The 258436-nt window shown below is 39.7% G+C and overlaps 2 protein-coding genes across 8 annotated transcripts; one reads left to right on the top strand and one right to left on the bottom strand.

The window, feature by feature from the left end:
• The first annotated feature begins 54767 nt into the window (after positions 1 to 54767).
• On the top strand, positions 54768 to 198008 carry how (protein held out wings). Of its 7 annotated transcripts, none has more exons than XR_015537906.1 (8): positions 54768 to 55032; positions 132429 to 132562; positions 165460 to 165576; positions 175767 to 175910; positions 176299 to 176401; positions 176926 to 177240; positions 180321 to 184508; positions 189160 to 198008. XR_015537906.1 is itself a non-coding variant. In XM_022086684.2 (8 exons), exons 1-7 carry the CDS (start codon positions 54909 to 54911, stop codon positions 184483 to 184485), a joined length of 1011 nt encoding a protein of 336 aa, XP_021942376.1. In that variant the 5' UTR covers positions 54768 to 54908; the 3' UTR covers positions 184486 to 184508; positions 189160 to 198008. The 7 variants fall into 7 exon arrangements, 6 of the variants coding, with proteins under 6 accessions (XP_021942376.1, XP_021942379.1, XP_021942378.1 ...); XM_022086684.2 differs by having other exon boundaries at positions 184412 to 184508; XM_022086687.2 differs by lacking the exon at positions 189160 to 198008 and having other exon boundaries at positions 178733 to 185851.
• Positions 198009 to 200964: 2956 nt separating this feature from the next.
• LOC110841271 (protein gooseberry) lies at positions 200965 to 220510 on the bottom strand. The gene is made up of 7 exons (XM_022086661.2): positions 220390 to 220510; positions 215617 to 215930; positions 211706 to 211814; positions 205394 to 205590; positions 203807 to 203939; positions 202552 to 202918; positions 200965 to 201971 (listed from the first exon to the last, which is right to left on the bottom strand). Exons 1-7 carry the CDS (start codon positions 220475 to 220477, stop codon positions 201794 to 201796), a joined length of 1386 nt encoding a protein of 461 aa, XP_021942353.1. The 5' UTR covers positions 220478 to 220510; the 3' UTR covers positions 200965 to 201793.
• Between the last annotated feature and the right edge of the window lie 37926 nt (positions 220511 to 258436).

Below are 258436 nucleotides of genomic sequence, written 5' to 3' on the forward strand. Positions count from 1 at the left end.
GAATCCGTACGCTATGTAAGAGCAAACATGGGCGTTGCACTGCGATGCCTACCCACACTACCCCCCCCCTCCCCCGGGTCACGTAACTACCCTCCAATTCTTTTCTGCCTCACTGTATTACCAAAAATGCTTTCACTGGTCTGTGCTCTCTGATTCCTCAGAGTCTGATTCCCATGGCTCATTTTTGTTGGATGTTGTCAGGAAATTCAATATGGTACACCCCTCACCCCTCCGCCACGCGCATCTCCACCGTGGAGGTTGCCAACATTTTATTACATCGGGTTGGGTGTGGCTGGGCAATCGGGATTATGTCGTGCGGCCATGTACGGCTGAGTGACGTCACAGAGCCAGGGAACTCCCTTGCCATGGAGATGAATTATTTTTCTATCCATACCCGTGTAAGGAGAATGGAATAGAAAGATGCAGAGATCCCGAAATGAAAAGCGGAGGAAATTATGTGAAATGAAGTAAATCAAGGAGTGTTGGCATGTTGTATAAAAAAAATATTAATTCCTACGTTGGATCGCCATTTTTGATCATGTTGCGGAGGTCGTATGAATTTTTGCATGCGTCTAATTTGTATTTTTTTGGGTTCAATGACTTCGTGGAAAGTTATTCGATTGAATTTGGCTGGTATTGTAAAGTATCTTACTTGCGTTTAAATTAAACAGTCTAAGATAGTCCTTCTCGTGATATACGCCATCTTAATACCAGTATATTCAAAACGTGTCATGAGTGCTTATAGAAATCGTATTATCTCACATAATACACGTCGACAAAAGAGCATTTGGAATTTTATACGTATTTTAACTAGCTGCCTGTACTACTGGGTTTGATGCCCGATAGGAACATAAATGTCCCTCTTCGTTAGCACATCCACACCAGACATAGAATGCTTATGTAATCAGCAAACTCAGGAAACACAATCAATGCCTATTGAAAGGAAACAGTGAACAAGACTATTAGATTGTGCGTTGAATGTTTACTGAAAAGATTAGATTGCGATGAAAGGAGATGATATTCTGCAAGAAGTGGCCTGTCCCTCTCATGAGACCGGTCATCTACCCCACTCACTGTCATCCACACCGATAAACACAATACAATGCAAATGACTATAAACGAAAGGAGAAACGATGTTATTTTTTCAAGTTCCATCGCCCTAAAGTTTTGGTGTGCTTTTAGATCGGCCAATTACGTCAGATGTGTGATAGAAACAAAATTGAATGTTAAAATTAGAAGACAGCATTAGACTAGTCGTTTAAAGAAAGTCTGGGTTGAAACTGAAATGTTAACGTCTGAATAAATATAATAAAATAACTTTCGACCTAAGTTCTTCGATTTATTCCCACTAAATATCATATCACATTTAGAAATGCTTTTAGTGTCTGATTTTTTTGGCTACTGAACTTTAAAGCAAAGCCATTTTAAATTATTACACGCTACATTGAAAACTGGCACAGTACCAATATTGAAATACGCATAAGAGCACAGTTCAGAATTTTTAAATATCTGTTCGAAAAACCTAGTACATTGTCGTTCTGTGGCAGATACACTTCAGGAACTGGTGACCCCTGGCGTTCACTCATTCGACTGCAATGAAAATATTTTAATTCTTTTTCACCTAATTTTTACTCTTACAGTTTTCCAGTGATGCCATCTTCATTGTGTCCGTCCTCGTAACAAAATTCAGCGTCGTTAAAAAGCAAGGAAAACCAGAAGCAAACAGAATTTCATTTATGGCTAGATCAAAACAGCGATAGTTTTCAATAGTGCTGATCCGACCCTGAAAAACCTGCGTTACATATTAAACAGCGATAAATCGATATGTAGCATTCGCTCTCGCAGGTGTGGCTGGCTGCATACACCCATGCGTCACCTTATTCCGGCATTTATCTTGCCTCGTCTGGACCCACTTCCCCTTTCTACAGCATCCCACACACGTACCAGCGGCCTACGTTCACCCAGCGTCCACCACTTTTCAAAGCTACAAATTGGTCACATATTCTAGGGGTGAGAAAAATTTTGCTGGCAACTTCATAAAATGTCTTTCCTACATCAGAGAAAGAAGGCGTTGTGTATTGATGATTTTTACGGTTGGTAACAGGTCAGTTAGCATAGTCATAGCATTTTACGACGCGGTATCAACTGTTGAGGTTATGTAGTGTCGACTGAGATGCGATGGGACAGGATTTGAAGTTCTCACTCTTCCAGATTGTAAGGTTGTAGCCTTTATCATCGCCCTGATGATGGAGGCAGCAAGGACCTCCGTAACGTTGGTAAACTTATACCAGACTGCACAGCACTACGACCCAGAAGACAGCCATCATCACGTGATAGGATGATTTTTATTTTAGATTATTAGATATTACTTTATTATATAACAAGATGAAAATACTTGGAAGGCCGTGGCGTATTTTAAGGGGACGAAGGCCGATAAAGGCGTCTGGCAATGTAGCATGCCTCCAGACAAGGAGGATCGTGAACTGATTCTCCAAAGTTCTGCACTTCTGTCTTCAGGATTTTGGTTGTTCTTTTCTGGCACTTTTGGTCAGCGAAGCGGGGCACGAATTCGATCCCAGCCGTTGCACCTGATATAAAAATGATTAAATCGGTTAGTTTATTAACCACCAAGAAGACGTCCTTGTTTCTCAAATATTCCTCAGGTGATAAACATTACCGAACAAAAGAGCCATAACCTTATTGCGAGTGAGAGTTAATTTGTTATGTATTTTTATGTATTTCGAATGTATTTTCAACAAATGGGCAGATAGTTGACAGGTGTCAATTTATATATACCAATATTAGACCTAAGTTTTTGTCTTAAACAGACAGTGGATCACCGGAAGATGGGAGTAGAATAGGCTCTCGAAGTGTTGTTTGTATCGCATGTATTTCTGGCAATGGTCGATGCCTTGCGCAGTATTTATTCTTAAAGAAGATTTTTCATGATAAAGTTACTTAATCTCGGCGTTCGAATGGAACGACAAAGGAAAAAGGTCGTACGTGGCCACCGATTCAGTCTGTTGTATACCCCTTTTGTATGTGACAGAAGAAAAAGTAAAACACTTTACTGTTAGTTTCATACATAGTTAGGGAACGTGGTTTTTCCTACAAGATTTCAGATAAATTAAGTAAGGAGCTGGTTTATTTATTTATTTTCGTTGCAATGTAATGCCGTAGGAGATAATAGTTCGGTGTCAGCCCCTGATAATCGAGGATGTCTCGGCGTCTCTACAAAATAGTTTTACTCTTAAGATCTGAAGTCCTCACGGCGGTGAGTACGAATACGGCCATCTTCTGGGTTGTAGCGCCGTGTTGTCTGATAGATGTTTCAGAGGTCCTTGCTGCCTCCATCATCAGGGCTATAAGTTGTACTGTTGCTGATGATTTTTTTCTTTACTTGTGTTTAAATATGAATCAGGAAGAGACTGTAAGAAAGATCACTGAACAGAAAACGTTTATGTCTATAGATTATTCAGCTCATATTAGCTTCATTCAAGTTTATCAGTATGGGGTTATGTCTGTTTTGAACCAAACTCTGCAATCATGGGTTGTTCTTTCTTCAACCACGAAATTATGGGCCTTTCATTAACGTAAAACTTCAGAAATGGCTTCACGATTTATGAATCTGGATGTTGAATCCTTGGTCCTGGTTTAGGCTCAGGTTGTAGCCGGAAATAAGAAGACCTATCATTGTGGTTTGTGATTCTTCACCTCACAATTACATGGTACTTAATGATATTTGTTGTAAGTGCAGTGTACACAGGCTTTAATGCACTCTTTAAAACACACATTGAAATTTGCATAAGTAATTCGTTTAAAGTTCATATTGATTCTATGAGATTAAGTTAGCCACCTAAGACATGCGGAAGGTAAGTTAAAATGGATGAAGTGAGATTTGAGGTTCTCACGGTGACGATAATGATGATGACTGTCTTCTCAATGTTTCGCCCTATTGTCTGGTAAAAGTTTACAGACGATTCAGAGGTTCCTGCTGCCTCCATCGTCAGGGCGATATTTTCCTGACCACCGAGGCAGGAAGCACCTCTGAAACGGCGGTAAACTTCTACCAAACGATACGGAGCAACATCGCAGAAGACAGAGAGTATTAGGCTTAATTCATTACGTTTTAAATTATGCATTCCCATTAGTGCCATAAACAAGTGTATATACACTTATAAATAAGCTACAAACACAAATTTAATATGTTTAACCAAGACAAATCTTTTGTGTGCCCGATACCATCTGAGCAGGCCTGCACGAGTTATAATAACAGCGTACCTGAATTATCGCGTAGTACCCGGGAGGCAGAAGGTATCATTCAACCAGGCTACTGCCTTCGGCGTGGTAGATGCGATGGATACTTAAGATTGCCGTGTTCGGGAGACTCGTTCCAAAGCCGTCTGTAAGTTTTTCAAGGCGAAAAATCGTGGGAGAGGTCAAAGTCGTTTCATGATATGTTAGTCGTACCCAGCGGTTGGCTTAGTATATTTAATTACACCATATTTTGTTTTCTTATAGTTATCAATTAACATTAAAGCACATAGTTCATTCAACTAGACAGTCGGGTCTGTGAATTAAGAATATCAGGTACTGAAAAGACAAGAGTATTTGCGTCTCTCCTCACACCCCTGCAAAATGAAGTACACTTTAAAGGTAGTGTATGCATCTAATTCAAAACGTATTATCAAAACTATTTTTTTTTCTTTTAAGAGAGTACGACGTGTTAACTACCCTGTATAATAAGACATTAACGAGGCGTTGCTAATCGCCGGGCGCCACCGCCTGCTTGTTATACCCACGCCACGTGGGTAATCTAGGAGGCTACTGTTATGTTAATTGCAAGACTAATAAGCGGACATGCAACACTTGTGTCTGCGCTGCCAGAATCTCCTGAGACTCTCCGTGGTTTAATGAAGGTCCTTATACCCCTAAAAGTTAAACTATGTCTCGAAAGTTCTGGAAACTTTTCGTGGAAATTCAAAAGTGAATGTACTTAGAGAATCTTACTATCAGAAATACTTGTAAAACAGAACATTCTGCCATCTGTTGTCATTACTGAGAACGCGAATTTCTCGTCTTGACCGATTCGTACTGCATGTTTTCTGTGTTCTGTCATCCTAGCAGGACAGAGCAAAAATACTAGTAATTTCTCTGCAGCCTTGTTACTGCGTGTCTGTTTTGTCCGGGTATTTTCCTCCCCGACCTCTCAATCCAGCTTCCTTCTTCAGTATCAGAGAACAACTTAGACACCCGTACAAAACATTAGCAGAGTTACAGGTAGGAGTTTTGGTCAGGACACGGAAATTCTGTTGTGGTCATCTAATTGTGACGCCATGTGATCTTGTAGGAGGTCACCAACGTTCTTCCAAAACGTACTTAAGCACCCAAAAGACCACAGTTCAAATCTTCAGCGCCGTGAGAACAGCAAATTTCAGAATGCAGGAAGATAAAATATTCTGAAACAATTAGTATCAAGTATTTCTTGGATTTAATCTGCTTATAATTCCACCGATTACTGATTAATTGGTTACTTAACGACGCTTTTACATCTATGTAGATTATAATAATAATAATAATATAGCGTCGAATGATGTGTAAATTATGAATTGGAAATAATCTGGAAAAAGTCTGTCATGGTGTGTTTTAAGATATTGTGCCAGAATTTGAGGAAAGCCACGAGAACATGTAGTCATGACGCCCGGGGTGTGCGGGCCAATACGAAGCAGGCCAACCTCAGATATCGTTTTCGACATGTACACATCATTTCACTCTGTTGCTATCTCTCTCAAAAACACTGACGTTACGACATCTCTGATTTAAAATCGCTCCAGAAAAAGTGTTGCGTGTTGGAACCCTGTGCCCGCCTTCGTGATCAGTCATCGAGGTGCACCAGCCACCAGATGGTTGAGGCCCACGCTTTCAAGTGGGCAGACTGATGGCGAATCGCTCCAGATGGATTTATGACGCGAGGTCACTGGTTCAGTGCCGAGGTGGGGCGAAGGACGCAGGAACAAGTGAATGCTTTAATGAAGCTTGAGTTCGATGACGCCCAGTCAGAGCCAGGGCGGAATGAGGAACACCCGGATATTTCGGCTTTAAATTATTCATAGTGTTAAACGAATTTGCTTTGTTTGCACCGACCGTGGAAAAAGTGCTTCAGATAATTCTTTGTGACGCAGTAATTGAACACATCATGACGGGTCGAAGTTTGTTAAGTTTATTATTGTAAACTTATAAATATTGTCCAGCGTATCTAAAGACACTACTTGTTATTGTTACTTCGTGGATAAAGTTACTTTGTCCTTCATTAGAGCACATCACTCATTTACTTTAGAGTGACTGGGAAGGGAGAACATCTGTGTGATTTGGGGATAATATTCAGCTGGTTTCTTTGCTTTGTGTCAAACATTCAAAAAAAGCAATCCATGTTTTAAAATTCTATAATTGTATTTACCAATGATCTCTAAAGCGTTAAATGAAACATAAGAAGGAAGGGCGCGTATATTTGTGATCGTTTTACGAAGCCGCGTAAGTAAGCTGTTGGCTCGTAATTTCCAGCAGCTTTCCTCTTTAATTCGTAACGTAAGACGTTTCACAAATGAAGATGCTTCTGGATACTCTTTGCGTCATGGATGAATCTGCGTTTTGATGTTCGCGTCTGTTTCACTCTCACGCATAATTTAATTGAATTCGAGTGTTTCAGTATTAACACGCTGGGGTTGTCGCACGCGCTGCGAGTACTTCTTTGTTTATATTCTACGTCTATACGCTGCAGCTTCGTCCCTCAAACGCTGTTAAAAGCCACTTCCGTATTAACAAAGTTTGCACTAATATTTACATAACTAGTGGAAATATGTGGTCCGTGGACCTCGCGTGGCTCCCGATCTTCCCGTCGTGTCCCGAGGGTTAAGTTCGCAAAACAAGATTTATAGATATTAATATTTACAAGTGATTCACACAACCAAGATTATAAACTTTCATATTTTCCTTGATTAATAGATTTTTTATTTAGGTCCATTTGTGGTGTATTTAACGACGCCATCAATATTGCAGATAATGTAGCGTTGAAGGTAAATAAAAGTGGCCTACTTTAAGATTCTATCCCAGCAATTTAATTGAAGGGCTGAAGGAAACCATGAAACCATCAGTCAGAATAGTCGTTGTTCGGACAGAGATTCGAGCCTTTGACCTCCAAAATATGACAGTGGCTGCTTAATCACTCGTCCACGACGTTTGGTTGTTTCTGTCAGCTGAAAATACAACTGAATCCATTGATCAGCTGATCAAGAAACGTCCTTTTTCTTATTATTATTCTTATTTTTTCCCCGAAGGTACATTACCGTGCTCCAAAAATCCCGCAACTCGACCCTGAATCAAATCCACTACTTCACATCCTGTTTTTTTTTTACAAATTCGTCGGAGCTAATCATTATGCAGTTTTCTCAAACCTTCTGATACTTCTCGAATGCTGTCCTTAGAATATTTTAAACCCTGGTCTCCCTTTTAGGCGAGAGACGGCGTGTACACTTATGTTATGAACACTGTTATTTCCTCCTCTATGTTTGTATCATCTCGGATCACTGCATCTCTACTTATAATAGTCATGTTAACCATTTAAAATTCAATGGTAACTTTATATACCACGTGCGTTAATGTTAAATAACTGTATAGTCTGCCTAAAGAGTGTAGCCTACTTATTTCTTGCTTTTGCGTGATTCTCAGAAGAAGCAGCGATGAAATGGTAAGATTCTTCTAAGTACGAAATAAATTTTTAGATATTATTTAAGCCTAGATGGATACTAATTTTCACTTAACTATGGAAGGAATGCATCTCTTTCTTGAGACCAGTAGTTGCTATGTGAAGCATGAAACGTGTTTGTTAACAACTTTACAGTAGGTTTCATAGTAAGAGCAAACATTGACAGTAAGGTTTGCGTGAATGCAGGCAAATCTTCAGATTTTGCATTGGTTCGTGTTTAAGTGTGAAAAGTGTCCATTCGGAGACTTATAGCTTTTAACACTTTGCCCTTGATCTTAACAAATATTTTTAAGGAATTACATGCAGACAATTACCTTGAAAGTCAGTAAAGTGGGAGTGCCAACACGACAAAGTTTCAAGGAAACTGGCCCTTATTGTATGTAGCAACACACTACATTACGGTTCCTACAAATCCGTAGCTTGGATTAGCAATTCATTAGCTACATGTGACGTAAACGCAGGGATCCACAACTAGTCTGACCACTTGCTTCGGACAGATTACTGTATGTGTAAATCAGAAGAGAGTGGCTATTATTTCAATGGCATTCCTTCAATTTAATGAAGACAGAAATAATCTATAATTTTTGCAATGTATTTCCTCTCATTTTGAAACCTGTTGCCTTAATTATTCTGCCGGAATGGTGTTTTTAAATAAGCTACGATCCCTCCTTCCAAATCCTTGCCTACTCCTCTTTGGTGACTTCTTCTTTCTCATTATGGCAAAAACATTCATAATCACGCTGTCATTTGTCGTTGTGTAACCAATTTCGTTATTAACATTTGTCGGTAAAATATGCCATGAAACTTAGAATATAATATAAAGCCGCATTTTAGAATAGTTACGATTTATTTCGAGTAATTTCTATGCAAATTTCTTTCCTTCTTCTCCTATCGTCTTTTCATACTCCTACTTTCTGCGATAATAATTATTTTGACCGGTTTCCACACACCGTTCCCTAAAATAGAAACATATCAGAATGAAGACACTAAATTCTTGGCAAATCGCTGTTAGCTCGTAAGCTTTTCAGTGCACGGCGCGTAAAATTATACAAGATTTCTTGTACCACTCACTTTACACATTTACGTCTGAATGTGAAACATGGATCTTCGTCTTCTATTAACACAGAAGACAAATGTAACTCTGCAATTTTATGGCCAGTTTCACGCGAGAAACTTTCCACAGACCAAACCTGTAAAGCGTGCGCCAAATTTATGCTTTTATGTATCAGACTCTGCAAACATTTTATTGGGAGTGCCTTCGTGAGGTCATCACATTATGGACAGGGATGGTTAACAGGCCACCCGCGGGCAACTTACGGCTCGAAACGTAATTTATATACCGCACCTTTTTCTAAGTGAAGCCGCATCTAAACAGACGGGTTCGGCTAGGAACTGACACGAAAGAAATAGTTTCCTTGTAAGATCTGAAGTTTTCACAGCGGTGAGGATGATGATGACATTGTCCTTCTGAGTCTACACGGCGATAAAACCCACAAGACATCCATCTTTCATAATGTATTTATCCACCAATTGCATTTCGTTTATATTAACGCTACAATTCAAATATTATTCATTCAAACACGACTTTCTTAATTATATCCAGTGTATTCTGTCCTTCACAACAAATCTCACTCATACGAGTACGTGTTACGTCACATATACCTTATCATTAGGTTCGTCATCAATAGAGCTTATGTAAGAGCAGTTGTATTACAAAAATAAATACAGACACTTTCAATGTGATATTAATATTCCATAAAGAACTTTACAGTTCCTACTGCTAATGCTGTGGTTCAACACCGCTAATACCCCGCCATTGGGCACGTTCTTGAGCCAGTTCCATCCATTTCCCATCCTCCGTATCGAAGTTCCACAGTTGTATCTTCCTCCCATACCCCATGTGCTGTGCATCTAGTTCTCCCAAATGGACTCTCTCCTTCAGGTTCAACGATCAACATTTTGTTGGCATTTCTTATGTTTCCCAAGCGTGCTACCTATATTATTTTACTTGAGTTATCATCAGTGGTGAAGGGTTAGGTTTAAACCTGCTCGGCTCCAAAATTTGTTCTGCACATCTCTTCTTTGGTCTATCAGTTGATTTTCTTCCTTTCTCTTACATCCTCCTTTCTCTTATTGTCCAAGACAGTAACCGCCACGGATCTTAGCAGTTTCACATCGACTTTCCGTTCGACTTTTGTCTCGTTTTGATTTGATCATAATAATATAATTTTCGAATTATAGATTTATACTATGATGACTTTCTAGCTCAGTAAATGTAAACAGTGGCTGAGTCTTGTAAAATATCCAATTGTGAATTCATGAACTGGAAATAGGCCTAGTGAATGGCTCTCAAGCAATTTGCAAAGAAGCACAAATTTTGATAAACAAAATGGTCGTCATAAAAATTTAAATGTTTAAAATATTATTAGCTAAAATGAAGACTGTCAAAAGAATTATGTGCAACACGGTGATAATAGCATGATCTGTTGTAAGATCTGACATGCAGTTTATGTACCACCGCGAGTAAGAAGTTCAGAAATATCGCTTTGGCCAGCCCTGGTAAACAATTTTGGAGAATCCGTCTTTGATTCCACTTCAAAAAATTTCGTTTTCGACGGCTTGATCGTGCCGAAAGGATCGCTGTCTTGACAGTAATGTGCCTCTTAACACGTGTTAGTTATGGTCTTACTGTCAGGCAGGACAACTGATGGGTGGTGTAGGAGGGCGTCGTGAGATGGCGTGACATGACATGACATAGCGCCTCGGATTAAGAAACACTAAACATAAGACGCAGATGCAGTCATGCTGATTTGCCCCTTTTCGGGCCCGTGTTCCGCTTCTTTTTTCGTTAGTTCAAGTGATACTTAAGTCGTCGTACAAACTGCAGAGATTTAAGAATTCAGTCCGTACCGCAAAGAAAACACAACACTTCACTATTATAGAGATTAACCCTCGCTCTAAAGCTCCATCTAATTGGCACTTATAACCCCCTCGTGTGCAGTATAGTTAAATTACCTAAGATTCACTCCAGCCGTCTATTCTTGGTCTCACAACTTATCCCTTTCTACGAGGTCTTCCAGTTGAAGCTTCGTACGCTTTCTCGCATGCGGTTCAGGGCCATTGTCCACCCTGTCTCATGCCTTTATTCACAAAGTACAGAGCGTGAAGCTCCTTACTGTGCAACTTCGTCCATTCCTTCATTATCACCTCTCTTTCAGGCCAAAGTATTTCCCCCGTCACTTTGTTTACCAACACCTACATTGCAAGTTTCGCTCCCATAGAACGGCGAAACACACACGCAAGTTTGACAGGAACATAAAAGTGTTTCTGTGTGAATATCCTGCCTCGCCACTTCCAGTTTGGCACGAGCCTTGAATCCACTTAGCACTTCATTCTCGTCTTGATGGCGAAGACTTGTCAGGATCGAATAAGGTTGTGAGGAACATCCTCCCATTTTGTAACTTCGACAAAGGCCATAGTTGCGATGCTGCCTTGTGTAAGAAGAACAAACGTGGGCTTCGGATTTGGCGAGGTGTTGGGAACGCTTTCTTCACACTGTCGTGTGTACAGTGGCGTTTCTCTGCTTGTTTGTTTAACATCGTCTCGTCAGTTGCATAAGTTAGCATATTGATCATGATCAACGAGATGATACAATTAACGAAATGGAATCGGTGTGCAGTGTGAAGTTTCTTCTACTGCAATTCCAACCTCACATTATTTTGTTCACAAATGAGGCTCTGACGACCGAGTCGTTTTCTTGTAAGCTTGCTTGTATGGTCATTTAATGTTTCAAACGATGACTCGACTGCACTGGTTATCCTACGTCAATGTTATTTATTTCATTTATAGTTTATTTACCGACGCCTTTTTAGTAGCTCAGACTGTATAGCGTCGATTGGGAGGATGATAGTGAATGATAAATTGAAAAGGTGAGGAAGGAAGAGATAGTGGCATGATTTAACGTGCTATCCCGGCATTTGCCTGTAGGGGCTGAGCAAAACAACGAAAAATCTTGAAAAATTTAAATTCATCTATACGACAAACCATCTGACTGATATTATCGTGACCCTAATATGACAGTGACCTGCACGAGACCTCAAAGTGACATGAGTATGGTCACTGAGATTCGTACGGTTCGACAGACATATGCGTTTAAAAAAATGAAATCGAAATGAAATTGAAAATAAGAAACGCCTATATTCAGCAAACGGAATGACTGATATTGCCGTGTTTGTTATATAACCTAAACATGCCTGCTACCTCAACGTTACGTGGATATGGTCCGTTACATACCCTCAGTCCCGCAGAAATAAGTGTGTGAATAGTTCGAAATAAAATGAATTTGAAAATTTTAAATGTCATCATACAAGAAAATCTAGGGTTGATATTGTCGTAAACTTAACTTGATATTGATATATCCGTAACCTCAAATTATTTTACCTATAATAACAAAACTAAAGCAACACAAATCTAACAACACACAACGCAACGTAAGAAAACCAAACCTAACCGAACCTAACCTAACCTAACCTAACCTAACGTAACCTAACCTAACCTAACCTAACCTAGCTCTTTAGACGATTTCCCATGTTATTCGATTTTTCGAAACTTTTCGAAAAAATTGAAGTTTTTCAAAAATTGCCGAAAATTTAAAAAAAATAAAAGTGGCTGCAAATGGCATGAAACGCGAAGAAAACTAAAGATTTTCGAAATTTTCGAAAAAAAATTTGAATTCAGAATTTTTCAAAAAATTTTGGTTTTGTGCGCTTTTTGGACGATTTCCCACGTTTTTCGATTTTTCGAAAATTTTCGAAAAAATTGAAATTTAAAAAAAATAACCTAACATAACCTAACCTAACAACCTAACCTAACCTAACCTAACCTAACTTAACCTAACCTAACCTAACAACCTAACCTAACCTAACCTAACCTAACCTAACCTAACTTAACCTAACCTAACCTAACCTAACCTAACCTAGCTTTTCGGACGATTTCCCACGTTTTTCGATTTTTCGAAAATTTTCGAAAAAATTAAAAATTTTCAAAAATTGTCGAAATTTTAAAAAAATTAAAAGGGGCTGCAAATAGCATGAAACGTGAAGAAAAATAAAGACTTTCGAAATTTTCGAAAAAAAATTTTAATTCAGAATTTTTCAAAAAATTTTGGTTTTCTGCCCTTTTTGAACGATTTCCCACGTTTTTCGATTTTTCGAAAATTTTCGAAAAAATTAAAATTTTCAAAATTTTTCGAAATTTTAAAAAATTAAAAGTGGCTGCAAATGGCATGAAACGCGAAGAAAAATAAAGATTTTCGAAATTTTCGAAAAAAAATTTGAATTCAGATTTTTTCAAAAAATTTTGGTTTTGTGCGCTTTTTGGATGATTTCCCACGTTTTTCGAAAATTTTCGAAAAAATTGAAATTTAAAAAAAATAACCTAACCTAACCTAACTTAACCTAACCTAACCTAACCTAACCTACCCTAACCTAACCTAACCTAACTTAACTTAACCTAACCTAACCTAACCTAACTTAACCTAACCTAACAACCTAACAACCTAACCTAACTTAACCTAACCTAACCTAACCTAACTTAACCTAACCTAACCTAACCTAGCTTTTCGGACGATTTCCCACGTTTTTCGATTTTTCGAAAATTTTGGAAAAAATTGAAATTTTTCAAAAATTGTCGAAATTTTAAAAAAATAAAAGGAGCTGCAAATGGCATGAAACGCGAAGAAAAATAAAGATTTTCGAAATTTTGGAAAAAAAATTTGAATTCAGATTTTTTCAAAAATTTTTGGTTTTGTGCGCTTTTTGGACGATTTCCCACGTTTTTAGATTTTTCGAAAATTTTCGAAAAAATTGAAAATTTAAAAAAAAACCTAACATAACCTAACCTAACAACCTAACCTAACCTAACCTAACTTAACCTAACCTAACCTAACTTAACCTAACCTAACCTAGCTTTTCGGACGATTTCCCACGTTTTTCGATTTTTCGAAAATTTTCGAAAAAATTATAAATTTTCAAAAATTGTCGAAATTTTAAAAAAATTAAAAGGGGCTGCAAATAGCATGAAACGCGAAGAAAAATAAAGACTTTCGAAATTTTCGAAAAAAAATTTAATTCAGAATTTTTCAAAAAAATTTGGTTTTCTGCCCTTTTTGAACGATTTCCCACGTTTTTCGATTTTTCGAAAATTTTCGAAAAAATTAAAATTTTCAAAATTTTTCGAAATTTTAAAAAATTAAAAGTGGCTGCAAATGGCATGAAACGCGAAGAAAAATAAAGATTTTCGAAATTTTCGAAAAAAATTTGAATTCAGATTTTTCAAAAAATTTTGGTTTTGGGCGCTTTATGGATGATTTCCCACGTTTTTCGAAAATTTTCGAAAAAATTGAAATTTAAAAAAAAATAACCTAACCTAACCTAACTTAACCTAATCTAACCTAACCTAACCTAACCTAACCTACCCTAACCTAACCTAACCTAACCTAACTTAACCTAACCTAACCTAACCTAACCTAACTTAACCTAACCTAACCTAACAACCTAACCTAACCTAACCTAACCTAACAACCTAACCTAACCTTACTTAACCTAACCTAACCTAACCTAACCTAACCTAACCTAGCTTTTCGGACGATTTCCCACGTTTTTCGATTTTTCGAAAATTTTGAAAAAATTGAAATTTTTCAAAAATTGTCGAAATTTTAAAAAAAATAAAATGAGCTGCAAATGGCATGAAACGCGAAGAAAAATAAAGATTTTCGAAATTTTGGAAAAAAAATTTGAATTCAGATTTTTTCAAAAAATTTTGGTTTTGTGCGCTTTTTGGACGATTTCCCACGTTTTTCGATTTTTCGAAAATTTTCGAAAAAATTGAAATTTAAAGAAATAACCTAACCTAACCTAACCTAACAACCTAACCTAACCTAACCTACCCTAACCTAACCTACCCTATCCTAACCTAACCTAACCTAACCTAACAACCTAACCTAACCTAACCTAACTTAACCTAACCTAACCTAACCTAACTTAACCTAACCTAACCTAGCTTTTCGGACGATTTCCCACGATTTTCGATTTTTCGAAAATTTTCGAAAAAATTGAAATTTTTCAAAAATTGTCGAAATTTTAAAAAATTAAAAGGGGCTGCAAATGGCATGAAACGCGAAGAAAAATAAAGATTTTCGAAATTTTGGAAAAAAAAATTGAATTCAGAATTTTTAAATTTTTTTTTGTTTTGTGCGCTTTTTGAACGATTTCCCACGTTTTTCGATTTTTCGAAAATTTTCGAAAAAATTAAAATTTTCAAAAATTTTCGAAATTTTAAAAAATTAAAAGTGGCTGCAAATGGCATGAAACGCGAAGAAAAATAAAGATTTTCGAAATTTTCGAAAAAAAATTTGAATTCAGATTTTTCAAAAAATTTTGGTTTTGTGCGCTTTTTGGACGATTTCCCACGTTTTTCGAGAATTTTCGAAAAAATTGAAATTTAAAAAAAATAACCTAACCTAACTTAACCTAACCTAACCTAACCTACCCTAACCTAACCTAACTTAACCTAACCTAACCTAACTTAACCTAATCTAACCTAACCTAACCTAACCTAACTTAACCTAACCTAACCTAACCTAACAACCTAACCTAACCTAACCTAACAACCTAACCTAACCTAACCTAACTTAACCTAACCTAACCTAACCTAACCTAACGTAACCTAACCTAACCTAACCTAGCTTTTCGGACGATTTCCCACGTTTTCCGATTTTTCGAAAATTATGGAAAAAATTGAAATTTTTCAAAAATTGTCTGAATTTTAAAAAATTAAAAGGGGCTGCAAATGGCATGAAACGCGAAGAAAAATAAAGATTTTTGAAATTTTCGAAAAAAAATTTGAATTCAGAATTTTTCAAAAAATTTTGGTTTTGTGCCCTTTTTGAACGATTTCCCACGTTTTTCGATTTTTCGAAAATTTTCGAAAAATTTGAAATTTAAAAAAAATAACCTAACCTAACCTAACCTAACCTAACCTTACTTAACCTAACCTAACCTACCCTAACCTAACCTAACTTAACCTAACCTAACCTAACAACCTAACCTAACCTAACCTAACCTAACTTAACCTAACCTAACCTAACCTAGCTTTTCGGACGATTTTCCACGTTTTTCGATTTTTCGAAAATTTTGGAAAAAATTGAAATTTTTCAAAAATTGTCGAAATTTTAAAAAAATTAAAAGTGGCTGCAAATGGCATGAAACGCGAAGAAAAATAAAGATTTTCGAAATTTTCGAAAAAAAATTTGAATTCAAATTTTTTCAAAAAAAATTGGTTTTGTGCGCTTTTTGGACGATTTCCCACGTTTATCGATTTTTCAAAAAAATTCGAAAAAATTAAAATTTTCAAAAATTTTCGAAATTTTAAAAAAATAAAAGTGGCTGCAAATGGCATGAAACGCGAAGAAAAATAAAGATTTTCGAAATTTTCGAAAAAAAATTTGAATTCAGATTTTTTCAAATTTTTTTGGTTTTGTGCGCTTTTTGGGCGATTTTCCACGTTTTTCGATTTTTCGAAAATTTTCGAAAAAATTGAAATTTAAAAAAAAATAACCTAACCTAACCTAACTTAACCTAACCTAACCTAACCTAACAACCTAACCTAACCTAACCTAACCTAACCTAACTACCTAACCTAACCTAACCTAACTTAACCTAACCTAACCTAACCTAACCTAACCTAACTTAACCTAACCTAACCTAACCTAGCTTTTCGGACGATTTCCCACGTTTTTCGATTTTTGAAAAATTATGGAAAAAATTGAAATTTTTAAAAAATGTCGAAATTTTAAAAAAAATAAAAGGGGTTGCAATTGGCATGAAACGCGAAGAAAAATAAAGATTTTCGAAATTTTCGAAAAAAAATTTGAATTCAGATTTTTTCAAAAAATTTTGGTTTTGTGCGCTTTTTGGACGATTTCCCACGTTTTTAGATTTTTCGAAAATATTGAAATTTAAAAAAAACTAACCTAACCTAACCTAACCTAACGTAACCTAACCTAACCTAAACCAACCTAATGTGTCCTAACGAAACCTAACCCAACCCAACCTAAGCTAAACTAACCAAAACGAAGCCAACCTAACCCAAAACGCAACCTAATCCAATATAATTATTACAATCAAACTTAAACGAATTCAAAATAACCGTCCAGCAAAGAATCAAACCCACCACCGCTTAAGGACTTCTACATAACTTTCCAGGATTTCTCTAGCACTTCTCCAGGAATTCTACAGCACTTCTGCATGACCAAAGAACTTCCGCATAACCTCTCCAGGACTTCTCCGGCACTACTCTAGGACTTCTCCAGGATTTTTCGAGGAATTCTCCAGGACGTCTCCAGCAATTCTCCAGGATTTCTGCAGCACGACTACATGACAAATGAAATTCCGCATAATCTCATCAAGACTTCCCCGGCACGACTCTCGGACTTATCCCGGATTTCTCCGGGACTTTTACAGAAATTGTCCAGGATTCTCCAGCAATTCTCCAGGATATTTCAAGCACGACTCCATGACAAACGAACTTCCGTGTATCCTCTCCAGGACTTCTCCGGCACTACCGTAGGACTTATCCAGGATTTCTCCAGGATTCCATTAATTCTCCAAGACTTCTCCAGAAATTCTCCGGGATATCCCGAAGACCACCCGATGAACACGCCCATCGTATAACAACCCGACCCAATTTAACTTAACTTTAGCTATCTAAACCATCCTAACCCAACCTAACAAACCTAACTTAACCTCAGTCGGGATAACCTGCCTCCTGAGTACGAATCATTATTGCTTACCACTCTATCATGACGTTCGGTAGATCAGCGTTCAGCAACCGATGTGCCACCACAACTGTAACTTCGCTAAAAGTGTTAATATTTGAGAATTCAGTCCTAACCAAAAAATAAAACACAACCCGTCACCATTACAAGGATCAAAATTTTGTTGTTAGAATCATAAGATACACAGGTACACTCTATGGACAAAATCCAGAGTCACTGGGCGTCAAATCAGGTGGTACATTTACTTACCACTTTTGTGTCTGCTGTGCCTAAAACACTGAGGCACACAAAGTCGCAAGGAGGACGTTTTGAAGCCTTTTATTAAATTTTACATTGGCTACTTTGTAGTGTTTACACTCCCCTTTGAAGTGTTTGTGACCCGTGTTAAATCACAGTCTATGTAAATGCCAGCATTGATAGAAAATTGCCTTTGCAAATCCAAGATAAACCTTCGCATGGCGGTGTCCTGCGAAATTAAGCTGTTTGCAGCTCGTATACGATAATTAAGTCTGATACGCCACTGGTACCCATAATGTTGTGGGCGTTGACGAAGCCGAGGGCGACTTACGGACAGACAAGAAGGGTGCGGCCCTCGTAAGAAGCAACTGGTTCCTTCGTCCTACCCACCAGGAGATGTGACAGGAGTCTGTTGTACCTGGCCCTATATTGCCAGATGATTCCAGTGGTGCTTGTAGGAGAAACACTGGATGTACTTTGCTAGCGTTGTTCCTTTACACCTCGCTCTTCAGTTCGAGGTAGGAATGCACGTTTTGGTATTCTGGAGAACCTAGGAAACAGTTAAACCGAGTAAGGCCCTTTCTTTATTTCTTTCTCTCATTCAGCTTAGCATCATCGTCTTGATGACGGAGGCAGCAAGTTCCTCTGCGACGTTGGTAGCTTTCTACCAGACAACACGGCGCTACGGTCCAGAATACAGCCATCTTCGTATTCACCGCCATGAGAACCTCAGATCCTACTCAGTATTTTTCTATCTTTTATTTTGTTTTTAATTTTCTGTTTTACTTTCTTTCTTGTCGGCCCCCTGGGGAATTTTGGGCTTTCAAGGCTGGTGCCGAGCACCGCTGTGTTGTCGCCACATGTGCTTTTTCGTGTTCGGGAGATCTGAAGCAAATCCCGGGACATTACCTCAAATTGACACAATGTGTCACGTGATCGTTACGTTAGAATTGTGGCTTAAAATATGTATAAAACTTTTACCATTACATTTCTGTCTTCTGAATTTTGAAGCAGGAGATAACAAGTTACTCCGAAACGTCGGTATGCGTATCATTTCGACCCAGAGCTGTGCCAAGAGGATTCGTAGTTCAACAGCGTTGAGGAGAGTCATCCTAATTTATGACATGTTGCAACAGACCCCGGAAGGTTTTATGGGTTCGTCATGCAAATTTGTTAGAAATGTCAGCCGTGGAATCTCCACTTGGCGAAGCTCAGGAGAGGGGAACCTCTGGTAGTGACACAAATCAGCCTACAATCACGTGACGTCACGGTGGGAGCCGACAGTACCAATGATGTCTCAAGCAGCGTCGCACCATTGCATTCATTATTGCATCACGGTTGCGTGTGCTACACCAGAAGGCTGTTTCGACCTCACACCATCTCATTCTTGGTTTTCAAAATCCTCCCTTTCCTTCGGTGTACTACCTTGCTTGGTAAAGGTGTCTAGTTACCTTTTCTGCTGATCCCCTATTCAAACCCCTTCGTCCGTCTGTCTGTCCGAAATCGTAAAACTACTCGAGGATGACTGAATGGATTTTAATGAACTCTTGTATTGGGGAGTTCTACTAAAATTTGTCGACATTGTTTTCAATTTTCGTCAAAATCAGACAATAAAAACAGGCACTTCACATGAAGACACATAAGCGCATCTGCGCGCCTAAGTAACAGGGTTACATTCTGGCTACCGCGACATTTTCTAACGTATTTCTAAACGTTAAGCTTCTTCTTTCTTTTCTTTCTTTCTTTCTTTCTTTCTTTCTTCTTCTTTTTTTCCCCCTTCTTCTTCTTCTTCTTCTTCTTCTTCTTCTTCTCCTCCCTATAGCCTGAAAGTCGTTTGTTACGACCAGGAATCAGAAGCGTCAACTCCCAGTTGCTAGCATGGATAACAAACGAACCGTGACTCGGGTCATCCTGACCCTAAACTCCATTAGGCGTTCTTTCAAGGCACTCTCAGAGTCGTCTTTAACCGTTCAGGAAAACCGGGAAAGGTTCTCCGTCGGGTTAATCGATTATCCTCTCTGTGTCTGAGCTGCCTGGGCTTACCTCGAAAAAAGACTGAGACGCGTTACGACTGTACCAGCACGAAAATAAGGCAAGAATAAAACAAATAACCAACGATAAATTTATCTATTTCGTTCTTCTATCCCTACCTTCTCATTTGTTAACTTGTGTGAACTGTCCCTCGTAAGCAATAACGTAGCAATGCACCGTTAGTTGTGTGCGTGGTAAAAGTGTCACACAGGGCAGGCATCCACTCGTTTCTCTTCATTATGATTACTTGTAGGACCTGGAGCCCTTTTATATTCTTCGTGGTATATTTACAATCCATATCTCACGTACGTTATGGGCCAAGTCGTACTTGCCCTACGCGGTGGAAATTTACACATAAATTCTTACTGTTACTCAGAGTTTGGCCTTTGAACTATGAAAGAGATGTTTCTCGTATTGAAGGCCTAATAAACTTTTATACAGCAGTAAGACTTAAATGTGTTTCTGTCAGGATAACCTTTCGAGATGAAGTTGGCCACACGCGCGCCCATACAGACACACGCTGCGAACCAAAAGTAAATTTGTCCGTGTTGGTCTCGTGGGTTGTAACTAGGTGGGTTCCTGTGTTTCGGCGGAACATACCGCCTCCATCTTTAGGGCTAAAAATGCTCTCCACAACCCCCTACATTATGTTGATTATAGAAGGTGCAGGCTTGTTGTCGTTCAAGGTTTACGGGGACGTTGTGGGTAATTAGTAAGTGAATGATTAATTGCAGTTAGGCGAGTGTTAGGAGCACTTGTTAGTCGTAAAAAATGCCTATCATTTCCTGAAAGGACTGACCGTGAGAAGTCAGCACAAGTAAGTCTGTTGTCTTAATTCAGGACACACGGTTTAGGCTATGTGGTCGTGGGGGCTGGTGGGATACAAAAACTTGTCAATGACACGTAATGAATATTGGAGACCTGGAAACTGCGTTACTTTATGAACTAACTCCACTGTGGGAGGTCTAACTTCAAAGGTTTGTATCTGCTGAACCTCTCCACGCATTCCCTGTGATTTGAGGTTCTCCCTGAGGTGAAAACGTCGTTGTTGGTCTCCTGGTCTGTGTCCCAGTGTGGACTTGTAGGTAGGTACTAAGATTTCGGAGGAACGTACTGTCTTTAACGCTGAAGATAAAGGCAGTATGTTTTTTCCGAATCTTTGTTATCATCCTACAAGTCCATACGGCATAACAACACAAAATACCACTATCGGTAAGTGGTCGTTACTGTGTTAACAGAGATTCATTTTAGTATTATCCTTCCATACAAGCCTAGCTTGACTCTTTAAACTTTAAGGCCAAAATTTTATAACCATTTCTGAATTAATTAATGAGAGTGAGTTATTTTTTGGCTCATTTAACTGCATTTTGTTAAACATAAAAATTTTACAGCGCCGAATGGCGGATTTATTTGTGAATGGTGAATCGGAAAGAATGTGAAAGGAAGATGTAGTGGCCTATTTTAAGGCAGGCCTACTATCCCAACATTCGCTTGGAGGAACTGTGGAAAAGAACAAGAACCATTTATCACCCCTTTCTCTTCTTACTTCATTTGTTCACCCTTTCTAAGCAAGAGCACAAACTTAGAAGCTCGCCATTATGTAATTTTCTCAATTCTCCTATTATTTCTTGTTCCTTAGGTCCGAATTTATTTTTAATGTCATGCGCTTGCAGGCCTTTAAAGCTGCTTAGTAAATCGTGTCCTGCCCGGAGTGAGTAACCTTGAAGAAAAGGCAATTACTCGTTATTGTCGACTGTGCGTCCACAGTTAATAAATAGGTCTGTATTGAACTTAATATTTTAATAATGTTTAATTCTATGTTATGAAGTAAGAACCTCGCTGTGCGGGTTGTCTTTCATTCTCCGTTTATCAAGCCGCGTTGTTTCTATGGAGTATTAAATTGACTTATATTCATTAGACCAGGTAAACGCGGTTGGAGAACCGGTTCGGACATGAAGTGAGACATGTGAGTGAAACTAGTGCATGTTACAGTAGAAAAAATACATATTCTGATGAATTATTATTATGTGGCTACCAAAAGTTCGATCATCTGGTCCGTGCAGTTCATAACGAATTATGAAAATCTGTTTCAGCAACCAAAATCCCACGCGTTTCACTTCGCTTCCTACATATGTTAATTCAACAAGGATGCACAAACATATGTTTTAGTTCTGATGGTGGATCTGTGTATGCACTAAAATGCTACTCAAAATCTTGCATTAAGAACAGCTGTTGTTTTGTAAAATATTTTATACTGTTACGCGGACGGACGGTTCATTTCATTTCTGAAGATGGAGGCAGTACATCCCCATGAAACGCTGTTATCTACTTACAAGTCCGCGCTGTGTTACAACATAGAACAAAAAACATCGACTTTATTACCGCTGTCGGAACCTTAAGCAGCATCTAGATACATTTGTTCAAAAACATATTTACGTCATAATGCAATACAATGCGGAATTTCGTATATAAATAAAAGTGATTTCACTTACATGGCACATTCTGTCTATTTCGGATTTTCATTAATATTGGATTAAAATTAGGATTTATTCGAATATTGTGCAGTTTACACATGCATGCGGACGGACAGATAACTGACCGAAATCATTATGGATCTCTAACTTTTTTTTTTAAATGATACCGCCGTCACACCCTTCTCATATGTTCCCAGGGCCCCCATGATAATATTAATTGGTGATACGAAGTTTTAAATTACGAAGGTCGGATGATTTTAATTGGAAATTCGTTCATTCAAAATTTTATAAAAATGGGGCAAAATATTTCTAATGATTTTCGGAGACACACACTGACATGATGATAAGGAAACCTAGTATGTTTCACGAATTGTTAGACATCTGACATCTGCTTGCATTCTTTGTTATGTTCGATTGACTTTTTGCCAGTTTCACAGTCGATTTAGCTTCCCTTGTTACTTGTCATTGCTTATAAACAGAAAAGTGTTAAATCGAAATTTTAATCTAAAACAATTAACCTTCTTTTTGGTAATGGTATTTTCTCCACACCAAAATCAATGGTTGTACAACCGTGATTCAGTATTGTGATATTTGAGGCTTTCACGACTGTACGAATGATGATTTCCTTCTCGGTTTTGACGTCCTGTAGACTGGTCAATATATGCCGACGTTTCGGTGAAATATGGCTGCCGTGTCCATCATCGGTGCCCAAAACCCAGAACAACAGCATCATCATCATGATTCAGTGTCATTAACTTAAGTAGCATAAATTCCTTTGCTGTAGGCGCAGATGCTAATGATTATAGTGACATGACTCGTTTACCAGACCTCTTTTGCGAAAACGAAGAGTACTACATAAAGTTTGCAGATGCGTTAAGTTAAAAGAGACATTCTGCCCCTTGTAACCCTGCTTGTTATGACGTCACACTGTTTCTCATTTGCACAAGGCAAAGCAAACCGAAGTAATACGATTATAGGGTCCAGGTGTTGAGACTTGCGCCGTTCTCACAGCGTTCCAGCGTTTCCTAACATCGCATGGCAGAAAGTACTGCATTTCCTTTTTTGGGAAAAGTTGTAGGAAGAGGTCTTGTTGTTAGGCCCACACTGAACGTCCTTGTAGAAGGTGAAACGACAATCATCAAGTGTTTGGGCCGTGGGTTTGATTCCCTTGCATGGCAATATTCAATTACCGGACCTACGTAGGCGCTGTAGAACCAGTAAGTACATCACACGTGAATTTGTAATCGTAATTATGAAACTTTTCTTGTTATTATCTTGTTTGCTTCGCTAAATAATGTTTCTTATCGCAGCTTCAGTATGAGGATACGTGTGTATTTGTTATTTTGCTTTGCTGAATTATTTCATTGTCCGTCGTAATTTACTTCAGACTTAATTTTTGTGTTGGACATTTATAAAAACAGCTGTCATTGTACACCGAATGATTTTGGTTGCAGTTATTTTGTACTGTCCTCTTCACGGTTTATACAGAATTTAGATCTGATTCTGCAGCAGTGGAATGAGTATTTGTGTATTAGTCATTCTTAAACGAGAAGAAATTAGTAAATAGCAAAATCATAATTAAATGTGTAATTTTAGAAACAGTAAAATATGATTTTATCTCGTGTTCTGTATGGGAGTGAAATGTTTTTTGTCATATCAAGGGAAGAAGGCGTCTGAGAATAGGGCGCTTAAGAGATGGAACGAACTAACAGAGGAATTAAAAATTTTACATAATGACAAATTCAAAATTTGTACTCACATAACATTGTTAGGTGTATTAAATCAACAAAAATTGGATCTGAAAGACAGCGAGCATGATAAACGAATAAATAACACAAATTTCGGAAATTTTCCATGTAAGGGGCACTTGAGATGATCCACCATTCTGCAATAAATATAAATTAAAAGGATGTAAGAAGAAACAAACAGTGAATGAAATTTATAGAGATCGACACTCGACATTTTTTTTGTCAAGACACCAGATATCTGATATCCTTGAATATCCACATGCAGGATTTACTTATTACCATGAGTAATATCATAAAAGTGCATTGTAATTCTACGACCTTAAGGGTCATCATTTGTCTCCTTGTCCATTTATTATGACTCTTTCCGTCTCAGTTGTCTCTCTCTCTCTTTCCCATTCATCAGTCTGTGCTCCAGTCTTGTACAAAGACCTTGCTAAGAATGGCGCTGACCAAAGTGTTTTCAAGAGAGAGAAATTCTGTGTTGTAAGCAGAAACACTTGACGCACACAAACACTTCATAGAATTTAAAACAGCTGGGTATTCCAGGTCCTTCCATACAAACGTCTGAAGTTCGCCTTATACGCCACCGCTGGGCTGACCCTCCAGGTCAGTCTTAGGCTAGACAAGCTTACATGTTGGAACACCTTAACAGAAGACGGCCGTCTTCAGGGTTGTTGCGTAGTGTGGTAGGAGTTTACCGACGTTTCAGAGGCGATTTCTACCTTCATCATCAGTGGGTAACATCCCTGAAGATAGGCATGTTTGTATTCGTCACCGTGAGAAATTGAAATATTAATAAGAGATTTAAATTTCTTCCTAGTCTAGGTGAGATTCGAACCAGATGTGTCTCCAACACAAGTCTACCCCATCATCGTCACGTCTACGCTTGATTTCAATCGTGCATTTAAGAAAGTTTGTCTGTGGGCGAAATCTTCAACAGCAGGAGAACACAGAATGAGGATGTATCCTTGTTCATTGCAAGCTACAGCCAACTGTTGAATGTTCTTATAGCCACCAAAAATGGTCATGGGGACGATTTATTTCCTGAACAAGTAGGCTACTTTGATTTATGGAATAGGTTGCTTTGAACATAAAAAAGGGAGTGAGAATTTGTGTTCACCCCGAAGTAAACAGACAGTCGTGTTGTAGGTTCCTGGAAAGATGTTAGTGTAGTAAACTTCCAGCATCCAAAGCTACCGTCTGTGGAGGCAAGTTGTCGTGTTCGGCGCTGCTGCTACTGAGCTGGAACAACAAGAGACGTGGTCCAAGATCCTCCTCTTCGCATCTGCAGACAGCGCGTGCTGATAGCCCAGTCGAATGCCATGAACAGCTACACTTGTCACAGCCACGAGTTGGGCGCGTTCCACCGGAGCGAGCTGGACTTTCATTCAAACGCTCCTTCTGATGCGGTGACGTCAGCTCACGTTGTAATTTGACAGACCATTTCCTCTACTGCAGATACCGATTACGTAAAACTTGTAAATTGCGGTCTTCTGGATTCTGAAACGTCGGAACCCAAGGCCTAGAAGATATATATAAAATGACCAAGAATGCACATGTAATCGGTAATAAAATTAGCAATTACGTTAATTAATTTGCCTCTGTCCTCAGATCAGTCTTCAATAACGCATTTATACACCCACCATTATTGCTGTCCCAAAGGTCAATACATTTCTTCAAACTTCCCTGAGGACTTCCTAGTCAAGAAATGCTCTCCTGTCCTCCTCTTCAACGCCTCCGCTAAATTTGCATTTCTTTAAATGGTATGTCCAGTTAACTTAACCCCTTGACACTGCATATTAACACATTTTATAATATTTTCGATTTCGTGGTTTAAAAATTTCGCACCTCTGCGTCAGCTACGTTGATGGGGGGCGGGAGAAATTTGTATAAACAAGCCATTTGATTCAAACTTGGTCTTATGAAAACATTCAAGTATATTTTAAAGGTTGATGAACCACGTTTCATTCCTTGCATAACATGATAACGAACTCCGCGGACCAAAGTCCTTCTCGGGATAGTCGCTTCATTGTGGTTTTCTCAAAGTCCCACCATTATGTCATGTCCCAAGCCAGTTCAAGAGCCCAATCCTCACAACCCATTTCTGTGAGATAAATTTTAATATTATTCACACGTCCCTTGTAAGATTCCCAAAATGGTTTCGTCCATTTAGGTGGTACTGCATGTTTAGTGCTGATGGTTTATAACATCTATAATATGTGTTTACTTGCTTTCCTATAATGAAAACAATATAATATGATAGCCTACACAAGTGGATCTTCCGAAATAAGGTTACAAGTAGTGAGTGACCTGGATTGAAGTGGCTCACGACAGGTTCCAGTGACGGCTGTTGAAACAGCAGTGCACCTTCGGGTTCCACAAACGTCGGGAAATGTCGTGGCAAGTTGAGCGACTATAAGTTTCCATTTTCCGTTGCTATTTAAGTAGATTCTGGGTCCGTTCCCGGGGAACTTGTTCATGGGCTGTAGATGATTGTGCGTGGGCGTACGAGTGAAGAAGCTGTTCGCTGCTACCTTGCGTAATGAATGTCACGTGTGAGCATTAGCACGTAGTTAGGTCACCGCCAAATCCACGGCGTTGGCATCTTCGCATTCAGCTTCGATTCCCCTCTGACCAGCATCCGCCATCTTCACTACTGCTTAAGGGAACAAACAGGGAGTAGATTCAATGAGCGTTAAAGAGTGAACCAACCACTAAAAAATGTTGCAAAAATATTCTTTCTTTTTTTCTACTCATGTTTTGTTTAATCCCACAGTTAATACATTTAATTCGTTATCTTAATTTTTCCATTTGACTTTCTTCTTCTTCTTCTTATTATTTATTGAATATCGTCCCTCGCCCTGCAGATCAGAATTACCAGACAATCGGGGTTCGATTTTCAGTAGGAACAGAGACCCTTCCTCTGCCCCACACGGACCGAGTCTGAGGAGTTTTTCCTTGATAGTTGTGTTGGGCAAGGCCGTGGTCTAGGCAACACGGAGTTTTCCTCCGTGGCATCCCAACAATTACTCCATTCACACACAGAAGAAGGCAATGGCAAACCACTTCTGGATCATCTGCCAAGAACGTATATGAACAGGTCCCAGTCCGAGAAAAGGATGGAAGGATCCTGTTCATATGGACCTGTCGTCAGACAGAACACTAATAATAATAAAAAAAATAATAAAGTTATAAATAACAAACCCCTCTACGTTTGTGGAGACCCTAGGTTCATTGCTGCGATAAAAGAAGCCAGCTTTTAACACTATTTTGATCCATTAAGATTCGAGGTTTTCACGGGGTGAGTACGAATATGGCTGTCTCCTGGGTTGTAGCACCGTGTGGTCGGGTGTAAGTATACCAGTGTTTCATTGGTCCTTGCCGCCTCCATCATCAGGGAGATAGTGGGCCCTTGAAATTCTGTTTCTCAGTTTGGCTGTCATTAGAAGGACTCTTACCACTACTGTTCAAAAGGAGAAACCGGCTTCCTGTCACGGTAACAGAGTCGATAATGTTATTAAGTTTGCAACCAGACCACTACCTTCACTGCGTTATCAAATTAAATTATTAACCAGGCGAGGCGAAGTGATATGAGGGCGTAACCAGCACATAATGTTCACTTACAAAGTACGTAACATTGAGCGCTGACTCTGAACATCTGTGAAACCTGTAGCGTGGGTTGAATTTATGCAATGTCTCGTATATACGCAGATGCGGAACTCTGTCTAAATATCAGGTTGCAGGCAAGATACTTATCGTGGTTTTATGTATCGACTTGTCACAATCTATTTATTCGATTAGAGAGAGAGATATAGGAATGTACACTCATGTATGTCTACATTTTGAGTCGGATTTTCACCGTTTTTGAAACTTAACGACTTTTAAGTCGATATCCACCCAGTAAATTTAATATAAATGGGCTGCAATTACTTAGGGTCATTTGGGCGTGGAGTTCTAGCCTCAGCGGTACTAAAGACACAATTATACTGAATAACAGATATGTGGGAACTCACCTCAGGATATCATCAATTTTCTGTTGATGACGAAATCTCGTAGGGTGCGTTCAAGGACCTGTGTAGACAGATGAACAACTGAAACAAAGCACAAAGCACAAAGCAGTGCTACTCTGTTTACAAATGAACTGAAAGCCTTGCCTAATAGCCTACTTTGCCTGTAAATGAACGTAAGAGATGCTCATTGCTTTCGCCCTTTGATTGTGACCGTCGGTCGAGATTCGTGGTGGGTGGTAATAGATTAATTACACTTTGATATTTTCTTATAATCATTCTCATAGTTATGGTGGATTACGTAAGCCTTTCCATATGAACCGATATGTTGCTTAAAGTAAACTGAAACACGTAACATCTGCAACAAATTAAGCGAGTGATAAGCCTTTGGGTTCCATAAAAGTGGTTCATTTGTTAATCACCTGAGGACTCATCGATTATTTTTGTTTTGACAACTGGGTCATTTTATAGCGGTTTTCATGTTGTGTAGTGTTAAATAGAAAGATGTTGGGGCAAAAAGGACACGTGGAGGAGGTGTAAGTAAGAGGTCGTGGTCTACTTTAATAAATAATCTGAGATTTCAGGTTTCCACGTCGGCGAGTCAGAAGATGGCTGTCCCCTGGAATGATGCACCGCGTAGTCTGATGCAAACAGACCCGACGTTTCAGAGGTGCTACTTGTCTCTATCATCACGGCGAGTCGCCCTAGAAATACGTATGAAACATCGATAAACATTACCAGATTTAACTGCGCAACATCCCAGAAGACAGCCATCTTCGTACTCGCGGCCGTGAGAACCTGAAATCTCATATTCGCAACGACATTGTATGCGATTAGTAACCAAATGTTATTGAGGTAGTTCTTTTCACGGATCGGATTATTCATGCAGCTGCGTCCGTTTACACAATACGATTGTAGAAATTATCCCAGGTGTTCTCGTCGACCAATTCTGTCAGGAACGTCGGCGCCGAAAAAGCAATCAGCGGTTTAACAAAGTGTAAACATGGCAGGTGATTTGTTTAGTAGCCAGTTCCGCTGGACAATGGAATAGTCGCCTATCGGACTTCATCTGCCAGCGAAGTTGAAACAACCGTTTTGTATTCACGAAATTGTCGGTGTTGTGTGTCTCTAAGGGGTGTCCGGGATTTCTGGATCTTGGTAAACGGTAAACTTTCTTTTTAACAGTTTGACCCACCCCTCCGCTCTTTCTCAGTTCCACTGTGTGGGAGTATTACAAGGCATCTATTGTTCTGTCACACGACATTGGCCTACATAGGAACCTATTTTAATTCTTATTATATTACTTGAGTCTTCAAATAATTTAATTCAGTTAAAGGACGGCACAATTATTATTCTTTTTTCCCAGTAATTGTACGGACTGTGAAAGCCCGGTTTTTTCTTAATGACACGTTGATCACAGGGATAGTCCATACTCGTGCTTGGGTGGGTCTCCCCGTTATTATGTTTAAACATTTCGTAAAGCAATATTTGGTATTGTTAGGTTTCAGGTTCTCACGGCTGCGCTTATGAAGATTTAAGCCTTCTGGGATACAGTACAGCTTAATCACATAGAAGTATAGCGATGTTTCGAAGATGCACACTGCCTCCATCTTCAGGAAGTCTTCGTGTTCGTTCCTGTACCTCCAACGACTGTTCGCTTGCTCCTCCGAGGCCAGACCGTTTAGATTGAACCTAGCTAAATTATGTTTATGAAGTATCCCTTGATGATGGGAACAGTAAGCATCTATGAAACGTCAGTCTTTTCGCGTCAGACGTAACATCCCAGGAGACAGTCATCTTCATATTCGCCGTCGTGACAACTAAATCTCGTTCAGTCAACGACTCTCTCTTCCCACGTGTTATTTACTTCATATTTCTCGCTTGTGCTAAACTAAGAATCTTCACTTCTCTTCTCATAACAGACACCTCGGTTTCGTACTCGTCAACCAGGTGGAGTATGTGGGTCAAGAAGGTGAGGATATAATTAGTATGTTTTATCCATTCCTAAATCTGTTAGGGAAATATATTTTATTATCTTATTAAAATTCCCAAGAAGTGACAGTTACCGTCTGCCACTGCACTCCGTTATTTCGACCTATCTGTAAGAGGCGTCCATCTGTTTTGCAGGTTTTGAAACTTGGCGTCCTGCCTACGGAATTTGGCAAAATAACGCCCAAACTAACATTAATATTTTTGACGGTCTGAGGTGGTGAGATCAGACGCGATTAGTTTCTTTCCAACACAGGCTGACCAACCATCCCATGTATCATAAGTGGCGAGAGAAATATGTGTCAGTATTACGCTCGAATTATTTGTATTTCGCTCTACATTCCTTCGTTACAGCGTTACAGGCTCACGGTATCACCATGCAAGTTTGTCTGTCCCCATTAATAATTTTTAGACTGAAATATCACATGGTTTTACTCAGTCCCTACAAGAAAATACGAGAATATTGCCTCAAAACACCAAGTAAGTACCCGTGATATTCATTTGAGAGCGTCTGTTTGGCTTAGTTTCTCCCATACGGCGGCCAAGTTTGCCACTTTGCAGCGTGTCTCTTTAAGGATTGTGGGTGTCGCTTAGAAGTCCTCTGGCTTAGCGAATTGTAACAAAAGATATCGTTCTGAGATTTCAGGTTATCACAGCGCCGAACACGAAAATAGTTGTCTTCTGGATTTTTTGCGCCGTATAGTCAGTTGGACGTTTACCAGCGTTTCGGAGGTCCTTTCTGCCTCCATCGTCAGGGCGACGAAGGTAGCAAACACGTCTGAAAAGTTGATGAACATCTATCAGACTACACGGCGCAAGAACTCAAGAAGACAGCCATCTTCTAAGGATGTCATTCTTTGGAATGATCTAATCGATGGAGAAATGCCGAAAAGTTTTGATATTATTAAAACGGCTGTATGACGAAATGGGGAATGGTGTGTACTACATTCGTGCAATTCAGGATAGGGCCCAAATGGCTGTGGTGTCTGAACCCGGATTTCTTGATCATCTAAGCAAATTTTTCATTGAGTTTGTGTATTCTTGCTAGGAAAATATAAATGTACGAAAATAGCGAGTGATGGATCAAAGTGGTATGACTGTTCCGAGTGCAGTTACGTCACGTGTTACGCGGACCTTGAAACCGAAGATGCACATCCTAGGTCAACTGTTTAAATTTAACGCTTAGCTCGAAGGAATGATGGTATCAGGCAAATATTTCACAGGGATTCGCGCACTCCAGTTAAGAAACCACGGCATACGCCATAACAAAAGGACTGAGATTTAGGCTGAAGATGGCTGTCTTCTGAGATGTTACGCCTTGTAGTATCGCAGAAATTGACCGACGTTTCAGAGGTGCTTACTGACTCCATTATCCATCTTAGAACTCTCACAAAATCCTACCAGTGAACTATGCCGTCACCTTGGTCACTTTAGTAACGTAGACGGTAAGCACCTCGGAAACGTCGGTCAATTTCTGCGATACTACCAGGCGTAACATTCCAGAAGACTGCCATCTTCACTGTAATAGACCTTCAGGTTCTAGAAAAGTGGGAAAGTTTCTTTGCCAGTTAAGCGATCGTCAATGTCTCAGCTTTTTGGAATTATTGACTTCGCAACACCGAATCTGATCATTGATCGCTGAGTCTGAGTCAAGAACACAGTAATGCCAACAGAAGGACAAGTTTTGTTTTGAAATGCGCCAAAATGTAATGTGTGGCGATTGAAGGAACTGTAAATAGCAACACGTATCACAAAGCTGTGACTTTATTAAATCATGAAAAAGCTACACCAATTGAACTTGCATTTTAATTCTTTGCACCCTCAGTTTACTCTTGCAAATTTCAAAAAAACAAACTTTACATAACTGTCTCTCATATAGGCCTACAGGCTTTAACATGTGCAGAAATAATTACATAACCTCAGGCCCACGAGACAACGCGGAGCACTTGAAATATCTCTTACGCAAAGACAACACTGACGTATTGTTTTCATGATGTCACTTGTTTGACTTGTAAGTACACAAACTTGGAATTAAAAAAGGAAAAACAGTTTGTTTGTGCAAATCACGTGGATTTGGCACGTAATCTTGTAAATACAGTAAAAACGACCTATAAATTATTTTATATACAATTAAAATAGTTGCTTTATACAGCATTTTATCATTTTATAGTAGGGAACTAAAATAATAAGGAAAAGTAATTTTTATGATTAAACAAGACACAAATACATTAAATATATTCTTCAGTTCAAAATCGTCTCTTTCTACGGATCAAAGTAGTGAAAATCAAAATATGTACACAGTTTTTGCCTGTTATCTTTGTTGTTATGAATTGTGATCTCTTGGGCGAGGAACGAAAATTTTGAAAAATCTTAAAGAGAGTTTTCTACCTTTGATTGCTAAACTAATGGGAGGGTTAGCATTTTACACGGCGGCAAACATTATTTTATGCAGATCAACTGGTGTTGTCGTTAGGATAGTTAAATTAAGGTGCAAAATAGTTTGGTTGAGCATGTGGCTCGGCCGATGACACCAGAAATGTAGAATTTTTATGATAAGTTGATGGAAAACAGTGACTTGGAACGCCGAAAAGTAAAGTAGTGGATAACATTAAGATGGATCTTAGGGAAATGGTTTTTGAGGATGGGAGGCGGATGGAACTGGCTCAGAATCGTGTGCAGTGGCTGACTTTGGTGTCAGTGGTGTTGAATCTTCGGGTTATACTACGTGAGAGTTGGTTAATAAGTTGGGTGGGAGTTAAGAAGTACCCGTTTCCTATCTTTCTAAACAAATCTCTGTGGGAAACGAGTCGTATAAGAAAACTATTATTTACCCCTGAGGACTATATTTCGCACTCCTGCAACACTGTTGTGTCAGAGAAGTTGCCGCACATCCCAGGCGACATGTAATTGTATGTATTGTTTGTTGAATCACATTTACCATTCATTGTTCCGATCGTGGACTGTCTATCACAATAATGAAGGTCCGGAGAAATTCTGGTATAAATATATGACTTTACGTTGTGAAGGTTATATGACACTTTATTAAACTTGAGTATAATTCTGTGGTTTTAATTAGAAGCATATCCACAATACTCGGCTCTTCAACCCTGAAGACAGCCATCCTTTTTAATATTGGACGACATGTTTCGATATTATTGGTCCATCTTCAGGCCCCTAACGTATTACTGGAATTAACAAAATTGAACAGAAAATTGTTACACATCAAGTTCGTAGTCCAGATTAGGCCGCTCTTCATTATACTATATTTTCCGTTCTGCTGTTTCTGCCTCTTTCTAAGGACTAGACGTTCTTCTCAGCTGCTCTACATAAAGTACACAATCGGAAAAGCGTCGTTAAAAATCACGATTTCAGTCACTACGAAGCAGGAACAGTTCTGTGTCCTGCGCACGTGTCAGACTTGGTGTATTTCGGGACCCCGCATGTCATCTGTTGCTTGTGAGACTATTTCATCGCTTCCTCTTCAGCTGCAAGCAAAATCACAGGAAGTCTAAGTAATTAGTTCTTCCTGTTCATCACAAACACTGTCTAGGTGGCGTACTTGCTTATGAGATCTTAGATACTCGCTTCTACGTGGCATCAGTCAAAGATCTTTCAAGCCCAAATGCATTACTTGGCGCTGACGTACGAGGGTACAAATACAAGTGGAGATATTTCTTAATTTTTTGGGATTTTTACAACTCTTATTCAAGTGTCTATTTGTGTTGCTTCGACTCGTAGGATCACTGGAAATGACAACGTGGGAATAAGCTGAAAGTAATTTTGTGGTATTCAATTTTAAGGCACTATCATAGCAGCATTTGCCTGGAATTAATATTTGGAGTTAAGTGAAAGAAAGCACCCGAAATTAGACTTAGGAAGAAGGATAAGATAATCACATCTTATAGCACGAAAGGGAATGTAATATTATGAAATGTTGAAAACCGAAAGGAGTCGATCATTTGAGAAAACTAAGCGTAGCTAGAAGGATAATATTAAAATGTATGATCTTAGAGGAATAATACATAAGGTCATGGGAGTGGATTTACGTAACTGACTAAGGAGAGATACAGGGATGGAATTTTATGAAAACAATCGTGACATTCGGGTTCCACCTTAACCTGACGGCTAAACTTTTCATGAAACGCCTTGTACACCATGAAACCACTTCAGTCTCTAGTTCTGTTTGTTTGTAGAAGCAACTAATAACGTCCCGTCAGTCGTTTCAAACGCTTGTCTCGACCAGTAACCCGCAGTGCATGGTGGCTGTGTGCCCACCATAACACTGGTACCAAGTGGACAGTCTTCTTATCTGGGACATCTACCGCTCTAAATCGCAATCCACGGACCAGATGTTTTAACAGGTGTTCGTAGGTCCCTTTCCTCTTCCTGAAAATTACGTCAAGCTTCCTTATAACATGCCTCAGCCACTTCCTCTGACTCCTTTCCAAATCACTTATCAACTTCCTGACCAAATCGTGTCACCGGGTTTCCTTACTTAGATCACCATTCATTATAATTTTTTCATCCCATTCTGTACTATATAACCTCTAAAATATATAATAAAATTCAGGTCAATACACAAAACTTTATTTGGATGTTAAAATTTAAAATTTAAATGTTAAAATTTAAAATTTGCGCCATTCATCACTATAAGGATGTTACATTAGAGCGCTTTCATTCATTTCACAACACATCTTCAGGTGTGTTTTTTTTATTGAAAGGCATGCATTATAATATAAAATAGTTTTAAAAAAAAACAACACCTGAAGATGATGTATTACATCGAAACATGTTGTGAAATGAATGAAAGCGCTCTAATGTAACATCCTTATAGTGATGAATGGCGCAAATTTAAAATTTTAAATTTTAACATTTAAATTTTAAATTTTAACATCCAAATAAAGTTTTGTGTATTGACCTGAATTTTATTATATATTTTAATCAAAAACACAAACATGACGCATGTAAACCTTAAACTAAATATATAACCTCTGTTTCTCACAGTATCTGGTCGTGCCTGACAGTGTCTTCACTTCGGCGTCCGGGTATTTGAAGCGACCCCGAAAGCTTCACTGACGGAGCAGTGGTCGTTGAAAGAAACCGCGTAAGTGGATAACAAAAAGAAGGTAAACCAGCTTCCACAAGTTCACATTAATAAATTTAATGTTATTATTATGTTTCTTCTACCATTTTAGTTCGAATAATGGCCGCGAGGATTGTAACTAGTTTATATTTTTTTAAAAGAACCTTGACGTCATGCCATCGTGCAAAGTGTAAATTTGCATTGTCATTTAATCAACCGCTCTTGATTCGTCCCACATTCCCTGAGAGAGTGGGCGATATTAGTATCAGACTCATTCTCTTCCTGTTTATCCAGCATTTATACCTCGGCTACAAGCACATTAGTCTTATGAACGTGTTCGTGGTTTATTTTTCAGTCCTTCACCAAGCGTCGCGATGAAGTTTCTACTTTGCATTTGGAAGGTACTCGGTTGTACTTGCGGTAGGGATATCAGTTATCCTGAAAGTTGTAAGGTTATCACTGCGATCACAATGAAGATGTTCTTCCGGGTTTTGGCGCCGTGTAGACCTGTCGGTAGATGCCAGCATTTCGGATAAATTTACTGCCTTCATCTTCAAAAAGCTAGAATGTTTCTCCGAGACGTTACCATCTACACGACGTTAAAACCCAGAAGAATAACATTATAATACTCATCGCCTTGAAAACATCAAATCTCACAGACATGGCGAAGTTAATAAATTGGTAGATTTTCGTAACTTTGTTGCCAACTCACTTGAAAAGGAGACAGTAAAGACATGAATAAACTAAGAGAAACAAAGAAGGGAAGAAAGCAGTGGATGTGTTGTCTGTTATGTGGAAACTGTTTTATGGTGGTGACAGTACGCAAGGAGCTAGTGTTGGCACCGTATCCGGGTTTTGTATTTACATCTTTGGCTGCCACACTCTTCTTTAATTAACTGATATTTGTGGAGAACTGGTTGCGAGGGAGCAGTGCCACAAGATTTATAGAACAGCGGTGGTAAGGGTTGCCACCATCGGAAAGCTACAGATCCACAACCCCAACATTGCTGTCTTGCTTCAATACTAGCTAAAGTACCCTGAGCCCGTTCTGTCCGCTCATCTCCGCCATACATCGTCACTAGGTGGTGCTTAACCAAACCCAACCTAACACAAAACGCAACCTAATCCAATGTAACTTATCCCAATCAAACTTACACGAATCCAAAATGACCGACCCGCATAGGATCAAACCCACCACCGCTTATGGACTTCCAAATAACCTTACAGGACTTCTCCAGAATTTCTCCAGCAATTCTCCATGACAAAAAAATTTCCGGATAACGTCTCCAGGACTTCTCCGACACTTCTCCAGGATTTTTCCAGGAATATTCCTGGAATTCTCCAGGATTCTCCAGGACATCCCCACGACCTCCCGATAAACACGATAGAAAGTCTCCAGGAGAATCCAACCCATCGTGAAACAACAACCTTATATAACCTATACTTAACTTACCTGACTTAAGAGAACAACTTTACCCCTTACAAGTAATTGTAAATCGTGATCATTCGTTTCATACCTGAGCCTTCACATTTGTTTGCAGACAAAGTATGATTACTTTTGCTGACCGCGGGCTTTGCAGACAGAAAGCACTTGAAAAACATCCGTGTCTTATGTGATCGGCGTTTGAGATGTTAAGACGATATAATGTGCGCGTATTACATAAACACACTTCAGTCGCAGTCATGGACGGCGCGTAACCTGCTCGATTTAAAGCCCCTCTATTCCTCCTCCTGGTCACATCAAATAGGCCCATTCAAAACGTTGTTTTAAATATTGAGGGTATACTTTGACTACGCGTCTGTGTCTGAAAGCATCAATGTATCCTTTCGCGCATGTTTTTACACTATTCTGGGATTTCATCTTCAGAAGGTTATGATCCCTGAAGGTGGAGGCGATATGTTCTTCCGAAACGGTCAGTAACACCTTCAGAATTACAGAGCGTCACTGACTAGAAGACAACAATCGATATCTTAATATCCGATTCCTCAAAAGTTTACAGGCATCTTTAAATTAATCACTAATCAGCCATTTGACTTTGGTGTTAATAAAATCATCATTACTTTGGAGATCAACACGTTAAATACCATTTTCTGAAGCCAAAGATCAAAGACGTAAGGGGATTCACATTTATTCGGAAGTAACTAGCGTCAACTTACACTGCCGTCCTCCATTACGACGTGTGTAAACGTAGCTTCACGGATTAGGGGACCTCACTACAGTGGGTGTGTGTTGAATGATAATTTTTTTCTATCTCTGCCTTTCTCTTTTCAATGAACTTCAATCTTTGTTACCATGACTGTACATTAATGAGGTTTAGTTCAGGGAAGTCATGGCAACTCAATACGTCTTAACAAGCGAACAAGTTCCGGTCAAATACTACATTTCGAGAGACGAACTGTGCTTTGTGTTTTAATTATTTGACAAGGACTTCACTAAAACACTTGTAAAGTCGTTGAGGTGTAACTGACGGGCGTTGTCAGAAAAATTTCTCCACAGTGAAGGACCATATCCGTATTTTTTTTAACTTTCTTACTTGTGTCTCTCCTCAGGGAAACAGAGAACAAGTAACTTTACTTACAGCGTTGCAGTAACACGCCATGGCAAGGCCGCAAAGCGCTTTAAGCATTGTCTTGTTTCTTACAGTAACCCCGAATGGACATGTAGTGACGTAATTCATATTTCATAACGAAGAAAGCAAAGAGATGTCGAGCTAGGACAATGCTCGATATATAAACCTAAACCTTCGTCTATTTTTATGGCATAACCGGAAACGTTCGCAATGCCTTCATATTTTAACTTTAATCTTACAAAAAGTGAGAAGCGAGAAATGTAAAATAAAATAACGTATGTTCTATAGATAGAAACATACAAACGAACAGATAAGTAAGAGAAGAGAGAATGAATGTAACAAGTCATTGTAGTATGTGTGTCTCTCTCGCTTCATTTTACCAGATCAACACATTTTGGGATTATTATTAATACTCAATTGAATAAAAATTTACTTGGATATTATCCATCGTCTAGTAATGAAACGTAAAAAACGTAAAACGACGTTTCGGAGATGAGGCTCTATCTCCGTCTTCAGGTTCCTACTCAGTTGGGCCCACTAGATAGAGCTCCGAAACGTCGTTTTACGTTTTTTACGTTTCATTACTAGACGATGGATAATATCCAAGTAAATTTTTATTCAATTGACTCTTCACCATCGTCAAGAAGTTTTAGATTTGATATTCTTAATACTGTAAATTAATTTAAATTACTACTAATATATTTGTTATTCTCAGGCACCAAGTTCCTTAAAAGAAAAATATTTCTATTAACCTCAGTCACTGCTATAAGGTTATACCAATCCATCCATCAAATCAGAAACGTGTGTTCCTTCCCAGGTGGTAAGACGGCTGGAGCGTGAAGGTAGCCACGTATCTCTATCTTATACCGAGGTTAATGCGTGAAATATTCGGGACAAGTTTTTCCTTTATGTCTTAGGCTGATATGTCTACATTCTTACCACAGGACTGGCTCCATCATCAGACCCTGATGATGGAGGCAGCAGTGATTTCTGAAAACAGACTCCACTGCTCTACAAGCTAGAAGACAGCCATCTTCATACTCATCTCGTGAGAATTTCAGATCTTACTAGCACAAGGAAAGTTTCGTTTTAAGGGGCTCTGCTTAAGAAACACACGATGAAAGGAAACAGGTACAGCCATAATTATCCGGTTCTGAATCACTTCGCTCTGACCCAGTATGGGAGGAGGCACGTGGATTCTTCTTTATAACAACGCTGGTCCAGTAACAAACTGCTTGGGTGGAGCACAGATTGACTCTGCCCACGAAGATCATGATCTTTTCTCTAGAGTCTTAGAATGTAGCATCTTAAAGGTTGCAGGTCTGAAATGAATTAAACAGTCTCATCACTGTGTTAGTCATAACCAACCGCAGTGCAGACAGAGCCTGGATGATGAACCAAGTGGGGCTAGTTGAACACCTGGGAGTAACAGTGGGCTAAGCCACAAAGTTGGGGGGGGGGGGGAAGTAATATCACTGTCATCCTCTAGATACAGCAGAGGTTTTCAACCCGCGGGTCGCTTGTGGCTTGTGTCTTGTTCGGCCCGCATAGATTTATATAACATTACTAATTTGTCACTCTGTGTGATGATTTTTTTCCCTCTTATCAGAAACTTGTTTTGTGGCTGTCAGCGACACTTCAACTTAATGAAGAACGTCAGATCGAGAAATTGTTTGGCTTACTAAATTATAAATTGAAGTTTCTGATGCGAATACGTAGATCGAGGCGAGAGGAGGCAATAAAGATACTGGAGAAAATTACATAATATAGAACTTCATATAGTATTATTAGAGCAATCAAATCAAGGACGATCAGATTGGTTGGACATACAGTACCTGTGCGTTTGTTTGTTTCTTGATTAATTTACTTACGACATTGTCATTAGTCCACAGTGCACATAATATTGGATGATTAGTGAATAATTAATTAAAGGAATCAGTCGTCCTCTAATTGAGCCACTATACCAGCATTTTCCTGGAGGGACTGAAGGAAACCACTTAATGCCTTCGTGAGCAAAACCGAGATCAGGGCAAGTTTTGAAGCCGATACCTGAATACGAAGCACTCGATCGCTTGGGCGAGATAAATATTTTATAATCCATGGGAGGATGATATTAAAATAAACAGGGTGTTAAAATATGAACTGGATTCATCTGGCTCAGGGGAAGGGCCCAATGGCCAGCTGTTGTGAACAGGGTTGAACGTTCCTGTTCCATAAAAGGCGTCGATTTCCTTTTCTAGCTTTTCGTCGACGAAGTCAGTTCCTTTTTGTGTCCGGGCCTAATTGCAACCTGTTGCAGGAGCTACCCACTGAGGCAGCCAATCAATCAGGCGAACAGACAGACTGCAGCTTAAAGCAAGGGCGTGGACAGAAACGGCTTATTTTGAAGTTCATGTGTGTGTCCGTAGGCGACAGGATGGGAGGAGCGGGCTAGAGTCTTGGGTTTTACGTGTTATTCCCAAAAAAGGAGATGTGCCGTCCTCACGCGGATTGATACCAGCTAATTCATATCGACCTGAACTTACAAAGACCATATTATTTTCTAATCATGACCGAACACCGAACGTTGCGACCGAGTGTTTAGCACTCCTGCCGCGTGTTCGTGAGGTCGCTAGTTTAAATGTTAAGCAGAATTACGATGTTAATACAAATAATATTTAAAATGTATCCCTACCTCACACAAAAAATAAAGTGTCTTGATTACGAAGATAAACTGAATATTGTTGTTTAGGGAAATGATCGATATTTATTCTGAGAATCATACAAAACCCATCAGTAGGTCTACGTTATGTGAGTGAAATTCAGAGGTATTAATTGTTAAAGATGGTGGTACATATAGTTACCACTGTCCTTTTAAGTATTGTCAGAAAGTTATAAATCGTGTGTCAGAGATCCATATGGCATTTCCCTCGAATGCACCCATGTCACAGTAATGCCATATTCGGAATCATAAATTTGCCCTAATCCATGGCATTTGAAATGTAATTCATGACCCAATCTGTACACACAATTACCACTGATTAGCCTTTTGAATAAGAAAATACTAAATATGAATTATTTATTTCTTAGATAATTCACTTGATGAATAAACTTTAAGTGAGATTACGTACGTCTTCCAGTGTATAAATGATCATTTAATATTATATACTCAATGAGGAAAGACGGGTGTCGTTTGCGTTTTGTTTTGGCCATCGTAGCATTATATACAGGGGTGTCAAACCTGTCCATTTCTCTTTGTATCCACTCCGTCATTGATCTAGTACAGTCATAATTTCACTTTGTTTAAAATTGCTCAGTTCCATTGCTAAGTACATAATAATACTTACAATCTCAATCTGTACTCTTGAACTCACATAGTTAGACATATTAAATTAAGGACATATGGGCGAGGCACGTAGCACGCATAATAATAATAATGATGTGTCTGTGATCGAGATAAAAACATAAAAACAACCACCTAGCCAAAGTTCACCAGGAAAAAAGTAGCCGGAACGTGAAGCTAAATATACACCTCCATCTGCCAGGTGCTGCCCCTCACAAGTTGCACTTATCGGGAGAGACCAAAGTTGACCAAGCCTTATCCGCCCAGCGAGGCGTTCCTTCCAAGAGCAAGCGAAATGTGGCTCTGGCCAAAATCCAGATAAGGACAGATGTGTCCAGTGGTGCGATGTTTTATTACCATGAGTCATAATAGAAAGGCTCACGCAATTTCAAACTCCCGAAGCTGAGGCAAGTCGAAATTTTTATGCGGTTACAATGAACAAGACACCTCACTGTATAAGGTATATATTAACAAAGTAATTTAAGTGATCCGTTTTGCAAAATCTGTCCTAAAAATCTTGGTCAACTGAACAAGAATTTCCCCGATTTTATAAAACTTGAAACTTCGTCGTCTTGGTTGCATAAACCCGCCAGAGGGCCGTTTCTGTTAGCAATGTTACAAAAATATAAGCTGGCTCGCGTTGAGGACCCGGTGTAAAGTTCGAACGTTGCGTCGGCTGTCACAGAGTGGCAGAGGGGCCTCAGATCGGTCTGTGCGTTATCGCATTCCACGGCAAGTGCTGACCGGGTGTGTCTCGTCTCTTGTCACCAGGGCACTGTGGCCAGTCCGTATTTCATTGCTGTTGTTTTGGGTGTTGCTACGATTTCCAAAGACGTTCAGTGGTACCTTGTGCATGACGTCATCTCAGTTTCTCTTCACCTTGTCTTCTGTCGTACGTACGCCCACTAGTCCACTTGGTATTTTATACTCATCAGCGTCCTAGGATCTTGTGACTTTTTTATTGTCTACGTTTACTTTTTTAGATGGACTTTTTTATTTCTGTCGTCTTATTCTGCTGGACGGAAGTTTAAAAAACGGCTGGTGGCCTGGGCACAAACGTTGACAACAATATTAGGCCTACATTTATTTTAATTAGTCCGCCACTCTTACGAAACCTGCGTTCGATTCCTGGCCGGTGGATAAACAGATATCTAAGATATTTGAACACATTACGATATCGCCGTTATTAAAATATATGAACTGTTATTATGTTGCGGGTGGTGTAATCTTCAGCATATCATGTTTCAGAGGTTATTCCTTACAAATAATTAAAACAGATTTTAAAAGTCGAAGTAAATTTATTACTGGAAATGAGAGAGGAAGCAATGAGTGATGTTGGTAATATTAACTGTGATATTTGGGTACCACATTTGTTAAGAATTCCAACATCCTCGGGTCTTACCATGGACCCAGACAGTGACTTCTCTTTGGTGGAAAGCCGACCTCCTAGAGGAACCGCTGGTTCTCCCATAGAGCCTTCGCTTAATGCGGCAAGGCCGCGAACTATTCATGAACAATTCATGACAGCCGGACTACCTGCTGTGAAATGAAGAGATTAAAAAGAAAACTTTCAAGTGGATTTAAGTGACGACTTCAAGACGATAATGGCGCCAAACAGGGGACAAACGAAACTGATGTCTTGTAGCCAGAAATCACGCAATAGTGTGGCAATCGATACTATATGGTGATCCATTTTAGATAACCCTAACAATGTTTGGTAGTGATTAAGAATTATGAAGCTCCTCATTATGTAGTTTTCTTAATTTCTTAGGTCTAAATATTCTCTTAAGCACACTGTTCTTAAAACATCATCAGTGTTCTTTCTTTAACGTAAGAGTCCAGGTTTCACACCTGTACAACACAAGTAGAATTATAAGGAAAGCTAACTGGCTGGGACATATTATGAGAAGGAATGGGTTACTGAGTGATATCATCGAAGGCCAGGTTGAAGGAAAGCGAGGACTGGGAAGAAGACTGATACAGCTAACCGACGACCTTAAACAAGGAAAGAAGATGACGTTCCAGGAATTAAAGCGAGAAGCCGAGAATAGGGACAACTGGAGAGCTCTGTTTGGGCAGAGCAATGGACCTGTCGTAAGACAGAACACTTAATAATAATATTTTACTCTTTGCGTTTTTTTAAATATCAGACTGGAAGACAAAAGATTCTGAACACCATGGTAGCAAGCATTTCCCGAATTTGTACTGGCCTGGTGATGAGACACGAACATGTTACATTTTTCTCCGCATTTACTTCTAGGCCATCCTCCTAAGTAGCTTCAGTGTTCTGTGTGTGGTATTTATGCCATAAAAACGCTTAAATAATCTCTAATTAATATTTTGGGTTACTATCGGACGATATTCAAATACCAAATGTTGAAATTTTAAAAAAGAATATTCCGTCTCAGTCCTTATTCTGTAGCTGAAGAACTTTATTTCCCTCAGGATCTTGTTCCCGGTTGTCAACTCGGCAGCCTTCATTGCTTTTCTTTTTGTGGAGTACAAGGATGTGACCTGCAAGTCTGAAAACATATTTATGTCGACTCAAAGATCTTTTGAAAACAGATTCACTGACTTACGTACTCCGTATTAATGACATGACAGAAAAGGAAAGCATGTTTGTAAACATTTTGAAAAGAATATAAGCGAAACTAGACAAACCGGAGAAAAAAGTGTAAATATTTAAATCCAGATGTAGGGCAGTGATGTTGCAGAGAGTCTGTAAAGGGTATGAGATCATAATGCCAACAGAACAAAATGATTATTCAATTCAACCATAAATACATCTTTCTGGTCTTTATGACTCATATTTTTGCCCGTTAGGCAAATGGAAACAGGATGTGAAAAGGTTCTGGGAGGTTATTTACGAAAGGATTAGCTGTCTGATGACCGAATAATTGCGTGGAGATGGGTAGTTCTTCAGAATTATTTATTTTAATCCGTCTGATCACAATATAATTTTTTATTTAAAATTTCTTATAATTAAGATAATAAAATATCATTCATGTTCCATATCGATTGATTGATTTACATTTCGGAACATTTACACAACATGTTTCGGTTTTTATAAAACCATCATCAGGTGTAAAATATATCTAAGAGCTTAAAACTCAATTATGATTTCTGTAGTTTTTTGGTGATGTTTCATTACGTTTGTTTTTCCATTTTTGGGCGAAGGTGTTGTTTTTCTTAAATGTTATTAGATGTACATATCGGCCAAAGATGTAGGAGTGAGTGTCCCGATATGTCCAGAAGTACTAGTGTCTTCGAATAGGTGTGGGTCAGAAGCTGATAGTCGCTCAGATGGTCCGCCATTTTCGCGTATTTTATGGAATTAGAACGTCATTGCCTTCAGAAGATGGCTGTGTTCTGGGTTGTAGCGCCCCCATCATCACGACGACGACCATCGCCCTGATGATGGAGGCTGCAAGGACCTCTGAAACATTGGTAAACTTCTACGACACTACACAGCGCTTTAACCCGGAAGACAGTTGAATTCAGTCCCTTTATGTTGCGGTGAGTAATGGCTCTGACATTTCAAGTGTCCGATAATATATTTACGGACATGCTAATTCTTTTGAAGGAATAAAATACGTTGCGTAGTGATTGACAGAAACAAAATTACTCAGAGTTGTAATAGACCAGCAATATTTCACATCCCCGACGGACAATAAATCACTTAACATCTGGGAAAGTTCCAATTCTTGGACAGCTCCAACTTATGTAACTATGGAGATAAATGATGAGTAATTTAATTAATCGATGACGTCGAACTAGAGGGAAATAACTCTAGGCCTATGTATTAATAAAAACTGTAATTAAGCGAACTGAGATGACGTTGGTCTAGGGGAGGGAAAGATAGCGGGGTGGCCAGGAGGATGCAACTGGTTCAGGATAAAATAATATTATGAAAGATGCTTAAAATGTACAGCAATACAGCTTTAAAAAAATTAGTTGAATCCACTTAACTCGCTGACAATTTAGGAAAAACTTGCGGACTTCCTATTGAGAAACACCGTTGTACAATATTCTGTTACGAAAATATATCTTAAAGATTAGAGGTTATAGATGAGGGCTGACTTTATCACATCCAGGGGCAGGCTCCTGTAAATGGAATTTATTGAACAGGTGATCTGCCACAAACTTCGCAAGAAGAACACTTCTCCATGATGTTAGCTACGGCAATTAGTTATTCCCAAACCACTTCACTGTTATAATGTCAAATTTTTTTTTAATGGTTAAATGAAGTTGAGTAAAGTTGGAATCTGTTTACGAACTCTGGATTTCGTTGACGAAGATAATTATAAATTAAATTGTTTGTAGTTATTTTATTCCGAACAAGAAACTGCATCCACAGACTGTGCAGTTGTTTGCCTCTTAAACATAACTGAGAATTTAAAATTCTTTATGAAGCAGCAGGGGCCATGTTGTGGAATACCACATATTTTAGTTCTGTGGACTGCGCCTTCAGAATCACTGATTATCCACCATTACGCCACTGGTTGTCATCAAAATTGGGCACCTACTGGCACCACAGCTCGGTTGCCAAGGAACAAAATCACGGAGAAACGGAGTAAACACTTCGAAGGCCACTCAGCTCTCAGCTGTCTTCCCAGCTACCATCTTTTCTTCTAAAAATAAAAGAAATTGATATAAAATTTTTGTATTTTGCCATCGTTACCCTTCTTTCAAAGCCCTCATAAGGGACATAGAACACTATGGAATGGAAACTAATTGCATCAGTGCTCTTTCTAATTTTATATCGCTATGAATACGCTGCAACAAGAGGTTCCTGCATCCCCCACGCCCCTCCTCCAAACACAGACAAGATTTATACATTCATGTCACGTACTTATTTATAGCGTACAAAATCTCGCACTGAACATGTGGTGTAACGCACTGAATTACAATCTGCAGGTCGTGCCCCCCGGAAGGGCCGCGGGCATTCTAATATTGTGTGAACGTATCCTACTTAAAAATGTAAATCGCTTGGGGAAACGGCCCCCCCCATCCCCCACCCCTGGAGGATACCCTTTTTATTGGTGCCTGCGGCGAGAAAAAGATCACTACTCTCTTTGGGAATCGAACCGCGGCCATCCAGCCAGTAGCCAGACGTGTTAGATTCGTCTGCAGTGGTTATTCTCAAATGTCGACCTGTCAAACGATGAACATCCAAACATTAAATCCTCCAATATGAAAAGAAATCCTCGAAATCAGATAGTGGTTTGGCTACTTAATAAATGTCCCACATTTCAAGTAAGCTGAAGGTTTATCATCATGTTACAAGAGCCCACTGCTGAACCCTTTTCGAAGCCACATGTGTCCAAGTCTTTATAAATCGAAAATAAGTTAACGTAGTTCATGTTAGTGGCATTCCTCTTCACAAAATATAATCGTTAAGTTATCTCTCTCTCTCTCTCTCTCTCTCGGTTGATATTCAGATAGGAAATCACTCATAAGACGGTTCTTAAGTCTCTACACCCTCGCTGCCTGTGTACTTCAATTCCATGTTGGAGAGCGTGATTTTGTTGTTTACTCATAAAAATTTCTTACTGTCCACACAGCGAAACTTCCGTCAAGGTTTCCGACTAAACTCTGAGTATGAGCACATATGACCTTGACAGCACGTAGATCGAACAGGAAGTTTTTTTGTTTTTTTTTTGGGTGGGGGGATTCCATTACTTAATTTTATTTTGCTGCTCTGTTAATGTGAATCTGAAATTAGGTGGATATTGAAGATGACTGTTTTCTGGGATGTTGCACCATACAGTCTGATAGTTACCGACCGACGTTTTAGAATTGCTTGCTGTCTATACCAGTGATATTCAATCTTTTTTGTTCGCGTACCCCCAGATATAATTTCTCTTCAACTTTGTACCCCCAAAGTTGTTGGTGTATAATTAAGTTATACATAGTATATAATCTACATCTAAAATAAATTAAACAAATTACATTACTGATTATTCAGTGTTTATCATAAAATAATTTTTTTTTTTTTTTTTTTTTAAATTTCACGTACCCCCTAAGATGCCTTCAAGTATCCCAGGTTGATTACCACTGGTCTATATCATCAGGGCTATGAGTTACTTGTCACCTTCATGATGAAAACGTCTCTGAAACGTCGGTATACTTCTACCAAATAGAATGGCGCACCTTCTCAGAAGACAATTGCCTTCATAATCGCCGCCATGAGATCCTGAAATCTCACCAACCAGAAATTACTTATGCGGTGTTTCACGAGAATGTGATTCATTGTCAGTTTTACAGCGATTCTTTATTACAGTTTCACAGAGATGTTCTGTTATCAGCTTTAGGATGATTCTTTATCAGCATTTATCATTAATTTCATGATTCGGATCTCGTTGGTTCGTTCCTCCTCCATCCCAACTTGAGACTTGTACAAATATTCAGTAGACGGCCAATCTTTGAGATCGAATACGATCCTGAGCCATTCTATTTCACTTTCCTTTCCATCCTAACAACGTATTTGCTCAATAAGCCTGTCCATCTGCACATAATTCTCCCACTTCGTCTCAGTCTTACTTATGGTCGTTTTCAAGGAAATTTCTCCACCAAAATTATGAATGCATTATTTGTTTCTTATATGTAGCTGATCGTAGCCGCCTAGATTTTACTAACCTAATAACACGAAGCGACGTCTTTCAATCATGAAATTTCTATTTATGTAATATCGGCTAATACATTTTCATTTTATAGTTTTGGGGGGAAATTATTTTCCTGTTGTATTTATTTTAAAACACTTCCAATTGACGGTCTTTCTTGACAGCAATACATAAAAACGTGTGGAAAGTATACATAGACCTACACTGTATTCTTGAATTATTTTAGGCACCGTGTCCTCATTGGTTGAGAACATAAGATGATATGTCTGATGCTGCACACACATTTCATGTTGTTCTGTACAGGAATGAACATCAGTCGGCCTACCAGTTTCCCATATACATCACTAATTACGAAATAAGTCAATAAATAAACTTTTTTCTGAACATTGGTTCGACAGGCGTTGATTACCACAGTGCTGTGTCATGGTGTGAGGCGTGCTGGGTAAATAATGTGGTGTGTCATGTTCATGAAGCATCTCGAATCTCGGATTCTGCTGTAGGAGCCCTTTCGTTTTTTTTTATCTTCTATTAATAAGAAGACGCAGGTAGTGTTAGCATAATAAACAAGATATGATGACGGAGATTAACCATACAGCCTCATCACTGGACCAACCGATGCTATAGGGCTGGCCAACCTTTACAGCGAAGTTTCCCCGACACTTAGCACTGCCGTGATAGTAAATGTAAAGAGAAATTCATTCTGAACATCGGCAACAGAACTCCGGCTGTTTTAACCCAGTGTATATAAATCCGGTTACAGTGGTCGCGCGGTTTGGGACTGGGCGTTCGAATCCCACTCAAGGCATGTATGTTTGTCCGCATCTTTCTATATTGTGCTGTACTGTGTAGGTAGAGGCCTTGCGACGGGCTGATCGCTCATCCAAGGAGTTCTACCAATGTTCAAATATATTAAGAAACCTCCCGCGTGCGAGGAGGTCAAGGTCCCTCAAGATCTGTAGAGCCACTGAAAAAAAAAAATGTTTTCAACAGTGACAATTTAGGTTACTATTGAAACATATCAACAAACGAGATATTATTTTCCCTTTAAAACTCAACATAGAAAGGGTTAAATAAACGAATAAAATCGAGCTTAGGTGGAAAGCGTTTTGAAATTCAATGGTCTTAACCGTCAGTGTTTTCCGTTCAACTTGGTACACGTATAGTAATCAATTATCTCGGGTTGAAAGGAAACAGTTATCACATTCTATTGATGCTACTGAAACACCAATCTTACTGTACGCTTCACAGTGAACAGGTGTTAGACTCTGAGTGACTCTTTCCTGAAACCATTAGACGTACTGCCTCTGTCTTTGTTCCATTTCCAGAGAAGAAATAATTGTGTATCTGTTTACTTGACTATTAGACCTGAAGAAGAGATGTGGCCCCAGCTGTAACTCAACGGAAAGCTTGTGTCTGCACATGTCACTTCTATATAATTGATTTGATTTATGGTCGCCTGAGTAAATCTTTGAGACTCTGAGGACCGCGTCTGCCGAACTGACTTTACCTGTTTCAATCCTGAGCATGTGGCCTACAGCCTGAAAATTACAACTTTGCCTCCAAGGGGATCTGTATAGTCAGCAAGCTTCACAACCATAGAAGCCAAGAGGGAAAATTGTTGTTACTGATCTTTGTGAAGCTGGTAGTCATTTAGATGTCAATAAATTCTCCAACTTTCATAATATCCGAAGTTTCATTACCGTGTCCACAATAGTCCGCCACTAGAAGCTGTCCTGCCATTTATGTCTTTGTCTCCCAAGTGGACTTTGCCCTTCAAGTTTAATTATTATAAACCAAATCCATAAAAATTGCATGGAGCCCATCTCGTTCTGACTGATTTGTTTAAGGTACCTTGGTAATATAGATTACGTGCCTACAAATTGTGGAACCCCTCAGGATGGATATTTCTACGATATCGTGTTATCTCCGCCTTCTTAGGTCCAGAATTCACCTCAGTACTCTGCACTCAAACACCCTCGTTCTATGCACGTCTGTAATTAGAATAAATGATCCTGTAAAGTGGAATATGTATATATAATTACCGGGGTAGAGCTGTGGTCCAGTCTATTTAATTAGGTAAGCTGCTGAAGACACAGTCCATTACGTGGTGGAGTCAGCAACAGAAAATGTTTATGCAAATTAACACTCATATCTGTTAGTTTTGAACACTTCAGATGAACAATTAAGGTGGAAACGTAGTGGATTCTTAACAAACATTGAAACTATGATAAAAAATTATTGTGTAAATGGACCGTCAACTTAACGATAGGTTTCCAGTATATTTCATTGACGAATTCCGAATATTTCTTTCTTTTCTTCTTTCATTCTGTATTTTAGAATAATATAAGAAATGAATAGGATGGAATGTTCTCACAGGATCTTGTAGTCTGCATACGAGATTACGTAAGCGGATGGTCCAGTGGGGTGTGACTTGAGAAACTTAAACACTCGCCCGTTTTGTGGGCAACACAGTAAATACTGTTATCTGCAGTGCCACGGTCAAACAGAGGGGGTCTTGTCAATAACAGCTCGAGCTAATGAGATGTGCAATCGGTAACGTCTTCCTGCAGGTTCTGAGGGCTGGTTCACAGCTGCAGTTACAAATGCGCCTTAGCCACGCGTTCTCGGAGGTCGGTCAGTGGGTTGGAGGACGCACTGGTACGTAACAAAATCCAACTTCAGCGGGAAACTGTAAAAAAATTGAACCTCTGAAGCCACGTGGTTCTTTTTGTCCTGGCTACTTCAGAAATAAATAACTCTGTGTATTGAATTTATGGGTTTCATTTTATTCGTAGCTTTAACAAGATAATCTTTGAAACGGTGAAGAGTTGTGTTTTCTTTGCGGTACGGACTAAATTCTTAATATTATTTAGACGAGTATGAGCTTTAAACGGTAATTAATACTCTACTTTGAGGTGCTGAGTAGAAAATAATACCCACCATCTTAGACCATTCGATGTGTGGTCACCAGTTTGATTCACGCTTCTGGTACCAATTTTCTTTTCTGTTTTGTCCTCCTGAGGTAGAGGTCTTGTGGTATGCAGATCCCCATTTGAGAAGCCGTACCGTTTTTGTTATGTATTAGTTTAAATTAATACCTTTGCGCCAGTAAAAAAGACTTACTACAAAAATTGTCAAATCAACTGCGCTACTGATGTGAATCATCTCGTAGTCGTCATAAAATTTTAATTTTGTTGCTACGTTTTATCGAAAAGACGCACTCCGGTTACTTTATTATTTACATTGTCTTTAGTAATATCCTGTAATTTGCGACTCAGAAATGTTTATTACCATTTGAAAGACAGCTACTAAGTAAATCAAGTCAAGTTAGTAGCTCATCTGTCGTCCGTGACATTTATTAGTCACGTGGTTATTGAGAGACTACAGATTTTACAGTATTCAGTCTTTTACTTACCAGAATTTTTAAGCCAAATAAACTGTAAAGCTTAATTTAGTCATTAGCTATAAAGTGTCAGACAAGTCTCTCAATTCATTGGAGTTATCGCTTGTACATTGAACTCTACCCCTTGTAGCAAGACACAGATTTTAGTGATTTTTTATTGCACTGGTAGGAACAGGGATTTTAGCGTTGTCAGATGTCGTCATGGGTCACTCGGGGTCAAACGACAAGACACACGAAGGCCGTACAGTTTTGTCATTAAGAATGAAGGAAATTATCACCAGCTTGCTGCCTTCCACAACAGCCACTGAGGGGATTTCGTAATTTAAAAATTCGATTATAGTTGTCTAGGAATCATCGCCTTATTCTCTGGACCAATAAAAGGATTTCTTATACTGCAGAACACCCTCTTGCATTGCTATTTAAGATTCATTGTCTCTGGGCTGGTTTAGAAAAGTAAAAAAATGAAGTTGTTCCAATTTTTTTCCCTCTTCGAGAAATAGTAAAGTAGCTGCGAGTTTCCAAAGGCTTTTTCACAAGTGTGTTTGAACGTCGCCAGTATCCTAGTAGATTTAATGTTTATAATTATATAATTATCGTTATCACGTCTTTTGCCATTTTCTGATCCGCTCCGATGCCATCAATGAATAGCAAGTCCGCTTATGTCACTTAGACCTACGTGTTAAACACCAAGTACGTAATTAATACCTGTGTTTCATTTAGGGCATAGCTATTATGATGATGATTATTATTACTATTAATATTGTTATTACTTTACTGTTAATATTGTAGTAGAAATCATTCCTGTTTTGTATTTAGAATTTGACCAAGTTTGAATCTCGATCGAAGTATCTTCACGGTTTGCTTTTCTTTTAGTAAGACCCCTGGGTGAATTATCTTTATAACGGGCAGTACCGGTAGAGTGCCAGCGTGATCTGGCCTTATAAGGTCATGTGGGATGCTTCCTGGTGCACTGTGGTCAAACACACGACCTCCTGGCGCCATGTTGCATCGCAAACGGGAAACACTGACAACCAGCAACACTCCTCGAAACTTGATAACACATCGCAAATAACCTACTATTCTGAACATGCTGTAGGCTACATCAGGGGTTTCCAAAGTTTCCCTGACCTAGGGCCGCATTCGCCCTCGCATATCGACTCGCGGACCACAAGTCTTAAGTTAAGTGAGAGTTCAGATTTTCACAGCAGAAATTATAAAATTTCTGTCTGCTGAGTTGTTGCGCTATGTCGTTTGGTAGAAGTTGACTGACGTTTTAATATGTGCTTGCTGCTTCCATCATCATGACGAATTTTCCTGCTTGTAGCTCGCCCTGATGATAGGGGCAGGAAGAACCTCTGAAACGTTGATAAAAGTCTGCCAGATCCCCACGGCGCAACAACCCAGAAGACAAACATCTACCACCATTACAAAAATTGTAAGCGGACCGCTGGTTGAGAACTTCTGCCGTATAGCTACAGTACGCTACTATTAGAGCGAGAGTTCCTGTCACATGAACCCTTGATGGCCTCAGGGTAAATTAAATGAGGACTTATATTGTAAGCCCTTGGTAGTTTGTTTCATTTGTTTAAATATTGTCAGTCTAAATAGTATTAAAAATATATTAAAATTGGCCGTCAATCACAATATGACGCACCTACAATATCTTAATATCTTGTCAGTCTAATCACAATAAAATTCCTATTAAATATTAAAATATTACTATAATTAAAAAACAACAACAAAACGTTCACCCACACAAAATCATATTAAGCACGACGTACATATACAGAACAACTTCGAATACGATATTAAAATACAATAAAATCTGGAAGAAAACATCATTTGAAACCTGATAAACATCTGACTAAAAGTTGCATTTAAGAGATGATATTTAAGTTTATATAATTTTATACACCTGAAGATGATTCTTTTAGAACTGAAACATGTCGTGTAAAAAGTGAAGTTCTAATGTAAATCGAACATTTCGATAGAGAACATCATTTAATATATTTTAAATATTTAAATGTTAATTATATTAATATTTTAATATTTAATAGGAATTTCATTGTGATTAGACTGACAAGATTTAAACAAATATATATTTATCACAATATGACGCAACTTTATCATCCCTTGGTAGTTTATTAAACATGCTGTTAAATTACACTTTTGTGTTGAAAACAGGTTCACATGTTACTCAATTTTCTTCGTAAAAATCAGTTGTTGGTGTGTCTGAGTAATATTTCGGTATAAATTTTAATTTCTGTTAATGCATTTCGTATGTATCCCTGTAATAGTTAATGAATTATACATGTTCTTATTGTCCCGAAGTTATTTTAAGCAGAATAATTAGTTTCTGACAGAGATAGTTAACTGGCAAATACTGACGACATTTTCTGATGTCAGGTAACTGTTTGTCATCAAACACTGTAATAATATTGTAAACGAAATGTACGCGGGCCTCGTTAAAAATCCCACTATTTAAATACGAAGTATATTGCGGAGTCACTACCAGACCTGTTTCAGTTATTGTTACAGAAGCTGTACGCGGTGATCATTCGAAACACAAAGTCAAACATAATAGTTCAGACTTACGTAATATTTAACAGAAATGGGACGTCTGTCTGAGTGCCAACTTTAGGCACAGTGTATGCCTTTTTCTTTAACCAAAAATCATTGTCCTCACGACCAACTTGCGTCGGTGTAGATAATATTACGTATATATTGAAATAGAACACGGCCGATCTCCTTCCAAATTCTCTTACATCTCCCATTCACGATCATTTTCATATCGCATTCGACGCTATATGGGCTTAGACCTAAAATTTGCATTTTAAATATAATCGGTAAAGAATCAGACATTCGTACCGACACCTTTAAATTCTTTAAGGAAATTTGTGTACTCGATACACCTTTAGTACTGAACCTATACTCATGGCCTCCCATGAATTTGGTAGAACACAGTCTCTGGGTTTTTCGTTAGTTGACGTGACGTCCACAAGGCGCGTGCCATCGCACCTCCCTGGACTTAACTAAACTGTAATATAGATTCGCGTTCTGAAAGAATTCGTGATGATCAAATTCTTCTGATACGAATTTTCATATCTCAGCAGAGAATTAATGATTGTGAAGCAGCAATTTTGTTCGAAATTTGTTGTATTTTAACGTGTGGGTTCGTTTATTGAAGAAAATGTAACGTGAGCCTCAGGCAATCAGTCGTAAAGGAGCAGTAACGGGCATAGAAAAAACTGTTTCAACAAACGGAGGACATATTTGATTAGATGTCAACGAACAACCTATTTTCTGCAAGGTGACGTCATAGGGAGTTGGTCTGAATGAGAAATCCAGACAGAAATTGTGGGCTCAAGGTGACGTACGTGCGTCTGGGCACAGCCTTCTAGATGCAGTTGTACACAACTAAAATCGAAAAAAATATACTCTAATCATGTGAAGGAATGTTATCGGTCCTCTCAGCACATATTAGTTCCAGCTGACACGTATATTTTGAAAGAGGATCTTCCTGACGCACGGAAAACGACCCCCAAAATGTTTCTCGCTCGCTTGAATCTGTTTACAGAGCTTGCCGCTGCACGCGCCCTATATGGCAGCAGTAGTGCTGTTTCTCAGCAACCCACACACCCCCTTTCCAGTAAGAACGGGCGATTCGACTCGTCCGCGGCGCATGCGAGCTCGCCCACGAAGTTGTTCGTTCTTCAGTGGTGTTCGAGAACTTGATGTGAAAGCATTAACATTAGATCACTAACAAATCTCAGGTATACACATCGAAATAGTGCCGAATTTTCAACACACATAATAATTAGAAAATGAGTGATACTAACCCCAGCACACAGAGTATAGCGGACTATTTAGCACAGCTACTAAAAGATAAGAAGCAACTGGCAGCGTTCCCAAATGTTTTCATACACGTAGAACGACTTCTTGATGAAGGTAAGGTGATTTTGCATGCAAATATAAGTTACTGCTTTTTCAGCAATGCATTGATTTCATAACTGTGATTTGTGTGCCGTTGTTGTGAGATTCATTTTTTGGCGATTGATGATGATGAGGCTTGTTCATGGTTATATTTAGAATGAATAATAAGAAATGTCACAACAAGATACATTTTGCGGTTATTTGAATCTGCTGTGATTTTCAGTAGTTACTACGATTGATGTATAAGTAATTAGTTGGTAATAACATGTTTGCAATTGTTGATTATTTACGTTTATGTGGTGAGAACGTGCACAGGACTATCTGTTTATATCTTTTAGGCAACGTTTATTGAAAGTCGGACTTTCTGGTTGTGACAACGATCTTTAGATGCTCTCCCATACTTAGTTATGCTATATGAACTAGTTCGTTTCATTATTTATTGGATTGTGATTTATAGTTCAGTTGGAGAAAGCGACTAAGACGCCATTGTTAGAAGTGATCGCTTTAAAAAGTATCGTATTCCAGTTTGAAGTGCTTTGTAATATTTTATGAAGAGTGATAATTGGCTGACCGGTTGGTATATCGTCAGGATATTTATTTGAAGGAGCAACGCTGGGTTTAGGAAGTGGTGTGATGAATGTGGTTATAATATCCTATTTCACAGTGATAGAAACTGTTAACTGGTACTTGCACAACACAGTTTTTAACATGCCCTTTCGATGTGTCTCGGTTTAAAATTGAGATTGCCATTTACAGGAGTTGGAATAGTGATTCAAACACACAGATTGCTAAACGTTTCTGCCGCTCCTCATGGCTCCCTCCCCTCCTCTCTCGCTCCTAGTAGGTTCGGTCAAGTTACCCTTCCCCCCGGTAGTCGGTCTCCTAACTCCTCCACGCCCCCCAGGTCTGCATTCCAACAGCGGTTGCAGGTTCTAGACGCCATCTTGAAGCAAAGTCGCGACAGGTTTGTGAGACCGCTTGAGACGAAGCAGACTGGCTTTTTAACTTGGCGTAGTCTGTGTGTGAGGCTCATGGAACATTGTGATACTACTAATTTCAAAAACATGCCCCCGTCCTGAGTGATTGTGATGTTAGTTATGTTACCAAATCGCCGTGCCCTGTTTTCATATGATGGAGTCATTGCGAAAAATACTTTGTTCTTTATAAAAAGTAAATGCAAAGTGTAGGCTGCATTAAAGAATGGCATAGCAAATTAACGTTGTATTCCTCAACCAAGTGCAAGTAGTTAATGTTTTTAGTAGCAACCAAGAACGGGATTATTGTTCTCACCACCTTCTCTGATCGGCTCGGGAAGCGAGAGTGGTGTCCAGTCGGCCTGCTATCATGTGAGGGTAAAGCGGGGATAAAGCGATTATAGTGTGAAACTTTTTTGCATCCTTTTAGTAATGAGAATAACTTTTTAAAACAGTGGGAACTATATGTGTCACTTGCTTTGACGTCCACAAATTGTTTTGACCACAGAATTCGTTATGGGCGTCGTGCATTCTCAGAAAAAGTTGTCAGTGGAACCACGGTTCCGGAGAATTCGACGTAAATACGTCTATATGGAAAGGAAGTTTATATATTGGCTTCAATCTAAATATTTCCTTTATACATGCTTTACAATTGAGTAAAGTTTGATTAAGACATTGCTTATTTAACTTGAATTAGTAAGGCTTCAGATGGGTCTGTGATAGATGAATGTAATGTAAAGTAATGTTAAGGTAAGGTAAGGTAAGGTAAGGTAATATAATATAATGTAATGTAAGGTAATGTAATGTAATGTAACTATGTAGGTAACCATTGTTGTTTATTTGTTGATAAACAGATGACGTTTCCAAGGTAACATAACAATGAAGTTACACTTTTTCGTTTCCCAGGTAACATAACAATGAAGTTACACTTTTTCGTTTCCCAGGTAACATAACAATGAAGTTACACTTCTTCGTTTCCCAGGTAACATAACAATGAAGTTTGACGTTTCCTAGGTAACATAACAATGAAGTTACAAATTTTCGTTTCCCTTTTTCGTTACACTTTTTCGTTACATTTTTGCCGAATGACACTGACCCTAAAATATAGACGTATTTACGTCAAAAAAACCAGTGATTATTTCCCGAAATGATTTTAACCAAATTATCATCGTGTTTTCTTTGAGGTAGAATTTTTTTTTTTTTTTGTATATTATTTAGATGAATGTCAAGAATGCGTGGGACTTTTGACTCCATCCTCCGTTGTCTTCATAGCTTGCCGTCAATTTTTTTATACTTTGGTTTAATCGCAATTCGACCAAGTTGTTTTGTTATTGTGTTAATTAACGACGGTGAATGGTGAATTTGGATTGATGTGTGAGGAAGAGGTGGAATTTGCCTGAATGAACTGTTGAAAGTGTTACTGACTTTCGTTACAACGTGCTCATTGTTTGTCGTTCTTTGCATTTATTTTTATCGAGGCCCGTGATTATAACGGTGCTCACTGTTTTACAGAATTTGAACTTGGTTGAGGTCGGGTTTCTTTTTAAATATTGGTAGAACTTTACTGACGTCTTAGAGTTACTCGTCTCCCTGAAGATGGAGGCAATAAACACCTGACATTTCATAAAAATTATAGAACTTCCATATAAGTTTGACAGGTCTGAACTAGTCAGGGTGGGGTGCCCGTAAAGCACGCATGATGTGATCAAACGAATTTGGATAAGATATGACATTGTAATTCACAGGGTTATCTATGGTCATGATGTGAGTGGAATCGAACACTTTGTAAGAACCCATCTGATATTATGGGCGTAATAAAAATGCAGCCCCTGGAAGAATGTAAATGAGCGGTGGAGCTTCGAATGAGAACATCACTTATCCAAATTGACTGACAGATGTCTGTCCTTCCGTCCGCCCTCCCGACAATTCCACCCTCACCTTGCGTTATTCATTTGTCAATGAAACAAGTGTAGTTAACAATAATTAAGATGTGTCTTGAGCCATTCTAATGCCGATTTGAAGACAATGTCTGAGTAAAAACTTTGCACGTTTGCCACACACAATTTCAGACACTTTTTTCTTCGTGTCTGATGTGCGATAATTCTCTTGCTAACCCTACGGTCGTTTTTAGTTTATTGTTTTCGGGGTTCCGAAGGGGGGGGGGGGGTTGTCCCTGTTTGAAACATTACAAGTTTCTTCAAAGAGTTAAGTTCCCTTTTAGCAGCTATTTTATCATGTGAATGTTATGCATATAGGTTTCCCCAGACGATAAAATAACAGGATACAGTCTTGTGTAAAATTCTGCTGTATAAGAATAATTGTTTTGTTAAGCTTGATGGTTTAAAGACCTATATTACACTCATTTTTTGAAACAACGTGTTAAATTTTGAGAACTGCTTTTCTTCCTTGAAGGACGCTTTACGAATGTGATTTTCCTTTGAAACAGAAAATGAAAGTGGCGCCCAACGTAAACCTTACGATGCCATTAATTTACCTGTTTTTCCATGGCAGAAGTTCTGGGTGGTTTACAATCAGTAATGTTATGGCATTTTTTCAGCGCTTGACTGTACTGGTGATAAGTCTGAAGTGCTGTGAAGCGTATTGATACAGTTTCGTTGAAAGTATAGTCGCATTTGGGACGAAGGATGTTATGGTTTCAGCCCCCGAAATATGTATTTTGTATCTGTTGTGCAAAACATATTTTATACTCGCAGACATTTGAAGATGACGGTATTCTGGGTTATTGCACTTCGTAGTCTCTTTTCTACTATAAAAATTTCTGATTTCGTCGTCGTCAACCAATTTGTCGTCAAAAAATGACGTCATCAACAATGTCAACAGATATTTGTTTACTCGGCATTGTTGTGGAACACAACAATGTCGTAAAACAAATATAACGCTTCACAACAAAGAATCCATTATAAAAATTTGTGAGTCCTCGTTGTCGTCAATAAATTACGTCATCAACAATGCCGAGTATAAACAAACTCGGCATTGTTGTGGAACGACAATGTCGAGTACAACACAACAATGCCTGAATTGTCAAGTGCACATACTCGTACATTTACCAGAAAATAAATGCAAATTATTAATAATAAAAATTAATATTATTGCTCATCTTTTCCTGAATAAAGAATGTAATACAATATTCCTCAGTGTAAAATGTGGTCTTATATATTGGCTCTAACAGCACAGAGTGGCCTTCCTCATCAGGCAACGGTTGTGTTATCCTATAAAGCCCAGAATCCCTTAACAACAAGAAACGATGACTAATCAGCGTTGTTTGGATTTGATAGGCGTGTTAAGTGCATTATTATTATTAATAATATTGGTCGAAGGTGGAAATTAAGGAGGGTCTTGTCGGTAATTAAAAAATATATACATATTTTACTTTTTGTGTGTGAGTGCGAAACTTGGTCTGAATTTATGAGACCTGTAGATTGAGGGCATCGACATGTATAGCTGTGGCGATAACGTGCCGATAAATAGTCCGGAATAGACAGAAGTGTGCTGTAGGAACTATGTCAGCAGAAAGGACATAGCCGTAGTTCTGGAGCGACGTCGAAGGCCACTCGCCAGTGTTATTAGCATTCAGCAGATGGACAGTCGTTTCTGCAGCAGGAGTACCGGCAGACGAACCTGACCAAACAGAATTCCTAGAAATCTCGGTCTGCGGACAGCAAAAGTAGGTTTATAGCAGCGCTGATCGCATTCTGTCTCCAGATATTTTTCTCATGGCTCAGAGTTCGAAACCCGAATGTCAGCATTCCAAACATTTTACTTTGAGACAGTGCAGTTCCGTCTCCTTTTGTGTCTGCCGTAGGAAGACGCCCTCCAACCTCGCTATCGCAGGTGAAAGTTAATATAGGTCAGTCTGCAGACGCACAGTAGTCGAGACGAAACCGCGTATTCCGCGTCTCTTATAAGTGGCAATGAGATCAGAGGGGCGGGAGGGGCAACAGGTAATGAACCACATATTATTCAAACGAAAATATTATTGAGTGAGATTTGAGGTTGGTGGCGCAAGCGAAACGCGCAGATTGTTCTCGACAGCTGCACCTACGAGTTGGTTCGATTTTAATCGTCTTGCGAACTTCAACAAGCTCCTTTCCCCTGGGCTCAGACTTTTTATTATTTATTTAGTGTTCTGTCTGACGACAGGTCCATATGAACAGGATCCTTCCATCCTTTTCTCGGACTGGGACCTCTTCATATACGTTCTTGGCAGATGATCCAGAAGTGGTTTGCCATTGCCTTCTTCTGTGTGTGAATGGGATGCCACGGAGAAACCGGGGAAGCCCTCGGAGGAAAACTCCGTGTTGCCTAGACCACGGCCTTGCCCAACACAAGTTATAAATTCGGGCACCGCCGGGAATCGAACCCGAGACCCCAGGATTACAAGGCCAGCGTTCTAATCGCTAGACCACCTCATCTTATTATTATTTAGTGTTCTGTCTGACGACAGGTCCATATGAACAGGATCCTTCCATCCTTTTCTCGGACTGGGACCTGTTCATATACGTTCTTGGCAGATGATCCAGAAGTGGTTTGCCATTGCCTTCTTCTGTGTGTGAATGGGATGCCACGGAGAAACCGGGGAAGAAGCCCCCGGAGGAAAACTCCGTGTTGCCTAGACCACGGCCTTGCCTAACCGCCGGGAATCGAACCCGAGACCCCAGGATTACAAGGCCAGCGTTCTAACCGCTAGACCAGATATAGAAGTTTAATATCAGTGTTTCCGAGTTTCTAAAATTTTTGTCCCGGTGTAATTAATTAACAAGCCGGGTCGGGGTGGAAGTGCGTCCCCATTGCAGGCGATGAAACTGGTGCTGGCCGAGTCCGGCCTCCAGACTTGCTGCTGCCCTTTGTACAAGGCTCAAAGGGAGGCTTGCCTGACAGCTGATAATGAGATACCAGAGATCAGCGCGTCAAGTTAAATGATTTGACAATTGAAGAAGTGAACAGTGGTGACGGAATTCAAGTATATTTGTCGTTGACAGGAATATGGACAGATACAGAATAAAATGGGTGGAACGTCTTGGGGCGTATGCAGTGACATTTGGTCAGAATAGACCAAAGAAATGGAGAAGTAACCAACGAACGAAAACGTAAAACGAGATTAATACGTTGGACTGGCATCGTAATAGTTGTTTCACCATTACCGCCGAATAAATGATGTATTTAGACCGAACCGTCAAATTGTAGGCTCGGATGCTTTGTTTATGAACGTAGTCTACATAAAGATACATCATGAACTTTATTAGACCTGGTTTAAAATAGAGTGTGTTGTATCATCATCGCAGGAGGGAGGGCCGCTGTACGTCGTGGAAGAGTGGCTACACTTCTGCTTTACATTCGACAAGTCACGGGTTCAAATCTTGGCTCGGATACCGGTTATCCTGACTAAACGTTTTCAGTGGCTTAACTCACGTCCTCCATTGACCATTGTGACCGACGTCTCTTGCATCATTAGTGTTTTTTTTTTTTGCGACGTGGCAACTCCGAGCACAGGTTCTCTCTTTTCTACGTACCTCACTGTCTTGAGCCAGATGAATCCACTCCATTGAATTTCATAAAGTGATCAACTTGTGCCTAGGTAGGCTTTTGCTGTTTCTCACCAGGGAGGTGAACTTCAGAGTCGAAAAAGGCTTTTGGGACAGATTCTGGCACGCCTGACGTGGACGGAAAAATCTTGTCGTGAAAGTGCAATAAACCGTTTTGGGATCTTTCCGTTGCCAGAACGTGATGATGGTCTTGGCAACCGACCCGGCGTAGGCGCATTCCAAGCGAAGTGTGTGTTTCATGAGTCAGTGTTCAAGGAACAGCGACACGTTGTTCGCAAGTACGATGAAAGAAGGGTTAATCTGTCTGATCTTTCATTTGTCGCCCGGGTACCATTTCTCACTGTGGGGCACAGGTGTAGCAACTTATTTAGCATCTGTTTACGAAATGATAATTACGCCTATGGGTCAGAAACCATATCTACTGCGGTTTTCCTCAGATTATCCAGAAAATTGCTGGGTTAGTACGTTAAATTGGGGCACACCTTATATTTCCTTTCTAATTCTTTATTAATTAAACAGCCATTCATCCGACGTTGCATATTCTGAGTTATACAAGGTACAAGTAAATAAAACACTGAATTCTGATTGGGAAAATGCTCGTTCTGTTGGGGGACTTTTGTAGCAGCAGCGTTGGAACCAGTGGGTTTTTCTTGCCGTAATAGTGTCACCCTCGGAGACCCTCATTGACGACGTTACAACTCGCCAAGCCTTTTGTAAATGATTCAAGTTGAAGTGTGTGTACACTTCACAAGTGGTTTGTTTGTTTGTTTTGTTGTGAAGGGTTCCACTCGGGTTATTCATATTGAACTGAAACTTTGGCAAATTTTCCACTTACTGCTGACAATAAATGCGTTTTCGCCTATTTTAACACCAGAGGAAGATTTTCTTCTTCGTATTAATTGAAAATTGGGTTTCACTTATATCGGAACTCTGCGTTTGCGTTGAGAATAGACTTGTGTATTCAGGATACCAAATGGGAGCCCACAGAAACAAATACTCCGTCTCAACCTTTGAAGCTGAAGATTGTCCTAATAAGATTTAAGGATTCACTCCGTACCGCAAAGAAAACACATGTCTCCGTCGCAATAGAAGCTGTTTAAGGAAATAAACGCTGTTTACACTGAGAAAGACACGAAATCCTTGAAAATACAAAATGCAGAGTTGTTGTTACAGCAGCCAATGAGGGTTAAAGATTTCACTTGTATCGAAGAGATTTGCTCTGATTGAGCGTTAACGGTCCTGTTTCTGTGTGGATTTTCCTGTCAACGGTGTTTGTTTATGCCAGTTCATTTTCTTTATCGCCAGATCGAAACCTTTGGAGCGGGTCGTATCGTTTCATTTGACGACTGATATCTCGTAAAGATCCAGGACCCACGATTTCGTGAGGCGTACAAAGATAGAAGAACCTTTATTACAAGCACTGTGGTCAGGGCGGTGTCCTATTGGAAGCATTTCATTTATCTCTCGCGTAGTAGGAAGGCCAGATTGTGTTGCTGCCAATGAGGTATTGCTGTTCACTGGGCCAGATATCTTATCTGATACCTACTTGCGGAAGGCCGCAGAATGTTCGCTGTGTACGTGTTCCTTGTTTCTTGTCTTCTGCAATGAGGTTTAGTGGCCCGTGGGAAGAAACCTACTGACATCAACCACATGTTTCAAGTAGCAGTGCACGCCCTGAAGAAGGAATGAGTCACGCAATGTTCTTTATGCTGTTCTCCATTTTGGAGTTTCTTTTGTTTTGGTATTAGCAACGTGTTGTGTGGTGAAAATGATACGACGATGTGAGGAGGATTGAATAACGCCTTATCATCACGTCTGCTTTCCAAGACGAGTGTAACGTGTAGTCTCTTTAACTGTTTAATCTCTTACGCTAGTTTTATACGAGTGTTAAACGCAGAACTTGCTGATTTACACAGTCGGAGGATGCTGTGGCTGGAGATGCAGTCAGGATGAGGATGAATATAAAACATGCCGAATTTCGTTGCCGAAATCCCTTAGGAAATTGCCACTTTGAAGACGGAAAATTAATTTGAAATTAATATGGATCGTAGGGAAATGTGCAGTGAGTGGTTTGAACTGTCTTATATTCTGTCGAATGTCTTGCTTTAGCATCAATGACGTCCCGAGATTCTTCTGACAGAGCAAGCTGTTTCTTTTCACTTTGATCTTCTATTATATCTCTCTTGTAAATTATTGCCTTTGAACGCGACGAATTCTCGATACTGAAGAATGTAACACAACATTACAATTTGTCTCAAAGATGTGGGCCCACGTGTTAAAAGTTGATTGGATTGAACTGGCTCGTGATAGGTTTTAATGTCCTTCTTTTCTGATAATTATTGTCAACGTTCGAGGTCTCTGAAAGTAGAGGAATATTTCCAAAGTTGGTACGTTTTTATGGCTGTCATAGTGGACATACGGTTTGAAATTACCTCTGAACCGCTGTGGGTGACCCCCGTATGCCTCCCCATTTTTAAATTTTTGTGACGAGGAGTCTTATTCGAATAAGGGAGGAGGAGGACAGAGATTCCCACTTGTAGAGGTTTGTGACTTCGACAGAACAAAGTGTTTGGTTTGAGTACGGTAGGAATATTTGAGGACATTGATTTGTATGCAGTTTGAACACTGACTCCGTACCACGGTCTGGGCGTATTATGTCTTCCCCACATTAGTACGTGTCTGGTCGGGCCATGAAGCTGTGACAGTTACCACAATATTTCCACTTGAGTAATTAAAATATTTGTATTATTTATTGCACTGTACATTTAGCAGCCACAAACATTTATGGGGGTCGCGACGTATAGACTCTCCTTGGGAGCAGAGCACAGCTGATTAAGCGGGTCTCAAGGTCACTGCAGTATTCCCCAGGAAAATGATGAAATGGCAGAATTTCGGAATCCACTGACTGGTCTTTTGTTTGCATTGTTCAGCGCCACTAAATCGTGCAGTTCTCAGTACAAAGGATTCTACATTTGTTGATTCACGATAAAATAATTACTCCACAGTAAGCCATGACTATTGGGTTTAATTTAAAGATTGTTATACTTCTGTATACCGACGTGTGTAGTAATAAATACGATCGTATCAGGAGAGGTAAAATGCCAAATTTCTTCTTCTTATAGCGTTATAACCCTGTGTGGGTCTTAGCTTGTTCGATGAATTTTTTCCATTCTGTCCTATCATTCACAATTCTTCTCCATCCCTTCACTCCCATCGTCCTCACATCCTCCTCCACGTCGTCTATCCATCGTTTCCGTGGTCTCCCTCTCATCCTTCTTCCCATCGGTCTCCATTCCATCACTCTTCTAGTTACCCTGTTTCCTTCCATTCTTGCAACATGGCCAAGCCAGGCTAACCTTTTGCTTTTGATTAGCCTCACGATATCTGCTCCCTGTATGATACAATCTAGTTCATGATTCATCCTAATTCTCCAGGAGCCATCACTATTCTGTATTGGACCATAGATTTTTCGTAATATTTTGCGTTCAAATACTCTAAGTTGTTGCTCATCAAAGCTAGTTAATGTCCAGGCTTCACATCCATATGTGACTACTGGTCTTATCAGAACTTTATAGATTCTCAGTTTAAGTTCCCTCCCCAGTATTTTAGACTTCATTAAATTCTGATAGGAAAATGCCAAATTTATTACCAAAAAATGTTTTCCCTAATACCCGACCCCAAGTTCCAACGGACCATAGCAGATATATCTGTGCCCTGCCCCTTTGCAGAATTTTATATGCGTGTATGCGTGCATGTGGTTATTACATTAGTAACGCGAAGCCGGTTAATGTAATCTGGCAGGATAATGCATTGATTTCCAAGAATGCTGGCTGTGGTGATGAGTTGTCTCTGACGTAATACAGAAGTTTTCAACTAGACTATAATGCTGTGTGCTTTACAAGCGTATCTGTTTCACATATTAGATCAGTAAACATTAATTAGTATTGCAGAAACTTGAACAGAATCGCATGTGGCCGTATCGTATCCATTTATTGTCGGGGGATTTTCTCCGGGACAGATCTAGAACGCGTGGAAGTTAACCCCCACTCATCGTTGTAGTGCTTGGTCTGAGGGTAAGATTAATTAAAGGCTGGAATACTGTTTGATCTACGTTTTTTCTAGGGGTGTTTGCCTAACTTAATTTTTGTGGGAACGAGTAAACTGTACTATATTTTTGGCCAATCGAAAAGTGATTCTTTTGTAAGAGGTTCTGTATTTGATAAATCTGTTTTCCTCTGGATTTTATACACGATATACAAAATTTATTAGATTATTCCCATTCAAGAAAGCAGTTCTTGGGTTCCATGGGGAGTTTCTTCACCAGGTGGTGACTGAAGAAGAACTCTGCTCCATGGTGTTAGTTATCAGAATCATTGATTTAATGTTAGGCTAGTTACGATTATCTAGTTCAAAATTTTAGGTGTAATAAAGTACTTTATAAATATTTTAATGGTTCATTCTCCTCTTCTTGAGTCTAATGATACAATCATGTTTCTGTGATACAGCACCGTTTAAACCTTTAAATTCAAGTGGTAACTATGTGTACCACTTGCTTTAACAGCTAGCTAACATTGTATTTTGTCCAGTGAACAATTTATGTCGTGCTTGTTCTGACAGGGGTTACCAAACATTTTTTCGTGTAGCTTATTCTAAATGAATCGCCTTCTACTTTGCCCATCTGGAAGCTAAGAAACCAGCAATTCATAACTGCCTTCCCATATTTTTGTATGGTTTTGTCTGAGGTCTTGTGTGGTACGCAAGAAATGTGATACAAAGACACGTTTGAATGTGTTTGGCTAAAGAATTTGCTAGTCGAGGAGAATTTGCATAAACAGTCGAAATGATTACATCATTTTTCAGGGATAGTAGATTTATGACTTGTAGTTAAAATTAAATAATGAGAGTTAATGAACAGTTAAAAAGCTGACATCTTGAAAAACTGTTCAGAGGACACGTTTAATCCGGAATAGTTAGCATTGCTGTTGACAATGTTAAATTTGGTTTCCATAGCAACAGAGTATTTCTTAAACAGTTGGTGTACCAATCGTCTCCTTGCGGAATGCTCTTTACTAGTCTGCCAATTAGTCTAAACAAACATTTAATGTATATATATATACTAGTACTGAAACGTTTGTAACTTCGCATCATACAAAATGTCACGTGTATTGTAGACTTTGACATTTAAAATGCTAGAGTCGAGATAAGTCGTTTGAAAAGTCATCTTGAGCTTTGAATATTATTTGTTGGTATTTACCCGATTCTCAAAAATGAGATCTCTTTTGTTGATTTTAAATTTAGTAATTCTGAATGCCCAGCAATGAGTTATTACAGAGATAACGAAACAAGTACTAAATATACGATCTCATTTAGTTAAACCACCGCGAAAATACATCAATTAATTATCCCATGACCCACTTGAATTTCGTTTATATCTTCTCAATATTCAGGCCAATCCTTAAACCTTTCCATAACACGTTCTTTTACGCAGAAGTATGTTTGATGTTTAATAAGGGAGAAACAGATGTGTAAATTGAAAAAAAATTCAGATCAAGAATGTTTAATTATGGGCTGTAAATTTGATAAGCGCGGATAGCCCAATTAATAAACTTGCTGACTACGAGTTGGACAATCGGTGTTCGATTCCCAGCACGGATTTTTCTTGTCATGTATCCAGACTTTGTCCGGGGTACTTCAAACTGAGTGGGTGCAGAGAGTTCTTCGTACAAGTGAAATCAATTTCCTTGGCGATGCGTGGAACTTTTAGCTCGACTCAACTCTGTAATATTCAGTACAGCTTAGAAGACAAGACTCCATTTATGCTGTCTTGTTCCACTTTAGTACGCTACCATACGCATGTTTTTTTGTCGGCTACCCATGGATATTTTTTCTTCCCCCTGTATGAAGTTCATCAGCAGACCTTGGAGGTAGTTATTCGGCTCTCTTGCCGAATATGGTCCGAGTGTGCCCTCCGGCTGCATACTTATCAGCTAGAGGAATGCCATCGATTGCTGTTCGTCCATGTTCATCTCAGATGGGAATGTTAATGCTTTACCACAGCCAGTGGTTAGGCAGCTGTTAATTATTCCAGGCCGTTGATCTTTCAACGTATTGATTTGCAGGTAATTTTACGACCTTGTATCGGCAGTAGATGTCATTTAAAGCATTTAATGAGGCCATATATGTATACGTTGAACTAAATGATGTTGGCCTATTTTAGGGAACTGCCCAGGCATTTGCCCGATTCAGGATAGCTTGTTCTACGTACGAGATTTGTACCTTGACCGTAAATATAGGACAGGGACGTTTGCGTTGAGTTCACTCTGTAGGTGATACAGCAGCTTGCATAGGCTGTTTGTGCAGTGGTTGGCACTCCTGCTTTCTATTCGGAACCTACCCGGTTACAGCCTCTTGAAGGCCGCAACTGTATCTTTCCAGATCCCTAACTCGTCACCATTAGTGGTTATTTTTCCGTCTGTGATGCCTTATTCTACGCTGTATAACCTCTGCGGTTGAACAGCGTTGATAAATCTAAGGATAGAAGTGAAGAAATTACTCCACATAGCAGTTTGTAAACGTCATTGGCAGAGACCCAGTATATGCACCCATCTTTCGCACGGAGTCTTCTTACCGAAATAATAAAATTTTATCAACAAATTTTGTTATTCGTGGAGGAGTTGCACTTTGTATTACGTTAAAAGAAAGCGTTTTCTCATTCTGTGGACATTTTACGATCATACAGCTAGAAGGCTGCGTACAGAACACCATTTTCAGTCCGCCACCATTCTTTATTGATAGTGAAGTTTTCTTGTTAACTCATGTAGTTGATATGTGAGCATTTCAAACCCTTTACTCTCTGATGAACCTATGTTTCGGCTCCAGTTCCTGGAGCAGAGTCCTTGAGAAATGTATAGTCGCTCAGCTAGTCACGAAATTTCCTGCCACTTATGGAACTCGAAAGTTCATTGCCTCGTTCACAACAGCCCGCCTCTGTTCCTCATACTGAGCACCATGAATTCAACTGAAACATCTATTTTAATATTATCCTGTTATATACGTACGTGTCTCCCAGCTGGTCTTCTCTGTTAAAGCTTTTCAACCAATATTGTGTGCCTATTTTTCATCTCCCCCGTGCGTGCTACATGCCCCAGCCATCTCATCCTCCGTGCAAATTACGGAGGAATTTATTATGCCATTTTCTGTAAATTTAATTGGACAAAGAAACTAAAAAAAAGGCTGCTACAGGTTTCCACATCACAAATTCCACACGTAACGTCAGTCAGTGGTACCAAATTACATGGACCGCCAATTTTGAGAACACATGTGAGCGAAGTTCAGTGGACTTGTTCGTAAGGACAATTGTAATCAGGTTGGACTACTTTGCAATTTTTGTATCAAACAGAATTCCCATCTTTTGACAGGTAAAATGGCAGACGTTTATCGTAATTCCCGTGCGTTTTTATTTCCCACGTTTTTGACGTCACGAAGAAGTATGCGGCTTCTTGAGGTGGGGTACATATTTATGGGACAGGTTGTCGGTGCCAGCAGCACTATCATCAACCACACCATCTACAGGCCGAGCAATGGAATTCACGTGTTAAAAGCTACCACCTCCTCTCACATCTGCTATGAAAATATTCCTTTTGGCTACGAATGCAACATTCTTTGAGTTTGTAATCTAAATCAACTGTTAGTTTTCGATAATAATAAAGTTTCTGACACGTTATTAAGCCATTGGTGGATTTCTAGCGTGTTTACAGCTAATTATTTCATCCCGATGGTACTGAAACAGCAGTGAGGATGGTTCACTTCCGGCTCTTATTAACTTTGGCTTTGATTTTTGGGTCAAGAGGATGGGAAATTATTTCCATCAAGTGATGAACAGGTCATTAAGATGATAGTAAACTCTTCAAGGTTGGGTGGTTTGTTTTTGTCTTACCTTTTACAATTTACCTGTCTTATTTAATTATTTTCCTGTTGTGCATGAAGGTGGACATTCCACTGCGCATGCGTGCTTGCACGTCCGTCGACAATGTCCACATGTAAACGGAAGGTTGTGTTGTTACGTTGCCATTTATTCAGAAGGTCAAAGGTTCGATGCCGGTCATCTTTGTGACGTTTTTGCGTAGTTTTTTTTCTACCTTTGCAGCATCTGAGTTTCATATCCTAAATATTAAACTGATTTCGATTAAACTTGGTATTGAGGGTCTGTACTAACGGTTGTAGCTCCAATTTAATTTTGGCCCGGTAGTTGGGGTCTCGGGTTCGATTCCCGGCGGTGCCCGAATTTATAACTTGTGTTGGGCAAGGCCGTGGTCTAGGCAACACGGAGTTTTCCTCCGTGGCATCCCAACAATTACTCCATTCACACACAGAAGAAGGCAATGGCAAACCACTTCTGGATCATCTGCCAAGAACGTATATGAACAGGTCCCAGTCCGAGAAAAGGATGGAAGGATCCTGTTCATATGGACCTGTCGTCAGACAGAACACTAAATAATAATAAATTAAAATAAAGTTGGGACATATGAAACGGCATCCTGTAGCCACCACACTGATGTTAATGAATGCCGTTCGCTTAAAATTTCGCTAAGCGGGTTACTTTATACAGTTCCTGAAAGGACTTAAGTATCTCACTCCATTTTTAACTACAGTTAGTCTAGGGACGATTTGTCAAGTGCCCCCTCTCCCTGTCTGACACTTAATCGTCTGTCTTCAGTGTTTTCAACGAGAGAGCTCACGACAATATTAGTGAATATTTATACAGTAATAGATAAATAGTCGAGTGTAAAGAAATATGGTTTACTCATCTCAAGAGAGTAGATGAAATGTAAATGAATATTTATTCGGTAAATAGTTGACCTCAAAGACGAATGGTTAACTTATATTAACAGAATGGATACTTTTATGGTGATTGGGTCTGACTGTTTTCGTAACAACCTACCTACCGTAGGATTTGAGGTTTTCACGGCGTTGAGTCTGAAGATGTCTGTCTTCTGGGTTGTTACGCCGTGTAGTCTGGTCGAAGTTTACCGAAGTCAGTCATCGCCCTGATGATGGAGGCAGCATGGACCTCTGAAACGTCGGTATGCTATACTCTTGCGAAAGTTTATGTTTCCAAATTCTTGCCTGCTGTCAGTTTATTTTATATCTGAGACTCAAGCACCGAAATTTGAAACAGCGTCGTTACATAACCAAAAATGTACATGCCCCGAAAGAGTCATAATCTTTAAGCGAAACATGTTTTCTTGGGCAGAACCCACCAAAAGGTTGTCAGCGTCATATAACTACGCTCATTCAGTGTTACTGATTGAATTATGCGTTCTGAGGTTGAGTGTACCTGAATGAATGATCCATCGTATGGTTTGTCAGCAAGGACAAATCTTACAACTTTATGCATGCATATATTGCAGGTTCTGATTTCAATCTTATAATGTAATTTCCAGCAAAGACCTGACAGGTTTTTGATTTAGGTAGAACATTTATTTTTAACCGCGTGACCTTGAAAATAAAATGCTTGCGATAGATAACATCAGATGTAAAAAAAGTGAATGTGCCAATGTATGAGGGACGTGTGTTATTCCTGCTTCAGGTGGGCATACCATTGGTATTCTGAGTGGAAACAACTTTGCAGAATGTTGTTACCCTCTTATGACGGAAGTTGGAATTTGATTTATTGGTATTGCCCAGTGATCGTCTGACACATGAAATATGTCACTTAACATTTAAGATTCATGAATTTTATAACACGGTGTTTTATCATTATTTATGGATTTTTTTCCTAGCCGTGGATGGATTTAGTCTCCTGTGACGGGGTGCGTGGATAATCATCCGCTAACTTTGTCTCAAACCTAACCTAACCTAACCTAACCTACGCTACGAATAGTAACATCAATAATTACTGAATTGTCACTAATGTCCTGTAATGTATTTTGCATTGCAACCAATAATATAAAATGTTACCTAGGTGTAATTCGACGTGCGCATGAGCCGAGAACGCCAACTCATGAGCTATATTGCAGTGTGGGCTATAACGAATACAACTGACACTTGTAATTGAAATCTGTTGGATTAGCTGTTAGCGGTTATCTGCTTAGTACACTAAGCACATAGTAATTTAGGTATTAATTTTAGGAATGTTATCAGAGCTGTAAGACTATATATCTTTATAGTGCTATGGAGGAGTGTTCGAAATGCCAAGGCGCATCAGTCAATTATATTATTGCATTCGTCTGTTTGTCTCCGTTGGTACACAAATTTTAAACCAAGTGGGCTGGTTTTCGTGATACTCAGGGGAAACATATGCCGTTATTAGGTTTTTCAGCTGTTCTTAATTCTCTATCGTGAGAGAAGAATTTCTTATGGGCCAGTCCATGTTCCTGGTGTTTCTTCCCCTGGGAGGTATGTAACTCGTGTGACAGGGGTTATTTTTGCTTGGCAGTGGGGACTGTGTCCCCCATTGTTTTGGAACACATTTTTGAGCAACATTGTTTCAACACGTTCTTACGCATTGACCGAAATAAGTTGTTGAAACTGTGTTGCTCGATAATGACCTCGGATGACATTAAAACCACAGTGACGCACATGATGTGGTGTTTACTCCAAAATTTAAGCCCTTTCAAGTTTAGTTCATCGTACTGCCGTCATTGTTACCAGTTTGCGGCGTACGAATTTCTGAGGTGAGTGAAACATTAACGCCGCTTGATGTAAGTTCATGAAATTTATCGTGGTAATTGACCTTCGAAACATATACACATTTTGAGAGTATTTTTTTTATAATGTAAAACGGAATGACCTCCGGGTAAAATTTATATTTAACTGTCGGTCTTTTTGCGTTGTAGCCAGGCGTGGGGAATTTTGTGTAAGGTGCGTCGTAAATTATGTATAGAGCTTTTTCGTCATCAGTGTTTTGATGGTGCTAAGTTTTGAGATTATTTTTGGAAAATTTCAATCATTCGGAATGTGTAGCTTATTAGTGGGAGTTACGGGCAGAAATGGATAACTGAAGTTGTTATTTTACAGATTCTTTCAGCTACATCCTGTAGATTGAAATGCTTGAATGAAACGGACGTGTGAATTTCTTCCGCAGAAGTTACTGTTACAAATTTGTTTATTTAGTGAAGCGATGTTTTAACTGTGTGGTTAGTTCGGTGACCTTTGTTTGCCGTAAGGATAGGCAGAGTGCGTGCTGCTGACTTGGGCGCAGGCGAACACGTGGAATTGAAGCAGACAAGACGGTTGTCAATTGTGTCAGGCCACTTCATGCAGCGGATGTACGACGTTTCTGGTTTGATAAGCTACACATCGCATCCCACCCTCCCACCTGTCAAATTAACCTTTTATTATTTTAGACACCACTGCTATATTTTCAGTAATTATACATTCCAGGGTTTGCAAGCGTTTTCGAAAGCTTTACGAAAACTTTTTACATTTTCTGTCCTATCATAGACTACGTAATACAGCCCTCAATTTCATGGAACTGGAGCTCCTCACGGCGATGCGATTTCAGATTATGTTCGTCTTCGTTGCTGTTGTGTGCAGTATTCTGGATGTAAACCGACGTTTCGGACGAACGTTCTGCATCCATATTCAGGGCGACGTCTTTCGGCAACTACTATTATCTTGATATAGGTATCATGTGTTTGCTGTTCCTCAGCGTTTTCTCTTTTACGAAGCTTATTTTATTTGATCTGTGTGTACACCAGCTACAGCATTATTTGAGAATTGATTAGCTACATTATCTGGTTTTTAATTTTTAATAATTAGTTATTTTCCAAAACATTTAGAACTTCCCATTTTCATATAGTAAACACGCTCCGTGGCGTAATTATTTCCGAGAAGCAGATAGTCGCTCAGCTGGTCACGAAATTCTACGTCTTTTATAGAGCCCGCGACATGTGTCGCCCATCCCATCCTTGGTCACAGAAGGTTAGCCTCCTCTAATATCCTAGTACATCCACACAAAACAAGATTGCCTATAGGAGTGTAGGTAATTCGAAGGTGTCTGTTCCAAGCGAGATATCTCGTGCATAGCATGGAAGCGGTTCCGCGGCACAGTTTGGGAATCATTGTGGGTAATTTATCTTCGGACTCCATGTTGTCTGTCCTGTGGGTGCGTGTCTTGGAAGCGTTACGTATGCAGAGCATGGATTGCAGTTCCCGGGGCGTTCAGTGTCTGGTCAAGGTAAGTAACTACCAGTTGAATACTTCAAGGTTCCCGCTGCATTGCGCGGAGGTCGATAACCGATTTGATGGGGCACGCACTTCGTACTCTCATATCATCGCACTGAACGGTGAGATGTTTCACGCATGGCAGACGGTGCTTGTCCGTCCGTCTTTCGCATCATTGCGCAAACCCGGTATCTAATTAGGAAGAACGCCAGGTCTGATTAACGGAATGTGTTTTTACAGTTTGTCACTATCAGTGGTCTTTTTCCTCCCGTGTTTCGACTAATCACGTTTTTATTGAATTTTTGCAGTCCTCGTTTTATGTCCCACAAGAGTCTGATCCTGAATTTGTATAGAATTTTGTTGAGACGTGTAGACATACCGAATAAATAATTGGAGTCCTGGAGCTTTGAAGGAGAAAATTATCTGTGTTAATCCTGCAGTATTCATGTTTTAAAGTGGAGAGGTGTTAAAAGTCGGAACAGAAAAATACAATTCGTATTCTGTGGCCAATCGTATTGCCTAAATGTTTTTGCAGGAACGTGGGACAGTCGCCATGAAGAACACGTGTTAACTGTTGTGCAGAATCTGACGAAAACTTGATTGTGTTCCAAGTCCACATTTCTGTGGTGTAACGGAAGAGAGGATCAAGTCATTGAATATCACTGACGTTAATTCGGTTTTCAGTTGATCCTTTTAATAAGAAGAATTTATTTCAAGGTGCACTTACCTCGTTTTGACCAATTGGGGAGACGAGAAATGCTTACAAAAATTTGCTTGGGAATAATGAAGGTACATGGAAGACCCAGGCGAACAGTGTTGCTATGGATATTTGGAAAGTAAGGTGAAAGGGTGTGGACATGATTAATCTGGCTCAGGATAGGGACCTGTGGTGGGCTTTTGTGAACACTGTAATGAATCTTTTGGTCCCATAAAACTCTAGGAATGTGTTTGAAGCGATTTTGATTTGTTACTGTCATTCCAAAATATTTTAACTTCGCCACATTTGCAAAGGATTAGTTAGTCCTGTAGCCTGGTGACGAGACATGAACAAGTACTTAATAAAAACAACATGATTTTTGATTTCATATTGTAAATGTTAACCAAATTGAGCTTTTGTGAGTTGCCTTTAAAACAACTGCCCCTTCCACCCCGAGATGAAATCCAGTGTCCGAACTTAGACGTGAAACGCATATTGAATAAGGCACAACCTGAAGGCAGTTTCTGGTATTGAAAAGGATTGGACTGTTTGTTTGTCCGTTTCAACATACGAAGTTAATGATGGAAGAAAAAAGATGGGTTTGAACCTTACCGCATCTCAACAGACTACCGTGAATAAGCATCATCTGAGAGCCGTCAGTGACAAACACACCGGAACGTGTTTCATTTGTTTATCACAGCTCATGCGTAATTTTGGGATACTCACCGACGGATAGTTGACGGAAGATTTTCTTTCGAGGAAGTTTAGTAAGTTGTGCTATTGATCACCAATGACAGAAATGACAAGGCACAATTCTTTAATTCATCAGGTACAGAAAATGATCGAAGCACGCATTTCCTTGTATCGATCATATCGATCAATGGTGGTGTTTAGACTTCGGGCTACATCACAGAATCTTTATATGAAGTTGGCTAATAAATTTTTCGGAATGTGGCAGAATTCATATGTTTCAGAACGACAGCAGCAAGTCAAAATTAGATTCACAATTAAATTTAGAGCAGACTAAATTTGGCGAATGCTTGCTATAATGCAGAACAGAATCTTCTGTCTTCCTATTTGGTACCCAAATAACTTGAAAATTAAAATTTGCACAACTCTAATTTTACTCGATATTTTGCATGAATATTTCTAAGAATGAAATTAGGTCTATCACGTAAAAGGAGGGTGTTTCAGAAAGGGTTAATTAATACGTAAGAGAATATTTGGACCCAGGACGGATGACTGGTGAGTGGAGCAGTTTCATAATTTGTAATCTTTACCACATATTCTTAAGCTAGGAAGTGAAGGAGGATGGGTTGGACGGGGCATGTAGCGTGAGTATGCGAGATGTGAAATGCGCATGAAAGTTTTGCTGGGAAACCTGAAGAGAGGGTACAACTTTGAAGACATAGGCGCAGATGAGATATAATATTAAAATCGGTGTCAGGAAATGGGATTCGGATTGTGTGGACCATTAGATGCATCTGTCTCAGGACATGGATCAGTTGCAGACTTTTGTGAACTCTGTAATGAACCTTGTGGTTCCGCAAAAAGGTGGAGGGGGGGGGGGGTAATTTCTTGACTTCCAAGGCGAACTGTCACTTTCTCAATAATGACTGCTACATGGAGTTGGTTGTGTCGTTCACGTAAAGATTCTTGGCTAAGACACAGCTGCACTCTCTTGTCCTTTTACGGAATCTTGTTTTGAAAGTATGCTGACTGTTTTTCAGATTTTGGCGGCAGAGTGGCAATTGTAAGTTGAGATTTATAGATATGAACTAACGTGTTGCATATATTATAAACTTTTATGTGAAATTAGGTTTACGTAGTTCAGCGTTTTTCTGCAAAACATGGCTTTAAAAATCTCGCGTCTATGATTTGATTCTAAATAGCATATCCACGTAAATGTTTTTTTTAAAGAAAATCTTATTTAATTCCAAAGAACACGAAGTGGTCTGATACTGGAATATCTTGTAACTGAATTACAACTAGGAAGTATGCAAATGCGATGAGAACATCGAAATGGGCCAAACATTTTCATTGGATTTTGGATGAGCAAATCAAAATACTTTTTGAGGAAGTCAGAGTAACGTCACAGTCTAAAAAAACAGCTGATAAACTCGCCAGACACGTAATGACTTGAAAATATCAAGATTTTAAAGTATGCAGTGTACACTGCAGTCCCACTCAGTATAAGGTCCTTAAGAATGGCATATGTCAGCAGAACTAAACTGAAATGAAACTTATTAATTTTGAGCAGATCCATGGAAGTAAAGGTTTTCGCTAAACTGATTAATTATAACTAGGATGATCTCTTAGCTTATAATATTATTATTATTATTATTATTTAGTGTTCTGTCTGACGACAGGTCCATATGAACAGGATCCTTCCATCCTTTTCTCGGACTGGGACCTGTTCATATACGTTCTTGGCAGATGATCCAGAAGTGGTTTGCCATTGCCTTCTTCTGTGTGTGAATGGAGTAATTGTTGGGATGACACGGAGAAACCGGGGAAGCCCCCGGAGGAAAACTCCGTGTTGCCTAGACCACGGCCTTGCCCAACACAAGTTATAAATTCGGGTACCGCCGGGAATCGAACCCAAGACCCCAGGATTACAAGGCCAGCGTTATAACCGCTAGACCACCGTGGCACAAACAAACATTAAATTCGCATGCTACTATTCACTGTTAATTTATACTTAAATCAAACTTCTAAAATATCGGAACTGTAAACCGAATGAGTATACCACCAGCAACGTATTCCAGTGCTATATATGTCGAAATAAGATGGAGGCTCGTGTGAAAATGCCATAGTATTAAAGTCTTGCAAGAAATGGGGGTGTCATCTCGTCATGGCTAGAGCTTTATAAGTAATAATACCCACCAGTTTCCGTGTTCTTACTCTGTTATAATAAATGGAGGTACGTTCTCATTGTACACGACTCGCAAGTACAATTCATCTCTGTAAATCACGAACTCTTTTGACGCATTGCTGAATGTTCTTTGGGTAAGAAATAAAGGGTTTTACTGTAATTATATATTTCACTAGACGCAGATGACTCTCTGTTTTATGTTTAATCTTCTCAGGAGTTCATGAGGTTGATATCAGTGATTTGATCTCTTGACCTCGCTGGTCCGATAACCACAGGGTCTCTAACTAGCATTGCAGCTCAGACATAATGAGTCTTGTCTCAGCATCTTTGATTCAAGATTTATGTATTTCTCTTTTGCAGGTTTTACACTCTCGTGTCCGGTGTGAAGTACGAAACTAGGAGGGCACAAATGTTTTCTGTACCCCCTTATTTAAATTTTTTTTTTCAAAAGTGCGCGCGTGATTATTTGAATCGTGTTTCGTATGATTTGAACATGGCAGTCGACAATTCGTTCAAGTAACGGAGGAAGCTTTGTAGATAATATTCAGAAGTGTAAAAACTTGAAGCATTACCTAATCGGTTGAGAGTAAATTGTTTTCTTGCAATCGTGTCATGGTGTGTGTAGGCCAGTAGTTTAAAATTACGACAGACTCAAGGGTGTACAAAATATGCCAGGTTTATTCGTATGACTCCTATGTAATAAGTAAAACGTCTTATTCTTATTTTACCAAACATGAATACGTCGGACCTATAATGTGCGTTAAAAAAAATTCACAGTGAATTAGATTATTTTGTAAAATTGCCTCTGCAGGGTCTGTAAGGTGGATGGCGATTTTCCGAGCTACTATTCAACGCATTCAGTACACCTTACTGTCCTTTAGAAGTTGATATTCCAACCAGAACCACAGCGGGAATCAGCCGACAGACACCCAGCCATACAGCGATGCCATAACCTTGGGCTGATAGAAGGTTTGGCGGGCCTTTGCACTATCAGTTCGGCAGAGTAGAGCGCTCGTATGCCATTGCTGCACGTGTTCTGAACAAGCACTAAGGACTGCCTTACATGCCAGCCAACTGCAAGAAATGTCATAAATAATTCTGTATGGATGGTTGGTAATATTCTGGTGGCCTACTGCACAATACAGCGAGTGGCTCTGTTGATTTGGCCAGTGACTCATACAAGTCTTCTGTTACTTCGTTCTTGTCGTGTCCAAGTAATCTGCTCAGTGCCCTTTCTTCAGACAGTCTGCGTTTGTGTGGGACTTGATGTTTTCACGACTGCGTGGATTCAGATTGCAGTCTTCTGGATTTTACTCCAGATAGTCCTGTAGGTAGATACCAACATTTCGGAGGGAAATTTTGCCCCCATGTTCATGGTTGATCTGCAGTGCGTAGCAACTCAGAGTAACACAATCTAAACCAGGGGTGGCCAACCCAAATGATCTTTCGGGCCACTTTGGAAATGCATCATAACTCCGCGGGCCACATATAAAATTATATATCCCCATATTAGATTTAGATACACTATAGACATTTTTTTGGAGTGAAAAATTGAAACATAATGAGTTATTATTATTGTGTTTACTATTATTCTTACATGTAAACATAGATAATATAATAATAATGATACTAAGCGTACATTTTGTAAAAGTGTGATGAATCTCGCGGGCCGGAAAAATGTTCAAGGCGGGCCGCGGGTTGGCCACCCCTGATCTAAACCTTAAATCAGTGTTATTCCTGTAAGCCAAAACTGTGCATCTTTGTCGCAATAAATGTGTCAAGAATGCGCAATTTTTTTTTTGAAATATTGCCAAATTTATGTTCATTTTGAAGATCCAGCGTCCTTGGTTCCCTGACGGGCAGGAGTATAAATATCCGTTTTAATATTATAATATTGATGTTTCTTCACGTTTGACAGCTGGTTATTCCCACTCGTGATTAGGTCGTGGTGCCGTGAGCTCTCGGAAGCCATTGTGAGTGGCTCTGTTCATCGATGAACGTCATGTGAAGACGTCACACTGTTTAAACATTCCGATCATAATAAGCACGTGTACAGCGGGTTTGTGTAATTGTTTGGTAGCACGCGTCAATATTGGCACATGTAAATCATTCCTTTTCAAGGGATTTGTTAATTGTTGGCAAACAGCGACGACTTTCTTGTCCGAAGAGAAGCTCTGTAGAGCTGTCCAGAACCACCCATGCGCAAAGTGTCGCACTCCGTGTTTATATGAAATAATTTCACACAGAGTAATGTTTATGCATGTAACATTTCTACAGATCTTTGTTTCATTAGTCTTGCGAGTAGCCTGTGTGAGGAAAACCACGAGAAATCTTAATACATCCAGTCTCTGGGACCATAATTGAACCCGAGACATCTCGAAAACGAAACAGAAGCACTCACGGCTGGCCGTGACGTTGGATTGTAATCCGTTGTATCAGACTTGCATGTTCCTTGCAGTCTTAACAGTTCTACTTGGCCAGGGTTCGACAGCTAATGCTGAATTCTAACCACGTATCGATTATGAGGCACAACGGATATAAAGCCGATTCATGATTCAGTTGGTGTTGCTGCAAGTAGAAATGGTAGCCCGACAATTCATACCGGTTCTGGTCACGGTGTCCATGGTAACTCGAAGATTAGCGTTTTTCGCTTGCATGAGGCAGATAGAAAGAGGATCAAGAAGTCACGTGATCGGCCAGTTAAGGCTTTGACCGGGATGTTCTTTTGTTAAATCTTATGTGGTACCGCCTGATTCGACTTCTAATGGTTAAGTGAAGTGTTTTCTTCGCGGTACGGTCTGGGTTCGTAAATATTATGAAGACGAGCTTCGGCTTCAAAGGGTTAACCAGCTGATTTTCGTAATGGTGAGGTTGTAGTGTTTTCTTCGCGGTACGGACTGAATTCATAAATAATATTCAGACGATCTTCGGCTTCAAAGGGTTAATGAATACTGCTGTCTGCTGTATCCTGAGCTAAACGATCAAACTGCGTGCCGTAATCCTTGTGATGTCGGGAGTGCGTTCACCTAGTCAGGAACACCCCCGAGGTTCATTACTTTGTTCACAAGAGCCTGCCAACGGCCTGTCTCCTGAGCAAGATTAATCCAGTCCACGTAACCGGTTGTTAAAGTAAGTGGTACATATCCGAAGAGTTAAATCACAAAGCTTGTTGTTACCGTAAGCCTGGATTGTCATCCTCATTTCGTCCCTTGTAGGTCTTATTTTTCTCAAACGCTTTAGTAATTCATGTTCTTTCGAAATGAGAGGCTGTTGTAGTACCCTTACGTACCCAGGTAATGTTTTGTGATCATAATCGTGCAGTTTACATTTCTGAGACAAAAGTTTAGAACGTCACAAACTACAAGAAGAAGCCTCAATTGCATTTCTATGTTTCTCTCCGCTCATCTTGTTTCCTTTTTTAGTTTTCTCGTCTTTGGTCAGTCATCTTTTCGGTTGACTGGTTTACCACAATGTAGCTATATCAATTACCTTGAGGTATCGAGGATGTTGGCTGAGAATATGAAAAGAAAATGGTGAAGCTTGGGAATTTGGGGCCCGGCGGGGGGGGGGGGGAGTTTTTAGAATCACCGACTGTACTTCGCTGCTGCTTATCCTTTATTTGCTTCATACACAAGGGAACTTCTTCCCATCACAAGGAACGTTCGGCCTTGACATTAGGCTCGCGTTGCCCACAAACACTTTCTCCTCTACGCTTACAAATCCTTTGCCTCTTCATGTGGCGGAAGTTGCTGCTGGCTCATTATTCCGATGACCGAGTTACACTTCCGTGCCTTCAGTAGGCTAACAAGGTAAAAACAGACGGCGAGATTAATCCTGTGTTCGCGCAATTCCTCTTCACCTGTGGGAGAAAGAGTTTGGAAGTCGGATGACAGCGAGTTACAACCGATGGCTGTAGTTTTCTGATCTAAGTAACGCGTGTAAAGTTTTATCATCTGTCTGCAAAACTCAGGACGTCGTAATAGTAAATTTTTCCCCCTTGGTTCTTTCAGCTTCTTAAAGTGGATGATACTGAGACGCGGTAGTACTGATATAGGCCGAAGAATCGAAAAGAAAATTCTAGTATAATGTATGGTAGTATTCTGAAAAAAAAAGTTTATTTAGACCGTTTATAAAGTGACCTTTAAAATGATGCATATTGAGCCAAAATAAATATTTCTCAACACATTTTTGTGCAGACCAGTTCTACCCAGTTCTGTCGAAATTGGCAGGCTCTGTCGCAAACAGACTTGACGAAACTAATAGAGGATTATCAGATACAAGGTTTTTGTTAAAAAAACACACCTTAAGAGCGTTTTTGCCGTACATTATGTGCGAATTTTGTCTTAAGATCCATCATTTGCATCTTCCAGCAGTATTGCGATGTTTTACTTGGAAAATGGTTTATTGAGAGCGACATCGTTAGTGTTGTTAACGGTGAGTGTGTGCTCTTGTTGCACGGAATTGAAAGACATCTGTGTGTAATTCGACTGCTTGTTACCGTCGGAAGTCCCTCGAGGCTGTACGAGTACTAATTACGATGTTGACATTGTTATGATTGAAAACCTACACAAAACATCATCCTCATTTCGGTAACTATGGAGTTTGTATGCGACAGACTAATAAGCAGTGACACGGCCGAACACGGAGTAAAGACATCCCCATTTTTGTTGAGTATTTGTTTCCATCTGGTGTCGAGATTTGCTAATGAGTGGGCTAATAATTGTTTCTTTGCTTGGTACAACTATTATGTATGCAGGAAATGCAAAACAATAATTTTGACAGCGGATAGTCGCCACGTGGAAGACGGAAGACAAGTATCGAGATTGATCTCAGGGAAATTGATTGTGAGGATGGGAAGTGGATTAAACTGGCTCCGGATCGTGTCCAGTGCTGGACTTTGGGGTTCTGCTACTAGAATTACAATGTTTTGCAGTCGTACGTCTGAGTAATGGATACGAGGATTAACAAAACGGCGTACGTGTTAAAGCAGCAATACCTCGTTCGTTGGGTGTGGAACGTTTGCTGCCAGCTACCTTTCGGTGGTGCCATGTTACTTGCTGATGCAGATGGCGTGTTTAATTTTCTAAGAAATTATATGAGGGCGCTATGTTCGCAGTTTTAAACCTCCTGAAGTTCGTAGTAGGTGCCAGATGGTTGGTTGGTTGGTTCATCCAGATGTGGGAAGCTAGCTTTTAAGTTGTTGGGTTATTGTTTTCTGCTGCTGATAATGCAAGGTTATAAAATTATTGTGATTTCGTTTTGTATCCGTTACGTAATGATATTTTGCCTTTGCTAGGGGCTTATTTTCTTGCCCTTGTTTATTTATATCTTTTCCACTTTTTAATTTTAATCCATATATCTGATTATTCAACTGATGTTTAAGTACAAGATCTAATATATGTATTCCACGTAAGGAAATGCGTTTGAGAAGAGAAAGCATTTAACGGAAGAAGAAATTAACAAGACTTATAGATTTAGTTTTTAAAATAAATTAATCTGTGAAATCATTGAATGCATTTGCATTTATCTGTATTGTATTTTTATTTTTTATGTAGCAGGGACTTTGTAGTAATTGTAGTTGTTCTCTTCATCATCATCATCGGGTCTTCCAAGGTTCCTAGGCCCCTTTGAAATCTGTTCCGCTCATCAAGACGTTACCTGTTACTTAACGCGATGGTTTGGTTTGTCATCGTGTTCAGAAAATATTTTCCTACTTCCCAACTCTTCCTGGCAATTCACACTTTACTTATTTTCTGAGAATATTACAAACAGGACTTCCTGTTGAATCAGGCCGTGTGTTTTATCATGTGTCAAGTCCATCCTCCAGACTGACTCCACGATGACTCGCTTAGGATGACGGCTGTTAAACCTTACACAGCTTATAGTATTTATTGCCTTAATGCACGTAATGGATGAAGAAATAAAAAAATTAGACTTGCAGGTCCCTAAGAAATAGTTTCGGGTGGCCCAAATGTGGTAGTGTTTTTACAGAACAGCCATTAACTGAACGCAGAATAACTGAGGCTCGTATCTATCTCTCTCTCTCTCTCCCCCCCCCCCTCTCCCCAGCCTGAGGACCATCCCTTCTTGTCTGTCCGCGACTGCTTAGATGCTGTGTAATTTAGAAAGTGTCGATAAATTGGCAAAACAGATTGAAATAAATGCAGATTCTGTTAGCTTGTATCATATTTCATTGAAGCGACTGAATATAAGCTAATTGTTCCTGTTTTACGAAAGGCTGTTATTTATATTGTTGTTGTTTTCTTTGTGCAGGTGAGTACAAGAGTTTATGCACGAAATGACCCTACCGAGTTATGTAAGTACTTACTACTTTGAATATTTTGAGGCAAAGGTTTTTTCCATTGTGCCAAGATCTGCACATAACACGGAAAAGTTCATCTCTCAAGCGTTGCTGAATTCTGGTTTGCCTTGCGCAGTGTGCCGACGGAACTAGACTTTCCTGTACCAGTAATCTATCTGTTAAGCCTTTCGTTTCCTTCTCCCTTGCCGTATTTTCTTTTCCGATGCCGTGGAAAAGAAATTGTAAAAACCAATGAATGAGTCAGTATGCATCTTGACATTTGGTACCGCGATTAGGTTCACGTGTTTGTCAATAGTTTTCTTTCATGTATTTGTTTTGAATTGTTCGCCTGAAATTAAAAAGAGAAAATTTTTGCTTTGTATGAACTGAAGCTTTCACGGCGACGAGGTATAATGAATTCTTCTCGGGCTACCATCCGTGTCAGGCGGTTGAATGGAGAAAACTCCAACGTTTCGAGAACCTTCGTCCTCGTCTGAACATCGTAAACGTTGTTCTCTCCTTTAAACCACCGGACACGGCCGGTAGCCCGAGAAGAATTCATTAACACTTTTGCTAATGTTTACGTTATGCAGAGTGATAAGAGTATTATTAAATATGTACGCATGGCGCATGTCGCCTTTGGGTTAAGAACGTCCCGGTGTTGGCTTATTCAGACGTTTACTTGGAGTGACTGAGAAAAGCGTGATAGTATCCGATGTCTAAGAACCACATGCAGCCTGAAGGCCACGACTCCGTCTTTCCTCATGCATGCCAACTAGATATTGATAAATTGCCTTCTTGGCATTCCCGTTTGGCACAAAATTCTCGCACCCGTGTTTTAATTTCGCGGCGTGCCTTTGGATTGATTGGGTTTTGATGCCATCATGTTGTAAAAGCATCTTACCGCCTCTGGCATTACTATAAGAATGTAAAGGTACGCCCCTGTCTCATAGCTGTATCTGCCCCACCTCCTTCCCCTTCAAGCAGTCTCATGAAACCTACGTAGGGTCACGATCCCTTATTCATTCTTCATACTCGTTTCATTTTGCCTCCCTAGCCATAACAACCCCCCCCCCTCCTTCCCGGTCACATTACAGCCCTTTGGTATGTAAGTCAGGTGCAGGGTTTTCATGGAGGGCTACAGGTGTATCGGCGATGTTGCCATATAAACTAGTTCAATTCCGAAAACATTAACCCTTATACTCCATGAGACTGGGGGAAATGTGTTTGGAATGTTTGAGGACGTTCACTGGCTGAATCACCACAGGGATTTAATTTATAGGGTCCAGGAATGGACATGTGGCGCGTCCAGGTGATACATTTTATTCCCATTTCGTATCTGATATCTTTTTCACGTTCTGAGGCCACTTTCCTTCTCCATTCTTCTCATTTATTCTTCCACTAATGCTCAGTGCTCCGCTGTTTACAAAAGAGGGGTAAATTTACCGACTTCTCAGAGGCGCACTCTGCCTCTATCATCAGGGCCAGAGAGATGGTTTTATTTGACCAGCGCAGAAAACGGTCGTGTTCACGGCGGTGAGTCCGAAGACGGCTGTCAGCGTTGGTAAACTTCTAGCAAACTGCACGGCGCTGCAACCCGGAAGACATTGTCCCTGATATGTCTTGAAAGATGGGTTACACAGTTTCGTCTTAAAGAAATGTTATGGTTTCCTTGAGCACAGAGGTCTTTTACTGTGATTACAAAATACGTCTTTGGACTGTGTCCTGAGCCACTCGTATCCAATTCTGACCTCTACATTTTAATATTATTCACCAATTAGTGTCTCTCTCTCTCTTCCCAGGGTTTACTTTGAGTTTTTTGACTGAAATTTAGTGTGCATCTCATAACCATGCATGTTAAGTTCTCGCCCGTGTAGAAATCAACGGATCACCCTCTTACGGAAGCAGAAAAGAAAACTTTTTTGTCGACAAAGAAACCTTTGCTTTCGGGCGAATAGGGGCAGAGTATTCGTAATTAGTGAAAAGCCCGATTTATGGACCATAATTGTATGGAAAATTACACTTCATAAAAACAAACTAATTTATTCACAATTTAGCAACTTGTATTAACTTTAGATGGTGTTAGGGCACAGGTTTTTTAGTAGAAATTACGCACATTATTTGTATTTTTGTATTTATGTACTCCGACAGGAAGTGGAAAATAGTATAATTAAATTATCATTTATGAAAAATCTTCATTCTGCGTAAATAGAACACATACATAAACAAGGAATCCGAATTTGTGAGGTTCTACTGTAATAATAAGAGTTAAGTTCCTCTTAGGATCACTTGTGTGTTTGAAAACCTTGTGTCCGTAAATAACGCCTTCGGCATCTTTTGTCGGTGCTGGGACATCTCTCTTCTATTTCCGGTCACGTGTCTTTTGTTTTTAGTATTTCTGAATGCGATTAATGTACGAGGTGCGATCGGAAAGTTTCTAGACTGTGTCAATAGAGGGTGAACCGGATGTAGTACGAGCTTCTGCCGCTAGGGGGTGCGGCCTACATTCATAGTGAATCAGTGTGCCAGCCAGCATCATCGAATTAGTATTTGTTTCTTAGTTACGGGCGTTTTGGTAGTGCATTACACCGACATTACATCGACTTCTCGTTTGTCAGGAGCTCAAAGATCTTGCAAAAACCGACCACAACTTCCTTTCTAAGGTTTCCTCTTCCCAAAGATGAAAATTCAGCTAAAGAGAAGGAGATTTGAGACGATAGAAGAGATTCAGGCAGAATCGCAGATGGTGCTTGACAGGCTGACAAAGAAAGATTTCCAGGCTTGGCAGCGGCGCTGGGATCGTTGTGTTCACTCCCAGGGGAAGTACTTCGAGGGTGATGGATGAATTTAATACCTGAGATAAGTGTACGGGTTTTTATAGGCGCAGTCTTGAAACTTTCCGATCGCACCTCGTATATGAACGGCCTGTTGTGCATGTGATGGGTGCCGTGCTCAACACGCACAAGTTCAGCTTCTGTCATGGTAGTACTTTGTTCTGCGCTGTGGGTCACACTGTGTAATTTTTTTCCATCCTTAGCAAATAGAAGTTTAGCATAAAATGGTAGACTGCGTGCCTTCATAATACCCGTATTTCAAAGTGTGAAATGGAAAGAGACACTTTGTTTAAGCGGCCACATTGACTGTAGGTTGGACTGGCAACAAAATCTTATCCAAATGAAACGTCGTGGTTAATAAAGAGTGAAGATCAGCTGTGGAAATAGAAAAGAAAGTTTCTTCCATCCGCCATGCACCGGCTTAATTGGCGTTGAACGAAGTTTGCTGAAAGGCCATCAGATGTTGTCGAAACTTTTTACGCACGATGACAGGTGGTGGTTCTTGGCATTGTCCGCCTATAACAACGTTTGTTGCCTGCTCGTGTGTGGCGTTCTGGGATCTGTATCCGAAGGCACCTATCGATTTGTTACCACTTTTTTCTTATCAAGTATCGACATTGAGGCCGTATTTCATCTGGCCTTTTATGTATACCTCATATTGGGTTACTGACTGGACACCGCATCGATTTTGTGGAAGATTTTTCGATTCACTACAGCCCGAAATGTGTCGGTATTTGAAACGAAGTATTCCTCATCTGATTTTTTTTTTATTGTTTGCCAAACCATGGTTTATTCTGCTTTTACTGGAAATGACATACTGTTTGGCTGGAATTTTATATTTGCCGCCATACGTCACCAGGTCGCCTCGCCTGTCGGTGTTTAGGCAGGCCTCTGAAACCGCAAGGCCCAGGATCATCCTCGTACTGAACTGAAGAGCGTGCGAACTGGGAAATGATGATTGTTGAAACTGCAGGAACACTGAAGTTTTTGCACACAGAAGTGGATCGTGGTCCTTAAGCTACAACCACGCCAAATGCTGACATCGAGTATCAGTGAGTTACACAGCGGTGTTTCGTTCCAGTAGGTAAGAATCCGTTCTGTGATGTCATTATTTTGTGCAGGATTTCCTCATGATTGTCGTTTCCCGGCTAGTTGTCTGCGATACGAGTACCTTCTTCTTCTTCTTCTTCTTCTTCTTCTTATAGCGTTATAACCCTGTGTGGGTCTTAGCTTGTTCGATGAATTTTTTCCATTCTGTCCTATTATTCACAATTCTTCTCCATCCCCTTACTCCCATCGTCCTCACATCCTCCTCCACGTCGTCTATCCATCGTTTCCGTGGTCTCCCTCTCATCCTTCTTCCCATCGGTCTCCATTCCATCACTCTTCTAGTTACCCTGTTTCCTTCCATTCTTGCAACATGGCCAAGCCAGGCTAACCTTTTGCTTTTGATTAGCCTCACGATATCTGCTCCCTGTATGATACAATCTAGTTCATGATTCATCCTAATTCTCCAGGAGCCATCACTATTCTGTATCGGACCATAGATTTTTCGTAATATTTTGCGTTCAAATATTCAAAGTCGTTGCTCATCAAAGCTAGTTAATGTCCAGGCTTCACATCCATATGTGACTACTGGTCTTATCAGAACTTTATAGATTCTCAGTTTAAGTTCCCTCCCCAGTATTTTAGACTTCATTAAATTCTGATAGGAAAATGCCAAATTTATTACCAAAAAATGTTTTCCCTAATACCCGACCCCAAGTTCCAACGGACCATAGCAGATATATCTGTGCCCTGCCCCTTTGCAGAATTTTATATGCGTGTATGCGTGCATGTGGTTATTACATTAGTAACGCGAAGCCGGTTAATGTAATCTGGCAGGATAATGCATTGATTTCCAAGAATGCTGGCTGTGGTGATGAGTTGTCTCTGACGTAATACAGAAGTTTTCAACTAGACTATAATGCTGTGTGCTTTACAAGCGTATCTGTTTCACATATTAGATCAGTAAACATTAATTAGTATTGCAGAAACTTGAACAGAATCGCATGTGGCCGTATCGTATCCATTTATTGTCGGGGGATTTTCTCCGGGACAGATCTAGAACGCGTGGAAGTTAACCCCCACTCATCGTTGTAGTGCTTGGTCTGAGGGTAAGATTAATTAAAGGCTGGAATACTGTTTGATCTACGTTTTTTCTAGGGGTGTTTGCCTAACTTAATTTTTGTGGGAACGAGTAAACTGTACTATATTTTTGGCCAATCGAAAAGTGATTCTTTTGTAAGAGGTTCTGTATTTGATAAATCTGTTTTCCTCTGGATTTTATACACGATATACAAAATTTATTAGATTATTCCCATTCAAGAAAGCAGTTCTTGGGTTCCATGGGGAGTTTCTTCACCAGGTGGTGACTGAAGAAGAACTCTGCTCCATGGTGTTAGTTATCAGAATCATTGATTTAATGTTAGGCTAGTTACGATTATCTAGTTCAAAATTTTAGGTGTAATAAAGTACTTTATAAATATTTTAATGGTTCATTCTCCTCTTCTTGAGTCTAATGATACAATCATGTTTCTGTGATACAGCACCGTTTAAACCTTTAAATTCAAGTGGTAACTATGTGTACCACTTGCTTTAACAGCTAGCTAACATTGTATTTTGTCCAGTGAACAATTTATGTCGTGCTTGTTCTGACAGGGGTTACCAAACATTTTTTCGTGTAGCTTATTCTAAATGAATCGCCTTCTACTTTGCCCATCTGGAAGCTAAGAAACCAGCAATTCATAACTGCCTTCCCATATTTTTGTATGGTTTTGTCTGAGGTCTTGTGTGGTACGCAAGAAATGTGATACAAAGACACGTTTGAATGTGTTTGGCTAAAGAATTTGCTAGTCGAGGAGAATTTGCATAAACAGTCGAAATGATTACATCATTTTTCAGGGATAGTAGATTTATGACTTGTAGTTAAAATTAAATAATGAGAGTTAATGAACAGTTAAAAAGCTGACATCTTGAAAAACTGTTCAGAGGACACGTTTAATCCGGAATAGTTAGCATTGCTGTTGACAATGTTAAATTTGGTTTCCATAGCAACAGAGTATTTCTTAAACAGTTGGTGTACCAATCGTCTCCTTGCGGAATGCTCTTTACTAGTCTGCCAATTAGTCTAAACAAACATTTAATGTATATATATATACTAGTACTGAAACGTTTGTAACTTCGCATCATACAAAATGTCACGTGTATTGTAGACTTTGACATTTAAAATGCTAGAGTCGAGATAAGTCGTTTGAAAAGTCATCTTGAGCTTTGAATATTATTTGTTGGTATTTACCCGATTCTCAAAAATGAGATCTCTTTTGTTGATTTTAAATTTAGTAATTCTGAATGCCCAGCAATGAGTTATTACAGAGATAACGAAACAAGTACTAAATATACGATCTCATTTAGTTAAACCACCGCGAAAATACATCAATTAATTATCCCATGACCCACTTGAATTTCGTTTATATCTTCTCAATATTCAGGCCAATCCTTAAACCTTTCCATAACACGTTCTTTTACGCAGAAGTATGTTTGATGTTTAATAAGGGAGAAACAGATGTGTAAATTGAAAAAAAATTCAGATCAAGAATGTTTAATTATGGGCTGTAAATTTGATAAGCGCGGATAGCCCAATTAATAAACTTGCTGACTACGAGTTGGACAATCGGTGTTCGATTCCCAGCACGGATTTTTCTTGTCATGTATCCAGACTTTGTCCGGGGTACTTCAAACTGAGTGGGTGCAGAGAGTTCTTCGTACAAGTGAAATCAATTTCCTTGGCGATGCGTGGAACTTTTAGCTCGACTCAACTCTGTAATATTCAGTACAGCTTAGAAGACAAGACTCCATTTATGCTGTCTTGTTCCACTTTAGTACGCTACCATACGCATGTTTTTTTGTCGGCTACCCATGGATATTTTTTCTTCCCCCTGTATGAAGTTCATCAGCAGACCTTGGAGGTAGTTATTCGGCTCTCTTGCCGAATATGGTCCGAGTGTGCCCTCCGGCTGCATACTTATCAGCTAGAGGAATGCCATCGATTGCTGTTCGTCCATGTTCATCTCAGATGGGAATGTTAATGCTTTACCACAGCCAGTGGTTAGGCAGCTGTTAATTATTCCAGGCCGTTGATCTTTCAACGTATTGATTTGCAGGTAATTTTACGACCTTGTATCGGCAGTAGATGTCATTTAAAGCATTTAATGAGGCCATATATGTATACGTTGAACTAAATGATGTTGGCCTATTTTAGGGAACTGCCCAGGCATTTGCCCGATTCAGGATAGCTTGTTCTACGTACGAGATTTGTACCTTGACCGTAAATATAGGACAGGGACGTTTGCGTTGAGTTCACTCTGTAGGTGATACAGCAGCTTGCATAGGCTGTTTGTGCAGTGGTTGGCACTCCTGCTTTCTATTCGGAACCTACCCGGTTACAGCCTCTTGAAGGCCGCAACTGTATCTTTCCAGATCCCTAACTCGTCACCATTAGTGGTTATTTTTCCGTCTGTGATGCCTTATTCTACGCTGTATAACCTCTGCGGTTGAACAGCGTTGATAAATCTAAGGATAGAAGTGAAGAAATTACTCCACATAGCAGTTTGTAAACGTCATTGGCAGAGACCCAGTATATGCACCCATCTTTCGCACGGAGTCTTCTTACCGAAATAATAAAATTTTATCAACAAATTTTGTTATTCGTGGAGGAGTTGCACTTTGTATTACGTTAAAAGAAAGCGTTTTCTCATTCTGTGGACATTTTACGATCATACAGCTAGAAGGCTGCGTACAGAACACCATTTTCAGTCCGCCACCATTCTTTATTGATAGTGAAGTTTTCTTGTTAACTCATGTAGTTGATATGTGAGCATTTCAAACCCTTTACTCTCTGATGAACCTATGTTTCGGCTCCAGTTCCTGGAGCAGAGTCCTTGAGAAATGTATAGTCGCTCAGCTAGTCACGAAATTTCCTGCCACTTATGGAACTCGAAAGTTCATTGCCTCGTTCACAACAGCCCGCCTCTGTTCCTCATACTGAGCACCATGAATTCAACTGAAACATCTATTTTAATATTATCCTGTTATATACGTACGTGTCTCCCAGCTGGTCTTCTCTGTTAAAGCTTTTCAACCAATATTGTGTGCCTATTTTTCATCTCCCCCGTGCGTGCTACATGCCCCAGCCATCTCATCCTCCGTGCAAATTACGGAGGAATTTATTATGCCATTTTCTGTAAATTTAATTGGACAAAGAAACTAAAAAAAAGGCTGCTACAGGTTTCCACATCACAAATTCCACACGTAACGTCAGTCAGTGGTACCAAATTACATGGACCGCCAATTTTGAGAACACATGTGAGCGAAGTTCAGTGGACTTGTTCGTAAGGACAATTGTAATCAGGTTGGACTACTTTGCAATTTTTGTATCAAACAGAATTCCCATCTTTTGACAGGTAAAATGGCAGACGTTTATCGTAATTCCCGTGCGTTTTTATTTCCCACGTTTTTGACGTCACGAAGAAGTATGCGGCTTCTTGAGGTGGGGTACATATTTATGGGACAGGTTGTCGGTGCCAGCAGCACTATCATCAACCACACCATCTACAGGCCGAGCAATGGAATTCACGTGTTAAAAGCTACCACCTCCTCTCACATCTGCTATGAAAATATTCCTTTTGGCTACGAATGCAACATTCTTTGAGTTTGTAATCTAAATCAACTGTTAGTTTTCGATAATAATAAAGTTTCTGACACGTTATTAAGCCATTGGTGGATTTCTAGCGTGTTTACAGCTAATTATTTCATCCCGATGGTACTGAAACAGCAGTGAGGATGGTTCACTTCCGGCTCTTATTAACTTTGGCTTTGATTTTTGGGTCAAGAGGATGGGAAATTATTTCCATCAAGTGATGAACAGGTCATTAAGATGATAGTAAACTCTTCAAGGTTGGGTGGTTTGTTTTTGTCTTACCTTTTACAATTTACCTGTCTTATTTAATTATTTTCCTGTTGTGCATGAAGGTGGACATTCCACTGCGCATGCGTGCTTGCACGTCCGTCGACAATGTCCACATGTAAACGGAAGGTTGTGTTGTTACGTTGCCATTTATTCAGAAGGTCAAAGGTTCGATGCCGGTCATCTTTGTGACGTTTTTGCGTAGTTTTTTTTCTACCTTTGCAGCATCTGAGTTTCATATCCTAAATATTAAACTGATTTCGATTAAACTTGGTATTGAGGGTCTGTACTAACGGTTGTAGCTCCAATTTAATTTTGGCCCGGTAGTTGGGGTCTCGGGTTCGATTCCCGGCGGTGCCCGAATTTATAACTTGTGTTGGGCAAGGCCGTGGTCTAGGCAACACGGAGTTTTCCTCCGTGGCATCCCAACAATTACTCCATTCACACACAGAAGAAGGCAATGGCAAACCACTTCTGGATCATCTGCCAAGAACGTATATGAACAGGTCCCAGTCCGAGAAAAGGATGGAAGGATCCTGTTCATATGGACCTGTCGTCAGACAGAACACTAAATAATAATAAATTAAAATAAAGTTGGGACATATGAAACGGCATCCTGTAGCCACCACACTGATGTTAATGAATGCCGTTCGCTTAAAATTTCGCTAAGCGGGTTACTTTATACAGTTCCTGAAAGGACTTAAGTATCTCACTCCATTTTTAACTACAGTTAGTCTAGGGACGATTTGTCAAGTGCCCCCTCTCCCTGTCTGACACTTAATCGTCTGTCTTCAGTGTTTTCAACGAGAGAGCTCACGACAATATTAGTGAATATTTATACAGTAATAGATAAATAATCGAGTGTAAAGAAATATGGTTTACTCATCTCAAGAGAGTAGATGAAATGTAAATGAATATTTATTCGGTAAATAGTTGACCTCAAAGACGAATGGTTAACTTATATTAACAGAATGGATACTTTTATGGTGATTGGGTCTGACTGTTTTCGTAACAACCTACCTACCGTAGGATTTGAGGTTTTCACGGCGTTGAGTCTGAAGATGTCTGTCTTCTGGGTTGTTACGCCGTGTAGTCTGGTCGAAGTTTACCGAAGTCAGTCATCGCCCTGATGATGGAGGCAGCATGGACCTCTGAAACGTCGGTATGCTATACTCTTGCGAAAGTTTATGTTTCCAAATTCTTGCCTGCTGTCAGTTTATTTTATATCTGAGACTCAAGCACCGAAATTTGAAACAGCGTCGTTACATAACCAAAAATGTACATGCCCCGAAAGAGTCATAATCTTTAAGCGAAACATGTTTTCTTGGGCAGAACCCACCAAAAGGTTGTCAGCGTCATATAACTACGCTCATTCAGTGTTACTGATTGAATTATGCGTTCTGAGGTTGAGTGTACCTGAATGAATGATCCATCGTATGGTTTGTCAGCAAGGACAAATCTTACAACTTTATGCATGCATATATTGCAGGTTCTGATTTCAATCTTATAATGTAATTTCCAGCAAAGACCTGACAGGTTTTTGATTTAGGTAGAACATTTATTTTTAACCGCGTGACCTTGAAAATAAAATGCTTGCGATAGATAACATCAGATGTAAAAAAAGTGAATGTGCCAATGTATGAGGGACGTGTGTTATTCCTGCTTCAGGTGGGCATACCATTGGTATTCTGAGTGGAAACAACTTTGCAGAATGTTGTTACCCTCTTATGACGGAAGTTGGAATTTGATTTATTGGTATTGCCCAGTGATCGTCTGACACATGAAATATGTCACTTAACATTTAAGATTCATGAATTTTATAACACGGTGTTTTATCATTATTTATGGATTTTTTTCCTAGCCGTGGATGGATTTAGTCTCCTGTGACGGGGTGCGTGGATAATCATCCGCTAACTTTGTCTCAAACCTAACCTAACCTAACCTAACCTACGCTACGAATAGTAACATCAATAATTACTGAATTGTCACTAATGTCCTGTAATGTATTTTGCATTGCAACCAATAATATAAAATGTTACCTAGGTGTAATTCGACGTGCGCATGAGCCGAGAACGCCAACTCATGAGCTATATTGCAGTGTGGGCTATAACGAATACAACTGACACTTGTAATTGAAATCTGTTGGATTAGCTGTTAGCGGTTATCTGCTTAGTACACTAAGCACATAGTAATTTAGGTATTAATTTTAGGAATGTTATCAGAGCTGTAAGACTATATATCTTTATAGTGCTATGGAGGAGTGTTCGAAATGCCAAGGCGCATCAGTCAATTATATTATTGCATTCGTCTGTTTGTCTCCGTTGGTACACAAATTTTAAACCAAGTGGGCTGGTTTTCGTGATACTCAGGGGAAACATATGCCGTTATTAGGTTTTTCAGCTGTTCTTAATTCTCTATCGTGAGAGAAGAATTTCTTATGGGCCAGTCCATGTTCCTGGTGTTTCTTCCCCTGGGAGGTATGTAACTCGTGTGACAGGGGTTATTTTTGCTTGGCAGTGGGGACTGTGTCCCCCATTGTTTTGGAACACATTTTTGAGCAACATTGTTTCAACACGTTCTTACGCATTGACCGAAATAAGTTGTTGAAACTGTGTTGCTCGATAATGACCTCGGATGACATTAAAACCACAGTGACGCACATGATGTGGTGTTTACTCCAAAATTTAAGCCCTTTCAAGTTTAGTTCATCGTACTGCCGTCATTGTTACCAGTTTGCGGCGTACGAATTTCTGAGGTGAGTGAAACATTAACGCCGCTTGATGTAAGTTCATGAAATTTATCGTGGTAATTGACCTTCGAAACATATACACATTTTGAGAGTATTTTTTTTATAATGTAAAACGGAATGACCTCCGGGTAAAATTTATATTTAACTGTCGGTCTTTTTGCGTTGTAGCCAGGCGTGGGGAATTTTGTGTAAGGTGCGTCGTAAATTATGTATAGAGCTTTTTCGTCATCAGTGTTTTGATGGTGCTAAGTTTTGAGATTATTTTTGGAAAATTTCAATCATTCGGAATGTGTAGCTTATTAGTGGGAGTTACGGGCAGAAATGGATAACTGAAGTTGTTATTTTACAGATTCTTTCAGCTACATCCTGTAGATTGAAATGCTTGAATGAAACGGACGTGTGAATTTCTTCCGCAGAAGTTACTGTTACAAATTTGTTTATTTAGTGAAGCGATGTTTTAACTGTGTGGTTAGTTCGGTGACCTTTGTTTGCCGTAAGGATAGGCAGAGTGCGTGCTGCTGACTTGGGCGCAGGCGAACACGTGGAATTGAAGCAGACAAGACGGTTGTCAATTGTGTCAGGCCACTTCATGCAGCGGATGTACGACGTTTCTGGTTTGATAAGCTACACATCGCATCCCACCCTCCCACCTGTCAAATTAACCTTTTATTATTTTAGACACCACTGCTATATTTTCAGTAATTATACATTCCAGGGTTTGCAAGCGTTTTCGAAAGCTTTACGAAAACTTTTTACATTTTCTGTCCTATCATAGACTACGTAATACAGCCCTCAATTTCATGGAACTGGAGCTCCTCACGGCGATGCGATTTCAGATTATGTTCGTCTTCGTTGCTGTTGTGTGCAGTATTCTGGATGTAAACCGACGTTTCGGACGAACGTTCTGCATCCATATTCAGGGCGACGTCTTTCGGCAACTACTATTATCTTGATATAGGTATCATGTGTTTGCTGTTCCTCAGCGTTTTCTCTTTTACGAAGCTTATTTTATTTGATCTGTGTGTACACCAGCTACAGCATTATTTGAGAATTGATTAGCTACATTATCTGGTTTTTAATTTTTAATAATTAGTTATTTTCCAAAACATTTAGAACTTCCCATTTTCATATAGTAAACACGCTCCGTGGCGTAATTATTTCCGAGAAGCAGATAGTCGCTCAGCTGGTCACGAAATTCTACGTCTTTTATAGAGCCCGCGACATGTGTCGCCCATCCCATCCTTGGTCACAGAAGGTTAGCCTCCTCTAATATCCTAGTACATCCACACAAAACAAGATTGCCTATAGGAGTGTAGGTAATTCGAAGGTGTCTGTTCCAAGCGAGATATCTCGTGCATAGCATGGAAGCGGTTCCGCGGCACAGTTTGGGAATCATTGTGGGTAATTTATCTTCGGACTCCATGTTGTCTGTCCTGTGGGTGCGTGTCTTGGAAGCGTTACGTATGCAGAGCATGGATTGCAGTTCCCGGGGCGTTCAGTGTCTGGTCAAGGTAAGTAACTACCAGTTGAATACTTCAAGGTTCCCGCTGCATTGCGCGGAGGTCGATAACCGATTTGATGGGGCACGCACTTCGTACTCTCATATCATCGCACTGAACGGTGAGATGTTTCACGCATGGCAGACGGTGCTTGTCCGTCCGTCTTTCGCATCATTGCGCAAACCCGGTATCTAATTAGGAAGAACGCCAGGTCTGATTAACGGAATGTGTTTTTACAGTTTGTCACTATCAGTGGTCTTTTTCCTCCCGTGTTTCGACTAATCACGTTTTTATTGAATTTTTGCAGTCCTCGTTTTATGTCCCACAAGAGTCTGATCCTGAATTTGTATAGAATTTTGTTGAGACGTGTAGACATACCGAATAAATAATTGGAGTCCTGGAGCTTTGAAGGAGAAAATTATCTGTGTTAATCCTGCAGTATTCATGTTTTAAAGTGGAGAGGTGTTAAAAGTCGGAACAGAAAAATACAATTCGTATTCTGTGGCCAATCGTATTGCCTAAATGTTTTTGCAGGAACGTGGGACAGTCGCCATGAAGAACACGTGTTAACTGTTGTGCAGAATCTGACGAAAACTTGATTGTGTTCCAAGTCCACATTTCTGTGGTGTAACGGAAGAGAGGATCAAGTCATTGAATATCACTGACGTTAATTCGGTTTTCAGTTGATCCTTTTAATAAGAAGAATTTATTTCAAGGTGCACTTACCTCGTTTTGACCAATTGGGGAGACGAGAAATGCTTACAAAAATTTGCTTGGGAATAATGAAGGTACATGGAAGACCCAGGCGAACAGTGTTGCTATGGATATTTGGAAAGTAAGGTGAAAGGGTGTGGACATGATTAATCTGGCTCAGGATAGGGACCTGTGGTGGGCTTTTGTGAACACTGTAATGAATCTTTTGGTCCCATAAAACTCTAGGAATGTGTTTGAAGCGATTTTGATTTGTTACTGTCATTCCAAAATATTTTAACTTCGCCACATTTGCAAAGGATTAGTTAGTCCTGTAGCCTGGTGACGAGACATGAACAAGTACTTAATAAAAACAACATGATTTTTGATTTCATATTGTAAATGTTAACCAAATTGAGCTTTTGTGAGTTGCCTTTAAAACAACTGCCCCTTCCACCCCGAGATGAAATCCAGTGTCCGAACTTAGACGTGAAACGCATATTGAATAAGGCACAACCTGAAGGCAGTTTCTGGTATTGAAAAGGATTGGACTGTTTGTTTGTCCGTTTCAACATACGAAGTTAATGATGGAAGAAAAAAGATGGGTTTGAACCTTACCGCATCTCAACAGACTACCGTGAATAAGCATCATCTGAGAGCCGTCAGTGACAAACACACCGGAACGTGTTTCATTTGTTTATCACAGCTCATGCGTAATTTTGGGATACTCACCGACGGATAGTTGACGGAAGATTTTCTTTCGAGGAAGTTTAGTAAGTTGTGCTATTGATCACCAATGACAGAAATGACAAGGCACAATTCTTTAATTCATCAGGTACAGAAAATGATCGAAGCACGCATTTCCTTGTATCGATCATATCGATCAATGGTGGTGTTTAGACTTCGGGCTACATCACAGAATCTTTATATGAAGTTGGCTAATAAATTTTTCGGAATGTGGCAGAATTCATATGTTTCAGAACGACAGCAGCAAGTCAAAATTAGATTCACAATTAAATTTAGAGCAGACTAAATTTGGCGAATGCTTGCTATAATGCAGAACAGAATCTTCTGTCTTCCTATTTGGTACCCAAATAACTTGAAAATTAAAATTTGCACAACTCTAATTTTACTCGATATTTTGCATGAATATTTCTAAGAATGAAATTAGGTCTATCACGTAAAAGGAGGGTGTTTCAGAAAGGGTTAATTAATACGTAAGAGAATATTTGGACCCAGGACGGATGACTGGTGAGTGGAGCAGTTTCATAATTTGTAATCTTTACCACATATTCTTAAGCTAGGAAGTGAAGGAGGATGGGTTGGACGGGGCATGTAGCGTGAGTATGCGAGATGTGAAATGCGCATGAAAGTTTTGCTGGGAAACCTGAAGAGAGGGTACAACTTTGAAGACATAGGCGCAGATGAGATATAATATTAAAATCGGTGTCAGGAAATGGGATTCGGATTGTGTGGACCATTAGATGCATCTGTCTCAGGACATGGATCAGTTGCAGACTTTTGTGAACTCTGTAATGAACCTTGTGGTTCCGCAAAAAGGTGGAGGGGGGGGGGGGTAATTTCTTGACTTCCAAGGCGAACTGTCACTTTCTCAATAATGACTGCTACATGGAGTTGGTTGTGTCGTTCACGTAAAGATTCTTGGCTAAGACACAGCTGCACTCTCTTGTCCTTTTACGGAATCTTGTTTTGAAAGTATGCTGACTGTTTTTCAGATTTTGGCGGCAGAGTGGCAATTGTAAGTTGAGATTTATAGATATGAACTAACGTGTTGCATATATTATAAACTTTTATGTGAAATTAGGTTTACGTAGTTCAGCGTTTTTCTGCAAAACATGGCTTTAAAAATCTCGCGTCTATGATTTGATTCTAAATAGCATATCCACGTAAATGTTTTTTTTAAAGAAAATCTTATTTAATTCCAAAGAACACGAAGTGGTCTGATACTGGAATATCTTGTAACTGAATTACAACTAGGAAGTATGCAAATGCGATGAGAACATCGAAATGGGCCAAACATTTTCATTGGATTTTGGATGAGCAAATCAAAATACTTTTTGAGGAAGTCAGAGTAACGTCACAGTCTAAAAAAACAGCTGATAAACTCGCCAGACACGTAATGACTTGAAAATATCAAGATTTTAAAGTATGCAGTGTACACTGCAGTCCCACTCAGTATAAGGTCCTTAAGAATGGCATATGTCAGCAGAACTAAACTGAAATGAAACTTATTAATTTTGAGCAGATCCATGGAAGTAAAGGTTTTCGCTAAACTGATTAATTATAACTAGGATGATCTCTTAGCTTATAATATTATTATTATTATTATTTAGTGTTCTGTCTGACGACAGGTCCATATGAACAGGATCCTTCCATCCTTTTCTCGGACTGGGACCTGTTCATATACGTTCTTGGCAGATGATCCAGAAGTGGTTTGCCATTGCCTTCTTCTGTGTGTGAATGGAGTAATTGTTGGGATGACACGGAGAAACCGGGGAAGCCCCCGGAGGAAAACTCCGTGTTGCCTAGACCACGGCCTTGCCCAACACAAGTTATAAATTCGGGTACCGCCGGGAATCGAACCCAAGACCCCAGGATTACAAGGCCAGCGTTATAACCGCTAGACCACCGTGGCACAAACAAACATTAAATTCGCATGCTACTATTCACTGTTAATTTATACTTAAATCAAACTTCTAAAATATCGGAACTGTAAACCGAATGAGTATACCACCAGCAACGTATTCCAGTGCTATATATGTCGAAATAAGATGGAGGCTCGTGTGAAAATGCCATAGTATTAAAGTCTTGCAAGAAATGGGGGTGTCATCTCGTCATGGCTAGAGCTTTATAAGTAATAATACCCACCAGTTTCCGTGTTCTTACTCTGTTATAATAAATGGAGGTACGTTCTCATTGTACACGACTCGCAAGTACAATTCATCTCTGTAAATCACGAACTCTTTTGACGCATTGCTGAATGTTCTTTGGGTAAGAAATAAAGGGTTTTACTGTAATTATATATTTCACTAGACGCAGATGACTCTCTGTTTTATGTTTAATCTTCTCAGGAGTTCATGAGGTTGATATCAGTGATTTGATCTCTTGACCTCGCTGGTCCGATAACCACAGGGTCTCTAACTAGCATTGCAGCTCAGACATAATGAGTCTTGTCTCAGCATCTTTGATTCAAGATTTATGTATTTCTCTTTTGCAGGTTTTACACTCTCGTGTCCGGTGTGAAGTACGAAACTAGGAGGGCACAAATGTTTTCTGTACCCCCTTATTTAAATTTTTTTTTTCAAAAGTGCGCGCGTGATTATTTGAATCGTGTTTCGTATGATTTGAACATGGCAGTCGACAATTCGTTCAAGTAACGGAGGAAGCTTTGTAGATAATATTCAGAAGTGTAAAAACTTGAAGCATTACCTAATCGGTTGAGAGTAAATTGTTTTCTTGCAATCGTGTCATGGTGTGTGTAGGCCAGTAGTTTAAAATTACGACAGACTCAAGGGTGTACAAAATATGCCAGGTTTATTCGTATGACTCCTATGTAATAAGTAAAACGTCTTATTCTTATTTTACCAAACATGAATACGTCGGACCTATAATGTGCGTTAAAAAAAATTCACAGTGAATTAGATTATTTTGTAAAATTGCCCCTGCAGGGTCTGTAAGGTGGATGGCGATTTTCCGAGCTACTATTCAACGCATTCAGTACACCTTACTGTCCTTTAGAAGTTGATATTCCAACCAGAACCACAGCGGGAATCAGCCGACAGACACCCAGCCATACAGCGATGCCATAACCTTGGGCTGATAGAAGGTTTGGCGGGCCTTTGCACTATCAGTTCGGCAGAGTAGAGCGCTCGTATGCCATTGCTGCACGTGTTCTGAACAAGCACTAAGGACTGCCTTACATGCCAGCCAACTGCAAGAAATGTCATAAATAATTCTGTATGGATGGTTGGTAATATTCTGGTGGCCTACTGCACAATACAGCGAGTGGCTCTGTTGATTTGGCCAGTGACTCATACAAGTCTTCTGTTACTTCGTTCTTGTCGTGTCCAAGTAATCTGCTCAGTGCCCTTTCTTCAGACAGTCTGCGTTTGTGTGGGACTTGATGTTTTCACGACTGCGTGGATTCAGATTGCAGTCTTCTGGATTTTACTCCAGATAGTCCTGTAGGTAGATACCAACATTTCGGAGGGAAATTTTGCCCCCATGTTCATGGTTGATCTGCAGTGCGTAGCAACTCAGAGTAACACAATCTAAACCAGGGGTGGCCAACCCAAATGATCTTTCGGGCCACTTTGGAAATGCATCATAACTCCGCGGGCCACATATAAAATTATATATCCCCATATTAGATTTAGATACACTATAGACATTTTTTTGGAGTGAAAAATTGAAACATAATGAGTTATTATTATTGTGTTTACTATTATTCTTACATGTAAACATAGATAATATAATAATAATGATACTAAGCGTACATTTTGTAAAAGTGTGATGAATCTCGCGGGCCGGAAAAATGTTCAAGGCGGGCCGCGGGTTGGCCACCCCTGATCTAAACCTTAAATCAGTGTTATTCCTGTAAGCCAAAACTGTGCATCTTTGTCGCAATAAATGTGTCAAGAATGCGCAATTTTTTTTTTGAAATATTGCCAAATTTATGTTCATTTTGAAGATCCAGCGTCCTTGGTTCCCTGACGGGCAGGAGTATAAATATCCGTTTTAATATTATAATATTGATGTTTCTTCACGTTTGACAGCTGGTTATTCCCACTCGTGATTAGGTCGTGGTGCCGTGAGCTCTCGGAAGCCATTGTGAGTGGCTCTGTTCATCGATGAACGTCATGTGAAGACGTCACACTGTTTAAACATTCCGATCATAATAAGCACGTGTACAGCGGGTTTGTGTAATTGTTTGGTAGCACGCGTCAATATTGGCACATGTAAATCATTCCTTTTCAAGGGATTTGTTAATTGTTGGCAAACAGCGACGACTTTCTTGTCCGAAGAGAAGCTCTGTAGAGCTGTCCAGAACCACCCATGCGCAAAGTGTCGCACTCCGTGTTTATATGAAATAATTTCACACAGAGTAATGTTTATGCATGTAACATTTCTACAAATCTTTGTTTCATTAGTCTTGCGAGTAGCCTGTGTGAGGAAAACCACGAGAAATCTTAATACATCCAGTCTCTGGGACCATAGTTGAACCCGAGACATCTCGAAAACGAAACAGAAGCGCTCACGGCTGGCCGTGACGTTGGATTGTAATCCGTTGTATCAGACTTGCATGTTCCTTGCAGTCTTAACAGTTCTACTTGGCCAGGGTTCGACAGCTAATGCTGAATTCTAACCACGTATCGATTATGAGGCACAACGGATATAAAGCCGATTCATGATTCAGTTGGTGTTGCTGCAAGTAGAAATGGTAGCCCGACAATTCATACCGGTTCTGGTCACGGTGTCCATGATAACTCGAAGATTAGCGTTTTTCGCTTGCATGAGGCAGATAGAAAGAGGATCAAGAAGTCACGTGATCGGCCAGTTAAGGCTTTGACCGGGATGTTCTTTTGTTAAATCTTATGTGGTACCGCCTGATTCGACTTCTAATGGTTAAGTGAAGTGTTTTCTTCGCGGTACGGTCTGGGTTCGTAAATATTATGAAGACGAGCTTCGGCTTCAAAGGGTTAACCAGCTGATTTTCGTAATGGTGAGGTTGTAGTGTTTTCTTCGCGGTACGGACTGAATTCATAAATAATATTCAGACGATCTTCGGCTTCAAAGGGTTAATGAATACTGCTGTCTGCTGTATCCTGAGCTAAACGATCAAACTGCGTGCCGTAATCCTTGTGATGTCGGGAGTGCGTTCACCTAGTCAGGAACACCCCCGAGGTTCATTACTTTGTTCACAAGAGCCTGTCTCCTGAGCAAGATTAATCCAGTCCACGTAACCGGTTGTTAAAGTAAGTGGTACATATCCGAAGAGTTAAATCACAAAGCTTGTTGTTACCGTAAGCCTGGATTGTCATCCTCATTTCGTCCCTTGTAGGTCTTATTTTTCTCAAACGCTTTAGTAATTCATGTTCTTTCGAAATGAGAGGCTGTTGTAGTACCCTTACGTACCCAGGTAATGTTTTGTGATCATAATCGTGCAGTTTACATTTCTGAGACAAAAGTTTAGAACGTCACAAACTACAAGAAGAAGCCTCAATTGCATTTCTATGTTTCTCTCCGCTCATCTTGTTTCCTTTTTTAGTTTTCTCGTCTTTGGTCAGTCATCTTTTCGGTTGACTGGTTTACCACAATGTAGCTATATCAATTACCTTGAGGTATCGAGGATGTTGGCTGAGAATATGAAAAGAAAATGGTGAAGCTTGGGAATTTGGGGCCCGGCGGGGGGGGGGAGTTTTTAGAATCACCGACTGTACTTCGCTGCTGCTTATCCTTTATTTGCTTCATACACAAGGGAACTTCTTCCCATCACAAGGAACGTTCGGCCTTGACATTAGGCTCGCGTTGCCCACAAACACTTTCTCCTCTACGCTTACAAATCCTTTGCCTCTTCATGTGGCGGAAGTTGCTGCTGGCTCATTATTCCGATGACCGAGTTACACTTCCGTGCCTTCAGTAGGCTAACAAGGTAAAAACAGACGGCGAGATTAATCCTGTGTTCGCGCAATTCCTCTTCACCTGTGGGAGAAAGAGTTTGGAAGTCGGATGACAGCGAGTTACAACCGATGGCTGTAGTTTTCTGATCTAAGTAACGCGTGTAAAGTTTTATCATCTGTCTGCAAAACTCAGGACGTCGTAATAGTAAATTTTTCCCCCTTGGTTCTTTCAGCTTCTTAAAGTGGATGATACTGAGACGCGGTAGTACTGATATAGGCCGAAGAATCGAAAAGAAAATTCTAGTATAATGTATGGTAGTATTCTGAAAAAAAAAGTTTATTTAGACCGTTTATAAAGTGACCTTTAAAATGATGCATATTGAGCCAAAATAAATATTTCTCAACACATTTTTGTGCAGACCAGTTCTACCCAGTTCTGTCGAAATTGGCAGGCTCTGTCGCAAACAGACTTGACGAAACTAATAGAGGATTATCAGATACAAGGTTTTTGTTAAAAAAACACACCTTAAGAGCGTTTTTGCCGTACATTATGTGCGAATTTTGTCTTAAGATCCATCATTTGCATCTTCCAGCAGTATTGCGATGTTTTACTTGGAAAATGGTTTATTGAGAGCGACATCGTTAGTGTTGTTAACGGTGAGTGTGTGCTCTTGTTGCACGGAAGTGAAAGACATCTGTGTGTAATTCGACTGCTTGTTACCGTCGGAAGTCCCTCGAGGCTGTACGAGTACTAATTACGATGTTGACATTGTTATGATTGAAAACCTACACAAAACATCATCCTCATTTCGGTAACTATGGAGTTTGTATGCGACAGACTAATAAGCAGTGACACGGCCGAACACGGAGTAAAGACATCCCCATTTTTGTTGAGTATTTGTTTCCATCTGGTGTCGAGATTTGCTAATGAGTGGGCTAATAATTGTTTCTTTGCTTGGTACAACTATTATGTATGCAGGAAATGCAAAACAATAATTTTGACAGCGGATAGTCGCCACGTGGAAGACGGAAGACAAGTATCGAGATTGATCTCAGGGAAATTGATTGTGAGGATGGGAGGTGGATTAAACTGGCTCCGGATCGTGTCCAGTGCTGGACTTTGGGGTTCTGCTACTAGAATTACAATGTTTTGCAGTCGTACGTCTGAGTAATGGATACGAGGATTAACAAAACGGCGTACGTGTTAAAGCAGCAATACCTCGTTCGTTGGGTGTGGAACGTTTGCTGCCAGCTACCTTTCGGTGGTGCCATGTTACTTGCTGATGCAGATGGCGTGTTTAATTTTCTAAGAAATTATATGAGGGCGCTATGTTCGCAGTTTTAAACCTCCTGAAGTTCGTAGTAGGTGCCAGATGGTTGGTTGGTTGGTTCATCCAGATGTGGGAAGCTAGCTTTTAAGTTGTTGGGTTATTGTTTTCTGCTGCTGATAATGCAAGGTTATAAAATTATTGTGATTTCGTTTTGTATCCGTTACGTAATGATATTTTGCCTTTGCTAGGGGCTTATTTTCTTGCCCTTGTTTATTTATATCTTTTCCACTTTTTAATTTTAATCCATATATCTGATTATTCAACTGATGTTTAAGTACAAGATCTAATATATGTATTCCACGTAAGGAAATGCGTTTGAGAAGAGAAAGCATTTAACGGAAGAAGAAATTAACAAGACTTATAGATTTAGTTTTTAAAATAAATTAATCTGTGAAATCATTGAATGCATTTGCATTTATCTGTATTGTATTTTTATTTTTTATGTAGCAGGGACTTTGTAGTAATTGTAGTTGTTCTCTTCATCATCATCATCGGGTCTTCCAAGGTTCCTAGGCCCCTTTGAAATCTGTTCCGCTCATCAAGACGTTACCTGTTACTTAACGCGATGGTTTGGTTTGTCATCGTGTTCAGAAAATATTTTCCTACTTCCCAACTCTTCCTGGCAATTCACACTTTACTTATTTTCTGAGAATATTACAAACAGGACTTCCTGTTGAATCAGGCCGTGTGTTTTATCATGTGTCAAGTCCATCCTCCAGACTGACTCCACGATGACTCGCTTAGGATGACGGCTGTTAAACCTTACACAGCTTATAGTATTTATTGCCTTAATGCACGTAATGGATGAAGAAATAAAAAAATTAGACTTGCAGGTCCCTAAGAAATAGTTTCGGGTGGCCCAAATGTGGTAGTGTTTTTACAGAACAGCCATTAACTGAACGCAGAATAACTGAGGCTCGTATCTATCTCTCTCTCTCTCTCTCTCCCCCCCCCCTCTCCCCAGCCTGAGGACCATCCCTTCTTGTCTGTCCGCGACTGCTTAGATGCTGTGTAATTTAGAAAGTGTCGATAAATTGGCAAAACAGATTGAAATAAATGCAGATTCTGTTTGCTTGTATCATATTTCATTGAAGCGACTGAATATAAGCTAATTGTTCCTGTTTTACGAAAGGCTGTTATTTATATTGTTGTTGTTTTCTTTGTGCAGGTGAGTACAAGAGTTTATGCACGAAATGACCCTACCGAGTTATGTAAGTACTTACTACTTTGAATATTTTGAGGCAAAGGTTTTTTCCATTGTGCCAAGATCTGCACATAACACGGAAAAGTTCATCTCTCAAGCGTTGCTGAATTCTGGTTTGCCTTGCGCAGTGTGCCGACGGAACTAGACTTTCCTGTACCAGTAATCTATCTGTTAAGCCTTTCGTTTCATTCTCCCTTGCCGTATTTTCTTTTCCGATGCCGTGGAAAAGAAATTGTAAAAACCAATGAATGAGTCAGTATGCATCTTGACATTTGGTACCGCGATTAGGTTCACGTGTTTGTCAATAGTTTTCTTTCATGTATTTGTTTTGAATTGTTCGCCTGAAATTAAAAAGAGAAAATTTTTGCTTTGTATGAACTGAAGCTTTCACGGCGACGAGGTATAATGAATTCTTCTCGGGCTACCATCCGTGTCAGGCGGTTGAATGGAGAAAACTCCAACGTTTCGAGAACCTTCGTCCTCGTCTGAACATCGTAAACGTTGTTCTCTCCTTTAAACCACCGGACACGGCCGGTAGCCCGAGAAGAATTCATTAACACTTTTGCTAATGTTTACGTTATGCAGAGTGATAAGAGTATTATTAAATATGTACGCATGGCGCATGTCGCCTTTGGGTTAAGAACGTCCCGGTGTTGGCTTATTCAGACGTTTACTTGGAGTGACTGAGAAAAGCGTGATAGTATCCGATGTCTAAGAACCACATGCAGCCTGAAGGCCACGACTCCGTCTTTCCTCATGCATGCCAACTAGATATTGATAAATTGCCTTCTTGGCATTCCCGTTTGGCACAAAATTCTCGCACCCGTGTTTTAATTTCGCGGCGTGCCTTTGGATTGATTGGGTTTTGATGCCATCATGTTGTAAAAGCATCTTACCGCCTCTGGCATTACTATAAGAATGTAAAGGTACGCCCCTGTCTCATAGCTGTATCTGCCCCACCTCCTTCCCCTTCAAGCAGTCTCATGAAACCTACGTAGGGTCACGATCCCTTATTCATTCTTCATACTCGTTTCATTTTGCCTCCCTAGCCATAACAACCCCCCCCCCTCCTTCCCGGTCACATTACAGCCCTTTGGTATGTAAGTCAGGTGCAGGGTTTTCATGGAGGGCTACAGGTGTATCGGCGATGTTGCCATATAAACTAGTTCAATTCCGAAAACATTAACCCTTATACTCCATGAGACTGGGGGAAATGTGTTTGGAATGTTTGAGGACGTTCACTGGCTGAATCACCACAGGGATTTAATTTATAGGGTCCAGGAATGGACATGTGGCGCGTCCAGGTGATACATTTTATTCCCATTTCGTATCTGATATCTTTTTCACGTTCTGAGGCCACTTTCCTTCTCCATTCTTCTCATTTATTCTTCCACTAATGCTCAGTGCTCCGCTGTTTACAAAAGAGGGGTAAATTTACCGACTTCTCAGAGGCGCACTCTGCCTCTATCATCAGGGCTAGAGAGATGGTTTTATTTGACCAGCGCAGAAAACGGTCATGTTCACGGCGGTGAGTCCGAAGACGGCTGTCAGCGTTGGTAAACTTCTAGCAAACTGCACGGCGCTGCAACCCGGAAGACATTGTCCCTGATATGTCTTGAAAGATGGGTTACACAGTTTCGTCTTAAAGAAATGTTATGGTTTCCTTGAGCACAGAGGTCTTTTACTGTGATTACAAAATACGTCTTTGGACTGTGTCCTGAGCCACTCGTATCCAATTCTGACCTCTACATTTTAATATTATTCACCAATTAGTGTCTCTCTCTCTCTTCCCAGGGTTTACTTTGAGTTTTTCGACTGAAATTTAGTGTGCATCTCATAACCATGCATGTTAAGTTCTCGCCCGTGTAGAAATCAACGGATCACCTTCTTACGGAAACAGAAAAGGAAAACGTTTTTTGTCGACAAAGAAACCTTTGCTTTCGGGCGAATAGGGGCAGAGTATTCGTAATTAGTGAAAAGCCCGATTTATGGACCATAATTGTATGGAAAATTACACTTCATAAAAACAAACTAATTTATTCACAATTTAGCAACTTGTATTAACTTTAGATGGTGTTAGGGCACAGGTTTTTTAGTAGAAATTACGCACATTATTTGTATTTTTGTATTTATGTACTCCGACAGGAAGTGGAAAATAGTATAATTAAATTATCATTTATGAAAAATCTTCATTCTGCGTAAATAGAACACATACATAAACAAGGAATCCGAATTTGTGAGGTTCTACTGTAATAATAAGAGTTAAGTTCCTCTTAGGATCACTTGTGTGTTTGAAAACCTTGTGTCCGTAAATAACGCCTTCGGCATCTTTTGTCGGTGCTGGGACATCTCTCTTCTATTTCCGGTCACGTGTCTTTTGTTTTTAGTATTTCTGAATGCGATTAATGTACGAGGTGCGATCGGAAAGTTTCTAGACTGTGTCAATAGAGGGTGAACCGGATGTAGTACGAGCTTCTGCCGCTAGGGGGTGCGGCCTACATTCATAGTGAATCAGTGTGCCAGCCAGCATCATCGAATTAGTATTTGTTTCTTAGTTACGGGCGTTTTGGTAGTGCATTACACCGACATTACATCGACTTCTCGTTTGTCAGGAGCTCAAAGATCTTGCAAAAACCGACCACAACTTCCTTTCTAAGGTTTCCTCTTCCCAAAGATGAAAATTCAGCTAAAGAGAAGGAGATTTGAGACGATAGAAGAGATTCAGGCAGAATCGCAGATGGTGCTTGACAGGCTGACAAAGAAAGATTTCCAGGCTTGGCAGCGGCGCTGGGATCGTTGTGTTCACTCCCAGGGGAAGTACTTCGAGGGTGATGGATGAATTTAATACCTGAGATAAGTGTACGGGTTTTTATAGGCGCAGTCTTGAAACTTTCCGATCGCACCTCGTATATGAACGGCCTGTTGTGCATGTGATGGGTGCCGTGCTCAACACGCACAAGTTCAGCTTCTGTCATGGTAGTACTTTGTTCTGCGCTGTGGGTCACACTGTGTAATTTTTTTCCATCCTTAGCAAATAGAAGTTTAGCATAAAATGGTAGACTGCGTGCCTTCATAATACCCGTATTTCAAAGTGTGAAATGGAAAGAGACACTTTGTTTAAGCGGCCACATTGACTGTAGGTTGGACTGGCAACAAAATCTTATCCAAATGAAACGTCGTGGTTAATAAAGAGTGAAGATCAGCTGTGGAAATAGAAAAGAAAGTTTCTTCCATCCGCCATGCACCGGCTTAATTGGCGTTGAACGAAGTTTGCTGAAAGGCCATCAGATGTTGTCGAAACTTTTTACGCACGATGACAGGTGGTGGTTCTTGGCATTGTCCGCCTGTAACAACGTTTGTTGCCTGCTCGTGTGTGGCGTTCTGGGATCTGTATCCGAAGGCACCTATCGATTTGTTACCACTTTTTTCTTATCAAGTATCGACATTGAGGCCGTATTTCATCTGGCCTTTTATGTATACCTCATATTGGGTTACTGACTGGACACCGCATCGATTTTGTGGAAGATTTTTCGATTCACTACAGCCCGAAATGTGTCGGTATTTGAAACGAAGTATTCCTCATCTGATTTTTTTTATTGTTTGCCAAACCATGGTTTATTCTGCTTTTACTGGAAATGACATACTGTTTGGCTGGAATTTTATATTTGCCGCCATACGTCACCAGGTCGCCTCGCCTGTCGGTGTTTAGGCAGGCCTCTGAAACCGCAAGGCCCAGGATCATCCTCGTACTGAACTGAAGAGCGTGCGAACTGGGAAATGATGATTGTTGAAACTGCAGGAACACTGAAGTTTTTGCACACAGAAGTGGATCGTGGTCCTTAAGCTACAACCACGCCAAATGCTGACATCGAGTATCAGTGAGTTACACAGCGGTGTTTCGTTCCAGTAGGTAAGAATCCGTTCTGTGATGTCATTATTTTGTGCAGGATTTCCTCATGATTGTCGTTTCCCGGCTAGTTGTCTGCGATACGAGTACCTTCTTCTTCTTCTTCTTCTTCTTCTTCTTCTTCTTCTTCTTCTTCTTATAGCGTTATAACCCTGTGTGGGTCTTAGCTTGTTCGATGAATTTTTTCCATTCTGCCCTATCATTCACAATTCTTCTCAATCCCCTTACTCCCATCGTCCTCACATCCTCCTCCACGTCGTCTATCCATCGTTTCCGTGGTCTCCCTCTCATCCTTCTTCCCATCGGTCTCCATTCCATCACTCTTCTAGTTACCCTGTTTCCTTCCATTCTTGCAACATGGCCAAGCCAGGCTAACCTTTTGCATTTGATTAACCTCACGATATCTGCTCCCTGTATGATACAATCTAGTTTATGATTCATCCTAATTCTCCAGGAGCCATCACTATTCTGTATTGGACCATAGATTTTTCGTAATATTTTGCGTTCAAATATTCTAAGTTGTTGCTCATCAAAGCTAGTTAATGTCCAGGCTTCACATCCATATGTGACTACTGGTCTTATCAGAACTTTATTGATACGAGTACCACCTACCTATTTCCGGTATATTTTACGTATTCATACAGATGGTTTTTAATATTCTTGGAAACGTCAGGAAAATAGTTGCTTCTATTTTGAACGCAATTGTCGAGCCCTGGGTGGTGCTGTTCGCCGTGAGAACCTCAGATCGTGCCAAATTTACGTTGCATCACGTTCGTTCGAATAACAGATCCGTGTTTCTGCAGGTTAAGAAACGCCTCTTTTGAACGTTGTACAACAATTCATTAGTACGAGGCCTGTATTCTTTGTTTCAAACGGTCTATTGTTCTAATGACCATCAAACACTAATCATGTTCACGTACGACTACGAGGTGTGGTGTGTGGTCTAGCAGTCTTACTTTTTTTGTCAGCTCCTATCATTCTTCAGGTTGGTATACACAACCTTCTCACTTGTAGGTCGACGAAAACAGTTAAGTTGAAGCCGAATGGTGACCTGACTGATTTAGCTGCAGTTCCTATTGACCTTTTACTGTCTGATACTTTCATTCGTGTGACCCTCAACAGTAGTTAAAGCGTGTGCTCTAGAGCCAGGTATTTGAGCCCCCTATGCGACTTCGTGGTATGGTGCTTGGGCGTGGGAGCAGTTTTGCATTTACCCCAGCTGCCCATAATGTAACCAGTTGTTTACTGTATTTACCTTGCGATGTACGGAGACGCCATTTTAATTTCCTTTTACACGATTTTGTGGAACGCGTTTTTTGCGAATCGCCTTTTGTTTTGATTATGTTACGACGTCTAACCATGATTAATATTCTGTCACAATGCGGAGGTAATTAAGCGGTTTTCCGCTGGAACAGGATTACGTCATTTTCGACAAATTGTAGGTTGCTTAAGATCGTATGAACTCGTCTCTTAGTAACAATGATTATGTTTCGTAAAAGTACGATGAAATTTCCCGTTTATGTAGGATTTGAGGTTTTCACGGCGGTGAGTCTGAAGATAGACATCTTTGAAATTTTCGTTTACTGATACGTAATGAATTTGTCATGTGATTTCCGAGATTGACACTGTAAATCATTTATTTTCGGCGAGAAATTCAACAGCCTCCCTGTTTAACGTGTTTCCTTTTCGTGACGTCGATGAAAGGAAATACTGCTTCGTAATTCACTCTTTGTTTAGTGCGTAAGTGTGGCGAGTGTCACTAGAAAAGATTTTTATTTTAATTCCATACATGAGAAAGAATTTTGTACGTCGTAATAGATTTGGGGTGCAAGTTTTTATTTTTACATACGCCTTGAAGCATTAAACGATGTTTCCTGGGTTGTAAAGGCACACAAATGATGTTGTTAGATATTTTATGGCCTTGGGCATTGGTGAAACGTATGCAAATGTCCTCTCATCAAGTATTGACGTCGACGAAGCGTGGTAAAGTTGAAGTCAAATAAGATACCAGATGAGTGGCGTAGAGAAACACGATGTAATGTTTCCTTCAACTCTAAATTGTAAATTCACTAACATTCCCAGAACAGCATGTAGACGAAAGTTTTATTTGTTAATTATCAACATTCATCTTTGCATTGTATTACGGTACAAACCGTTGTGTTTATTTTCAATGTGTGTGTGTGCGCTGACGGACACACGATGATGATGATGATGATGGTGGGGTGGGGGGTTAGGCTTTGTTGCCCCTCCACGAGTTTTCGTATTTGCTGCAAAGAATTTTTCTGCAACATTTGCGAACTTTTCCTTGTTACAAACGATTTATTTGTTGAAAACTGTTTGCTTGCTCTGAAGCCGTTTGGTACTTCATAGAAGTTAAAATGGTACTTTACGTGAAGTTCTTAATGCTTCAAGTTTTTGTGGTTTTTCATAAATGAAAGTTGCAAACTTGTACGGAACTGTGCTTTCGAAAGCATTTGTTTTCTGCATTAATGTCAGTACTAAAAGGGTTTTGAAGTTTAATGGAACCAATTAACTCAGAGTAAGATATAGAAATCTTACAATTTTGTTGTCTTTTAAATTGGCATCCACGGTAGCTGTAAATTATGTAACTGTACTTTCAAATGTCAAATAAATTCGGCAATATTTTCAACACCAATTTTAGAAACAGGTTCTTTGTGTGTATGTCCCCCCCCCCCCCCTCCATTTATATAAATTACGTTCAGTCATTGCGCTGGTTCATTCGAATAATTACCCATCCCTGCTGTTAACGATGCATTCCATATGTGAGATTGGAAATCGGAAGCCTATTGAAATGCCGCTGTAGTCTTAAAAACAATTTCCTGGTTTGTGCTTACGACACAGTGGTCTGTAGGCCGAGAGGTATGGTTGTTAACGGTAGCATAGTGCGGATAACTTTTCTCCGTATATGGCAGAAGTAGAAATTCTTGTCTGTCTGCTGTTGGGTATAAAATTGGCTCTTCTTGGCAGTTGTTATATTTGACATGTAACTTTCTTCGAGGTGCCCATTCTTCATTCTAAATGAGAAATACGGTTTGTAGGAAATCCATAACCTGAAGTTAACAAGTTTCGGCAGAGATATGAAGAAACGCTTTGCTTATGCCGATAAATCATTTAATTGTAGTAATGACTACTTTTACTTACTCAGAAAATTGTTCTTAGTTTTATCAGCTTGTGTGTGTGTGTGTGTGTGTGGGGGGGGGGGGTCGTGTTTTCACTCGGAAGCTTCTGAAGAAATTTCGTCTAAATTACACATGAAGGGAGATCTCCTTTGCAAGTTGTGAGGCGAACCTGGTTTTGTCCATATCGGCCGAATATTCCCGTATTTCACACGAAGTTAAAATATAAATTTATCCAGTTCCTTTGAAAAACTGCTCATTATAAATAAAAGAAAATTGCGTAATAGACAAGTGTTGGTTGTGATTTTTTCTTCTTCAAATGTGTATTTATACCTCGGATGATATAACCGTTGCCATGGTAATATTGTTAAGGAATTTTGGGCATTATGGGATGATATTTATGATGAGTATGTTTTCTGATGTAGATTATCTCGTCATTCTTGGCGGGTAACTCGCTAACAGAAATTAAAATTGTCTCTTACCAAGAAATGTAAGCTAACGATATATCCCATTAACAGCGTTTTTATCTGCAAATAATATTCATCTAAATACAGTTTCTTCTTTGCGCGTTAAAAGTAATATTTATTTGCTTTTGAACACTGGGATTGTATCTGCAGCAAATGGACGTAAAATCCAGTGAGGTTAATGAAGTCTCAAAGAAAGCATTTGGTACGTGTACCCAAGAATACCTTCTTCCTGAAATGTTAAACGTCGGGGATTGGCTTTTGAATTTGTTTCTGACCGCAATAAAAAAAGTCTGAAAAAGTTGTCGTGGAGGAATGAGGGAACCTGGTAGATCCTGGAATAGATGTACTGAAATTGGAGCACGCGAAGACCACTTAACTCTAAAGAGGTCTTTCTTTTTATCATTTAACGTCGTATTCAATTGAGGGATGGTGACTCATCTAGCTGTATTCGGATGCAATAAAACTTTTATAAATTATATATCCCGAGGTTGTTGGACACTGAACAGGCATGGCGTATTTTCCTCAAAACTTGAGGGTAGCATGAGGGTTAGTGTTCCTATAATTGAACCATTTGTACTAATTGGTGACCTCGGAGGTTAAAAGGTTTGGCAGTGACCGCGCTTACGTCCGTTCCAGCATCGCGCATGCCAGGCTTTACCATCGCAGGAGAGAGTAGAAGAAAGTCCTGCGTGCCCTGACCGGGACATGGATCCAGATCAGAGCGTTTGACGAACCTAAGATCGTGCGGACACCAGGCTTGTCTGATGTATTCGTTAGAAGATACCGACAGATTCTCTGTGCTGTATACTAGCTAGGGGTGTACATAACCTGTATGTTTGTTTTTGTTCATCTTGTAGACCGGCAGATCCTGTTTAAGTTACTCGTGCCTGATCTTACGGAGGCAGATCCATTATGCTTGCAACAGTTGTACTTGGGTTTTGCTTAGGTGGAAGCGAGAGTTGCAAATAGAAACAAAAGAGTGAAAAATCTTTGCTCAGGGTTGTGTGGTGTAGTTTGGCTCACATTAGCATGACTAGACAAGGTCATTCAGTGTTGTGAATCTTGAATCCACTGGTTTTATTCTCTGTGTGTGTGTGTTTAATATATTTTTTTAACCGTCTTTGCTTGCTTTGTATATTAAGTATGTTCGAAGTGTTTGGTGGAAGAACGTCTTACGGGATTATATCACTTGCGATGTTTTCATAGAACCCAACAAACTCACTTTTGCATACAAGTTATGCTCTTTTTGCGTGAAGGAAATATCTTATGAGCAGTTGATTGTTTTGTAATTTTAAAGGAATTGGCCGATTTAGGTAAAACCGATAAAGTTGGTTCACTATAAAATTTGGCCACGGTCCCTTCAACGTCTCAGATTTATAATTCTGGTTAATTTAGTCCTTCGGCCGTTTAATAATTGTAGCAATGCAATGAACGTTCTAGGTTTTGTGTTGGTGCGTTTGGTAGGAATCTGGCTGCATTCGCCGTGAAGATGTTTCGACATTTAATTTACTTCATAAAGAACAGTTATTTATTTTAATCCGTCTTATCACAATATTTAAAATTTCTTATAATTAAGATAATAAAATATCATTGATGTTCCATATCGATTGATCGATTTACATATTGACCCACACCTATTCGAAGACACTAGTACTTCTTGACATATCGGAACAATCACTCTACATCTTTGACCGATATGTACATCTAATAAAATTTAAGAAAAACAACACCTTCGCTCAAAAAATGGAAAAACAAACGTAATGAAACATCACCAAAATACTACAGAAATCATAATTGAGTTTTAAGTTCTTAGATATATTTTACACCTGATGATGGTTTTATAAAAACCGAAACATGTTGTGTAAATGTTCCGAAATGTAAATCGATCAATCGATATGGAACATCAATGATATTTTATTATCTTAATTATAAGAAATTTTAAATATTGTGATAAGACGGATTAAAATAAATAATTGTTATAATATTCACAATATGACGCAATTACAATATCTTCATAAAGAACTTTTATAAATGTCGTACTCATAACACGACTTTCAAATATAATGCTTTGAGTAAGTTGTGTAACTGTTTGAACTCAGGAAAGTTGTATTTCTGTCAATTTTGACGGGTCACGCTACGCTAGTTAATAAATGATAATCCAGGCACGAAGGGCCCTAGTTATCCTAAGTACTGGGTGGAAAGGTGAAAAATGTTTATAAAAGTTGGTAATGGGTTATGATAATCTCGCCCGACTTGAATCTGTCTTAATTTTTCCACGGGCCAATTTTGTTATTGTGATTGTGAAAATGATAATTGCAGTGAAATTATTGTAATTGTAAATAGGAATACGAATTAGCAGCACACGTGACTCATTGCGGATGCATCATATTCCCTTCTTCAATTCAGATATTCAGATGTAAATCATATTCATTTGATTAGCACTTCGTCCCAGATGGTGGTATTGCTGGAATAACGTGACCTCCTCCACCCTTCCCCGCCAGAGTCGCCTGAGTATTGTACGTAAAGTAAAAAGACTCTTGATGACGTAATTATTTACGTTAGCCTATTACGTAAACGAGTATGTTGTTTCAAGTATGCATAGATAAGGTAACATGATAAACAGGAGAATGTTTAGACCCAAGAAAGCAGAAGTAGCACAGTGGTGGAAATATTACATGGTTGGGGGCTTCGTAATTTGTACTCATTAACCAGATGTTGATATGATCGAATCGAGGACATGTAGCACGAGTGGGGAAGTGAGAAACCCATAAAAGTTCGTTCGGGAAGCCTTAAGAGTGGTGACCATGTGGGAGACGATAGGATAATATTAAAATGTGGATTAAATAAATAAGATTTTTGAGTTTATATGTTACATTTCGATAAGGCCTATTTTAATACAGAGTTTTTGTAACGAGAAAAGGGGATTAACAAACAACAAAAAAATACGCATTTTGAAACAAATATTGGGCCTACTAATAATGACGAAACCAATTTTTAAAACTCGTTATACTCTGATTCTAATGGTGGAAAAAGCCCATGCTTTTACTTGGAATGTTTCCAGTTGTTGGTAATCGAATTTCGACACATATCCCATACAATATGTAATCGATGACATGTCAGATCTTTCGGCACGTTTGTGTCGCTATGATTCATCCCCGAAAGAAACAATGCGAGATTCTGCAGTAGCCCTCAAGAATTGTTGTGTGGGGACAGACAAGGACAGACATGGACTCATGCGCACGGAACATACACATATTTTTATTTATCTAGTGGGTGCCGTCAATTAAATATAGTTTATATGCATGTCTTGTTCGCAAATGAAGTCTTCATTCATCTCACCATTAAGTATCCTTCGAGCAGTTACTGTAGAAGTCTCATGGGACTGTTGTTCTTTTGGTCGACGTTTTCAATTGTTTTGTCGGTGTATCATCATTGCGAAGAACATCACGCGTTTCACAACCTGTGGACCACGCCCAGTAAAACCATCCAGCCCTCAACTTCACAATGGGAACATGAAGTATGTCGCAAGAGTAATGGAAGGTCAGCCATGTTTACTAATGAACCTCCCCCTCCGCACCCCCAAATTGAACACAACAAAATGATGTAATGAAACTTAACTTCGTGTATATCAAATCTAAAACTTCTTGACGATGGTGAAGAGTCAATTGAATTGGAGATAGGGATTAGCTCTATCTAGTGGGCCCAACTGTGTAGGAACCTGAAGACGGAGGTAGAGTCCCATCTCCGAAACGTCGTTTTACGTTTTATATTTACTAGACGATGGATAATATCCAAGAGGTCCGGAGATAGGGATTAGCTCTATCTAGTGGGCCCAACTGTGTAGGAACCTGAAGACGGAGATAGAGTCCCATCTCCGAAACGTCGTTTTACGTTTTATATTTACTAGACGATGGATAATATCCAAGAGGTCCGGAGATAGGGATTAGCTCTATCTAGTGGGCCCAACTGTGTAGGAACCTGAAGACGGAGATAGAGTCCCATCTCCGAAACGTCGTTTTACGTTTTATATTTACTAGACGATGGATAATATCCAAGAGGTCCGGAGATAGGGATTAGCTCTATCTAGTGGGCCCAACTGTGTAGGAACCTGAAGACGGAGATAGAGTCCCATCTCCGAAACGTCGTTTTACGTTTTATATTTACTAGACGATGGATAATATCCAAGAGGTCCGGAGATAGGGATTAGCTCTATCTAGTGGGCCCAACTGTGTAGGAACCTGAAGACGGAGATAGAGTCCCATCTCCGAAACGTCGTTTTTACGTTCTATATTTACTAGACGATGGATAATATCCAAGAGGTCCGGAGATAGGGATTAGCTCTATCTAGTGGGCCCAACTGTGTAGGAACCTGAAGACGGAGATAGAGTCCCATCTCCGAAACGTCGTTTTACGTTTTATATTTACTAGACGATGGATAATATCCAAGAGGTCCGGAGATAGGGATTAGCTCTATCTAGTGGGCCCAACTGTGTAGGAACCTGAAGACGGAGATAGAGTCCCATCTCCGAAACGTCGTTTTACGTTTTGTATTTACTAGACGATGGATAATATCCAAGTAAATTTTTATTCAATTAACTTCGTGTGTTTTATATTTAATTAATATTTTCTCGTTCTTCTTGTGCCCCTGGTTTACGTCACTTGGCGTTCCTGTTGAGCACGGGTTGTCTGTCTTCATGGTGATACGTGGTGATTTGATTGTGGTGTTGTGACTTGGTCAATGGATATCCAGCTCATTAAGCAAACAAAAATAGGAACTTGAAAAAGAAGGTGCATCCTAAACTGAAATGTCAACTCTAATTATAATATGTTAAAATTCGTTCCTTTGAAACCTGTAATTTTACTCTACCTTCGGCGAATAATTCTTTCATGTTTTGTTTTGTTTGTATTCTGTGTGATTTATGATGACGTGATCAGTAAGAAGGCTGTATTATTAATGAATTAGTTACGTGACATAACTCTTAATACCTTTTATAAAATGTTCTGACATACATTTCTCATGGTTGCTTGGAGGTTATGTATAAGTTAAGGATTTATTTGTTTTGTTTTTAATGTGTAAAAATGTATTTATGTAGGGAGGAAATTTTTTTTGGAAATTTTTAACGTTTGTCCTGATACCAATTTCCGCGAGGTTTGAAGTTTGCGTGGTCTGAGGCCGGATACACGGCCTTTTGTTTTAAGCGTTTAATGTACAGTGCTGTATATTCTTTGTACATGAAAATTATACCGCAAACGTTCGGCACTTTACCGCCATGCTTATAATTTTTAATATTATATGAAATGTGCAGGTAATTTTATGATCATCTGTGCCTCATGTTTAATATTTCTACCTGCAATTGTTTATTTATTGCCATTAGTAATAATACACAAAACGTATTTACGACAGAAGAGGATATTTTCAAGGCGACGTATTATGTTCGTAGCATGGTTAAGTGTTACGTACGGCAAGAAAGTAACTTTGTTAGTGTTGCAGTGTGGGGAAAAAAAAAGTTAATCTGTAACTTTAAAACGCTCGACGTACGTGGGCAGGGTAAGTATATCATTATTCTGGTGTAAAATTATGAATTGTATATGGAATTGCAGTTGTGGGCGCAGTTCACTGTGTGTAAAAAATGGCGTTACAAGTGTTGACGGTGGTGTCATGTAGGAGAATCTTATCCTGAAAACGTGTCTCATATTGTCGTTTGGAGAGTCATTAAAAGTTGCCACAAACTTTGAAGTAATCATAAACTCTGATGTCCGGACTACACAACCCATTTTCACCGCCGTGAAAGCTTCAGGTCCTACCTAGGAAATGTAATGTTTATTTCTGTTTCCTGCTGTTTTTGCCCACTGTCCTCGTTCAGGAAGAAATGGCCGACGTATTATTATCGTTGTATTGCATCACATCGAGTGTTTCCTGTCAGTATTTCGTGAAAATTTATGTCAAAATTAGCCATCGGATGTTAATCCTATTTCATACGTCTTATTTACCCACAGTCACCCACCAACAAGCGTCCTTGTGAAGTTGTGATGTGGAAGCGACCTGAAACATACTCCTGAGATATCTGAGAATAAATCATACATACATAAGCAGATTTATTTATTTATTTATTATAAGTTATGTGAAAGTAAAATAGGCGATCGATTGAAATGCATATTTAGCTTTCCGGTTGGTTGACGATGACAAATGAAGCTCTGAAGCTGTCCAGCTACAAGAAAAGATTGGATACCCCTTACATAGGCGTGTTGTAGCGTGTTTCCATCGGCACGTATGTGAAGGGAAGCAGGCGATTATGTGGTGTGGAATTTCAATTGAAGTTGTTGCAGATTTTTACGGGACTTCTGGTACGATGCGATTTTCTGATTTATGCGTCTTGCTTCCTGTGTTTCTGTCTGCATATCTATATGCCTATTCATCTGTCTCTCCGTCTCTCTACCTACCTAAACATGGTTAACTCTTTATATTTTTTTTAAATTTCCTTCTATCAATATTTCCTTTGTACCTTTTACTTTTTCTTTCTGTCTTCCTTTTTTGTGTGTATATTTTTTCTATAATTTTTCTGCGTGTTTCTCTACCTTTCTGCTTTTCTTTCTTTCTTTCTGTCTTTCTTTATCTCTAGGAACTAACATTAAACTCCCATAAAGGCAAATTAACGGATCTTGGGAAAATTGGTTGGTTGTGAGAATGGGAGATGATGGAACTGGCTTAGGATCATATACAGTGGTGGATTTCGGTATCAACGGCGTTGAACGTTTGGATTATGGGGCAAAGGGAAACTGTGGACTTAAGGTAATTAAAAAGGTTCGTTAATCTGTACTAAAATTTGCTAAGCAGATTACTGTCACAGGCATGATTGCACACATATATTGATATCACAAAAAATATGAACGTAATGTTTATGTGCAGTCTTTTTCCAACCTTGTGTGAGGGACAGTACACCCCCCCCCCCACCCCCCCCCACCCCCCGGGTCCACCACAAGCGATTTGACACATTACAGATTCCGATCCTGTCTCAAACGAGTCACGACGGGGCTGTAGTGAATACCTGATCTGTCCACCAGGAGGCGACGAAACCGAAGTAAGAAAGAAACATTCTCATGGACAAAGCACGTGGCCACTCCCGGGTTCCAGCAACTGTTCCTCGCCGTCCTGATACTGTCAATTGCTCCTGCCTTCGAGAGATTTAATACATTTGAAACCCTATATAACACAATCCTGCTAAAGGTACTCGTTTGTCCACTAGTGAAATGCAGCGTGTTTAGGTAAAGTGGGTTATGACGCTGGTTGCCAACTTTTTGCTGTGAACAGTCGATGTTTGTCAACCTGTATGTCATTCGATATTACATTTCTGCACAATTAGTAACATTAATCAGAATGTGGTAATATCAGATTTTTCATCACATTTTGTCCCTGTCATCGGCTTATTCTTCAGTATTTTAACTAGGCCTATAGCATATTTGTCTTCTAAACGTCTCTTAAAACGTTGCAAAGAATTTTCATTCATTCCAAGGTGTTCTGTGAAAGTTTTGTAACATTTTGTGAATCCTTGTTTGCTGTAGAGGACTGCTTTGTTATTGTAGTCCATTCTGAGCCATCTACACCTTTCCGCAGTCAGAAGGCGTCCAACGGCATGAAGATGAGGACCCACAGAACCAGTAATTTACTCTCATTAACGTTTATTTTCCTCTGTTCATCCTCCCTTGCATGTTCTGTTCTCAACCCCGTTAGGACCCCGATGTCTCGTTGCTCGCACCAGTTGCACTTTCAATCAGGGTTTGGTGACTAGGTCTGTAACAAAACCTTGGGTTCCACACGGGCACAGTTTGAAAACCTTTGGTGTACGTGTGATATGATGTCATATAAGATTCGCTCTTGAGTTTCACCGATTGTAGGAGGATACATCACTCGTCCCCCCCGTCGGGGTTTCCGTTTCGCCACAGACAATAATCTCGAGGACAGGCAGCCAACTGAGGTTCCAGTGCTTGTTTGTTTTTCTGTTCTGAACGTCAACATAATGCCTGTCTAAATGAAGGTTGTACGCTCGTCTCATTGATCTCAAACATGCATATTTAATGAAGAGTGCTGGGAGTCTCGCCGTTGCATAGTCAGTTATTTATGACGGCATTTTTGTGCGTAATGTCTTCGGCTCGTGAGTCCACTCTTTTGGGAAAGTTGAGCTGTTGCTACCATGGCAATCGCCAGGAGCAAATGCATGTTTTCCACAGGAATTGCGACCGTCCGTGTGCGCAGCCCAAAATAGTCTGTTTCACTTAAAACGACTTGAGTCCTGGACTCATGTTTAGTACAAACAAGCTAAGCTGACTCAGCATGATTAAGCCACCGAACCCGCAGTGACTCAAATGGGTCACCCCAGTAGTGACATAACCGCAAGTAATTCTGTGTTCGTAGATGGCATTTGTGTAAACAACTTGAGTCCAATAATAACTTTTATCTTAGAACTCGAGTTGCCTGCTTTGTGGTGACAAGGTTAGACTTGTAATTGTAGGTCATTGTGTAATAACAGATTTTTATTGCTGCAAGTGGAATCTAAGGACTGTGTGCTTTGCGAAATCGCAAAAAGAGACTTTTCGCGATTATATGCGTGAGTAAAATTAAGAGTCCGCCTTTCTTCTCCTGCTTTTGAATCTGTCAACAAGAACCATTTAGTGTTCCTGGCGCCATGTTTACTGCTTTCTGTAAAATGGGATCGACAGGTTGGTTCTGCGAACTCCCTTGTTTCTGGGGAACAGGAGCAGAGCGTACAGTGTGTAGAGTCCCAAGTGGAACACAGATGGGTTAAACACTGGATAAAACTGCGATTTTTATCAAATCTGGTACAGCTAAAAAAAAATATATTAGAAGAAAAGGTTGCAGTTTTTCCAGCGAACACAACCGTCGCTTTCAGTCACGTTGAATTCTTGGTAAGTGGCATTTCTCATTGTTCGTAATAAGGTTGCTGACCTCAGCGACGTAAGATTGGTTATTTACATGCCTTGCAGTTTGCAGGAATGTTTGCCTACGTATTCGTGTCCTTGTATGTGTTTTTTCAGTATGTGTAGTACTTACCTGCAATCAATCAATAAATCAATCAATCTGTTCGACGTACTATCCATTCTTATCCAATTACCATCTGATCACATATAATCACCTTTCAAGTAATAGAACTCTCAGTTTTAATAACTGATGTCATACCTCGAAATAGGACACGATGAGACACTTTACACGCCCCTAGCGCTGAAGGTGTGAAGGATTTTCCAGTCTGTGCTGAAGGTTGTGAATATTAACAGTTTGAAGCCCGGTGCTCTTGTAAATATTATTCAGAAGTTCAGTCCGTACCGCAAAGAAAACTCTGTACCGTTACAAAGATAAACTAGTTAGAACTGTCTGAGGAAATGATCGCTGTTCACGCAGAGAAACACGCGAAACGCACGAATGCAGAACTCGGTGTTTACTGATGGTACAGGTGGTACATATAGTTACCACTGGACTCTGAAGGGGTGGCTGAAATGTACGAATATCGTTGTTGGTGTGAGTCAGATTTATCTGGACTCTTGAAGTACGTTTCAACCGAGGTCTGTTGATTACGTTAACAAAATGTGGGTACGGTGAAACGTGAAATGCCAAAAGTAGGTCTATAATTATGGCAGAGCTAATGAAGAACAAATATTCATAAAGTTAAGTCATGCTGCTACAGCCAACCTTGTGCTTGCTCAACCCTGAAGAAACCAAATGACTTCTTGTTATGTGTTCCTTCTGGATCGGAACCCCTCTGGCGCGATGACGTCACGTCATGACGTAAGTTCCGCAGTGTTAATGGCACGTGACGTCACCCGCTTATTTGCACTGTGTTACTGGGTAAAACCATTGCAGTAGCGTCTGCGGGGCACAGCCAGATATTTGGCGCAGAGATGTTCGGGCCGTTATTATTGGTCCACTTTTATGTTGTTGTTTATTCACAGGAAGTGCGTATGATAAATTAATCCGAATGTCACAATCCCTGGTCACTGTAAAATAAAGTGGAATGTGTGTGTAATTTCTTCTGTCACTTTTTTTTTTTGTAGTGTTCTGTCTGACGACAGGTCCATATATCATGAACAGGATCCTTCCAACCTCTTCAGGTTGTCAGGGACCTGCTCATACATATATACATTCTTGGCAGAGATGATCCAGAAGTGGTTTGCCATTGCCTTCTTCTGTGTGTGAGTGGAGTAATTGTTGGGATGCCACGGAGAAACCGGGGAAGCCCCCGGAGGAAAACTCCGTGATGCCTAGACCACGGCCTTGGCCAACACAAGTTATAAATTTGAGCACCACCGGGAATTGAACCCGGGACCCGAGGCTTACAAGGCTAGTGTTCTGACCGCTAGACCACCGTGGCGATCTGTCACTTTATTATATCTTAATTTTCGAGAGCTCTGTCATCCATTGCGTGTCCACAAACCAGAACAACATAGCAGATCGTGTCGTGATGTCCACTGTCATGGTTGTTCACTGATTCGCGTCGCATGTGCTATGTACAACACCTGGCTGTGTAATGACAGTGATTACACGCCGATAAGTATTATAACGTTTAATTTCCCGTGTTGCTATGGATATGGGTCAGTGGTAATGCTATAGTATTGCGGGTGGCCGTGTTTACACGCTCTGGTGAGATTCTGATGGCGGAATTCATTGAGGTAGGCACACTGCATCCGCTATCGCATACGTAGTTTATGCATCGTCATCTGGTTCCGTTTCTGTGGAATTTAAAATGGCCCTATCAAAATAGATTTCGTCGTAGTCGTTGCTTCGAACCCTGTCTAAGACATCAGTGTCTTGCGCTTAAGAACTTACAGCCGAATCGCTAAGTGTTACCTTGAGGAGCTTCTGCTACGAAAAGTTTCCGGAGATGCCTGAGTAATTATTTATTCCTCTCCTGAAAGGGCGACTCTACAAGATGTCTTGTGTGACAGTAATTGAGGATAACAGGCTGGTGGATTGCGTGATCACAGCTGCATTGTGAAAATCACGGCCTTCCTTAATAGCATTCCGCCTGCGTGCATGTACAAGTTTACTCATAGTATTAGCGTGTTGACTACTTTGCATCTCAGTCAATTCATGACCTATCTCAACTAAGCATTATTGTGGTTGCTTAATGAAGAAAAATAATAGCCACATGTTTCCAGATTTATAAAGTATAACTCGAAAACAAGAATTTGACTTTTATTCTCTCGTGATGTTTAAAAACGTCCGTTTGTTCACTCGCGTTATACGAGTCCATTTAATGTTAATATAATAACCAAAACATCTTTTGTATGCGAGTGATCTTTTATCTCGGTTCGTATCATTTAATAAAGTGGTTGGTATATTTGTCGACACTTTTCAATTGCAATGGGTTACAACTTCAAGTCACATGATTACAGCAATTTGTGAAGTGGGCGTGGCCTGTGTGTAGTAGTGTCCCTTACATTATCTTAAGCAGGTGAGAAAATACAAACCTTTGAGTAGCCGATCTCCTGATTGATATTCGGACTAGAAGTTTCCCGAATACAAAGCGAAGTAACTAATCTCTGAATAATGGCGATTCTCGTTTCTGATATGCTAGAATGTCTCTCGTAGTTAACGTAATGAGATCTTTGTGTTGATGTCTGCGTGTGTTGTCGTAAGTCGGACCGGCGGAGACAATCTCTAGAACTACGGTTTGCCCATCCGTGGCTTTGCTGATACAGCGAGATTTGTCTTCTAAAGACAGAACTGCCTTGATGTGATATTTTATGTTCGTACTGCAATGAATGCTGTGTGGACCCGCAAGCAGACACTAGCATCTCGGGGAGATCTGAGTCTGTAACGGCGACGAGTATGAAGATGGCTGTCTTCCGGTATGTTGCGCCGTGTGGTTTGTAGATCTGGACCGACGCCGCCCTGATAGTGGAGGTAGTGTCTCTGTCAGCTGCCACCATAATCATGGTGATGAGTCATCGTAACGAAGCCAGCATGTTTGCCCGAAACGTTGGTAGGCCTGTCTGCCTGCGAATCCACTCGGCATCACATCCCAGAACGGCGTCATCTCCTTTGATGGTTTAACCAGGGCGAGGTCTCTTCCTGGAGAGTGCAGCGCAGACAAAAGCGAACGAATGAATGTCTTTGCGCTGAGCTGGATTTTAAGCCACGTCTTAAGTGCGCTAGATCTATTCAAGACATGCGCTCGTTGGACCACGTGCCCACCGGGGTCTGCCTAGAAAACACACAAGCATACTTTGCTTAAATTAGCTCTGGACGTCACGAGAGATGTAAAAATAACCGAGATCTCTCCAAAGATCTGCAAGAAGTCGGCCAGCTGTCCTCAGGTTATCTCCTAATTTATCATTCATTTAAACAGAAATGCAAGAACTTTACATTTGGGAGCGAGTCGCTTGTCAGGTCGGATTGGGCCGGGAGCCAGCGACCTTGCTTGATGGCCTTGCTGTAATTGGAAACGGGCAATGCCCCCCCCCCCCCCCCCCGCATATACGTAGGATATCTTCCCGAGTCACCTTGACATCTGCATTTTCAAGGAGCATCGATACTCGTTTTCTGTGTCCAAGCTGATGATGACGTATAACTTAGGCTTTCCGGTTTCATCCGCGTCGAATGTCCAGCGTTTCGGCAAACATTGGAATTGCAATGTTTGTGGTTGAATGTATTTCACGGTATTGGTCGTGACAGCCATAATAGACCGAATGTTTGAATGAATGTAGAGTATGAAGCGTTCATTTGATGCTGTGTCAGATTTGCATTTAAACCTTTGAAACCGAACCTTACCTGAGTAATATTTATGAATTCAGTCCGTACAGCAAAGAAAACACAGCTCTTCACTATTACAAAGATCAACTGGTTAACGCTGTTTAAGGCAGTAATCGCTGTTTCAGTGAGAATCATATGCAGAGGAACTGATTTGAAGGGTAAAACATTTGTCTCAGATTTTGTTTCTGGATACCCGTTCTGTTTGTTCAGTCGAGTCCACATTGTGAGTTCCGCAAACGTTCTGTTTGTTTTAAGATCTCTGCCCATTGCCAAAAGAGTACATAATATTTTTATTCGGGTGCTTAATTTCGTGAGGTCAGATGCGTTTTGGATGAGTAGTGTAGTCGCTGTCGATTTCCTAGAAGTGTGACGTCACGCACGTACAAAGGTATTTGTCCGTATGTGTCCCTTAACGATATCATATTCTGTTATTCCGATTACAGTCATCGCGCATTCCAAGGTTCTAACGCAAGGATTATCAATCTATTCTGCACTTGGGGTCACTCACATTAATATTTTTTTATCGGCTCGCTTGCTGCGAGACTGTAAATGAGAGCAGTTTTTATTCAAACATTATGGAAATGTATTAAAACATTCTACTAAATTATGCCTAGGCTTAGAATTTCCAGAAAGGTTCGCATATTGCTCATTAATTCTCTTTAACTAAGTCATCCATGAGTGATTAGGTAATCTTTCAATAACAAGATTTGTTTCAGTGTCTCGACTGCCCAATACTGACGACTTTATCAGGACGTGTTTTCTGTCAGGTAAGTTTTCTCGTCGTGAAGGTGATAGTGGCACAAGACGGTTTGAGAACCCTGGACATTTCGACATTTAAGTCTTCGCGACCGCGGGTTTGAGTCCCCCGAAGGACATATTTATGGTATATATCTGACGTTTCTCTGTGTAGGTATGCCAGAGGTCTTCCGGTATGACGATTTCTCGTCAGGTGAGGCTTCCTAAACGTAAAGGGTTATGAATGGGACAGGCCATTGGTCACAGTTATTTAATCCTGAATAAAAATTGTTCAACTCAACGCCAGTAACGAACATGAAGCTAAGCATAAAGTCAAGAATATATTTTACAAATGGGAAACTTCATTGTTTGATAGCGGAGTATCCGCACAGCAATTTCCTCTGAACTGTTAGCTTTATTCTGAATAAACACTACCTACCGAAGTCTGCTAATACAAATATTTACTTTCGGGATTTTAGTCTCTGAGTTGATTTACGAAAGCTTTTTCAACCGGGCCTTAAATAAAGTTTAATGCGTTGCTTTTATCATGTTTCCAGTACCGCCCAGATTCTTTTTTCCCCGCGTACAGTGACCTTTAACTCTTGCCATTTTACAGCCTAATTTAGAATTTATAACCACATCGCCTGTCAAGCTATCACTAAACGACTGTTTAATAGAATCACTGAGACATGTTTCGAGCCTCAGAACTAGCCATCGTTGGGTGGATATGGTTAGATAATTAACAGATGTTTTCATTGTTTAACGTAGCTCAGTCAGGAAAGTGATTGGCTATTGTCAGGAAGACCGGAGTTCATTCCACTCCGCAGAGAAAGGTATTTTTGGTCTACTTAATCGGTAGTTATAAATTTCTTCGTTTGTCACGTGTGCATAAAGCAAGCAGGAGTTTTGATGCCCGGAAGATTGACAGAAAGTGCGTACAGCCGGAATGCATGTATGTAAACCCATGCTTCAAATGAGAGTGCCAGGAGGACTGGATGACAGCTCAATGATACCATGCATGTGTAATGAACACATTTGTTTGTCCTTCAAAGATGGCGTCATCGCATTCCACAAAAGAAGAGCGTACGACCGTGATCATAAATATGTAACAGTGTGAGGGGGAGGGAGGTGTTGGACGTTTAGCATGAAATTCCTGTATCGCCATGTTGTTTATGATAATTTCGTTATGAACAGAAGAGCACGTGTTGCCCTACTTTCGAGGTGGCGTGGTCTCGATGCAGCGTAGGAAACCCTGCAAGTCCTCGTTATTCGTCAAACTTTGAATCCGTCGAATTTTAGTCATCAGACATTCGTAAATATTACGTAAGAGTGTGGAATCGCGACCTGATCTTCGGTCTATTGGCAGCACTCCATTTATTTCAGAAGCCAATAGTACATTGAAGATATTTTGCATTATTTATTTACTTTTGCGATGCAATCAGCTGCCATGTCTGCGCAGTGAGTGAAGAAAGTTAAGAGACCAATAGTCACGAGTTCGGAAACGCGAACAGAATGAGAAATGTGGAAATTGATCTTTGCTGCTACAAGAAGTCCTCATTGAAATGAAGAAGGCTTGAATCCAACCACCTCTGGATTTTTTTTTCCAGTTGTAATAAGACGGGTGATTCACATCCTTTACGTTCGGCTCTATTGAACACAAATTAGTTTCTAGATGTAATTAAGCTAAGGGTATATTCACGATTATGATCCCATGAGTTTGGACGAAAAGAATCCGAGAAGGGGGCAGGTTTACCTACTTCTCTTTCCGGTATTAACGCGTTGAAGTCGAAACGTTAACGATTTAGTCCGGACCGCGTAGAAAACAACACGTTACCATTACAAACATGAGTGGTTAACATTATTTAGGGAAATAATAGCTGTTTACACTGAGAATCGTACGATTTAGTCCGGACCGCGTAGAAAACAACACGTTACCATTACAAACATGAGAGGTTAACATTATTTAGGGAAATAATAGCTGTTTACACTGAGAATCGTACGATTTAGTCCGGACCGCGTAGAAAACAATACGTTACCATTACAAACATGAGTGGTTAACATTATTTAGGAAAATAATAGCTGTTTACACTGTGAATAAGAGTTGTTAATTGTGGAAGGTGGTGGTATATTTAGTTACCATCGGGTTTTAAAGTGGTTAATGCAGTGTCTTGTAGCGCCCCGCCACTGCTGCAGGGTGTGGTCTGCTATGGGTGTGATAGTCTATGTGTAACAATAGATCCAGTCCACATATTAACATTCATCTTTGGGAGGGCCGAATAATAGCAGCACAAGTGTGGTATCATTACCACATGAACGTTCACGGAAGAAGCTATACCATATCCCAGCCGAGATGATTGGCAGTCAAAACAAATTCGCCTCTCCACCCATTCCTTTTGAAACACGTGAGGGAATTGTTACTACCTGTCTTGAAAACATTTTCTGCCATCGTTCTGATACTTTTTCTATTACTTAAATGTTGTCTGGTTACTACACCCTGTAAGTATGCAGACATTTATTCTAAGTAGTCACGAACAAATAAACACTTACTTTAAGAAAAATGTGAGTTGACAGAAATTACTACTACGAGACACACAGCAAATAAAAAAAAATGTTTTCTTCATGGGTAGGCCGTGAACTGGCTCGGCGATTGTACTCCAGGACTCGATGTTTCTGGCGATAATACAAGGCAATTATTCTGTTTATTTTTCTTATTTACAGAGTCTTCGTACTTTTTCTCAGTCCTTCTATTCAGATGCCGGGACAGTACCACGTGCAGGGTGTTCGGAAAGCCACGCACTCCATTTTGACACGTGTTACTGTTTGTCAAAATATAAAGAACATTGAACTGTTAGAAATGTCCACCGCGTTCAGCGATGCGTCCATTCACCACGGTTTAAATTTCTGCTAGAAAACTGACTGGCCAGACTGAAAAACTCTTGATGTTTTTACTCAGTCACTTCAGACGGATGCTGGGATAGTAAGTCCAAACCAGGCCCTCTTCTGTATCCTCAGTTCATCCTGTCATCGCTTGACCTACTGAATTCGCTGTTAAGTAATAACTAAGTGATCACGTTTAATTCTGGAAAATTTTTTGCGCCTTTCTTTGTTCGTGGTTCTACTTTTTCTTGGTTTGTTTCTTAGTTCGCTGTTCGTTTCTTGTTTCCGACAGCTGTTTTGTCCTTCTCCCTTCTTTGTTCCTAAGCAGTTCCCCTTGACTGGAGTCGACCATAAGGCGCTGCCGAGTGTCATCCAGCCGTTGAACTGTGCTGAAGTGCGTCCCTGCCGTGACAAATCCGCTGCCCCTTTCGTGCTTATTGTTTGTCTAGTATTTATTCTACCACCACTCAGTCGCCACGTCCCATTGTAAAAAGCAGTGACAACATGCACATTATTTACAAATGCCAGACGTTAGTTACTCAATTGCGATGGCAACCTCTTATTGTTCATGAATTACGTTGGTCCTCATAGACCCTTTCACTTTTTCATTGTCGTTTAAACCCTTGAACAATTAAAAGACCGTGACTAAAAGACACTCGCATGCAGGGATGTCAAAAATTGGAAAACTTTCTCGACTACAAATCAGAATGGAACGGATCATGTTTCTATTTGAGTGGTATTCGGCTTGGGGTACGCGTACCCACGGGGGTACGCGAAGACATCTTAGGGGGTACGTGAAATTTAAAAAAAAATATATATTATTTTATGATAAACACTGAATAATCAGTAATGTAATTAATTTAATTTATTTTAGATGTAGATTATACACCAACAACTTTGGGGGTACAAAGTTGAAGAGAAATTGTATCTGGGGGTACGCGAACAAAAAATGTTGAATACCACTGGTCTATTTCACAGGCAACGTTCGCTGGTTGTCATTTCATTGTGAATCTTGAAATTGTATTATTTTATATAATTAGACAAGGATAAGTAATGTATGTTACACTATTCAATAAAAATTTGTTAAATATTACTTTAGATTCCCCGTCGTTGTTGACGGGAAGTTTCATAGTTTATGTGATGTAACGTTGTTGATGTACTTACGGAATGAGAAGGGCCCCGATGATGGAAGCAGTAAGCACGCCCGAAACGTAGGCGACTTTATGCGAGATTACACCGCGCAGTGCCCTAACAGACATCTTCTTACTCGCTGCCGGGAGAACCGGAAATCCCAGTTTTTAATTTTATATTTTCAAAATGAATAATGACGACTCTAGAAATTGGAACACGGCATTGCTTTCTGTTTCTAGCGTAGTGGCGAGTGGCTTCTGGCACGTGTCCACAGTCTAATTGAGACATACACACGCCTAGCTGTTTTGAGTCATGCGAAGTGACATTTCGACTTTTGAAGCCTCGTGTCGCTGCGGATATAAGGCGTCAGCTGGCCGGCCGTGAAGTGAAAATAGCTGCATACAGTTCGGTGTTTTGATGGTGGAATTCTCTGTTTCCGTGAATAATGTTTGCTGGAGTGAAAAGGTCACTTTCTTCTAAAATAGATTTTGTGACGCGCTAAATAAGACACAGAGCACTGCTCTCACAATGCCAAATCGAATATTGTGGAAACGTGTTGTGTATGTTTATATATTTATTTTATTATTTATCATTTTTTTCACTTGTAGGTTTTTCTTCGTCCCTGTGAATTATATATAAGTCATCACAAGACAGTTTAGTAGTAATGAGTGATAAGTGACAAGCGTGACAAACAAAACATTAAGATTAAAACATAGCCCTGATGATGGAGGCAGCAAACAAGTCCGAAACGCCTGTAAACTTCTACCAGACTACACGGCGCTACATCCCAGAAGGCAGTCATCTGCGTACTGGAAGCCGTGAGAACCTGAAATCTCACCTGATAATAATTTTTTGTGTTCCAGAAATCGCCAAGGTCCGGTCGAGTCTGTTCCAGATAAATGGCACGAAGAAGGAACCTCTCGTGCTGCCCGATGCTGAGGGGACTACCACAACACTCACAGAAAAAGTTTACGTGCCCGTCAAAGAGCATCCAGATGTGAGTAGCGTTACGTTGGTCATTGTTCTGAGTGTGGTTGGCACCCCTTTGCTGTTCGTTTTGACAGCAGCTGATGTTACCTTCCGCATTTAAATTCAAAATAATTTGCATTGTGATCTGTGCTGGCGTCGCGATTTCATGATTCCTACCTCGCCCACCTGTGACGTAGATAGACAGCCAGCACTAATTTATTTCCCACTTAATGCCACCAGATGGAAAAAGTGAGAAATCCTACCGAATTTTGATCGGGGATGTCGGGAGGGGGGGGAGGCTTTTGTAGGTGAGATTTCATGTGCATGGGGGTGGCGAATGTCTCCTGGGATGTTGAACCGTGTAGTCAAGTTTACTGACGGGATAACTCTTCGCCTCGAAGATGGAAGCAGTAAGTACCTCTGTAACATCGGCAAACTTCCCAGAAGACTGTCATAATCGAGGATTTTTCCCTCCATTGCAGCGTCCAGACCGACTCTGGGGTTCACCCATCGTCTCGTATGACAGATGCCAGGGTTGTACAAATTGTGAAGCGCTAATGTAGTTTTCTCCAGCCTCCTGGAACTTCATCCGTTCCGGATTCAAATATTCTCGTATTCAGTGTGTGTCGATACCGTTAGATAGCGTGATGACCGTGTGTTGAATATTGTTGATAAAGAAGAGTTTACTTACATGAAATCCTCTTGTGTTCTTTGTTTTATAATTCGCAAACGTGACGTCACGTTTATTTAAAACCGAAAGTTCTTTAACTTGCGGCCGGAATCTGATGAAATTGTGGAGAAAAACATCCGAGAATTGTTTCTGCGTAATTTTAGCGTTCACGTGGTGGAGGCGTGAATCTTGACAGCTTGTTAGTACTTCGTTTTCAGAGAGATGTTCAAGTGTATCTGTAGTTTTGTAATATTTTTTAACTATGTTTGTTTTAGTCTGCTCTGTATTTATCAGCATTGTACGAGTATGTATGTCCGTCAACTGTAGGCCTACCAGTTATAATTGATACTGAGTCTTAATTGGGATGGGGCGCGTTACAGCGTAGGTTGTGATTTCAAATGTTCCTTCTCTTACCATGTTGGTACTTCTTCCAGGACTTAGAAAGTTGTTACATTAATAGAAGTTCAGAATCAGTGCAGTTAGGCATCTGAAATTTGGCGTGAATGTAAATCATCAAGACGATGGAGGCAGTATGACCTCTGAAATGTCGGTAAACGTCTACCAGACTGCACGGCGCAACAACCCAGAAGACAACCCTCTTCACTCTCACCGCCGTGAAAACATCAAATCCTACATTAGGCCCCCCCCCCCCCCCCCAAAGTAATATTGGCCTTGTTACGGGTCGCAGTAGTTGGCAGTGGATGAACTTTCGCAACTGCTAATTGTTAAAACACACGGGCTGCAAAAACTGAACTGAGGATCTTATTTATTTTGAGAACTGAAATAGTACCAACAAAAACTTGCAGTCGTATGACGTAATGGAACTGGAGTTATTTCAGGTTTTTAGAACATCCTGTGTTTCGTCCTTGTGCTTTTATTGGTTTCTTCAGGAAGTGTGGAGCAACGGAATTGCCGTAAGAATACATAATCGCAGTGAAAGTCTGGCAGTTTGAGTTGTTTTAGATTTTTATGATTGTGTCGTGTCATCGTCTTAGTTGTTCCCCGCAGAGTGAGTTTCGGGTAATTCTTTATGCCGGGCCCGAGGGCCAGTACGCGCCTTTCAAAGTATGCTTCAAACCACAAGGTTTGTTGGCGATCGTATTCTGAAATTCTTCTGGTACTGCCTTCAAGTATCTCCTTGAAACACAGTCCTCATTGAGAAGCTGATAGTCGTCATCTGGTTAACAAATTTGCTGCTTTTGTGAAATCGAACGTCCATTTTAATGTATCCTACAGCCTGATACCGGGCTTCATCGTGAACGAAATTAATCCGGTCAATTATTTGAGACCCATTTTAATATTATCCTCCCTTCTACGCCTAGGTCTCGAAAATGATCTCTTGCCTTCATGTCTTGTACATCATTCTGTTGTTAACCGTTTAAAAAAGTAATAATTCCTTATTTCTTTTTTGTTCAGCTGACTTAATTGAATCTCTAGATGAAACCATCTGAATCAAAGGCCGTGTTGAGGCTAAAATTTAATTCGTGAATGATTTTCTACGTTCACTCTGTCTGTGGAGACAATAAACAGGTTCAGTACGTCTGGTGTGTGATCAGCCTTGGATCGCAGCAAAGTAGTTGAGAAATTCTAATGGCCACTTAAGTCTGTTCAATGAAAGTGACCATCAGTAGCTGTCCTAATGGAACTGCAACACTTGAACTGCATTACAGTACATGCATTTTATTGCCTTTACGTTGCCTCATTGAATATCTGGCCTCCATATGTTTTACTATCACCCAGTAGAGACATCGTTGAGCTAAATATGGTGTAGATTTCTGTCTTCTGGGTTATTGCGCTGTGTAGTCTGGTCGATGTTAACCAACGTTTCAGAGGTCATACTGCCTCCGTCATCAGAGTATGAAGATTTCTGTCTTCTGGGTTGTTGCGCTGTGTAGTCTGGTCGATGTTAACCAACGTTTCAGAGGTCATACTGCCTCCGTCATCAGAGTATGAAGATTTCTGTCTTCTGGGTTGTTGCGCTGTGTAGTCTGGTCGATGTTAACCAACGTTTCAGAGGTCATACTGCCTCCGTCATCAGAGTATGAAGATTTCCGTCTTCTGGGTTGTTGCGCTGTGTAGTCTGGTCGATGTTAACCAACGTTTCAGAGGTCATACTGCCTCCGTCATCAGAGTATGAAGATTTCCGTCTTCAGGGTTGTTGCGCTGTGTAGTCTGGTCGATGTTAACCAACGTTTCAGAGGTCATACTGCCTCCGTCATCAGGGCGATGAGTATGAAGATTTCTGTCTTCTGGGTTGTTGCGCTGTGTAGTCTGGTCGATGTTAACCAACGTTTCAGAGGTCATACTGCCTCCGTCATCAGAGTATGAAGATTTCTGTCTTCTGGGTTGTTGCGCTGTGTAGTCTGGTCGATGTTAACCAACGTTTCAGAGGTCATACTGCCTCCGTCATCAGGGCGATGAGTATGAAGACAGAAATCTTCATAATCACCGCTGTGAGAACCTCAAGTCTTACATAAATATGGTGTCCTGGTCCTAAAACGAGTAACCGAAATAAAGTGCCGTGTTCCGGAAATTTGCATTGCATTGGAAACATGCTTGAACCCTTCGGAGTTTTGAACGCTCCTCGCTTCTTTTTCTTTTCTTTTTCTCTCTTTTTTCTTTTCCCCTTCGCTCTCCCGAGTCGGTCCGTATGAATTCTGGGCCTGTTTCATTTTGGTTTCAGCGACATGACTCACAACTGACAAGACTTGCGTCATTATGTGGATAGTTAACAATAGTTTGTCGCCGTGTAAACAATATTCATTGTAGTTTATTTAGGCAGAACTGAACTTGATCCAAAATGCTTCGCTCCCCACGTGCAAACCATACAAACCTTTGCGGGGGGGGGGGGGGGGGGGTGTTGGTCCCCCACAAGCAATACCCACGTATGTAACTAACGAATGGAAGTGACTTCAGGTCCTTTGCGAAATAATATCTTTTATTCAGTTCCTGCCAGGACGTGCTACATCCGAAGTCTGACGACAAGAAATTTGAAGAAAAAAAATATTTTTTTTAAATGGTGGTGGGGGGGGGGGGGCTGCACCGTACTGCCCACGTGGGGGAGCGATCCCATGTTGCTTCCCAGCCATGCGTCGCTATTTCGGGAATTCATCAAACAGAAATAGAGATGCATGATGGCTGCCGGCGTAAGCTGCAGTCCCTAATACCTCAACTGGGCTCATCAACTACTCCGACAATTTTCAATCCTGTGGCTTGTTCACTTCTCGTATGCTGTTGCCTTTGAACGCGTGTGCGACTGACTAATCGTGTCCGTTCGCGTGTATTTCAACTCGTGAATTGTTTAAATCTGGTGCTCGGTAGTTTCCCGAAATTGTCTGATTTTAATACCACCGCGCGTGTCATTTTGATTTGATACAGCTTTTTCCAAATGCTTCAAATGTGCCACGTTTTCAAAGTAAGACGTATCTGTTGGTTGAAGGAATTGAGGTTTTCACGGCGGTGTAGTCTGGTAGAAGTTTGTCGGCGTTTGAGAAGTGCTTGCTGCCTCGATCATCAGGTCGAGAACCTGTTATCGTACATGTTGGTTCTTGTCTGTTTCTTACATTCCGTAATTTTTCTGAGACTTGGCTACTACAGGATATATTTCATATGACCTTGTTCCCTGTGAGTCATTTCCAGAAGAATTCCCGTGGGATGTGATCACGTCCGTGTTTTCGCATTGCTGTTAGTTAGCGTCGTTACAGCGTGTTTCCCAAACAATCTGATTTACAGCTGAACACCTAAAGTTGACGTGTTTATACGTCTTGTTTCCACAGAACACTTCAAGTTTCTGAGCAAATTCTTGAGCATTAATTTGGGGTGGGGTGGGGTGGGGGGAACTTCGACACAGCATTTCATTTAATGATTACACTTGTTTACATTTCAATCCGTTGTCTTCCACCATGTCGTAAATTAATTTTATTAAGCGTACTAATGTTGAAGTTAAAAATAATTTTTTACACTTGTTCAGAGATTGATCATGTGCGTAAATATTCATTTAAGGACGTAACAAGTATTTGACGTCAGTGCTGTCAGAAATTTTGCAGTGTCCTTCTGTCTGATTTGTTGAAAATAATTTCATCCACTGAACTAACCCTCTTGTTATCTTACTCAGTTTCTCTCTTGGAAAGCAAGTCTCGAGCTCACGTTTCACCGTCTGAAACTCGATTTTATTGTTCACGTCTTTACTGTTGGGTTCTTAGTGTAGCATATTTAACGACGCTCTTCAACTGTTTGCGTTGTTCCGTGTATCGTTGCATGGTGGGATGAGTGAATATTCAATGATGATTTCAGTGGTGAGGAAAATCACGAAATTAATATATATTTGAAATAGTATAGTTGCGTCATATTGTGATATTAATTAAAATAATTATTATATTTGTTTACCGTCAAATCACAATAAAATAGTTTCTGGATCTCTCCTCTGAACCGATTGCTATTTCATATATGGTATGTTTATTTGCTATTATTTATTATTTTAGTTAATTTTGTTTTCTATATTCAATCATATTTCATTAATGTTTTCGAATCTTTTACTTCACAGACTGGTATAAACATCAATAACACCACCTCAACAATAATGTTATATTAATAATATCTAGACACAACTTCCATAAAATATACTGAGAAAGATGATAAAATTATAAAATTGTAAAAACTATAAATAATTGTAATTTGAGTTTAATAGTTTATAATTTACACCTGATGACGGTTTGATAAACCGAAACATGTTGTGAATGTTCCGATGTAAATCGAATGCTCGATATGGAACATAAGATGATAGTTTAATCATTTTAATTATCATATCTTACTATTTTATTGTGGTTTGACGGTAAACAAATATAATAATTATTTTAATATATTTGAACCGAAAATTAATCGCGTAATCTTTCGATACGAAACCACGTTGAGCCTTGGCGAAACATTAAACGCATAATGACGTTATAGGGAAAATCTAAATACTGGAATAGAACCTCCGTCACGGACACTTTGTCCACTGTAAATAGAGGAGATGCGTACGTCACTACATACAAGATGCATGTATTCTGACACTCTTATTTTAATCATTGTCACAATAAACCGGGCAGAAAATAATCCCTTCTTGGAGCAGAAATAAAGCCGATGAGTTATGGATGGAGAGTGATGGATGGACTAGTTGTAAATGCTATTCAGATGGATAGCATCTTGACAGGAACCAAACTATTGGGAACGCAAATAATAGACCTTACATTTCAGTTGTATCCATCGTGATAGATCGGTGAAGGACATACTTAAAGTGTTTGTATAAACTCCCGAAACTATTCTTTTCACAAACATTTCTATTCTTATTTACTGTGTTTATGTAAAATGGCACATGCTACATGACGGCAAGGATAAGTAAGGGTACGGTATAAATGCGTGTAGTGGATGTTGAGGTTAAGCTGTGTTCTTTCTTCCTCTCAGCACTTTGTGGCTAGCATAACGCTCCGTCGACTTGATCCCTAGTTGTTGGCCTTCCGGCTTCATTTTCGGGTGGCCTCGGGTTAGAATTTCTGGCGGGACAGTATGATCTCGCTGACAGTTTCTCGTGGTAATTCTCAGTCACTCGTACATACATTTTTGTTAGATCGTATCACCATGTGTGATGAATACATAATTACTACCACAGGTAAATACTGTTGTAATTGTTTGTGAACAGCCAATAAAAATGTGAAATAGCTGAGTGATGTCTGAAACTGGTCTCGTAGCGTTTTAGCTCGGCTTCCGGCTTGTCACTGAGGGTGAGTATGGACGGAGGGCGTGAAAGGCTAGCTGAGAGTACTTTGGCTCCTGAAGGAAGACTGTCCACGAAGCAGGTTTAATCTTATTACTTCTTCTTAATTTAGGAAAGTCTGCAGGCGCCAAGTTCTACATTCGGTCCCGCGCGAAAAGATACCATCTGACTGGATGCCGCTGTTACAGCGTGTGATGTAGGTCAGCAAACTCAGTATTGTAACGTAGTAACGCAAGATGCGTGACTTGAGATTGTTTGTTGTCCTGCCACGCTGCAGTGACTCTGGCTCCAGTTTCTCCCCTGGTTAAGTCTCCATCTGACGTCATCACAACAATAATGTCGTCCCTGGTGATGAGACGAGAGCAATGCGGATGCCCGGTGATACCTGCCATTCCACGCATTTTGCACCGGTGTGACGCCCGGAAGTCGCGGCTTAAGAAGGTAGCCGCCGGGATGAACCGGAAACCTGTCTTGAGCGGAATACATTTCTGGACTTACCTGTCACGCAGAGGCGAGAAAGATCCGAACCGTTTCACGGAATAAAGTCTGCGGTCTCTTCTTGATATCTTGTTACATAATGCGTCATACTTTAAGGCCTCGCCGATTAACACACTCAGAATTCTTACAGATGTCGTAGACATTTTTTGACCTTTTCTTAGTTTTCTTTCTGTCCACCATTTGATTCTTCTTTTGTTTTTCCTTCTTTCTCCCTACGTTTTCTACCCTTTTGTACATGAAACTACCTTTTTCCCCCTTTTCATTTGGAAAATGTCTTTGATACATTAGTTCGAGCTCACTAATCCCATCTTCAGGAAAATACACGCAATATTTTGGTGGTAATCCGAAGGGAAGATGCAACTTAGAAGCCATCTTTATTAGATAAGCAACTTTTGAGGAGAAGTATTGTATGCATATAAGGCAGTCGTAATCTCGTGGAGAGAGTTGGGGCGGGAGACGTGTTCAAATAAAATAAGGTGAAAATTAAATGAATTTAGTGTCAAGATAATTCAGTAAACTACTACATAATATTATCAGAAATTACGAACACATTCAACGAATGAAATAAATACATTCTAATAAATTAAACCACTGCATACGTCAGCATTGGGACTTGGTGAATTAGCGAATCTGGTGTAGGTGTTCAAAATGACCACCGTCAGCTTCGTGGCGCAGTTGACAGCGGAGCGTAACTGACTGACAGGCGGCCACCGTATTATAACTTGAATGCGTTTTTTGGGTCACTGTGTATACACTGAACATGAGGGAGCATTTATTAAGATTCGGTAGATTAAATACGAATATTAGAAGCGGCGTATTAATAAACAGTGTCATGTGGTTAGTTAATTAAAAACTGGATCACTTTTACAAGCTGCATACTGCATTCCATCTCATGGCTAATTGAAACTCCAAGACTAACAAGCTTTGCAATTACTGGATCCCGGTAACATTTTGATAGTTTTACGAACTTGCTTTCTGTAGTTGCACGTAGTGGCACATAAATTAGGGAAATTTATGTTCATTACGGAACTAATTGATGCTACCAGTTTCTTAATTCTGAGGCACAGAATATTTCTTAAAAACTTTGTTCAGTTGGCCAAGAAGTAACTTGTGTTTTTATTTATAACCCGAAGGTTCACCTCCATGATCTTAAAATTTTTAAAAGCCACTTTGCCTTATTCTGAGATATTTTAATTAATTCTGTAAAAATATACCTGTTTCTCTGAGAAATCTTTTTGTATTATAATTTAGTTTTGGTCTTCTGCGAGGTCGTCCGGCCAAAATATTTTCTCGTTTCCCCGTGCGTTCTATATACCCACGCCATAACAGCGTTTTGTAAGGAGTACAAATTTTTGAGCTCATTTTATAGTTTACTGAAATTAGGATTCGTAGAACAGACACCAGGGGTGCCCAGTGTACGACTCGCTGTTTGCTGCTTGTTGACAATCGATCAGAACTTATACAACACTTGGGTCTGATATGCCGAATAACAAAGTGCAACACATTATTTTTTAACAATTTGGCATTTTAATTGTTGTTTCCTGTATCTTAAGCTGCTAGTTGTTGTCATGGAAATAAATAATTTAAAGAGAGAGGCAAAATAATGTCCAATTAATACGTACAAATACCAAAACGTGTAGTAGACCGAGTTACAAAATGAGGACAATCTGAAGAAAGCGGTGTGATCAGCGTTTCTATTCGAGTAATTATATAAACCCCAGTTTCATGTCCGTCTGCCCTCGCAGAGATTTAAAAGTCCCGAATTTGAGAGCAATCTTCCATGTTGGCATAGTATTAGTGTAAGCAGATGTGACTTTGTTCTTCGTTATGATTCCAAATTGGTTGAACGCCATGGATACCTGAGACCTGAATCGGGGCTGCATTAACACCAAAGAGGACCGCAAGTTTTACGTGGTCACAGTGAGCGCAGTTCCATAATGGGGGAAGTTCTCACATTCAACACTTTTTCTTTTCTACGAACGCTCTTGTGAGAATCTCATCTCATGCGACAGGTCTACGAGACTTGAAGTGATCTTAAAAAAAAGTTTGGGGAACTGGCAGGTCGGTCCCTCTTCGTGGTTCGGGGAAGACACTAACTATTGAGGGTTTGTGCTTAACAGGGAGACGGAATTCGCCGGCCAGAAATAATAGCACCTGCCGTCACTACAGTCAACTAAAAGTCTGTCTATTGTACGTGTGGACCCTTACTGTGCCGAAGCTGGGTTTGCCGCAGGCCCCGATATAGAATAGACAGACTTTGTATTCTGGGTATCCGTTTATTTCCAGTCTGCCAAGAACTACCGAAAAGATGAAGGCGCATTAGAGCCTAAGACTGGCTCAGTGCGAGCGAATTGCCTGCATATCGAGGAGAGATTTGTACACTAACCTTCGTATTCTCAGGCTAATAAAAGCAGTGACCTAACAATTGGCTGGACATGTAGATGGATTGGGAAACAAATGATTACCTCATTTCTGTGGTGACATCTCGAGAAACAGAACCCAGAGATGGGAGGATAACATTAAAATAGATTCAATTGAATAAAAATTTTCTTGGATATTATCCATCGTCTAGTAAATATAAAACGTAAAAACGACGTTTCGGAGATGGGACTCTATCTCCGTCTTCGGGTTCCTACACAGTTGGGCCCACTAGATAGAGCTAATCCCCATCTCCGAAACGTCGTTTTTACGTTTTATATTTACTAGACGATGGATAATATCCAAGAAAATTTTTATTCAATTGACTCTTCACCATCGTCAAGAAGTTTTAGATTTGATTAAAATAGATGTTAGTTAAATAGCTTGTGAGGAGGGGCTCGGGTGGGACTGGCGGAGGATCTTGTCCAGTGGCGGGCTCTGACATTAGCGACGTCGAACCTCCGGGTTCTGACATTAAAGTAGGTGAGGCTTATCGCCCCGAGGGATTGTGAATGTAACCACTCACCTTCCATCTAGTGTCGAGATACAGAATGCGTGGAGGTTTTCTTCCACGCCCTTTGTTCGCCATCTCTGTGTGGTACTTGGCGGACACACTCCACACTGTTTCAGTGTGAAGAGGTGACGAATTTTGTCAGCGTTGTTATGAACAAGGTCTGGAACAGAATTATGCGAGTTAAGGGGATTGCTGCGTGCGTTTGTTACGTAATAAATATCAGCGTAGCGTTGGATAGCCGACGCTGTCCCAAGAAGTTCTTCGTGGTTAAACCTGCTTAATATGATCCTGATGACATTTACACATGTTTTGTCGGGATTGTGCGTTTAATATGCTAACGCGCGTCCTGAAGTGTTTCCTTATTTCCATGTTTACGCAATTTGCTGTCCACCACACCGTATAAAGGAAACAGGTTATGTACGCGTTGTTGTGAAGATTATGGAAACCAGTTTGGAAGAAAGATAATTATTGTCATGTTGGCACTATGTGTTCTATATAAATTAATGTTTTTGTGTAATAAACGCTCATGACAGTGGGCGAGAGGTTATGCCGAGGGTCATCTAATTGCGTCGAGTGGAACTGAAATTTAATAAACGTCGCGTTTCTAGTTGCAAGTTTCGTGTTCGAGGGGTCACCACTGAGATCTGTTGACAGCGGTCTTCTGGATGCTGTGGCCAGCGTCCGGATTGATTCTTGACCAGGGACTGACGGATGGAGTTGGTGGTTTTTGTCAGCCACTCCGAGAAAATGCCATGTCGGTATTTATAATACGAGCCCACGACAGTTTTGTTTTATTTCCCGATTTATAATTGACGTTAATAATTCTTTTCGACTCTTTTGTAAGTTTATGAAACCGAGAAAGCGTTAAATAAGCCAAAAACAATTAAAAAGTTGCGTAGAACAGTGTTAAATAGCGAACGTTCGTGGATCTTTGTATCTATTTTGTCTTGTTGCATATGCCCTGCTTAATTTGTTTGTGAAATGACTCCTTAAATGCAGATCCGTGTGTCCGTGGGGGTCTAAGACAGCCACGGCCTTGCCAGTCTCGTGTTGGTATGTTCTGGTGAATAAGGAGGCGTTGCGATTGACTGGTTGGTTGCATATCTAAGAAGTTGTTTTAACTGTCGGACTTTCGGAAGACCTTCACGATTAGAAGAGGCGAAAGTTGGAACTGGACTGTGGCGCCAGTGAAGAAGACGCTGTTTAAATAATGTCACAGTACTTGTATTCAACATGTTCGTATCAAGGTTGCTTGAGAACGTTCTCTCTCAAGACGCTGTCATCAGGGACTTCTGATGATACTACGGTGTTCGCCATCTGGTTCGTGGGTTGAAGTACTTCGCTTCGTTGCCCAAACGAATGACGTTTCTTGTTTCAAGTTTGGGTATGACCTCACTTTCCATCTTGTTACTTGTTTCATCGACTTGGTGACAGTTGAAGAACACAAGATACTTGGAAGTATTTGGACCATTTCCCGTTCGTCTTGTTACTTTTTATACCGACGTACCGGTAGAAACCGAAGGCTGGAAAAAGCTGATACCAAAATATGGCTGTCGTATGCGTTATAGCCATCATTTGTACTCACTAACTTCTGAAACACCCGTTAGAAGAAATAATTCGATGGACATAATTCTTCATAGGCTCACAATGTGTTGACTCGTGGTTTTTTTTAAACGATCCAAAGAGGGTAAATTTTACGTACAAGAGAAATACATAATTTCTTACACGACTTATGTATTAAACAGGTACGCAGTGTGATTTATGTGTCGGTTACTATCTAAATACGATCGCATGCTTATATGAAGGAGTGGAAGTTTTATACCTGCTAAACTGCGTCAACGGCCTTCGGGATCGACGTCACGTATTTCTGTCTGCATCTTATGCTTTAAATAACGCCTCATATGTTATTACTGATACTGAATTCCGACTTGAGATTTGTTCATATCATAATAACTTTGTCTTATGCCGGACACACTGCATTTCTGAGTGGGCATTTACAAACTAAAATGTCAGTCGAAGCTGACTGACTGCTAGGATGTTGCTCCGTGTAGTCTGGTGGAAGTTTACCGGACTACAAAGCTCAGTATCCCAAAAGGATGTTTTGTAGGCAGTTCGTGTAACTCTGGCCCGTTTAACAAATTATGTTCAGAATTTTAATGGATGGATGAGCTTAAAAATCTGTACTCCTCTCCCAGTATTGTCAGGGTGATTAAGTCGAGAAGAATGAGATGGGCTGGGCATGTAGCGCGCATGAATGGGACAAGAGGTGTGCACCGGGTACTGGTTGGGAAACCTGAAGGGAAGAGACCACTGGGGAGACCTAGACGTAGATGGGAGGATAATCTCAGGCGGGATCTATGGAAGATAGGAGTTGAAGGAAACTGGATTTTGTTGGCCCAGAACAGGGTCCGGTGGAGGGTTTTGGTTAATTCGGTGATGAATCTTCGGGTTCGGTAAGCCATCTAGTTAGTTAGTTAGTTAGCAACTTTGAAAAGCGAACACTTGGAATATTGCGAAAGAAACAAGAGATAAGACCACATATTAAAACTCTTCCTTAAGGAAAATAGAATTTGGGGTCGTGAACTGGATTATGCGGGTTTAAGATGTTTGTTTTTCTATTACCGTAGAAACATCGTGATCTGTTTCGCAAAATTTGCCCTGTTTTGTTATGTTTTACTGCGCAGTTTGAAAAGTACATTTGCGAGTTGTATCCGTCCCGCGGACCGCTGTCGGCGTTACCGGATTGGACCACGTCATCTGTAAAATCACTTCACTTGCTCACGTAAACGTACAGTGTTCTTTTTCAAGCGAATGTTATCTCCGCATAAGTCGCTTTCGCTTGTATCAGGAAACGTGTCTGGAAACTGCGTCTTTGCTTCTTTTGGCCTCGTAACTGCTTTAAATCACATGACTGTTTTGGTTTGTGGTCGCTTTTAAAAGGTGAAAAATAAATTTATCGATGAAAGTAGATGCCGCGTGTCGAGTACAATGAAGTTTGATTCCTACTTTGGAAACTGGGCGTCAGTGCCTTCGAAAGGCCTTCAGTGTTGTGAGTTACTAATATGTTTGAAAAACGAAACGGAATTGAGCTGTTAGCTTCACGCTCCGGCTGACTTTCTTCTATAATTAATATTACCAGTCACCTACCATCATGTGCTGGATAGGAGTGCGATGTTCAAATGGATCTTTCAGAACTGAGTTGCGTGGATTTTGTCCAGTGGCGGGCTTTTGTGAGCATGGCACTGAACTTCTGGTTTCATAATTATTATCTGCAAAGCGTATTTAACGTCGTGCGTGAACATGGAGATTAACTATATATGAGATTTGGTCTCACCTCGGTGAGGACGTGTTTTCGTCTGGGTTTTGACGCCTTATAGATTGCTAGATAGGTACCAGCGTTTCGGAGGTACATACTCCCTTCATCTTCGGGGCTCAACATCATCGTGGAGAGTAACTGTTTCGGAATAGAATTGTTACGAAATGACTGTGGTCGTCAGTCTGTAACGCTGTTATATTTTTTGAACGGATTTATAGGTAACTCAGTTTTGAAGGGAATACCACGCAACTGGAGCTTCAGATTTGGACGATATTTTGTGTGGATTGCAGCTGAACGCTTCCGAAGTGAGAGAGATCTTGTCGACATACATTGCGAAGGTAACGCGCGCTATAAAAATTCCACTCGCAAACAGGTAGTTCTAGGATGGGCGTCCTCCTGCGATCCGGTTCGAAATCGCTGTCACATTTCCCGACGTCTGTCTCTTCTTGGAATCTCTTCGAGCTCCTGTTATATCCGTCTTTATCTAGGTCTGCGCATTACATGGCTTCCAATCCACAGTCACTGTGTTTTGGATCAACATGTAGTAGGCATTTGCCTAATTATCTAATTACTAAAAACAGCCATTTTGAACGCACTGGTGTGACCTCTGGCTTGGATTGTCGCGCGTTATCAGATGGCTGTCTTAACAATTTTTTACTATCGGTAATCCCAACATGGCGGACGAACGGACTTACGAGATCGGTAATCGACACCCCCTCCCCCGGCTATCCTGTCTGTAAGCATTCACTTTGTATATGAGGTAGGCCAGACGGACCCCTTCCAGCTCCTGTCTTAGACTCCTTTGAGCGTATTCGTCACGTGCGTCGGGTAATTGTTTTGCCATTTGTGAAAATGCTTTTCGTGGGGCTGTTGAATGCCGGTAGGATCCTACAAACAGCAGGTTATCGATTTGCAGACCTTTAAAATGTAGTGTCCGCGAAAGGTCGTCGGCACTCCTGTGGACTGATTAGGCCTGCCACTTCGGAACAATATATTCTCATGACAGCTACTGCCACCTTTGTACTCCTGGGCATAGACGGTGCTTCGCATTAGGGCGTCAAAGCTAATGCTAATGCTAATGCTGATAAGCATACCATATTGAAAGCACGAAGAGATATGTAATCTGTACCAGGGAATTGTCTCATTATAAAATAAACCTTTATTTATATTCCGATGTGTAAGATACATTACAGCCAGTGCACCAAGATGGAATACTCCATTATGCAAACTAGTCTTCGGTTTATTATCTGAACAGGTTTCATTTCTACGTTGCATTTTAGCAGATAAACTTCGCACAATAGCTTTTGGATTCGAGTGGGTTTCCATGTTGTTTCGGGCTGCCTGTCTGCTGATTCTCACAAGGCTCATTCATCTGCTGCCGAGATAAAATTGTTTTGTTTTTTTAACTGCGTCTGCTAAGTAGACCATAAAATTCGATGTCGTAAATACATGTTGGTTTTGTCGAAATCTGCCATTCTGTTTTCTCTGAACACGCGGTAATTCTTTTCATGTCCTAGCGTTCTGTTTGTACTGATGGTTAATGTATAAAAATACGCGTCGTTAAATTAAACTTAATAATTTTGTATTAAATTCCTGTTGTTAATCTTGCTTAAATTCTTAAGCAGACCCGTTAGAATGGCTCATATATATGGAAATTCCCATCTTTAATATTAGCTAATGCTTGAGTAAGATCACTGGACCACTTCACTAGGCCTGACTTTTTTTATTGGTCCCTTTATGTACTCTGGGTCCGGTCCTTTTTGCATTGGGATTATTTCAACAAGGTTTTGAAATGTAAGCGATAGTCGGCCCATTCGCTAAACGACCTTAAAATATCTGTGCTAATCTGTCTATCAGGTAGCAATGACTCTCCAGCCAAGGACCGGATTGCGATAGACTTGCTGGCTGGCGGGTTAGACGTCACACACGTCAGGGTTAGCCACGAATACAGAGCATGAGTAGAATGATAACTGACAGATAATGTCACCACTTCTTGGAGGGTGTCCTGCTGTAGTATTAATACGCTTCCCCCTCGAGTTGTGCCGCCTACTCCGGTAGTCTCCATGGCGACGGGGCAGACGCTCCAGATGCAGTAATCGCCGCGCAAGAGCAGGACGTGCGTTGGAAATAACCAGGTAATCGATTGTATCCGGTTCAACGCAGATTGGTTAAAGCGATGTGCGTGACACAGTTCTATTGGTCCTGGTGATCGTTTGGCGTCCGTGATTGGGTAATGAGATTGTTTGCTGCAGCGAGGGTGACAAGGCACAGTGGGATCCTATTGTAGTGATTGATGTGTTGGACTTGCTCACTTGTCTGCCCCTGCGTGATACCACGCGTCATGACAGCCCTAGGGCAGGGCGACGGGACAGCTCGCAGCGTTCTCCGTCCGATTCTTCTTCTCTTTACCCTCGTTCGTTGTTTTGCTGAATTGTGCGAGCTTTCGATTGATTTACGCCAAAATCTTTCGGTGTCGCAGAATACTGAAAGAATAGCGGCCTAGAGACGAATGAGACCACGGAAGCACAGAAGTGCACGTGCAGTTGTGTTGAGGCGTGTTTCTGTTTTGTTTTTTTACCTCGTAAAATTTACTGAGCTGTAATTCTCATAATAGTCTGAATTTGCCCCGCAAAATACCCCTCTCCCTTCCAAAAGAAACCTTGTGGTCACTACTATCGATTAACTGTGTAGCCTATATCTTAGGCGCATTCGGAAATAAATTCCGAACTTATTTCGAAGATGAATAGGATTTTTTTTTTTGCAAAGTAACTATCTCTCCGCTTCTGATTACAAAGTTTTGACACAGACAGACTGTCGTTCAGATACGTTTGATACATGACTGCAGAAAAATAACCTAATTATAGTCCCGTTATCAAGATGTGATCGGTCAGCTGAATGCGCCCTGAATTTGATTGAGTCTGCTAACAGGGAATATCCATTAAAGGAGATCGTGGTTAATAACAGGATCGTAATTGAGTAATTTTCATAGTAGTTAAGCGTTACCATCATCTTATCGGTGTTACCTTCGCACAAAGACCGAAAGAAATTCAGCACCCAAAGAACTTACGCGCAATTAACGGCCACGACGTGTCTACTTGCCTAATTAGTTTTATCCTAAAAAAAATGGATAGATATTTAGATCTGCTACAGATTCTTGTTCGTCCGCGTTACCCCAAAATCCCACCATTGGATCGTCAGACCATCCCGGCTTCACATCTGACACAACAGTCTGGCGATATGTCGAAGCGATGAAGTGTCTGACCCGGATTTGTTTGGTGCCCGGTTCGAATATCGGTTGGGGACCAGTTGCCTGTGATTTAAATAGGCCACGATACAGCCATCTCGTTATTATGTGCAGTTGATTTAGTATCGTTAACCTATGAGCCCGGCCGAGTATCAGGAAGGAACATTCAGGTACCGCGTAGTTTTTGTACCAGATTTGACACTACTTAATCTGCATACTCGTCGTTGAAAGTTCGTCGTTAAGTGACATGTGCCGTCACCGGCGCTTGGAATGTTCGTTGCAAGGGCTCTTGGTGACACTCTGTCCCGCCTCGCTGCCTGTTGCAACGAAACTTCATTTGTCATCGTCTTGATAACGCGCGTATGTGGCCGGGGTCGTGAACCTCAGGAGGCAGTGCTAGATCTCTCTTTCTGATCGTCATTTGCCGGCCTCTATCCATGTAGTCAACTTCATAGTCACACAACCTGATACATTAATTTTCATTACTGACGTGGTGCATATAGGTTACTCGGTTTCTCGGGGGATGGCGGGTGTTTTGGAAGGCACGTTATTGTTTAGGACCTTGTGAGCAGCCGAAATAGGTCAGTGGATAAAGTGGTGACCAGCGGAGTTTGATTCCAGGCACGAATTGAGATGGATTTTCATGTATTTTTAGCGTGGAGATTTGGAACGCAGGAGCGTTGCCTTAGCGCCCCGAGTACTCCTTCATAGACTCCTCCAGGCATCGAGGATCTGCGACAAACATTTTTAAAATACATTCACTCATTTCCCAAATGTTTGATATTTTCTCAATGCATTTCACCTTTCCTTGTATAATCATTCTAGCAGTAGTTGGTAGATGTTTAAAACTATGAAGTTCTGTCTTGTGTAATTGTTCCCACTGATTTGGTGTTTCATCTCTCCGAGGTCCAAGTACCCTAGTCAGCACTTTGGTCACGAACACAATAATCACTGTTTTACCCTCAGAGAGAAAACCACGTTTTATACTTATAGGCGTATTTAAAATAATTATAGTTCAGTCTATTTTAATCTTTAGAGTTTTAGGCGGGGCAGCAGAAGTTAAACGGTTCTGAACTGAGTGGTAGGTAGCAACTATTAACCAAATTTAATCTGCTATGGTTACCGCGATTTAATTTAAAAGTTATAATTTCTTTAAATCGGGACCTAATTGTGACTCATTCTGCACATGTTACATGTTTTTGAGGCCTCCCTACAAGCGACTTGACATTTATTCGTGTCCTGGGTCAGAGTTAGTGAAATGTTTTCTCGCTAGGTAATGAATTTCCCGCTCTGTGGAACCGATGTTTCGATACTGTGCTCTCAAGAACGCAGTGGTTCTAAGAAACAGGGTGTGGGGGTGTTGACTGGATTCAGCAGGCTCAGGATAGGGTCCAGTTTTTCATTCGTCGGTCAGTTCGTACAGCTCATTTCTGACACTCCACCTGGTCGAGTGTTTATTGGTATGAAGAAAGAGAGCCCAGCTGGCACTGTTTTGTGCTGATGAAAGATTCGCCCTGAAACGTGCATTATCACATCTCTTTGAGGTTGTTTCGTTGCACAAGAAATGCCTGTAATAGATAAACCGGAGCAGGGCAGGAGTAATTCGGCAGATACATGAATTGCCCTGCTACTATATAAAGTAATATGTAATTACGTCCCTGTGGTTTTTCAGCTCAGTTGGTCGGGGCAAGGTGTTTATGATCAGAGTCTACTCGTTTCAAACTAGCGAAATATCACAGTTAACGAGTGAGGAATTATAGCTAATTCCATGTTACAGACAGAATCTTTCTTGAGCAAATGATAGTTATTTATCTGGTCAAGAAACTCTCTAGGCCCATGATTATAAAAGTGTTTCGAAATAGACAGTGTCCGTTTCCTTACAAATCCTGATAAACCGTTCATATCATCTCATTTCGCACTATACAGAGTGTTTCATAAGCTCTGAGAAATGCCAGTGATTGTAAACGTGGACTTGGAGAATGCAGATAAGTGGAAATTTGGTACTGTTTTATTATTATCATCATCACCAGGAAAGACGTCCATATATGGAAACCAGGGATCACAGTTTTAAAATAAAGTTGACCTATATTTCATTTTCTCTCCAAATAACACGGAAAAGATGTTTGAAAAACACTGTATAATACCTGCGTCTGTGATAACCGGGGAATCGGTTAACCGTAGACCGCGTGCAGCTTAAACCATGCGACGGCTGAGGTCAGCTCATCGTGCGTCGAGTTTCCGTAAACAAACTTTTAAGTGACACGAAGCAGCAGTTGCTTTGCGCCGAGAGAACACTGAACCCATAATTCGAAGAAAGGAAAGTTTATGTATCCGTTCATTTTTTGAGAATTTGTGGCGTTGAGTTACTTTGTGTCATGATAAGTTTTGTTGCTGGTTTTTATTGGGTCGTTGGGCCCAGAATGCGTTGCTTACGTATTTATGAAGGGGGGAGGGGTGTTGGCTGTGTTCCAGGCGCGTCCTTTGGAAAGAAGCAAAATAATAGTGGAGTTTGAAGAGAACGCAGATTGTTTGATTAACACGTTTGTGCAAGTGTACGCTTATTATTTATTATTTTATTTAGTGTTCTGTCTGACGACAGGTCCATATGAACAGGCTCCTTCCATCCTTTTCTCGGACTGGGACCTGTTCATATACGTTCTTGACAGATGATCCAGAAGTGGTTTGCCATTGCCTTCTTCTGTGTGTGAATGGAGTAATTGTTGGGATGCCACGGAGAAACCGGGGAAGAAGCCCCCGGAGGAAAACTCCGTGTTGCCTAGACCACGGCCTTGCCCAACACAAGTTATAAATTCGGGCACAGCCGGGAATCGAAGGGGTGTATTAAAATTAATATTAGATAAATTGGTCGTGAAATGAAGGACTGGATTGAACTGGCTCAGTTTTTGGTCTACTGCGAAACTTCAGTGGACACGCTAGTGACGTTTCATTAAAGCTGGGAAAAAATTTATCAGCTGAATAACAAGTAACATCTCGTAAAAGACCCCGCACCGTGGAGCTGTTAACATTTTACTTGTTCTAATCCTCAGAGGTCACTTTAAATTCATTGAAGCTGCGAGTAATGTTCGTGATTTTGATGCACAAGTCGCCTTTTGGAGCGTTCCCTTGCAGCTCGTTCGCATGACCCTGCGTCTCGAATACACATTCGATCGTTCCACAATCGATTCTTGAACTTATTGCTCTGTCGATAACGTTGATTGCTGTGACAGTAGCCTCCAGCTGATTTATGGCTTTACCACTATGCGCGTCGAATTCAAATGCGTCGTCTTTAGTTTCTTGTTGTCTTCCCAAGCCGCTTATGATCGCCGAGTGGCCCTGGTTATTCTAAAATAACAATTCATTTCTACGTCTCTTCGTTCGTGTTAAGTACACTTGGTGTCGTCTTTCTATCCCCCCTCCCAGGAACTTATCATAGCACGCAACGTACCAGAATATCAATCAAAAGTGGCATTTTAAATCCTTTATAATGTGCTATGTACATCTTACACAATGTTCCTCAAAATATGGTCCGTGAATTGCTGTCGATTCGGGAGCTCTATTTACCCTTTTACCGCTATATCATAGGTTGTGTGTTTTCACCGTGATTATAAAAGTTTCCGTTCCTCGTTCGGCGACGGAAATAGAAACATGCGTTGTGGTTGCCCAGCAACCACGAGGAAAAGATAAAGATAGTCGATACGACTCGTTGAAATTCAACGGCGAACATTTGCTTTCGTATCTTTGTTCCGTGCTTCCATTTCTGTTTACTTTTCGTAAATTAATCTTGATCCCCTCCTCGTCCCCTATTCGTCTCCCAGCCCAAACGCGTAACAACAACGCAAAAGAAATCAGTCGTGCTATGTTATTTAAACGTTTTCGTGACCCCTACTGCTGTTTCACTGGTCCTCATATTTCATTCGGCGCCAAATTAGACGCGCTGCTAATATAAAGTAACAAGTCTCGAAAACACTTGGCATCCTCTGGCGTCTCCGTGAGTCTCCTCTTAAGCCTATCAGAAACGTGATTCATTGTCGGTCTGTAAGAACAGCGTCAAACTTTGAGCTGAAGATTTGACAAAACAATGACGAAATGTGAGTAGGAACTAAGTCCTTGTATAGTAAGCACCTTTTATAAAACCCAGAAAAAAATCATAATTATACACGAGTATTACGTCAAGCAGAACCGGGGAAAATAAACGTAACAAAGCCAAAAATGGGTAAATTTAATCGATTTTTGCTACGTTTAAGGCCGTCAGCATCCGATGGTGAAATCGCCTGTCGAAAAAAAAACTTGTTTATTTCTTAGTTGTAGAGCTGCATTACACAAAACAGGGATAATCAGATTCATATATGCATTGAAAAGTCTGTAACAGTCGCTTTTTGTGCATTATCAGCTGTCCTCCTTTAAAGTTTTCGTATTATTTATCGGTAACATCTGAGGAGGCAGTTATAGGACTTAAATTAAGCCACGACCAGTCATATAATTCATAATCATATTTCAATTTCTTAATCCGCGTTACATAATATCTGCAGTTGGCAAAGCATGCAAAATTACTGAAGGAACAAACACACAAAATCCTATCCAAACATAAATGTGAATATGGGATGACTATTTCTAATAAATATGTTGTGTAAAGTTAGAAACTGCGTTTTTTTATACCAGTTCCAATTCCTGCAGTTAGAAGCACCAAATGGCGAATTTTTCTTTATTCCTGTAAGTGGGTCATTCGAGCAGTATCTATACCAGGGAACATTACTGTGTTATGCAGACAACATTCCACAGAAGAGTCATGTATAAATGCCAATTTTGTGATACTGAACTAATAGAACCAGTCCATACAGAGTGCCAGACCGTAATCTGTTAGAAGAAAACTTTTTATGTCACTCCGTGCTAACAGGATTACTTAGAATCATAAAACAGAATTCACCTCCACAGATAGTAGAACACGTCAAAGACTCGTTTTCCACGGTTGCCAAAATAAACAACGTTAAGTTGGAATTTCTGCCAGATTTTCGGCAAACTTTCAGGTGGTTTGTGTTTTTCGTCTGTAATTATAGTTTTCAACAAAGTGCCTTGGAGAATTATTTAAACCTAACAAGACTTGAAGTAACTGGGAACTGATTTACAAGAAAAAATAAGCTTTTTTTTAATAAAAAAAAGTAGGATTTGAGGTTTTCACTGAGGTGAGTCCGAAGACGGCTGTCTGATGGGTTGTAGCTCGTTGTAGTTTGGTAGAACGTTTGCTACCGACATTTCAGAGTTGCTTGCTGCCTCCGCGATCAGAGTGAACGGTCGGCCACACGTACACAAAACGCGTGTTGATATTATTGCCTTATAGAATAAAGAAAGTAGGCTAAGAACAAATGTCAATGCTAAGACGTCATCCGCGTTGTTTGTCGCAAATACTTTTTCTCTTGTGCGACCAGGTTAGCTGAGACGGAAACGCATTTCACTGAAATCTTTACGAATCCGGTTTGGATTTTTACCGGTGCTCCAGATATGTTCAGGTTTGTCGTCTTTTTCAACCAAATGTCGGGATATCTTGCATTAATAGGCCACGATCACTTCATGCTTATCCCTTCACTTTACTGTACATAATTGTCGTTTCGTTTAATTTCTGCAGTTGATACAGCTTCATTAAATTGACGTGTGTTGTTTCAGTCCGTCAAGTGTATGAAGCGATCGGAGTTCGATTCCAGTCGCGGGCAGGGATTTACGTTTTTCCACCATGCCCAAAATGGCTGTATCGCCCTTGGGTACCGGGTTCTTTAAGAATTCTGACCACTCATTATCATGTCCTGCCGAGGTTAATAATGCGAGGAGCTTCGCCTCTTTCTTTGGAGTACACTTGTACGTTTCGTTATATTTCGTGTCTTGTCGCGCTGTGAGCAATGCATTATGGAGTTGTTATAACTAATGTTTCGTTTTATTCCACAAATATTCCAAACAGAAGCTGTGACCTTTCGGGATCCATAAAAGGCTGAGCTTCTCAAAAAGGACTCTGCCCCGTGAAGATAGAATTTGCTATTGGCCTGCATTCCGTTTCTCTCGGAGACTACGTGCCGTGTGACGATGTTCTAGTTCTGTTGAATTTCTAGAAGTTGAAACGACGACCTAGGTGGAAGGGAACGCGCTGACGTCCCTCCCTAACTCCCTGTGTGTTAGTAACAGCCGAGCTAATACCTGGAGGTTAATTCTCGAGAATGTGTCATTTACTCATAATGGCCATATGTGTCTGTTCTTCAAAATCATTTTGCCTCTATGAGATTTCAGAGTATGCAGGTGGCAGCCTTCTTGGTGCTGTGCCGTGCCGTGTATTGTGGTATAAGTTTGCCAGCGTTTTAGGTGAGCCCTGATGGTGTAGGCAACAGGGGCCTCTGAAACGTCGGTGAACTTCTACCAGATTACACGGCACTACAACCCATAAGACAGTCATCATCACAACTGCTATGAGAATGAAACTGTCGTGTAAAATGCATCACTTTTCTTTGCCGGAGTCATCTTGAAAATAGTGACATTTGTGGTTGGCATCAAACGACCCTTCCCGCTTGCTTCCTCGCTCTTGGGTGTGGGGGGGACAAGAGATTTAACCCATTGATATACAGTAATAACTCCATTCACCCATTTCAGCATTCATTACAACTGCAGTTTGCCCACAGAGTTTATTTATGGGTGGTCTAGAAGTTAGAACGCTGGCCGGGTTCGATTCCCGGCGGTGCCCGAATTTATAACTTGTGTTGGGCAAGGCCGTGGTCTAGGCAACACGGAGTTTTCCTCCGTGGCATCCCAACAATTACTGCATTCACACACAGAAGAAGGCAATGGCAAACCACTTCTGGATCATCTGCCAAGAACGTATATGAACAGGTCCCAGTCCGAGAAAAGGATGGAAGGATCCTGTTCATATGGACCTGTCGTCAGACAGAACACTAAATAAATAAATTGTATGATTGTCGGTCTAAACGAGATGTTTTCCTTGATCACCTGCACGTTGAATAATAAACCTTTTTTTGCTATAACAACAAAAAGGATAGTACTTTTTTTAACTGTCGTGAAATTGTTTGTAACCCTTCGTCACGCGAGTCGATAAGCAGGATGAATGCGGTCCTCAGTTTCGGAAGAGCTGATAATCCCTGCCATGGTCTTATCCCCCCCCCCCCCCCAATAGCAAAGTTGTATTAATTATCCACTTTGAAGTAAATATGTAAATTCAGGCTGCAGCATCATGGGAAATGTACAATGATGGGCCCCACAAAACACGAAAGTGGGTCGAACTTTGAGAACGCGTATGTCAGCGCAATCGACCGTCGTGACTCGCCGTGGAGATCATTAATGTGATCGTGCCAGCTGTTGGTTGGGGTCAGTTCCTTTCTGTTCCTATAAGCAGAAACACAGTATTTACGCGTTTTGGCCAAGTGGTTTGTATTAAAACAATGGCGCCATTAAAACTTCATATAACCGCGGTAGATAATGTATCTTGTTCATCTAGATCAGTGATCTGCGACCGTATGTTGGAAGTAGGAAGTGATTTACGAAGTTTGTGGTGCGTTAGCAGAATGTCTGATGTTTCCGCTCCACGCTTTACAGCTGTGGGTTCGAATCCTGGCACATTTTTACATCTCCTAGTGTCAGTTTTAATGTTTATAGATTTATAACATTACTAGATATTAACATATTGCTTTTTTAAAAATGGTAGACTTGGTAGGCGCTTGGAGGGGAGTGAGGAGGTATAGCTCCTCTCTTCCTTGACCTCGGCACTAGATGGGGGTGAGTGGTCAGCATCACGCCCCGGCCGGCTTTACCTCCGAGAAAGGGCCCCGGTACCCATTGGGTAGGAGATTGGGTGGGCCCCTGAGCCGGTCTGGACGCAGAGGCTAGAGGAAAAATCCTCTGCCCCCGTCGGGGATCGAACCCCGGTCGTCCAGCCCGTAGCCAGTCACTATACTGGCCCCTTTACGTCCAGTCCACATCCCCACTTTTTTGGCATCTATTTTAATATTATCTTACCATCTACACCACAAATGGCCTTTTCTTCAAGGTTTTCGTTAAATAATCTAATAAGTAGTGTTTATCTCGACGTTCATCTGGAGAGATTGATGAGAGATCATTCGCTTAAAATACTTAGTAAAACAGCGGGGAATCCGCCTACTTGTGTTGGACTTAAAGGCCAGTATTGCGCCATGTTTTGAATCGAGTTATATTACTTGTGTCCTTCCCACCTAGTTTGGTAAATTTTGATGGCGACATGACCAGGTGTGGGCGCATACATAATTGAGCCATGGCGCTGTACCTCACACGGTAATATACAAGTCTCTTTTTTTTTTTCTTTTATTCCTTATAGGGCACTGCTACTGACCAAAGCTTGACCTCATATTTCTCACAGCGCCATAACCTACTTCGACATCAATAGAAGATTCTCACCGTACGGAAAATCTCGTTTTTAAAAGTAATACGGAGATCGATATCGTGAGCAAGGCGTTTCTTTGTCATTATTTGTGATTAATGCAGTATTCATGTTTACTTCTTACAGTCCATAGTTTAGGATGTTTAATGTTGGCCCCGAGGCTGGTTTTCTGCCGATAATGGGTTTGTTGTCAGCACGCAGAACCCAGAAGTAATGCAGTTACTGACAGAATGCCAGTTGAAATCAGTGTATAATGTAAAGTGCTATGAATATCTAAGTGGTCTGCAACCACAGGTCCTCGGATCAATGCCAGCTTTTTGTTATTTTGGTAGTTGTCCGTGTGGAATGTTGTATAAAGAATAGACCTAGGTTTACGTAATCTTATCTATTTAGTAATCCGGAACAGAACTGTCAGAATAATGACGCGGAAAGAGAATTAGGATTTCAGTACTTTCCTAAAGCCGAAATCTTAAAGTAGGGTCCGACTCGTTTGCCAGTTTAAGAGATGGTGATAAGCTTGTGGCATTCTTGTTATGAATTGTTTTTTATCTTGTATTAGTATCTCCGGGGTGCAAAGATTTTTCTGATTAGCGCTATTCACCGAGAGACACATTTGCATCTCACTTTATAAATAAAGTATCCCATGTGTGTACAGACGTTAGGATGGTTGTCTTCTGGGTTGTAGCGCCGTGTAGAAGTTTACCGACGTTTCAGAGGTCCTTTGGAGGGCATATATCACGCATTACATATCAGATTTTAATGTAAAATCTGAAAGGAGGAGACGAGTGGCAGGCCTACTCGTGTATGGCAGGATAATCGTCAGTTAAAATTAATCGAAAAAGTAATTTCGTGTGATGTTTTGGACTGGAATCAGCGATTCGGATTACAGTTGTGAACACGGCACTTCATGTTTGGGATTCATAAACGGCGAGAATCTTAACGATTACAATTTCTCAAGAAAGATAACTGCTCCATCGAGTTAACGTAGGACACGCGTTTTCAGTTCAAAATGCGCTTGGGCCCCTTCCAAAAACTTGTTATTCAGATTTCTACTAGTTAGTATTTCAGATCGTGAAGACTACTGTCATATATTTATGTCTGCCCGAAAACTACTAATTTTTAAAAGCGTGTAAAAACATTTCGTGGTTCAGTGTTTATTTAAGAAGTATTTTGTTGGACACGGAATAAATATACATAATTACAACTATAACTAGGCACTACCTTACAGTTTTGTGATGGTGTAACATGGGCGTTGCTTGAGATGGCCGAATCCATGATCGTAAACATGCCTCTCGTGTCCTAGTTAACTTGCAACGCGTACAATTACAATGAAAACCGAGCTACGATCGTGATTTGGTATCCGCGCTGCAATGATCGCCGTTCATAAGGTTGCAAAGAGACAGAGAAAGATGCTTCTAAGGCTCCGGCTTCTCATTCTGCAGCTGAATCTTGCTTCGGCACGCTTTTGCCGTGAAAGTAATATACCTGTTTTTTTTAATATGGGTTCATTCATGTTATAACATGATTGTGCATGTAGTAGTCTGAGTTATTCATTAAGACTCAGGATGAGGGGAAGGGGGTTTACTGTTCATAGTTGAGGAGGCAGTGATGCTCCTGTTCGCTTCGTTTTTACGCTCATTCGCAACCCCGTGGAGCGCCTGTTAAAAATATGTCCGTCCATCCGTACGCACGCATGTAACAACTCGAGGCCGGCCAATCTGATTTTCATTAAATTTAATACTGGAATGTTTAGTGAAATTTGTCGACGTTACATTTTTGATTAAATTCGGACATTAATTATCTATCGTTTTTTCTCACTTAGAATTGACGGGTGGGAATCCCCAACGAGGGATTCCCCGACAATTACCGAAGGTCAAATTTTGGTTAACGCAGCAGAATCTCTAAACGATACACACATATCATTACTTTTTTGTTTGTTTGTTTGTTTGTTTGTTGTTATGACAGTCATACAGAACATACTGAGTTAAAAATAAGTTTAATTTTCTTGTAGTTTGATGCAGCATCTGAAACATTTTCCTGTGTAAAGCGTATTTGTAATACAGTATATATTTATTTATTATTTCAGTCTATACACAAACTTAATTTTTAAAATGTTGTTGTTAAAATTAAAATTAAAATTTAGCGCTTTTCATCGTTATTACGATGTTACATTTCAGCGCTTATTATTTTACGACATGTTTCGATGCTATTGCATCATCCTCAGGTTTTTATTGTTATTTTCATCTTGTAATAGTTTGACGTAGTGAAACTGTGTTCTCTATTTGTGTCCTGTCTAAAAGTTTGTGAAATAAAGTCGCCTGTATAAATTTCTGTTGCTTTTGGCCTCAGCAAAGGAGTCGGTGATGAGCCTTCCTGTTGAAACGGGGCATTTCTTGACAGCTGGACAATTTACAGTTTTCCCCACAAAGGCTCTGTATCGTAATGCAGCGTAGTGGCCTATTTCTTCACACAGCCAATTATCTTCTTTCTACGTAATAACCTTGAATGTGGCAATTGAATTTCGTTTGTACGTACACCAGAGGAGTCACTTGTGATTCGGCCCTTCCTTTGGCGAGATTATTAATCCTTTGATTCTGGATGATGTATCTACACGGCGTATAAAAGTCTGCCAATGAAACTGATTCATTCCCATAAGCAAGCAAGTAACAGCTTCGTAAAACCTCTTTCGAGCGAGGAGTCTTGTGTACTCCAACTTTAAACTGCCATTTCATTTCATTTCATCCAGTGTTGCAGTTATGTGACCTTGTTTTAGCGTTGAATATGGATCCGTGAGGCTCTTCAAATTGAGCAGTAGCCAGGAAACGAGTTCAATTCAGCGCTGTAGTTCGTTGTTCTTGTTAGGAACTAAGGTATTGAAGCTGTGATAACTGCTGAGCGCGAAAACTGTCTTGCTGTTCCTATCCTCTCACATGTTCACATTCTGTCCGTACCGCAAAGAAAACACAGCTGTTCACCATTACAAAGACCAACTGGTTAACGCTGTTTAAGGAAACAATCGATTTTTACACAGAACCCAGAAGCAAACTGGAATATTAGCCTGCCCGATGCCTGCCCAGCCCCACAAATTGTAGATTTGAAACACAAATTTCAAGCGAAGTCGGACGAGTGTTCTTGAATCTTGAAAAGGCATATCTGGTTGACCTCGTTGGATAAACCACGGCATTGGTGGTGTTGTTGTTTAAACTATTCAGGGTCCTGTACTTTGTTTTTAATGTCAACACATTCAGAGGAAGTTGTAATTTCCCCCTCTTAAGTAACACGATTTGTGGATATCGAGACAGTGTTTGTTGATTTCAGTTTGGTGTATGCAAATTTAGTAAACAAGAAATTGTTGTTTTTATTAATAAAAGGCTTGGTTTATTTCACGCTTTAGAAGAGTTAGTTTCCTAATTAAGTGTAGATAATAATCTTTTCAGGTTTTGTACGTGTTTAACATTCTTAAGTCTCTGCCTTGTTTTAATGTTTTAAATCAGTAAATTAATTTGAAGGCCCTAAAAGTTGACAGTCGACATTTATTGCGATCAGTAACCTGCAAACGCTACTAAATTTATATTCATAATTGTAAATTTCATCTGTCGTTTTCCTTGATGTTTTGGAGGTTACGAAAGTGGAAGAATCCTGATTTGTTTATGTAATCGCAAGTTTTGAATTCGGGGAAATTCTATATTATTATCATCTGTTCTCTAACCGCAATATGAGGACATTTTATTGAAATTTCGTTGCATCTTATTGAAATGTTATAAACGCACCAGTGACAAGTTCACGCATAATCCATTAATTTTCTTTAACAAAGTCAGCAATTAGTGTGATGTATGATACTGCTATTACCTATCATGTACGCGGGCCAGGGGTTGAGAACCCCTTTTATAAAGTTTCCTCGTCACACAACCACTGACATTACTCCGCCACTGATTATGTTGTCAAATTTGAAATTACAATCGATACCTATCGAAGGCCGATCGTTTGTACGAAGGAAAACGACCTACTCTGAAAGTAGCTACAGAAACGTGCGTGGGATGTGTAAAACGACTTGCAGCAAGAGATTTGAAATAAATTTTAAACTAGTTTCGTGTGTATTACAACCTAAAAGGAAGAAGTCGGTTGCTCGAGATATAAAATAAAAATGCGGTTTGATCTTACTCAATAGTTTCGTAAGTGTTGGTTAAACCAGAACTGAAACAAAATGGCCGACTCGTGCCACAGGTTAAGGTAGGATTTTTTTTTTACTGCTGTGCTGTATACATTTTGAAATAATGTGCATTTCTGTAAGCCAGCATTTAATTTTAACATAGTGTTAACCGTCTGAAGCCTAAGCTCGCCTAAATAATGTTTAATAATTAAGTCCGTCGCGCCATCATTACAAATATTAGTTTGTTATCGTTTGAGTAAATAATAATTTACATTGAGAATCTCGCAAGATCTATGAACACAAAGTGCAGGTTTATTGATTGTTAAAGCATGCTTTAAAGGGTTAATATTATTGTTAGCTTCTTGAACCATTTGTCATTTAATACGCGAAAGATTTACAATTTGTTTTCAGAAACGGTATTTTAATATATCATTCCCGCAAAATGTTACTCTTTTCCGAAGTTGGACTTTCTGTTTCCATGAACCGTAATGTACAATCCACAAACAAAATAAATGAGAAACATTAAAATGAACGAAGGTGGTACATACATGCATGCGGGAAGTTGACCATTTGCGTACCGGCATGTGGTAAAGGTTTAGAAATGCCGGTTTGCGTGTTCCTTTAAAGCGGGACGTATCTGCACTGTCAGAAATTGGCCGATTTTGACCTGCGTACAGATCTAACGGAGCCGGGCTGAGAAGCCTGTGTTGTGTTGGATATCATTAGGTTAGGTTAGCATATTAAAAATGTGATTATCATTTTATTTAACGGTAAATTGTGAAAGGGGAATGGCAGTTACATACCAAATTTTGGTAGGAAAATATCTTCGAAATTGAATACCGAAAATTGATCGAGATTCGTGTCCGATGGCCGGATTTGGTGTTAGCGGTGTTGAACCTTCGGGTTCAGCTACCGGTTAGTTAACAGCAGTAGGCGAAGTACGAGTTAAGCTTGACCTTTAAACAGTACCCTGCGTATAAGTAATGGATCTTTTCAGAGTAGATCCAGTGTGTTGTTTGGATGGAGTCTGAAGTGAGCAACTGTGTAGAGATTCCGTCGAGATTAATTTGACTCGTATCTTTGCCTATATTTCAAAGTTGCGGCGGATCGTGTTGGTCAGGACTGAGTGATGATCTGTGGGGCCGTGACCTCGTGTTACTGGATGATTCACGTCGCAGCCTCTCAACATCACGTACAGCTTGACCCCTGAAGACTTTGGCAAAGCTTTATTTACAGAGTGATACGGAAATCAGAATAGCTTACTTTGTGAGGTTTGTAGGTGATTATCTCCAGACAGTGCAGGGGCGTGGAATGTGATGATTTCTTCTTCTTCTTCTTCCTTCCGTGTGTTGGGTTTAAGTGCATTGTCGTCTTCCGAATGGCTTTACTGTGTCTTTGTAACATTTAGATTTGTACTGAATGGGTTGGCGACGTTTCGCTTGAACTGGGTTATGCATGTGATGCGTATTTAGGGTCACTTTGTTTGCCGTTGTAGAAATGATCGCAGAGATTTCTCTAACGGATCGTTGCGTCTCTTGTTTATTCCTTTGCGTTTGGAAATGAGAGAAATGCATCTCCCGTTTAATGGACGCATAAAATAAATGCAGGCGACACTGCTGGGACGCGCACAGCATAGTAATAGTGCTTAATAGTCCCGGCCGTTGACTGGTGACTTCGCTTCTGAAGACAAACTTGGCACCAGACGTCACTCGGACCCTCTACCTCGTGCAGACCGAAGCAGCAGATGGATAGACATCTAATTGTTACTTTGTTCTGTTATTTTATTATTCTCTTATCAGTTATAGGAGGCAGTCGTTGCCTGCATCTCGATATCTCCTTATCTACCTCCTTTATCCACTCCTCTCCCATATCATTGTCATCCTATCATCCTTCTCGTCATTATCATTCTGTAGCTTGTGTTGGGCAAGGCCGTGGTCTAGGCAACACGGAGTTTTCCTCCGTGGCATCCCAACAATTACTCCATTCACACACAGAAGAAGGCAATGGCAAACCACTTCTGGATCATCTGCCAAGAACGTATATGAACAGGTCCCAGTCCGAGAAAAGGATGGAAGGATCCTGTTCATATGGACCTGTCGTCAGACAGAACACTAAATAAAAATAAAATACTACTTTATTTATGTATATACTCATCCTCTTCATCTTCCTGTCTCCTTATCCGTTTTCTTCATTCTCTGCTTTCCTGCTTGTTTACTCGCATGAAGCCATGTTTCAGATTTCGTACGACCACGTAGAAGTAAGCGTGTGGAGTGTAAGGTCGCGTTTACGAAAATTGCTACTAGTCCAGTGTGTCACTAGGTTGCAACCTCCGAAATATGTAGAAAATAGACCCACTGGGCTACTGGTCCCAAATTAACTGCTTGTAGAATCTCTGTGAAGTGCTGAAATACGGATTGTCGCCGTGGATGCTGGTGCTGCAAGGTGAATGAACTGATTATCCACCCTACGTGCTGCTCACAACAATACCTCGTCAACAGAACGTGCGTGGGCCGCAGTTCCGTGACATCTGTCTTTGGTTTTGCAGCTTCCACCACTTTCACCCGAAGCTGAATTGCACGACGTATTCCGTTCTCGTTTCGACCCCGGAGGAAAAACCTGTGTCATCCAGGACAGCAGGTCTCCGGGACCTCCCGAATACGAAGGGTGACTTCTAGCCGCTCGACCGCGGCGTTGGCATGTTTTTTCTTGGAACCTGTAACCTTCGTCGTGTTTATTTAATGATGCTTTTTGTTCTACATTGATTATATAGTAAGAGGCACTTGAAAACATTCGTTGCCTATTTTAAGGAAGCAAGCTGTTGTGTTTTCCGGGAAGGGCTGAGGAATACCACTCGAAGACGTTGAGAGTAACCAGTCCCCGATCTGGATACCCAGAATTTGAAGCAGGGATGCTAAGCGCTACACTACATGTATTGAAAAGTATCTGGTACGATGACAATGTTTACTGCGATGTCTCTGTACTCAAACATTTGTGTGACTTGTTGCTTCTCCCATTCTTCTAGAGGTACTCCCCCCACCCCGCCCTACATGTACACACTTGTCCGATCCTTTGAAATAACTGTATAAAGACGCCGATCCAAATTTTTGCTTACGAGAAGCAATGAAAATTCCTGGTAAACTCTGACGATGCTTGCAAGGCAAGTTGACGAATCCAAGGTATCTTATTTGTCGTCGTGCAATTTAGTCCAAAAGTTTTGTCTGTCACTTTGTTTCTAACACTAATTATGTTCTTTCGTCTGTTCACGTTCGTTTACGTCTCACGGAAGAAAAGGTTAGGGCGTGTTCTAACTCTGTTGGACTTCGACGAGTATGTTTTGATTCTGCACCGAATGTAGCTTGTGACTGCTATCTTATTGCCAAGAAAATCTCGCTGAATGTGTTTCAACTGTCAAGAAGAGATACAATCTTCCATTAATGCTATTAGGTAATTGAGCATGATGAAGTAGGCGGCAGACGCAACCCGCATCGGATGATATTTGCATACCAAAGCCTCAAGCGAAGAGGCTTCTTGGAGAACGTAGACTGAAAAATAAGAGAATAATATTGAAATGGCTCTGTAAATGTGACGTGAGGGTGTGAACTGATTCCGTTGTTGGCTCAGGACAGGGTTCAGTAGCGGGCTTTTTGTGAACACGGTTAATTTCTTGACCAAATGAGAAACGATCAGCTTGCCAACAAAGGCTCCGCACCGTTAGTTATTCAGTCCACTGTCAGATGGCACAAGGTTATTTTACTTACACCGTCGGAGTGTGCTCTAAACGAGTTTTTCCCCCCGCTTGTAGTGTCCGAGTAAGAACGGAATAAGTACTCCCACCCTATTTTGTTGGAAGCTTGCGAATGAAACTGGTAGCTTTTCCATTAAACCCGGACGTCGGCATGCGTCACGCTAATCGGTCTGTAGGTGGGGCTGATAATTACTGACTTCTGTTTCTTATTTTGCAGTTCAACTTCGTGGGCCGTATTCTGGGACCTCGGGGCATGACAGCGAAGCAGCTAGAGACAGAAACTGGCTGCAAAATCATGGTCCGGGGGCGAGGCTCCATGAGGGACAAGAAAAAGGTAACTTACCAACACAATTTCTGAGGTTACCGACGCTTGGCCCGGTCGTGTATCTGAATTCTGTGGAAATTGTGTGATTCAGCGAAGATGGGCGCCCCGTAGTCTGGTAGAAGTTATATCAACGTTTCGGAGGTGGTTACTGCCTCCATCAGCAGGGCGAATCGTCCAGAACCTATAAATCACGGTCATCTTCGTACTTGCCGCCGTGAGAACATCAGATTCTACATAATATAATTTTTCTTCTGAAGGGTGATTGAACTTCAGTATGTCAGAACATTTAGATTGTTACCGAGGTCTCAAACTGTTTTACTGACACTAGATCAGGATATTATGGGCCGGGATTGCTCAGTCAGTATAGTGACTGGAAAACCGGGGTTCGATCCCCGACGGGGGCAGAGGATTTTTTCCTCTAGCCTCTGCGTCCAGACCGACTCTGGGGCCCACCCAGCCTCCTGTTCAATGGGTACCGGGGTCCTTTCCCGGGGGTAAAGCCGGCCGGGGCGTGATGCTGACCACTCACCCCCATCTAGTGCCGAGGTCAAGGAAGAGAGGAGCTATACCTCCTCTCACCCCAAGCGCCTACATGGCGTATAGTGGGACAAACTTTACTTTACTTTTACTAGATCAGGATATTTCTGAAATTAACTAGAATCTGTTCAGCAGAACGTTTATGTAGTTGTTCTTACTCAGTCACAAATATAATTAGATTTTTACCGATGTTTATAAACGTTACCTGTTTTTGTTCTCTCTCTCTCTCTCTCTCTCTTCCCCCCCCCCCTCCCCGAGATCGAAAGGGAGCTTGAATATTTGTCAGTATAGTGACTAGGCTACGAGTTGGACGACCGGGGTTCGAATTCCGGCTCTGGGCCCGGCCATCCTCCTGTTTGGTGAGCAGCAGGGCTCTTCTCCTGTCGTGAAACGAACCATTCAGTGCTGAGGTTAAAAATTCGTGGAGCTGTACATCGTTATGGAGTCGTGCTTAGTTAATTAAGCGCGGGGACGGTTTTAGATTTTCCGAGGTCGAAGAAAGTCTAAATCAACACAGCACGAAGATTCGACTGACGCCATCGTTAAGTAAACCGCAAATCAATAAATAAGCGAATATAATTACTTAATTAATTGACGAATAAATACATTTGGTGGCAGATATTTTCCCATTGCTTGATGTTGTTCTCGTGAAACGTTTTTGCTGTCATGCTTTACCTACGTTTAATATTTACATAAACTCTTAGTTTCCATGAAGATACGTGGTTATGGAATTGCCGGTTTTGAAATATACTTTCTGCTTTGTCAGCTGGAATAAATACATTCTTTTATTTTTATGTATTCAGCCGTGACGGGTGAAAGGCTGAATCACATTTTCGCTTCTCGGTCTCGTTTGTCAACAGTGAGTTGTCTGCTATATTTGTAACGTTTGTCTGTATTACGTAATAATTTAACTCTGGATGAATTCTTAATGACATTTGATATTACGAGATCTTACTAAAATGTAAGTACAGACTGTAATTTTGCTCCAGTAGGCTTCCACTTTGCATGAAGACAAATACATTTAATGGTTTCTTCTCACGAACTGCATAAATTAACGTATGATTAATAAGTTATGTCACATACCCGTAATAAATATTTGGACTGGGTATTTCAGTACGATATAACGTATTACCAGGAACTTTTTAATTTATGTAAGTCGTGTTGTGAAATCCAGGAGGCCCTGGACATGTAACTTGCTTCTTCGGATGGGCTGCGTAATTTTATTGGCGGAATTTGAAGGAGGCCTCTTGGAAAAAGGTGGGATAAGAAGGATAATTTTACGAAAAGAAAAGAAAAGAATGCAATCTTAGATAAATTCTGGGGTTGCAGTGTGGATGGAGGTGGCTCAGGATCTTGTGCATTGGCTGGCTTTGCTGTTTGCGGTCTTCGGATTCTACTTTCAGTTCGTTTATGAAAGTGTTTACCAACAGCGAAGAGCCAGTGGCAGGCGAACACTGATATAATAAAGGGAAATATTGATTGTCTAATTAGTTACCAAGGTATATACAGACTCGCCTGACGAACACTTTATTTATGATCCTATAATAAAGTTCCAAGGTTCTGGCTTTCAGCTACTTTCATAATTTATATCAAGACCTTGTGCTAAATGTAATAAACAATCTTCTTTCGCGTCAGTACACAAAAGGTTTTCACGTCGACCGAGAGGTCGTAACCCAGGATTCTGAGATTATCCAATTAAAGCGGCTTATCCTTGCATTAGTGATGAGAGTACCGCAGGATGATCGCCGCGTTCTGTGCCTTCTGCAGGACCGGATGCGGCGAAGTGGCAAGCTCAAGGAGAAGAGGGGGGGGGGGGGAGTTACGACTGCACGATGTCTCAAAATATGCTCACTCATAAATAATGGAAAAACACTCTTTGTAGGATCTGAGGTTTTTACGGCGGTGAGCTCGAATATGGCTGTCTTGTGGGTTGTCGCGCCGTGTAGTCTGGTAGAAGTTTACCACCGTTTCGAAGAGCATTGCTGCGTTCATCATCAGGACAGTGAGTCCCGTCCTGTTGATGGAGGCAGCAAGGACCTCTGAAACGTCGGTAAAAGTTCTACCAGATTACTTGTTTTTTTATGAAACCCGAACATGTGACCACAAAACTCCCCGTAAAGAGCCAGTTGAAACTAGTTTACGAATATCAGTTTTAATCCAAGTTCTTGGTCGTTGCTTAGAATGCGACAAAGATCTCTCTATCCTGACGACGTTTTCTGATTACGGGGTGTTGCTGGCCCCACAGTCAGACGATGAAATGTAAGACCAACTCATGTCGACTGTCCGCAACCGCTTCTTCGCCGTTTTCTCAGGCCCTGTTCTCAGTCCGTTCGCTGTCGCCGACCAGACGAGTGATTAATTTGTTTTTAGGCACCCTGTACACAACAGCCGCGTCTGGCTTGTGCCTGTTTCTATGGCGGCAGCCCCAGATACTTGTAATTGATACCACTTGGATGGAGGCTCACACTTAATAATTCCAGCCCTTGTTCGTAGCGCCGGTGCGTCGTCATTTACATTTCATTCATTCTCAAAGGAGAGGAGGCATTTGGTACGCATCCTGATGTCGACTGTCGTGCCTTGCGTCCGGAAGGCGTCTGACTCGACTCTCGATCAGTTAACTTTCTCCTGACTGGTATTTTAGTTCAGTTTCTCTTCGGACCACTTGACTGAACGTTGTTGTCGAGTGGTTCGCACTCCTGCTTCGAATTTGGAAGCTCTTGGACTCAATTCTCCTCCCGAAGGCTGGCATGACTGTGGTTTTATGTGGTCTTTCTCAGTCACTCGAGGGAAATGCTACCTTGACAGTGTCGCGCCGCATATTACCGTGACATGCTCCCCCACGACTGACTTCTTCTTCCCAATCCTCACCATACATGATCGTATTCTCGTCTTAGTCGACGTTCTGTAACATCTGCGGTTGAAATAGCGTCGTTTAAATTGTGTTTGAGCGTCCGGTAGACCCTCCGTGGCGAGGTGCTTGGACGCAGGAGCAGCGGTGGAGATTGAAACTGCTTTGACCGCTGGTGGATTAGCTCACGGGCCCCTGCGATGTTCTATTTTGTAAGTTGTTGGCTTCCCGTAAGCACCAGATGCCAAGTGAGCAACTTGTCTATTCTCGGCTCCTCTGAGACACATATGAGTGACTTTGTATATTTTCATAAATGCAGCCGACTTGTACTGAACAGAAAATTTTTGGCTGGCTGTCAGATTCGAAGAACGAGACGGTTTCACACATTCTGCGATGTAAGATCATTAAGAGTGGAACTATGTAAATTGATACTTGGACGTTACTTCATTACAGAAGCAAAGCTAATCATAATTCAGACATTACAGCGAAAAACTCTATTGTAGGTACGAACACAGAGTGAGTGGTATGCTCCAGCAAGTTCATACATTTTCCGTGTGCTTTCTTGTGATAGTTTTATACCAAATTTTGAAGGAGGTGAAGTTGTTCAGAAAATGTCAAAGTTCGATTTGAGTCTCATGAAGAAGGAAAAAAAAGTTATCTACCCAGCTTTATTATGGAAGAATTTCTTTCGTAAAATACTTTCTGCGTCATGTTTCAGCCTTATCAGGTCATCTTCAGGTGTATCGTTGGACCTCCAATTTATTTCACTTAATAATGATTTCAGTAGCAACAGGGTTTTTGCCAGTTCGGTAACGTTTAGTGACGTCACTTCGCCCGACGTTTTTACCGCTATCAGATGAAGAAGGAGACAGGGACGTAGACATGTACACGCATAGCGGAAATGAGGAAGGCAAACAAAATTTTAGCCGAAAAACATGAAAATAGAGACTTGGAAGACACGTGCATAGAACGGAGGATAATATTGATGAGGTGTTAAGGATGAAATAAGGTGTGAAGGAGTCGTAAAGAATTATCTCGCTCGGGATACGAACCAGTGAATGTCGTGATAAATTGTGTTCCGTAAGTGACGAATTTCTGGGCGACTGTTAGCTTATCAAGAAGCAGTGTGCTCCGTGGAGATGGTTATATACAAAGGGTCTTTATTTTTGAACCCAAGATGGCAATTATAATAGTACTTTGGTGTTTGCAATTAATATAAACAAGTAAGAAGCCAGTAGAAGGGGTAAGTAAACTGTGATTCGTGGCAAGAAGTCGGTTAGCACGAGACATGATAATTGTTAAAAGTACAAACCACGTATGTCCGGTAAGTGCATTTGTAAAGACATTCATTCGTTCCTCGTGTGAAATGCGACCTTCCAAGAATGGCAGTACCTCGTTTCATGAGGGAAATTTTATGGACGGTGTTGGCAGTAAAATACAAAATGTGGGATATATCAGAATATAAATAATTTGCTGGGACTCTATTGGTATATATCAGTATAGGAACAAATTTTATTCTGCGAACTACCATTTCACATGTACACTTCAATATCTGGCTAAACGTCCACCAGACATAATTTTCTAAGAAATAGCCGGATATCATAACTGTGAAATAAGTATGTATCGTGTGTCCACTGTACATTATTTTCAGTTTTTAAAAGTCGATGAGATTACGGTATTTCTAACGAATAATGTCACATTCTTCCAGAATGTGTTCTCCATATTTCGTTGTATACAGTAGTGGGTTGTTTACAAAGATTGCAGCTGGGTGTAATATCCGGTAGTCATGAGAAAAGTCCGCTCCGAGTTAAGTAAGTGCTCTTGGCTTCCTTATCTTATGGAATTTATAGTTACTTTATTTAAGAGGATTGGGGTCTGATGTTCGGGGCACAAAGACTTCTAACATGCGTGCAATTAACAGCTTTCAGGATGTGTGTGTGTGTGTGTGTTGCTCTGGAAAGATGGCGCGAGGAGAGTTTGTTTTGACAGGCTTGTGAGCTGTCGTTAAATAAAACTAACAGCAGCCGAAGTTCCTGGTTAAGTACAGTCTGAGAAATTCACACCTGACCTACTGTCGTTATTGCTTGTGAAAATAGGTACCAAGTCTCGTGACTTTCTGCCAGTGTGACGAATGCAAATATGGAGGCTTGAGCGTAAGGGGAGTAACACAGTTCGGACTTGCGGGTAGATTCAAAAGTTTCAGAGCAACTTCATGCCTCCGTCTTCAGGTCTGAAGATGATCCCAATGAGGGCGGCAGTATTTTTCTGGAGAAAGTTTTGTCTGGGGAAAAGAAACTTATTTTCACAGCACCCCAGAATCACAGACTCCTGCGTTTAACCGGTGTATTCTTGTTCTCGTAAACCCACTTCTGAGCTGAGCACCCAGAATCCTCTCTTTCTCCCCGATGCTGTTTACCAGGAAGTGTCTAAATCTGGCTGACTCCGTGGGCGATGTTGGGGCGTCAGTGCAGCGTCGGAGTGAGATAGATGCTTGTGGTTCCCTAGAACAAGGAGAGACGTATACCTTGTGGCCTGCTGTTTAAACGTGTGATTTATACACCACATTTCGTGAATAGGTTATCAGATTTGCGTTTCTTACTGTTGGGAAGTTGTCTTTATCTGTCTTGGGTCTACAGACGGCGTAGAGCTATCTTCGAAGGAGGTTTCTAAGAAAAGGATGAAGATGTTGTGGCCGATTCTAAGGCAGTGAGTTTTAAGGATTGGACCCCATGTTCACAGTGATGAATTTTTGGGATTAAAATTTTCGTGAACATTTAAAAATAACAATGTTACATATTTCAAAGGAGAATGTTGAATCAAATTATTCTATATTAAACAATATAACAAGTTTAACGTTTTACTTTTACCGTGCTTGGGATGTGACGCTACTTATGTAAATGTTAACCTGTGCAAACTTAATAAAACATCGATATCTCGAAGAATATGTTGGACTGTAAATAGAACATTACAAAGAGATGAAGCTGGTATTTCGTAAAACGTTGGTAGTTCCTACATTAGATGTAAAAGAAAACATTGGTTTAAAAATGGCGAAACATTGTTAAACAAGCAGGGAAATTATTTTTTTACATTACAATTGAAATTAACACACACAGACATTTGATGGCAGAAGAGACGACTACAGAGGGATAGAAAGTGTAGTACTTAACTCACTCCTTGGACCAGTAGATACTCCGCTGATAGTTGCTTATCCAGTCGAGATACATTTAGCTTCTTATGGAACCCGGAGTTTCGTTGCCGTGTTAACAAGAGCCATATAAATGCACCCGACACCCTCACACTCTTTTTTAAGATCCTTTTCAATATTGTACTCCCATCTGTGTGTAGGTCTTCCAATGTCTTCTCTTCAGGTTTGCTGACTTGCGTTTCCCATCTGATATGCACATGTGCAGCATTCCCCTCTCATCTCTTCCTTGATTTGATTACCCTAGGCGTAATTACATCTGGAGTTACGTACAACGCACGTACTCCGCGAGTAGTGAGATTGAAGTTTTGTGTGTTAAGACACTGCTTTGAAAATATGATCTTTCGTGGAATCCGAAAAGTTTAAGATGTCTGTCTTATGGTATGTTGCGCCGCGTGGTCTGGTAAAAAATTGTCCTGATGATGGAGGCAGCAAGCACCTCTGAAACGACGGTCGCCGTGAGAACCTGAAAGCTCATTCACGCGTACGACAACTAGAAAGATAAACCGAGAGGTCGGAGCATACTTTGGCATAATCCGCGGTGAAAAGAAGATTTGGACCCTACTTGATGCTTGCTAGCCCCCTCCCGCCCCCCTCGCGTGTGCCTTTCATCTGGTGATATCGTAATAGTGTTTCCATTTTTAGAAAGATATTTTTATTGCGCGTTTTTCTTACCGCGGGGCTGGCGAGGACATGAATTTCCCCCCCCCCCTCCCCGCCCACCGGGTTCGTCTGACCTCTTGTGTGGCGGATGTGTTTCGTTTCACGAGAGGTTTTTCGCTTCTTCCCTTCAGCTGTTCTTAAAATAACGAGCACAGAACACAGCACTCCCTCCCTCCCACCGCATTATGTTCGCTTTTTGGAGCTGCCCGGTGAGTCGAGAATCCTGATTCTGAATGGAACCCGAAAATTCGTTGTATCATCCCGAACCACATGAATCTGATCCACACCATTGTAATCTATTCGTTGAAGGCCCATTTTAAAAATGTTTTCCAAGCGCTCTCTTCCCTTCAGGTTTTCCAACTAAAGTGTTTAAACCTATCCTCGATTAACACCCCCAAGCCAAGCTAAGGAGGTAGTAGACACTCGTAATTATGCTTTGAAAGTACTTCTGAGTGTTAATAGGGTTGATTTTGGAAAGTTTTGTAGTGACAAACTGCTACCCTTTATCGTGTACGAGTTCGCACACAAAACCTTGGTTGGAAAAACGAAAGGGGAGATCGAAGTGGATCTTACAAAAATAGGGTTTTGGGGGGTGCAGACCCGGATCCGTGTGGCTCAGGACTTCCGTTGTCCTCCAGTTTCTGTCAGAGACAGGGAATTGTTTGACCAGTTGAGCTACTAGCAGAAACTTCATGGGACCATTGGTCAGCAACCCTTTTTTTTACACAAGAGCCAACTTGAAGCGAAGATGTGTATTTAGCTTTATCTCAAGTCCGTCATGAATTTTCATGATAACTTTTTACTTACTGTAGTAATATCGTAACATAAAGTTTGTACAACATTTGAGATCGTTCTCCATTGTTTGCAGTATAATTTTAGATATTCGCAAAATTGAATATAATAAACAACATTTAAAAAATATCATTCCATTACACTTTGCACAAATTCATCTCTGTTTGGTTTGTATCTGCTGTTTTGCATTCTTTCTGATGAATTTATTTTCACTTTTCAAGCTGCATTTTATAGGAATGTGAACTGTAAGTAAGCAAATAATGGACAGTTTATTTTCAGTATCTGAAACAGTGTGTTATGTACCTTTCTTTTTATGTGGTGTGTAATGTGCTTTGTTTCTTACCGTCTTTTATTATTGGTACCGAATATCTCAATAAAGACTGTAGAGTGTTCGTTCGTTCGTTTCAGGGATGACAGTGGCGTATCTGTCTTTTGTAATGTATTTTTGTGAGCACGCTAGACCAGTGGTATTCAACCTTTTTTGTTCGCGTACCCCCAAATATAATCTCTCTTCAACTTTGTACCCCTGAAGTTGTTGGTGTATAATTAAAGTTATACATAGTATATAATCTACATCTAAGATAAATTAAATAAATTACATTACTGATTATTCAGTGTTTATCATAAAATATTTTTTTTTTTTTTTAAATTTCACGTACCCCCCTAAGATGTCTTCGCGTACCCCAGGTTGAATACCACTGCGATAGACTACAGAAAGGTGTAAGGTATTTTGAATGTGAAGGCTGTTTGGTGGCAATCCTTCTCCATCATTCTAATATTAATTTTTGCATTTTAATAACAGAACTTTTCGTCTAAATGAACTGGTAAACATTCATTGTTACAATAACAGGTATTAGAAACTGAAGAAAAACTTTGGTTATCGGTAGTCAGGCGGAAGATATAGTTGGAACCGTGAGCCCAAAACCCCCGTAAAGTGTTGCCATGACATTGTTTATAAATATTTATGCATAAAAAAATACACAGACACACTAATAGAAAGTTGGCATTATTGTTCAAGCATTTAATGGCATAGGAAGCAGAATGTTTTGACATTTTGGTCTCTGTCCTCTGAAGGACTTTGACAAACCATTACACATTATTTAATTGTGATTGTCAGTGTACGAGGTGTAATAATGTCTGTAATCGGTGTTTCCGAGAATGTTCGACTTCGTAATTGTCTTGTCTGTTTGTTTTTCTAATTCTTCCCTTGAAACCCATGAACATTGTGTGCTTTTATTGGACGGAGTTAACAGAAATTATAGCTTGGAAAAACTTTAATTTCAACAATACTGAAAGACACATAACAATGGGATCATTTTATTACTTAATTCAAATAATAGTTTGCAGTAAATACCATTATACAATTTATTTCGGTTATTTTTGGTATGTTTCTTTCTTTGTTGGGTTGGCTATTAATCTGTTGTTTTGAAAATATTTTAATAATGTTAAGTGTAGAATTTGTTTGTGTGCTTGTAACCCGTCACTCAACAAATCAGATGTTGTCAAGATAGAAAATTAATGCAAATAACTTATTCTCAGTTTCTGATGCACGAACAAGGTAGGTGGACGGCCATGATGGATTTTGGTCCTGCTGTTAGGTGCTTTATGAACAACTTTACCAGACGATATATTTAACAGCTGGTTTAATTTCATTTGTTAATGAACTTGAATTAATGCAAATTACCTTTAAGACCGTAATTTTTATAGAATTTCGGTGACTAAAAATATAATAGCAGCAAATCGTTACATTTCTCTTAGGATGTTGCTTCGATCAGAATTATTATAATTAACTGAGCACAGTAAAATTGATATTAGTGTATTAAGTGGGATTTTTTATCTCCACTGCTCAAGCAAGTTGGTCGTACTGCCCCAGGTTGGACTGTACTTTTTTTTAGTATGTTGAAACAAATTGTGTTTGGGCAATGTTAAAATCTATTAATTACCAACCACTGAAGTAATTCTTATTGATTATTATCAGTAATTTTCACACACTTACAGTTTACAGTTAATTTGAACTGAGACTTTTTTTCCTCTTGGATGAAAATTAACGCAGTTGAGTGACTTTTAGGGGAGGGGGTGTTTTAATATGTTGAACAAAATTGTACAGTTAGCTTTAGATTTGTTCTTCCTGTAACACTGGTGCTTGTTTGGTCGCAGGAAGAGCTTAACAGAGGGAAGCCGAACTGGGAACACCTGAATGACGAGCTGCATGTCCTGATCACAGTGGAGGACACGGAGAACAGAGCTACCATGAAGATGCAGCGAGCTGTTGACGAAGTCAAGAAACTTCTGATTCCCGTGGTGAGTGGATTCCAACCTAGAGCCAGCTTCGGCTGGCGCACGTCCGTCATGTAAATGTCGCTGTGTTAGAATCACTGAATCATTTAAAAGTATAAAAAACTGCAGGAAAAATACATTCCAGAAATTTTTATTTTCTTATTCAATTGCATTTGGAATGTATTATGTATTATACTCATAATTGGAGTAAACCTTTCCAAATTTGTTTCATAGGGGGTGTGTGTGTGAGAAGGGTGGAAAGTATGAAAATTTACAATAAATATTGGGAGACAGGTAACAGGGTCTTCGTTCAGTAAGTGACGAAGCAGCGTCATACAAGAATTTCTTATTGCCTTACTTCAACTGGGAACAGTAACCTGTCTTGACGTCGGCCGATCTCCACTGTTTACAGGCCGATGGAGAAGACGAGCTTAAGAAGAGACAGCTGATGGAGCTGGCCATCATAAACGGAACGTATCGGGATTCGAGCATCAAAGCAGTGGCAACAGCAGCAGGTATTCATGCCGTTCTCTGCCGGTCAGTTCGGTCTCTCTTTTGACTTCTCGTGTTCCATTTTGATAGTTTTCGTGCATAATCCTCTGAACTTTTAGATACGCTTTAGTAAGTAAATGCATGTTTTAGCATCATTGTAGGTGTTTTACTGTCACTTTTTGATTATGTTTAGAACATTTTGTGTTGCAGCTTCATAGCTCCCAGACACAGATGATGTTTGTGTGAATATTGTGCTTTTTTTTTAACAAATTCCAAATAAGGATCTATTGCCACACAAAACTAGAGACCTTTCGTTCAGCATGTTGGCACTCTTGTTTACAGGAAGTCAGAAGTTGCGAAGAAGAGGAGGAATATCATGGCATGCTGTTCATATTTAGTTAATTTTAGTTGCATGAACTTTTTTTTGGTTGGTTAGTTGGTTATAAAATGTGTTATTGTGATCCTGAAATTACTTTTCGTCTTATTGGTCGATGAAAGTAATGCACGTTAATTTGTTATGGAAGGTGACTTATGTGCTGACTTACAGCTTGTGATGAGGAGTGGCGACGGCTGACGGCAGCTGCGGCAGAGACGCAGCGACTGCTGTCTCCAGGGATGCCGGGCTTGGCGACGCCGATGCGTAACCCTGGCACACCTCTGGGCGCGCCACTGATCCTGTCCCCCAGGCTCCCTGTACCCACAACAGCAGCTTCTCTTCTGAATGGATCAGGGCACCAAGGGCCACTTCTCTCACCCCACGACCCACATGGGCTCATCTACACGCCATATGCTGATTATGCCAACTATGCAGCCCTGGCAGCATCGCCACTTCTTACAGATTACGCCGCGGCGGAACACTCGGGTGGGTTGTTTGCACGTTGACATTGACTCCTCCTCCCCCCTCTGTACTGACATGGGTGGAGAAAACCTAGCCTTAGGCCTAAGCTTTACTCATCACATCGACCACTCATTTGTTTGCACGTCGGCAAATATTTTTGCCGTCGTTCCCCACTGTGCCAGTGGAGAAATAATGTTGATTTTTAGGTTCGAGCTTTATGTGTCAACACATGAAATGTTTCCCCACCTGTATATTGGTGGATTCAACACTGTCTGCCTCCCCTTGCCTTCTTCTTACGAGGCCTGGCACGTAAGTTTTGACTGTGTGTACAGTACTCAACATGAAAGAATCAACCTGCAAGTTGTAATTGTAGCATTTTCTTAAATGTGATCAACAACGCTCAAAATATTGGTGAATTTTGACGTGTTTTATCTCGCTAAACAATTTCTCGTGCCGTAATTTACATATGTCTGTATTGTAGTTTACTGAGGAGTTGAGCTGTGTCCCGGGAAGCAAGAAGAAAAATAGCCCAATGACGTAACACTAAGTTTAGTCAGTGTGATATATTTCTGTTCAAAATATGACGTACTGATCGCTGATTTGTCTTCACGGCACTGTAATACTGTGCGGCAACTGTTCCTTTGTTTTTGACTAGGTGTTTATACTCCCACTTCATCCACTGGAGCTCAACTTCTTAGTAAGCGTCATTATCTGAACAATTTTCTGTATTTTCAGTTGAGTTCCAATCATTTCACGGTACGAACATAAATTTCTACAGTAATACCGCTTCACGTTGATTCTTTCCTCGGTTGACGAGCTGTCTGGCGAGTGGGCAGTATGTAGTGGTAGTAATCGATTTGTAGTTACTTTTTGTTGTCATTGCAGACATCACAATGTGGTAATTTTTTTAATTAATTACCGCTGATATAGTCATGTTCCAAGAACACGTCAGTGTGTATCATGTGTGATATGCCGCTATGTTTTCATAGGAATGGTAAATTAATTCAGTATGTTCTCCACCAGGTGGCTTGGTTTTAAACCAAGAGTAGTAACTGCAATTTTTAATAGTTATTGATATAATATTTATACATTTGTACAGTTTTTTTCCCCCCCTCCCCCTTTAGAATCTGTCCTCACGAGACATTTGTTGCATTTATCGTGTCGCACGCAAGTGATTGAAGAATGCTGTCATTTTCCTGGTTAGAGTATTTTTTTCAAAGTATGCTATTTAAATTGACCGAGGTCCGCAAAATTTTGATATAAAGGAAGAAACTGGGAAATGAAGTGGGAGTTGACATATTTAGATATTTACAATTTTCATTAATTTTCTCTTATTTATAGCAGATTTTATTTGCAGTGAATTGTATGATTGCCAGGGTTTTTGCCACTAAGTATATGAAACGTGAAGTCTGGTACCAACCTAACACTTGCAAGTTTAGTGCGCAGTCCACCCAGAAGCATACATAAATTCCAAAACTTGATTTCACATGTAGGAAGTAATCATTTTCATTTTCAGATAGTAGATGTGAACAGATGTGGTTACTGCTGTCCTGCGATTCTAATTAACGCTGTGAGATGCAACCATAATCAAGAATGAAACCAGCAGTTACTGCAGACCGTTGCTCCTATCTATCCGTTAACATTTGTAAAGATGATAAGGGCATTTAATGTGCATGGGCGAGATACACGCATACAAATATTTGTTGTAAAGCAGATGATGTGGCATAGGTTGGAGGATAATATTAAAATGGATCATAGGGAAACAGGATTGAAGGTCATGTATTTGATTCATCTCTCAGGATGGAGACCAGTCTTGTTAAGACGGTAATGATCCGTCGGGTTCTCTAAAAGGCGAGGAATTCCTTGACTCTCAAGAAGTTTGTTAATGTGTAGTTAGTTATTTAAATTTTTGCATATTCGCTGTGTGTTCTGGTGATTTGTTGGGTGTACAAAGAAGTTTAGAAGAAAATATAAAAACAGACTGATTGACGTCACTGAAAGCAACGCTAATGAAATGGAATAATGGAAATTTTGTAATGTGTGACTGGTACATAATTATCTCTGGATTTGAAACTTACGAAACTGTTCGAACACTGAAAGTAATTGGGCAGGGATGCAAGAAAAAATTTGGGACACGTTGCCTTAAATTTTACGTCAGTATCCGTGTTAGCCTTGAGAACAACGGTGTACTCGGGGTATAACCGTAGGGTCCAGCGGATGGAACGTAGGTTTTTGTTTTTGAAATATCATCACTATCTTATCATACAGCATTCAGAAGAAAGTACCACAATGGCTGCTTGACATTTAGCAGAAATTTATCATGTTTCATGGTACTAGACTTCATTATAATCATTATAGTGGCAAAAGCGCAGTAGTAGTTTCATAAAGTTGTTTTAGAAACATGCAATTGATGTAGGCAGAAGTATTGTTGATCGTATAGTTTATGGCTTAGTCTAGCGTACTTTAGCATACTTTATTTTCAAGTTTTACTATCCATTAGGTACTAAACCCAAATATTCAACATTATTAACTTAAAAAAGTTTTTGTCGTTGGAATGAAACAGTCAGTTTCACTTCTACCAGAAGATTTTTGTTTCAGGTTCTTTTTTAATATTGCCTAAATCTCAGTCTTGATCTTTCAAATAGTTGCTTTCCAAAATTTTCATAGAAATTATGTGTGTGAGTTTTACTGCATCCGAGATCCATATTTAGTCCATCGTAACCTCTTCAAACTAACAGATATAGCAATATTTTCGTAAGTTCTTGTTTTCCCCTCATGGTAATGATTGTGTCTCGTAAGCACGCAAAACAGTGCACAGATTAGAATTTTCTAATGATAATTGTGTAATCCTCTTCTAGTCCACCATCTCATAGTTAGATCTAGGAAATTTAGCAAAATTATTTAATCATTATTTCTGCCTGCATAATTAAAACGCATCAGATTTTCTGACATAATTCAGACTCCCTTTTTCAAATGGTGTTTGAACATTATGTATGCTTAAATACTCTCTAATGTGAACACAGTTTATGTAAGCAGAAGTTTATGGGTGTGGTCAGAAGTTGTACGGACGTGTGTCAAGATCTCCGTTGGTCATTCCAGAGCAGCGGTGGGTCACGGTTGGGGTGTGAACCACTGGTTGCATGCGCGATGGCCTGACCAACGGTAGCCCATGCTTGTAAATGCACGGCACGAAGGAGCGGCCCCACCGAGGTCTGCTGTCTGCCAGATCGAACATTGACCAACAATAGCGAGAGTTTTATTACGCTGCCCAATTATTGCTTGGCAAGTGCCTTCAGTAACATTATCGAAGTTGTAGAAGCATAAAGAAAACAGCATTTCCAGCTGTTAGCAAAATGTTTAATCACATCCTTCTTGTAAAATTAAAACATTTGCCTAGGTAATTAGTGTTAGAATTTTGATACTGTCTTATTTACAAATTATTTAATCTTATTTATTTCATTTTCAATGAATGAAATCTTATTTCTTTTTATGATATACCTTCTAATACGTGAACAATGATTATGAAAAATTATTATTTGAATGATTTACTGGACCAGAAGTTGCAACTCTTTACATCTCTCTCTCTCATTCTCTCTCTCCCCCCCCCCCCCCTTTTTCTTCCGCTTAGGAGTTTCCATGACGTGTCTTGATAGTATTATAATTTTCAATATGCGTTAACTGCATAGTCTGATCGGATCAGTGTCTCGGAAGGATGTAATTTTGCGTAAGAGTCAAAGTACAACTTAAAAAGGGGGAAGCATGCCTCGGCTTTTCAGCAGTTTGCCTGCGCAGTGTTGGGCGGTATAATATTCGTATGAGAAATTTGTTTCTGCAGAACTGTTCCAGGGTGATGACTTTCTTTTAAGTGTGTGACAGTGCAGGTAACCACAAAGAAGAAAATAAACTTTAATAATTAGTCCCGTGTTTTTTATATACAATATAAATATGTATATAAATATTATAAACATGTTAGTGATATGTAGGTGGATCATCCGAGTTAAGACTCGGGGATTAGTGATGTTTTGTTTTAATTTTGTGAAGGAATTTTTATATATTGTATAATTGGCATATGTCTTAATATAGTAAATGTGTGTTTTTTTCTTGGCGTGATCAGTTCGTAGGTTGTTTTGAATGATTTACTGTGTGAAAGTTGAATGAACGTGACAATGTTTTATTAAGAGTTTTCTATTTAACTTTTTTTTTATTGTATTACAATGAAGACTTTCAAACTGGTGATGGGTGTTTAAAGTATTTATATTACTGAAAGTATTAGTAGCTGCTATAGAGCCCATTTTAAATAAATATAATGAAAGCTATATAAAAATCAAATGTTGGTGATGGTTAAACAATTTCCATGTATTTATATTATATTTTCAATTTTTTTTTTAACAGAATTAACAAATAACATCAGAAAACCAGTATAACAATGCCCTCTGTTAACGTCTCCAGTAAAACACAGTAACAAATTCCTCGTGAATTTTACGAGAATTGAGTGCCTGACAATTTAATAACTATCGAGCTTGAGGGACCAAACATTTATCTGAAAGAATGATCTATTGCAATCTTTTTTATTATTATTGTTATTAACTTCCCAACTTACCCGTTCATAATTCAGTAACTACTTTACCAGTAAGGTTAACAAAGGTAAAACAGCTGTTGGTACTGCTGTCTTCACAATAATATTAATACCGTATTAATAAACAGTATGTTTGGTTGTGTGACTGAATTGTAGCCAAAATAGTGTTTATGTAGTTAATTTTATTACAACGAGTAAGTTTTCAGTGTTTTGAGTTGTCAAAATTGTAAGAGGATGTAACGTGCCAAGCATGTTGTGGTGTGCAACTGCGTGACACAAGGTGTAACGTGTCGCATCACGTCTGAGGACGCGTCGTCTCTCTGATTCAGTAGGCGTTAAGTACTATCCTGTGAGGTCAATACCACACAATTGTTTGACATGGTAATATGACATTAGTGCCATAAGAAAGTTTCTACCCATGTTACGGTGCTCCAAGTTTTCTTATTTAGCGAGTTTTTTTTATCTGAGGATGAAATCCAGTATTTAGAACAGTAATTTTAATGTGTAAAATGTGTGGAAAGTTTTATTAGTTTGAAACAGGGAAAACAATTACATTTAATAAATGCCTATTTCAGCAATACAAATAAGGAAATTTTACATTATATTTCTTAAAAATGGCATTGCTGTTTAGTAATTAAACTTTATTGCATAAAAAATGTAACACAATCCATTTTGAAGAAAATCGGCAGAAAGTTACGTAAAATCTTGGTATTTAATGTGTTATCTATTTTAATATACTTTAATTGTTTAAAAGACTAGCTTATATTGTTATGAAGGACAGTTTTTTTTTAAGATTAGTCATGTATCTTTTGAGTCTCAGGTTTCTGCATATCCATAAAAATAATTTTCTTTAGTTTCTTAAGCACTGGCTCAGAAGTGAAGCCCCTGTTCACAGGACTAAGCATAAACCCAAAATAACTTAAAAAAAAACCATATACAATGTTTAGCAGGTTTTAGCATATATCAGTTGTTGATCTCATTTGAGCTCCTTAATGTTGTCAAAAAAATTGTGGCAGTGATATTTGGGCAGAAAGAAAATAAAACATGCAAACTTTTGAAATTAGAAAAAGAAACTTGAAGGATAGTGAATTCATACATTGATAAATTCTGGGAAATCAGGTTTTCAGTTTCTTTATTTTGTTATATAAGCTTATTGGGACGGACAACGTACATAAAGTGGAATCATCTTAGGATGCTGTAACACAGAGAAGTTGCTGATGTAATAATATGCAAGAATTTAATAAGGAAATTAAACCTTTGTTTTTATTACAATTGGTTTCAATTTATTGATGGTGATGTTTTGGGTGGAAATACTTATTTTTTTGGAATATTCGTACACATTTCTTGGTTTTTTGTGCAAGTTTGTAAATGAATAATTAATCTTTTATCAAGTTGTTAGGACTGCATTTAGCAGACCTTTTCAATAAACAGCAGTGCCGTTTAGTGCATGTGTTAAATTGAGAAATATAGCCTCGGTTAATGTCCCTTCGTTTGTTGAAGGATGCATGCATTATGTGACAACAGAATTCTTTCCTGTTTAGTTACGACACTTGTACAATGGTATTTTAGGTACATCACACGTCTTTACATTGTAGTGAGTGTCCTGGGCTTGCATCTACACAGTTTCAACTTGTAATTTGTGCATAGTATGTTTCAGGTGCAGTTAAAAGTCTTTTACAGAAGCCATTTAGAATTATTAATAATAATTACTGTTCAAACTTTTAGTTAATAATTTTCCTTATCTTTCAATAAAATTCTAGAGAGATGAAAAGTTTGCCACAAAAATTAAATTGTTGTAAAATTCAGATGTAGATTTTTAACGTACATGTTCTGTTCTTTGTTTTTTTATCTTTTAACATTTGAATACATGTTCTTGCAGATCACTGTTTCAGGATTTTCCGCAAGATATAAGAGGCAGAGTTTAAATAACGAGTCTTGTCACAGTGACTAAAAATGCTGGAATTTGTAAAAGCCGCTAATTCTGTGTTCTTCATCCCATTCAGTATCGCGGAAACCTGTTTCTTCGATTTAGTGAATAATTTGCTTCAAACGTACTTTAACATGCATCTCGAATTTTGTTTTGCATGACTGATCAGTCTGGAAAAGGGGAGGTTGCTTAATGCAAATAATCTCTCTTCAGAGCATTTAACAAATTTCTAGCGGAGCTACATCTTGTTGTTATAGTTACAGGTACTTAGAAGTACTTAGAACATTTGTTTGTATGTTGCGTTCAGTTCTTTAGATGATATCATACCTCACTTGTTAATGCTCTTACTAATTCTTCCTTTCTTTCCACAAGGACCCAGGCATTGATTATAGTTCTCGGTATACAGAATATTGTGTCCGTGTAACATAATCAGGTACGCTGTGTGTATAATTGTAATTACCGTAGTAATGTATTGTGCTTCTGACATAGTTTTCCTTATTTCATCATCCTCCACTGTCGTGTTGATCTGCAAGAACCCAGAATGACAATGTAAAGTTACCAATCAGTAAAATTCTTTTGTTAGTTGCGACCAGATGCAAGCCTGACAGGAGTCTGATGTACCTGTGTTGTAGGGAAACCATTCAGAATCATGTGCTTTAAAACAATTTGTTTTTCTGTGCCTGTGTATCCAGGTGCAGCAGCTAAACGGAGGCACTTGGGTCAGTTACGGGAACATCCGTATCAAAGGGCCGGGGCCCTTTCATGAAAAGTCTGTGCCCCTGTGGCAAGGTTAGTTTTCTTGTTATTCATTGGTACCTCTCTACTTGACTGTATTTGTTGTAGGTGTTATATTGCGACAACGTAAAGTCTGTTTGTCTGACTTCAGTTCTTGCTTCTGTATTTTTCTTTACTGATCTCGGCTTTGGAAGACGTTGCTGTCGTATCGCGAATTTTAATAGTAAATGTTGCGAGGAACATGACTACTTGTAAACAGAAAGAAAGAATGAATGTATAACTTCTTCTGGAGTATCAAGGACTGTAAGTGAAGTACTCAGACCTTACTCTTATTTTTTACTTGTGGGAATGTAGGCAGAGGAAAGAAGGACATAATTGCTATTGCAATTCTGTACGAAAGTCTTAAGTTAAAATATTTGCTGTCATAAACATTATGTGTGCTTGTAACCAATAGTGCGTGGCTTCAGATGTTTGGTTACCGTAGCAAAGTAGGTCGATAATTCCGAGTATAGAGAGGTATTTATTTTTTAAATGATCGATCACAGTCCATGTGATTTGTTGCTATAACTAGTCTTGAATGCATTATTTTTTACAGTACTTTTTATTGCCACCCGAAGCTCATCTTTGCAGTCAGAATTTAATTGGGGAGACTCTCTTGCGATTCTTTTTCATTCACTTTATGAATTAGTTGTAATACTGGTGCTAAAAAAATAACCTATACTGGTGGTCACAGAGAAGTATACTTTTACATGGCCACTGCAGTAACCGAAAGCATTCTCATGCTTGTTTGGTGCAAAACGAACTCTGCAGTCAGTAAGTTTGTATGTGTTTATACCCACATAGAAGATCGTACATAAAATAGCCACCAATTGTATTATTTTTATACTTTTTAAAAGTTTTTTTATTGGCCCCATATAGGCAATATTTACATTATATGTTATACATTTTTCTTCCAGTACTTACTGTTTTAGCATTTTGATATAGTATTTGTCTATTGTATGGTTGTGATATTTTATTTCCATGTTAGAGTAACTGATCGATGGATGTTTGCCGTGAGGAGAAGCTTACAGATTGCCCTGATTGGGTCACACACACATGCCCTTCTTTCCTCATATCATTTATTTGTATATTTTCGAAAAGGAGCATATAATGTGAATGTCATGATTTTGTATGAACATGGTAACCTCCCTTGAAGGGGGGTGGAAAAGCATCATAATATATTATTTATATTCTGTATATTTTTTTCCAGTTTATGAACTATTCTGTATTTTGTTGACTTAGGCAACTTGTGCCTGTGGATCCACTCTAATGAGATTTTTTATTGGATATGTATATACTTGGTGCAAAACTCCAATCAGAAAATAAAATAAAGAAAATATCAGTAAATAAAAAACACAGACAGAAACTTTTATTATCTCTTGAGATCATCCGTTCTCAACATTCCCTTTTCTTGCCACTCGACATATGAGTTTGTGGGATTGTGAACAACAACTGTCGTATAACATTGTTTGTGACACAATGGCAAGAAGACAAATTTCCACTCATGGAACTTTGATTTTTAAACAGATGCTGCATTGCTTCCATAAACTCATATTCTTACGAGGTTTTCAGACACGCCTAAACTAATCATTTAAACTTTTTTTTTCAGTTAAGTCTTTGTAAGTCAAAACAACATAATCTTAAATGTCTTCCCTTTGAAATTTAACTTTATCTGCATTTTGAACCACGTTTCACAAGTGTTGACCCATTTTGAATCATTTACTGATGGGTCATATACATGTGAAATCATTATTTTTCGTGAAGTTTTCGTTTTTTGTTCTTTTTAAATTAAAAACTATTCTTTAAACTCCAGTTATCCCTGGAGCTAAGAGATTTACGAACGTGCCGTGCACAGTACCAGATAACTCAAGTAGTATAACCATTTTAGCTCCGCACATGCTCCCTACTTGAGTTACAAGATGCTGCTTGGACCCGTGGCTGGGGAAAACTAACTTTTTTGTTTGTTTTTGTTTTATAAATGCAAATTTACAGTATACACATAAAACTTCTATACCTTCCCTATTCTTGCACTAACTAAAAAAAAACGATCTGTCCACAAGGCCAAGTTGACACTAACGAACGGGCAGCCATTTTGTAATAATTGCTTTTTAAATGCCTGACTTTCATGTACCAGACAATTTGTGTAATAAGTTCTGTAAAAATACCTGCTCAGGGACTGGATTCCACATGCTCCTATTAGAATAATGTAATAATTTTGGGTTGAATGTGATAATTGTCTGTGTATAATTAATAATAATAACTTTTATTAATCAAACTGCACTTTGGGGCTTGTATGGGACTAGTGATGGTGTATGTATTTTGTAGCTAGTGTAGTAGTGTTCTGGGAGATTTTTTGTCTTGTTGACTGCTGGGATTGTGTCTGAGTGAGTGTCTTTTTTTTACTTGAACCCAACTTTCTCGGAAGCATTTTGCATATAGTATGTGATTTCTGTCAATATTATGTTCCCCCTGCTCATACCCCATTTGAAAGAATAAATTAATGTCACCCAATCATTAATACTTGCAAGAGAATATCTTCGTGGCCAATTACACTTTGTGTCAGCAATGAAGATTTTTTTTTTTTTCCACAAATTGCTCTTAATGTTATTTTAAAATGAAAATTTGCATTATTGATTTCGGCGTTAATTTCATGTAAACTTCTCAACCTCACATCGTAATCATTTCTGAAAAGTTTTAGAAGTGCCAGGACAAAATTTTTAAATGCAAAGTTAATTTTATGAGGTAAATTTAATTTTTCACCTGCTAACCTCCTCTCCATTATGTTGGTAACTTTGTTTTAGTTATTGTTCGTCTTACCGTTTACTGAACTGATCGGAATCAGACATACGTATTGTTTTATTTGTGTGGTTTTAATGTAATGGGTTATTTATGATAGGGGTTGTGAACCACGAAAAGATTTCAAGATCATAGACGAAACACTTTTCTGCTGTGCTGTTGGAATATTAGGGTTTTTTTAAAGTAGACGCACATTTCGTCGTGTCGCAGTGTAACTACTATAAAAGATTATACTTAATTTAAAATTTAATTTACACTTTTCTAGGGGAAGAAAGTGTATATTAAAATTTTCACCTTCTGCATAATTGCTCCTATTCTTTTTTTTCCGTCTCTTTAAAAATCCTTTTGTGTTTCATGGTGAATATGTAAAGGGTGTAATTGAAAATGAAAAACTTTGTGTATTTCCCTTTGCCATTCCCATTGTACATGTTATATTGATTAACCTCTGTAAAAAATGGTTCAGTTTTTATTTTATTATATGTTTCTAATGAGTTAATTTTAAATTTTGAAAAAATTAATGCAAGTTCCTTCAAATGGGTGTTGTTTGTAGTTGGGACATATGTACATTTTTTCCTGTAATATCAAAATAGTGACATACCTGACTAGCATATTCACTCAACAATCTCTTGTGCAGCACATCTAATGTGTTTATCTTAAGATTGCTTTACTACTACTAATTTTGCCAGTGGGTGTTTTTAAGTCATTGCAATGAATTATACCCACAATTTTTATTATCTGAAGTTGTTTTTTTTTTTTTAAGCTCTTTTCTTGTAGCAGTCTTAATCTTCACATTAAGCGTTCTGAACTGTGTATATAAATATGCAAGAAACAAGTCAGTTATTTGTTATTTCCTGTGCTAAAGTAAATAATTCATTGCTTTGCTTTTATTCACTAAGGGTAGCCAGTTCTCTTTTTCTCTTAAATAGAACCAAGTCTGAACATGCACAACTATGCCTATTGAATAACATGCATTTTTTTCTATTTGATTCTAAAATAGACGTAGCACTCTGTTGCACAAGTTACTAATTTTTATAGTTATAAAAACTGGCTCCCTAAAATATTGTTCCCCGTTATACAGTCATCTGTTCACAAGCCGTGGATGTTAATCGGAATGTGCTTCAGAACATGAAAAAAGTTCCCATCTGCATTTCAAATGTTAAAAAGTTTAAACATTCTAACAAATGACTGTGTAATGGCCTAGGCAGAAAAGCTGAAATTTGTCTGTTGCTTCGCTGTATGCCTTTTTGACTTTTGAAAATCCGTAATTTAATTTAGAGTACCAAATAATTAAGACATTTCACAAATTCAAAATGCCTCTTAAATTAAAGAACAAGAATTGTAATTTCAATTGAACTCTGCAGAGTCGTTTTCAAAATCAGAAATTCTTGTGACTCAAAAATGAAAATGTTTCACTTTGAACCTTGCTAGTTGTGGCACGTGCTGCCTTTAATGATCCATTATTCAAAACCGTACACTAGGCTCCGCCCACAGAGTTCGCAGATTAAACGAGGAACGCGTTGAAAGGCTGTTGAAACCACTTGTGTGAGACAGTTCCATTGTATCCCATAAATAATATGTTTTAATTACTTTGTTCCCTTGTTAGTTACTAAGGTGATATGATTTGTAAATATTTAATTATTCTTCTTCATACTTTATGCATTAACAGTATGTAAAAATGGTAACAAGGCATACAGTATAGTAATAATGAAACTTGCGCTACTGCCTAGGATTTTTATAATTCGCACACTGGGGTTAATTACCATTAAAACATAAACAATTCAGACTTTTGACTATAAAAAATACTAACATTCTGTTTTTTCTTTTTCTTCTTTAACCTGGTTGCCCACCAACTTTGGCCCTGGCCTTGTAGGCTTCGAGTGCTAACAATGGACCCCTAGCTCCCCTCGCTCGCCCGCCCGCCTCGTGTTCCGTAACATCTCTGCACGCACGTACGTACGGTGGAGCTAGAAAACAAAACATCTGCACTCACCATAAAAAAAACTACTACCACTACTACTATAGGACTAACTCGCAGCACTCTGATGGGGTCACTCATTCACTGCCTGTTCGCTCGCCTGCTGCCTGCCCAGGAATTTGGATCTTTCAACTTCAGAGCCTTGGAATAGGTTCTATCAGAACTTCAGACAGAGTTGGCAACACTGCACTTCTGTATGTTCTAAGATATTAAGCTCATGTACTAGCAGAGATCAATATGACGCGTCTTATGAATCTGTGTTTCTATATTCATGTTGTGTTGAACTTGATGTTTTTTCTTTCTATCCAGTACGTAACAGGAATGGACTGAATCATAAAATGAATTAATTCCCCTTGTTAGGGCTTGCAAAGTTTCCGTTAACTAGTGATTTTTACAGCAATTTCACCTTCCTTATAGAAATTTTACAATCTTTTCTCTTGAATTCTGATATGAATGTCGTACGGTTAATTCACATACATAGAGCACAATCTGTTTGTTTATTTATATATATAATGGTGACTTGCGAAATCAGATCCGCTTAATGCAAGAGTTTTTTTTTTTTTTTTAATTAAACAATATGTTGTCTAAAATGTAAAATGTGTGGTACTGTGCACTGTATTTGCCTTATGGACAACTTTTCCAGTTCATTTCAGTACGTTCATACTGAAGTTATGTTGACCTCTGCTGTGTATACACCGACGTGTGAAATAATTACTGTATGTAATGTTTAAGAATCATGTGCATTTAACCTTATAACTATTGCGTAACTTGGCAACTACTGTTATTTGAGGACATGGGAGGGGAAGAGGGCATTTAAGGGGTTGTAAGTTGCTAAATGAAACAAACACAGCGAGACATTGCCTTGTCCCAACATCCATCCTTAATGATACATGTTTTAGATAGCATTCAATGTTACATGTCCTCTGTTTCTCACAACATACTTAATTTCATTTTTTAAATAAATATACTTAGTTAAGTCCTTTTTTCAATTATGATTGCAATTGATATTATTTTAGCTAGGTTAATTCAGAGAAATTAGTATGGATAGTTTAGTATTGTTTGTTGGTATGTCCTTATTAGTATCGTACATGTGTCTATTATATAACATTTACTAATTGTTTTTGTTGTGTGTGTATAGGCAGTATAATAATGTTGGAGTGAGTTGTAACATCACCTGTGGATGAACGTTGTTGATTTGATGAACTGGAGATAGTAGTAGTAGCGTAAGATAGTTCCATCAGTTGGCAGCACCTGATATTATTCTGTGTCTAATGAGACTTCAGTTATTGGTTTTCCGTCCAGAGTTTACACTCGTCTTTGAGAAATTATTAGTTACATTGTATTGAACTTTACTTATAAATGACCGACATTGGTTGCGGAGAGATTTGTTCACCTATAAAATGTGTACACATACACATTAAACTATGTAGTGTTCATCATCATATGTTTGTGCAGCACACAAATTTCAATTAGTTAAAATTACTAATTTGTATATCTTCACAACTTCAGAAAAGTATTATACTCTCTTTTGTAATTGTGAGAAAATAGGAGAGATGAAGATTGCCGTCTTCCGGGTCGTTGCGCCGTGAAGTCTGGTAGATGTTTACCGACGTTTCAGAAGCCCTCGCTGCCTCTGAAACTTCGGTAAACATCTACCAGACTACACGGCGCAACGACCCAGAAGACGGCAATCTTCAGACTCACTGTCGTGAAAACCTGAGATCCTACATATTGGTGAGATGTTTTGTCATTTAATGACATAGAACATAGGGAAGTTACGTCAGTACAGTAATTGTATTATTGTGTGTGTGTCAGTAATGGTTTGTTTATCACGGAGAAGTTTGAGTGCAATTTTTCAGACTGAACGAAGAGATCCATTACAACAGAATTGTAATAAACACTGTAACGTTCTTGAATACAAATTAGCTTTTTAAGCTACGTTGAAAACGTGGCATTAACACGTTATATTCTGTTGCTTGACTAGTTAGTACACGCGATAAATTTAGTTTCAAAACATCATTAATGAGTATAGTTAACGTAGTTTTAAGAGAAACTCATTTAAAAAAGCGAACACAATTGCCATAAAATAATTTGTGTACAGTTCATGCTAAATTACCACAGAAGTACTAAGACATACGTTGCTGTGTGTACATTTGAGTTCGGAGGCCTTTAACGCACTAGCGCAAGTATTTTTGGATTTCTTCAAGTCATTTTAAGGATAGTGAATAGAATACATAAATGAACTTAAGTTTGTTTTAACATGGTAGCTTTGTAAATAATGAAAACTTTTCTACTTAATATAGCGTAGAATCATTATATAATTTTGTATATCAATATGAATGTTAGTGGCAATAATATATTATCAGTAGGTTCTTATTAATGGTCAAAAAATGTGGGCACATTTGGGTTTGAAATTATTATGAACAGGTGCTGCCATGGAGGTGCTTGTGTTAAATATTATCATTAAATAGAAACATATATATGTGTTGTAGCCTTTAAAATTTTAGGCACTGAAGAAGTTTTTTTTTAATTACATGTAGTTTATTGGTCTTTCTTATGATACTTGATTAATGTTAATGTACCATAGCAAATGGTGCGACTAAAACACATTTCAGCAACAAATAAAAATGTTTGCTGCTGGTATGTGATGAAATTGAAATGATAATAGTATCATATCAGTTTTAACCAAACAGAAAAATGAAACGGAATGGAAAATATGTGCAAAGTTCATGATCAAAAGGAAGCAGAAACATGTATCAGTTGTCATACATGTAATGAACATACTATAAGGCTTTGATAAAAAAAATTACTATTTCAGATTATTTTTGTAAATGTTCTAGGAATATTTCAGTCTTAATTTAAGTTGCATTGTTCTTACTCCCCCTTTATAGTTTGCAGTTTACTGGGAAGCGAACTTCCTGCTCAGTTGTTTCATAAATTTGATTTATCACTGGCGCAGTCTCCACATAAATCTTACATTTCCGAGCTGGACATTTCAGCATTGTGTTCTTAAAAATTGCGTAGTCCACCTTCAGACACTTTCATACCTACTTCAGTAAAAAAGAATTTAACAACAAAATAGTTCGGCTTTGATAAATTTTATTAACAGAAAATATGCTGTGAGACAGTTCACCCAGGCTTATTTTTTATGCATATTACTGTGAAGTAAAAAGGATAATGTTCTTTCATTCATCTTTTTTAAAAAACAAATTAGTGCGTTATATTTCCCTAAATTTCAATTTGAATGTTTTCGTGTTTAAATTGTGTTAAGCAGAGTGACGAACAAAATGTCTCAGCGTGAATGTGTCGGCTCTGCTTCAGCAAATGTTATTAGTGTCTTACTTTTCAGTGTGGCTAATGGGGAATGGAAAATGACTCGGAGGGTACAGACTAAAGTTTTCCTCTGACAGAAACATGATATTTCCTCAAATTCTAGCACTTCTCAATCTACAAGGCCATGTTTCAGAACGTCTGCCCCCCCCCCTTTTTTTTGAGCCCATTATTTGAGTATGAATATAATTTTTCTGTATGTCCAGATGTATAAGTAATGAATATAACGTATTTAGTTTTTTGGGGGAAAATAACAGTGCACACACAATTTAAATTTGTATTTGCTTGGAAATGTTCACTGGGCTATAAATCGGATCACGTAGGCGTTACTGCTACTTCTATATTACGTGTGTTCTAACATTTCGAGTACAGGGTATCTGTGCGGAATTTCTTTTTCTTATAATTTGTTTTACAGACACTTCGTGATATCAGAATTACAGTAATATTACTTTCTTAGAAAACATTATGCGTAAATGAGTGCCAAATAGTGCCTTTCATGTTCACAGAAGAATGTCATGTTAGGTAACAGATTGAATTTAGTAGTATTTTTTTTTTTCATTTTGTCCAGACCAAAGGGCATTGTGAACAAGAAAGTAGACTTCATATTTTACGTCACATTTTTAACATATAAATCTGTTGATTATCCCTGTCATAGCAAATACCTAACCTAACAGAGAGAGGATGAGCCGGGATAGCTCAGTCGGTATAGTGACTGGCTACAGGCTGGACGACCGGGGTTCGATCCCCGACGGGGGCAGAGGATTTTTCCTCTAGCCTCTGCGTCCAGACCGGCTCTGGGGCCCACCCAGCCTCCTCTACAATGGGTACCGGGGTCCTTTCCCGGGGCGTGATGCCGACCATTGACCCCCCATCTAGTGCCGAGGTCAAGAAAGAAAGGAGCTGTACCTCCACTCACCCCAAGTCCCTGTATGGTACGAGGAGGGACAAACTTTACTTTAACAGAGAGAGATTTTGCTTTGAGCTTTCTTATTTAATTGTTTTCAATGATACAGTAAAGTAATTTTGGAGTCATTTTTTCAACTTTATTTTATTTTTATTTAAATATTCTGTACTTCTGACACCAGTGGTCATATCTGAATGTTAAGATTTCGTGAGCGGATCATTTGACACACAATTATCGTGACAGTTCAGTCAAGAACATCATTGCAATGAAGCTTTCTAATGAAGATAAATATTTTATTATACTTTTCAAGTTTTCTGCTCAACAGAGTTGTGGACACTTTGTTTTGGTTTCTAACTCTGCAGATTTTGTAACATAATTATCGTGTTTAGAATTACTAATCGTTCCGTTCCCATAATTTTCTCCTGTTTTAATAAATTCACTGTTATGTATGGAACAATAAAAACCCTGCATCATGGGCAGAATATTTTGCCAAATATGCAATGTTCTTGTGTTTGTTTTGAGAAATTCCACAACAAAACTAAATTTTAAAATTGTTTGTGTGGGGGACGGGGAGTCTGTGTGCCCGTGCACGTATGCATAGGCGGACATGAAATACTTCATTAATGCCAAAATTTTTACAGTAACAGATATTGGCTAACACACAGCTGACAAAAAAATTTCATTCACAAAGTCTGACAGGTTAAACATGCCTCCAGCGTTTTACACATCCATCAAAATAGACGGATTCTGGCCAGTGATAAAATGAGAACTGATATTGTTTAAAGTGGTGAGAAAAAGGAGTAAATTTACTCGGGTGTTCAACACATCTAGATTTTTAGCTATGACAGACTGTCACTGTTACAGATTTTCAAATTTTACTGACAGATTTATAATTTAAATATATATTTGTGACGTTATTGTGCGTGTTCATGTTTATCACAGAAAAAATGATTAAAAGTTATTCTCATTTCCATCGTGAAGAAGTTAAACATTTCAAATATTGCATTATCATTATAGAAACAATAATTAGACACTGTTTCAATGTGCCAAATCATCGTAGCCATAATTTAGGGACCTTTTTTTTAAACAGCCAATCAAAGGTCGTCGTTGCACTTCATTTTTGTTGACTTCGGGAGTTTGGAGAATGGGGTACTAGTTATACAAGACATATACTTAACGTAACAAGTACACTCTGTTTTATGCAATCAATGTAATGTTTAAGATAAGGATCTGTGTCAATTTTGAGTGTTTGTAATATTTTCACTACCTTTCATTTGACAGACACTCTTCAAAAGAGTGTCAGGTAATCGTCTGATAAAACTTGTTTACGTAGAATTAAAATATTTACAGGAAAATAATTTTTATGTGTATGTTGTACTCAAATGTAGCGCTTGTAGCATACCAGCATCTAAGATCCTCCATGTGCCCTCTCTAACTTTTCTTAGTTTGTTGAGGCCAAAATTTAATGTTTAACTTCAGCATTGACAAAAAAAACCTTTGAGAGCTGACATCACTTGTCCCTGAAAGTTGAAGTTGCACATTTTCAGTAATTAAAATTAGAATTTAATGGATAAATGTTATAAAATGTTTTTGCACTGTTTTACATTGTTTAAAAAAGTCAGGTAAATTTTTAATTTCAATTGAGTAGTTAATTGGTACAAATTACAAATTAATTGTCATTTAATCATGAATTACTGAGCTCATAATTAGTTCTGTTAAGCAACAGAAGTATGAGCACTTTGCCCTGGAGATGGAGGTGATGGATTCCTCTGATTTGTTAGTAACCAACTACAAAACACGCTGCATCCCAAACCAGAAGACCGTATTCGAGTATTCATCATCATGAAAACCTTAACTGTATACGCTTCATTGACGTTGAATTAACCGGTGGTAAACTTGCTTTTATGATCATGCCAAAATTTTATGGTCCCTTGAATTACCACTGACCGTGCTGTCTTCCTTGAAACAGCGTTGGCCAGCAGTCGATGTGTTTACCAGGTGCGCTACTAATCGCTCTGCGTGCGATGCTAGACACACTAGCAAGCTTACAACTGCACGCTCTGATGTTAGGGGCTCAAATGAAGAGTTCTGCATTCTTACGCCCAAGCTGGGCTTCCTATGTTGCGCACGTGCAAGGACGAGGATCGTTCAATTCTGGCACTAGCGTAGATGCAACTGAAACTCAGATGGCAAAGGAAATGATGTTTGTTCTTTGGTTTTACGGCAAATGAGGAACTGCTGTGTTTAAAACTGGGATTCATGCACGAGTGACAGTTTTTAATATTTTAACGCAACTGAATGTGTTGCGTATATCAGAAATCGTCACTCCTTTAATCTGTGCAGCTACAGGAGATAAATTGGTTGATTTATGTTCGCACTCCCTACATTACTCTGTTAGCTACAGTGACTAAAATGTTTGTTAAAATTGATTTTAAAATATTTTTTTTTAACTCCAGACTTTTATGTCGTCGACGTCATTTATCCTTTTTCTGAGACAAAAAATTAGAAAGTGTATATAAAGTTAACATGTTTGCAAAATATAAAGTATATATGTTGTGTATCATGTTATGAATACAGACTCGAACATAACAGAAGATCATGAAGTATGCGAGACTTAAGGAAGAAAACCATGAGGAATTTATGTATTATAGTATTGAAATTATTATAGCTAAAATATATACTTATATATTTTTATATCAGTGATTCATGTGCCATTTACTTTACTAAGATTAAGATTTAATAACAACTTTTAGTGAACTAAAGAAACAGGTGAAGACTATATGGTCACAGATCCCCTTATTATTAATTGTTACTTAAGTGGGGAGAGGTTCCCGGATAACAAATCGTGGAAAACAGACGTTTAATAACCGGGCTATGGTTTTCTTACGCATTGTAATGTAGATGGCTTATCTGGAAAGCTGGAAGTAATTAATTTTTTAATTTTATAATATTAGATGCAAGTATCTTTGACATACGCAAATCAAGTTATGTGGCCAGTTACTTAAAGTCACTAGTGTTACAAGATCAGTGACCCTACTTTGGTGAGGAGTCCTAAAATATTCACGCTGACAGCACTTGAAGAAACATTTTCAAAATAATTTATCGTGTATTAAATGTTATTCTGTGAAGACGTAAGTGAAATGAATAGGTTCATTAAGATACGCAAAAGTTCTCACATAAAGCTGCTCTGTATACAAAGAAAGAATAATATAATTTGCCCCTGCGTTGTGTCTTTTAACTTCTCGGTGTCTGTCGGTGTTTTATAAAATTCTTGTGGGTACTTCTTATTAAAATGTATTGACTATATGTGAAAGTGGCCATCGTACGATCGTCACCGATGTTTTACGAAAAGAACTACGCTCTTTAGCATGTATCTCCTTGTATGTTATGTACTAACTTTCATACATTGAGCCATTTTTGAAGAAAAGAAATTTTGTAAAATTATATTTAATAACTCTTCAAATCTCATATGTAATGTGTGCTGATGAATTATTCTGCACAATGCTCCCCCTCCGCGCAGTTATTCAGAGAACGGCATCAAAATTATTGTGCTGCACTTAACAGTGTACGTCCTTTTATTTTCAATTCGTAGTTTAAGCGAAGGTGCCACAAAATATATTTGAGGTACTTGGTCCTGTAACGCTAGATTATTGAACAAAGAAACAGTACTTAATAATCAAAACTTGAATTGCTTATGTCAGTGACCATTCACCGACTTGCGACTTATTACACTTTTGGTTATGTTTAGAGTTGATTGCTGCACCATTGTAAAGGGCGTATAAGAATTAATGATTATTGGTAATAATGTGAACAAATGTTGCAATACTCAATTTTTTTTTTATAACATTAACCATGGACTGTACTCGGATCTACTGTGATGAGTCTGTGTAAAGGCAGCCTTAAGAACAGTGAATAATTAATTTTAATTTTCTATGTTGACCTTAGGTCATGCATAATAAAGAATTATATAAGGGTTCAGAAATTTGGAAATAAACGTGCATTATGATTACCATCCAAAATATAGGTTTTCAGTCTTAACTACAGTTCTGTTTAGATAACTTTTCTCAAGTCACAAATCTCATTTACTCAGCAAGAACAATGCATACGTGTTGGTTAAAGTATTTGTTTCTCAGTTACGTAATTTTCTCGCCGTCTACGAGCCTCGTGAGAAATGGTTTTAAAACAGAATTTTATTAGATGTTTCATTTTTAATATTTTAATTTCTTATGGTCTCCTGTTGTGTTTATTTTAACAGTATAAATCTTCAACAGCAATGGTGAAATATTTATTTGGAAAACAAAAATTCCTGTTGATTTCAGATTTTTTCTCCTCTCCCCAGAAAACCTCCTTTCTCTAGAGTCTAGACAGTAATAGTAGTTAAGATGTAATGAATCTTTGGATGGCAATGAAAGTGTGAATGTTGGTTAATTATAATAATATTATATGTCTAATGATGTATTGTAAGTGTATGTCTTACTGTCATCCTGCAATATATACTTGTGTTTGAGAAGTTTTATGTTAACTGATGAGCGGAACTGGAGCAACCGTGATTTAAAGCATTGATACCAACATTGTAGTGTACAGGTTAGGTTCATTTGTGTTTGCTGTTAATGGGAATTTTACTTTAATCCTACCAAAACTTATCAATCCTAGTTTGAAGGTTAGTTTTTTAATTTTATTATTTGTCTAGGTGTTCTTGAAACCACAACATTTTAGAATTTGTTTCTGTTTGGCTCCCTGCCTAGTAGATGTGGCTTTTGCCTTCCTTTCACCTGAAGACAAAAGTATAAAAACACCTAGGTGATGGATGAAGGCGCAAATGCTATTTTCTTGGAGTCTTGCGCTAACAGCAAAGGAACAAAGAATCTGAGAATGTGTTGATCTTTGTAGTAAAATATTTTATTTAAGATCAGCCTCGTGTGCGTACAGAACTGTACTCGTCTAACTGCTCCAGGTCTGTTCTCGAGTCTTGAACATACCAGAGACCTCTGATTTGTTTATTGTCCTCATGTCCTCAGCCATGTAGTGGTACATAGTAAGGAGTAGGACTGTAATAATTGCTGATGCACTGCGCCTGGACATTTTAAAGAACATTCTTTAGTGCATGTTGTGACATAACCTCACTTTTCCCTACCTCATACTTTCAATATTCCAGAAAAATCTCTTACATGTAGAATAACATCGGTGGATAATATTAAGTAGTATCTAGTGAAATTGGTCGTGAAAATGTAAACTGGGATCAGAATGAGATCCAATACTTCATTTAGATATTCGTACCTATAAAAAAAGTGGTTAGTTGACGTGACTAATTTTTAGGCCCTGGTTTATAAACTAACTGGGAAATTGAAAATATTATAACATTGACACATTTAAATATTCTCCCAGCTGCCAAGCGATCCCTTCCTTGTGAGGTTTTTGGGTCAAAATCTTATCTTCACCATTGCCTCTATGTATCTGATACTTTATAATAAGTAATATTACCTTTTAAAGCCATCCACAGGTATACAACACAACAGAAACAGTGCTAGGGAAGACAGGTATGTAACAAAGCGTACAAATTATGAATCTTCTCGTTATGTGATATTTTCTTTCTTACTTCCTCACCCTTTGGTTCAAGTATTCTCCTTAACACTTTGTTTTCAATCACAGTTTTTTCTCTCTCTCTCTTCCCGTCTTAAGCGGAGCGCAGTCACACCCATGCAATTTAACAGGTAAAGTAATTTGTTGTATATTTTAATGTTTAAGGTTTTTTGATACAGCATGATAGAATTTAATCTGGTTTTAATTTGAAGATGGCTGTCCTCTGGGTTGTAATCTGGTAGAGGTTTACCAATGTTTGAGGTCCTTGCTGATTCCGTCATTAGCCGAAATGTTAGTAAATTTCTGACTTGCTGAAACTATAACGCAGAGAACCTCAAATCTTGCAGGTTTTAATTTAATAATAAATGTAATTTTTATTTCTTGCTCTTTCCCCTAATTAGCTGCTAAAGATGTATTAGGTATTTCATTACCTTAATTGAATGAGGAAATAAGTATATGTGATCACCATCATATCTGGCTGATGTAACTTCGAGATCTGTTCTTAAATAATGCTTGTCCCAAGTTTTTTTTTATTCTGAACATAGGTTAAATTAGTAATGCTTGTTTACTTGAATATTAATGAATTGGTAATTGCGCTCGTTATTTTAAAACTGATGAAATGACTTTATTTTACGGTAAGAGATTTGAGTTGCCATATTTCCTCATTTACCCACAATGCTACATGTTAACTACTTCATTGCATGTATTGTGGCTTTCTCCTCGTTTTTCGGAGTATATGCCTATTTTAATGAGTTCGATACGTATCAAATTCAAGTAACATTAACATTGTAACAGTAATTTAATATTGACGAAGTAGTGTGGTTTTTAGTTATATACGTTTATAATAATTTATCGGGAGGAAACAGCCTCTTTTAATAAGAGTGCCGATTTTATTTTATTTTCATACTGGATTACGTTGTGTCTAGTAGGGTGAGAGGGGAACAGTTCATGACTAGATAATGCAGTGCACGCTTGAATAGTGAGGTTGGGGGTGAATTAAGTTGGAAGGGTTGAGTTTTTAGATTAGTAAACTAGAAGATAAGACCTGTTTGCAGTGGCAGGTTAGTGGTTTATGTAAAGTAGCTGTGAATATTTTTCCATGCAAGGTGTGTGGCTGTTCTGATAATCTAATTTGAATTCCGTTTTTAAATATGGCATGACTTCGCTTTTACACCGTAGCCACCTGTAGACTTCCAGGCGTACTTATTCAGTTTTACGCAGCTTTATAGTTGATTGTGATTCTATACGTGGTCAACAAAAACCCCGAAATTAATACCTGAATTGATTCGGTATAATTTTCATCGATGATGGTGTTTGTGTCTAGTGTTTATTCAGTACAGCTTCGGGTCGAAAATGAGTGATATACTGTTGGGTAAAAGGTTATGTTTTGTGAGTGATGTGAACCAGTAACTGACGTTATTATCGCATGTATTTGCTGGCTGTCACGTAAAGGATTTGCCATTCGCATTACGGAGCTTCAAGTGGAAGAGATGTTTTTACAAGGACCGGCTGTCATCATGGTGACGGTATTGCGGAGGAATAAGAAGGTAAGCCCACCGTTGTTACCATCCTAGATTAGAAGGGAAACTATGTTGACATTTCTTGGATGTTAACCGTGAAATGCTTCTGACAATGATAGGGAAGGGCGATAAATGTTTTATTAATCATAAACCTGCGCAGTTTAGGATGTGCAGTGCGTAATTTTACATGTCTCCTGGACTTGGTGAAACAAGCCGGCATACTGCCAACAGAAAATTGTTACACCTTTCTCTCATTACTAAGATCAATATATTATTCTATCAACTATAAACAAATTTTCTGATTCAAATGCACTTCGATGTTCTATACTTACGTAAATTTCGATTAAGTTTTGTTTCTGTGCCGCATAGCCTATAGAAGTACACAAATGAGTCATGTTGCCGCGAACGCGTTCATTTGGGGGCATACAACATTTTACTAAAGTCTGTCAGTTGGTTTAAAATCCATCCGGTGAAAACAAACATATTTTACCTTGTAAAATAAGGAAAATGTGTTACAAAACGAAGCATCAGCATAACAAATTTAAAGTATATATACATATATTACATACAAATGACTAATACATCACTCAATTTTTAATTATCACTTATATAAGGACAAGTATCTCATAATTAACCACGACAGCCATCGAAAAAAAAATCATCCCATATTGGTATCGGTAAGGATTTCGCTGTTCACACGCATTTATCACATTGTTCCGTATAGGCCCTGTAAATTACTCTATAATTAACATTAATTAACTCGTTTGAGGAAGAGTCCTTGAGAAAATGATGGTCCTTCATCTGGTCAAGAAATTTCTCGTCATTTATGGAATCAGAAGTTCCATTGCCGTGTTTACAAGAGCCCGACATCGGTCCATATTCTTATCCGATGAATCCAATCCACATCATCATATATTCCCTCCCATCTACGATTAGGTCTCCCAAGTGGGCTTTTTCATCAGGTTTTCCGAATTAAATTTGGTATGCAGTAACATTTTCCATCTGAAAGTTTCTTCACGACGAATTCAGAAGATAACGAGTGTGGCGAAGCCAAGGCAATTTCACAGTCATCGGAGGAAACCGAAACAAATCGAAAGATTTTGCGAGTCAACCAATGCAAGGAGCTACGTTCGAAAAGCAACAACACTTCTATTGTACGGCGCCGGTAAATTCAAATCAAGGCAAACGTTCTTAATCAGAATATGCCGAGGGATGATCCTGTAGACATTGTGGAAGTTCGGGAACCGTGACCTTTGTAGACGGAGGATCCTCCGAACTGGTGATGGTGAGATGTTGACTGTTGGACAGACTGCTCTGTCTGCAGACTACTTCCAGACAACAGAGTTTCTCCAGACCCACTACCCCCCAGCATTCTGGAAAGAAATTTTCAGCAAATAAGTGATACGCCGACATATTGAGAAGTTGGTGGCAAGCTACCTGAGTCAAATTTCTAATTGGCACCTCGCTCACAAATTAAAAAGAAATAAACTGCAGTACCATTTCTACAAGTATAAATGTTAAGAAGATGGCTGTCTTTAGGTTGTTGCCCCATGTAGCCTGGTAGAAGTTTACCGACGTTTCAGAGGACTTTACTGCCTCCATGATCAGGGTGGAAACCATTCGAAAATAAAATTGAAACACAGATACATCTTGTTTATAACCAATGTAATGAATTATATTTTATTATATGATAAGGTTTTTTGTGAAATCCGATGATGATCAGTTTGAACTTACGTGTTATGTTGTATCGACACGGAATAAAATTAAGGAACCCCCCCCCCTCCAAATGCAAATTTCGTTTCGTTCTAACGTCATAACATATTTTAAACCGGTTATCTCGCAATACAGATTACTCGTTTTGATCCATATCTGGATGTTAGTGCTTACGCCCTTTTCTTACTCACTAGTGGATTTACGATTGTTATTCAAATCAGGATGACGTGGTTTGATTACCCATAGTTGTCGGTGATTGCCGGAAAGCCGTGGTGACTCCAGTTTGGGTCGCTATTGAATCTACTTCCCCAAACTCCCGCTGCAGCTGTCGGGTCGCAGTGTTGATAGTCCCCATTGACACCGCTAGGTGGTGCTGAATACCCCATTCCGTGACTCATGATGCTGCCATTCCCCTGCGTCGTGCTGATAGATGGCATTGATAGTAATGTCGTGGCTGTCGCAGCTGGCGTCGTCGCTTGGTCCAACATTTGAGACGTCGGCAAGGCGATATTTGGCTGTTGTAGGCTATTAGTGGTGACGTGGGACTGTTGCATGAGGGCAGAATAGTTGGCGAGCTGACTTCCGGTTCGGTGCCAGTTTGTACTTCCTGTAAAATTCAATCAAATAACTAATTTAGGATATTTAAAAAAAAAAAGCTAGCGTTAATGCAGAGAAGGTCTGACGCGCTGATGGTTTAATTATGTATACACTGCGTCTTATGTAACCAGCAGCGAAGTTACGATGGACACCTCGCCCTGAGGGTGGAGCACCTTCTCTGTCTTTTGGCAACTCCAATTTAGCAGTAAATGTTCATAATTCTATCTTTTTATTTGTTTCACAGCTATTGATTTTTAATACAATTGTCCGTAGAATATGTTTTATCAACTCTTACAGTCTTATTACTCTAGCCTTCCGCAGATTACCTAATAACACTAAATACCTTTGTATTGTTAACTGCTGTCCAGGACTTCACTTTGCGTCTCTGAAAGGCGAGCTAATCACAGTTCTGAATTCCGAACAGGGGTTGTGGATTTTATAAATTAAAACAAGCAATTTTGTGTAGAGTAGAATGTCATACGGCCTACGCAGACTTTACTTCTACAAATCTTGTGTCGTTAGGATTATCACAGGCTGTTTAAGTGGGGCTAATGTAAATCATTTCTTCCCTTCACTTAACATATGTAATCTGGCCTGTTTCAATTTAGAATTTACTTCTGAATTTATGAATCTGTTTAGATATTTGGTAGGACAGGAAAAACGAACCCTGGATCCCTGTGTTCGAAGGTGCAAAAGCCGCGCTCAGAGTCAGTCATTCCGCTGACAGTCAGGACAGTCGATCGAGAAGTTATTTGAACCCGGGACTTTCAGAGTTAAAGAGGGAAACGTTGACCACAATCCGCAATGTTCTGTGTTTTGTTTTTATTTGTCGTGGTTCTGTTGTTTCAGAAATACAGAACCATATTAGATGCTAACCCTGTCTAGAGTTGTAGCCTACCTGAATTATGATGGAGTGCCATGACATCACAGCTAGTGGACGGGTACTGGTAGCTAGGCACTGCTGACAACGGGCTGAACGACGTCCCTCCAGTGTGTTTCCGCCATCTCGCACGTCGGTTACTGAACCATACCTGCTAGAACAGCCGAGAATCTTGGATAGAAACAGTGATTTTGTCTCTGATACAACAGTTATTGCTTCATAGTATTCCTATGTGCCTTGCCGGCTGGTAAAACTAGGCCTGGACTTCATTCACGATGTCTGTAGGGTAGAGGTTCCCAAAACTTTTATACCTTGAGCCCCCCTTAAAACATTTCATAAATTTCACGTCCCCCCCTTCCAGAACAAATGCAAGCGAACGGATTTGATATAAAATTTAGCTATGAGTATACATTTTTTTATAATTTAGTATATATTATTAAAGTAAAGATAAGCCGGGATAGCTCAGTCAGTATAGTGACTGGACGACCGGGGTTCGATCCCCGACGGGGGCAGAGGATTTTTCCTCTAGCCTCTGCGTCCAGACCGGCTCTGGAGCCCACCCAGCCTCCTCTACAATGGGTACCGGGGGTCCTTTCCCGGGGGTAAAGCCGGCCGGGGCGTGATGCAGACCACTCACCCCCATCTAGTGCCGAGGTCAAGGAAGAGAGGAGCTATACCTCCTCTCACCCCAAACGCCTACATGGCGTATAGTGGGACAAACTTTACTTTTTTTTAGTATATATTATTCAATGCATTTAATTTAAAAACTGTAATAAAATATAGGCTTCATACCTGGATTAGTGGGATGGATGTTTTGAAATGACCGCTCTAAGGTCGTTTTCCAGGTTCATCGTAGAACGATACTTTGTTTTGATGGCAGCTACTGCTGAAAATCCAGTCTCGCACAGATAGGACGTCGCTAAAGGAAGGAGGATGTTCAGAGCTTTCCTGATGACGTAAGGGAACTCCCATCCAGTGCCCACCCAAAATTCTATGTACGAATTCGTAGGAAACTGAACTTTAAAGATGTATCAGATATAACGTCAATATAGTTTTTGTCTTCTGTAAGAGAAAGGTCGTAATTTTGAGGCGAATCAGCATGGAATGGATCCGTGATCCATTTGTATTTGTCACTTACTGCTTCTACTTAGAAAACCTGGACTGCAGATTAACCAAGTGAAAAAAGTTTTTCATACAAACAACACCCCCCCCAGAAAACCACCCCCCAGGGGGGCGCGCCCCACACTTTGGGAACCTCTGCTGTAGGGTGTAAATATGGCGGGCAGTGAGCGACAGAATTTTGGCCTCCCATTCGCTTACATCCATAGATGTTCAGGGAATTGCAGACCATATAATGTCTCTAATGGAGCAAAATAACATACTACCTTGAAGATGGGAGCAGTATGTTTACTCGAAACGTTGGTAATCATTTTAAGGCTTACAGTGTGAACTTTAATGGACGTGAAGACAAGTCTCACACCATGGAAATGCCGAAATGTATTAAATCCATAAACGATAAAATCCCACTAAATCTCGGGCGTAACTGTCTACCTGCGCTGCTCATAACTTAGACAGAAAAACGTGACTGCTACTGCTGGAATTCACCTGTATTCTAGCCTCTGTGAGCCCAGTGCGCTGAGCAAGTTCCTCGCGGGTGTAGACGTCTGGGTACTGCGTCCTCTGGAACGCGCGCTCCAACTCCTCCAGCTGGTCTCCAGAGAACGTCGTCCGGCTCCGACGCTGCTTTCTCTTCAGGGGGATCCCTGGTTCGGACTCCGTGTCTGACTCTTCACCGCAGCGACCTATAAACATAATGTTGAAAGGAATCTTTGGGAAATAGAACGTGGAAAGATAAACTGGGATGAAGGAACTCAGGACGGAGCCGAATATAGAGTTTTGTGTATACAGTAATGAACCTTCGGTTTGTATTTTTTCACAAGCTTGAAACAAACGCCGAACCGAGTTTTCTGCATAATGTCTTCAACTGTGGTTGATTGAGGCAGCAGAGTGTTACATGTTGCATGTGTGTGGGCTGTGAGCAAGTGATAAATGGAATGTTCTGTCAAACCGCGGGGAACCAATGTCTACAAGAGGGGTATGTAATATCTTTTGACAAGTGGTCCGCCGGCAAGATTTAGAGGGTGAGAGTTACATGCGAAAGCCAGAGGAAAGTCGTCCTTCTTGTATAGGCCCCATAACACGAAGACGGCACTCGACCTTTAAATGAATCTTTTTTCTTCCTTTTGGACGTGAGTGTATCGCATTGCCTTTCCTCCCACACACGTTAACATAGGTCCTTTATACTCTTAACACACGGTAACTTTAGACTTGTTAATCATTCATTTAAACTTCAATTGATTTGAAATCAACTTTTATTTTTTTATTTTTTTGGCCTGTGTTTCTAACATGGTAGACGTTTCGATAATATCGGTCACCATTTATTTTTGGGAGTAATAAGTTCATAAATTTACTAGCATCTGTGTGATCCAAATGTTTCAAAAACTAATATCCATTCCTTGTAGTCAGTAGAAATTAATTTGTTTAAAATCACGAATTTGAAACCTTTATTTCAAATTTCTCTGATTTTCTGACGGAAAATCATTGCTTATAAATATTAAAATATTCGAGAGGTCAGCAGCGGCCTTCGACGCTGTATAATCTTATCGATTGAAGGCGTCGTCAAACAAACAACAAATCAAGTAGGGAAAAAGTCACTATCTTCGCAGTTTTTGTTGTTCTGTGGTAAGTGAGGCGGTCTACATTACCGACCGGTCGACACGATTAATGAGGGAGGTTTGGAGGAGTGATACCTGCAAAGACACCGCACATCTGCTAGACAGACGGACACGTGCTGGAATGTCTGAGAGAGAGAGAGAGAGAGGGAGAGTCCAGTCCATGGGCGTGAACATCATTACCATAATAAACTGGCAGTAATTACGAGTGGAGATTTAACGTGCTCTTCAGCGTCTTCGTACTGCAGGAAGCCACGATGCAGCAAAAATGATAATAATTAATACCCCATGGCACACCGAGTCACGTATTACTTAAAGTGACATGTATGTAGGCGTATGGCTAAATTGTTTATCGTAATTCTTTATACTTTGCTGTCATTTTAATTTCTGAATATCAAACAGTGGGCAGATGGCACAAGGGATAGCAGAAAATAAGTTGAAAGGAAAACGTTTCAATTATTATGACCGGTGCAGACCAAGAACTTAGGGTAATCAGTGATGAAGGTTATGAGAATATTTGAACAGATTAACATTTGATTGGAATGAGCTATAAATGACAATAGTGACTGGCTCAACGAGAGCTTATATATTCTTGAACAGCTGATATTTGCTCAGCTGGTCAAGCAACTCACCGTCTTTTTAAGCTTCATTACCGTGTTCACCGGGATAGTTCAGTCAGTATAGTGACTGGAAGATCGGGGTTCGATCCCCGACGGGGGAAGAGGATTTTTCCTCTAGCCTCTGCGTCCAGACCGGCTCTGGGGCCCACCCAGCCTCCTGTCCAATGGGTACCGGGGTCCATTCCCGGGGGTAAAGCCGGCCGGGGCGTGATGCTGACCACTCACCCCCATCTAGTGCCAAGTTTAAGAACGATTAGGAGCTACACAACCTCCCCCCCAAGCGCCTACATGGCGTATAGTGGGACAGCTTTACTTTACTTTTACCGTGTTCACAACAGACCGCCCAGTACGAGGCCCTGAGTAGCATTTCATAACTTCCGGTTTCTCTTCGTACATGTCTTCATCATTTGCTTGTTTCTGTTTACCAGTCGACGAGTATTAAGAGACAGTCTTATGTGATGTTGATTCGTGTAGTCTGATCGAACTAACCGATGATTTCATCACCCTGATTATGGAGGCAGTAAGCACTTGCGTAACGTTTGTCAATTTCTACGACACTACACGACGCATCATCCCGAAATACATCTTAATACTTATTCATATTTTGTTTAAAGTTTTATAAAATTGATGGGAAGATTATTTTTTAGTTGGTTAAACTAATAACATCTCTTGAATTTAATTTCAATGAACGTCATTTATTAAAAATATATTAAAATTAGCCGTCAATCACAATATAATATTATTAAAAGATTAAAATATCATTTTACGTTCCCTATCGAGTACTCGATTTACATGTGGAACATACACTACATGTTTCGGCTATATATAGCCATCATCAGGTGTTATGTATTTAAACTTTTCACTGAATTACTGATTTTTTACTGATATTTAATGATTTTTAGTCTTCATTTTTCTTATGATGTTCTAGTCCTTTATATTGTTTCTTCATTCGTTGTAGTATCACAGGTCACTAATATGTTTGTATAAATCACAATATGACGCATCTACAATATCTTATAAAGAACGTCATTTAACTGTCTACAAGATTTCACAGCGTCGTGGTCCAGAATTCTAAGATTTACGCCAATTAAGTCTGTTAGTGTCGTTCTCAAATACTTTACCATGCAGGCCTACTTGACTTTCCGTATTATTTATCAAAACTTCTTCCGCACCGACAGGTTTCTGCAGTATACGTACGTGTGAATGGAATGTCGTGTAAACAATAAAACGGACGGACTCCCTATGCAATGGCAATAATTAGCTCATTCTCTCTGTTATTAAAAACGTAGGCTAGTTATTCTTGTGCATTAGCGACACCTCGACTAAAAAATTTGAACGACGTGACAGGATTAAATTACGAGTTCCACAATTTCAATGTTGTTACCATTAACATTGGCAGACAATCATAAATTGAGAACGATATTATTATTATCTTTCTGCGTTTTCTAACCAAAATGTGTGTGAACCTTTTGTGAACCGAGGGGACACTGTAGACATTGTGGTGTACCTTCCGGGTTACTTTTTGTCTCTGTGGTCAGCTCGGGTTCCATTAGAGACAGAAAATTCCTGGACCAGCTGAGAAATTATCAGCGTCTCTTGAAGGCTCTGCTCCAAGCTTTTGCGCTTAGTTGATCAGTCAGCCAGAAATCATAACCGATCTAATATGAAAACGTATCGTGGACTTTCCCTTTTAACGGAGTAAAAAAAATTTGCGGAACTTTAAACTTGCGTTCATGGGACGAAATGGCAGTGGTGATTTTAAAGACATCGCAAAATTATAATACCCGAAGGAGGTTCCTTAAAATAAAATAAGAGTCCCCCCCCCCCCCACTCTGGCCCCAAATTTATCCTCGCTAAAATAAATTTCAATACGTGTTTACGGATGTTTTCTTGGCGGGATATTTGTTCTTTTCATTGGCCGCCTTTTGGCACAAGAGAATGGCCTATTGTACATTCATGTTACAAATATACTGGCCACACAAATTCCCTTCATTACTTCAAAAGATACCGCCTCTGTTTAGCCTACGAGGTATTAGCCCCTACGACAAAAGTTAAAATGAAGAAAGCATAGAATAAAAGTTCATTGGTGGTCTCCTCGGGTTACCGACAACTAACTTCTTCCGCCCGTTGAGCTAGGTGTAAGGATTGTTGTGAACAAGTGGGGCGGAGGGGGGGGGGGGAGACCTAAGAGAAGATAAATGTGGCGGACAGGGACAACTGTTTCCCGCCAGGGGGTCATGTCAGGAGGCTGGAGCGGGGGCGGTATCCTTTCACAAGGTGTGTACAGTCTGGTAAAGGCATGATACTTTGACTTTTGACGTCAGCCTCGGTATTTCTTGTGGACGCTGAATAGACAGGCAGGCAGCACCTCCGAAACGTCAGTAATTTCTGAATTTTCGATACGGTGCATTGCTCAGAACATTACAATGTAAGAAAAATTGCCTGTGTTCGTAAGTAGTGGCCGTACGGCCGTGGATTTGTTATGCAGGGCGAAGGGTGAGAGGCTTAAATTCGTAAGACGAGAGGAAGGAGTTCAGAAACGTCGGGACCATTGAAGGCGCCATATATCACATCGGGCCGGCGACTTCTAGTGGTATTACGATGACAAGGGAACATGGCCTCTGAGGCGTAGGTAAAAAATACTATGAAGAATAATCATCACGGCTGAGAGTGACCGCGATTTTTTGTCATGGGTTTTGGTTTTTGGATATGTTACCGAGCTGTATAGATTGGCGTTTTTACGTCACCCTCGGAATTAAACCCTGACTGAGTGATACGTGTTACTCGCCGGACACTAATCCCATGAGATACAGCCTCGCGTAAGCTGTTTTTTTTTGGGGGGGGGGATTTTTTTGTCATATTTTATACTGCAGAAATAAAATGAAGTGAAGGCCGCTCGGTAAGGATTTATGCTCAGTAGCCTGCCCTTAATATTTCTTTACATTAATGTTTTAACATTTTTAAATTGACAGTGAGCTCTGTTAGGCAAAACAATCCTATGGTTTTACCCGTATGAAAGACGGAATTTATGCAGATAATATTTGGAAAAAAAAACAGATTTCATGTTACGTTTTAACTGGAATGTTAGAAAATTTCAAATTTCAAAATTGTGACATAATGCAGCTGAAAATATGGTAATTAATTACCTTTACAATCACGTTGTTCGAGGGCAGATAGAAGTACTCAGTAAGTAATAAATCTTTTGAGAATCTTTCAAAAACGCGAAAATACAGAAATAGGTATTGAGGGTGGGAGTTGGATGGAACTGGCTCAGGATCGTGTCCAGTGGCGGGGTTTTGGTATTAGCGACTTTGAAACTTTGGGTTCGAGTAAATAATGATAGCAAATAGTAACAGAAAGACACATCAGGAGTGTTGGTCACGTAAGGAAATTCAACCTGTTCCAATGAAATTGCACATTTTGAAACATGAAAAATAAATGATTTTTACTTTTCCGCTACAAAATTTCTGTCAGTGATGAATTAAACAGACGTAAACGTGTCTTCTCTAGTTTAATTTTGTGCCTGGAAGAAAGTCAGTCAGCAGTTTCTCAGTATCTGGCCAGTTTTACTTTCTTCTTTCCTGAAAAAAGCCTGCGAGACAGATTGGAATCTGGAAGGACCACGTGCAGTCCGCTGGTGTTCGGGAACACTCCATTTATTTAATGGCCGGTATATTATTAAAACAGAATCTCATTTCACTTCTGCAGTACATTATTACGAACGTGTGGGAGTGACTTTCCATCTTTGTCATTGCCGACCGCGTGTAACATGAAGAAGAAGGAGAAGAAGAAAAATGAAGAAAGAAAACATAAAGAACGAATAGAAAAATAAGAAATAAAGGTAAAATCACCTTGTCCGACGTTCAAACGGTCCCGCTGTAAAGCCGACGTTTTAAATGTCAGGGCGCTGAATAGGAAAGCCTTTTGAGAGGAGGGAAATGGATAAAGGAGGCTTTTGTGGGGGATGAGTCGTCCTGACATAGTGGGCTCTTGTGGGATTGATAGAGCCCTGTGTTCGAACAACTAAGGCGCAGGATACATTTCTGTCCATATATATTTTCCTTTCTTCTCTTTCCGACAATGCTAATTTTTCGTCCCACTTGTCGGTCCTCCCTTTGAAGTTACAATTCAAACGCCGTCTTCCTTCTCAACTTCAAAATTCTTAATAGCCTATATAAGATACGTAAGATTAAATAAACAGATTTGAACGTGCTTGTGATTAGAAGTTTTGAATAAAATTTTCGTCGTCGAATATTAACACGTTATAGGGAAGAGACGTGTAAAATAGATTAAAACCGCAGAAACTGTTGTGTCCAGCTTCATGCTCCGGTCGGCTTTATCTGTGGAGAAAGAGCTGCAGATAGAAATTGGATAGGAGGTCCCTAGATTCGATCTGTGCCTGAGGCTCTTTGGGCCAGTGCAGTGTATTAATAGAACGTGTACCGTAACGCTGAATGTTATGTGATCGGTGGATACTTGATTTGGCTTGCCGTTGCGTAAACCAGACCGTAACGAGTTGAGTCAAAATTAGTATCTTCGTGTCAGAGAAGTGATCTGTCACTTACCTCCGAGAATTCCGTCTATGCTATAATCCTTCTTCAGATCCGATCCGCCCCTCAGAAGGCGACTGATAGACGACACGCTCGGCGCGCTTGCGCTGTCGCAGAGCCCTTCCTGGAAATCAAATTGTTTTATTGACGTTATTAAGAGTTTTTGAGAACTGTATAATATTATTTTCACAAAGTATGAAGAGCGGTACAGTTGAATTTTCTACTTCACGTTCATGACTTAAACTTAGATTAATTTATTGTCACGTAGATCGGAAATTTAAACTGAGAAGTTAAGTGGATTTCCTCAGACACTCTAGGAAAATGCTAAAATAATGCTATACAACATTTTATGACCGCTTCCTTCCACATCTTCTCATAAATATCCTCTCGTTCTGTTCTCTTTCAAGTATGCGATTGAAGAAGTGTTGTTGAAGGAAAGTAATAAAGAATGAAAGAAGCTTAACGAAGTTCTAGGATCTTTTTAAACCAAATTCCGCCTTTGGGTTATAAATTTTGATTCTAAAAATGGGAAGCAGTGATAAAATCATGGAGATGAAATCGTAATTCAACGTGGGGTAAGCGTACCCCTGGGGGTACGCGAAGACATCTTAGGGGCTACGTGAAATTTAAAAAATATATATATTATTTTATGATAGACACTGAATAATCAGTAATGTAATTTATTTAATTTATTTTAGATGTAGATTATATACTATGTATAACTTGAATTATACACCAACAACTTTGGGGGTACAAAGTTGATGAGAAATTATATCTGGGGGTACGTGAACAAAAAAGGTTGAATACCACTGGTTTAGAGAATCTGAGACCATCTGCTTCCATTTATTTCCAGCCGAAAATATGTAAGCTTTGTAAGTGTTGGTAAGAGAAAAAACTCCATGAACTTTATAAACTTCATAAAGGTAAATTTTAATGGAATTAGTTGATAAAGATAAACTTTTAAATTTAAATGTAAACTCGTAATGTTGTTGAGCTTTACACAGGAATTGCGGGCTGTCAGGTGTCATTATATAGAAGATGGACGTTACAACATTAAGTGACATTCTATTCACGGTATTGACGCTTACTCCATCACCGATATGGCAGGGCCCTACCACACCCTAATGGGTGCGACTTCCGTTTCAGTCTTACCTTAATCAATGTCAGTGACGGTTTCTGGAATTCCACACTTCATTGTCCTTAGACGCCAACTTTGTTCAAGACAGCACGAATTCAGAAGGTGTGTATGAGACTCCTTCGCGGTATAAACGATATATCTGTGGTTTACTGATCTCCTATAGTGAGACGTCTGTTTTGTTTCATAATTAATATGGAAAATATAATTATTTCACCATTAAAATGTCCACTTACCATAGATTTCTCAGTAAATGCAATGTGAAAATGGTTTAGACAAAAGCAGCTCACCGTTGGCGTGATGAATTTTAGACTTCTGAAGGATTAAACGTCGAAAATTGAACTTTTTGCCGTTCCTAGCGCAGTAGAATGCAGGTCAAATTCAATGTTCGCTTCAGCGCCTGACGTATTGAAGCGTAATGTAGACACATAAATGACATTTAAAAACGGCTGATGTAAGAGTTTCAGCATGCAGCGAATTTAAATGACGCTGCTAGGGGTCAATATATTGTACTATTAAGTTGTTACATGTGTATGTAATGATTCGTCAGTTACAATCACAGTAAAGTAGTCAATTTCGTGTTGTAAAAGCACCAGTGTTGATCAGTCCTCACTATTTGTGATTATTTTCCAATATCTGTTCTTTTTTATTTTACGTCTGCATTCGTAAGAGTGTCATTAAATGTTCTAAAACGTCGATAAATCTTGTGCAGGAAGGAGTGTGAAACGCCACTGGTCATCGGTCGAAGACGTAATCAAACGACTGACCTCAACACATAAAAACAGTGTTTATGCAAATGTCTCAAGCACTGAGTCACCCTTGTGGGTGACTACGTTCATTTTTAAATTCTAGCTTTCTTTTCCCGCCTGTTTGGTGTATGGAAAGACTTTATAAATATTTATAAAGGAGGTGTGGTAAGGAGATGTTTCATAAAACTTAAAAACTATATTGAAATTCATAAGACATCAGCAACTTAAATAATTTATTAAATTTCGACGCCAATGAAGATCTTAAATATCGGTGTTACTGCTTTTGAATAACCGGAAGACTACAGGCCCGCCATTGACAGTTTACTGCGGCGTTGAAATTGCAAGCTTTTAAAGTCGATGAAGTTTTCTAGAAAATTCTGTAACAGAAATCGACAATTATTTGTGCAGTGGAATGCGGTCTGAGATGCTCAGTTCTGTCAGGCTCCGAAAACAAATTTTATGTACGAAAATAATAATAGCTTTCTTACACTTCCGCTGCAAATTCCTCATGCAGAGTTTTATGATCGATTTTTGGCAATTGAGACTTCTCCCTAAAACACTAAATATATTTAATTAATTTACAACAGCAAAAATAAAATAATTTTCAAACAATTTTAACAACCGATAATAATTTTCAACTTAGGTTACAAAACATTATGGCGAAGAAATACATAAGTATGCGTAGAGTACACTACAGATTAAACGTATAATTACAAATATGGCGTTACTCTATCACGAGAGTGGTGAAATCAATGATGAGATTGGCAGGGCATGTAAACATGCATGGGAGAGACGAGACATGTATTCAGACTGGAAAACGTCAAGGCTACTGACATTTAAGACAGTTATGGGCTTTTTTGTATGAATAATAATAAATAGATTTTAAGGAAAAAGCACTTGAGGTCGTGGATTTGGTTCAGCTGGCTTAGGGTATAATCCATGGCGGAATTATGTGAACAATTTAATGAATTCTCGAGTTTCGTTAAACGTAATCTTCCGGTCAAGTCTTGTGGCACGGTAGTTGCTGGAGTTTGTGCACCCCTGACGGTCTACCCCCGGGATAGCCGCGGATCGTAATGGGCTATCACAGAGGAACTGCGGGGGAGGCGTCCCGAGTCACGGCTCGAGCTGCCTTCCAGGTTCGGATGCATTAAGAAATGGACAAGAGTAATACTCCGGGGCGGCAAGGGGGTGGCGATTAAGTGACGTAATTTGTAAATCACGAGCGAAGCATCTTTCCACCGAATCTATAATACTCTACGCTGTTATTTAAGGGCCTATCAGTGGAATTGTGGTTCTGATGTCGTGAACCTTCGTTGTGTTTTAAATATGCTCTTTCTTTCTGCAGTGTAATGTTAAGACACACTGAAAGCTTTCTGGTGGTCCAGCAAATGTTCGACCTTTGAAGACACGAGTTAGTGCAAGGACCTGGTTTCTGGTTTTGTAAATATGTCCGTAATAAACTGACATAGTTAAAAAAAAATAAACCATTAAGCCCAAAAGTTTTTGACAGCATTACCATGGCAACGGTTATAACAAAACAAACATTCATAAATATTATCCTAACTAACTAACTAACTAACTAACTAGATGGCTTACCGAACCCGAAGGTTCATCACCGAATTAACCAAAGCCCTCCACCGGACCCTGTCCTGGGCCAACAAAATCCTATAAGGTCCAAAATCACTTCACTACCAATAAAGCTACCAACCAACTGTTGCCTGCTACAAAGATAGCACCTTAAGAATATTCTGGCTTCGTTCAGTGACTCATCAACTTATAGACCAAAGAACTAGCTTGTTATATTACTGATTTACTTCGTTAAGATGTACTGTCTGCCTATCTTACTCGTTCACTCAGTAACTTACCGATTACTGGTGACCTACTGTACTAAATTTCTGAATGACGAACTAATTTGAAGACAACTAACGCGCCTTGATTTAACGTTAAAGTAAAAAAAAAACTGGAAACACTCGAAAAGTCAATCAAGTAAGCGAAGATGGTCGTTTATACCCGTCAGTGGGAAACAATTTTCTTCCTACCTTGATGAGCCTGTCGCGGATCTCCCAGCTGAAGATGCCTGGGTTCGCCTTCTTGTAGTCCTCGATTCGTTGCTCCACCTCGGGGGTTGCCACCCTCGGCTTACTACCCCCTATGACTCCAGGGCGGATGCTGCCGGTCTCCTGGTAACGATTCAGTATCTTGGACACGCAGCCATGTGACACGCGCAGTTGTCGCGAGATGACGCAGGGTCGAACCCCAGCGGCGGCCATCTCTACGATCTTGAGGCGGATGTGGTTTGGCAGAGGGCGTCCGTTGATGAAGACGCCGCCTAGCTGGTTCACCCTGCCCTGCCCTGTAACCAGAGAAACGTGTTACAGCGTGTTCCTTGCAGGGAAACAGACACTGCTTCTTGAGAACCTAGCAGTAGATTAGCTCGTCAAGAAATTCTCCGTGTTTTGTGGAACCTGATTTTTTATTGCCTTAATCACAAGAAATCGCTACTATACAGTATTCAGGGCCACGTTTATCCAGTCCACACCCTCACACACTTTTTCTGATCCCACTTTAATAATATACTCGCCTCTGTGTCTGTCTCCTAAGTGGTCTTAGCTGAAGTTTTGGACACGTTTCTCGTCAATCTATGCGCGCCCGCCTCATCGTCCTACATTTTATCACTCGCAAAGAGAACAAATTATGGAGTTCTTCGCAATTTGCTCTATGGGATTATTGTTTCCTGTGCATTTGATCCAAATAGTGTTCCGTTAGAGTGGGATACGAAATTTGACATTCATATAAAACAACATGTAAATTTAATTTGGAACATATAAAATGTTAATTTTAAGCTTGTTTCTGATAAGAAAATACATGCAAGGTTGTTATTGTTGTATGTGCTTACTCCATTAACGTTTAAAATAAATTAATGATACTTAACAAATATTAAGAGCTGTAAAACTGGACAGTTTATAACGTCACCTAAATTAAATTCAGATTTCCGAAAACTGTTTAACATATGTTTCAGAAATTTAAGGAATCCGAGTGTAACATTGAGACTAGAAAGGGGGTGTTTTTGAAAGTGTTTAGTTAGATAATGGACCTCCTAAACAGGAATTCTATATTTTTTATGTTTAAGTCTGTAGACTTTTATTTTTCGAGCGAGTGCATTTGCAAATCAATCGCTTGAGTCTGAGTTAATGAATCTCAATGATTCGTTCTATATTATGACGATGTAAAGTTATTTATATGCATATTTAATATTCTCGTACTGATTTTACATAATTTATTTACGGAAAAATTTAAAATGTCCTTCTCGTCGTGAGGTGACGATAACTGTATTATCATCGCCCTGGGAATTTCTCTCATCAGCCTTACCTTTTCAGTCGTACAGTTTAATTTTCTTGTGCTAGAAAAATATATAAATATATTTACCTGTGTGTTGAAGGGAGTCGTCCTGTATTTTTATAGCCCTCATTTTCTTCCACAGTTTTTCTGGAGTTTTAAAACTTAGGCATAGTTAATTCTTGTTTAAATTGCGAAATATGTGACATTTTTCAAGAGCATAAAACATTTCGTCTGCGTGTGACTTGATCCACTCCGTTATTATCATGACATTCGGTTTTTCTCACTAGCCTTACCTCTCGATTTGTAAGTTATTTTGTTCTTTGTATCATGTCGTTCATTTTTAATTTAGAGCCATTCATTAGTCTTTTTTTTCCCCCTTTGTGTTACACACCTGACTGTATATGAATTTTACCCGAAGGTTATCCATTCACTTTTACTAATTGCTACGCCTCCACGTTGTATTATCATCGTTCATTGAGAGAAAAAAATTTAAGGGGGATAAGAGGGGTGTTATCATCCATCATCAGTGAGACAAGTTTAAGATCATCTTCACCGCCCACTACAAGACGAAGAGAGACTGACAAATTGCTGACGATTGAGCCCTGGCTTCTGTGCTGATTGCTCAATCTCTTGTTAGGTTGTTTGTGATGCGCATCTAATGCAAGGCCCCTTTTATCCTAGGCTCGTTGACTAGCTTCCATTCATTAGATCAGAAAGGTTGGTTTAAGACTAAAATGAAGGTTATGCGTTGACGTTTAAGGTGGAGAAGACACTTCGCCCGTAACGTAATCGCGTGAAATTTTATTAACACAGAAATATTTAAAGAATGTTGTGTCAATTATTCTCTCGCTTCCTCGCCATGAAGAAGTCTTGAAGAGGATGACAGCTGAGGACATGAAGGTTCATTACCCGCGTTCTTAGGAGCCCGCTATTGGATCACTAATACCAAGGCCAGTTATCATTGCGCGCAATACTGAGTCAGTTCAGACCAAGTAGGATTTTTGGTTTAACGTCTTAGTATTAACAAATTTGTATACCTGTAACTCGTCAAAATTTTAGCCTGGGCATAATTTCCCTTCTTTTCCACGCTTCAAATGAAGACAATAAAATATGTTTCAAAAATTTGTCAGTTGACCGAGCCTCTGATATAACTTTTTTTTTTTTCCACAAAAACTCCTGCAATATATAAGAATATTTTGTTAGAAAGGGAAAGGATCCTGAAATGTAAATCAGTAGAAAGATGGGCTCAAAACTGGGAAGGTTTTAAACCTCTGTTACATGCCTAAGAGTTTCAGGGTATTTTGAACCGGAGTTAATGTCTAAACTTCGTGACAGTTCCGGCAACATAATTCTAATAAAAAAAAAACATGACGTCAAGGTAAATAATAAACATAATGTAGTATATATAAAAAAGATATAAGATTTAGAAATATGATGAGAGAAAATACGTGTAATGAGTGGATAAGTGATTCGTGCTGGAGTTGCTAGCAGATGCTCCCGAAGTGTGGGCAACACAAGAAGGATTGTTCACGATGGAAGTAATAAATTACACCAAAAAACACTCCAGATGAGAAAGGACCACCTACCTACAACGAGAGAGGGAAATATTCCCTGCTGAGTTATCCGCGTTACGAAGTTTGGATAAATGAGGTGAACAAGGTCTACGGAAAGAAAGTAATGCAGTAATCTGTCTACTGACCAGCACTTGTTAGCGCCAACTTATCACATTAATTTAAATGAGAATGGAATCGTGACTATGGAAATATGCGAGGTCAAACCTACGGATCAAACAAATTCAACACGCATGTCCTCGGTTGGATGCAAAGAGATCACCATATTGTTTACAAACGGATTAACGGATTAAGCGTGTTCCGTATGTATCTTACGAAAGATGCCATTTTCTGCAGTAGGGATCAAATTATACGAAGCGCTTCTTAAGTACATTTCACAAATTAATTTATCCATTAAAATGTATACAAGTTACTTAAATGTTATGCCTGGTTTCTTTTTTATATATTTAAAGACATTCATTGTTTTTATAGTACCAGAAAATTCATTACCGATGTTTATGAAGGCCCTCCACTGGATCCTATCCTGATCCAGCAGAATCCACTCCACATATCCTATTTTTCTTAGATATATTTTAATATTATTCTCCTATCTACGATTAGTTGTCCGAAGTGGCGTCTTTTATTGGTGTCTACTTATTAATTTGTTTCCCATTTCTTATGGGTTTACGGTGTGTTATGCCCTGTAAGGTCAATGAAGCTTTCCAATGTACAAACTTCGCGGTGAAATGGTCGGAATTGTTTCGTACACAGGACGAGGTGAGGGCTACGGTTCAAATTTCGGTCCAGAGACAGCTGATCTGATTGTTCTTTTGAAAATGCTGGCATATACCGTCAGTCTAGGATATTATTTCTTCCATACACGTTATTTCCATTTTATAATGTATAACCATCCTGTCACTCGACGCTAAACAAATGTATACAGCAGGTACAGTGTCGTTAAATAAGCTTGGATGGAAAAGAAAGAAGTACATTAGTGAGGCTTAGATCTGTAATTATTGCTGCTGAATGAACCGTTCGCTGGTCGCCGACAGGAGTCGAGCAGGAGGTGGGCCACTTGGTGTTTCTTCAGCGTATAATTACGGCTTCCGTCTGATGAGTGACTGCTACTGATTTCTGACAGTACAAATTCTAATTAGCGGTCTCTTTGCAGCTGCGCAGTGGATAGATAGACCCTTTTTGAACTTTGTTGCTGACAAGTATTGAAAATCTGGATTGCAGTGTTTATTTACTTGAAAGAAAGTACGATGGGCCGGTGCATAACTTCGACTATCGGGTGTGAGCCGCCGAATCGTTAATGTTGAGTATTAGCCGAAGTTTCGGCAAGCATTGCAGTTGACATCTTCAGAGTAAATTTTTAATGGGTCGAGTTCTAAAAGCTCGCGGCAGACAATAAGTAAGCGAGTTAAATTTGCCGATTGGTGGAGCGGAGGAATTATCTAATGCCACTTATGTTGACTTAAGATGAGTAACAATACAATATCAACTTTTAAGTCACGTCATGGTATTTTTTTTTTGAAGTTATGTCCTTGTTACTCAATGTGCCTATAAGAGGCGAAACGTTTATTAAAATCTACGAGGTAGAGTCCCACTTGAGAAGCTGATAGTCATTCATTCGGTCGGGACATTCTGTCCGCTTATTGAACGCCAAGTTTCGCCATCGTGCTTTGAGGAGTCTGCCGCTGTTCTAAGCCGTTTAATATCATTTCTCCATCTACTCCCATGACTTAAAGGCGTCTTCCGTTATGGTCTCTCGACTAAAAGCTCCTCGTCCACGCCATCCTCCTTGGTTAGACCGCCCGTTCTTGTAGGCCTTAGTTTAAATGCCTGGATATTTTGCTGCCAAGCGCTTAAAAATGTCGCTCTGTTCTGTGTACTGACTCGGCAGACACGAGTGTTTCTTACCTTGGAACGAATATCCGGTGAAGAGAGGATGGATGCTCAGTCCCGCCGTTCCTGCCATGATTCTGATAACATTGACTTCTTCCAGCATGGACACACGCACTCACACACTATCCAACCCCCTGTGACGAGTCACCCCTGTAACAGTACCCGAAATAAACACTGCTACTCTTTTCCATTGTCCATCCACTACGAAGTGGGGGGTTTAGTTGAGACCTAGAAGGGGGTGAGTGTAACCAAACCAAACCAAACCAGGGAGGTTTCTGATTTTGAAAAGGGATGTTAGATGAAATAAGTATAGGGTAACTGTTAACACCCTCCTGTTCCCTTCCCCTTATTGGATTCATTGTAGTTGATCTTTTATTTTCATTCGGAGATCTCCCTCTTCTCAGAGAAACGATCGCCATTGGCTCTTTTCATGGGTTCTGGGAGGTGTCATTGTGCTGGGGCAACACCTCTGCATGCAAGCCATATCCATCCATCTAGTCACAGTCACATAGTCACATAGTCACATATGTGATTGCTGCATTGTGTTTCGCTGTGTTGTGTGTACCAGTTCCACCAGCATCAGGAACACAGCAAGGGCGGGGGGTGGGGATTTATCTCTGGTATTTTCCTTGATCTGGTGTAGGACCACCAAAGTCGAGATATGTGACGTCATGCCACAGTCTGTCTTATTTGCATCCGTCTTCTTCTCATTATTCCTTCAAGTTTATCTCCATGTAGTATCCAAGTATGTCTAATCCCATTTAATGAATTGTTCGCTTTAATTTATATATAGACCGACCTCATTCAGTTTGGTTGTTTTTTCTTTATCTATTTTTTTTTTGTATTTGATTCATGAATTGCATCGTGTTTCTTTTGCAGACTTACACATGTTATAATATTTTAAAATAAATAAATAAATAAATAAATAACTGTTTGTTTGCAACTACGTCGTCAAATTACGAGTATATTGATTGCAATATTTTTGCTCCTCGGATGTCGCTAGAACCAATGGCCCCCTCATCACTGTGTGTGACCTACCATCTTCTGTAACATGGAATGAAACGTCGGAAGATATTTTCCAGTTGCATTCCTGTAAGCCAGTGCCTTGCGTGGCGCTGCCTGAGAGTTTGTTTACAACCCTTAAAATATAGTACATGCAATATAACGCGTTACGATAAAAACTAAGTCCTCATAACACGCCTCTCAAAAAGGAGTGTCAATTTTTACTCAGTACCGTTTATTTGAAACGAAATGCTAATGTCATTTTCAGTTCCACAAAAATATGTTATTTTTGTTAAACCTATTAAGAGAGAGATTACGCCTATTTAATGTCTTTAAGAACAATTTGATTTCCACTTTCATTTCCTTACGTATTTTTATTCCTTTTTATCTCTGTTTTCGCTTTCTCTCTTTCCTTCCATCTATCTTTATATTTTCCTCTTGTTATGTCTCTTTCATACTTTAGCTCCTTTACATTTTCGTTTGTTTCTCTATTTCTCTCCTTCCCTTCTGTGTTGGTGCCCGCTGACACCGGTATGGTAATGACCACAAACGTTAAGATACCATTCACTTGGTGGTCGAATACATTACCACTTTTCGTCAGAAGATCCCGCTCCACACGCGAACCGTTGATCTTATGTGCCTATTATAACATGAAAGGGTCAACACTTGAGTGTTGACCTCAGGGCAGAAAACACTTGCTCGGTACCTCCCTCCCTGTGAAGTTGGATCCATTCCTGCGGGAATATAGTGGACGATGATTAGGTGCCTTGGTTCATTGAGCTTACAAACCATAAACAGCGAGCCTCTTGAGCGCTGCTTTTAGGTACAGTCGGGTTTTTGATTCCCGGCCGCTGCATTGAGCTTGAGAAGTTTTGTAGGTAGTCTGGAGAAAGCTCTGTTGAGGAAAAGTTTGACGCGTTATTACTACAGAACATTACTCGTTGACACGGCTTCTACAGTCAGTGAACTCGAGGAAGACCACTGCACATTATTTTGAAACTGGACACATCTAAGAACTGAGGGCAATACTTTGTTGTTCATATGGATATATAGTATTTAGTGCAAGGGTGCGAGATCGATTGATAATGGAGAAACTCCGAAATATAAGATATTTAAAAATTCAATTTCACTACCGTTAAGAATGAGTAGGAGCTATAAGTTCTCTCCCCACAAGCGCCTACATGGCGTATAGTGGGACTTTACTTGTACTTTAAATACGTTTGCGAAGGATAGTTGCAAAAATGTCTATTTGCCTCCATTTCCGTCGTCCAAGGAATAGAACGCCCTCTTGCGTTTATTTTTCAAACTGCCACTAACATATGACCTTAATAAAACTTTAGGGATGACTCATAGTTAAGCGATAGGTGTACACGGCATTTTAAGTGGTTTATAGTTCCATACTGCGTTAAGGCGAGGGTAGAAACCCGCCCTTTAGAGGCACCGAACGGCGTTCTAGTGTACCAGGAAAACTGAGGTGTGTCTAGTGTTTATATTCAATTTTGCTTTACGGAAACGGGCAACCTCAACATGCTATTGCATGATCTGGTAAAGATGGTCGTCTTCTTGGTTGCGACGTCGTGTAGTCTGGTAGAAGGTTTACCGACGTTTCAGAGGTGTTTACTACCTCCGTCATCATGGCGATGAGTCTACTGGACTACACGGCGCGGCAAACCATGAGCTGTCTTCATACTAGCCCATGTGACAACCTCAGATCTCGCACGATTTCGTATTCCCCGTGTTATTAATCCGCTTTACTGTGTGACATCTCGTGGAACGTGGTAAGGAATTCCTAGTACCCCTAGGCGTATGAGATATTGCAGGTGGTTGAGAAACGTCTCGTTTCCCGTTAAACGAACACTCGTTCACGCAGAAGGCGTCGTAAAACTCTGGCATCCAGAGACACTTACAACCTCCCACCCCACCCTTCAGCGCTGTCGGCCTCCCTTTCTGGAACACTGAGCTCGAAAATGAAAATTAATGCAAAACCCTTTCCCGACACAAGTGTTAGACGCTTTTGTAAAATACACTAAAGTTTGGAGTGTGTGAAATTTGCGCGTAATTCTTTGAACGTGACCATAATGGTCCATGACCATTTCTTGCTTCTCTTAATGCTTTGAATCTTCTGCCTTTCTCTCTCGAAGTTTGCTTTCAAGTTTAGTGGAAAACTTCAGGAAAGAGACTTTGGGGGGAGGGGGGATAATAATAATAAAAACTCACCAATGACGGCTTCGCTATTTTTTTCTCACACCTTTCAATTTCCTGCTCCTGTAACGTATGTTTCAGGTTTAATGTCCCAGTCTGGCCTTACTCCAGGTGTTATTTCATTCCTTTCCCTGCTCAATATTTTGTCTCTGTCAGCTGCGTTGACGATGCAAATGAGCGCACAGCATCCAGCCTATAGGAGTGTATTTGCATATCGCATTGTTCTTGATTTCAATTATTGTTTTTTTTTAAAAAATCTAGACTTCTACTGCTCATCGCATTGTCCTGTTCGTATTACTCTCCATAAAAGTAATAAAATAGGTTATTCCGTGTTTTATTGATTGTATACAACGAAAATGCTTTCAAAAAAAAAATTTTCTTTATTAAGTCTGAATTTTACTGCGATAAAACTTTTTACAGAAAAATATGTTAAGGACATTCAAATTATTGCGACGACCCTCACATGCGACTGACGTAAGTTTTAATATTTCACTTAATAGACAAATCTGTACGGGCATCCTGTGACAATAATATATGAGGCATTTATTTTTAAATAATTCTCTTCAAGAATTTTGAGTAAATTTTTGGTATATAATCGGGTTATGATGGATTCTTAGGAAATAAACGACCAGGTCGGGAGCTGTTTCTGCTAACAGCAGTGTCGACCCTTCGGCTTGTTATTGGATAGAACCATGCTTAATTTATCACCACATAATAAGCGAGTTAAGGCGCATTAACCTCGATAGTAGATGGAAGTGAATGTTCAGCTTCACACTCTGGCCGTTTTACCCCTGGGGAAAGAGTCCTCCACATTGCCGGTTCGGGAGGACATTGGGTGAGCTCCAGAACGAGTCTGGAATTCGTCTGATGAACAGAAAACCTTTTACATCTGCAACAGATTGCATCTAACAGAGTAAGATACTACTTTAAGTAGGCTAGTAAAGTAGACCTATGTACTTCTGAAATGTTTACGGTCTTGCTAAAACATTACAAAGCATTTTCCTTTGGACACTTTTCTTCGGTATCATAACTGTCAATGATACACAATTTGGTGATTTATCATTTCTGAAAAGAGTCGCTCTTTTTCCAAACCCTGAATCCATTTTAGGACACAGGGCAAACTTAATTTACAGGAGCTGTTCTGGAATGTTCCTAGGATTATGGCTAGTTATTTACAACATGCAAAGTGTTGAGAAAATTGTTCAAACATTTGTGAGGAACATAAAACACTTATTCTTTCCCTGTTGATCTGTGAACAGCTTTAGAACAAGGTGAATGGGTTTTAGAAGTAATACCTGCTGAGGATTCACAAAAAGGAAACATCAAAAGGAGAAGCAGTTTTCTTGTTTGCGTCATTCAGTAACACAGTGACAATGAAGCAGTTATTGGGCCATAAATAAAAGTATTTCTTCCCTCTGTCCATCCGTTCGTCCGCCCTCTTTCTCACGCAGAATTCCCGGTGGTTATTACCGGCTGGCAAAGCCGTTGTCTCCTGTACGTGGTCCTCTTTAACTGCCCTTCCAAGTCTGATCTTCCTTTACACACGAATGTCCAAGATTATCATCCAAGTAATACACAATTAATCACGTTTTTCTTCGTTGGTACCAGTTAATACAGAACCAACTTAACCCTCTGAAACCAAAGTTCGTCAAAATGATGGTTAGGAATCTAGTCCGTACCGCAAAGAAAACACAACACGTCAGCATTGCAAAGATTAATTTGTTAATGCTGTTTAAGGGAATAATCACTGCTCACAAATACAAAGTGTAGAGTTACTGGTTCTTAAAGCAAGTGGTACATATGGTTACCACTGGACTTTAAATAGTGAGTAACAAACTAATTAAGGAGAAATTGCATAATATGAGGTTTGATAAATTATACTCATGATGTAATTAAGATGATGAAACCGAGTATGATGAGATGGGCAAGCCATGTAGCACGTGGAGGATAATAATGCATAAAGAATTTTGCCGAAAGACCTCAATGAAATAAATAAAATTGGGGACTTAGAAAAAGATGAGAGCATATTATTAAAATGAAAATTAAAGAAAAATACTTTAAAGGTCTGGGCTGGAATTAAGTAACTATGGACAGGGTACAGCGATGGCAATGCTACTTCCGGATCCGTATGAGCAGGGAAAACATCAGTTAGCTTAACACTTATGGCAACTGTACTTAACTCTGCGTTTTACCCCGGAATAAACAGAGATTATTTTTCTAAACAGCATCAACCATTCAAACTTTGTAATAGAGACAGGTCGTGTTTTCTATTTCAGGTAAAAACTAAATTTTTAGATGAATTTCGTGTTTCAGAGGGTTAAGCAGAATGTCATCTTTTGTACAGAATTTAAGAAAATTGCTGTAATTTAAAATATTTGCAGCGAGTAAGATAATCGTGCAGCATGAACGAATATTAAAGTGTGCTTGACAGAAGACAAGTGTCTGTACGTGTTCGCTTGTCACTGACGTGGTGTTAAAACACATAACACACGCAGATGCCTCTGACCAAGGATTCGGTTAGCTACTAAAAATACACGAAAATCCGTTTGTCTCTTGAGTTTTTCCGTCCAAACACTCATCATCATTATTTCTCTTATGTCGTGAATCGACCAGGTGGGCGGTAAGGAAATGACAATAACGAGGAAGATGGATGTGACTTTTTTTTATTAAATTAGAAATGCCTTTTGTGGAGAATAAGGGGGGGGGGACGGAATTCCCACCTGTAAGGTTAGACCTCACAAATCACTGTGGAAACAAATGACGACAGAATGGTCTGAAGTGAGTTCAGAAAGAAGGCATTGTAACACAACTGCTGTGCAACCTGGCACTTCGAATCGAATATCTGGGAGATGGAGGAACGAATTTCGTTTCTAGTCGTGGAAGATGTTGGATCGATACAAGAAAAAAGAGCCAAGAAGTTCTGGCTTTCGAACGGACTGGCGTGAAATCAGATCTTCAAGCTCTGCGTTCGTGTCTCGTGACTGCAGTTAAACACTGTACTCAGAGTAGTAAGAGGCCATTAATAGTCTCCTATTAGTATTAGTTGATTCGGATAATTCCGGTAGAGAATAGTTTCCGACGTTCGTCAATGAATCTGTCAACTAGAAGTCTTTGTTAACAATAATATTGCTGTCATTATTGTTATGATCACTGTTTTTCTCAAGTTTCTTAACCATATCGTACATAATGTAATTTAGAATGGGGGTCTCGGGTTCGATTCCCGGCGGTGCCCGAATTTGTAACTTGTGTTGGGCAAGGCCGTGGTCTAGGCAACACGGAGTTTTCCTCCGGGGGCTTCTTCCCCGGTTTCTCCGTGGCATCCCAACAATTACTCCATTCACACACAGAAGAAGGCAATGGCAAACCACTTCTGAATCATCTGCCAAGAACGTATATGAACAGGTCCCAGTCCGAGAAAAGGATGGAAGGATCCTGTTCATATGGACCTGTCGTCAGACAGAACACTAAATAAAAATAAATAAAACTTGTTCACAAAACAGAAATTAAAAACGAACTTTTCTGTCTTCTGGGTTGTTATGCCGTGTAATCTGATAGAAGTTTGCCTCTGTAATTCTATCATTAGGGCGGTAAGGCCTGTTGATTGAAGCAGCTATCTCTGAAACGTCGATAAACTTTAAGCAGACTACAAGGCTCAACAATCTTCATACTCATCGCCGTGAGAACCTGAAATCTCACCTGGTAATTCGTGATCAGCTGAGCGACTGTCATCTTCACAAGAAGGACCCTAAGTTTGAGAAAGTCGCTGGTCTCTCAGTGTTGCAGGGTACAGCGCTTTGATCTTGAGTCATGGACAAGTTGAATTCACAGCGCTGAAGAATGGCGTTTATAACCACAGCTTGGAGCACACTGCAAAGATTTCAACAGCAGATGTTTCTTCTCTTTCTCTCTCTCTCTCGCTCTTTCTCTGTCTCTCTCTCCTCCCTCATTTCAGCTACATAAGTATCAAAAATCCCCCCCCCCCACTAAAACTGATAAATTATCTATGTTCTCATATTGTAAATGGTTTTTTATACCACGATCAAAATTTTTCCATGCTTTGAACATGACATTTATTTGTAACTTAAAGGTTATTACATCGTGACTTCTTTTAATCTTTGGCTTTGAAAGCTTTTGGCCTACGAACGTCTGATTATCGTTGAGAATACGTTAGATTGGCTGCGTCGATATATATCGATATTTATGCTTTTTGACGATTTATTTACAAATTCACAGATTCTCAAGCTGGCAAAACTCTGAAAAAAATCATCTGTCTTTAAGTTTTAGTTCGATCTTTCGTTGGGACTACTCTGTTAGATATATCGATATTTTTGCTGTGTATCGATGCAGTTGCAAACGCACTCAAATTCGAGATAGGCTTCTGCCTCAACTTAATTAAATATCAGTTCATATTGCAAAGTTCTATGGGTGGGCTATTTAACCAATTAATTTAGATGTAACACGTCTGAAATTCATTTATGTATTTTGTGGTTCGAATACCGACCAAAGAATCGATATCTTGATCGAGGTTTCTAGTGATTTCCTGTGGAATCACTAAGAACTGATGTGATACCCTGAAAGAAATCAAGCCGACCTCCTACAAAATTCTTACAAATTCGCCAATAGGTAGAACCTTTCCATATCACTGTACCCTATATAACGTATGTAGTTGGAGAAGTATCGTTAAATTGCGCAACAGTTAACACTGTTCTGTAACAGGTACCAGCCAGGTAGATATCAACATTTCTTGGGGAAGTAACTGAAGATGGAGGCAGTGTGTTTCTCCGAAACCTTGACAACAACATCGATAAAATTGCATTGTGCATGTACCAAATTTTTTTTGTTCGGTCAAGTTTACAGACGTGATTATGTGTACCCATACCACGAACCTCTCTCAGCTTATCAATAGTCCAAAAATTATTTATGAGCCCTGGGTCTCATTGGCGATGGCAGGCCAACATAAAGTCTCCGATGTTATTTGCCTGAGGTCATACGTTCTGTCCGTTCGTGCGCGAAAAATATGCCGGGGTTTCCTTTTCTTGTTGTTATATCAAAAGTTTAAGCATGTTTATGATCCCGGCACTTATTTATTGCAACCGTAAGTCAGCAGACTTAAGAAGAGCTAGTTGCTTTGGCAAGGGCCCTAACGCTGTTCCGTCCACAGACACTTCAGCTTTTCCATAGTTACCGAAACTTCCTCTTAATTCATAAGGAAACTTTTGTGTCATCACAGACATTTCAGTGCCCTTCTAAAACCGTGGAAGCGATTGACGAATTTTTATTGATTTTGGTTAGTTATGCGTTCAGTTAACGGTTTCGGAAAGTACGGTGTAATAATTTGTTAATTCTTAAGAATCGCCGATATGAAGGAACTCTTAGACGTGATGAAAGCTTATGGACCACATGAAAGTAGACGAAAGCTTTCTCGCTCTCAACAGAGCATCCTCGTAATATTATTTTCCTTTCATCTTTCAATTATCATGTGAATGAGAAATAATGACTTTCTTAACCTCCAGCATTTACGTTTGAATGTATTTATGAAGAATGAGAACTTTAAACTTTAATTTAATATTAACATACCAGCCCTCATAAGACGTCCATCATTAATAATTATTGTGTTTATTTACATGGCCAGTTGATAAGAATAATTACATTTATGTAAGATATTGTATGTGCGTCATATTGTAATTTATTTAAATAGTATTAAAAATATATTAAAATTGGCCGTCAATCACAATAATACTGCTACGATATTACTTCTTGGGTAAGTTTACATGATTACTTTCAGCTATTCATTTTGTTTTCTATATTCAATTTTCATTAATAGTATTGAAACCTTTACTTCACAGTCCAATATACACAACATTGGCATCACTACGAAATACAATCATATTAGTGACTTGTGACACAACAACGGATGAAGAATACAATATGAAGGACGTGAACATGATAAGAAAAATGTAAACTAAAAATCTTAAAAATCAGTAATTCAGTTAAAAAGTTTATAACATAACACCTGATGACGGCTATATATAGCCGAAACATGTCGTAAATGTTCCACATGTAAATCGAGTACTCGATACGGAACGTAAAATGATATTTTAATCTTTTAATTATCTTATATTGTGATTGACGGCCAATTTTAATATATTTTTAATACTATTTACATTTATGTAGTTTTTAATTTCTCCTCTGCAAACGCGGTTAACAAGAGCTTTCCGCCATTGTCATGAAAAAACTCTCTAAGTATTTATTACTGATCGAGAATCGAACAGAAAAAATCTAAGCCTTGAACTTTTATCGGTCTCATGGGTTGTTAATATGTATGAATTGTTATTTTGTTTAACTAATGCTTTGGAAGTGTGAATGAAGTTCAAAACGCGCTGTATTAAGGGTCATACAGAGAAGTTACTTCGGGTCCATAAATCCATCATGAATGTCAAAGTTGAGGGCTACAATACGACCCGTCTCCCATACCAGCATTCATAATACACTACTGTAGTGTGGGAAGTAACTTTTAAGCAGGCAGCACCTTTCAGGAATTTGTTTGGGTAAAAACACTACAAGTGGTCGACAAGATGTGTGCCCTTTTAACACAACCCGTGTTCACTGTGAGTAATTTATTGGTGTTTTATGCAGAATGAATTATTCTCTGTACTGACGGCCCTAAGAACCGTCTTCCTTTCAACCCTTTCTTCTTAAAAAGAAATTGAAGAATGTTTGTAAGAACCACTTTGTATGTGTATGAATTGTGTTTTTTATTTGTAATTTTCTGGTGTGATGAAAAAAGGGGATAAGACTTTTTTTTATTTTAAGCAGATTTCTGAATATTGATTGTCTACCGCGAGTTTTTAAAGTGAAAATTACCCGGACAGAGGCCTCACTATGTATATTCTCTCTAATGACGTATGACAGAATTCGCAGGCACTTGAAGAACGGGTCGTTCCCAGTATCCCAGTGCACGGTACCTACTTGCGTACGTTTAAAAGCGATCCTTAGAAATCCAATATAGAGCTTTTTCTTACAAGAAACTCAGATTGAATAATATATTTTTTAAACAGTCGCTTACTATACAACCGCTTATAAAATACAAAATATAGGCCCTAGTAAGATCTACAAGTTTTTAAACATTTTATATGAAATAGGCTTGTTCTTAATGAAATACAAGGAAATATAATTTATCTTTCTCCGTAACTTGATACACATGGAATGATCGATTGACATGTATGTGCATCACATCAATATGAAGGACGGTGAATAATTAAAAGTTTCAAAGAACCTAGTATTTCGGAAATGATTTGTTGTCCAAACTGACTTTTCAGTCCAGCAAGGACTAAAATAAGGTAACTTGACTTAGGTCGCTTTTATTGCAAGTAAGAATTTGTAGTCTAATTCTGTTACAGTGTGTATGAGATATAAATCATTTCTTTAACCTCACACCAGCTTTTTATTTTTTATTTTACTTTCCTCTTGAAGAATGATTTTGCTAATTGGTTGATGACGGATATAAACGCAGTGATCCTCTCCCATTCATCAGGCCCTGGGCCCTTTCGTCCCTGAATGGTCAATATTGTTGAACTGTTTCCGTCACCAATTAGACGGTCATTGTGCACGTGCGTGACTCCTAACCTTGGTGATTATTTCTGTGTTCTGATGGTGATGGATGGTGATAGATGCAGTCGGTGAACAAAAAATCCTTCAATATATCTGTATATAAATTTATAACTAATTTATGAAGATTCCGAAGATCGTGTCGTGGTTGTGTCTCACCTGAGTGTTTTCCGAAGTCCGCTTTAGCCTACTATTTTGGTTTAAAAATTCACGAACTCCTAACGTAAGTCACGAATTAACTAAATGACTAAGACACACGTAAGTTATTGACGATGCTAGCGAGTCGTCGAGTAAACCAGTACAGTACCCGTTGAAAATACACGAAAAAATTATGATTCAGTACATTTTAATTATAACATCAAGATTTAAACTTAAAAACAAATGATATACCCCCATACGGGGATGGTATTGCCGTAACTTTTTTTAAATCTTGCTCGGGTTTGCGCATTCAAATCTCTAGGGCGTACTTTTGAAAGTTTATTTCATTATTATTATTATTATTATTATTAAGTGTTCTGTCTTACGACAGGTCCATTGCTCTGCCCAAAAAGAGCTCTCCAGTTGTCCCTATTCTCGGCTTCTCGCTTTAATTCCTGGAACGTCATCTTCTTTCCTTGTTTAAGGTCGTCGGTTAGCTGTATCAATCTTCTTCCTAGTCCTCTCTTTCCTTCAACCTGGCCTTCGGTGATATCACTCATTCATTAATCCATTCCTTCTCATAATATGTCCCAGCCAGTTAGCTTTCCTTCGTGCAATCGCCTGCAGAATGTTTCTTTGCTCGTTGACTCTCCTGAATACTTCTTCGTTGGTCACTCGATCCGTCCACCTGATCTTCTCTATTCTTCTCCAACACCACATTTCAAAACTCTCCAAGTATTTCTGTTCCTTCTTCCTGAGTGTCCAAGTCTCTGCTCCATACGTAACACTTCACTAGTCTCTTCTTCATCTCCAAGCCCAACTTGCTAGTGAGAAGTATCCTCTTCTTGACGAAAGCTGCCTTGGCCATGGCTATCCTTTCATTTCATACAAGGTTTTAATTTTATTGTTACACCATTTCATTCGCATTTAGACTTCTTCACAGCAAGTTTTAAGTTCATTACCTTCATATTTCAGTTGCATTTCTAACGCGTTTTAATTTGATTATCCTAGCTGTCTCTTGATTCTCAGACACAGTGCGTCATTTATCAGTATTTGACCTCCGCTTAGGCTGTCTTATTCGAGAGCCAGGTTCCAATTGCATTGCAAAATTATTTCAGTCGCCCTACTGATGCCTTCAGTGCCTTAATTAGTTGTTCTGACGTCTTGTGCGCGCCACAGCACTGTTTGCCACCCATCTGGAATAGTAAATGGCTATCCTACCTCCCCGTGATTGTAACGTTGTGCTGACGAGTCTATTGACTGTTGTCTGCCAGCCCTCACACTTCCGCGTCATCGCAGACCCCCGGGCTGCTCATGACGTGGGGGCGGGGTCCACTCGGCGCAGCGGACGCGATGATTACAACGTAGCAAGACGCACGGGGCCAACCCTCCAAACATCTTCTTTTCTCTCTGTCTTTTACCCACCCCCATTTCTTTTAATAACGAAGGACCTAGTTTAATTTAAAAAGAACGTTTCATTTCACGGAAAATAATAGTTCAGTAAACACTTGATTGTCGTTGTGTTAGACGTGTACAAGGTTGGGTTCTGGTCGACCTTGTGTCATTTGTGTACCGAGATAAAGAATAATTAACAGCTTCGTGCATTGAACTCGAAACTCCGCGGTTCCTGAGGAATTAATAGCAGTTCAGCTGATCAATAAATTCCTCGCCGTTTTCTGGAATCCGAATGTTCATTGTAGAGTTCGCACCTCGTCACTAATCCTGGCCCGTCTTATGTACTTTTATTTTACAAAATATTATTAGGGTGATAGGTGGAAAAAATATTTGAAGTTGCCATTGAATATATTCGATTATCTAAAATCTTTCATCGTAGAAACTTTTGTTTGGTTTATCTTGTAATAAGAAAGCGTACACTTCATGTTTAAGATTAATCTATAAAAGGCGGTGATGAACAATAGATTTGGTTGATTCTGATTCTGCCTCCTTTTCGCACGCCCTATAACATTTTGGCTAGATATGCCCGATTGTGAAACTACACACCAGGAAGAGTGAGTGAACGCGCTGTTCGTCAGAACTGGTTTCTGTTTCCTTCGCTCTTTTTTGCGTGTTTGTGTGGACGCTAAAGCAAAAGGTTGAGACCGACGGATGAAGGGCGTGAGGAAGCATCTAAGATGGACTGGAATCTGCGGCAGATGCTGAAGGAGAGGGGGTGACAGGTAGTTTTGATTTATTGGTCCCCACCATTCTTAAGTTCTCACTGCTAGTAATCTAATTACAGGTATTTAGTTGTAGATTACAAGGTTCTTCGTTCCGCCGCTGTGGAGAGAGAGCTCTCTAGCGGGGGCGGGACGTACTAAACATTGCTCTCTTCGTGTGTAATCTTCTTCTTCTTCCTATTCCTATTTTCATGCGTTTTTTTATATCGAGAACACGATAATGTTATACTGAACGGAGTTTTATATCGGAAAGAAGAGGAAATTTTGGTAGGCGTTTCAGCGTTACCTAATGGTCGAATTAATTTTCATTAGCTTCATCATTGAAACAACCAAGTCCATGGAGTGGTCCTTCTTGAGAATATGATAGTAGCTCAGCCAGTCAAGAAAGTCTCCGTCTTCTTTTGGAACTCGGAAGTTTTATTACCGCGTTCACAAAAGCCCTCCATATTACCCTGCACTAAGTCAAAGGCTTTCCAACCAAAATTTTAGACGCATTACTCATCTCTCCTATGCGTTCTACGAGCCCCGTCCATCTCACTCTGATTGGTTTTGATGAGACTAATAACATCTGGTTAAGGGAACAAATTATTAAGCTTTCTTACTCAAAGAATTAATAGCAATAAACTTGCATGTTTGACGTCGATTATTATTAATCGGTTCTTAAACTATGTTGAATGTCAAAGTTGGTAACACGAGAGTGAATCTTTACTCGACTATAGGACTCAACATCTCAGATGACAGAGATCTTAAAGTAAGCGCTGTTCTTCGGACTTGTTAATGTATTAACCAGCTACGCTGAGGAACTACTTTCTTTGTTACTTTCCTAAGTAATTGACTAAAATAAATGCCTATAGACTAAGTTCTGTTAGGAATGTTTTCGACGTGGTCCCCGAAAACCAATGTGTAAAGTCAGACCATGATGTATTTGTAAAATACAGTAGCGCCTTGTAAATTGACGTTTCTCATCATGTTAATTAAAAAATTAATTACACCTAAACCAGTCCTTCGGATCTAGCCTCTTGGCACTGAGAACAAATTACACGTGTTCTACACTTGGTTATCTTCTCCTTTTATTTCCTTCGTTCTTTTATTCCCCCCCCCCCTCGTACCTTTTGTTTTTCGCGCCCTTAATAAAATTATGTGATTTAGATTCAATAGACTAGGTTGGTGGGTTGTGCTGGTTGTCATGTCTTATGAGGGATATTTTATTGTACCGACAAGAGCTCTAGGTAAGGAAGGGCAAGTTCTTACCAGTCTGCTTTATAATTACAAAAGTAAGCTCGATGCTCAAATGGCAGTAGCTGCTATCAAATGATCATAATAGAAATATTTTTTAAATACAATCGAGTAGGCCATATTACGAGTACTTATGTTAGAAGTTAAGAGTTTTTTCCCCATACCTCAGAATATAAATATCTAGAGATACAGTCAAGACTAGCAGCATCGTGTAGCAGGTAACAAAAGAGTCGTGGATGCCGCAGGACGTGAAATTAGAAGCGGCACGGTGAGTTAATTTAAAACAAATGGACAAGATACAAAGTACCTGAGAGTTTGTTCGGCTGCGACATAACATTCTGCACGTCGAATATTTACCTACATGTGAATACGTTTTCATATAACATTTAATTTATAAAGATTTTTTTATAAATTTTGTAGTTATAATGCGATCTGCAAAGATTATGCTGCGATAATAGTTAATTCCCGTTAACTTCGACGGGCCATGTTACGCTAGTATTAAAAAAAATCTACGAGTTTATCCCTGTGTTTCAAACACAGTCGTTAAATAACACCCGCTCTTCGGCTTACACAGCATCGTTAAATAATTTACTAATCAGCCTCTTCAGTCAAAATCACGCAAAGAGTCCTCTGAACTACCATTCAGCTTAAGCAATTGAATGATTGTCGTAAATAATTAGGGATTGAAGGGGTCCAGGACAGCGCACACTGGATTCCTCTGTGTCCAGCTGGAGTGAAGGGGAACATCGCGGTGTCGGCGCAAGGCGAGAGTTGAAGAACGAAGTCTCTGACGTCGCTATTGTGGCAGCAAGCAGAATGTCTATCGCCTTCTGACCGTGGAACCATCCACTGCAGAAGAGAGCCTGCTGCCCTCTTGACGGCGACTGAAAACAAGCCCCGAGCAGAATATCTTCGTCCAAAGACGAATTTGCATCCACTTACTGTTAGGAGGATGGGACAGTAGGTTATGTACCACGCATGGGAGGGTTGAGGAAGTCCTTTAAAATTTTAATTTTGAACTTGAAGGGAAGAGATCACATGAGAGACCTAATCATAGATGACAGGATGATATTAAAATGAAGGACTTCTGTGAAAACTGAATCTTTGTGTTGCATAAATACAGAGAATTTAATTTCTAAATGAACAATTTAAATTAATCACATTTTAAGAAAGACCCTGCCAATTTTGCATCAGTTGTTTTTATTTAAATTCCTTACTCTTTATACATCCATCTTCTGTTTCGCCCGTTTTTATAACGGTCTTCTTTTCGTCTTCGAGCGGGTCCTGTGTTTTAAGATCCCGGCAGGGACAGTCATTTACACACATTATTCAAGATGTCGCCTATAAAGCTTATTATTACTAAGCCTAATTTCCTAATAACTTTATCTACACGTTGACCCCTGTACGTCTTTGTTGTCATGTTGATCTTCTGGGTTGTAAGGGTGTGTGAGTTTACAAGTCGATACGAAATAATGTTTCGAAAGAACACGTCACCTTGAACCCTGAATGGGACCGTGTTTCTCCGAGATGTTGGTATCTGCCTACAAGTATACAAGACCTTTCCGAGAAATATAATATCTCCATCTTCATGGAGAGAGTAGGCATATGTTTCTCAGATGCGATAGTATCTACTATCTTAAAACCCACCGCCATGAAAAACTCGAATCTCACACATCTCTTTGTGTCACAGCTTCCCTTTCCATCTGATAGTATAACTGTAATTACTAATCTTTAAATTTCACCTTAATGACACATTACGTAATCTTGTTTGCTTATCTAAACCTTAGAGTATTTAAGAGGAGTTATAATGTTATAGCACCTGTCTACTGTTCTTTGATCTAGGATATGGATGGATGGTAGGTTATTTAATGATGCTATATTAGATGCATCGGTTATTGAGCTTAGATGTATGCCAAAGAATGATCGTGTTCGGTCGACTTGGAAGGAACATAAACTTTCTTCTGCAATAAGAGACGTTTGTTCTGCAGTATAAATATACAAATCTTGGGACAAGTTTCACAAGTCGAGATTTATGCCTTTCCTCGACTTTTATAAAGACCCATATAATGTGGTTTTATCACGCTTTGAAGAGTCAGATTCATGTTCTGAATAGACGGAGTAAAATATATTGTTCAATGACGGAATAATGTGATGGAATGTGAAACCAGTCAGTTCTGGACACTAGGAAACTACTTACATTCCCAAGTGGTACGCGGCATCCATTAATTCTTTGAGAGAGTTTACGTCTTGAGACGTCAAAGTACTTCCATGTATGACCCAGTGACAAATAAAGTTGATCTTCCGACAAAGTGACGGACCAAGTTTTACACCTGTGGAAAACGGTAGTTTTGTGCTGTTTAATCGTTGCGTCCCTACAGAGGACAAAGGAGGATGAAAAATCTTTGATTAATCGGCATGATAAGATAAACCAAGACGTGCATAATGGAGTTTATTTGAAATATGTCAGTTGCCTTACGACTTCTCAGTATGTTATTCGTTTAACGTGGATTTGGCAAGTAACTCCAGAGCCATAAAGTGCGCGCACACATCACTCCGTACAACAACTGCCATTTGATTTACAGAAAATGCAGGCAGTAAGCAGAGGCAGGCCTGTAACTAAGTTCGTACGCATTTGTTTCACAGAACTTATTATAAACAAATTAGCGTGAACGATTCCTCTACACGTTCGACATTAGTCTGAGACGTTAGAAGAAGAAAAAGTGAGTAGAGAGGAAAGGAGAATGTAGAAATATAAGAAGAAGAAAAATAGTTTTTATTTGCAAGACAAAAGCTTCGGTCATAACTCAAAGGCAAGATACAGGTGCATTGCAGACTGATTCAGTCTCGCTTGTCGATTTTGCTGACTGTTCTTGGGGTAGGTCAGTGTTCCTTCTGGGGTCTCCCACGACCCCACTCGCATAATTTATGTGAATGCAGATTTTTACAGTCTAATATCTTTTGTTAAGTTGGATTATTTCTTGATCCGTGGGAAATTTTCAAGGTTTTTTTTTGCAGGTGTGTCCGCGTGCCAGGCTTAAGTTCTGCTTTCGGCTTTCACGGATTTTCATCTCAAGGAATGCGTTATTGCGTCGTTAAATTTTTACACATTACCTCTGTTATTGGACATCGTGCTCTTGTCAGCGGCACTCATCTTTCAACTGTCTGCCTGTGTGTGTGTGTGTGTGTGTGTCCACCTTAGATCCTCACAATGGTTAGAGTCGTAACTCCTCAACAGCAACTTGGTCATACCATTTATCAGTAACGAACTATCCATGTAATTAAGTGACTGCATATTCTTCTGAACGACCAACCAATCAACGGACTATTTAATTTATTAATTAGCCTCGTAGTGCAGCGACTTCCATGAAGAGTTAGTATTTAATAATGAAGAAATTCACTGCTTTGTGCAACTAAGGGTTAATTGCCGCGTTCTCAAGAACCTCAAGTCTTCCTGAACCCTATCTTCAGCGAAGTGACAGTAGATACAATTCATGGACTGTCAGCTACTAACATTGATCCTGGCAGCATCAGTATCAGTAAAGCTTCTTTGTAAGGTCTACCTTTGTCCTACGAGCCAGACGCCAAGGGACATAATTTGCTGGCGTTTAATAGGCTACTTTCCAGGCAAGATAAAATTCTAATCGGAAGAACACAGAAGGAAATAACCGATGGACCTATAGCCCTTCTGCTCCCTTAAGGTATACGGCCAGGTTTCTTACATCTTCAGATGATTTTAATGCAGCACAGTTGCTCACATTGGCAAGACATTTTCTCTGATGTTAGGGATCTACTTTTCATCACACAAGTTATCAATGTAGGTGTTAGAAGACATGAACGCGGTCCTCATAAAACACGACGAAGGGGTACATGTTGAGAATTTCTGATCTACAGTATCTCTCATGCATCTTGATAAGAACCTCTTAAGTTATTTATTGTCGCTGTTTTCAAGGACTTGTCTATCATTCAGAATTCAACTGGCGCTGTAGTCTCTGTAGGAAAACCTGGGACTAGATGGGGGAAAAAAAACTTTTTTTCCCATCAGAACGGACTTGAAAGAACTCAATCCTTTCGGAGGAAAAATAAATAGATTTGACAGAAGCAGTGGCAATGCTGAAATTCCTTTTGTGGGACAAGGAATTGGAGCAAAGTGCTGGAGGTGACTGAGCGCTCCCAGAGGTCTCATTGCGGTGGATGAACATTTCTGCAGACTGACCACATTACTCTGTTCCATTGTCACCGTGGAGTAAAAGGAGATGTTCCTTTATCCTGCAAACAACGGCGAATGTGAAAATGATTCAAATCGCTTGCAGCTCGGGCGCACACAGCTTGATTGATCATTGGTACAAGTCACGTCCTGGTTTCGTCACGTCACTGGACACTCACTCACCTGCAATCAAACACAAAGAGGGAAGTTGACACCAACAAGCAGCAATGTGAAATTAACTGCCTTCTCCATCATTCGAGAAGCTGGGCTAATAAATACTGTGGCGGATTTTGTTAATAATTCGCCACTTTCCAGCTGCTGTGACAGGAAAATTATGTCTACGTTGTGAAAATAATAACACTTCCAGTCTAAACGAAATTTTCTGTGGGTGTAGAGAATGGGGAATACGAAAATAAGATAAATGCTTATTTTAATTTATTCCAGGAAACGTCTGGCGAAACTGGGAAAAACCATGAAAAGCCTCAATCAGAATAGACTGTTTCTGGGCCTAGATTGACCTGGGATCTCCAAATAAGAAGCGAAATAAAAAGGTTCCTTTTTATAAACATCCTTAATTATCTACGTAATTGATGTCTCTTGTATCGGAATGTTTTTTCTTGTCACATTATTTTTACTGTGCATAATTTTATTGAGGCTTTTTCTGCTGTGCATCGCACAGTGTAAAAGCTTATTTAGATAATCCGCAACACCAGTAACCTATCGAAAATTATCGATATTTGCCTGTGTAACTGTTCAAATGTCTCTAAACCTAAATCCGCCACTGAGAATATTAACGGTCTGGTAATAACATATAAACGCCATGTGAAAGCGGTGACTTGGGACTGGCGACACGATCTCCCACTGCGCACAGCATCAGCGACAACTCGTTCCATCATCCTGACCCAAATGAAGTTTTCGTACTAGAGAATTCTTGCCGCAGAATCGTGTCCCCCCCCCCCCCCCCCTCTGGCTGTCTGGTGGATATTATTTGTCAAGAGACATGACTTGTAACAAATTTGAAGAGCAAGACAAAGGTGTGATATAAGACCTATCACTGTGTTGGTGAAAGACATGGATGGAAATGACACACTGGTGGCGACGTTTCGTAAGTGGTAAATATGAAATTGTTTCGTTATATGCCTATAGCAACTTATAAGACTTCAGAAAGTTTATTTCAAATGCTTTCACGCGTTCCTGATCGAAAATTATACTTTGAAAGGTTTTGTGGTTGCCACTTTCAGAGAAAAATATTTGTTTCGTATGTGCACTTCTGTAATTAACAGGAGTCACAGTCTACACGAAGGCTCACAGTACTTATTCAGGTATAAGCCTATTTATTTATTTGTATGTGTGTTTGCATTGTAAAGGAGCATTTTTTTCTAAACCAGAACTTGGCACAGTAAACTTTCCTGTCTTCGGTACTGCTTGTGAGTTTATTAAAAACATTTTGAGACATTATTTCACAAAATCTGGTGTTGAATAGCCAAATACATAAACGAAATAAGTAACGTCCTTCAGGCCACTCTTTTGTTCAGACACAGACATCAGAAGCACCTCTTTCATTTCACGCCCACAGTGACAGAGTTTGGTATTGCCAACGAATTTCGAAATACTATGAGCTCAGATGTCCTGTCCAACTAAGAAAGGAATTGTAATTAAAGGCAGTGGAGTTCCACAGCAGACAGCAATACCACGACAAGACACAGCCCACTCTGACGTTTTGAAACCAGGGTACAAAGGCACTGGAATCATTTGGAGTGACAGGTTGACATTTCAAGATGGAGGTACGTTTGTGTTGACAGTTGGCTACTGGCAGAATATCACTGCTGCTACTCTAATGAAGCCAAAATACCCACCACAGGATGACCAACTTGGTAGTCCAGAATGCCATCTTTTTTCCGAAGAGTGACGAAGTTCTGATTTAAAAGATCAACGAGGAAGACACTTGGAAGTGACGAGCTTCTCTACCTCCGCAGACAGACGTGAGGTTCAAGGCACCACGTGGCACAGTTCTTGTTAAGAATCTTCCAGTCGCTCAGACAGTCATATTCCTCCTCCTTGTGTGGAAACCGAACACATTTTCACAAGAGCCGGTCACTGAAACCTGTTCTGAGTCAGATGAATGAACTACACACTCTCATTTCATATTTATTTATCATACATTTAAATGCCATCTTCCCATCGACTCCTATGTCTTCCAAGTAGTCTCTTCCTTTCATGTTTTTCGTAAAAAAATTTATATGCACTTCTCGTTTCCCCCATGTGTGCCTGTACCTTCCATTCTTCTCTGTTTGATCGTAATGAAGTCACTTTGTGTAGTAAGAACCTTCTCATTAAGTAGTTTTCTTGAGTGTCTTGTTAATTCATCCCTCTTAGGTCAAAATATTCTCCTAATCACCCTCTTCGGAAAAATTCTTAATCCATATTATTCCCTGAATGTGAGAGACCAATTTTCACACCCATAAAAAAGCAGGAAAATTTATCGTTTTGCCATTTTAGTTTTTCGATATCAGACAAGAAGATCAAATATTCTGAACTGCATATCAGTAAGTATTTTCCAAATTTAATCCTCCCTTAATTTCTTTATGAATCCGATTTCCGACGTTTCAGACACTGAGATAACGGGTTAGTACATGTTCGCTTTATCCCAGTTTTCATGTGTTCTTCTCTGTGAGTAGAGTTGTATAAGGAACATCTTGCGAATAAGTAGCTCTGTCCTACCTTAAACAAGGCCACGGCCGCTGATACAGCAAACGACAATCCTGTCTGCCTTGGATCGTTCAAAACAGACTCCACTGTGGTTTCTCCACAGATAAAGCGTGAAGAGTAATCCCATTCCGGACCCTGCAGGAGACCAAGGGATTACATTCAATTGAGGATTGTTGAAGTCATTGTCACTGCAGTATCCATGGCGATTAGGAAGAGTTCTCAGGTAACCTAGTGCTTGCTGTGGGCTGACTTAGCTGCTAATACAATACACGAGTTTTGTTGTTAGAAGTCATGAACATTGCACTGACGTGTTTCACAGGTATTGTGAGAACAGTTTGACGTTTTGTTAAATGTCATGAAGTGGCATCTTTGTTTAGAAATGCTTCCGTATCTTTGAAGTCTATTAAAGTAAGCATTTGTGCTCAGGATGTTATTATTTCATCTTCTAACCAGGTGGAATACGTCTCTTTGGTCAATTTAAGTAGTCTGATATATATATATATATATATATTTATCTATTCTTTAACTGGATAGGATCTTCTGACATGTTTATCCAGACGCTAAATTATGAGACACCCAGTAGCGTGTCTTTCCGACACGTGTCCAATTAATCCATTTGCATAATATTATGGGTACAGCACGTCTTCACATTTGGATGGTGTGGCGAAATTCCATTGAATGAAAGTAATATTTTTATACGGTACAAGTTTCGACCGCGGGATCCCTTGGATCTTAGGTTGGAATCCCACTCGCGGTATGAATCCAAACGTTTCCTCTGAGGGACCGCCAGGCTAGCTTAATTCCGAGCCGAGATTCGAATCTGGTACCTGTTTTATCACGGAACAGTTGCATTTGAAGTTTTATTTTCTAACTGATTTATGTTGTGTAGCATACAAAAATCATATTCATGGTTTGCTGCCACATTTAGTGGGTTGAAGCAAACCTGTGTTGTGTCTGATGTGAACTACTGCACATGAAAAGTTAATAATAATAGAAGTGGCTGTTGCAATTATACAATGTATGGCCGGATAAGGAAAGCATTGTTGTCATCTTCAGAGGTACCACCACGCCTCTGCACGTCACATAAACAAACGCCACAATGGTCGCTGGAACTTGAGACCCGCGGGCTGGCTAAGTACAAACACGTATCCGTGGTCAAACGTACGTTTGAAGAAACTTTGCGACAGCTGCTGTAGAGGATCTAAGAGGAATTGTTAATCAATAGCTCTACAACTTCACGATCTGTCTATGTGTCTAGACTGGTGGTGCACTCTAGTACATTTTCCTCTTCATGAAATTTGTTAAACATAACCTCAAATGAATGGATGGATGCATAAATTATTGGGCAGAGAAATTAACGGTTACGTAACTGAATTGGGGAGAAATTAATTAATTATTTGGAGATGTTTTGTTGTGGATGGTTGGCTGAAAAGATAAAAATAATAGGGATTAATAAGGGAATAAATAAATTATTGGAGAGACGGTTGTGTTGGTGAATAGATGAATGAATACATAAGTAGATTAATGGATGAACTGAGAGTTAAAAGTTTACGAAGCTAATAGGTACTTTATTAGATAACTATAGGCTTAAAACCAATGAGATTTATATTAAACACAAGTCGCATTTCTCTTTCGGGTGTTTCCACATTTCATGGTTTTCCTTAAAGCTGTCTTGTTCACAGGAAAGTTTCTGTAAAATTTCCAAAGCAAATGTTCGGTATCCCCACGTGACCACTTACAGAACAGCGTTTTGAATTCCACAGTTGACCCTTAGAGCAGAGACCTCATTAACCAACCAACTCTACGGTGCACACAATTTTTTGAGCAGTCAAAAGCCATTCAGTCATTCTGCCGTTGAAGAGGTCCTGTTGGTATTTATAACTTTTACCACGGAAGGACGCTGTTCGACCCTCCCTTGATCCAAATGAGTCCAGTTGACATTTTCATAAACTTTGTGTCTAATAGGCTGACATATGGCTCCCCTACCTCGTCCAATCAAATGTTTGTGTAAAGTAAACTGCGTACTTATTTTGCCGTAATTAGTCCCAAATATTTTTATAATCTTTGGTTGCAGCGACTTCTAATTCATGCGCTTTCGTTCTCAGGGTTCATTTTATCTGTAATTAACTTTATTAAGTAGACTGTGGGCAGCAACGCACAACCATTAGGGATCATAGGTTCTGGTCCTGTTGTTTTGAAATCTTTTCACCTATACGGCGTGGGGGTGGTTGTCCGTCACTGACAAGACGTACTACCCCCGTCTGCAAGTTCAATAGTGAGCGGGTGTTGAAGGCCCACCCAAGCAGGTGTTGACTCCTTAAACTTCCACAAACATCACAGCGACATTCAAAACTTTAAGCTTGGCCGCTTTCTCACAGCTTTGAATGCTGTTATTCTTCTGTGTTGATCAACGACACTGTAAATCTGAAAAATACAAATTTTGGTCACAGTCCATCTTCGTCATCAAAATACGTTTGTACATTTTCATTTGAATTTGAACGGAAAATGCTGATATAATTCCTACTCGAAATTTTAAACAAAATTCTGTCCATACTTACACAGTTTAAAACATGTTTTTTACGAACACGTTTTAATGATAGTAATATTATAAATTCACGAGTCTTTTAACTTTTTCTTTAGAGAAATCTTGTCATTTGTTTCAAAAGTACTACAATTTTTTATTATCTAGAACCATAGAAATATTCAGGACGCAAATTATGTGGTGCTGGTGTTGCTCCCATCTCAGAAGTTTGCATGACCGCCATGTTTTTATAAGGGAACTAGGGAGTTACATTGTTTGGAGATGGGCTGGCCTCCAATGGAATTACCCTCATAGGTGTATCATGTTTCAGAGAAATGTTTAGTTTATGTCAAAGATAGACTTTCATGGTTGAACACAGAGACAATGTTCTATAACAGTACGTTTCCACTTTCTTTTCTACTGTTTTAATCTGTACTTGAGTGTACCTCTAAGTACAACAATGTTTATCGTGGTAAACCTTTGTTACTCCGTAACAAATTCCATCTCACCCAAAATCTAATCGATTTTTGTGCTTCGCCAACCAATAAGGATGCAGCAAAATGTTTAAAGGATTCTCGTCCTCGCCTTTCCGTATCTATACTTCGTATTATATCGGGAAATCTTCAGATGTGAATAATTCCACTATGCAAGGACTGACAGTTCCAATATTAATGTAAACGGTGAAAAGTTTCGCGTGTTTTGATGGTTTAAATTCAGTGTTTAATTAGGTATTAAATTTCCCACGTTGTGCCAAATGATATGTTTTCACATTTCTGAATACGTGCTCCTAAACACGATCGGTGCAGTACCACACGTATTTACTGATAAAATTCAGACTTCCTACTGTTCCCAAGCGCTACACCACGAAGGCGCATAGGGATGACAGAGGTAAAGCTCCATGGTCTATGGCACAGCGATTCACAAAACACTGATAATCGCACATGTGCGGAGTGAGTCTGATCTCCCGTTTAGCCGGGATGGTGTTCCTGGACGCATCCCTTGCCTGGTGTGTGGTATTTTTTCACCTTCCTGATTCGTGTACAGTCCACTAACCTTTCATGCTGAAAATTGGCTACTTAATTTGTAAATCATCTTAAAACATAAGCACAGACGAAGTTTATCAGATCTAAAACTTCTTGACGATGGTGAAGAGTCAATTGAATAAAAATTTTCTTGGATATTATCCATCGTCTAGTAAATATAAAACGTAAAACGACGTTTCGGAGATAGGGATTAGCTCTATCTAGTGGGCCCAACTGTGTAGGAACCTGAAGACGGAGATAGATTCCCATCTCCGAAACGTCGTTTTACGTTTTATATTTACTAGACGATGGATAATATCCAAGAGGTCCGGAGATAGGGATTATCTCTATCTAGTGGGCCCAACTGTGTAGGAACCTGAAGACGGAGATAGAGTCCCATCTCCGAAACGTCGTTTTACATTTACTAGACGATGGATAATATCCAAGAAAATTTTTATTCAATTGACAGACGAAGTTGATATCGAAACGTGGGTGACTGACAGCGTCAAATGGTAACTAATGGCCCCGTTCATTAGCAGACGCAAAGTCTGTGTTGGTCCCCGCTGACAAGCCCCGAAAAAGTCGCATTTCGTGCCGCTCAGCTGTTTTACATCGGATTCCAGAACCCGCGTCCTTGGAAACCAGTAGCGCGTTACTGTCGCATAGCAACAGTTAAAAAAAAAATACGACACTAAAATTGTATTTGTAGTTGCAGCTGGAAAGTTATGTGTCCAAAAGGAATATGCTTAGTGGCGTAAATGCTAGAAATGTTTTTGTTTTATTTCAGGGGTTGACCCCCCATGCTGAATGAGCAAGGCGGCCCACCTCAGTAGTGGTTTGGCGGTGTTTTACAATGACAAAGACAGGGCCGAGGTGGGGAGGGGGGGGTGGACGCAGCCACATGGCAGTCGGGTACCTTTGATTCTTGATTTCAGTTCAGTGCGACTTCACTGGCTACCTCATAAATTCTCATCTCCCGGAGAGGGGTAGATAGTCTGGTGCCTCACTCCCAGCTGAGAGCTCCGGGTTTGTACCCAGTCACACTGGTAGATTTTGGGTTACCCTTTCTAATCACCGGTGTATCTAGAGGTGAATTTTAGATAGACGAGTTTTTAGCAGGTCATTTAATCCTCTGAATAACAAATCTGGTGGTCACACCACAAAATCTCGCCTCACGAAGACGGGTTACGAAAATACACGTGGCCATAAATATGTTTGACACAAAATTCTCGCAACAAAATGTAACACATGTTGAATAAAACTATCGATGAAGAATCGATGCCTGTGTGTGTGTGTGTTTTATGACAGTCGTGTTGATACGGAAAGTTTGTTGATGCAGGGATCGATGGGTGTGGGGGTTACAATTACTCGTACTTGTTGAGCGAAAAGATTTCTCTTTTGGAAAGTCACATAAGGCGTTAAGGCAACAGCTTGGGTCCATAAATATGTTTTTAATTTAAACAAACAAATACTGTGCAATATTCATAAAGATACCTGCCTTCTGGGTTGTTGCGCCCTGTAGTCACATCTCCAGACTCACCGCCGTGAAAACCTCAAATCGTACAATATTCATAAACTTCTGTTCCTACCTCCAAGAAAACAGTCCGCTTGTGTTTTTCGAAGGTGAGTGACTGTTTAGAAAAATATTCGTGCTCCCTACCTCTGGCGTGGAGGCCAGCCAACGAAAATTCGTTTTCCGGAGTGCCTCCGGTTAACCACTGCGATAGTAATTTAAATCGGCCACGACCCATTCCTATAGCGTTGTTTTGCAATCGTCATCCGGCGTTGCTTAACCTAAGCAGTTGAAAGAACGTCATTCCATAAAAGATCTAGGGAAGATTCTGTCCTAAACTGTCTGTTGCAACAAGCTAGAGATGTCAATGAAAATAATTGTTTACGGCGCTTAGGACTTCAGGAACAAATTTATGAGGATGAAGACGGTGAAACTGGGCGAGAAATTGCCATTAAGCTACGCTTCTTAAAAATGTCTAAGGGAAGGACGCGGGTTTGTGTATCGGTTCTGATTAGGCTTGGGGGAAGCGGTGGATTAGTGGGCACAGCTATCAACATTATCAGGCCCAGGTTGATTACACAGTTGATAATCTAGTTAGCAAGTTATCAGTTTAGCTGCTTCGTTAATCAGTTCATCATGACAATTATCCTCTGTATTGAACCAACTCCATGAAGCAGAGTCCTTTTAGAGAAGCTAACAGTACGCTCGGCATCTCAAGAAATTCCCAGTCTTTTATAGAACTCAAAGGTTCATTACCTTCTTCACAAGATCTCGCCACTGGTTCCTATTCTGAGCCAGGAGAATCCAATCCACACCCTCAAGTCCTATTTTCCTAAGATAAATTTTAACATTATCCTCCCGTCTAAGACTAGGTGATGTGTGTTCTCTTCACTTTAGGCTTCCAAACCAAACGTCTGCCCTCATTTATTATCTCTTCTTGTGCCATATGTCCATTCCTTCTTATCCTCCTTGTTTTCATCATTCTCATAATATTTGATGAGTAGTACAAATGTCGGAAATGAGCCGGGATAGCTCAGTCAGTATAGTGACTAGCTACGGGCTGGACGACCGGGGTTCGATCCCCGACGGGGGCAGAGGATTTTTCCTCTAGCCTCTGCGTCCAGACCGGCTCTGGGGCCCACCCAGCCTCCTCTACAATGGGTACCGGGGTCCTTTCCCGGGGGTAAAGCCGGCCGGGGCGTGATGCTGACCACTCACCCCCATCTAGTGCCGAGGTCAAGGAAGAGAGGAGCTATACCTCCTCTCACCCCAAGCGCCTACATGGCGTATAGTGGGACAAACTTTACTTTACTTTTTACAAATGTCGGAAGGGTGGTCAAATCGAAGTTCTTCCATACGTGGAGGCCGTCTCTTCCATCTGGGACCTGAAGATGTGCCATGACCGTCCTCTGTATTATCAAACACAATGGACAAGTCATATATTTATTCGTTAAAACCCATGTGTTAATTAATAAATAACCAAATTATAGTTACGTAATAAGTCGGTTTACGTGCCTTGACGTCAACGCGTGACCGCCCTGAAGGATCATACACCGTAATCTTCATCTGAAAATGAATCAAGTTATTTCAAATTTGAATTTGTCGACCGTGGTCATTACACTCTCACAGGTGGAGGCACCTGTTGAGCTGGTGTGCCACGTCACTCACGTCGCTAAAGACACGTTGCTAATCACGATTACACATTTTCATTTTCCCACTAACACTACCATGGCTGATCAAATCTTCACCCCGAATTTTACGTAACGGTCGCGGTGCGACGAAACTCCGCTACCGGCGATGAAAGAGAGAGAGAGAGAGAGAATAAATGAGCGAACGAGAGAGAGAGAGAGAGACTGTTGTTCTTCACCTCAGCTGTCCTCGTACAGTCTCAGCTAGAAGACGGTTTACTTACCTGGAATCGAACTAGACCGCGTAGCGGGCGAATGACGATTTGTCGTACAGGAAGAGACAGAACTATGGCAAAGCGACGCTGAGAGATTGTTTCCGACCTAAACTTGACATGCTCTGTAGCGCAAAGAATGTCGTGCGACAGATGGAATTGTTAGTCTACGTATTAGTTCACATGTTGTCGTCACTGTAATTTTACACATCCTTTATCACTGATTTTCAGGTGTTCGCTTGTTGCAGAACTACCTGTTTCGACCAGCGATGGTCATCATCATGTTCACATACTGTGCGGCAGCCCTAGCACTTTCTTAATGTAGACGAGATTTTGTTGTCCTCATTAAACATTAGAGGGAATTTCTTGACCAGATAAAAAATTACCAGTTCATCAAGAAGTGCAGATGTTAAATTCTACATTTTTTCTTTATTTGTAGTGTTCTGTCTGACGACAGGTCCATATGAACAGGATCCTTCCATCCTTTTCTCGGACTGGGACCTGTTCATATACGTTGTTGGCAGATGATCCAGAAGTGGTTTGCCATTGCCTTCTTCTGTGTGTGAATGGAGTAATTGTTGGGATGCCACGGAGAAACCGGGGAAGCCCCCGGAGGAAAACTCCGTGTTGCCTAGACCACGGCCTTGCCCAACACAAGTTATAAATTCGGGCACCGCCGGGAATCGAACCCGAGACCCCAGGATTACAAGGCCAGCGTTCTAACCGCTAGACCACCTCATCTTATTATTATTTAGTGTTCTGTCTGACGACAGGTCCATATGAACAGGATCCTTCCATCCTTTTCTCTTCTCGGACTGGGACCTGTTCATATACGTTCTTGGCAGATGATCCAGAAGTGGTTTGCCATTGCCTTCTTCTGTGTGTGAATGGAGTAATTGTTGGCATGCCACGGAGGAAAACTCCGTGTTGCCTAGACCACGGCCTTGCCCAACCGCCGGGAATCGAACCCGAGACCCCAGCGTTCTAACCGCTAGACCACCGTGGCCATCGTAAATAATAAAGTAGGTAAGAATAATGAAAGAGGTTGCCTAATTTAAGGCGTTTGATGAGACGCAGGAAATAACGAGAAATGTTATTTAGTTATTCGGAATGAAAAACAGAAGGTACGTCTCCTCACACGACGTGTTTACCTTTCCTACCTTCAGGAAATATTTGCCCGGGCTGTACCAATGTCTAATGCGATCCTCTGACAAAGCCCCCAGCAGCCATACTACAGAAACGTGAATAAGAGAAGTCTCGCTTCACGGCAAATTTTAGCCACCACAGACGGATTCCCCTTTGGAGGTCGCGCGCAGAATAAAAAATATCGCCATCATCTTTTCAACTCGAATTACCATGGATGTCACTCGATCTATAACCTCCCCAATCCTCCTTTCTGGTCTTTACCTTTAAACCATAGAAAAGATCGCGAAAAATACAGGAGGGGAACCCCCCAACTTTTAGACACTGCTGCTACCTTATTTCCCATTGGTTTAAAACTCTACCTTTTAGTGTTCGGGACATCCTAAAGTCGCAGCTGCTTATCCAATGGTCAAATTAAGCAAAGCTTTCCCGTCCGTTTCTTCCTATATGGATCATGGCAGCCATTATCATGTACACATTGTACATAATGCGTGCTCCTGCAATGCATTAGTTGGTCCTGATTGTGTAAAAGACGTACTTGAGACCATTTTGACCGGAAAACTTTCGCGCTTCTAACAAAATCCGAGACTGTAACGAAATCTTAAATCCATCTTAGGACGACAATTCTTACTTTGTTGCAGAAGGACAGACACGCATATATACGTGTGTTCTTTTTTCACAATGGGTGTTCCGATTCATCTTATTGGGGGGGGGGGGGGGGGGGTTCAGTAAAATGGTGGTTTCAAGGAAATGGCGATGTCTAATATAAAACTTCCGTTCTCAGCCAAGTTTTTGGGTGTATTGGTATTAAATTATTTTGTTCGGTTTTGAAACCTTCCTGAGATGTATTACCATGATTTCTTAACATGTGATCCGCGTTACAATGCGGTTGATAAAATCTTGTTTACTGATCTACAAGGTTCCTAGGGATTACGTAGATTGATATCATACTGGCGTTATCGTATACATTTTTCCTTTTTCCTTACTTAAAGATTTAATATCAAAACACACACATAGAAGTTTACCGACGTTTCAGAGGTGCTTGACGACGACATCATCGGACTAATCGCCCTGATGATGGCTGCAGTAAACACCTCTAAAACGTCAGTTAACTTCTATGGGACTACACGGTCCAGTACACCAGAAATCTGTCATCTTTCACGTCGCGTTAGAAATTTGATAGCTTACATAAACAATTATAATTTCACCTGTGGCTTATGTGCATGAGAAATTGTGTATCCCGGCCTAAGGGAAGAACAAAGAACGTGGATCTTTGAGAAAAATGGTTGGGGAGAGTATTTTGACCTCAGAAAGAGGAATCGGCATTAATTGGGAGCTTCATAATTTTTTGCCGATTATCAAATATTATTAGGGTCGTCAAGTCAAAGATGATATGAGCGGGACATGTAGCACGCATGTGAAAGCTGAGAAATGCATAAATATTTAACCGGAAAAGCCGAAGATACGAAAATATTTGGAGATAAATGCGTACATGACAAGATAATATTAAAATGAATCTTAGGGAAGTGTATTATATTAATATGCCTGAAGACAGGGACCTGTGGCGTGCTCTTGTGAACACGGCAATGAACAGTTGGATTGCATAAAAAGTCGGGAATTTAATGACCAGCTCAGCTACTATCAATTTCCCAATAAGGACTCGGCTCCATGAGGTTAGTTTGATAATATAACTTATTGATTAGCTGACGACCTTACAGTTTTTAAAGTCTTTAATATTAAATTATTAGATTAGCTTTATTAACCAAGCCTGTTATTCTAAATATGTCTTCTGTGATTTTCTCAGAGTCTTTATTATAGCTTTGCTATGGACACGGAAAATTGCTTTAGATCTAAAGCGTGACCAATGCTGTTCAGGTGAACAAATTTCCTACTCGTGAGCTACATAGGCCTACAGCATTTGACCCAAATTCGTGGGCGGATGTAACAAACATCTGCCTGCATTCGAGAGACGCGTTTTAGGCATCCACCAAGTAAATCAGGTACATCTGGGCGTCGTAAATATAGTTTTAACCATTACTGTGCTGTGAACGACATATCTCACCCATGAACGCCAGAAATTTATGCTCTGAATAACATCTGTAGTCTACTTATTTGTTGATGACTGAGAAAAGAAAATTTCTTAATTGTCTTTATTAATTTAAGTTATATGTGGGGGTTTAATGAATTTAAATTATATTTGTTACCGTGGAAACTACATGCACTGTAAACGAGAAGGCAGTTTGATAAATATTATTTATAAGATATTGTAGGTGCGTCATATTGTGATTTTATTTAAAAATATTATTAAAATATATATATATATATATATTAAAATTGTCCGTCAATCACAATAAAGTAATATAAGATAATTAAATGGTTAAAATATTATCCTTTGTTCCGTATCGAGTACTCTATTTACATATGGAACATTCTCGACATGTTTCGGCTTTCATAGAGCCGTCATCAGGTGTATGTTATAATGGTTTGAATCCTTTAATTCACAGACCAATATACGCAGCATTAACATCACTCCGACAATACGATTGTATCAATTATATATAATACAACAACAAATGTTGATACAATGTGAAAAATTGAAGAAATGATACGAAAATTAAAAATTAGTAATTGAATTAAGAGTTTATAACATACACCTGATGACTGATCTATGAAAGCCGAAACATGTCGAGAATGTTCCATATGTAAATCGAGTACTCGATACGGAACAAAGGATAATATTTTAACCATTTAATTATCTTATATTACTTTATTGTGATTGACGGACAATTTTAATATATATATTTTAATAATATTTTTAAATATTATTTAGTATGGAGACGTTAATCCAGGGTGTGTCTAAAAAAAAGTTTCACATTGTAAATGAATGATAAAGAACGCACTAATCTCACAAAAATAATTAACTACAAGTAATAGACGTACATATTTTACAGCAACCCCTTCACACCAGTAATAAATAATACCTTAAAATAGGCCACGGTATATTTATTCCGCATCCTTTCCAATATACTGAATTAATCGTAACCCTTTGCTTATATTCACTCTAATATTGACACAGATAAACTGTGTAGTTGAAAAATCCTTCATTAAATAAATCAAGAAGTGATTCTCAGAGGTTAGATTCATGCATCAGGAGTTACTGGATCGCATTTCTTCTGGATGAACAGGCACTCATACACGCGGACACTCAGACATTAATAAATATCTGCTCCATATCGCATCATCTCCCAATCAAAGCGCGGGACATTCAGTCGTAATGGATGGCATTTCGCGTGTCGGATTTGCTTACAAGCGAACCGTTCTACCGAACGTAGCATGTGCTCTGTTGCTACCCCACAGAACACTGCGAACAAAGAATGATAATTTATGCTTAATTTTAAATCTGAGCGTATTGATCAAATATAAGGACTTCTCTATGGCTCACCCTTTTGTCCGGATGAAACAGGCATCTCTTAAAGCGTGGTACACCTTTGTACATAAACCTGCAACGAATTTAGTGACAGACAGGCAGCAGTTTTGTCTTTCAGAATAGTATGTGATGGGAATTATAGATCTCACCTAAATTTTATGAAGCATGATACAATCCTGACCTGACGTCGTGGTTTTCATTTTAAAATTCTAAACGATGGATTTAGTCCAGAAAAATAATGTGTTATATAATTCTGTGTATCATGCTGTGATAATTTAACATTCGTAAACAGCATTTCTGTTCGGAATAAGTTTGTTTCCAGTCGACATACGTAATACGCCTTGAATAATAAGCATTTGGTCCCATGGAATAAACTCCCTGAACATCGCATATATTAGTCATCTTTTAGACAATAGGAATTGCGTAATATAATTGCAGTGTAATGATTAAAACATAATCGCAAAGTTTACACAGTGGTAAATTCATATGACGGGGCGATGATTCATCCTTGTATTTGTTTGTTACTAACAGCGGTAAAGTCATTCGAGTCTTCTGGGAAATATATATCTGGGACAGACTGGAGAAGCCAGCTGCAAAGTACGGTATTTAATTCTATGGAAATCATTACACTCCATTTTCAATTATAGCTTTTTTTTTACAACAAATGAGTTCCAAAATTCACGTACTGCCTTTATCTAGCCTTTCATATAAGATAAGTAATAGATGTATGTAACCTGAAATAAAAGTAGGGGTTATGTTATTTAATCAAAGCTAAGGGTTGCTTACAGTAGGGTGAAACTCAGAGGGGTGGAGACACAGGATGAAAAGTGGCAAAGTTAGGGCGGAAGGATGAGAGACGAGGGAACGGTCGACAATGGGGTAACTAGTATCAATGAATTTCCATGGTTATCATTAGCCGTGTTTAGCCTCTGATAAATGTCCTTTTTATGCCTTCTGAACCAACCAGTTTTGAGCCTCGGGGGAACTTTGTGAGAGTCCCACCTTTCTTGTGAACGAGAGAGGGGGTAAAACTGGTTCGACTTCATGATGGCTCCGTCCCCTGCCACTTTGAATTGTTGGGGGTGAGCAGTGGAACGAGGTAAAAATACACAGTGCAACACCAAGGTTCCAGCTATCGGATGCATGAAATCCTGTACAAGAACACGATAAGATTGTTGACTAAAGCTGCTTTGTAACATTTAAATATGGAACTGATTTGGAAGAGTGGAAAGATTTCTTTTTTTTATGTAGGATGTAATAAAATTTTAAAGGTCGCTCCAAAGTCAATTTCATTTGTTTAAAATTAGGCTAACATTAAGCCTCGTGTCACGAGGTGTTTCAGAACAACGTGGTGAGGAGAATTTTTTTAAACAAAATTAGTCTAAGTAACAGGATGATGAAAATTACATTTAATATGTTAAGGTGATCAAATAAAGAAGGATGGATGAGCCACTGGAATATATAGCACGTGAGTGATATCACCGAAGGCCAGGTTGAAGGAAAGAGAGGATTAGGAAGAAGACTGATACAGCTAACCGACGACCTTAAACAAGGAAAGAAGATGACGTTCCAGGAATTAAAGCGAGAAGCCGAGAATAGGGACAACTGGAGAGCTCTTTTTGGGCAGAGCAATGGACCTGTCGTAAGACAGAACACTTAATAATAATAATAATAATAATGGGAAGAACAACAAATATATAACACAATTATTTGAGATTAATCTCAGAAAATATCGTTGCATAGGATAGATTAAAATGGCTAGCATCTGTGGACATGGTAATTAATGGGATATCATTAAAAATTAAAATTAAATCCATGGCGTAACAGCTCCAGAGAGCCAAAGCCGACTAACTTGACTGCTGGCCTCACGTTCATATGCCTAAGCAGAGGTGAACGATCATCCAACCAGATATAGGGTGACGTGTGGTCTGCACGAAGAACCCCCAGCCACTGCTAGCTTTCCTGACCGGATTACGCTACATATCGTAGCTCCCCAGTTTCCTTACGATGCTGGGTTGGCACCGGTCCCATACACTGGTCGAAAGCTCATGAGAAAATTTCTTCTCCCCCGAGACTCGAACCAGAGCGCCGGTCCGAAGCATGATGCCTCAGACTGCGCTGCTACGGTGCGGGACAATGGGGTACCATAAAAGCGGAAAATTTGTTGATCAACTGAGTAAACATCAATTTTTTTTAAGAAAAACACAACTATGAAATGATTTGATCCATCCACCTATTTATCTGAGATGTTTACCAATTTTTTCTCCCATTTCATTATCGGTCTTCCAAGACGATGTGCTCAAGACGTTTTCCCATGACAGTTGTCTGCATTCCTAGCCACATTTTCATGATCGTAACCCGATGTCCTCGATTTCACTACTCTAATAGCGTTAGGTGAAATGTGTAGTCACACACTTATTCCTTAGTTACACAAGACTGCAAGAGACTTAGGTCGCGTTTCCTCTGAGACTAAGACCTTTAGATCGCTTTTGGTTTTGTAATCGAAACCACCCGCTTCAGTTCCATGGTCCATCCGTTTACCACCCAGAAAGGCGCACATGACAAGACCAACAAATTGTACGAAAAATTCACGCTTCGTTACTGAGGGGTATTGATGTCTGCGATGGTCGTGGCCGAGCGATGGGTGGCGGGTGTGGGCCATTCTTCGTGGCGCGCGGCGTCATGTCCTAAACAACAGCTGGGGAGCCCGACGTCTTCCTTTCAATTTGTCGTCATGCTTATCAAGAGAGGGACGGACACAGCTGAGGGCTCGGCCTGCAAGCCGTGTCTCACGGGTTCATCACCTGCTTTCTCTTCGAATGGTCCGAGTTCATGCCTTATGCAGGTTATTTCATACTGAAGACATTTTCAAAACTATGTAGTCTTGCCAACCCCCATTATGAGAATCACAATACATACTCAGTTTTGGAATAAATTTACCACCTTTTATGGAGTCTGAATATGAATTATTGTACAAGCCTACCACTGGGCCACATTCTGAGCCAGTTTAATCCAATCGATTCCTTCACATCCTAACAATTTATGATGTATTTATTACTACTATTATTGTAAAAAGTGTGTAATTTGTAGTTGTAAATATTATGATCGTTAATATTTTGGGAAGAATCATGAATGTAGATTTCCGTCTTCTGGGTTGTTGCGCTGTGTAGTCTGGTCGATGTTAACCAACGTTTCAGAGGTCATACTGCCTCCGTCATCAGGGCGATTCGACCAAACTACACAGCGCAACAAGCCAGAAGACGGAAATCTTCATACTCACCGCTGTGAGAACCTCAAGTCTTACAATCATGAATGTGTCTAATGTATTCCTTTACTCGGATGAATTTAGTAGGCCTATATCCTGTGTTATCAGCCGCGTGATAAACACGCTGAAATCCGATAGAAAAAGCAAAACTCTGTACCAAATAAGGAAATGTAGTGAGCCCATGAAGCATGTGGTGAAAGGGATGCTTGCTAATGGCAAAGCGGTTCACCTAACAGACCTGAAATGTTGCAGGATTTAGATTTGACCGCAGAAAACTTGAAATTGACGATTCTATGTTAACGTTTCGGTTTGTTATTGCTCTGCTCTCCAATTAGCGACCCACCGTCGTCATTAGAATTTTAATGCTCAGAACGGGCAGTTAAGCCAAAGAGGTTTAATCCGTGTGAAGGACGGATTTGTACAGAGCAATGGCTTCACCACAGAGTCGAGTCCATTTTTAATACCAATAATAATTTTTTGTAAGTTTCTGATTAAGAGATCTTGGTTGATAAATCTGCGATGCAGTGGGTATTTTTGGACAGTGGTTTTAAGCCGAACGATGACAAAAATATATTCTGATTTAGTCCTTTCAGACTTGAAAAAAGTCAGTTGTCTTCTCCATTTTATTTATTTCAAAAAAATTAAACTTCTAGGTACTAATAATAAACCGAGAAGATTCGTGTACCAGCTGTCTGTATGTTTCGCGGTTTTCCTCGGTGTTTCCAGGTAGTGCCTTCAAATAGACCAAGGCCACATTCTTTCTAAAATCTTCCTAATATCCATATGCGGTTGGAGCGGCCTTGTTAACTCTTTAAAATCTGCTTCAACTCTGCATTTTAAAACTCGTGTTTTTGTCATTCTGATTACAAAAAAGCGATTATTTTCTTAGAAAGCGTGTTTTCTTTGCGGTACGGACTGATTTTTTAAAGAGTGTTTACGTGAGTTGCGTCTTCAAAGGGTTAACGAATCCTTTTTTGGCTATTTGTGACTCCTATTTCTTCCTTCTTTATCCCTTTCTTGCTATCTCTGCTTCTTCCTTCATCCCGTGTGGGTGGCTGTCTCTCCTGCTGTCACGTGCCTCAGACATGCTCGCCGCGAGGTTAATAACTGGGTGGGTCGGATGCTGACTTAGCTCCATACACCTGCTGTAGGGCTTCATTTACCCAACTACAACATGAGCATGTACCGGTAAAATTCAGGGGTCGACAATCGTCCCGGAAGGAGTTTTCCAATTTTTTAATGTTTTGCTCTCTGCTGGCTCTGCTAGGACTGAAGTACTTGCAGCCGTACAGGGTGGAAGTAACTGGAGCAGGCATTGTCTTTGTTTTCGTGGTACTCCATTACTTCATACATTTATTTATGTGTCAGTGGACGTATCACGTTACAGAGTCTTTTACCTGGCGTAGAGGTAAAGCTTATCAGCATTCTAGACACCGACACTTGAAGGAGATTAGTGATCAGTATCGCTCAAAGACGGATTTGCGTTGGAGAAAGAGCCCCAGTACACATTGAATTAGAGGCTTTTTGAACCCATTTTTGAATAAAAATTACCTCGGGTCCCATTAGTTTCCAATCTCTGGTAAATTCAAGAAAGCGCGTTTCTGTGCAAAATTAAATGAACGGAAAACTGTAGAAATGAAAATTTAGAAGTTTCCTATTTTTGCTTTTGCGGTAAACTGCTTAATTCTGCCAGAAATACTTTTTGCGTGTTAGTTTTCAATACGGACACAGGCTTTCTTTTGTTCCATTTTCCGATATGAGCAGTTCTGCATTCCGTTCAGCTCGGGTTGTCATGTGGCCATCCCTGTGAGGTGGTCGATCTCAGTGACACACGGCACGTGTTACCTGCTGGACACGTTCTCCGATTTCACACGACGACGATCTCGAGGGTGTGGGTGAGGCTACGATCCGATCCCGAGGCGAGGCGGCCGTAGCCTACCGGGGGGACAGATTTTGCACAGATCGTGCTCCTTGCGATTTGGTGCGCGTCCTGCG

The sequence above is a fragment of the Zootermopsis nevadensis genome, unplaced genomic scaffold, assembly GCF_977971745.1.
Source record: "Zootermopsis nevadensis isolate Lab colony 2312 unplaced genomic scaffold, Znev_1.0 Znev_ptg000030l, whole genome shotgun sequence".
Lineage (NCBI taxonomy): Eukaryota > Metazoa > Arthropoda > Insecta > Blattodea > Termopsidae > Zootermopsis > Zootermopsis nevadensis.

Excerpts from the sequence above, each read along its gene's own strand:
- how (XM_022086684.2), top strand. The coding sequence starts at position 54,909 with ATGAGTGATACTAACCCCAGCACACAGAGTATAGCGGACTATTTAGCA. Across the intron at positions 175,911-176,298 it reads AGAAACTTCTGATTCCCGTG|GCCGATGGAGAAGACGAGCT; the intron begins GTGAGTGGATTC and ends CACTGTTTACAG. Across the intron at positions 176,402-176,925 it reads AGCAGTGGCAACAGCAGCAG|CTTGTGATGAGGAGTGGCGA; the intron begins GTATTCATGCCG and ends GCTGACTTACAG.
- LOC110841271 (XM_022086661.2), bottom strand. The coding sequence starts at position 220,477 with ATGCTGGAAGAAGTCAATGTTATCAGAATCATGGCAGGAACGGCGGGA. Across the intron at positions 215,931-220,389 it reads CACCGGATATTCGTTCCAAG|GGCAGGGCAGGGTGAACCAG; the intron begins GTAAGAAACACT and ends CTCTGGTTACAG. Across the intron at positions 211,815-215,616 it reads TCCGCGACAGGCTCATCAAG|GAAGGGCTCTGCGACAGCGC; the intron begins GTAGGAAGAAAA and ends TTTGATTTCCAG.